The sequence below is a fragment of the Malus domestica genome, chromosome 01 (assembly GCF_042453785.1).
Source record: "Malus domestica chromosome 01, GDT2T_hap1".
Lineage (NCBI taxonomy): Eukaryota > Viridiplantae > Streptophyta > Magnoliopsida > Rosales > Rosaceae > Malus > Malus domestica.
In genome coordinates this window covers 28,724,784-29,010,062 of record NC_091661.1, presented here as the reverse complement: position 1 = coordinate 29,010,062, position 285,279 = coordinate 28,724,784, and the positions used below count along the sequence as shown (strand labels likewise).

At 38.7% G+C, this 285,279-nt stretch overlaps 24 protein-coding genes, 8 long non-coding RNA genes and 1 pseudogene across 50 annotated transcripts; 6 read left to right on the top strand and 27 right to left on the bottom strand.

The window, feature by feature from the left end:
* Positions 1-9,561: 9,561 nt before the first annotated feature.
* LOC103439864 (PTI1-like tyrosine-protein kinase At3g15890) lies at positions 9,562-11,954 on the bottom strand. Of its 2 annotated transcripts, none has more exons than XM_008378493.4 (4): positions 11,602-11,954; positions 11,337-11,484; positions 10,892-11,154; positions 9,562-10,326 (listed from the first exon to the last, which is right to left on the bottom strand). In XM_008378493.4, the coding sequence occupies exons 1-4, from the start codon at positions 11,658-11,660 to the stop codon at positions 9,774-9,776; spliced, it is 1,023 nt and encodes a 340-aa protein (XP_008376715.1). In that variant the 5' UTR covers positions 11,661-11,954; the 3' UTR covers positions 9,562-9,773. The 2 variants fall into 2 exon arrangements, with proteins under 2 accessions (XP_008376715.1, XP_070682601.1); XM_070826500.1 differs by having other exon boundaries at positions 11,337-11,466.
* Positions 11,955-21,407: 9,453 nt separating this feature from the next.
* Positions 21,408-22,445, bottom strand: LOC139191397 (uncharacterized mitochondrial protein AtMg00810-like). The gene is made up of 3 exons (XM_070812245.1): positions 22,289-22,445; positions 22,128-22,201; positions 21,408-21,932 (listed from the first exon to the last, which is right to left on the bottom strand). The coding sequence occupies exons 1-3, from the start codon at positions 22,443-22,445 to the stop codon at positions 21,408-21,410; spliced, it is 756 nt and encodes a 251-aa protein (XP_070668346.1).
* A 3,734-nt stretch (positions 22,446-26,179) lies between these two features.
* On the bottom strand, positions 26,180-27,816 carry LOC103439878 (transcription factor bHLH118-like). Its single transcript, XM_008378512.4, has 3 exons — positions 27,270-27,816; positions 26,715-27,074; positions 26,180-26,563 (listed from the first exon to the last, which is right to left on the bottom strand). The coding sequence occupies exons 1-3, from the start codon at positions 27,624-27,626 to the stop codon at positions 26,489-26,491; spliced, it is 792 nt and encodes a 263-aa protein (XP_008376734.1). The 5' UTR covers positions 27,627-27,816; the 3' UTR covers positions 26,180-26,488.
* Positions 27,817-32,926: 5,110 nt separating this feature from the next.
* LOC103439885 (transcription factor bHLH118-like) lies at positions 32,927-34,450 on the bottom strand. Its single transcript, XM_008378524.4, has 3 exons — positions 33,883-34,450; positions 33,289-33,651; positions 32,927-33,212 (listed from the first exon to the last, which is right to left on the bottom strand). Exons 1-3 carry the CDS (start codon positions 34,096-34,098, stop codon positions 33,144-33,146), a joined length of 648 nt encoding a protein of 215 aa, XP_008376746.1. The 5' UTR covers positions 34,099-34,450; the 3' UTR covers positions 32,927-33,143.
* A 17,945-nt stretch (positions 34,451-52,395) lies between these two features.
* Positions 52,396-53,718, bottom strand: LOC139196129 (uncharacterized). Its single transcript, XR_011581112.1, has 3 exons — positions 53,653-53,718; positions 52,590-52,745; positions 52,396-52,503 (listed from the first exon to the last, which is right to left on the bottom strand). It is a non-coding gene; the product is annotated as an uncharacterized lncRNA (long non-coding RNA).
* A 507-nt stretch (positions 53,719-54,225) lies between these two features.
* Positions 54,226-54,906, bottom strand: LOC139196124 (uncharacterized). Its single transcript, XR_011581111.1, has 2 exons — positions 54,806-54,906; positions 54,226-54,630 (listed from the first exon to the last, which is right to left on the bottom strand). It is a non-coding gene; the product is annotated as an uncharacterized lncRNA (long non-coding RNA).
* A 15,712-nt stretch (positions 54,907-70,618) lies between these two features.
* On the top strand, positions 70,619-72,371 carry LOC103439828 (transcription factor bHLH36-like). 3 transcript variants are annotated; one of them, XM_070826494.1, is made up of 4 exons: positions 70,619-70,809; positions 70,895-71,112; positions 71,265-71,642; positions 71,770-72,371. In XM_070826494.1, the coding sequence occupies exons 2-4, from the start codon at positions 70,924-70,926 to the stop codon at positions 71,842-71,844; spliced, it is 642 nt and encodes a 213-aa protein (XP_070682595.1). In that variant the 5' UTR covers positions 70,619-70,809; positions 70,895-70,923; the 3' UTR covers positions 71,845-72,371. The 3 variants fall into 3 exon arrangements, with proteins under 3 accessions (XP_070682595.1, XP_070682593.1, XP_070682594.1); XM_070826492.1 differs by having other exon boundaries at positions 70,619-71,112; XM_070826493.1 differs by having other exon boundaries at positions 70,622-71,112; positions 71,268-71,642.
* Positions 72,372-75,784: 3,413 nt separating this feature from the next.
* LOC103439685 (receptor-like serine/threonine-protein kinase At4g25390) lies at positions 75,785-79,227 on the bottom strand. Its single transcript, XM_029090795.2, has 2 exons — positions 77,148-79,227; positions 75,785-76,224 (listed from the first exon to the last, which is right to left on the bottom strand). The coding sequence occupies exons 1-2, from the start codon at positions 79,205-79,207 to the stop codon at positions 76,212-76,214; spliced, it is 2,073 nt and encodes a 690-aa protein (XP_028946628.2). The 5' UTR covers positions 79,208-79,227; the 3' UTR covers positions 75,785-76,211.
* A 10,316-nt stretch (positions 79,228-89,543) lies between these two features.
* Positions 89,544-91,541, bottom strand: LOC103406503 (uncharacterized). Its single transcript, XR_524595.4, has 3 exons — positions 91,357-91,541; positions 91,169-91,274; positions 89,544-89,730 (listed from the first exon to the last, which is right to left on the bottom strand). It is a non-coding gene; the product is annotated as an uncharacterized lncRNA (long non-coding RNA).
* Positions 91,542-92,458: 917 nt separating this feature from the next.
* Positions 92,459-97,607, top strand: LOC103406536 (disease resistance protein RPV1). The gene is made up of 4 exons (XM_008345524.4): positions 92,459-93,122; positions 93,659-94,763; positions 94,923-95,243; positions 95,335-97,607. The coding sequence occupies exons 1-4, from the start codon at positions 92,638-92,640 to the stop codon at positions 97,369-97,371; spliced, it is 3,948 nt and encodes a 1,315-aa protein (XP_008343746.2). The 5' UTR covers positions 92,459-92,637; the 3' UTR covers positions 97,372-97,607.
* Positions 97,608-101,094: 3,487 nt separating this feature from the next.
* Positions 101,095-102,871, top strand: LOC114819172 (uncharacterized). Its single transcript, XM_070812217.1, has 2 exons — positions 101,095-102,646; positions 102,696-102,871. Exons 1-2 carry the CDS (start codon positions 101,095-101,097, stop codon positions 102,869-102,871), a joined length of 1,728 nt encoding a protein of 575 aa, XP_070668318.1.
* A 338-nt stretch (positions 102,872-103,209) lies between these two features.
* LOC103441151 (probable protein phosphatase 2C 75) lies at positions 103,210-105,606 on the bottom strand. Its single transcript, XM_008379851.1, has 4 exons — positions 105,145-105,606; positions 104,508-104,894; positions 103,879-103,996; positions 103,210-103,601 (listed from the first exon to the last, which is right to left on the bottom strand). The coding sequence occupies exons 1-4, from the start codon at positions 105,604-105,606 to the stop codon at positions 103,210-103,212; spliced, it is 1,359 nt and encodes a 452-aa protein (XP_008378073.1).
* An 8,292-nt stretch (positions 105,607-113,898) lies between these two features.
* Positions 113,899-191,561, bottom strand: LOC139194941 (uncharacterized). The gene is made up of 5 exons (XR_011579740.1): positions 191,368-191,561; positions 147,223-147,298; positions 146,685-147,076; positions 146,375-146,576; positions 113,899-114,504 (listed from the first exon to the last, which is right to left on the bottom strand). It is a non-coding gene; the product is annotated as an uncharacterized lncRNA (long non-coding RNA).
* LOC103417834 (disease resistance protein RPP5-like) lies at positions 115,141-117,043 on the bottom strand. The gene is made up of 3 exons (XM_008355994.4): positions 116,413-117,043; positions 115,753-116,259; positions 115,141-115,666 (listed from the first exon to the last, which is right to left on the bottom strand). Exons 1-3 carry the CDS (start codon positions 116,874-116,876, stop codon positions 115,588-115,590), a joined length of 1,050 nt encoding a protein of 349 aa, XP_008354216.1. The 5' UTR covers positions 116,877-117,043; the 3' UTR covers positions 115,141-115,587.
* LOC103417832 (uncharacterized) lies at positions 119,038-121,195 on the bottom strand. The gene is made up of 3 exons (XM_008355993.4): positions 120,467-121,195; positions 119,555-120,073; positions 119,038-119,407 (listed from the first exon to the last, which is right to left on the bottom strand). The coding sequence occupies exons 1-3, from the start codon at positions 120,955-120,957 to the stop codon at positions 119,320-119,322; spliced, it is 1,098 nt and encodes a 365-aa protein (XP_008354215.3). The 5' UTR covers positions 120,958-121,195; the 3' UTR covers positions 119,038-119,319.
* On the top strand, positions 124,595-128,021 carry LOC103417833 (uncharacterized). Of its 2 annotated transcripts, none has more exons than XR_526596.4 (4): positions 124,595-124,845; positions 124,971-125,025; positions 125,181-125,431; positions 127,663-128,021. It is a non-coding gene; the product is annotated as an uncharacterized lncRNA (long non-coding RNA). The 2 variants fall into 2 exon arrangements; XR_011583479.1 differs by lacking the exon at positions 127,663-128,021 and adding an exon at positions 127,015-127,269.
* On the bottom strand, positions 129,742-135,493 carry LOC103441144 (disease resistance protein RPV1-like). Its single transcript, XM_029103488.2, has 5 exons — positions 134,862-135,493; positions 133,680-134,769; positions 133,249-133,533; positions 130,824-133,160; positions 129,742-130,694 (listed from the first exon to the last, which is right to left on the bottom strand). Exons 1-5 carry the CDS (start codon positions 135,338-135,340, stop codon positions 130,209-130,211), a joined length of 4,677 nt encoding a protein of 1,558 aa, XP_028959321.1. The 5' UTR covers positions 135,341-135,493; the 3' UTR covers positions 129,742-130,208.
* Positions 137,746-140,617, bottom strand: LOC103441124 (subtilisin-like protease SBT1.3). The gene is made up of 2 exons (XM_070821897.1): positions 140,079-140,617; positions 137,746-139,258 (listed from the first exon to the last, which is right to left on the bottom strand). The coding sequence occupies exons 1-2, from the start codon at positions 140,615-140,617 to the stop codon at positions 137,815-137,817; spliced, it is 1,983 nt and encodes a 660-aa protein (XP_070677998.1). The 3' UTR covers positions 137,746-137,814.
* LOC114823358 (uncharacterized) lies at positions 143,486-145,507 on the top strand. The gene is made up of 4 exons (XR_003771449.2): positions 143,486-143,699; positions 143,801-143,869; positions 144,605-144,654; positions 145,331-145,507. It is a non-coding gene; the product is annotated as an uncharacterized lncRNA (long non-coding RNA).
* Positions 159,128-165,771, bottom strand: LOC103417856 (disease resistance protein RPV1-like). The gene is made up of 5 exons (XM_017327449.3): positions 165,163-165,771; positions 163,980-165,069; positions 163,430-163,831; positions 160,451-163,341; positions 159,128-160,344 (listed from the first exon to the last, which is right to left on the bottom strand). Exons 1-4 carry the CDS (start codon positions 165,645-165,647, stop codon positions 161,944-161,946), a joined length of 3,375 nt encoding a protein of 1,124 aa, XP_017182938.2. The 5' UTR covers positions 165,648-165,771; the 3' UTR covers positions 159,128-160,344; positions 160,451-161,943.
* Positions 167,907-169,418, bottom strand: LOC103417857 (subtilisin-like protease SBT1.3). The gene has a single exon (XM_008356016.4). It carries the CDS (start codon positions 169,394-169,396, stop codon positions 168,110-168,112), a length of 1,287 nt encoding a protein of 428 aa, XP_008354238.4. The 5' UTR covers positions 169,397-169,418; the 3' UTR covers positions 167,907-168,109.
* Positions 170,494-177,613, bottom strand: LOC114825104 (disease resistance protein RPV1-like). Of its 6 annotated transcripts, none has more exons than XM_070820069.1 (7): positions 177,103-177,613; positions 175,921-177,010; positions 175,407-175,772; positions 172,097-175,324; positions 171,813-171,971; positions 171,400-171,702; positions 170,494-171,123 (listed from the first exon to the last, which is right to left on the bottom strand). In XM_070820069.1, the coding sequence occupies exons 1-4, from the start codon at positions 177,585-177,587 to the stop codon at positions 172,508-172,510; spliced, it is 4,758 nt and encodes a 1,585-aa protein (XP_070676170.1). In that variant the 5' UTR covers positions 177,588-177,613; the 3' UTR covers positions 170,494-171,123; positions 171,400-171,702; positions 171,813-171,971; positions 172,097-172,507. The 6 variants fall into 6 exon arrangements, with proteins under 6 accessions (XP_070676170.1, XP_070676178.1, XP_028959287.2 ...); XM_070820077.1 differs by having other exon boundaries at positions 170,494-171,082; XM_029103454.2 differs by having other exon boundaries at positions 171,400-171,696.
* Positions 191,562-192,001: 440 nt separating the features above from the next.
* On the bottom strand, positions 192,002-194,232 carry LOC139191353 (TMV resistance protein N-like). Its single transcript, XM_070812124.1, has 2 exons — positions 194,028-194,232; positions 192,002-192,429 (listed from the first exon to the last, which is right to left on the bottom strand). The coding sequence occupies exons 1-2, from the start codon at positions 194,230-194,232 to the stop codon at positions 192,002-192,004; spliced, it is 633 nt and encodes a 210-aa protein (XP_070668225.1).
* A 3,977-nt stretch (positions 194,233-198,209) lies between these two features.
* On the bottom strand, positions 198,210-199,808 carry LOC114825123 (uncharacterized). Its single transcript, XR_003773853.2, has 4 exons — positions 199,722-199,808; positions 199,184-199,575; positions 198,493-199,075; positions 198,210-198,336 (listed from the first exon to the last, which is right to left on the bottom strand). It is a non-coding gene; the product is annotated as an uncharacterized lncRNA (long non-coding RNA).
* A 1,394-nt stretch (positions 199,809-201,202) lies between these two features.
* LOC114826447 (uncharacterized) lies at positions 201,203-203,602 on the bottom strand. Its single transcript, XM_029106661.2, has 2 exons — positions 201,811-203,602; positions 201,203-201,717 (listed from the first exon to the last, which is right to left on the bottom strand). The coding sequence occupies exons 1-2, from the start codon at positions 203,600-203,602 to the stop codon at positions 201,203-201,205; spliced, it is 2,307 nt and encodes a 768-aa protein (XP_028962494.2).
* Positions 203,603-210,870: 7,268 nt separating this feature from the next.
* Positions 210,871-212,626, top strand: LOC139194940 (uncharacterized). Its single transcript, XR_011579739.1, has 3 exons — positions 210,871-210,941; positions 211,722-211,781; positions 212,548-212,626. It is a non-coding gene; the product is annotated as an uncharacterized lncRNA (long non-coding RNA).
* Positions 212,627-212,995: 369 nt separating this feature from the next.
* On the bottom strand, positions 212,996-214,799 carry LOC103417831 (disease resistance protein RPV1-like). 2 transcript variants are annotated; one of them, XM_008355990.3, is made up of 3 exons: positions 214,287-214,799; positions 213,635-214,138; positions 212,996-213,548 (listed from the first exon to the last, which is right to left on the bottom strand). In XM_008355990.3, exons 1-3 carry the CDS (start codon positions 214,751-214,753, stop codon positions 213,479-213,481), a joined length of 1,041 nt encoding a protein of 346 aa, XP_008354212.1. In that variant the 5' UTR covers positions 214,754-214,799; the 3' UTR covers positions 212,996-213,478. The 2 variants fall into 2 exon arrangements, with proteins under 2 accessions (XP_008354212.1, XP_070676194.1); XM_070820093.1 differs by having other exon boundaries at positions 213,131-213,548; positions 214,341-214,789.
* A 6,987-nt stretch (positions 214,800-221,786) lies between these two features.
* Positions 221,787-223,334, bottom strand: LOC139194934 (toll/interleukin-1 receptor-like protein). The gene is made up of 2 exons (XM_070820063.1): positions 222,635-223,334; positions 221,787-222,113 (listed from the first exon to the last, which is right to left on the bottom strand). The coding sequence occupies exons 1-2, from the start codon at positions 223,123-223,125 to the stop codon at positions 221,885-221,887; spliced, it is 720 nt and encodes a 239-aa protein (XP_070676164.1). The 5' UTR covers positions 223,126-223,334; the 3' UTR covers positions 221,787-221,884.
* A 7,355-nt stretch (positions 223,335-230,689) lies between these two features.
* LOC103441060 (disease resistance protein RPV1-like) lies at positions 230,690-237,809 on the bottom strand (annotated as a pseudogene).
* Positions 237,810-248,176: 10,367 nt separating this feature from the next.
* Positions 248,177-249,758, bottom strand: LOC114825111 (subtilisin-like protease SBT1.3). The gene has a single exon (XM_029103460.2). The coding sequence runs from the start codon at positions 249,734-249,736 to the stop codon at positions 248,450-248,452; it is 1,287 nt and encodes a 428-aa protein (XP_028959293.2). The 5' UTR covers positions 249,737-249,758; the 3' UTR covers positions 248,177-248,449.
* A 1,083-nt stretch (positions 249,759-250,841) lies between these two features.
* On the bottom strand, positions 250,842-258,543 carry LOC103406534 (disease resistance protein RPV1-like). Of its 9 annotated transcripts, none has more exons than XM_070820052.1 (8): positions 258,140-258,401; positions 257,451-258,043; positions 256,269-257,358; positions 255,755-256,120; positions 252,445-255,672; positions 252,161-252,319; positions 251,748-252,033; positions 250,842-251,430 (listed from the first exon to the last, which is right to left on the bottom strand). In XM_070820052.1, exons 2-5 carry the CDS (start codon positions 257,927-257,929, stop codon positions 252,856-252,858), a joined length of 4,752 nt encoding a protein of 1,583 aa, XP_070676153.1. In that variant the 5' UTR covers positions 257,930-258,043; positions 258,140-258,401; the 3' UTR covers positions 250,842-251,430; positions 251,748-252,033; positions 252,161-252,319; positions 252,445-252,855. The 9 variants fall into 9 exon arrangements, with proteins under 9 accessions (XP_070676153.1, XP_070676139.1, XP_070676132.1 ...); XM_070820038.1 differs by having other exon boundaries at positions 250,842-251,471; positions 251,748-252,044; positions 258,140-258,391; XM_070820031.1 differs by having other exon boundaries at positions 250,842-251,471; positions 251,748-252,050; positions 257,451-258,543.
* A 14,264-nt stretch (positions 258,544-272,807) lies between these two features.
* LOC103441088 (TMV resistance protein N-like) lies at positions 272,808-275,038 on the bottom strand. Its single transcript, XM_008379787.2, has 2 exons — positions 274,834-275,038; positions 272,808-273,235 (listed from the first exon to the last, which is right to left on the bottom strand). The coding sequence occupies exons 1-2, from the start codon at positions 275,036-275,038 to the stop codon at positions 272,808-272,810; spliced, it is 633 nt and encodes a 210-aa protein (XP_008378009.1).
* Positions 275,039-282,164: 7,126 nt separating this feature from the next.
* On the bottom strand, positions 282,165-284,564 carry LOC103441098 (uncharacterized). Its single transcript, XM_029100665.2, has 2 exons — positions 282,773-284,564; positions 282,165-282,679 (listed from the first exon to the last, which is right to left on the bottom strand). The coding sequence occupies exons 1-2, from the start codon at positions 284,562-284,564 to the stop codon at positions 282,165-282,167; spliced, it is 2,307 nt and encodes a 768-aa protein (XP_028956498.2).
* Between the last annotated feature and the right edge of the window lie 715 nt (positions 284,565-285,279).

The following is a 285,279-nucleotide window of genomic DNA, read 5'->3' as shown; positions in this document are numbered from 1 at the left end:
CGAGAGGCTTCGTTGGGAGTGCCCTCTTAGGTATGAGGAAGGGTTGAGCATTTTTGCAGGTCTGCCTGTCCGTTGAGGATGGAGGTCGACATATATAGGAGTTTCCCTAACAACAAGTAGTAATGCTATTCCTTTACCCTGCTTGGTCATAGCACGGTAGTGGGAGCTGCCAGCTTCACGTGTGTTAGAGCACTTGAAAAAGTGGTCTGTGGTATCTGGAAAGCTGATGTTGCGTGTGGAGATTACAAACAATCTTTATCCAAGGAGATCTGGCTCTCGAAGTTGAGAAAGCGGTGCCTCTTCGGTTTTCGAACAAGCAATCTTGTCGGGGATCTGGCTCTCGAGATTCGGAGAACGGTGCCTCTTCGATTTTTTAGAGAGCAATCCTGCTGGGAGTCTGGCTCTCAAGATTCGGAGAGCAGTGTCTCTTCGATTTTTGAGAAAGTAATCATGTTGGGAGTCTGGCTCTCGAGATTCGAAGGACGGTGCCTCTTCAATTTTAGAACAAGCAATCTTGTTTGGAGTGTTTTCTCGAATGTGAGTAAAGGTTGGGCATGTTTGCTAGTCTACCTTGCCACGGAACACAGAGGTTGACACACAGGGACTTTCCAATTATCCAGCAGTGGTGCTGTTCCTTTACCCTTGTGGGTAATAATATGGTAGCTAGACCTTCAAAATTTATGTGTCTAAACTTTGTTAGTGCTGTTTCTTTGCTATTCTTTTACCTTTCTTGGTCATATTGATGTAGTGGCAGCTGCAAGTTTCACGTGTCTAAACTTTGTCAGAGATCTTTGGCAAAGTTATCTATGGTACCCATGAGCTGATGGTGCGTGTGGAAAGTGGATGATTGAACAGTAAGATTCACGTGCTTTCTACTTCACCAGAAATCTTCAACAGAATGCTCGTAATTTCAGCAAAGCTGAGTGTGCATGTGACAGGTGCTGACAAGGCTGAAAAAAGCAGCTGCCTCTTCGATTTCTGAGATCGGCCCTCGTGGTCTCTGAGCAGCTCAGCTTTTGAGAAAGCAAGCGCCTCTTCGATTTCTAAGATCGGCCTTCGTGGTCTTTGAGCAACCCAGCTTTTGAGAAGGCAAACGCCTCTTCGATTTTTGAGATCGGCCCTCGTGGTTTCTGAGCAGCCCAACTTTTGAGAAAGCAAACGCCTTTTCGATTTCTGGGCAGGCGCCTCTTCGATTTCTGAAGCTCCGTCGAGTGCAGATTTTTATAGAGGCTGGCATTAAGTTCCAAAGTACACTTGAATCTTCACCAGTAGAAGCTCCCTTCTTGCACTTCTAAGATCTTGATTTGTCCGACCTATTCTCTCTTCAACACCTTTGAAAATGTCTGTCCCCTCCGACTGTCGTTTTGACTTGAACCTTGTTGAAGAGGCAGCCACGCCTTCTCCAGACAACATATGGTGTTCATCCTTCTTATCCCCTACTGGTCCTCTTACCGTTGGGGATTTCGTGATGAAGAATGATATGACTGCTGCGGTGGTGGCCAGGAACCTTCTCACTCCCAAAGATAACAGACTACTTTCCAAACGGTCTGATGAGTTGGCTGTTAAGGATTCTCTGGCTCTAAGTGTTCAGTGTACAGGTTTTGTGTTTAATATGGCCCAATGCCTATTTGCTCGAACCCGCCAAGTTGAATCATTGGCGGCTGAAGTGATGAGTCTCAAACAGGAGATTAGATGGCTCAAGCATGAGAATAAACAGTTGCACCGGCTTGCACATGACTATGCTACAAACATGAAGAGGAAGCTTGACCAGATAAAGGAATCTGATGGTCAGGTTTTACTTGATCATCAGCAGTTTGTGGGTTTGTTCCAAATGCATTTATTGCCTTCGTCTTCTGAGGCTGTACCGCGTAATGAAGCTCCAAATGATCAACCGTTGATGCCTCCTCCTTCTAGGGTTCTGTCCAGTACTGAGGCTCCGAATGATTCCCCTCCGGTACCTTCTCTTTCTGGGGCTCTACCGACTGCTGAGACTTCTCCTAAGCAACCTTTGTGAAGGCTCCCTCTTGTTTGTTTATTTTGACTCATGTATATGTACATATTTGTAACTTATCGGAGATATCAATAAATAAGCTTTGCTTCATTTCAACGTATTATGTTAAATACACCAAAGCCTTCTTCATTGAGTGGGGTCGGCTATATGAATCTTAGAACGCCATTGTGCTCGGTCCTGTGTCATGTCCTCCGTTAGATCCAAATACTCTAAGTCTTTTCTTAGAGTCTTTTAAAAAGTTTTCCTAGGTCTTCCTTTACCCCTTCGGCCCTGAACCTCTGTCCCGTAGTCGCATCTTCTAACTGGAGCGTCAGTAGGCCTACTTTGCACATGTCCAAACCACCGTAACCGATTTTCTCTCAATTTTCCTACAATTTCGGCTACTTCTACTTTACCTCGGATATCCTCATTCCTAATCTTATCATTTCTCATGTGCCCACACATCCAACGAAGCATCCTCATATCCGCTACACCCATTTTGTGTACGTGTTGATGCTTCACCGCCCAACATTCTATGCCATACAGCATCGCCGGCCTTATTGCCGTCTTATAAAATTTTACCTTGAGCTTCAGTGGCATACGGTAGTCACACAACACGCCGGATGCACTCTTCCACTTTATCCATCTAGCTTGTATTTTATGGTTGAGATCTCCATCTAATTCTCCGTTCTTTTGCAAGATAGATCCTAAGTAGCGAAAACGATCGCTCTTTGGTATTTCCTGATCTCCGATCCTCATCCCTAACTCATTTTGGCCTCCATTTGCACTGGACTTGCACTCCATATATTATGTCTTTGATCGGCTTAGGCGAAGACCTTTAGATTTCAACATTTCTCTCCAAAGGTTAAGCTTCGCATTTACCCCTTCCTGAGTTTCATCTATCAACACTATATCGTCTGCGAAAAGCATACACCAAGGAATATCATCTTGAATATGTCCTGTTAACTCATCCATTACCAACGTAAAAAGGTAAGGACTTAAGGATGAGCCTTGATGTAATCCTACAGTTATGGGGAAGCTTTCGGTTTGTCCTTCATGAGTTCTTACGGCAGTCTTTGCTCCTTCATACATATCCTTTATAGCTTGGATATATGCTACTCGTACTCCTTTCTTTTCTAAAATCCTCCAAAGAATGTCTCTTGGGACCCTATCATACGCTTTTTCCAAATCTATAAAGACCATGTGTAAATCCTTTTTCCCATCTCTATATCTTTCCATCAATCTTCGTAAGAGATATATTGCCTCCATGGTTGAGCGCCCTGGCATGAACTCGAATTGGTTGTCCGAAACCTATGTCTCTTACCTCAATCTATGCTCAATGACTCTCTCCCAGAGTTTCATTGTATGACTCATTAGCTTAATACCCCTATAGTTCATGCAATTTTGTACGTCGCCCTTATGCTTGTAGATAGGCCCCAAAATGCTCTTTCGCCACTCATTTGGCATCTTCTTCGTTTTCAAAATCCTATTGAAAATGTCAGTGAGCCATGCTATACCTGTCTCTCCCAAGACTTTCCACACTTCGATCGGTATATCGTCTGGGCCCACTGCTTTTATATGCTTCATCTTCTTCAAAGCTACAACCACTTCTTCCTTCCTGATTCGACGATAAAAGGAGTAGTTTCTACACTCTTCTGAGTTACTCAACTCCCCTAAAGAAGTACTCCTTTCATGTCCTTCATTGAAAAGATTATGAAAATAACCTCTCCATCTGTATTTGACCGCATTCTCTGTAGCAATAACCTTTCCATCCTCATCCTTAATGCACCTCACTTGGTTTAGGTCCCTTGTCTTCTTTTCCCTTGCTCTAGCTAGTTTATAGATATCCAACTCTCCTTCTTTGGTATCTAGTTGCTTATACATGTCGTCATAAGCCGCTAACTTAGCTTCTCTCACAGCTTTCTTCGCCTCTTACTTCGCTCTTCTATACCTTTCACCATTTTCATCGGTCATGTCCTTGTATAAGGCTTTACAACATTCCTTCTTAGCCTTCACCTTTGTTTGTACCTCCTCATTCCACCACCAAGATTCTTTTTGGTGTGGAGCAAAGCCCTTGGACTCTCCTAATACCTCTTTTGCTACTTTTCGGATACAACTAGCCATGGAATCCCACCTTTGGCTAGCTTCCCCCTCTCTATCCTACCCATATTGGGTGATTACTTTCTCTTTGAAAATGGCTTGTTTTTCTCCTTTTAGATTCCACCATCTAGTCCTTGGGCACTTCCAAGTCTTGTTCTTTTTTCTCACTCTTTTGATATGTACATCCATCACCAACAAGCGATGTTGATTAGCCAAGCTTTCTCCCGGTATAACTTTGCAATCCTTACAAGTTATACGATCCCCTTTCCTCATTAGAAGAAAATCTATTTGTGTTTTTGAAGACCCACTCTTGTAGGTGATCACATGTTTTTCTCTCTTCTTAAAGAAGGTGTTGGCTAAGAAGAGATCATATGCCATTGCAAAACCCAAGATAGCTTCCCCATCCTCGTTTCTCTCCCTAAAACCATGGCCACCATGAAAACCTCCATAGTTGCTTGTCTCCCTGCCCACATGTACATTTAAATCTCCTCCTATAAATAACTTCTCCGTCTGGGCAATTCCTTGCACCAAGTCTCCAAGGTCTTCCCAAAATTTCTCATTCGAACTCGTATCCAACCCTACTTAAGGTGCGTACGTACTAATCACATTGATGAGTTCTTGTCCTATTACAATCTTGATTGCCATGATTCTATCTCATACCTTCTTGACATCTACAACATCTTGTGTCAAGGTCTTGTCCACGATGATGCTAACACCGTTTCTCGTTCTATTTGTGCCCGAATACCAAAGTTTAAACCCTGAGTTTTCTAGATCCTTTGCCTTAAGAACAACCCACTTAGTTTCTTATAGGCACATAATATTTATCTTTCTCCTCACCATAACTTCCACTACTTCCATAGATTTTCCCGTTAAGGTTCCTATATTCCACGTTCCTAAACGCATTCTACTCTCTTGAACTCTACCCTTCTGTCCTAGCTTCTTCACCATCCCCCGTCCAATAGGATCAAAGTACTTCTTTTGTGTGTTTTGTGTAAAGTTGATAGGAGTATATGCTCCTAAACAACTTTGAGTGGAGTCATTCGAAAAGAAGTTTCTATGGCCCCCTTGCTCATTTAACACTGCATTCGGGTGCCGATGGAGATACAGCGACCCTTACTCACTTATCACTGTGCTCGGGCCACACAGCGCGCCAATTACGGGTGACGCCCTAGCTTTAGCGCGATTTCGTTCTGGATTCATTCTCATAAGGATTCAACGTAACTGAGGGGTGCCGACTGTCGACTACCTGACGCCCTCCCCCTCCTCCTTAGATATTGCATGTTGAACCCAAATACATATTCGTGGACAACCACATAAGTGTTAAACATTATACAGAAAAGAGAACAGAGAGATTGTAGAAGAAGAAGAAGGAAACAGAGAAAACTTAGAAAGAGAAAGAGAATGATTTTCACTTGTATTTTCTTGATTAATTTTCTAGTTATAAAGATACAGTTGCTATATAGATGGATATTCATCTAACTGCCTTATATGAATCTTACAATAGCAATAATCCACCTACTATATCCTATATACTCTAACATCCCCCCGCAAGCTCATGGTAATCCAAGCATGAGATTGTTGCAGTGAGTATTGAACAATGTTGAACTCAGGCCTTTGGTAAGAATGTCAACAAATTGCTCGGAAGAAGAGACAAACTAAACTAAGAGCTTCTTGTTTGCAACTAGTTGTCTCACAAAGTGAACATCGACTTCAATATGTTTTGTGTGCGGATGTTGAATTGGATTAAAGGACAATGCGATTACAGATAGATTGTCACAAAAAAGGACTGGTGGGTGAGGAATTTGAACTTGCAAAACTTGAAACAGTTGTTGCAGCCAATCCAATTAAGCATCAGTGGATGACAGAGCTCGATATTCAGCTTCAATTGATGATCTCGAGACTATTTGTTGTTTCTTTGAGGCCCAAGATATAAGATTGTTACCTAGAAACACAACCAAACCTGGCTCTGATACCATGTTAAGCATTATACATAAAAAGAGAACAGAGAGATTGTAGAAGAAGAAGAAGAAGGAAACAGAGAAAACTTAGAAAGAGAAAGAGTGATTTTTCACTTGTATTTTCTTGATTGATTTTCTAGTTACAAAGATATAGTTGCTATATAGATGGATATTCACCTAACTGCCTTATCCGAATCTTACAATAGCAACAATCCTAACTGCCCTAACTGTTTAGCTAATAACACGTGTCATGATCCACACCCTCCATATACTATATACTCTAACAATAAGTAACAATATTTACAAAAAATTATAATTAATTTTCTTGTCACAGATCTTCTTCATTGATTTTAATGGACGCGTTTTATGTATTTATTATATTAATTGTTGTGATGAAGATTTACACAGAATTTATGGGCTCCTCTGGAAACCTATTCGTATTTCGATTGTTAATTAAAACAAAAGTCAAAAGCATTAAACCCTAATCTCATAATTCAACTAGAGGACACCTTTCGAGTTGGAGAGTATTGAGATCATGTCGAGCTTACCCTACATGATACATCATAGATAAGACAATTTCTTGATTGTAATTGAGATGATATGCCGTAGTATGACCGAATACTTCTCCATAGGTTATTGATAGAGTATAGGTATTCGGACGTTTAATTACATGCAAAATCTCCCATAAGGGGAAATTTGTGTAGGAAGTTTATTAATTTTCATTTTGTTCTTGGGTTAATTACACTAACATCCTCTCAGATTTATCATGTTTTCAAAAATTTGCCCCTCATTTTTAATTACTTTAAAAAATAAAAAAATAAAACTTTTTTAAAAATCAATATAGGGTTTAGGGCATCCCCTCCCCATTCACCACAACATATTGGAAATTCTTAACATGCTTCACCTACTCCCTAGCTGTCCTCACAAGAAGCTACTCCTTTGCCTCGGTTTTTGGATTAATCAGCCTCTCCACAAGCTTGGCCTCACTCTCCGCCATAAAAATATGAAAACCGTCGAATTCCCAAGAATCACCTTACGAAATGCAAGTTGTCGTTGGAAACCTTGAACTTTTTTATGCCGAATTCTGAACAAGATCCGAGTCCATGATAGAGGAAAAAAGATAACGATATTTCTTTAATTTTTTTTATTGTTTAATGTAAGATTTTAATTCTATTTATTCAAAGGATTTTTCATTTAAAAAAAAGTATAATTACTAATGAGGGCAAATTTGTACTAAAGGAATTATGTAAAAGTACACTAAAACCTAAAGGGATGTTAGTGTTATATTTCATATGTAAGGGAGTTTTGTTCATTTTTCAACAAACAAAAAGAAAAGTAAGCCCATGAAATTGCCTAGTTCATATGATGGGCCAAAGCGGAATAACAATACAACGCTTATAGTCGTTTGTGGTGAGTGTGGAACCTAGCTAGGTTAATATAAGTGTTCTTTGCAACTTTTTTTTCCCTTCTCCATACATATGTTTGTTTTCTAGCCTTTGAATTATTCGAAGAATGAATCAAGTGAAAAATGTAATTAAGGGTATTCAGAAAGAAAAAGAGGGTGTCTAATACGCATTCTATAATCTTTGCCTTTTTGGTCACCTTTCCTGTTGCGACGTAAAGTATTAGCCTCTCAAACTAATCTTGAGAATGCCACATGTGATCATGTTGTGAAGTGATTAGTTAGCTTAGTAAGGTGGTTAGTTGATTGTAGTGTTGCTTAGCTGCGAAGTTTATTAGTTTAGTCTTGAGTATATGGACCGAGTCGTAAGCATTTGTGGCATTAACGGAACTGACACAATACAGAGCATTTCATTTCATTTCGTCTTCCTTTTTGCTCTCTCTCTCTCTCTCTCTCTCTCTCTCTCTCTCTCTCTCTCTCTCTCTCTCTCTCAAGCTTTCTTGCTTTAAGCTTTCTCTCACTAGAGTTATGATAGTATGATAAGTTTCGATTTTGTCTTCCGTCAATTTTGGAGATACTTGAGATTTATTTCAATTTTTGGTGTGACTCATTTTTTGTTTCATATAAAAACCAACACGTCCGGTAGCCAACAAATACAAGCAATCTCATGATTTATTCAACATGCAAAGCAAAGACATAATTTATGTTATCAATTAAGGTGACGTTTGCTTTCATTCTTTCAATTTTCCAATCTGAAAAGAATAAAACACGTAATATTCCGACCAAGAAAATTTTGAAAAGAATAAAAGTATAAAACTATGGGTGTTCAATTGGCCTTTTCAAATTACGGCAGGTAAACATTCGTCGATCGGAAGTGTAGCAAACTTCCAAATAATTAAAATTGGTTCAAAAGAGTTCAAATCATTATAATTGGTCCAAATAATTAAAACCTCGGAATCTTGATTAGTGCTTGACATTCTTTTTAGAAAAAAAAACTTGATATAGATTCAATTTTGTGAGCCACAATTGAAAATAATCCACTTACGTGAAATAGGTCTAATGACTAGGATTACACATCATCATATTTACATTTTCGTACCAATATAGCCCTAAGATTATAAATTATTATAAATATGTATATGCACATAATCCCTTAATTTTAGGATTAACAGTGTATTTTGTCTTCCTATATAATAGGTATATATGAAGGTAGACAATATTTTTGTTTATCTACCTTTATCGTAAATTTTTTTTCATAATCAATCTCACATGTTTTTTTTCTTTAAAAAGGGAATCAGCTGGTGACTTCACTACGGCAGTCCACCATTCCGGGAGCTGGGAAGACTTATAGAGGCATTTTAACCTCTCATGGTCACCATTGTGTGATTCACCAGCGCCATGAATAGAATTCAAGACGTTCCGTGTGAAATACAGGTCTGAACTTCATCCTTAACCACTGAGCCACCCCATAATAGTTTATGTTTTTCTATTTTATAATATACCCATATTATAGATTAATTATATTGATATCACAAGTTTCTTGCCTCCCACAATTTTAATTTTTGATGAACTTATCATATTTGTTGTATATGAATTTTTAAAATGTTTTTATTAGAAAATGGGTAGATAAAGGCATTTAAAATTTAAAATCTAAAAAATTTAAATCTAGTTTTATTTTTACTCTAAAGGGCAAAACGGGTATAATATCAAATTAAATAAAACTGGACTTGTTCTGAAAACAACTGAATTTTTTTGGACTTGGATCAAAATGTCCCTAAGTTTAATCATAGTTCTCGATACAAATTTAATAAAAAAAAATTATATTGAAATGCCACACACTACCAAGACAAACAGATGAGCCAAAAGGGAATAGTACATATAGATTAAAGAATTTTAAACCTGTAGACGGTAAGACCAAGTCATGTTTCTAGACTTCTAATTCTTTTTTAGGATACATGACTGACGCCTTACGGCAATAATCTAAGGTGTTTTCTACACATTTATTTTTACTTTCTATATATTCTTCTCAATTTTTAGCTGTTTGGGTTGAATTGAAGAATATTAATAGACACACAATTGCTAAGGATATGTAAGAGATAAAAAAAGATACGTGAATAAAACTACCCTAACCTAATTAAACTCACGGAAAATACAATATTTCAAATTCGCAAGCAAAAAGCAAAGGCCAAACATATACATTTCAGTCTCACAAAATAAAAGGATCGAGATTTTGAAGTTTTCTTTGTGATCTTGCCCTTATAATATTCTCTCTAGCATCAGATAACTCCACGCCATGAACTTCATGCTGGGTATCAATTCCGTCCTAACCTTCGTCTTGATCATCCTCAGTGTCCTCCACTTTTCTGATCTCTTTTTTCCTTCTTCCTAGACCTCCCTTAAGCCAATCCACCACTTCTATCATGGTGGGACGATTATCGGGGCTATTGTCGGTGCATTTCATGGCAACTATGACTGTCGATTTCACTTGTTCTTTATCAAACTTGCCCTTCAACCTTGGATCAACAATTTGATTAAATGCACCCTTTTCGACATAGGGGGTGACCCATTGAACAATGTCACGTTTCACTCCGCCCGGTAGTTTTTCTATCGGCTTTTTTCCGCTAATTATTTCTAAGAGCAAAATCCCAAAGCTATAAACATCACAACTCTCAGAAACCTTCCCCCACATGGCATATTCAGGAGCTAGGTATCCAAGAGTTCCCTTTACCCTAGTGGTCAGATGAGTTACACCGTCCGGAATCAGCTTTGCAAATCCGAAATCAGCAACTTTGGCTTCGAATTCAGTATCTAGAAGCACATTACTGGCCTTTATGTCTCTGTGGATTATATGAGGACTGGCCTCATGGTGCAGGTACCTTAACAATGAAACAGACGAAGAAAATTGAACAATGCTAAATCATACTGAAAATTACTTCATACGATTTATGCGTAATTAGATTATCATCAATGTATAAGAATTAATAATAAACTTGATTTTTAATCCTAAAGTTATGTACATACACATGAATACGTTAGTATAGCTACAATATCAATGCAAGTATGTGTTCATATTTCAATGATAATGTACATGTTTTTTATGAAGTGGCTGGAACAAAATTAGAATCAAACCTAGAACCAAGTTTGATGACAAGTAGCTCTTGACGTCCGTGTTTAAGGATGTGAACATACTTCCAATAACTTTAATCATAAGTCATAACAATTTTGAAGCTCATAAATTTTTTATCTAGCTAGATCTTTAACATCTTTAACATCTATATTCTATATATTAAGAATGGCCTGAATTTTGAATGAGTTATCTAAATGATTCATTTGGCCAAAAAGGAACACACAGAATAAGGTGACACAATCAAGGGTTTATTTTCATATTTTATAGCAATTTGTAGCACAAATTGACGATTAATTAACTTTTATATAACTTACGATAAACCTTCAGCTGATCCAATGGCAATGCTCAGTCTTCTTGGCCAATCAAGAAGACAATCTGCTGCAAGTTTGCCATGTAAATGGGTGATCAAGCTATGATTAGGCATAAAATCGTACACTATGAGCCTTTCATCACCTCCGGCATAAAATCCCCGCAGGCCTAACAAATTTCTGTGTCTCACCCTTCCAAGTATTTCAACTTCCACTGCAAACTCCATCTCTGCTTTTGGACTCATCGTCTTTAATCGTTTTACCGCGATCTGAACACATAAGCGTATGTGATGAAGTTAAGTGTGACTATTAAAACTAACCGATTGAAAAAAGAAGAGGAAAATACTTTGTTGTATAATTTGGAAATTCATTGATCATGCAGTTTGCTAGCTGCTCATGATCGTCAGAAGAATCGAAAATCAAAGGTAAAAGATGGACATGATTGCCTTGCCTCAACACCTTTACTTGTTCGACCCCAATAAACACTTCCAAACCCTCCTTCTCCAATTTTGTTATCATCGTGGAAGCTGTTTGTTGCATGAAGAAGCTCCTTGAGAGAATATATTTCCCACGGATAATCCCTATTCTTGTGAACCATACTAAAATGAACAAACAAACCCCAGGCTAATAAATACATGAAACTTTGTAACAATTAAAGATATAATTAATCAACAATTAACATAGATCAGGCTATAATTAGACTATATCAAGTGTACCTGGTCTGAGCTGGTTCTTGATCTTCTTCGGCGACGCAACAAAAGCAGTTCCAGGGCATTTTGGTTCTTGGAAAGAAAGAACAAGCCTTAATAACTGGTATATATGGAGGGTAGTGGTTAAACAATAATGGAATTTGACTAAGGATTAGAGAAGAATACAAAAGAAGGCAAAATCCTTCGGAAACTTTGAAGCAAAAGGAAGGAGTCTTATGGTGAAGACAAAAGGCAGCAGCCTTGGAAGTTAAGGAACTTTTGTGTTCAATGATGAGAACAAATCTTTGGCTGTTCACCAGCAGCCTTCAAGCTCATGCATTCTAGTTATTGTTAGCTTTTCCCAACCTATAGTTTTTCATTGGAAATGTCACGTTTTAATCTTCTGATTAATTAGACTTTCTTATAAAAATGTTATTTCGTATGGTATTAGTATTTGGTATAAATATTTATTTTTTGGAGAAGTTATATAAACATTAATTAAACACCTTATACTATTTTTTATGGGGTAAGTGTAACTTTTATTTTTGGATTGAAAGCGACTCCATCACCCGCGTTGAAGTTGGGTAGTAGACTCTGTAGTCATCAATCCTAACCTTTCAAAATTATGACGCAACACATATTAATTAGGTTTTTGTTTGGTGATAAAAAAAAATAATCGGGCTAAAACCAGCTAAGGATAGGTCACAGTCAGATACATGTATATAATAGCTGTAATTAGCATATTTAATTGAATAGTGAACACATCAACACTCTAGATTATACTTAATTAAGCTAAAATGCCAATGGCCTTAAACCTGATGGCTCCTCTTTTCTTTTCTTTTAGATCGAAGAGTACAAGATGTGAGATCAGGTTTCAATATTCCTCAATTGGTTTGTCTGCGTTCCCTGACAATTTTATTACAAAAAAAAAAAAGAAAAAAAATAATGTCAGGGTTTTAAAAGATAAAAAAATGTCACGTAAAGAAAAAAGAGCTCAAGTAAAGAAGGCATTAGTCGCTTTAACTATAGCACATTTGCAATAACAGTTTGGGCTCTTCAAACCATATGGTCGCATATACATTCATGTGGTAGTAGGGAAGGCATTGAGTCCATGCTGCTGGTCTCATGTTATTTATATTTTAACTATTTGACCCATGAATATGATTAGGATAAAATATTTACGAAAAGAGCAATGTTAAGGGGACTATTTTAAAAGTGAAACTCTCTATGGATTCGTTATTGTTGAATTGAGTAGTCTTGAGCTTGAAGATCAACAATGGTGTTTTTGTGAAATCCTGCTCCTGGATTTCATTGTTATATTTATGTATTTGTATTATTGAGATTTTATATTATTTTCAGGAATTTATATTAATTTATTTGAATTTAGGTTTTAATTAAACTAGTTATGAGGGTCGAAGTTTTGAAATTAATTATTTAAATTCCATAGACCTTTCGATGTCATAATTTATATTTTCAAATAAAGCTCGATCTCACGAACGCGTAGGCAAAAACTGTTCGTAAAATAGAGTTATAACATAGAAATTAGAGACGTTTTAGTTGTTGGGAAATAAATAAATAAATGTTTAGAAGCTGCCAAGTGGCAGCAAGGGAGAGGGGAGAAAGGAGAGAATGTGGAAGAGAAAAGGAGAGGAGCCCAATCAGAAGAGAGAGCAAGGAGGGGAAAGGCGAGAGACCCAAGTTTGGTCATTTTTGACCTGCGAACTATCATTTTTGACCTGGCGATATCTCCTTCATCCGACTTCCGTTTTTGGTGATCTTGGTGTCCATGGAAAGCTCATGATGAGTCCTACATCCATGTAGTGTTAGATTTCCATTTTTCTAGGTTGAAGCCTGATCACTCATATATTTCATGCATTTATACCATCCATTTCTAAAGTCTTTGTGATGTTTTTGGGTTAAAATGGTTGCATTTTACCTTACCTTGTGTTAGTGTGTAGTTAAATCTGCTTTAGGATCAATTTCAAGCAAAAAAGGAGAAAAGGAAATAATAAAAACAAACAAAAGAATTGGAGTCAATTATTCAATGACCTTGCACGATGATAGCAATGTTTGAGCATTTACACTTTGGTTATGTTCAACAGTTATGTGGAGCCTTAAACATTGACAAAAGAAGTGTGGACCGGGACCTTGATGTGTACTGCAATCTGCTTTCCAAGGTGGTTCAGGCCAAAGAACTACTAAGGGAATATGTGGCCAGGGAACACACGGAAGTGGAACAAAAAGTGGGAAAGAAAGAGAAGAAAAAAATAAAATAAAATAAAAGCAAGAGGGAACACACGAAGTGGAACAAAAAGAGGAAAGAAAAGGTGGAGGAAAAGAAAGGGAATGTGGATTATTGGGTTTTGGTAGGCAACTTTGCAGTTGCTTGGAAAAATGAAAAGGGGAATTAAAAGGCAGAGAGCAGAAGCGCAAAAAGGAGGAGAAAGGCATAAGAGGGTAGAAGCGGAGAGGAGAGGAAGAAGGAGAGAGTTGCAGGGAGAAGAAGATGGCAGAAACATAAGGGAGCCGCAGCTCCATATGGAAGGAGGAGAAGGGCAGATAGCTTCTTTGTAAAAAAAGGGTTGTCTCTTTCTTTGATTCTTCATGGATAATTTCTTATGTATTCAAATAATTATGTATAACTAATTTCTGTTTGCTCAAGTGAGGCCATGAGCCGCAACATGATTACGTAGATTTTTCTTTCAATTGCTGAAGTGTTGTTACATGCTTGCTTTGATATTTTCAATCATTGAATTAAACTATCTATGTGTCTTGATGATTGATCACCATTAGGATGCTTAGAAAAGTCATTGGATGCAATTTTGAACGAATGTCAAGTTAAAATTGGTTATGCTTCTTGTGATTGAGGATTGTAATTTCTCCTAAGGTAAATATCATACTCTTAGGGATTACATGGTTTAACAAAAGGATTTTCATCAAGATTAATGAATCATTCATGTTTATATTCCAAATGTCATGGATAAATTGCATGTAGTGGTATGCGTTTTAACTTGAATGTCACAAGTAAAACATACACAAGGAAAACCCAACCTTAAAGGCATATGTGTTTTCGATTACTTAAGCAATTGGAAAAGCTACGTAGGAGTGTTGTTGGTAAAAGGTTGAACTCTAGCACCTTGTCAATCTAATTTTCTTAAATTATTTGTATTATCTTGAGTTTATATATGTACTTGTTTTGTTTAGTTGGATCACTATTCCTATAAGCCAATTCCCATTTTAGATATGTGTTTAAGTCACATCCAGTAGTATTTAGTTTCGTCAAATTAGTGTAGTTCTTAGAGTTAAATAAGTTAAATACAAAAAAACTCGTAAATTGTTTATATCAGTCCCTGAGGAGATCGACCTTGCTTGAGCGATTCTATACTACAAACACTTGTTCTCTTGCAAGAATTTTCTATGGTTTAATCCTTTGTCTTACAAGTGGTAAAAATTACCATCAAAGCCACAAAGTGCTGAGGGTTTTTCGATGAGTTTTCTCATGTTATGGTGATTCCGACAACGATTACCGTTGATCACCACCACCAATAGACTCCCCTCAACCCTTAGAGCAAGACCTAAGCATTGGGTGATCACTTCCTAACAACTGTAGAAGTGACTCTGCTTGGTTAATCCGCTTTGGAGGGCCATTTCTTGTTTGGTTAGTTATGTAGGCTTCGGCCGAACTGCGTCCATCTAACCCTAGTTTTTAATGTATATATGAACGATGGTTTTTGAGAATCTTGGTGGTTTGAATGGGAAAAGTCGTTGGATGTCTAGGTGACTCATTCGGAGTTGTTAGAGACTTGACTATGTTTTCATATTTACGAACTTATATTTGAGGTTTATAAACTGTGATTGATGGTTTTTTTTTTATTGATTATCACATACTTGTATTATTGTCACTCACCCGAGCTTCGCAGTTTATCCAAGTTCTGATTTACCCAATGCACCATTCCCATGATGTAGGCATGAGTATACATGTGATAGATTTGGGTAGATTAAGAGAAACCGCTTGATATTTTGGTTCCGTCGAGTGGCCTGGAAACCGATGTTATTGGATTCCGTTGAGTGGTTCGGAATCCTTGCTCATGCTCATTTCCATAAGATTAGTCTAGAACTCTAGATTCGAGTGAATGGAAATTACCCACAAAAGACCTTGTGAGTATAATTTAGATTCACCATGTTTATTACTCAAAATCCAAATAGAGAATATATAGAGTTCCTTGATTAAATTTGTGAAATGATATGTTTTCGCATTGATTGATTAACGTAGTTAAATGCTAAGATCATGCATCTTTGAGTCATGAAATGACAAATTGACGGAATTGTGGAATAACGTTGGATATGATTGTTATTATTATGATTATTTTAGTTGATCAATGTGGCTTGAGAATAATATTGTGCTTTGTTGATTATTTGATATACTACATGATGTGGATGGAGGTATCATGTTGAAAATAAAGTGAACTATATGACAAATGTTCTGGTAAGGTGAATGGTGAACTACGAATGGCTTGATCCCTATTGAGGGTACGTAGGCAGTCTAACGAGGAGGTTAGATGCCGCCATAAAGTATATGAAAAATTGTTATGTGATTCGATTTTCGAGTTATGCTTTGCCTTATCCCGGAGGCGGGGTAAGTTAGAGATACGAGTATTTGGTGACATCACGTGTCGATCCTAGACGTATGTCGGGATCGGGGCGTGATAGTTTTAGAGAGAAATTGTATGCACATAATCTAGAGAGAGAAGGAGAGATCGAAGAGAATGAGAGAGTATTGCACTGATATTATTTCTTCACCATCTCAATGGATACAAGGATTTCTTATTTATACTAGTTACAATACTTACACAATAAGTAAACTAATTCTTAACAAACTAACAACTTTTATCAACTAATCTCTTGACAAGTGGAATCTTCTTGATCGTTGGATTGAGCTTGACTGTCTATAGCTTTACAACTATCAACTCACATTTTAACATCAATTCTCGTGTTAACATTAGAAACATTGTGCAAAAAATATGAGGTGGATAAGAGTTTTTGGAGTCTCACTTTTAATAGAGCCATTAACATTTGTCTCACGAGAAACTATCCTGTGACACCTTCCTAGCAGAGAAATGTAATTTCATTGCTAAGTTAATGGTAATACATAATCAATGACGTTGTTAAATTGAGAAATTGCATCCTCACCAACTCTCATCTGTCGTGTATATCAGCCGTTCTATGTCCAATTTAACAATTAAATGTGAGCTCATAAGTCCTCAACTTTTCTTATTAAAATGTTTCCGTTGCTTTAACATAGAACAGTGAAGCATTTAAAATACTTTGCAGCTTATAGCAATTTGGGTCGTACACTCTTGAGAAATTTTTGGTGTTTTGTTACATTGTCAAGGGACTTAGCCTCAGTTTGATATATATTTTTTTTATCAAAAGCTGATTTACTTTAAAGTTAAACAGTAAAAAAGTGTTTGCTAAAAATAAAATATCATGCTCATTTTAAAAGCATCATGCGAGTTGCTGTTAAAAGCTACTTTAATAAAAAGTCAAGTTGAAACTTTAATAATATTTTTAATTCCTGTAATATACTCATTAATTTTAAAAATGACATAATCTATTCTTTTAGACACATTTTATCCTTAGAGAACAAAGAGACCCCTACAAACCTTAGCCTCTTACACTACCATTACCATTACCATTACCATTGTTTCCTCCACCACGACACCACAATTGCACCACCACCACTACAACCATACTCGTCACCATTACAACCACAAACACAACTGTCACTACCATCATTGCTGCCATCGCCATCACCACCACCACAAACACAACCACAACCACAACTGCCACCATCACCATTTCCTATCACCATTGTTACCTCTATAGCCCAATCACCACACTCATTTATTGGCACCACCACCACCATCATCACAACATTGCTCTTGCCATCGTTGTCGTTGTCACCGTTCACACTATCATGTCTATTTTATATCACTTTTACATTAAAATTTACCAAACATCTTTACATTGTTTTTCCTAATCACAACACTTTAATTAAAATTTATCAACACTCAATTACTTTATTTTACAACTGATTATACTTAAAGCACAATAAGAGCAATTTTTAAAAAGAGCACAACAATCCCGAATTGGCCCTTAATGATATCACGCGTTCGAATATAGATAAATGATAACGTTGATATGTCTTTTAATAAATGGATATAGTGTTATTACACGACAGTGTGACCATAGTGCTAAAAACTTCTCCATACATTCACGCTGCATTGTTGGGATTCATGGCATGGTTTCTAGCTAAACAAGGATAAATTAAGCTTGCATTTGGTCTTTACATTTGCATTATGGGTTCGAAATTCCTCATCTTTTTAATTATTGTAATAATTTCGAACTCTCCCTCATCTCCTTAATAATAATAATTATTATTTAAAAAAAAAAGGATAAATTGAGCTTTGAACTCTTATGCATGAACAATTTGTAGTAGGACTTAAGGCTGGTTTGGTATTGTTGTGCTTTAAAAAAAAACTGTTTCTGATGTGCTGTGAGAATAAACTCATTTTTGCTGTTTCACGTTTTCAACTTTTTTTTTTCATTCAAAACTCTGAAAATAAGCTGTTTTTAAGTGTTTACCAAATATTTTTTTTAACTCAATTTTTTTTATACCCACTTTTTATAAAAGTAACTCAATACTAAACCAGTACTTAATACATGATAAAATAAACACTTGGCTGCAAAATCTTCCAATTAATCTGAGCCTCAGCTCAGTGACGCTGTACAACTACAAAGCCGAATTGTAACTTTCCTAGAAGACTATAATATACAAAAGTCATCCTATTGACCAAAATTATAGTCTACTAGCTTCTGATTAGACTATAATAATAATAATAATAATAATAATAATAATAATAATAATCCAAGTACTCCAAGCTAACTACTAGTCAGAGCTAAACTTGCCTCTAATTTGGGTACGTCGGGCTTGTTGGTATTGCTATGCTTTAAAAAAAAAAATTGTTTATGCTGTGTTGTGAGAATAGGTCATTTTTGCTGCTTCACGTTTTCAACTTTTTTTTCACATAAAATTATGAAAAAAAAATTGTTTTTAAGTGCTTACTAAACATCTTTTTTAGCTCAGCTTTTTTTTTATACCTACTTTTTTTTTAAATAAACCAAACCAGTACAAAGTACTATAAGCTAAACTGCCTTTGGGACCTGTATTATATGTAATCCCTTGGTTGAAGTTTCCTTCGGAAAAAACGCTTAATTGCTGACTTTACTACGACGTTAGTTTAACTTGAAGAACAAAGCAACAAAAGTTGCCGTCACTCTGGCGTTACCGTTATATGTAAGTCGAGGTGCCATTCATAATCCATTGTACCCTCTAGGCTTATATGCATAAAACTAGCAGCTGTGGGTGGAAAGGATATTTGCTTTATGATAATTAGACCACTTATTGGACCTTTACTGAAGAATTAGGCCTTTCATCCGAAGACTTAATTATTGGGTTTTGTGTGGGCTCTATGCTTTTCGGTACAATGTGGGCTGAGGCACGACAACACTAGTTTATGGATTGTTCAAACTTCAAAGGCATAGATCCAAAGAATTAAAGACATTTTGAATTTAAGAAAAATACACGCTTCAGGAGGAAAAAAAAGAAGGAGAGATGGTTTTCTATAATATAGTTTGGTCGATGGACATTCAGTTGTTACCTTCCAATCTTGAGTCATGACTAGTTAGGGTTCCTCAGCGGGCTATTATGTTCGTTGTAGCATGCGTTACCTCTTCTCTTTCGGAAAGATTAGTATTCATTACGATGATCATAGCGGCAGGAGCACAAGTGCTAAACAAATTCAAGTGATACATGATTGGAACTCACATTATGTTACGGTGTTCTATATTAATTGGGGGTCACAAATAATTAGTGACAACATTACAAAAGAAAGATGAGATTGTGAATGAAATAACTTTAGTTCAAGCATATTGATAACAAGCATAGATTGATCAAGGTAAGAAAATTTAGTGGGAGAAAGTAATAAGAGAAATGGAAGTTCTCGATTGTTTTCTATTTCTTATCCAACTTGGCTTCGCCATGGACATCTTAGTGCAGAAGTTAAGGGTTTCAATCGACTTGATGATGACCTTCGTGCATGATTTCTTTGTGAAGATGACAGATTCTGTTGCCAACGAACTAGCACATCCTTTTACAACAGAGACATTCTTTTCAACATACAACATACACTAGTTTTACGACAGATGGCAACATCTCAACCTTATATTCTATCACACATAACAACTACATCGCATGAGGAATATTGAATTTGATTTTTGGTTGATCAAGTATTTTGTTTTTGTGTCAAACATGATATTTGCAAAGGAATGTTTATAACATCTTGGTCGTAATAGCTGAAATTATATAGTAATATGGCCATGTAAAACTCACCAATTGCTGGGAAATCATGAAATCAGCACTGAGGTCCAATTTAATCAAATAGTTGAGAAGATGAGGTTAACGAAAGTAATTTCCTTTTTGAACGTACGCATGCAATCCAGCTCTAACTATCCCATCTTAAAATGAAAGTTGAGACTGATATTATTTCGATGCATGTATAAGTACCAGTTTGGCACAGCTGAAATTATAAAAAAAAAAAAAAAGCTATGAAAAAAAGTTGGAGTGTAAAATGCGTTTGGTAAATGTAAAAATAAGCGCTTCTTTTCAAAGTTCCAACCAAAATAAGCAGAAAAATGGAAGCAGCATTTTGCTGCTTCTCAAAACCTTTTTTTTTTTCATAGTAGGGGGATGAACATTAAAGTTTAATGAAACTTTCTTAAACCCAATTATACCCTCTTTGTTTCTCCTTCTCGCTTCCCTTACCATATCAGATATTCAAATTTGATTGTTCAAGAGGACGAGTTGAGTCCGGCTTCGCGAGGAATTCAAGGTTGCCAATGATTATGTTATTGGGAAATGTGATCTTCTGGAGATTTCTGCTTTACAGGAACTGTTCTAGGGATGAAACGCTTGCGATCCAGAGGGCTAGAGCGTAGGCGAAGCTACAGAGGGACATGAGGGGCTACACGCCCCTCCCTTCGTCGGACATGAAGCCTATGTGCCCTCTGTATCAACACTATGAATTAAACTATACAAATCTATAAAAAAAAAAATCAGAAAAACCTAAAACTAAAAGCTTGAGGAAGAAGAAGGAAGAGAGAAGCTTTGTGTATTTGATAACTGTTTTCTTACACAACAACCGATTTTTCTTAAGAATACAATGAGAAGGAAATCTGTTTTTATACTACATCTCAATTACACCGACTTAGGTCTTAAGCAATTATTGCCTAGGTGGCACTTCTGACATGGCCAATACCTCCCCTCAATCTTAGCTAGGGTAATCGAGCTTAAGATTGAAGCAATGTCGTAGAAAATCGGGTCCATGAGGTCATTTGGTTAAGACATCAACAACTTGATCTGTAGTGCAAATGTATTGAACTGATAAATCACCACTTTGTACTCATTCACGACCAAAATGGAAATCAGTCTCCAAGTGTTTGATGCGAAAATGCTGAGCATGATTCAAACTGAGAGCAATAGCAGACTAATTATCATAGAATAAAACAGGTGGAAAAGGCAAGCATTCATGTAAATCCTTGAGAAGAAGTCTGATCCAAGCAATATCTGCAGTGGTATGAGCTAAGGCACGATATTCAGCTTCGGTAGAACTACGTGAAACTGATGATTGTTTCTTCGACTGCCAGGAAATTGTATTTTCTCCCAAAAACACTACATAACCAGTAATAGATAGCCTAGTGTTCAAATCAGCAGCTCAATCAGAATCACTATAAGCATTTAGTTGCAAAGAACCTCCTGAAATGTAAGTTAAACCACAGTGCATAGTCCTCTTGAGAAAATGTAGAATCCTCTTAACCATTCCTAAATGAAGATCTATAGGGGCATGCATATACTGACACATGGTGTTCACAACAAATGCTATGTCAGGTCGTGTGAAAGTTAGATACTGAAAAGCCCCGACAAGACTCTTATATAACGTAGGATCAGGCAACAACATTCCTTCTGATGTTAAAATCTGGTTATGAGGCTTACATGGTGTAGAACACGACTTACAATCATCCATGCCTGCCTTGTGAAGAAGATCTTTCACATATTTAACCTGATTGATAAACAAATCAGCATTGAAATTATATGTAACTTGAAGACCAAGAAAATAGGCCAATTTCCCCATGTCTTTAAGATTAAATACTTCACTAAGAGTATGAATCACATATTGTATTAATTGAGTGTTGGACCCTGTGATGATAATATCATCCACATATAGAAGAAGGATAACAACCTGAGTGTCAACCATCTTGACAAAGAGACTTGAATTAGAAATAGAGACTTGGAAACCAATGGCTTGTCAATAACTAGTGAATTTAGCATTCCTAGCCCGAGGAGCTTCTTTCAAACCATATAAGGACTTCACTAGTTTACATACATGATTGGGAAACTAAGGATTGATAAACCCTTGAGGTTGCTTCATATAAACCTCTTCTTGCAACTCACCATGCAAGAAAGCATTCTTAACATCCAATTGTCGAAGATCCCACTTATGTGTTGTAGCTAAAGACAAGATTAATCTCACAATCGTATGTCAAACAACGGGACTAAATGTTTCGGTATAATCAAGCCCTTGTTCTTGACTAAAACCTTGTGCTGCCAACCGAGCTTTATATCTTAAAACTGAACCATCACTATTTCTCTTTATTTTATACACCCATTTACTTCCTATAACATTCTTATCACTAGAAGGAGGAACAAGAACCCAAGTACCTTGAGTTTGAAGTGCATCAAATTCTTCCTGCATTACCATCTGCCATTGAGGTATTTACGATACTTGTCTAAAAGTTGATGGCTCTGAAGCATCAACAATATCTGCAAGAAAAGTGAAGCCTCCTGAAAATGATCATCATCATCAAGAGTTAATGACTGAACTTCAGGAGACATTGCACTGAGAGCTGAATAATCTTGTCGAGCGATTGTTCCTATGCGCAATCTTGTATGAATGCCTGAAGGAGGAATAACTCTCTCTGAACTTGAAGAAGATGAGGAACTGATACTTGGCAAAACAACCTGAAGTTGATTAAGCTGAAGGACATGCAACGGGGCATTAGTATTGGAAATAGTAGCATTTGAACTGGATTCCTGTACATTCCTAGCTAAATTGTTAACATCACGGTCACCAGATTGTACCAATGGGCTAAGAGATTGACTAGAGGATACTCTAGAATTAACAGGCTCAACTACCTCTGCAGAAGACTGAACAGAAGGTAACTGAACAATTATAGGTCTATGTGTGCCGGAAGAAGATTGCTGACATGAAGTAGTACCAGAATTTCTAGGTAATTCATTGTATGGAAATATGGTTTCATCATAAATGACATGCCTAAAAATAATGATCTTCCCTATCGTAATGTTATAACAAATAACAACCTTATATCCTAATGAATATCCCAAAAAGACGCATTGAACAGATCTATGAAAAAAAATCAAAAAAACCTAAAAGTAAAAGCTTGAGGAAGAAGAAGGAAGAGAGAAGCTTTATGTATTTGATAACTGTTTGCTTACACAACAACCGACATTTCTTAAGAATACAATGAGAGGGAAATCTGTTTTTATACATCTCAATTACACCGACTTAGGTCTTAAGCAACTATTGCCTATGTGGCACTACTGACATGGCCAATACTCTGGTCTCATCGGATAATCTACCCCTTCCAAATCGGCCACAAAATCAGAAAGCAGGATGCCTGGGCGGGAATAGGAAGGACTAGGCGGAGGTATGCGGGTCTGGGAGGGGCTAGGCAGGCGCACATGAAGATGTTGGAATCGGATTTTTTTTTTTTGTAGAGTTGGGTGCGAGGAAGAAGATGACTTTGGTCACATTCTAATTGCACAATTCCATTTGAGATGGAGATGGAAGATAAAAATATAAATAAATATAAAACAATGATAAACGAGAGATATGGAAGCTAAAATTATAAATAAATAAAAAATAAAGATAAATGATGAAGATTGAAGAAGAAATTATAAATAAAAAATAAAATAAATTATTATATCACATTTAACATTATACCCTTCTAGTCATTTGATATAGTCACAGCAGTTTGATATAAAAGTTTACCAAACACTTGAACATTGCTTTTTTTGTTAAAAGCACTTTCACAATAAAAGTTTACCAAACACTCAATTGTTTTATTTTACAACACATCAAAAGCAGTTTTTTAAAAAAGCATTGTAATACCAAACTAGTCCTAAGTCATGTCCTATAATATTTGTCCATGTCAACACAAATAAAACCATATATTACACACACGCGCGCGCGCACGCATATTCTAGTTATCCATTTATGCATATATAGAGGGAGGGAGGGAGGGAAATAAACGCTATCAATAATTGAAGTTGGTAGGATCCTGATTCTAGCCTCTACTGTAGTATCTTTTTGACCCTGGTGTTTCGTTTTTGGGAAGAAAAATCTTTACATTGAGTTCATTAAAAATGTTAACACATCATGCATGAGTTTTGATTCTTGCAACCACTTTATCTTTGCTTACAATAGATATAATCACAAGGAAAAAGAAAAATCGTCAAACAAATCACAACCCTATCCAATTTTATTTGATGGATTCTAACGCACGTATGAGATGGATCCAGCAATTTAATAAAACAATAATTCATGCACTATAACTATATAGAACATATACAGAGTTGAATATCAGAGTGCGCATACCACAATGAACGAACAAACGGATTATAAAACTAGAAATATTATTGATATCAAACATTACAAAAGGCTACATAAACTCTAAGATGCTACATTGTGAATTACTTGTTTCTCAAACTAAATTACAAGCAATATTTATAGAGAACTAAACCTAAGAAACCCTAACTAGGATGGGTTAGACCCAAATCCTAAACTAACAAGGAAAACCCAAATACTAAAATAAACATAAATATTAATATTTTCCAACACTCCCCATCAAACTCATGGCAGTACATGACATGGGTTTGCCAAAGTAGATGTGGATGCAAGACTCCAAATTCCAGTGTCAGTGCCAATGCCAATTCCAATGCCACTACCAATGCCAATTGTCACATCCCGGCCCGGGCCCCCACCACATCCTGGGCTCGACTCTATCGTAGCATGATATTGTCCTCTTTGGGCCATGACCACGCCTTCACGGTTTTGTTTCTGGGAAATCACACGAGAACTTCCCAGTGGGTCACCCATCGTGGGATTGCTCTTGCGCGAACTTGCTTAACTTCAGGGTTCCGATGGAACCCGAAGCCAGTGAGCTCTCAAAAGGCCTTGTGCTAGGAAGAGATGAGAATATACATATAAGGCTTATAGGATCCTCACCCCTGAGCGATGTGGGATGTGACACCAATACTAATGTCGATGCCGATGCCGATGCCAATGCCAATGCAAATTCCAACTTCCGAACAAACAATCAAAAAATCCAATTTACTCTATCCACAACATCACTCGAATGGTCATCAATCCAAGCATTCCAGCGATCGCTGTAGAAGGCAACAACAAGCTACAAAAACAAGCCCAAACAGCAGCATCACGTGGGCCCCAAACCTCAAAACACAACAGCCATATTTTTTTTACCTTCCTTCTTTTCCCTTTTTTCTTCCTTCTTCTTCCTTTCCGTGGTTCCTTTTTTTTTTTTCGTTTCTTTTCTCCTTCGTCCCCTTTTTTTATTTGCTGGGGAATCTTCTCCTCTGCAAGCAAAACATTTTTTTTTCTTTTTCTCTTTCATTTTTCTTTTCCTTGCAAACAATCAATACCAACTAACAAATCTAAAATGAACGACGACAAATGCAAACAAATTGATACTAACGAGAACGGATTGAGCCCTAAGGATCGAACCCGCTCTGATACCAAGTTGAATATCAGAATGCACATACCATAATGAACAAACAAACGGATTACAAAACTAGAAATATTATTGATATCAAACACTACAAAAGGCCACATAAACTTCAAGAGGCTACATTGTGAATGACTTGTTTATCAAACTAAATTATAAACAATATTTATAGAGAACTGAACCTAAGAAACCCTAATTAGGATGGGCTAGCCCAAATTCTAAACTAACAAGGAAAATCCAAATACTAAAATAAACATAAATGTTAATATTTTCCCACATATAGTATACTAACAAGTCACAAAATTTTGTTTTATTATCTTAGCTTAAGATCAAAGGTCTAAAATTCATATAATTAGAACATTTTATATGGATACAACAAGTAATGAAAAGTTTGTATGAATTGTAAAATTTTAAGCAGCAGCTTAACTTAATATCTGTTGATCATGAGTATATTAATTCTGCTAAGATTTTGTAAAAGATTTAGTAGCGAGTTGCTAAAAGGAAGATTATTTGTTGTTACGAGTACTACTTTCTGTTACTGCACGAACTAATGAGCATAGTATCTAATGTACTTGCAATGTTCTAGATAAAAGGACAATAATTTCACGGAAATCACGTTCTAGAGAGTTTTGCGTTTTCTAAATAGACCTTCGAATCGTTGGAATTAAAAGAAATTAAGCACTGCATGCATATTAAGAGTGAAAAGTCAGAAATTTGAGCAACATGTTACACAAATCACACCTTCCGAGTAGGATTTTGCAAATCCCTCTTACGTGCCTTCATAATGCTCATGAAGAGCTTTTCCAATTCCTCCTATCTAATTTTTACAATCAATTCCTTACTAACTTGACCTTAATCTCGTGGAACTTGGAAAAACCTCGCCCAAGCACAACCCTAGGGTTTTACTATAATAAAAGGGAATCAAGATTGCGAAGGGATCGGGATATACTTTCCGATAATTGAAGATATTTGGTTACCCGGAATTGTAATGGTTATTTAGTTTCAGTTGCAACTCAGACAAATCCAGACATGCCAAATCGTTGACAACCTGTGGATTGAAGAAAACGCACTGTAAGATTTTCTTGCATTTGTAATATCATGATTAGGTGGTAATTAAGATTAAGTCAATGTCTAAATAATATACCAAACCTATCGATGAATATAAGTAATTGAATTTATATGAAAAGGAACGAGCGTACCTCACACTGAATGGTGTGAAACAAACTTTCATTTACTCTGGTGGAAGCACACTCAACAACACTAAGGCCTTTCGCAAGCAATACTTTGAGCACTCCCGAAAGAAGCAACCCTTCCTCCTCACCGCAGCTACTACTTACCAAAACCTCCACTCCTCCCAAACAAGTTGGGCGAACCATGATAGAGTACTTGAGAAAATTGTGACCCGAACCTTCATTTCTGAGACCAAAATCTTGAGAATCACATTCATACAACTTTTTATTAATCTTTTCCTTCTTGGCATTCAGTTCTTCGATCTTTGCCTTCATGTGATTTATATAGTTGACGGCCTCATTCATGTGCTCGGTGATTGAACGTTTTCCCTGTAACCCCATCACAAAAACCCTAGAAACATAAGTAATCATCTATGTCAAATAATTAAAACAACGCAATATATCCCCGTAACCCCAGCACAAAAACCGTCGAAACATATAACTAATCATCGAAATTAAAACTCGACCCACAAAAGAAAATTACAGAAAAAGACTGAGGAGAATATATAAAGAGGTTGATCTCACCTTGATCAATTCATAGGGGAGGAGGGATCGAAGTGATGCATTAAGAGCTGCCATAAGTTGTCTTCTTTGGCGTTCGTTGTCCCTACGCACGATCTTCCTTTCAGTCTTACCATCACTAGGATTTGCTCCATTATTGTTGGAATTAGGTGATAATATCATACGATGTTGCTGTTGTTGTTGTTGCTTGCCTTTCCCCATCATCTTATTACGGGATGGATTCTTCCCCTCTGGAAACACCTCATGACACCGCATAAGATCTTGTACACGCATCATATCTTCTCGGTGGGGATAATTGATAGTGGAGGTCTGGAATACCAAATCTTTGCTTTGACCACGATGATATGCATTGGGAAACATTGAACAAAGACGGTATGAGTCGCCTGGGAGCTCTAAAGTTTAAGGTTGTTTGAATACTCGGAAGGTAATTAAATACAGAGACTCGGGATCTATTTCGAACGCTTGGAGAGGCTTAATTAATAATTAGTAGGCTTAAGATTGTTCGAAATATTGAGAGATTTTTTACTGTGATCATTCTCGGCACACAAAAACATTTTTCCACAAATAGCTGCATATTATATTTTCTTTGTGGGTACAGTCTTTTCACTTTTGTACTGAACCAATTATTGTCCATTTACTTTCACATTTTGGTGGACCACCGTATGTCGGAAGTCGGCAGGCGAACATCGGATGGGTTCAAACCTCCTCGATATAAGGAAAAAAACGTGTTTTATATAAGGAAACAAACTTAAATAGGAATTCTCTTGTTGCATCACAAAATTTAAAAGTAAACTTAACATGGATGCCTTTATTCAATTTATAATTTTTCAAAAATGCCCTCTTTCTACTGAAATAGGATTCTATTCCTCTTTGTTGAGTGTTTGTTCATTTGTCATTCTGCGGTCAGAAATTATTTTGAATTTTTTATTTAAAATTGAACGCAAATAGTATTCAGACGAAAATTGATCGCATAATGTACGACGAACGAACACGATGAAGTGGTCCTCGGTATCCTCATAAAGAAGATTCGGAGAGGATCCTCATCCCTTTCTACATTACTGAAATTATTTTTTTGTATTATGTTAATATATTTATTCTCCTTAAAACTCTAAAACATATTAAATTATGGGGGTATGGGTGAAAGGGTGAAAGGGTTCAAGAGGTGCAATTGCATAGGCCCCAATTTAAGAGGTCCCCAAAATGTTCCACTCCCGCATTATCCCATGATATTGTATATTATAATTTAAGATGGCCTACATATTATAGGATTAGCTACTGAATTACTTAATACTATAATCATCTCACGATCATATATATTTCTTATAATCATTATAACATATCTGACTGTTAAATTGTGATAGTACCAAGTAAATGTTGTTTTCAATTTTTTGGAAGTGAAACATTAATGCTTGAGGTTTTTACAAGTGGTTATCTAAGATTTTTTTTTAAGTTTCTGTTGATATGCTTACCGAATATTGAACTAATTGTTGATTATTTGATGATTGATGCTTTCTACTTGTTTGCAGACTAAGTTTAGGAAGACCTCATTTATAGTTTTTTGCATATACCCTTAAAATCTCAGTCACGGTCCTGTCAATTTATCAAGCATTATAATTCATAACATTACATTAGCATACAAGCATTCATAAATTGCAGCATGCTAGCAAACCATTCATAGCGTCAAGCATTTTATCCCACCCCACATTCATAGCCCCCTCAAGAATTTTTTAAATTGAACTAAAACCACTTAGTACTACAGTCTAAAGATCATCTTCACTTGTAAGTGAGATGTTTTGGGTTTGATTCTCGTTAAAGGCGAATTTAAATCACATTATTGCTAGTCTATTGTAGGGCTAAACCCACCCCTTCCCCTTGATGTAAATAATATCGTTTGTTAAAAAAAATGACGGTAAAGACACAAGGGCCTTGGCTTTTAGTCTTCAAAGTTATCATAAATGTTTTTTCGTTCCTCTCTTGTGCTTTTCATTAAAGTATGAATAGATTTATGTAAGTTAAGGTTAAAGACTTTGAGAAAGGGGTAAGGAAAGTGTAGAGAGTGAGAGAGTGAGAGAGTGAGAGAGCTATGTACACAGGTTGAGATTTTAGGTTGGTTATACGCACTTTTAAGTACTCCAGAAAAATATAATGATGAAGTGCCTTTCGAAAACAGTTCCAAACAAAACACTTGTTATTTGTTTGAACGCAAAAGGTCTAGTCCTCTTCAATTTTTACAGATGGCAACAAATGGAAAAATTGTATTTGCACCTATATAATTCCATTTTACACTCAACTTAGTTTTAAACGTGAATTATCTTTTGTCTTATTGTATAGTTATTATCAAGTTTAAGATAAAATTAACACCAATACCAAAATTCACGCGAACTTTTCTCCTGCATTCTAATATGCTGAATAGAAAGACGTTTTTTAGGTACTGGACAACATCCATGGTCAAAGCTAACCCTTCCAAATTGACAAGGATATCCATACTTGTAAACTCACAAATGCTTCCAACTCATGCTCTTAATTATATTTTAATTTCACATCCATGTCCAGCAGCACTTTTGCATTTCTCATTCAAGTAAGGTTCCTCAATAGTCACACAACCTGAATCAAAATTAAGAAAATGTATTGAATACCTCAACGCTTGGGTTTGTTCAATGGAAAAAAGAGCAACGGAAATTTTCTACATAGTTCCACGTTTTCTCTGCTTCGAAGATTTCTCAACTCTTTAGGAAATTTTACTACGCCGTTTCACGTTTTCTTTTGCTGCTCCGACGTTAGATTTTGGTTTTTATCCATTAAGTGGGTGTAAAGCTATATTAATACATATTGAGTTGAGTTTGTGAAGGTAATTTAGGTAGTAAATTTAGATTTAAAGAAATAATGATAGTTTAACTAAAAATAATATAAGTATAGAGAATAAGTCTAGTGTAAAATTTAATTATATGAATTCAACTAAAAATTTATGCAACAATAAAATAAAGGGAGTTTTAACGAAACACTATGGTACTGTTTACTTTAACGAGAAATGACATTTTTAGTCTAAAAAGTCACTCCTATTACTATTTACTTACAACACATTTTCGTCATTTTGATTAAAACTCAAAATTTTCAAACATTTTTCAGCTTTTCATTTGTTTTCCTTAAAATAAAGCCCAAAATCATACTCAATTCTTTGCTGCCGCCATGTTTATCCAGCTAGTTCCACGGTCCACCTTAAATTGAATAATAAAATATCCCAAAACAATAAATGATATCGACTAATGGGCTAGTTGATTTAATTCCCTTATTCTAATGCTTTGCATTCTCGTTCATAATAAATAAACATGTCACAAGGGAATACTGTATTTATATTCCCTTGATCATATTTACTTAGGGCCTGTCTTGATATATTTCTGCTCAGTAAACTTCTAAATTATATTACTCATATCATCAACCAGCACCGTAGCAACAAAGGTTGATCTACCAGGTCAGCACAACCCTGCAATAGAGCCTCTAACGCATGCCTAACACACCGGCAACTAAGTCTGCAATTATACATTAGGTCATCCAGCTAGGGTTAACTAAACAATATAGATACATTCAAGGGCCACTCCCTTATAGTGTGTGTGTGTGTGTATCTTAATCCTCTATTTCCGAGTAAACATATTAAATTAAATTATTGCTTTATCTGAGAGTTGGTAACAAAGCACAAAACATATATGAAGATGCACTCTGTGTTAACTACCAAATACTAGAAAATTGCATAAATTGTTGGGCCAATGTTTGTAAATTGTTATTGAAAATTTTAGCATGTGTTCCTATAAGGACGGTTGTCATATTATAATTCCAAGATACGGATATTATAGAAGGCAATATTAAATTGAGGATGGAGAGTCGCAATGGCTACAGTATCAAAGGCAAAGATATGACAGATACTATTGCTCTATTTAATTTGTGGCCAAGGCCAGTCCATATATAATTCACCTAAACTTTGCTTTACAATTACTTCCAAAGCAAGATGCATAAAGTTGGTAGCCAAATGAAAGGAATGTGCATAAAGACCAAAATTAGCTTCGCTGTCAAGTTTGTGGCTTTTCTCTCTGAAAAAAGATTATTTATGTGCATGTTAATGGATTTTAAAACATTGTAACTTATTCTAACTTTATATACATTTGTAATTGTATCAACATCATGAATGTCACAGTTAGTTGTCATGCATATCTCGTACATTTTATTTCATAACATTTCATGCAACGTTGCGTGAAAATGGATGATATGTAATTATAATGTTATATTACTTATGATTGCATGTTCTTACACAGAGTTCAAAATTTTTGCACCTAAAATTCTCTGTGACCTTTCTAGCTAAGACCTATTTACTTAAGTGACACGTGTCTTTCTGACTTAATTTATCTTTAGTTTTTTAATTTTTTAGGAGACTAATTGAAGTGTTAATACTGTTAAGTGGGGTTTAAATGAATGACCAGGTGTCAACAAATGACATAGGTCACAGAGAAGTCACATAAGATTTTGGGTGCAAGTTTTGATCTCTCTTACACTAGGCGTACAAGATATCGAAGCAAAAACATACAGATAATTGTAGCTAGCTAGTTTGGAAGATTCATTAAGTTACGAAATTAATGTTGTGATTATTAGTGAAGTAAAGGTCTTTATAGTTTGTTACTGGGGTTGATCTGCTGGCTTGTTGTATAAGTAGCCATTTTTCAGCTTGTGACATGCTGAGAGCTCAGAGATTTTGGGTCCTGTCTGCTCGTACAACATTTGACACAAAATTAAATCAAATACATCAGGGAATCAAGATGAGTGGTATACATTGTTCTTGGCTTAATTAGCTCTTCATTTGATGCTTCAATTATTGTTGTATTATTGAGGATAAAAGGCAAGACACTAGCTAGCTTGAAGACATGCAGATCATAGATTGTCTCAATGTTTTGTTGTCATCCCATTCAACCCAAATTATTAATAATTTAAAATCTAATAAGTTGCCCACAGGTCTATATCATGGAGTTACACTGCTAAACACATGTATAAATTGATGATTTGATCCCACCGATCAATTTTCAGTGCTTAATTGTGTCAAATCTTTATGAAAATTATTCGAGACTTTTTTTGTTTTTTTATACTAATAACAATCATGAGACCTTAATCATTCCACAACTATATTAAAAACTATGGTAAAAACATCATAACACTAATAGCAAAATCTATCATTTTACACAAATAACTATTTTCCCACTTTCACTCGAAAAGTAATAATATTCCATGCATAATCAATTGTAAGATCCACAACTTTATCACTTCAGAATTCTCTTCAATTGGCCTAATGTAGTTTTCCAAAGCAACATTTCTTGTAAGGAATTATACACTAATCTCTTACTTTTTTGTTTACTTTGTGATGCGAGAAGAGATATGCACATGATTGTATACAACTTTTACATATATGCCACCTTCAACATCATTAATACAACTTGAGTAAACAATTTGCGTAGAAGAAACTACCCTTGAAAAACAGATTCAGCTTTCAACAGCTCCCAGTTGATATACACAACTTGAGAAAACAATTTTCGTAGAAGAAACTATCCTTCAAAATCAGATTCAGCATCAACAACTCCCAATTGACATATATAAATTTTTCATCAGAAATTAAACTGGTAGAATGAGCTCAACTGTAGGTATGGCTTTCAATATAACACATATGGTCTTTGTAAGGTGAAGAATGAGACATAAATTAAACAAAGCAAAACAGTTAATCAGTTTGGATTCTCGTACAAAGTCACTCATGAAGAAAACCTACAAACTAATAGACTCTCTGCGAACCATATGGACACATCCAGGTTGAAAACGCAGCTAATTAAGTTGTTACTTGAAAATTTGTCAATGATGACAGGCTTCGGTCAGAATCTGCTGCAACCCAGAAAAGTCTACGCATGTTGGATCGCTAACCTGTGAAGTTACAAATGAAAAAATTGAAGTAATCTTGTATTAATCAGAACTAATTAAGCTGCGAAACATGTACTACCTCAGATTGGATGGTGTAGACAAGTCTTCTGTTAACCTGGGTAGAAGAACAGCTGATTACATTAAGTCCTTGTCCAAGCAGTATTTTAAGCATTCTTGATAGGAGAAAACCTTGCTCTGGAGATCGGCCGGTACTGACTACAATCTCAACGCCAGCTAAGCAAGGGTGGACTGCAACTAGAGTACTTGCTGCAGTTGATGAGCTACCACTGCTCCCATGGCCAAGAGTACTAGCACTCAAATTGGACGAGGCTGACCCCATCTTTAGCTCACCTCTCTTGGCACCAAATATTTTGATTCTCGTTTGCAGCTGTTTGATATAATTCACTGCCTCGTTCATATGATCCGCCAACGAACGTTTTCCCTGAAATAATCCAACAACACAATTAGGGTCGAGGATAAAGCCCTAAAATTTGACAAAATTGGTCAAAACCCAAGAAAAAAATTTACAAAGTAATAAACACTTACCGATCGTCCCTAAAATTCTGTTTAATAAGCAAGAAACAATTTTTGGTGCCTAGGGTACTTTAATCACAAGGAAATTGAACCAAGGGAGAAATCAAAGTGAAAGAAGTATCTAAGGTTCGATCTTTACCTTAATAAATTCAAGAGGAAGTACAGATCGAAGTGATCCATAAAGGTTGGCCATTTCTTGCCTTCTCTTCTTTTCGATTTCTCTATGCATCACCTTCTTTTTCTCATCATTGTCATTTGACTTATCTTGATTTTTCGCACCATCCGAAGTCAGGGCTAATGATGATTTTCTCCGCTGGCCTCCTGTATTGAAGTTATTGAACATACCGACATTCATTGAAGCAGCATATATGTGACAAGATCAGATCTCCTGAGATTCTATTTTGGTCGAAGGAATAAATAGATGAAATACGGAAGACCAACTCTCATATTTCGTTGCTGTAAAGGAAACATTGGATAATAGAATACTCAAACCGCTCTTCAAATTTTTTTAGCAGAGCGGTAAAGAAGGCAAAATAGTTTTTCTGTTAGGGTTTTAGATCTTCGATAGACCAAATAAAAGATTCCCCAAAAAGTCTCTTGTTGGGCGCTGTGCCTATGTTGAAATATTGCGAGTTTGTAACCCAGCCACCCAACCCAGCCACCCACTTTCTCCCCAGTCCCCTATCTCCCCAACCCATGTTTGTTTCTTTTACTCTTTTTTTTTTTAATTTAAAAAAAAAATGTTAGGGCACTTCAAAACAATCATTCTCCACTTTTTATAAAATGAAATTTTATTTAAACCCATCTAACATATTTCTACATCTAATTTACTCTTTGCACCCATTTGATTTTTAATTAAACTATTAATATCTCTTTAAACCCAAATTTAATACCTAATATATCATCATAAACCCAATTCAATATGTGAATTTATTTTTACACCCATTTGATTTTTAGAAGCTAAATTTGAATAATCTTGCGCTTTATGGCGGTGCTGAGAAAGGCACTATTGGAACATGATATAAGAGCAATTCCACCCATGGAGCCCTTCCCCCTGGCAATCCACTATTCAATCCACCCTATTAAACAGTAACTGCCTTAAATAAATAGTAACTACCATTAATAAACAGTAATTGCCATTTACATCTCCACCCTTGGAACCCTCCCCCTGGCAATAAGCAATTAAAATAATAGTTTTTTTTGTTTGTTTAAATAATAAAAAACCCCCCTTTCTCTCTCTCTCTCTCTCTTTGACACAAAAAAAAAATAAACAATTCCAAAGCCCTCGGGCCACAGGCCCGTCGACTTCCCACCCCACCTTCGCTCGGCCTCCCACCCTCACTCGGACCCTTCCCCGCTGGAGCTGCTCCCACCGGCCCTCAGGCCCTTTCTCCTCCCCTGTCGCCCGAGCAACCAGCATCCGCTGGAGTTGCTCTAAAGGCTAGGATTATGGATTATTTGAACATTCCTGAGAATGAGTATGGTCTTGTGTTTACTTTGAGTAGAGGTTCTGCATTTAAATTGTTGGCCGAATCATACCCTTTCCAAACGAACAAAAAATTGTTGACTATGTTTGATTACGAGAGCCAGTCTATGAATTGGATGGTTCAGAGTGCCAGAGAGAAAGGTGCAAAGGTTTACAGTGCCTGGTTTAAGTGGCCAACCCTCAAACTGTGCTCAACTGATTTGAGAAAGCAAATTACGAACAAAAAGAAGAAGAAAAAGGATGTTGCGACTAGTCTTTTTGTTTTTCCAGTTCAGGTTACTGGGTCCTTTCACACCGGACATTATTCATCGTTGGATGCTTTCGTTGTTGTTTTAGCGGAAGGTAGGATGCCTTCGTTGTATTTGTTGAAAAAAATTACAGTAAATAACTTCTACTCTCTAAAAAATTGAAATCAAACGAACAAAAAATTCATAAAGTGAGTCATACCTTGGTTGGAGGATTCAAAACTTCAAAATCACCATTTATCAATAAAAAAAAACTTATTTTTCTCTATGAGAGCTATTAGGATTTTAGCCAGAATAAACGTAGGATAAACAAAGAGTAATCGTATGGTTTAATTATAGTGTTTGAGTTTATTGATAAATTTGAGTTTTATTATTAATTTCATTTTGTACTTAACAGTAATTATGCAATAGGGTAAAATAGACAATTAATATTTAAAATTTAAGTTGGGTGTAAAAAGAGGTTAAATGGGTTTAAATAAAATTTCTCTTTTATAAATGTATTTTTCTGTTAAAAATAATAAGTTTGGAATGCATAATAACTTTTTGGGTAAATTTCAGTTTATTACCCTCAAGTTTCATGATTTTCAACATTTGGTACATGAAGTTTTTTTCGTCTCAGAGTCATCTCTAAAGTGTTAATTTTGGGACAGTCTCATACATCCTTTAGTTTGGCTGTTAAATTAGTAGTTATCTGATGATGTGGCACCCACATGGACAATGACTGGGCGTCACATGTCAATATGGGGCCCACGTTAATATTAAAAAAAAATAAAAAAATAAAATTATGGGGCGTTCACCCCTCCCTCTCTTCTCTTCCCTGCACCTATCCTACCTGTACACCTACCCATTCCCCTAATCTCTCTTTGGGTATAAAAATGGGTTGTCTGGTTCGGCTCATTCCCCGTTGATGTCGAATGGAACCGATTCAGGGAATGAAACGAGTCGGGTTTAGGTTTATACCGAGCCGACTATGCTGGAGAATTGCAAGGTTTTGTCGAAGAATTATAGGGTTCGATGAACGTTGAGTGTTGAGGACAATTTGATCAATATCGGATTGGAGGCCGCCACTAGGACCATGAATTACATGGCTTTCGGGTGGGCCAACCCGAATTCGACTTTCGTGCTCATGCTCGGAGCTGATGTCGCCGTCGCGGGGTTCAAAGAGGATGGCATGGCGTTTGTGAACGATTTTTACATCATAAAGTACAGTGAGTGCAGCTTGTACAAGGACGGCGAGGTGAATGGGGTTTACCCTGATACCAAATACGAAGGGTCCAGCCCGAATGGTAGAGGGGAATGGGTGGTCTGGTTCGGCTCTTTCCCCGTTGCTGTCGAATGGAACTGATTTAGGGAACGGAACCCAAACAAATGACAGTGATGAAATCATGGGGAAGTTGAAGTACCTTGTCCCTAGAGGTGGGCACTTGAAATCGAAAACTGAAACCGAAACGAATCGAATCGAACCGCACCGAACAGTTTGGTTTTGCAATTTTGAAATGGTTTCGAAATCGAACCGCGGCAAAAAAAACAGTTTGGTTTAGGTTTTGGGTTTTCAAAACCGCACCGAAACCGAAACCAAAACCAAAACCACATGTTATGTTTTAAACTTTTAATTAGTTCAACTAGGTTACTGGACTATCATCTAATTTTTCACTTCGAGTTCGGGTCTTGAAGGCTGAAACTCATCTTCATCCTTTCCTTAAAACTCATCTTCTTAAAACTCATCTTCATCTTTCTCTCAAAAGTCAAAACCCATCTTCATCTATTCCACAGTCGACATCAGTGCCCTGAACTCACATGTGCGACCTGGCTACTTGCATCTCTGCGACCTCACTACTTGCATCCCCAGATCTCCTTCATTTGCAAACCTTGAACTCTGCAAATCAAAAGCTCTGCAAAACAAACTTGGCAAATCATTCACCTGCTATTTGTTCCAGCTAATATGATAAGAACTTGGAACTTGTATTAGTTAGTTTAGTTAGTAATTTGTAATTAAATTAATTTTACAGTTAGGGTTCATTTGAATCAAAGATTCAAAATGGGAACTGGGTTAGGGTTCGTTTGAATCAAAGATTCAATTTAAAGTCTTGGATGTGAAATTGAAGTTGAATCCATTGAATCCATTGAATCTTTAATATGGGACGAGATGAAACTATATTTATTTCTGTTGTAAGCACTGAGCATCGGTCATAGTGAGGGGGCTGGAATAACATTAGCACTTTCTTTGAGTGTTCTGCATACCACATTATATATTGATAGCAAAATCAAGAATTTTCATGAATGCATTTTTTCTTACTCATAAGACAATGAAAACTCTAATGTTAAGCAGCTTATTCCACTCAAGAATTTTTTCCTCTCTTTCTTTCTTGTTTTGCAAATCGTCTATTACTGATTTTCTATTTTCATTGTTCTTTTGTTCTTTCTTGTTTTGGAGCATTGTTACGTATGAGTTCTTTTGTTTTGTTTTCATTGATTTTTTGTTTTGTTGTTCTCTAGTCAGTAGTCAGGTGTAGTTCTAGGTTGTGGCAGAAAACTGGTGGATTAATGTCACATCCTGGCCTGAACGCATTAGTATGGTTATATATTTGGTTGCTTGTTGCTGCGGATGCTCAGGTAAGCTTTAGGTGAGTATCTATTGATAGTAGTGATGGTAGTGAGTATGATTGTGTTGAGATGCATTTATAGCTCATTGTTCTGCATCTCGGTGATAGTGCTTCGCCCAAGGACAAGGCCTAGCCTTCACGTGATCGTTCACCTCCCGCACCACACGCTCACCTTGGATCCAAGGCAGGTGCCAATCTTTCGTACAGACCACATTAGGTGGTTTCGACTCGTAGGTGACTTGCGATACTTTGCACAACCTTCACATGATCATAGCACTTGAGCGTATTTATTTACACCTAGCCTGTCGTACAGACCACTTTATGTGGTTCCGACTCGTGTGCAGGGAACTAGTAGATGAGTTATAGGCTTAGCCGTACAGGTCACGTTAGGTGACTCCGGCTGACATACCATCTTATATTGATTTTTTTTCACCTGGCTTACTTATTTCTTTGCTAAGATATTTGACACGGCATATTTGTGGATTTATTATTTTGAGTATGGTTTTGAGATAGTTATGCATGCTATTTTCTGGGAAATTATACAGGTTTTACAGAGAGGGGTTATTATCTTTGATAAGTGAAACGGTTTTGAAAAGTTTTGTTTTTGCCCACTCACGTTTTCAGTTTTGTGCCCTTTCAGGTTTTAGTAGCAAAGTTTCCGTGTCGACAAGGATTCTTGGCATATCCCAGTGCAGGTGGCTTCCTAAGATGGTATAAGCCTTATCTTACCTTACTGTACTTTACTTATGCTCTGTAATCACGTATGAAATGGGCTTATACCCGCTCACCGCGCACTCGTGTACTTAGGTACTTTTAGATTTAAATTTATTCGCTTTTTCCACATCACCATACTTTATGGCTTCATCACCTTCCAGGTGTCGGCCAGCATAGCTCGATTCGGATCCTAGTGGACATTCCAAGTCGGGGTGTGTCAATTAAAGTTATTTTATGCAAGAGGCTTGAAAGTCATCTTTCAATTATGGTTACATTCCACATGCCAATCTGACAAAACAAACTCATTAATATTATGGCACTGAAATTCAAAGTTAGGACATTACTTTATTAATTACTATTATATTAGGGTACCAAATTGACAGGTTGAAGTTGAACTGAACTGCCTCAACTAGGGTTGAAATAAATAATTACATATGGTTAGAGAGGCTTTCTTTAATTCTTGTGTTGTGTGTTGTAGACTCTGTGCATTCCATTCCTTTAAGATAATGAGCATTTCATATTTTATTTTAGTCAAAATATGAAGAATCCAGCAAGCATAGTGGGATCGGTCACTCTTCTACGGGGGACTCCCCTGAGAAGCCGGAGGACAAGGCAATATAAATTGACTCGGAAAATGAAATAGACGTTGAAGGTGACCCTGAAAATGACGGCTAAGAATCTGAGGGCGAAGATGAAAAAGTAAGTAACTCTGATTCAAGAAACATAGCTGGGTTTGGGATCATTTTACAACATATTATGTGACGAAAAAACAATCGAAAATCAATGAAAAGGGGGAGAAATATTTGGCCAAAGTAAAACTTAGGAAAGCTAAATGTAATTATTGCCCAAAACTAAGCAATGTGGGTGACTATGCAACTGAACCGAGAGTTAATGGCACCACAAGCATGAGACACCACATTGAAAGATATTGTAAATTTTACCAAGGGAATAGAAGTAAAAACCAAAAAGTTTTGGTTGGGGATAAAAGTAAAGGTAACAATCTGGTTGCTGTTGGATTTTCACAAGAAAGTGTGTTAGAAACATGTGTCAAGATGGTAGTCATAGATGAGATGTCATTTAGTACCGTTGATAAGATGAGGTTTCGGCTTTTTTGTGTTGTTAGTATTCCATTGTTTCAAGTTTCTTCTAGAAGAACTCTTGTGAGAACTTTTCTCAACATGGGTGATGAATCGAATGCTTATTTGAAGAAAACCTTAAGTGCCCATAGAATTTGTCTCACTACCAACACTTGTACAAGCACACAAAACACCAATTATATGGTTCTTACGGCACATTTTATTGATCATGAATGGAATATGCACAAGAGGATCATAAACTTTTGTGTTATTCCTAACCACAATTGCAAAGTTAATTGAAAGTTGCTTGTTGGAATGGGGGATAGACAAAGTTATGACAATCACAGTGGACAATGCTTCTGCAAATAAATTGCTTTGGATCAACTTATGATGAAAATGAATAGGTGGGAAAATTCCCAAGCTATTCTAGGTGGCAAGTATTTACATGTGAGATGCATCACTCACACAACCAACATAATTGTGAGTCATGGGATAAAGAGGCTAAATAATGGTCTATTAGCTATAAGAAATTGTGTGAGGTTCGTAAGGAGCTCTCCACAAAGATTGGAGCTTTTTAGGCAAGCTGTGAATAGGGTGAAATTGATGTGCAAAGCAACGGTTTGCCTTGATTGCCCTACTCGGTGGAATTCTACATTTGTTATGTTGGATGTAGCCTTGAAATTTAAGAAGGCCTTTGCTACAATGGCGGAGGATGAAACAAGTCCCTTATTGGCTTACTTTAAGAAAGTAGAAAATGAAAAAGATGAAGATGATGTGATTATTGTTTGCCAAACCAAGGGGAGGAAAATGGTTGGACCACCAACGGAAGAAGATTGGTCCAAGGTGGAGGTTTTTGTCAAGTTTTTACGGGTGTTTTATGATGTGACTTTGAGGGTGAATGCTTCTACAGATCTCACGGTTCATACCGGCCTTCATGATGTCATAAAAGTGGAGACCGCCATCAATAACTTAGAATCCCGAGCCAACATGCAAGTAGGTTTACCGTCGAAACAATTATTGAAGACAATGGCATCCGATATGAGATCAAAATATGAAAAATATTTTGACTCATACCATGAATTGAACCCTCTTATTGTAATAAGAGATGTTTTAGATTTGAGGTTCAAGTTGAGGCACGTCATACAACTCTTTAGAAAGAAACTTTCCAACATTGAGGCACAATTGAAAACTGAAGAAATAAAAAATATATTGCGTGCCTTTTATGATGAATATGCTCCCAATGTTGAAGGTGGAAAATAAGTGAAGAAATCAGAAAATTTACAATCACAACCTTTTTCTACCTCATCTAATGTGGCTATGACAGAAGATGATCTAATTGATGAATGGATGCATTTTGTTGAAGATAATGATGAGAAAGTGGTGGGAGATGAGGTGAATTCTTATTTGTTTGATCCCTTGGTACAAATTACAAAAGAGGAGTCCACAAAGCATTTAACATTCTCCTATCTTGGCCGCAATTGCAAAAGATATTCTTGCAATTCAAGTTTCGACCGTGGCATCGGAGAGTGCTTTTAGCACCGGTGGTCGAGTGATATCAGATTTTAGGAGTTCTTTAACTCCTAAATCGGTGGAGGCCTTGATATGCATGCAAAATTGGTTGAAGGGTGATAATATTATTACTTTGGAGGATGATGCACCTTCAATTGACCACATTGAGTTCTATGAAAGTATTGAATCGGGTAAGTATATCATTTGAAGTAAAAGAACTTTCTTCGTTTTCTTTTTTCAACTAAACATCAATTATATTTTTTAAGTTTTGTATTGTGTAGAGTTGGCCAAATCGACTTCAAGCATTGCCTCTCTTACTCTTGATCCACAACCACAACAAGCTCCAAAGCAATCTCAAGGTTCTAATTCACAAGAACCTCCCCTTTTGCGTTTACAAGGTGCAAGGTCTTCACAAGCTCAAAGGCTTCCTAAACCTTCAAAGAATAAGTGTCCAAAATGAAAAGGAAAGGCAAAGGTTTGAAACTTGAACGATGCAATGTAAGTTGAAAACCAAGACTTTGTTGAATTTCATGAACCATTTATTTTTTTCGTTGTACTAATGCCATAAGGCATTTTGACATTGAACTTTGTTTGAAACTTTGAAGTTTGAACTTTAGTTGTATTATGGCAAACTTAACTTTTCAACTGGGTTGTAGTAAAGTATTGTGATTGGTGATCAAATTGAATTTTAGTAGATGTGATGCGTAAGGATTTAAAGTTTAAACCCATTGATGCATTGGATGTTGTCTTAATTTTAGTACTTGTCATTTGTTGCAGTTTTGGTACATGTTAGTTGCTGTTTTTTGCTGCAGTATTAGACGATATGGGGTGACTGATGCTACATATGGATATTAGACGATATGGGGTGACTGATGCTGCCAGATTTTGATGTTTCCTCTTTCCATGGGATTCTCTATTAAGTCTAATCCCTTAATTTGAGGAAGATTGACATCTAGATGATGCCAGATTTTATGTTTCCTATTTTTTTTCAGTTTTGTTGCTGTTTGTTGTTGCAGTTTTGTTGCATTGTTGTTGTTGTTTTTGGCTTTGCTGCATATTCATTAATTAATATATGAGGAAAATAAGACTGTCTTATGCATAAATAGGTGTATATTTTAAATTGTACATTTTTTTCTCAAAAACCAAACCGAAACCGTTTGAAACCGCACAAAACCAAACCAAATGGTTTGGTTTCATTTCGGTTTTGGCTTCAAAACCGCACTGAACCGCACCTCAAAAAGTTTTGGTTTTGGTTGCGGTTTCACTCGAAACTGCACCGAACCGCACCGCGCCCACCCCTACTTGTCCCAGGAAGCTTTCGGATCCAACAACTTGGCGAATTTAAACGACGACAATTAACCGTTCTGGTGTTGCGGCTGCTACTACTATTGACAGTTCAATTTCACTAATTTACTTTTCTTTCATGCTTTGAAAAATCACAACCTTTCATCCAAAACCCAAAACCTTCATAAAATTCAATGGGTTTCCGCCGAACTTGTAGAAGGGTAGAGCTCGTTATGGTTTACACGGCCAACCTTCGATAACACCGACCCATTTGTGTGGCGGCGAGGCCTGCGTCATACCCAGATATGTGGAAGAGGAGCGGGCAGATAGGTGGGTGTGCAGGGAAGGTGAGTGCAGATGAGAGAAGGGAAGGAGAATGATAGGAATGGGTGGGTGTGCGAGGAGGATGGGTGCAGGGAAAAGAATGGAGGGAGAATGAGGGAAGGGTGAACACCCATAATTTGTTTTTAAAATTTTTTAAATATTCATGTGAGCTCCATATTGACATGTGGCATCCAGTCATTGTTCACGTAGACACCACATCATCAGTTAACAGCTGATTTAACAGCCAGACTAACGGATGTATAAGACTGTCCCAAAATTAACACTTTGGGTATAACTCTGGGACAAAAAAAACTTCATGTACCAAATTTTGAAAACCACGAAACTTGATAGTAGTAAACTGAGATTTACCCTAACTTTTTAGTATCTTATATTTTTGGATTTTAGTTGCTGTATCTTTGACGAATAATCTAATAGTTAAAACTCTGGAGTATAAGTGGAAAAAATATTGAGGTTCCACCGTAAAACCAACTGGAATATGGGGAGTAGCCTTTGCAAGGTTCATTCTTCCATCGATGTGAGATTCATTCTTAACAATAAGATCATCCGAAGCATATTAGAAAATTCCTACATAATGAGCGAAAATTAAATACCCAAACTGAAATGATATTTACATATTAAGAGACTTTGTATCTTCACTCAGTTTGTAAAGTTTTCTTTTTTATATTTGAAGTGAGATTGACTTTGTGGTTAATTTTAATGGAAAAAAAGAAGAAGTTGTTCCCTTATGTATATTTTTCCAAAGCATGAGAACATGACTTAACAAGAGGTTCAAAGTTGAAAACCAATTCACAAGGCCTATGTGATAGATCACTTGCATGATGATATTGTCATTGCCTCCCTTCTTAGTACTAGGCTGAATTAGGAGTGGTTTGGTATGGGATCCAAATTGAAAATGGAATTCCGAATTTCAAACCGAAAATTTTTGGAATGAGAATTTGAAGACCAATTCCGAATTGAACTTTCGTTATTTCCAATTTTTGGGATTCCCGAAATGTTTTTTGTATTTCAAGATGGATCGGGATTGGATTTTGGGTTTTGGGCAGAAATTTGAGATTTTTGGTTTGTGGCCTAAACTTTGGCCAGGCTTTTGGCTTGAAATTTTGTTGCCCAATTCATATCAATTGAAATTTAGATTTTTTACCTATTACCAATTTGAAATTTCACACAAATTCATTCTTACCACGTCAAATTGACGTTCCAAAGTTCCAAACTACTTAATTGCATACTTCTATTTCTAATATAGTCTATTATCAAATGACTTAAATTCAACATTCAACATGCATGCAACCAAAATAAATAAATATATATATATATATGTATGTATATATTTTCGGTTCGGTTCAGGATTCTCGAACTATTGAATATGTAATCCCAATTCTAGTACAGAAAGGCTCGGTATCGATTCGCTATGAATCCCAAAAATTTTGGTATTATATGTTGGGGAATTTTTCGCTATGAATCCCGAAACTACCGAGCACCGGCTAACGCTATACTGTCAAGGACCCAGAAGAGTTCTCCTCCGACCAGGAGGCCAATCACTACTCGACACGTGTCAAGATTAGAAGCCAATCAGAGCGCAGCACGTGTTGACATCAAGAACCAATCACAACATGACACATGTCAATGTGACAAAGCTACAAGTTTTTCTATAAATAGGGGTCATTCCCCCACAGAATGGCCTAATGCCATTTGTGTTAAATCATTCACAAGAACTCACTAAATTGAGAGCTTGATCCTTTGTACTTGTGTAAGCCCTTCACTACTAATAAGAACTCCTCTACTCCGTGGACGTAGCCAATCTGGGTGAACCACGTACATCCTGTGTTTGCTTCTCTGTCTCTATTCATTTACGTACTTATCCTCACTAGTGACCGAAGCAACCAAGCGAAGGTCATAAAACCTGACACTTTCTGTTGTACCAAAGTCTTCGCTGATTTTGTGCATCAACATTTGGCGCCGTCTGTGGGAAACGACACTTATTCCTACTCTCTTCAGCTGTGTCAAGCTGGTTTCTATCATTCGTACACTTTCTTTTGATCAGGCATCCCTCTCCAGCATGGGAAGCGAAGGAAGCCACAGCACACAGAATGACACCCCCCTTGCACATAGTGCGAAACAACGAAAGAAGAAAGGAAAACGAGTTCTTCTTCAAGCTAAAGTCGATGAGTTGGAAGCTCAGAACAACAAGATAGCAATGAGGAATGAGGTCCTCCAGGAGCAATATGAGAAGCTCTTCGAGACACTCCACGAAGCTAGGCAAGCTCAGACACGCGAGCTTGTTGCCCCCGTGGAAGTCAACCATCAACTGGGTGCCCTCCAACATGGAGGGTCACATGCATTCGACATAGATATCCCTGATAGGGAACAGATTACCCCTCGACTTGATAATCAACATGAGGCTTCTCTTAACCCAGTTGCTTCGACCCGAACCATGAGAAGTGGAGGGAGACACCTCTTTGCTGAAGGGGCAGAAGGATCAAAAGCCGTCTTTCGCGATTGTCGGGATTTCCTGAAGCAACGTCGAGAGAATTCCATCCATATAAGCTCAAAGATTAATGACCCAAGGATTTCTGAGAGACTCGGTCCCCTGCCACGGCCCAAGCCGGCCACCAATTTGGGGAAGGGGCAACAAGTCCTAGAGAGACATGAGGGTACAGGGGACTCAGAGGTGTTCCGACAGACATACCCTAGAATCCAGTACAGCGAGTCCAGGGAAAAATCACATGCCCTTGATCAAACCTTCCTAATTCCAATAGGAGATGGAGATTTACGAAAGAAAGCTCCAGTGACACATAACTCCGCTCAGGACCCCCTTGTCCTACAACTTCTTGAGGAAGTAAACAAGTTGAAGGCTGAACGTTAGGCTGAAATACCTGACTGGAACCAACCCAGGCCTGGCCCTCTTACAAGGAGGATCCTCAACACCCCCCTTCAAGCAAAGACAAAGCAAAAGCTTGGCTTGCAACTTTATACTGGAAAAGAGGACCCGATTGAGCACCTTAACCTCTTTGAGTCCACCATGGCATACCGGATGCACACCGACGAAGAGCGATGTCTTCTCTTCCCCTCCACCCTCTCTGGTGGAGCTCTAAATTGGTATTGTCGTCTTACACCTGAGACGGTAGACTCATTTGAGGAATTACGGAAACTATTTGTTTCCCAACACATTTTCCAAACCGATCGCTTGCACTCTGCAGATGACTTGTACACTATCCGCCAGAAGCCAGACGAGTCATTACGTATGTATGCTGGCCGCTTCAGCCATGAATACTCCCGGTGTGCCGAGGCAGACGACAAGACTGCCCTCAAAGCCTTCACGGCAGGCCTACGTGATTGTTTCTTTAAATACATGATCAATGCCAATACTTGGAAGACTTACTCTGAGGTGATGGCGCAGGCTTATAACCATGCCTCCGCCGAGGCAAAGACATATCAGGAGAAACCCCCTACAACCATCCTTTATCAACAAGTGGGAGGTGGAAGCCAGACTCACCTAAATGAGAAGACCTCGACTTTCCAAACAGCAGTGGCACCTCTCCATGCCTTGCATAATGCTTCACCGAATCAACAGACATATCAATTTCAAGGCAAGAGGAAGGATTTCCATCCTCACCACTCTCCTTCCAGTAAAAAGAGTAAGGGACACTATCCCGATAACCAAGGGTATCGCCACAATAACGCTCGCCCCCAGGCAGTCAATGCAGTGGGTCAAACCCGCGTCAAGATACCCCCTACCCCAAGGTATGAGACATACACGCCCTTGAATGCCACATGCGCGGCCATTTACCCCAGCATAGCTCACCTGATACCAAAGCCAAAGCCGAGGCACCCAGATTACACGCCCCCGAATAACGCGGGCATGTTTTGTTGCTACCATGAGCATAACGGCCATGATAGCGAGAAATGTATCATCCTCCGTGATCGTATTGAAGCTTTGGCACGAGAAGGAAAAATTGATCAATTCCTTCTTCACCCTCAAAGGGATAACCGTAACCAACGCCAGGTGAATGTCATATATTCCATAAGCGGCGGCACACCCATATCTGAATCTTCCAATAGGGCCATGAAAAACAGTGAACGAATTCTGAGGCCTGGTCACCGAGTGTTTCACGTGGAAGACATCAGGGGAGGGAAGTATCAAAAGCCTAATTGGGATCCGATATGTTTCTACCCTGAGGAAGAAAGAGGCATCATCTACCCTCATAACGACCCATTGATCGTGGAGGCTCACATAGCCAACTTTGATGTTCGACGAATCCTCGTAGACACAGGGGCTTCGGTCAATATCATGTTTGCCGAAGCTTTCAGGGCACTCAGTGTAGCTGAACACTTGCTCGATCGCTCGATTTCTCCTCTGATAAGCTTCTCCGGTGATATCGTGCAACCCCCCATGGCAACGGCTACATCAGAGGAGATCAGCTTAGTGCACGATCATGTTACAACACTTCAGTTAAGCAACAACACTTGCCCGGACCCAAAGAAACCCTGTCTGTACATGACCAAGTCACAAAGACCAGCCTAGATGATGCGAACTTGGATCTTCCTGATAGCAACAATCAACCCGATGATCCTCAAGATGACTCTTTCACCCAGCAAGCCCAACCTGCTGAAGAGTTGGAGAATGTACCTATCTCAAGAGATCATCCAGACCGCATGGTGAATATTGGCACCACATTGTCACCACCCCTTCGGTTAGCATTGATATCTTTTTTGAAAGAGAACACTGAAGTCTTCGCCTGGTCATACGAGGACATGCCAGGCATCTCTCCCGATGTCATCTGTCATCGTTTGAGTATTGACCCCAAGATCAAGCCGGTGAGACAGAAGCGAAGATCTTATGACGCTGAACGATACGAGGCAATGAAAGCAGAAGTTGAAAAACTCAAAGGCATAGGCTTTGTCCGCGAAGTCAATTACCCGACATGGGTAGCAAATGTGGTCCTTGTTAGGAAAAATCCGACCAAAGAAAGTCTTTCGCTTCAAAAGGTCTTGTGGAGGATGTGTGTTGACTACACCGACCTAAACAAAGGGTGTCCGAAAGATAGTTTCCCTCTTCCTCTTATTGACAGGCTTATAGACTCTACGGCAGGGTGTGAGCTCTTGAGCTTTATGGACGCTTATTCAGGATACAACCAAATCCTCATGAACCCCTCAGACCAAGAACACACGGCCTTCACTACTGACAGGGGACTATATTGCTATAAAGTCATGCCTTTCGGCCTAAAGAATGCAGGAGCAACTTATCAGAGACTGGTCAATTCAATGTTCGCCGAACAAATTGGGAGGAACATGGAAGTTTACGTTGATGATATGCTCGTCAAAAGCAAACATGCTGACCAACACATCACCAACCTATCTGAAACTTTCACCATTCTAAAGAGGTATCGCATGAGGTTGAACCTCAACAAATGTGCCTTCGGCGTGGGCTCTGGCAAATTCTTAGGCTTCATGATTAGCCAACGAGGCATTGAAGCTAACCCTGAAAAAATCAAAGCAATCCTCGACATGAAAGAGCCAATAACTTCAAAAGACATCCAAAGCCTTACTGGCAAGGTGGCAGCCTTAACCAGATTCATCTCTAAGGCCACAGACAGATGTGCTCCTTTCTTCAAAGCACTCAAGGGAAATAAGAAGTACATTACATGGACGGAGGAATGTGCCAAGGCATTCAGGAACCTCAAAGAGTACATGAGTAAAGCCCCTCTGCTCTCCAAACCAGAAGTTGGTGACATTCTCATCATCTATCTATCGGTTTCGGCTTCAGCAGTCAGTTCTGTTCTTATTCGAATGGACAGTGGTGTCGAACGGCCCGTCTACTACGCTAGCAAGGCCCTACAAGATGCGGAGACACGATACTCCAACATTGAGAAATTAGCTCTAGCATTGGTCATGTCTGCTCGGAAACTTCGCCCTTATTTCCAAGCACACGCCATCATCGTGCTTACCAATCACCCTCTTCGACAGATACTCCAGAGTCCTGACACGTCTGGACGAATGATCAAATGGGCGATAGCATTGGGTGAGTTTGACATCTCCTACCAACCAAAACCAGCCGAAAAAGGTCAAGCAGTAGCAGATTTCATCGCCGACTTCACATATCCTGTTGACATTGCTTCTACACCTGAAGCAGTAGCTTCATTACCATCGGAAGCTCAGAAAGTAGAATCAACGACCTCAGTATGGAGTCTGTATGTTGATGGCTCATCCAACCAACAGGGCTGTGGAGCAGGACTAGTCTTGACTACGCCCGACAAAGTAGCAATGGAGTATGCTCTTCGGTTCAAATTCAAGGCATCAAACAATGAGGCCGAGTATGAAGCCCTTCTAGCAGGATTACGTTTGGCCAAACACCTCGGGGTTAAACAAATTGATATTTTCAGTGACTCCCAATTAGTGGTCAACCAGGTTACCAACAACTTTGATGCTAAGGACAGCTCCATGGCAGCATATCTTGCGCAAACACAACTTTTGCTCAAGCACTTCCACTACCAGATCACCCAAGTTCCTCGAGCGGCAAACAGTCATGCAGACGCCCTGGCTCGCCTCGCCTTAGCTGTGGAAGACAAGATTGGAAGAAAAATTCATGTCGAACTGTTGGCAACACCAAGCACCATGGCCGCAGAAGTATGCAACTTACAACAGGGGGATAGTTGGATCACCCCGATCTATAATTTCCTTGCTCATGGCACCCTCCTAAATGATAAAGTCCAGGCTAAGCAAATTCGATACAAGTCTACCCGCTACCTGATCATCAATGATCAACTCTATAAGCGAGGTTTTAGCCTGCCATACTTAAGGTGTCTTACGCCTGCCGAGGCGGAAATCGTTCTTCGGGAAATACATGAGGGAGTCTGTGGAGATCATGCTGGATCTCGGTCCCTAGCACACAAGACTTTTCGCCAAGGATATTACTGGCCAACACTCCACCAGGATGCCATCAAAGTATCCCGCTCATGTGACAAATGTCAACGATATGCGACTATTCCTCATTCCCCTCCAGAGCCTCTTACTCCTATGATCAGCCCTTGGCCCTTCGCCCAGTGGGGACTTGATTTGATCGGCCCAATGTCGGCAGGGAAGGGCAAAGTCTGTTACGCAGTCGTTGCAGTGGACTACTTCACAAAGTGGGCCGAAGTAGAACCCTTGGCAACCATTACTGAGGCAAAGATAGAAGACTTCGTGTGGAAGAACATCCTTTGTAGATTCGGCATTCCCAATGCGATAGTCACTGACAATGGGCGACAGTTTGACAACAAGAAGTTCAGATTGTTCTGCTCTAAGTTCAACATCAACTTATGCTTTGCCTCTCCAGCTCATCCCCAGTCTAATGGACAAGTTGAGGCCATCAACAAAATAATCAAGCGCACTTTGAAAACCAGCTTGGACAAAGCTAAAGGCTGTTGGCCAGAATTTGTACCCCAAGTTCTTTGGTCATATCGCACTTCATATCGGACTTCAACAGGAGAAACTCCATTCTCACTTGCCTTTGGCACAGAGGCGGTTGTCCCTGTTGAGCTCGAGCAAGCAACATTCCGAGTCCAGAATTACATTCAAAGTGAAAATGACAAACAACTCACCCTCAACTTGGATTTAGTCGAGGAACACAGAAACCAAGCTCACTTGAGGAATGTCGCCTACAAGCAGCGCATCTCCAACTATTATGACTCTAGGGTCAAGCCTCGTTCTTTCAAAATAGGAGACTGGGTCTTAAAGAAAAGATTACTCTGCGACAGAGTCCCGAGTGAAGGCACACTTAGTCCAAATTGGGATGGACCGTATGAAGTCATTGGCATCAGTCGCCCTGGCTCTTACACACTTAGAAGCTCCGATGGCAAGACCCTTGGCCATCCATGGAACGCTGATCACTTAAAGTACTACTACAAATAGACTCACGATGTACAAGTGTTGAGCTATAGCCGTTCGGCATCCTATGTAATGAAGGCCATTTGGCAATGAATTCAATAAAGAGGTAATTTAGCCAACTCAGCCCTCACTCTTTTACATTCCTAGCAATGGAACACTCAAGTGTTGAAACCTCAAAGCAGATATATCCAACACGAAACAAAATCTAAGTATGTGTCGACAAGACTATACAAAGAAAGGAACAACCAAACAATGGCTTATATCCAAACAATAGATTTATTCATACATAGCCAAACATGCATTAATAATAGTGCAAACACTCATGAACACCTCAAATCCAAAACTCTCAAGCTTATAACATGGGCACATGTTATACACACATCAGACTACTACATCCAGAATACATGCAGATAGTAAGGACACTGCTATTCATTCTCATCTGAAGCCGAACCCCTGGCAGTATCACTCCGCGTCCTACCATCATCCTCTGCATCCCCAAGATCCTCTTCACCATGCTGAGTCTGTGCATCAGCACTACCTTCATTATCAGACTCATCTTCGCTGCTAAGATCAACAGCAAGGACAAATGTCTCGCCCTTTCGATGATGCTCATCTATATCTTCGTGGTATTTTCGAAGAATGCTCCCATCATCATAATGATCAAGGACGGCCATCCATTTCCTTTTTTCAAAGCGAGCTTCTTGAGCACAGTAGGGTTTAATAGCAAGATGAAAGGTCGAAGAACTTAAGTATTCTTGCACAGCAGCCTCCCTTTCAGTTGGAATGCTCTTCTCCAGTTCAGAAATCTCAACTAAGGCACCATCCAATTCTCCCCTAACCTTGGATACCTCCAAGGTAGCCACCTCCAACTGTTTTTTAGTTGCCTCAAACAATTTCTTAAGCCTTAGGTTCTCACCATTTCGCCTTTTCAAGCTCTCCATGGTTTCGTCCTTCAGTTGGAGAGCCTGAGTCAAAAGTCCCTTATTCCTTCGGGCCTCGTCCACAAGCTGCTTATTCTCCTTCAGTTTTGCCTTGTACCGCTCAACCTCTTGCAGTCTGTCGTGATACTCGGCCATGACCTGCATGGCAAGACAATCATCACTACCTAAATAATGATAATAAAGAGGAAAAAGTAAGGAAATGACAAAGTAACACTCACATATGAAGACAGCTTCAACATTCGGTCGCAATCCGATTCATCCTTAGCTAAGGGCTCTCCGAGCTCATCGAAGGCGAATCGACGCCCTGCCAAGCAATTGTTGATATCCCCAAAATCCTTTGGCCGCGTGGCAACCCTCAAGTCCTTCCACGGGACACTGCCAGCTCTTTCCTTGCCTTTCCCCTCATGGCGGGAACCAGGATCACTTTCCTGGACAGTGTGCTCCATAGTAAGAGGAGGAGGCAACAGTCGGCTCCCTTCTCCTACAACTACGGCAGCAGCATTTTCAACGGCCTCGACTCCAGTCTTCCTAAAGGCAGGCCCCTTAAGGACCCCATCTTGGGACTTAGGTCTAACGGATGTTTCCCCTCGGAACTTATGAATTTTCTTATGCGGTAGGATGTCTTCCGAAGGAACTAACACTGGTGCTTTCCTTTTATTGGTGCTAGTCCCTGTTTTCTTGCTTACCTTCTCCACTGCATAAGGAAAATCAAAATAAGAAATACAACTTTCCAAATAAAGTAAGGAATTGAGCTAAGTTTACATGAAGGATACAACTTACTCGATCGTCCCTGGCTCTCGGAAACTAAGGGTTGGAAACCGTACCGACGAAATAAGGGTCGTAGCTTGCTTAAGTGTCTATCCTCTTTGGGCACCCTCAACACCTTCTCTATGTCAGATAGCTCCTGCCCAAACAGTTGGATGGTGCCCCGCGTCACTACATGAAGCAAATTGTTAGAAGCAAGAAAAGACCACAACAAATAGCAAATAGTACGAACGGTTGATACGTTACAACCTACAGTCTGGAAGTGAGTAAGCACACGTCGCTCAGGCGTGACGCCCTTATCATACTCCCAATCATTATACAGAAAGCACCAACGGTTTTTCCATGTGTAGTATGCCTTTTTCTTACCATACACAATACGCTCTCTCTCACTCCGACATGCACACTCGGCATAACCAGTGCATGATTTTGCTGGGCGCATCTTGTAACAGTAACGCCACTGATGGAAGGAAGGCTCACACAACCCACACTCCATCCAAATGATATAAAATCCAATCAAAGTATCCCAGAAACCAGGATTGAGTTGCCCAGGTGCATATCCGATCAAAGATAACATCTTTTGCAACCACGGATGTAAAGGTAGTCTCACCCCTAAAGTCAGTAATATCTGGGTGTAGAACATAACATGACCCTGGGGAGGCTCAGAAGGCCATTCTTCATCATGTACCAAACGTATCCCTACACTACGAGGGATATTACATGACTGCCTTAGCGCCTCAACCTGCTTCTCATTATTTAACAAGTTATTCTTTAGATGGTCTGCTGTGAACTCAGAGCGAACTATGGGTATGGCATCAAAAACAACCCCCTCACCCAACGCCATGGAGGAAGAACTAGCAATAGCTAAAGTTCGACGGTTGGGAAGATCATCCAATGTTTCTCTAGTACAGGACTCTAACAAAGACCCTGAAGACTCCGACATTGCAGACTCAGACTTAGAGCTAAAGCTAGAAGAACCCTCATCACTAGAACTTCCAGGCTCTGACATCTACAATAAGAAGAAACAAATTCTATCACTACATGCATGATCAAAACATAAGGAAGTTCCTATATTACCCACATGAAGATGGTGCAAAGCGATGCCGGAACCCTTCTCAATCAGAAAGCAATCCGTCTTCCACAGTCACTACAAAACAAGCAAATGAATACCGTGTCAAGCGCAAAAAAAAAAAAAAAAAAAAAAAAAAAAAAAAAAAAAACAGCTTCATCCAAAAAGCTTCACCCGAAAAGCTTCACCTCCAAAACTTCACCCGAAAAGCTTCACCTCCAAAACTTCACCCAAAAAGCTTCATCCAAAAAGTTTCACCCAAAAAGCTTCACCTAAAAAAGCTTCACCCAAAAAAAACTTCACCTCCAAAAAGCTTCACCTAAAAAAGCTTCCCCACAAAGCTTCACCTAAAAAGCTTCACCCACAAAGCTTCACCCAAAAAACTTCACCCAGAAAGCTTCATCTACAAAGCTTCACCATCAAAGCTTCACCTCCAAAGCTTCACCTCCAAAGCTTCACCTACAAAGCTTCAACACAAAACCTTGCTCCAAATAAACAAATTTTGTTCACAAAACCCAAGATGCCCTTGAACTTGTACAAAAACACTTGGGTAAACATAAACATTTTTTGTTTTACACCCACAAGGGCCCAAAATTTTCCTTCTTATTTATTCACTTATATATGTTCCCAAACATATTATAATAGATCCAACAACAAGCCAAAGTCCCAAGTTTCATAATGGACAAAAGTACAAGCAATTCATCAATAATGAAGGTGCTACAAAACTTGGAATCTGCCCCAAAATAGAAATCCAACCCAAGAGACTTTTTCTCTCTCTCCCTCTTCCGCCTCCTTTCATCTATCAAATTTCGGCAACCTCTGCTCTTCTCCAATGGAGCTGAATTTTGGACACCCTATAGTTTTTGCGCATATGAACAACTTTCAAGAAGGAACCATTTCTGTTTGAGCGACGGAAATTAAAGTGTTGAAGCTCCAAACATGACAGTCGGATTCTTGCAGATTTCGAAGCTGCTGTGATGTTTCGAAGATCTGGAAATATTTAACCATTAGTTCATTCTGAATTTTTGATATGTTATGAAAGAGACGATGAGGAACAACTTCAATGAAGAAAGCATGCTGATCTGAGCAAGAGAAAATAGAGTTTCAAAGCTCACAACAAATCTGACGGGTTGACAGACAAATGATAACCAGTCATTCATCATACCTGAATTTCTTGAGTTATACAGCTCCGAGGGATCTCAAATTTGGATATGTTGTAGTTCACAAGCTGAGGAACAACTTCAATGAAGCAAGCATGCTGATCTGAGCAAGAGAAAATAGAGTTTCAAAGCTCACAACAAATCTGACGGGTTGACAGACAAATGATAACCAGTCATTCATCATACCTGAATTTCTTGAGTTATACAGCTCCGAGGGATCTCAAATTTGGATATGTTGTAGTTCACAAGCTGAGGAACAACTTCAATGAAGCAAGCATGCTGATCTGAGCAAGAAAAAATAGAGTTTCAAAGCTCACAACAAATCTGACGGGTTGACAGACAAATGATAACCAGTCATTCATCATACCTGAATTTCTTGAGTTATACAGCTCCGAGGGATCTCAAATTTGGATATGTTGTAGTTCACAAGCTGAGGAACAACTTCAATGAAGCAAGCATGCTGATCTGAGCAAGAGAAAATAGAGTTTCAAAGCTCACAACAAATCTGACGGGTTGACAGACACATGATAAACAGTCACTCATCATACCTGGATTTCTGGAGTTATACTGCTCCGAGGGACCTCAAATTTGGATATGTTGTAGTTCACAAGTTAAGGAACAACTTCGATGAAGAAAGTATGTTGATATGAGCAAGAGAAAATGGAGTTTTTGAAGCTCACAACAGGTCTGACGCGTTGATATACAAATGACGAACAATCACTCATCATACCTGAATTTCTGGAGTTGTACTGCTCCGATGGATCTCCAATTCGGATATGTTGTAGTTCACGAGCTAAGGAACAACTTTCATGAAGATGGTTTTGCGATTTGCACCACAGAAAATGGTGTTATATTGAAGAGCTACCACTCCCTCTACGTAGACACCCTCCTTGGTTTACCTAGCTCCAACACCCACATTTCCTTCAACAAGACTGCAGTAAATCAGATTGTGAGGAAAGATGGCAATCTTTCCAGCCAAAAAGGAAAGGCAAAGCAAAAGAAAATTAAACACATTGATGGCATATTATGAAAGAAGAAAAGGAAAAGTAGTAAATGATGATGAAGTGTAGGAACAACATCATGACAAATGATGATGAGTCATGCTTTCCCCCCTCCTTGGATTCGGCTGAAAACATCCCCCTATTTGGATTCAGCTGAACACATCCCACTCAGTCGACAAAAAAAAAAAAAAAAAAAAAAAAAAAAAAAAAGGGCCTAGGCCTCCACTTCTTTGGGCCTAACACATCTTCATAACAAAAAAAACAATATATGAAGAAAGAGCCCTGGGTTACCACTTCAAAAAGAAACAAGTGAAGTTTTCCTACTCATGACATTGACTACTAGCTAGACACCTCATTCGGCAACTCTCTTCGCCTGAAGACTTGGGGGACTCCCACCATATGCTACTGCACCTTGATACTCGGCAGTCTCACAACCACTCAGTGATTTGGATTTTTCAAGTCTCCAACCGAGAAGTTTTCCTCACTCGGGAAATTAAGGGAACACTACCTCAAACTACATGCTTCACTCACAAAGCTTCAACAATACAGGGTTCAACAAAAGCAAAAATTCAAAGAACTTTATGAAGAAGGCTTTGGTGTATTTAACACAATATGTTGAAATGAAGCAAAGCTTATTTATTAATATTTTCGATAAGCCACAAATATGTACATATACATGAGTCAAAATAAACAAACAAAAGGGAGCCTTCACAAAGGTTGCTTAGGGGAAGTCTCAGCAGTCGGTAGAGCCCCAGAAAGAGAAAGCACCGGAGGGTGGTTATCCGGAGCCTCAGTACTTGACAAAACCCCAGAAGGAGGAGGCATTGGAGGTTCATCATTTGAAGCTTCATTACCAGGTACAGCCCCAGAGGATGAAGGCAATAAATGCCTTTAGAACAAACCCACAAACCGCTGATGATCAAGTAAAACCTTACCATCAGATTCCTTCATCTGGTCAAGCTTCCTCTTCATGTTTGTAGCATAGTCATGGGCGAGCCGGTGCAACTGCTTATTCTCATGCTTGAGCCCTCTAATCTCCTGTTTGAGACTCATCACTTCAGCAGCCAATGATTCAACTTGGCGGGTTCTAGCAAATAGGCGTTGGGCCATATTAGACACAGAACCTGCACACTGAACACTAAGAGCCAGAGAGTCCTTAACAGCCAACTCATCAGACCGTTTGGAAAGTAGTCTGTTATCTTTGGGAGTGAGAAGGTTCCTGGCCACCACTGCAGCGGTCATATCATTCTTCATCACAGAATCCCCAACGGTAAGAGGACCAGTAGGGGATATGAAGGATGGGCGCCATATGTTGTCTGGAGAAGGCGTGGCTGTCTCTTCTCCAAGGTTCAAGTCAAAACGACGGTCGGAGGGTCCAGACATTTTCAAATGTGTTGAAGAAGGAAGAGGTCAGACAAATCAAGATCTTAGAAGTGCAAGAAATGAGCTTCTACTGGTAGAGATTCAGGTGTGCTGTGGAACTTAATGCCAGCCTCTATAAAAATCTGCACTTGACGGAGCTTCAGAAATCGAAGAGGTGTTTGCTTTCTCAAAAGCTGGGCTGCTCAGAGACCACGAGGGCCGATCTCAGAAATCGAAGAGGCGTTTGCTTTCTCAAAAGCTGGGCTGCTCAGAGACCACGAGGGCCGATCTCAGAAATCGAAGAAGCACCTGCTTTTTCAGCCTCGTCAGCACCTGTCACATGCACAATCAGCTTTGCGGAAATTACGGGCAATCTGTCGAAGATTTCTGGTGAAGTAGAAAGCACGTGAATCTTACTGTTCAATCACCGCTCTCCATATGCACCATCAACTCCTCGGGTACCACATATAACTTTGTCAAAGATCTCTGACAAAGTTTAGGCACGAGAATTTCGAAGTTCCAGCTACCCTACTATTACCCATAAGGGTAAAGGAACAGCACCACTGCTTGACAACTGGAAAGTCCCTATGTGTGTCGACCTCCGTGTTTTGCGGCAAGACAGGTTGGCAAGAACGTCCAACCTTTACTCACATTCGAGAAAAGACTCCCAACATAATTACTTTCTCAAAAACCGGAGTAGCACCGCTTTCCGAATCTCGAGAGTCAGATCCTCGACGGGATTGCTTGTTCGAAAACCGAAGAGGCACAACTCTCAGAACTTCGAGAGCCAGATTTCCTTAGATAAAGCTTGTCTGTAATCTTCACACGTAATATCAGCTTTCCAGATACCACATACCACTTTTTCAAAGTGCTCTGACAAAATTAAAACACGTGAAGCTGGCAGCTCCCACTACATTGCTGTGACCAAGAAGGGTAAAGGAATAGCATTACTACTTGTTATTGGGAAATCCCTATATACATTGACCTCCCTCCTCAACGGACAGGCAAACCTGCAAAAATGCTCAACCCTTTCTCGCATTCGAAAAGGCACCCTCAACATAACCTCTCGAAATACTCAGCTTTATTTCCCCCCGATAATACCTCAGCAAATAAGCCACACCAAGAACAAGAGTATCTCATATCATCAGGGTCGAAAGCAAGAGTATCCCATATCATGCTTTCTCCCTGTCTTTGTCTTTGTCCTTGTCCACACCTGCAGGACATGGAGAAAGAGAGCAGTCAGTCGGAACCTGAAATCAAACCTCCAATTTGGAACTGACTGCCTGGAGCCTTTGCCTGGTTGCTTACTTAGCATTGCTCTCGAGTACTCATCCTCAACTGCTGTCAAGGTCACGAATTCCACCGGCAAATACCTCATGACAGTTGATCAGATATTGGCTCTTTACACTGAAGCTGCCAAGCGGGGATGAGTCGCTATGAAGGAATGTTCTGAAGGACCATTTGAATGCAAAGGTTGCACACCATTTCTGCCATGCAAAAGATTGAAGCAGAAGGTTCAACGGTGGGCTGAAACAGATCACTACAGCACGACACCTTTCCATACCACATTCATTATTCCGTCAACAGCAAAAGTATCCCATATCATCAAGGTCGAACGTACTCTAGATTTGATGGACTTGTTTTGACCCTCAAATTTTTGAGTCGGCCTTATACTCTGAAGGGCACAAGAAAACCCTCCAGCACAGTTCAAGAATAAGTCTGTGGAAAGTTACTTCTTCAAAAGCAAAAGTATCTCATATCATCTCTTATCCATTTGCTTCTCCTTATCCTGACAGTTGAATGAGAGACAAGGAGAAGAAGAACAATCAACTGGAAGCCGAAGTCAAATCTCTGATCCTGGGTTGCTTACTTGGAAGTTTGACTGCTTACCTTGTCTGTCACCTCTTTCGGCAGATCTCCTAGCTCGGCGACTTGGGGGACTCCTACTATAGGCTAAATACACCATTCCCGGATGGAGGAAAGGTACTTCCAGAGAAGGGCAGATGAAGATCAGACCACACTTCGGTACTTAGAAGTTTTGTGATTACTCAAGGGATTGGATCTTGCAAGTCCCCAACCGAGGAGTTTCCCTCACTCGGGAACTTAGGGGAGCACTGTTTGTACCATACTTGACCAATCCCGAAACTACCGAGCACCGGCCAACGCTATACTGTCAAGGACCCAGAAGAGTTCTCCTCCGACCAGGAGGCCAATCACTACTCGACATGTGTCAAGATTAGAAGCCAATCAGAGCGCAGCACGTGTCGACATCAAGAACCAATCACAACATGACACATGTCAATGTGACAAAGCTACAAGTTTTTCTATAAATAGGGGTCATTCCCCCACAGAATGGCCTAATGCCATTTGTGTTAAATCATTCACAAGAACTCACTAAATTGAGAGCTTGATCCTTTGTACTTGTGTAAGCCCTTCACTACTAATAAGAACTCCTCTACTCCGTGGACGTAGACAATCTGGGTGAACCACGTACATCCTGTGTTTGCTTCTCTGTCTCTATTCATTTACGTACTTATCCTCACTAGTGACCGAAGCAACCAAGCGAAGGTCATAAAACCTGACACTTTCTGTTGTACCAAAGTCTTCGCTGATTTTGTGCATCAACAGGATCCAAATTGAAAATGGAATTCCGAATTTCAAACCGAAAATTTTTGGAATGAGAATTTGAAGACCAATTCCGAATTGAACTTTCGTTATTTCCAATTTTTGGGATTCCCGAAATGTTTTTTGTATTTCAAGATGGATCGGGATTGGATTTTGGGTTTTGGGCAGAAATTTGAGATTTTTGGTTTGTGGCCTAAAATTTGGCCAGGCTTTTGGCTTGAAATTTTGTTGCCCAATTCATATCAATTGAAATTTAGATTTTTTACCTATTACCAATTTGAAATTTCACACAAATTCATTCTTACCACGTCAAATTGACGTTCCAAAGTTCCAAACTACTTAATTGCATACTTCTATTTCTAATATAGTCTATTATCAAATTACTTAAATTCAACATTCAACATGCATGCAACCAAAATAAATAAATATATATATATATGTATGTATATATTTTCGGTTCGGTTCAGGATTCTCGAACTATTGAATATGTAATCCCAATTCTAGTACCGAAAGGCTCGGTATCGATTCGCTATGAATCCCAAAAATTTTGGTATTATATGTTGGGGAATTTTTCGGTATGGGATCAAATTTTTTTTATTTGATTTGGAATTTTCGGAAAAAAATTTCCAACCCTGGGCTGAATCGTTGGTATGATTACATCCCGGGCTCGACTCCATCGTCGCACGATATTATCCGCTTTAGGCCCTGATCACACCCTCACGGCTTTGTTTCTAGGAACTCACACGAGAACTTCCCAGTGGGTCACTCATCCTAAGATTGCTCTCACGCGAGCTCGCTTAACTTCGAAGTTCCGATGGAATCCGAAGCCAGTGAGTTCTCAAAAGGCCTTGTGCTAGGTAGATATAAGAATATATATATATATATATATATATATATATATATAAGGCTTACATGATCCATTTCCCTGGGCGATGTGGGATGTTACAATCCACCCCCCTTAGGGGCCCGACGTTCTCGTCGGCACACTTCTGTCCATGGATTGCCTCTCATACCAAATTGTCACATCTCGGGCTCAACTCCACCGTAGCACCATATTGTCCGCTTTGGGCCCCGATCACGTCATCACCGTTTTGTTTCTGGGAACTCACACGAGAACTTCCCAGTGGGTCATCCATCCTAGGATTGCTCTTGCGCGAACTCGCTTAACTTCGGAGTTCTGATGGAATCTTAAGCCAGTGAGTTCCCAAAAGGCCTCCTGCTAGATAGAGATGGGAATACAAATATAAGGCTTACATGATCCATTCCACTGGGCAATGTGGGATGTTACAATCCACCCCCCTTAGGGGCCCGACGTCCTCGTCGGCATACTTCCGGCCAAGGATTGGCTCTAATACCAAATTGTCACATCTCGGCCTGGGGCTCCACCACATCCCGGGCTCGACTCCATCGTAGCATGATATTGTACGCTTTAGGCCCCGATCACGCCCTCACGGTTTTGTTTCTAGGAACTCACACGAGAACTTCCCAGTAGGTCACCCATCCTAGGATTGCTCTTGCACGAGCTCGCTTAACTTCGAAGTTTCGATGGAATCCAAAGCCAGTGAGTTCCCAAAAGATCTCGTGCTAGGTAGAGATGTGAATATGCATATAAGGCTTACATGATCCATTCCCCTGGGTGATGTGGGATGTTACATTTAATTTGTTAGTTAGGTGGTGTATAAATCCCTATAAATTCAGAACCCAAGTTGACATTGACTGGAATTTAGGGTTGGACACGGGCCGAACATAATTTTGGAGGAACCGGACCTTACCCGTTTTAAATAGTAACGAGACGGGCCAGATTGGGTAGAAGGATTTTGAGTTTGGGAATCAGACCTAACCCGCCCCATTTCAAATGGGCCAATTCGGGACGGGTCCAATTATTATTATTATTTTTTGGTTTTGATACAAAGCTCCAGAACATTCCACAGTTCCATATTGCTCCCTCTACTCACACCAGCAACTGAACGGTGGTGAATCGTTGAATGTGGTGGTCCCCGTCTTTCTTGCTCATATCTCTCAATCCCAAATCAAGGTCTCTGTCTCTCGACTCCGATATGGTGCGAGGTGAGGAGATAATCTAGGTAGAGTTTCCTCAATGCCATCAGATAACACTCTGGCCAAAATTGTTATCTCATACTGGTAAATCGACATCGTGGAGGGAATCAAGGTCGGAAAGTAAGAAAACAGCCTCAAGTTTTTCTTTGAGGCCATTGCTCAAACAACATCCAGGTTTGGAGTAAAGAATGAGTGCTCATGAAGGCTTTGAAGAAAAAGAATGAATGGCAAAAGGGGTGAAGACCCACCTCGCCAGATGAATGGCAAAAAGGGTGAAGACCCACTTCCCAAAAGGGGTGCAGACGGTGCAATCATTGGAGTTTCAGGCGTTGAAGTTTCAGATGATGCAGATTAACGTCGAGCTTATGGTGAATGGGAATCTGGGAGGCACCGTCGCAGTCGAGCAAGATGAGGAAAGAGGGAGAGATTGTGGTGTCTGGTGTTGTTATCTTGTTAGATAGCAAATAGCAAACGAAGTGAATGGAGGCATTAGCAGTCCTACGGTGGAGAAGATGATGTTGGGATGGCGGAGGAGATGATGTCGGGGTGGTGGTGGTCACAAAGGCCCAGACTCGCTACAACAATGATGTTGGATGGTGGAAGAGATGATGTCTGGGTAATGGTGGTCACCAGGGCCCAGACTTGCGACGACAGTGATGTCGGGATAATGGAGGAGATAATGTCGGGGTGGTGGAGGAGATGACGAGAGAGAATCGAGTTGAGTTCGAGGACTCCAGACTCCAGTGACAGAGTCGAGCTCGAGGAGACCTAGGTTCTAGGGTAAAACTAACGGTTCAATTGGATGTAGGTTACTCTTCAATCTCGTCAATCCATTACAATTACAAACGGGCCGGTCCGGGTACCCGTTTTTCTATACATTTGGACTCGGCCTGCCCTTAAAATTTCAAAACCCCGCCCCACCCTGCCTCGTTTCTCTTTTTAAAAATTAGGAACCAGCCGGTACCCGCCCCGACCCGCGGTTCCTATACCCGTTTTCCCACCCCTACTGGAATTCACATGGTTGATAGTTGGTAAGGGTTACAAGTTACACAAATTCAATTAAAATATTTGGATCATGGGACTCGTGGGTATCTTAAATTATAGCTAAGTAACAACTGGTTTTGATAGTTTTCTTTCATTTTCTCTTTAGCCTTTTCTACCCCATTTGTGCTATGATAGGGCTTGCAACTATGGTTGAGAATATGAATTTCATATTGGAGAAAGAATGGACATTATATGTGTTTATGAGTAATTGGACTACTTTATATGTTACCAATTGGTTTTATGTTGAAACTTTGACTCCCTTATGTTATCGGAGCATGTTGACTTACGTGTGAAGCTCAATAACCACATGTGCTCCATATCACTCAATTTGTATTGTCCACGTAGAATTATAACTCCTTGTATTGATTTGTGTAAAGTATTAAAATATATAGGGTTATATCAATACCCATTTAATTAGGTAGGAATCCTACACTAGTAACAATTGAAGTTTACATTCCTTTAATACATGCAATAGCCCTCCCCGAAAAACTGAACGAGCCTGATCAGACAAGTTTGGAACAAATTAAGGACACACCATGCCGAGATTGACGGACATAAACGAACGCCAAACGAGATCGTGCAAAATAAAACAAATCCAGGCAGTTTCGACATAAGCATGAGCAAGAACATGGTATTTTGATTCACCACTTGATCGAGATACAATAGGTTGCTTATTAAAGCACCGAGATATGAAATTAAAACAAAGATCAACCAATGGTGAAACGACGAGTGTTTGGACGGTCGACCCAATAAGCATTGGTAGGCATATAAGGTAGCATAAGCAAGCCGATGAGTCAATGTGATGCCAAGTTTCAAAGTACCTTTCACATAACGGAGAATTAGCTTGGCGGTAATCATAAACAATATTGAGAACAAAGAAAATATAAGGATGAGTGAGAGTGAAATACTGTAAGGAGCCAAACAACTTACGATACAAAGTATAAAAGCCAATAGGGAATTATCAAAAGCTGTGAGAGAAATTTTTAAAGAAACTCACAAACAGACTTAAGTTGATTGATGTGAAGTCCAGTGGAATTTCGTATGGAGGCAGATTCTCTGCCCTCCCACTTCCTGTGCCCTCCCGTGCCCTCTTGTTTATGTGGTCACGGTTAAGCCACGTCAACATTTTATATTACTATTTCTTTTTGTCTTATTATCTCTATAAAAATATATATAAAATGTTGACGTGACTTAACCATGACCATACAAAACAGAAGGGCACGGGAAGTGGGAGGGCAGATAATCTGCCTCCATTTCGTATAACCTATAAGCCTAAGAAATAACTGAGGGGACCCAAATCTTTGATGTCAAACTGTTGGTAAAGAAAAGTAGTGAACTGAGAAAGAAGAGCATCAAAACTGCCAGTGGTAACATCATCAACATAGAGTAAGAAATAAATAGTGAAGAAGGCATTGTGAAAAAAAAAAAAAAAAAAAAAAAGCGAAGAATCAATCAATGTGACTTTGCCAAAAGCCAAGACAAAATAAGAAGGAACTGATCGGGTGGAACCACCAACAAGGAGCTTGTTGAAGGTCATATAAAGATTTCTAAAGATGAAAACATAATGCAAATGAGCAGGATCGACAAACTTTGGAGGCTCAGACATTTAAACATCTTCTTGAAGATACACATTAAGGAATGCATTTTCACATCTAATTGTCGAAGCGGCCACACATGAGAAATAGTAAGACTTAAGACAGTGCGAACGGTGGCTGGTTAGGCAACGGGGTTAAACATCTCAGAATAATCAATGCTATGGCGCTGATGGAAACCCTGAATGAAGAAAGTTGATGTTCCACTATAAATATATTGGAAATATGGAGTGTACCCCAATTACTCATGAGTACATGCAAGATTCCTCATTTTTCTGATGTGGGATTCACATTCTCTACACGCCTTTTCACATGTGGCGAATTTTTAAGCATAGCACATGGACAAGACAAATCGGGTGATGTGGAGCACATGTGGCCGTTGGGCTTCAAACGTAGGACAATCTGCTGTAATATTATGTAGAATTCTCAAACGTAGGACAATCTGCTCTAATATTATGTAGAATTCTTACTCCTTTTATTGATTGGTGTAAAGTATTTACAATATATAGAGAGGTTATATCAATCACTATTTAGGTAGGAATTTTACACTAATTACAAGTGGAAATTACATTTCCATAATACATGCAATAATTACCGAGAAGATTCCAGATTACATAACTTTAATTTAACAATCCACGTGATGGGTTTGAAAATTTGTCACATGTGAAAGTGCGTGTTGACAGTTGAATTTCATGTTAGAAAAGGAAGAGACCTTACATGATCTTACATAACCTTACATCTGATTTTACTTGCCATATTGTCAATTGGTTTTTATAAAAGAACCTCAACTTTTTTAGCTGCAACACTCAGTGTGGGAGTATGTATCAATGAAGGCTATTATCCTAACCAACAACTAGGAGGGTCATATTGTAAAACCTTATTTGTGAATATCAATGAATTCTCGTTAATATTACTTGGCCCTCAAGTAACATGAATATCGAGTTACTTGGCATACAAATGATCTTAAAATCCTAATAGAGTAAGAATCGTGCAGTCTTAAACTTAAATTCTGTGAACTAATTTATCGTAAACCCTATTAAATCTGACAAATTGATATCATGATGGGACATAATTGATGTGATTATGATTTGATTAATATCTTTCTTATAATAGGCTAGACAAAGAGAAAAACATATAAGTAGAGGTGTCTCTGCTCTCACACATATCGTTCTCTCCATTGCTATACCCTATTCATAAGGCATAAAACACCTGAGTGTTCAGAGTAGAAGACTTTCAGTCTACTGCTTATCATCATACTGATACATATTTGTCTACATCGTCTACTGTAATCCTATATACATGTTGATGATTTAGTTTAATGTCTTATACATGTAATGCTTTTGTTTAATGTCTTATACATATAGCGCCTCAAATCGTGATGATTTAAATATACATTCACAATGGAAATCTCAACTGTTGTTGATCTGTAATATATTCATTCTTATATACCACAATAAACAATACATGTTTGAGATTTAATAATACAGTTATTTCGTGGAAATTTTAAATTACAATATTTGCTTGATAGTAGTTAACATTTTGCTTTTGATCAATATAAAAGTGGATTCTATGAAGATATGCTCACAGCATGCTGTCCTATTGTGACCATACCAGAGAAATTTTGGCAAGTAATCCAAGGCATGGAGAGATTTCAATGAATCGATAACACAGCCTAGTATACAAAGTGTAATAATATAATTGATTGAAAACTTTGAAATAATATTTTTAACCAATTATATTATTAAATTTAATGTACCGGATCGTATTCTCGACACACTAAAAAAAATCTTCAAGGCAAGTACGTGGGACATCGGATTGAATTTATTTTGAGGACATCAAGATCTTGCGACCCATTTTAAGTTGAAGGGACTATAGGGCTTGCAACGGGACCCTGACAAGCTTACTTAATTGGAGGCAGATTGTCTGCCCTCCTGTTTGGGTGCCCTTCCCATCCTCTCCTATTTTGTGCGATTACGGTTAAGTCACGTCAACATATTATATTAATTTTTTTTATAGAGATAATAAGACAAAAAGCAATAAGAATATAAAATGTTGACGTGGCTTAACCATGACCGCACAAATATGAGGGGATGAGAAAGGCATCCAAACAGGAGGGCAGACAATCTGCCTCCTACTTAATTTGGTAGGTTACTAGAGTACTAGGGCACATGACTAAGCATTTTCCATCAAGAGATGGTCGAAGAAATCCTAAGCGCATGATATCAATATCGATCCCCTTTGTAGGTTTTAAGCCTATCACTCTCTCTCTCTCTCTCTCTCTCTCTCTCTCTCTCTCTCCCTCCCTCTCCCCATCTCCATCTCCCTCTCCCTCTCCCTCTCCCTCTCCCTCTCTCTTGTTTTATTTTTACTTTTTACAGAAAGTAATGCAATATGTCTTTAGCATTACCTTGGCGGCTTGGCCTGTCAAGAGATGGTCGGAGAAATCCTAAGCGCAATATCGATCCCCTTTGGAATCTTTTGTAACCAAATGAGAAAAATTAATAGACATGTTTTCTCTATGGGATAATCTATGATTGGTATGATAACTATGCTTTGATGACAAACATAAAGTCTTAAAGTGGACAATACCACCTTATATTACATCTCATCAACTTGTTGGATACATCATAAGACCAACTCCAACTCATGACCTAAAACCTATAATTTCCCTTCTATTCCCCCCAATCCATTCCAACCCTAGTTCTAATTTGGGCCTTAAAAAAAAAGCTAGAAACCGGTCAGGATTTAGCCCAGAAAATGGTATGGGCTCCACCAGCGCAAGTGAAACTGGGCAGTTGGAAGGTAGATGCCCACTTGTGACACGCCCAAGGCAGAGACCGGCATGGCCCCACCCACGTGGGCATGTCGGCCATCTATGTCAGAGAGCCAACGGCTAGTTTCGCGAGCAACGACTGAGATCAACAGGCCGTTGGTTGATCCAACGGCCTACATTCCATTTTTTTAGTTTTATATTTATATTTATAATTTTATTGAATCCAACGGCTAAGATCGAATATAATTTATAATTTTATTGAATCCAACGGCTAAGATCGAATATAATCAAATCTAACGGTAAAAAAAAGATCTAATGGCCCAAATTTAAATCCAATGGCTAAAATAATTAAAATATATATATTTAACTCAAAATTCACCCAAAAACTCTATAAATACCTATGTATTTGTTCAAACATCCACACAAGACTCACTTTTCTCCTACAATTCTTCCAATTTTTATTTCTACCATTTCTTCCCATTTTCAAATTTTTCAAGATGGCAAAAAAAGCATATTAGAGGTCGTAATTGGACATTTGAGGAAGATGTTGCTTTTATGTTTGGCATGGGTTTCTATTAGCGAAGATGGTGCCGTTGGCACAAATCAAAATAAAAAGGTTTTGAGGGGTAAAATCGTTGATAAGTTCAATGAAAACTCCAACGTCAGGCAAAGGGAAGGTGGTGGTGTTTACGATCGGTGGAAAGTTATCAAAAAAGTGTGCACTTTATGGAAAGGAATCTTGGAGAGAGCCGTGGTTGACATGGCTAGTGGAAGGAGTGCCGCAGAAATTGTGAGTTTCTTTGTTGATATTTTATTTGTCATGTACATAATATTATTTTGCAACTAATTATTTTTTATATATTTCTTGCATAGGGTGACAAAGTAATGACAATTTAAAAGACAAGAACTACACCAAAAAAATCAAGTTGCATCATGCTTGGAACGTCCTCTCCAAGGTGGGGAACCGATGCAGACCAACAATGGGGAAGATTATTTCATAGTTAAGCCGCACAGACAAATGATGTCAATGAAGGTGTTGAATGCGTTTGGCCATTACCCACAAAAGGGATAGGAAGCGAGAAAGGTTCGAATGTACTTTCATGATGGAGGACCTCAACTAATACACTCCAGAGAGGAAGAAGTTCTTACGTGATAAGCAAAAGGAACTTTTGTGAAGACACTACCACAAGGAGTATATTTCAAGATGATGATTCATCTCAAGGCTATATCCCAAGTCCACCATCAAGTCCATCACCAAGTCAAGATGGTGGATATCATTATTAAGTTTATACATTTTATGAATTATCGATTGTATTAAGTTTATGTGGTTTATTAATTGTCATTTGTATTAAGTTTCATGTATCGATTTAGTGATTTTCAAATATTTTTTGGAATTTAAATACTTTTAGGTTAAAATGTTCATAAAATTAGTTTAGGATAGTCTAAATAATTTTTTTAAAAAAGTTAATTTTAAAAAAAGCATAAATTCATTCTTTAATAATCTGGGGCTAAAATTTTATGCCAGAATGGTTGGAGCAGAAAAACAGTTTCTGGATTAAAACCTAAATTTTTTGGGCTAAAATTTTTAGGTTTTAGGCCAAGGGTTGGAGATGGTCTAAGACAGAACATTGAACAGTAGTAGTCATCGTTGTCTTTCATTTAATTATAGGAGACGACAACATAAAACCCATCAAACCCACGACTCCAATAATATGGATAATATAGGTAGAGAGCATTATTAGCATATCATCCTAGCGTTAATCATTGTTTCTATGGTCTTCTTTCGGAGTGTAGAAATTTGATCATAGAGAATTAGAGTTGCAATTGCAACATGTTCATAAAGAACATAATCTTGCAGCTAACAGAATAGTCAAGTTGAGTTTAAATAGCGAGATGAATTTTCAAGAGCTTGCGAAGCCTCCTCATCGTTTAGTTCAAACTCTTTCAAATGATTGCTCTAGAGTTGCTAGAGCTAGACTAGTTGTTCCTTAGTGTTTCTTTTCTTTTTTTCTTTCATGTTACAGAGAAAAAAAAAACAATATTAATATATAATTACTTAAAATTTAAACTCTAATAAACAAAATTACGTACTTTAATTGAGCAAATAGACTATATCAAATAATAATTATACTGAATGATCATTTAATTCCTCATGAAGGAGACATGGAGAAAACCTAGCTTGCTCAATTTACCATCAATCATGACAAGTTGCCTATAACCAAGTAGTAATCATTTGTAATCAAATAGGCACTTAGCTGATCCAATTATGTCTATATTGCCCATAACCAATTAGTCATTGTTTAGAAACCAATAAATTAATGACAATGAACTTCAAAAGTTTTGTTCTTTTAATTAATTATCTCAATGTACTATCCGTCTGTACCCAACCCTTCAAACTTAAAAATTGTTTAATCCTAGTGAGCTTGAAGAAGAATTATTTAAACCTTGCCTGTCTACCACCCGAAATGGCTCAAAATTTCGTGTACATATTCCTTGTACAGTGTACTGATTAAGGACGAATTAATAATTAATTAACAATAATCAAAATTCTGAGTGCTTCATAACAATTATTCCCTCGTATACGTTTATATATCTCGCAATTATAACCACTACAATTATATATTATAGTAGATTTGATGCTTGATTTTGTCAGGAAAAATAATTAGGGAAGCAGCTAAGCTGTTTCTTGACCATTAATTACAATACTATTGTTTCAAGATGCACAGTATCAACAACTCCTTTGGCCAACTCATAAAGTAGAGCTCAAAGTCAAAGAGATCTTCTTCTTGATACCATTGGTAGTTGTGCTGTATTATCAAGTACTGTTTTAAAACATGCATGTTTTAATTATCATCCATGTTATAATTAAATTACAAACTTAATTAACAATTTATGCATTGTATCACATTTTACAAATGGGTGAGATGAGATATGGATATGATGAGCTTCCTGTTTTTGGGTGCGTGTTTTCACATAACCCTTACCCTAGCTAGCTAATAGTTTTATCTTCCAAAAAGAATGTATCAATCAAAATTCCTTCTAATTAAAAACAATAATAATTAAGGGGTGATGCTAAAAGAGACTATCATTTTAGATCATATTTTATAGATCGCGTAATATGCGATTGATAGTTTTTTTCTTCAAATCATTAAAAATAATATTCAATCATCAATCGTCATTTATAAAATATAGTCTAAAATTATTATTTTCTGACATTTTAAAACATTTTTATGAGAATAATGATCATTCATAAGTGACTTTTAATTTTAAAATATATATGATTTAGGTAAGTGATCCCACCGAATGTGAACGCAATTACTTTTGTACATAAGAACAGTGCCCACGAGCATAATTAAAATTTTTAAAGTGGCCGGTGAGGTCACTTCTTCTTTCTCACCTGTACTCAGTCATCTTGTATCTGAAGAGAGTGTCAATCTTGAAGGAAAGGAATCTTTGGCATCTGAATTAGGCCCATCAAATATTGATCATATCTAGTTCTTTAATCCTCCATTGCAAAATTCACAGAAAAAAGCTGTTCAATATCTTTATTTTTGGTAATGTTTCCTTTACACCAAAGCAAGAAGCTGGTCTTCCAGATTTCATCTAATCCTCGTCATCACCATGATCACACAATTTCAGAAGATCGTAGAGTTCCGGAGCATGGCAACATGGGAAAAAGCCGGCGGCGGAAATTAGCTGTTACTTTGGACTATATGATGGATGATGATCACAAGTCTAATGATCATAACAAGAAGAAGAAAATGTTTATCCACAGGGAAAATGAAAGGCAAAGAAGGCAAGAAATGGGTATCCTACATGCTTCACTTAGATCCCTACTCCCTCTTGAATTTATCAAGGTTTAGAACCAATATGTACCCTCTCTCTCTCTCTGTGTCTCTCTGTCTCTGTCTCTCTCTCTCTCTCTCTCTCTCTCTCTCTCACACACACACACACACGGTTAGCTGCAAGAATGATGACTAGGGTTGCTGACATATATTCGTTGCGAAAGCAGGGTAAGCGTTCGATATCTGACCACATGAACGAGGCTGTAAATTATATAAAGCACCTCCAGAATAGGATCAAGAGATTAGACGCCAAGAGAGCTGAACTGAAGAAGGTCTCCGATCTAATTAGCTCTAGTACTAGTACGGACGACCATGGTGGTGAAAGTTCCTACGGGGGATCGCCAAGCTGTTTCACAGTCCACCCATGTTGCGGTGGAGTGCAAATCGTGATCAGTACTGCCATCGGCTTCAGATCTGGAGAGGAAGGGTTACGCTTCTCAATTTCTAGGGTTTTAGAAGTGCTTCTTGAACAAGGGCTTTGTGTTGTGAGCTGTGTCTCCTCCAAAATAGATGACAGACTCCTTCATACTATCCAGTCCGAGGTACTCTATCAAGTACTCCTAATTTATTGGTCAATATTAGGTTTAGGGTTTTGTGTGTAAGTATGTATGTTTGAAGTTGCTGTTTTGTGCGTGCGTGTGTTTAATTATTTAATTTTTTTTTTCTCAGGTGAATGATCTAGAGAGTATCAATCTTTCTGCGCTGGAACATAAACTAGATGAAGTGCTTCCACGATCTAAATGAATATCCGGGTAACTTAATACCTGTGTTGATTCATTTGGCCTTGGACTCTCCCAGTATGCTGCTCCCAATCTTATTTTTTGTTTCCGAGAAAATTTGAGCATTGGTCCTTAGACTTTGACCCAATTGGAGATTTGGTTTTCGAACTAAAATTCCGTAAGTATTGGTCTTTGAACTTGTCACAGTATGGAGCAATGATATTTTGGGATCAAATTTCAGTAATCAATACTTCAATTGGGTCAAATATCATGGACCAATGTTTCAATTTTCTCTTTTATTTTGGGATCAAATTTGGTGATGACTCAAACGTAAATTCTTACAATTTACTATGTGTTATTTAGTTTAAGTACTTACTGATGCCGTTTCAGTTAGCTCTACTTGAATATGAATATGGGAGGGATGCAAAGCCTTGTAGAAGAACCTCACTTTGACCTAGCAGCGTGTATATGTGTGTGTGTATATCTGTATATTTGTGTGTGACTTTGGTCTAATATTGCTGCCAAGTTACAAAATATCAGATTACAGATTTATTTTCGGGTATTATTTTATTTATGAAGTACAAGACTACAATTATAAATGGACCTACATATATCATCAGATTGATGATATTTCTAGAAATGACTTATTGCTTCTTGCATCAAACTTATAGGCAACCTCTGTCTTAGGTTAAGGTTAACAGTTTGTGCTCTTTGCTCTGAAGGGCTATTCATGTGCTCGATCTTCGCTTAAGGCCACAATGCAACCTCTTTTAAGTGGTCGATTACTTCTGTTGCCTTGTCCATTTATCAAAGAGCATGAACATAAAATCTGTCGCTAACCTGAGAACACATCATTTTACCCACTGTTGTCCAGCCGACTTCAAGGGAATGCGTGTATCCTTCTGTATATCTTTGCATACCTTGATCTGTATATATGCATAGACGGAGCTAGAAATTTTCTTTAACGGGAGCGACCTTAGCCTCTAGTATTACTTGAGGGATGAAGATCATCAAACACCCCATCTTCAATCATTTCATTGCCTTTTCTTTTTTCGCGAACTTCATTAAACCACAACTTGTAGGAATTACAATGAGGGGAATACAAACTGAAATTATTTAAAGTACTAAAACTATGGTAAATTCAAGTTACATGTCTTTTTCATCACTAAAAGAAGCATGAATAATATTACCAATACGTTCTTTGCACCTTCTAAAATCATCATAATTTTTTTCCTCAGTAAACTGCAGTGGCAGCAGCTGCTCCGGTGGGCCTTAGCTGCCTCCATCTATGTATAGGGGTGGTTCGGTATGGGATGCTATACCGAAACTAGTATTTCGAATCCCAAACCAAAAATTTTCGGGACGGGAATTTGAAGACCATTTTCAAACCAAATTTTCGGGAATCCCAAATTTCGAGAATCCCGAAATATTTTTGGGATTTTGGAACAAATCGGGAATCCCAAATTGAAATATGAAATTATGAATTGTTCTTCAAATATATAATTCAAGAACACATTCATGAACTAAGAATGTCATTTCATTCACACTACCATTTAATCGAACACTGACATGCCTGATTGTTTTTATCAGAGTCAAAATTCAAATTAATTAAACCCTTTTTGCAATCTGTTGAGAGACAAAATAATCAAGCCTTCTGAAATCATTAGTCATGGTAGCAGCAATAATAAAATCCAAATGAATATCAAACAAAACATGAAAAATATGCAAGGTGTAGGGCATTCCAGGTTGCAGAGCATGAATTAGAAACTACTAGCATCAATTATAAAAGAATAATATATATAATATATATGTATAAATATATATAATAATAATTAATATTATATATTTGTGGTTTGGTATGGGATTCCCGAAATATCGAGAACCCAATCCCGAATCTCGTACCGAAATTTCGGGATCAGTTTGGGATAGCATCTCGAAAATTTCGAGAATTTAGGTTTGGAAAATTTTTAGTTTGGGATCGGAATTTTTTCGGTTTGATTCGGGATTTTTGGGAATTTTTTCCACTTCTATCTATGTATATGTGCAAAGGCTTAATTGTTTTAGTATATAGATCCCGAAGTTGGTTGAACATTCGTATGCATAAGCCCTCAAAAGTCTAAAAATAGAGAGTTTCTAGACTCTTCAAACCATTATTTTTTTTATAAGTACAAACCCCAAAATAATTATCACACTCTGCCATTTTTTCACCTAATCCAACTCTTAACATGCTTGAGTCCATTCATGATTATATAGTACAAAGTTATTTTGATCTAATTTTTACAACTTAGGAATTGATTTTCGTACCCGTTTCATTTTTAGCCTTTGAATTTTGATTAAAAAAATAAAATTACGAAAACAAAAAAAATGTGCACAAAAAAAAAAGTGAAAATCACTTTTGAAGTAAGGTCGCTTAATCAACACCTCGTTTGCGACTTTCCAGAAAGCCAACGTAAGGGCCCATAACTACCAACTACAAAAAATCAATATGCCATTGGGCCCGTAAGCCCCTTTTTGCATTGCCAAGTTTGGGTCCACTCCATGGACTTCCATAGGCCGCCATTTAGCAATTTTTCTCAAATGCACATAACCACTTTTTACATACACATTGAATAAAAACCGTTAGATTAAAATGGACGGACAAGATGAAGAATTTAATTGAAATTACAAACGGGTCAAAGAAACCCAAATTGCAAACCAACCCATGAAATTGAAGACCCGATTAACATTACTCCATGTTCTCTCCTCTCTCTAGGAGTTCTTATCATATATTTATATAATAATTTCAAAAGTGACAATATAATTACTCAAATATAACAAAAAACCCACTTAAATATATTCAATTGTCGCTGTTTAGTACTACGGTCTATTAGTATTCCTATCATTTGTAAGTGAAAATTTTTAGGTTCGACTTTCACCGAAAATGAATATAAACCACATTATTACTAACCGTTGTGAGACTTAACCTTCCCACCCCCCCCCCCAAGTCACTCTCTTTGTCCTACCTTTTTAGTCTAAATAATATCGTTTATTTAAAATATATATATATATTAAGAGGTTAAATTTTGGCTATTTGTAATTAAAACAAATCCAATAACACAAGATATAACACTGAACGAAAGAAAATTATATTTCTCATTATATTGATATTTGAAACACAAAAATTACAGAATTGTATGAATTGGTTTCCCTGCCATCAATAAAACATGTTCAAATGACATAAATGTTCATTGCTTCCAGTTTCTTTCCCTGCCATCAATTATATCGGTTCTTCGCTGCGAGTCATCAGCAAGTCCATCCATGGCCTCTCAGAGAGCTTCCTTGGCTAACATTTACCAAAGACAGAATCCCACTTTGCAGATCCATGTTATTAGCTTCACAAAGCACCTCAGATCTGTCGATACTTATACATGAGACATTCGAGATGACAGCGTAGTCGGAAACCTGCTCATGGTCGGAAGACGGAGAGAACCCTCCAAACCTGCTCAACTCTAAACCCCTTCCCCACATATTTCATATCCTTTTCTCTTATTTTAGCTACTTACTTGACCACAAATCAGAAGCCACCGAGCTTACTTGAAAAAATTGCAAATAGGAACATATACAATTCAGATGAAATGCTAAAACAATTCTTATTAAGCAACACAAAATTAAGTTAACTATGGTTTCTTAAAAATGTAAGCATCAATCTTTCTCGGGGTTTTAGTCAAAATGGTCCCTGAAATTGACATAACTCCTCACTTTGGTTCCTGAGTTTGTCCACCGTCAATCATTTTGGTCCTTCCGTGAAAAAATCTCTGTTAAATGGAAAAGCACATGGATGGGTTGATTTGACACAAATACCCTCTATTTAACGGAGATTTTTACGGAATGACCAAAATGATTGACAGTCGACAAACTCAGGGACCCTTCTATTGATTTTCAATCTCAAGGACCAAAATGAGGAGTTATGTCAATCTTGAGGACCATTTTGGCTAAAAAGTCATCTTTCTCTGTATGCATGTGAAATGTTATCAATGATCTGTATAAATGCCATGGGAAGTATACTAAACTATTCTACAAGGAGTTGTTTGTAACTGCAAGCATCATGTGCGCATGGTGACAAAGCTCAATCATAAGATGAGCAAGTGAACAAATAATTAGTAGCACAAATGACTCACAGGCTATACATATCACTTCTGCTTGTAACAAACTCTACCTGTAATAAATTGTTTTTAGTAGACAGACCTTCACCGTAAAGTCTTTATACGTTAAAATATCAAATTCTAGGCTTCAAGCTGGCAAAGGTTGAGTTGAGTCAGTTGACCTGTATATCTGTATTCGCAACGAACCAGCTACGGGGTGAAGTTATAAGCAGAATCTTTGATTTGTACATTCAAGCTAAAAGAATCATCATCAACAAGCATACCTTGGCACCGAAAGAAAGAAATCACTTGTGAAGGACATGATCTCGAAACATAGAGACAACAAAATGTTTACCAAATTTCTCAGTAATAAACGTGCCAAATCTCTAAACTAGAGCATGTCTAAGAAAATTGCACGAGTGTCGTGCCTTTTTCTGCACAACCGATGAAGCTGTGCAGGAAAAAAACCTATTTACTAACCATCTTAGAAACAGGGCCAAGCATTGTCACGGGACAAGTTATATCCATTCTCCGTCCACGTTTGCATTTGTATTGGCCTTTTTCGGTTTTTCCAATACCCGGGTTTATCTGAATTTTTTCCCTCCCAATCATTACCAACTACCAGGTGAAAAATGGAATATATGCAAAAGGTATAGCCAACCTCCAAAAAGCTGGAGACAGGAACCACAACTACCCTGGCCAATATTTCAAATGATGATAAAAAGCAAGTTGCTTTCTTCTTTGTTTTCCCTTTACTTTTCTTTAAGAGGGGAGGGGTCAACTAATCGAATTTCACTGAGCAGGTAGTAGTTCAATTTCTAGGAAACCTATTCAAATGAGTAGGGCTGGCCTCGTTGTTAAAAGCACGGGGCCGGCCTCCGAGAAAGTAAACTCGAAATTCCTGAAAGTCAGTGCAAGAGGAATGTGACAAAGTGACAGTGTTTCCATCTTTACACCAACTATGATTACATACGAAATCGAAAACAGTTTGATTTGTAGGCCTACCAGTAAAGATATGAGCAAATGAAAGAAATTCCGATAAAATTCGAATTCATTGATGAAATCATAAGTTAATACAAGTAAAACTGTTCCTTTTCCTTTCTTTCGATACACAAATCATCCACAAAGAATGACGAAGCAATGATCTATAGCAGTATATCATTTAATGTTAACGATAAAGACACAAAATCATACATTAGAAACTCACCGGACATTCGTCTGAGACTTAAATGGGAAGCGTGACTTAGCTGAAGTGGATAACTCACGCGGTAGTTTGGGTGGCTCCAACTCACCAGTCAGCATCCCCACAACCTCCTTCATCGAGGGGCGGCGAGAAGGCACTTTTTGCAAGCAAACCAAAGCCACGGTAATGCAAAGGATCGCTTGTTCTTGATCCAAAGACTGAATGGATTTATCAACGAGATCAACAAGCTTCCCTGAGCGGGCAAGATGGCGCGCCCACGATAACAGATTTGCCCTTTGGAATTCGGACAGGGGCGAATTTGTGACCTCAAGTGGGCGCCTTCCGGCTATAAGAACCAATAAAAAAATTCCAAAACTATAGACATCCCACTTCTCAGACGGATCACCACCATCACCGTATTCAGGGGCAACATAACACACAGTCCCTCTCATGCTCGGAGTACTACTCATGGCGCCACTCTTTGGAATCTCCCCGGAATCATGGCTACCATTACGCCGCATTCCGTCTAACCACCAATCAATACTACTCACACTCCCCCAACTCTTGCTCCTACTCCTCTTCTTGATCTTCTTCTTACTCTCCGCGTACAATTCCTCATCGCGTGACCACCAATTGTCATCATTGTCGTCAAAGCTCATTCCTTTCGGTTGCTTCTTGTCCTTCTTTTTCTTCTTCTTTGCAAGCTCATCACAGTACTCCTCCTTCCACCATTCCCTGGCAGGCCTTTTCCTCTCCTTATTCGATTTCTTCGCATTCTTTTCCTCGTCCATCGACACCCACCATTCCAATCTCCTCTTGTTCTTCCTCTTCTTCTTAACTTTCCCAACCGTTTCACTACTCGAACCGGAGGCAGTAGTTCCAATTGGCCTATCATTCCCAATCTCATTCCCAATCCACTCCATTACATAGTCCTTCACTCCACTGTCCTGCCTCCACCACCAATCTTTATTTACCCTCTGCTTCCCTCCCTCCTCCAAATTCCCCTCTGGAGACACCGGGGACGGTGGTGTCACCGAAGTCTCCGGCGAAACAGGACCCTTCGCTAAATCCACCGGCGACTGATCAACACCCACGTTCAAATCATCAAACCCAGCTGTGGTCACACTCTCAGTTTCCTCCACCACCGACCCATAGTCGCACCCGCCATTGCTCTCAAGCTCCTCCTTCTTCGGCACGTCATCAATATCAATCACAACCTGATCCTCCGATTTCAGCCTAGCGAGCCCGAAATCGGCGATCTTGGCAGCGAAGCCGCCGTTCAGTAGCACATTACTCGGCTTCACATCGCCGTGAATTAACGGTGGGTCCAACCCATGAAGATATCTCAGCCCTTTCGCTACATCAACGGCAATCGAAAACCTTTTTCTCCACTCCATCAATTCGGGGCACTTCCTCTTCAGCAGCGCGTCCTGCAAATTACCGTTGCTCATAAACTCGTACACCAGCACCATACGCCGCCGTTTCGGGTCGGAGGAGAATCCGAGGACCGAGACGACGAGCGAAGAATCGAGCTTAGAGGCTAAAAAGAGCTCGTTCTGGAACTCGCGCTCGCTCTGTAGCGAGCCGGAGTCCATGAGCTTGACGGCGACATCTTGTCGGGTGTGAGGGATGGTGCCGAAAAACACGGACCCGGAGCCGCCTTGGCCGAGACGGCGGGTGGGGGAGAAGGAGTCGGTCGCGCGGCGGAGGACGGAGTAGGAGAAGCGGTGGGGGGGCTTGGAGTCGGATTCCGGGGTGGTCCGCTTCCGGGTAATTTTTCGGAAGCAGACTACGAGGAAGAGGAGGAGAGAGAAGGCGGTGGTGGCGGAGGCGGCGGCGATAGGGTGGGGGAGGCGGGTGCTGACGCCGGGTTGGGGCTGAGGAGAAGCTGCGGGCGATTGCGATGGGGATTGAAGGAATTGGCGCATCGTGGGTACTACCAAAACGACATAAAGATGGAGACTTTGAAGTTCGTTGAAGAGATCACTCTGCGAATTGCGACGGTGAGAGGAGTTGGAAGGAAGAAGAAGAAAGTGCTTTGAGTTGTTGAGCTGTTCGTTTCTGTATTTCCTGCCGTGTTTCATATCACTGCAATTTTTATGTCTTTCCGTTTTGGTACGGAAGGATTTTATTTATTTATTTATTTGACTTTTCCTTTTCCTCGTCACTTGGCACATTTTACTTTTTACTTTCCAGCGCAGTTGGCGCCCGCGCTCTGTTGAGTTATTTTGCCTTCCACTTTGTATTGGTTTTAAACATGTTTTTTTTTTAATAAATGATATATTTTTTGTTTGTTGATCTTTTTTATTTTATTTAATCTTACAATAAAAAATAATATTGAGATGCGAATGTGTAAATAATGATGTTGAATTTCTCCTTTCCTATGAACAATAGTATTTTTCTTACTATTTGTAAACTAAATTTTCAGCTAAATAAAATTTTGACATATTTACTTACTTATAATGGTAGTGAAATAACGCGTAGAAACTAAGAACAATGTTTATGAAAAAATTGAACCACATCTCGTTTCGTTGAGTAAATATTTACAAAAAAAATAATGGAAAGTACCAAAAAGTATATAAATGCGACAATAAATTGCATGATTTCATACTTAAAAATTCATGAACCAAAGTTATGGAGGTAGTTAATTTCATACTCATTGTTTCTCACTTATATGTTGATGTTATATATCAAAATAGTTGTAATTGGAGAAGCCAGTCCTTCTCTTCGACGACAACAAGTCGATTTTAGTATGGATGATTAAGTAATTTGCCGGTCAGATTAGAGGTTGTGATGGAGTTGGGTCAGTGGGGTCGACCGTTAGAATCTGCTATGGCTGTTTGGAAGGAGAGGAAGAAGGATGGTGATTGGTTATAGGCTCAAATGGAGTGGTGGATGTTTGGTCAGCAAGACAGGATGGTGTTTGGTGAATGGTGATGGTCTCATATTACAAGTGTTAAATTTTTATTGGGTCACGCAGGATGGTCGGTAAATTAAATATTCTTCCGTAAGTACCTAAGTTTTGTCCATTTACGATTACTTTGTGATGAATTGATATATAGGCATAGCTCGTTTTAACTTAATTTAGATTACATGAGCTTGCTTGTGTGATTGACTTGCGTACCTTGAGCAGATTACAAACCCATTGAAATTGCCCAAAATCTCACCCACCCCCCAAAAAACAAGTTTTATCTAAATGATCCTCCAAGTTTCCAACTACTCCACCACATTAATTTACACTAATAATTGTTTCTTACACGACTCTTACATAATTCTAACGTATGTCACATGGTTTATTTATATTTATTTATTTTAAATGATAACTGGCAACAAATTATTGGTTTTCCATTCCTTCTTAATCCGAAAGAGGCTAGTTGGAATGTCACACCGTTTATTAGATTACTTAGAACTGTTATTCAGACTCTTAACAAACTTTCTTTTTATGTTAATGGACTCGACCTTGCTAGAGAAGTTGAATAGCAATCTGCAAGTTGAGAATATTTTTGCTCACCATCCTCACACTACCACTTGATGCTGATGGACGGAAAGTCAGAGACCAATGCTCATGAGCCCTTCTCGGACTCATCATCAATGGACCTTACACATTTCCAAAAAACAGAATCTGCTAAGTTTTTGGGCCTCCAACTCCAAAGCATAAGAATGCCAACACACTACAGTGAATAATAAACCGATTTTACAAAAGAAAATAAAAACTTTGATTCATCGACTTCCCTGGTGCCAGTTTATCAGATATTCAACACCTTGACATTATGCTTGCTAAAGGCCTAGGGCAAAAAAAAAAAAAAAAAAAAAAAAAAAAAACGAAGAGACAAAAGCCGAACAAAATGACACATTGCAGACGATGATTCCAAGGGAATCAATTCCTTGTTAGAAACTCAGAGTTGATGGTTCCAGGGATGAAACATGAAATATAAATCAATTTTGTGCTTTGCATTGCCACTAGTAGGCTAGCCGATCATCTTTCAGCTGCACTCAATCTTGTGCCCGCTGTTGGAAATATGATGTCTTCCTTAATTTTAGAGGTGATGAAGAGCTAAGAAAAGGCAACAACCTTTCGCAGCTGCTGTCTAGCTATTAAGGGCTCAAGGCTTTCGATTGTAGTTTTTTCCCAAAACTACGCTTCTTCCACATGGTGCTTGAAAGAACTTGTCCAAATCCTGGAATGCATGGATACACAGGAGCAGATTATGGTGCCCCATTTTTACCAAGTTAATCCAAGTCAGGTTCGTAAACTCGAGGAAAGTTTTAGAGAAACTTTTTCTAAACATGAGCAGGATTCTAACGCCAGCATGGAAGAGGTGCGGCGCTGGGGGTTCGCTCTAACTAGGGCAGCCAATCTATCTGGCTGGGATTCGCGAGATTACAAGTAACTCTCACTTCTTTATAATCTAATTAATTAGTTTTAGGCATTTAGTTTAGCTAAAATTAATTGTTCATACTGTTGATACATATCTATGATGCTAGTAAAACATGTAAATGATGTCATCTGCCTAGATCTATGCCATCTGTGAAAAGTTAAGAGCAACTGATTAATACAATAGTCACAAACATAAAAATTGACAAATATGCAGAAATTTGTATGTAGGTTAAAGTAACCTCTAGCTTGATTTGAAGAACAAAATTAAGTTTTAGCTCAGTGTGATCAGTGTATCAATACATATTTTGCTAGCAGCCGTAGGACATTATGGCCTGCTCTGACTCCTTTTTTATACTCCTTTTGAAATTTCATACGGATGATGCCAAGCTTATTGAGAACATTGTACAAGATACTTTTACATCTCATCAAGTGAAAATAATGGCTTGGTTGGAATGTATCCGCTTACAGAAAATGGATTCACTATTATGTCCTGAGACGGATGGCGTTTGCTTTGTCGGAATATGGGGTATGCCCGGTATAGGCAAAACCACCATCACTAGAGCTATGTATGACAAAATTAATCATCACTTCGAAGGTCGTTGCTTTCTTGAAAATGTCAAGGGACGTTTTCCGTCAACTGATGCAGGTGAAGCATCACTAGACATGCAGGCAGAAATTCTGTCTCGTATCACAAATACGAAGGTGGGGAGTTCAGAGATTTAAAGAAATGGTTTCCAGAAGATGAGGGAAAGAGTTGGTACGAAAAAAGTTTTAATTGCCCATGATAATGTGGAGAATTCATCCCAAATTGAAGCCTTAGTTGGAAAGCAACCTTCATTTCGTGGCGGAGGTCGAACCATTATAACAACTAGAGATAAACAGTCGCTACGTAGATTTGGTGATCAGATATATAAGCCCGAGTAGATTTGGTGATCAGATATATAAGCCTAAGTTGTTAAATGAAGATGATGCTGTTGAATTGTTAAGAATACATTGATCTGTCAAACCATTTCATACTTATCAAAATGTGCAGCTATGGTCTTTTTTCATCAACTCAATTAGAACTTCCGTCAAAATAAGCCACGTGCCACGCACATGAGGCTGAACCAAGGGGCAAATATGAAAAACCAAATGAGAGAAATTATAGCAATGATCCCTCAACTCTAACTCAATAGGAGAAATAGCCCCTCCACTTTATCCCAATTGGAGCAATAATCCCTCAATTTTAACAAAATTATAGCAATGATGTAACGACCCATCCCTAAATATTAAGGGTTTACAAATCCGAAAGATTTGTTTAATTTTTGAAATTATTATTTTATTATTTAAATTATTTTATGAGATATTTATATATGTTAAATTATTTATAATTATTTTCTGATCGTGGGGCCCACACCTACACAAAGCCTCATCTCACTTCTTGCCACACGTCCCCAATTTCTAGAGCTCTCTGACTCTCTCTTGTCTCTCCCTCCTCCCGGTTCTCTCTCTCAGCTATCTCTCTCTCTCTCCCTCTCCCTCTCCTTCTTTATAAATAGAGCACGCGCATCATTGCCAAAAAGTCACATCCGTTGTTGGTGACTTTCGACACAGTTGTACAAACTTTCTTCAGCATGAAATGTCACATCCTTTTATCTGACGTATGAAAATTCATGTCGAGATTGTGCCTCATCGGTGACATATTGGAATGATGGACGACTTTCAACAACGGACCAATACTATGCGTCATGCGTTCCCTAGGAATGGCGGGCAGAGTCAGATTTACATAAAAGTGACATGAGATAGAGAAATCTTAGTGCAATGAAATCTAATTGAGACCTGCTGAAGATCGAAAAAGATGGTGGTACTCTGCGACTTGCATTCCCTTGGAATGGCGGGCAGAGTCATACCTATATGGAGATGGCTTAAAACATCCGAAGTTCGTGTTGGAGAAAATTAAGAAGCACCAGTTGTAGACCGAATTAGTTTTCTCAAGCTTGTTGTCTCTGCTGAAGGAAACCGTGTGGACCCTCAGGAAATTTCTCGGTGATTGTCTTATCAATAAAATCCTTGTCTACTCCAATCATGAGGTCAGTTTATTAAACATCAACATCCAACTTTATACCAAATTCCTTAAATGTCGACCTTGCTTAGATTACATAACTTTCTTGGGAGACGTGAGCATAGCAGAAGATATTCTTACCAAATCCAAGGTTGTGACAGTTGGAAATCAAAAATCCTCTCGAGTGTTGTGAATTACGAAATACCATCGGTCTTGTCGATTTCTACCGATAGTTGTCAACGATTCTTTGACCATAGCCCTATTTCCATTTTCTTTGGCTAGGAAACAAGTCAGTTTTGTTTGAGATGTTGATGGTCAACGAAGTTTCTGACAATTAAAGTGTTGTCTCACCTGACTGTTGTTCTTACACCTTTCGATGATGTCGATCAATTTCGAATCCTACAGTGACATTTTTACTAAATGTTTAACTACTTGCCAACGCATCATGACCGAGTAACACTTATGTCTCTTGACGGTTGAAAACGCACGAAGTGAACCATCTTACCTACGACTTTCAGTCAACAACTATCACCCTTACTTGAAAAATGACACCATCTTCGTGCAGTAACGTGTCAAATCTTTGTCGACCTCGCAAACTTTTTAATTATCTTCACTCGAAAAAAATTGGATCTTCTATAACGGCAATGGATAGGATATATCAATGTCTACGATTGCACCATCGCGTACCACCCCGATTGTGCCAACATAGTTGCTACCAATCTTAATAGAAAGACACATAGGTACCTGAATGCTTTTCAACCTGTTCTATTTTCACCTTTCACAGAACTCTCAAAGACTAATGTGACATTGCTTTTTGTTCATCAAGAAACCTTGTCAGTCGATTCTCAAGTTTGAACTTTCTACTTTTGATACTAGATGAAAAATGAATTGTTTAGTCGTTTAGCAGAATCCTTCATTCTCAAATTTGTTAGATTCTCTGATGTTTTGGTTTGCATTGGCCTAGTTCATAATTTCAGATTCATCTCCTGGTCCTAATATATGTTTTTTGTCAATCTTGGGTTACCCTACTACTCTTCGTATCATATATGAAGTATACATACTGTTCAGGAGAACCACCCAGACGTTGAAGCTTTTTTGTTGAGACCGTCAGTCCTTCAATCACCCAATTAACACCCTATCGAGTGAATCTTCACGACTGGTGATTTAATATTCCTGGACCTACCGTTGTAACAAATTGTTGTGAATTTTGGGTCAAGGAAAATCTAAGTTTTTCGTTCGTTAGTTTTCATTAAACTATCGTTCAAGTTGAGTTAGTGTTCAACTATTTCAATTGCTACCACATAATCAAGTTAGATATTTACATGTATTCAAGCATCAAAGTGTATATTAAATCCATATATCTTGTACTATGGATTTAATGGATTTATTTCGACCTTTAGACTCCTTGAGTGTTCTTTTAGCCTTCTCAACATGATTTCTCGCTAAATCCGTGAAGAATTCAGGATGTATCGATTCGGTTGAAATGTGGGCCCAGTTTCATATCGGTTTTGATGGGAACATTAGGAGCATAATCTTTTCACAAACTTACCAAACTTATCAGAAAGAATTCCGGATGGCCTTGAGGATTGTGCAGTATTTTAGTAAAGAATTGGTGAAGGTGGAACTGTAGGTTCTGAACTTGGTGATTAGGGGGCCAGTTTTTATGTCTAGCTCGAAACGGCAACTGTTATTCAAAGGAAGTGGTCAAAGTTATGGTTCATCTAATTTGGGTTTTCAATCTTGTACCCCTCGATCAAGAGAGCGACTGTTGTGGTTAATCATGAAAGAAATGTTTTATGACAAGTGTTCGTTTACGCACATCTTCTAACTATCTAAGACCTTGTTCTTCACGTGTACGTGGATGTCAAAACACTTCTTACAACTCTGATTACTGCGCTTTGGGGTAGTGCATGAGCGCGATCGAGGCATAAATCGGACGATCTATAAACCTTCTCACACTGAGGGGCAAAATGGTATTTTGGCACCCTCGGGAACTTCTTACTTGCTTATTGAGACAACAATGAGTTATCAGCATTACGGGCTGCAGACTATAATATCGGTGGCTTATTTGTTACGTTCTTTAAGCAAGTGGGCAAGTCGGCCTGTTTACGACAATAGTTACTAATTAGTTATGGTTAGGACTCAACTCAAGACACACACATATATTCTCGGAGTACGTGACGTTACAAATGCTTGAGCAAGACCCGTTTTCATTTTCGGTTTTCATTTTCAGTTCAAATATTTTAAATTACGTTATTATATTTATATATGTATTTTTGCCATTACAAATTTTGGGTGAATTATTTGTACTTTCATTTTAAATTCAGTACAAGTATTTGAATCCTACGCTGTTATATATTTATTTTTGACATTTTGATGTCATCTTATTATACATACATATTTTGACCTTATGTTATTACATAATTATACATATTTTTGACTTTATAGTTTTTATTTAAGTTTTATACTATACTCTTATATCGTAAGAGAAAGACGGTATGAGCTTGGAGCCATGAAAGACGAATCATTGCAATCCGGTCGTGATAGAATGACATTCTCTTTTATGCAACTGCTCTAATTTGATTTCTTCCTTGTATATATATTTTCTCCCTATTTTCGAGTATTTTACTTATAGCAAGTTATTTAAAATTTCGGAGACGAAATTTTCTTAACGGGGGTAGATTGTAACGACATGTCCCCAAATATTACGGGTTTACGAATCCGAAAGATTTGTTTAATTTTTGAAATTATTATTTTATATTATTTTATTATTTAAATTATTTTATGAGATATTTATATATTTTAAATTATTTATAATTATTTTCTGATCATGGGGCCCACACGCACACAAAGCCTCATCTCACTTCTTGCCACGCGTCATTCCCTTCTAGAGCTCTCAAACCTCTCTCTTATCTCTCCCTTCTCCCGGTTCTCTTTCTCAGTTATCTCTCTCTTTCTATGTAAATAAAGCATGCGCATCATCGCCGGACTACCTTGCCACTCCGACAAGCTCCACACCACACCACAATCTTCCTCACTCTATACTCAGAATCGACGACGAGTTACGAACCCTGACAGTGGCAGAGGCTAATGTACTTTTCTCCCCCGTTGAACTTCAGCAACATGTGGACTTTTTCGAAGAAGTAGGGACCGTGCACCCTCAAATCACTTCATTATCATCATTTTAGAGTACGATTAGGCTAATTTTGAGTTGTTTTGGTGACGTTTGGGCGCAGGAATCAATGCGTGGGAAATTCTCTAGTTTTCGACGATAAACCCGACGGCTTTCGAGCCATTTTCTGATTAACTCCGACCATGACCTGACCTATTGCTGGTATATTTCTCTTCCTCTCCTCTTAAGCTTCAATTCCATATATTATAAGCTAGGTTTAGTTAAGTTTTGAACCAAATCGGAGTCAGAGAAGTTCCCCGACCAAAAATTCGGCCTTCTCTTTTATTGGGTCTGGCAACCTGCGAGCCCAACTGAGTCGACCCAACCCGCAACCTAGCTTAGTGATCTGGTCCAACCCAACAACCCAGTTAACTTGGCCCAACCCAACAATCTAGGAACTAGGCTAACTCAGCAACCCGGCCTAACCAACGACTCGTTGACCCGACCCAGATGGAATATTCTCCAGAATATTCCAAGATATTCATTGGAATATTCTCTGGAATATTCCTTGAATTAACTTCTATGAAATTTTCTCAGGAACCTTCCTAAACTAATTTTGATGCCTCGAGTCCATTTTTGACATCCGTTTAGTGAAATTCCGAAGTCTTAACGTAGTTGACCGACTCGGTGTCTCGGTTGACTTTTTATGAAATTTGCTTGGGACTCCTCTTAGGGTAGTTTGACGCCCTGATTCCAAATTTGCTTTCCATTTTTCAAAATTCAATCATTATAGTAGGGTTTTACTGATTGGTCCTATTATGCTTAGTACAATTACTATCGAAGACTCCGGATTTCCTAGTTCGGACGGCTACGACCTCACAACTATTTAAATTGCATGATTTTTATTAAATACTAGGATTGCATTCATGAAAAGCGTGATTTCCAGATTTTACGTTGCATGAAATATATTTATGATTTATCGAATTTATGTTTTATGAAAGGTTATGAATTATTGGATTTTCGTATATGAAATTCTATGGATTTAAGAATATGATTTATTCTGGATTTATGAGATGAGGCTTTGAGTTTTTGAGCTCTGGTGAGTTGATATGAGCTTTTGAGATACGTTTTCTATGTTTTTCTAGTGGGTTATCATACAGCACATACACACAACTTGAGTATGTATACGTCTATGGCCATATGACACAGTTGAGGTATGACATATTCTCAGCTTCATAGGCGAAACCAGTGTCAGACAGCTTCATTAGCCATGGCTAGTGTCGGTGTGTTATGTTTATGGTCATATTTACTTCTCTGGCGTAACTTAGAGTCGTACAACTTTACTTTCGGGGGATGGGACTTACCATATTTCTTCACTGGCATAACCCAATGTCGTACAGCTTCACTTTCGAGTGATGATTATGCATTCGGGTGACTATGATACCCCTAGTTGAGTACTTCACTGATTTTATTCACGAGATTATTTGGACTTGCCTTCGGGCATTTCGATATTACTTTTAGAGATTGTTTTATTGCTACAAGTAATTCTTTTTGGCATGTTAGAGTTTTCAGAAAAAAACTACTATGTAGTATTATATGAGTTTTCAAAACAGGAGGTTAGTATGTTTAGAAGGAAAACGGTTTTCTTCTGTTATTAGCACTTCCGTATAGGTATCTTCGTGTCTTCTCAGTGTAGGACACATTCCTTTATTCTTACCTTTTTATAGTAATTCTTTCACATTATTCTTGATTAGTTATATGCTCTGACCACGTTTCCATATTTGCTTATTTCATTATATTTACATATTTTATTTACTTTCGTTTATTGATACCACTTGCATGCATGTTAAAATGGCTTTGTCACCCTCGGGTGTCGCCCAGCACGTTTTGATGAGTTAAGGGACCAATGATTATGAATTTGGGACCAATGATCATGAATTTAGGTGTCGGCCAACACATTTACTGGTATTTGGGGATATCGGGGTTGGGGCGTGTCAAATGATCATTCCAACATGACTCAATTTGACAGAGTTGATGAAAATGATCATAGTTGCATGTTTTGATGAGTTAAGGGACCAATGATCATGAATTTTTAGTTAAGGACCAATGCTCCAATTGGATTAAAATTGAGAGACTATTTGTACAATTTTCTCTTGAAATTTCAATACCGGAATATTTTGTTGAGTGAGAATTTTATGTGAATGTACAACTAAAATTAACCTTAATGTCAATCGTGAAATAAAATTGATTAAAAATGTAGCCACTTAGTCATAATTTTTCAGACAACTTGACTAAGCTCGAGGTTACATAATTAAGATCTTAAAATATAAAATAAAATACCTCAAGTCCCAGTGGTTCTTGTCTATGATATCAATATCCCCACTGTGAATGGTGACTTATTCAATATTATAAGCTACACTCAAGTCAAATTCTTTCCTCCTCGTTTCCTTGATTCCTTCCCCTCACTAAACCATCAACTCTTTAGGGCTACCTAACTACTTGACAACTACACTCATTACAGTCTCTAAACATAACATTATGTTTGGATGAGGGAAATAAACTCAAAATTTGGTTAAAAGTCAAAATTTGTAAATTGACATGCATCGATTCCCAAGTTTAAATTCCGTGTGGAAAAAAAACTTGGAATTTGAGACCTTCAATTCCCAAGTTTAAATTCCATGTAGATATGTATTATTTTTCAATTTCTATGATTGAAGGTTTAAAAATAATAAATTCCGTATTCAATTCCATTGTTCTTTTAGGTTAACCAATGACACGCCCCAACCTTGATATTTCCTGAATACCAGGATAGACACGTGCTGGCCGACACCCGAGGGTGACGAAAGCCATTAATTGATACAAAAGCTGAGAATAAGAAATAAATAAGGGTTATGAAATTTAAATACTATGAATTAATAATTTAAGGAACGTGCTCAGAGCATACAACTAAACCTAATCACTAAAAAGAATTAAGATAAAATTTAATGAATAAAGGAGTGAGTCCTACATCGAGAGGATCCGAGATGCTGCTGCAGAAGTGCCTTCACGCCGGGATTAGGTGTCTTGATTCTAAGTCCTGAATGGGGGCACAAAACAAAGGTGAGTGGATCAAGTTCGTATATATATATATATATATATAATAATAAAACAGTTATTAAGATACTAACCTCCACAGTTTATATAAATGAAAACTACTGGCATAATAAGTGATGGATTTAAAACAAAATCCTAGCATGCCAAAATATCTCAAAAGTCACATCGCGGAAACGCATTGCGGAAATCAAAACAGTAATCACATCGTAAATCGTCTCGTAAACGTGGTGTGCTGCTAGTAAGATCACCGAATAAATATAACTCCCGGCCCAATGCCTGCTCCGTGGTCTCTGCGCCCGTAGCCAGAGATTACCAACTACCGGCCCAATACCTGCTCCATGTCCCTCAGCCCGTAGCTAGGGATTATTTCTCCCGGCCTAAATGCCAACACCAGTTCCTCGCCCCAGGCGGCATAGTGTCTACTAGGTACGTACAAATATTTACACATCTCATAAATAACCACTTCATAGCATAGATTACCGATCATCCACACTATAAAGAGGGGTTCAAAAACATGTTCTAGCATCCTATCGTCATCTATCAGATAGTCTACTAGTTCATAGTTTTTATAGAAATACGATATATTAAAATATAGCTCAATATAGGCTAACAATTAATTCCTCACCAAAACACAAGACGAAAATCAATATATTTAATCAACAGGCTTCATATAAATCAAATTATAAATTCGTAGGCATGCTAATCATTTATGCAATTAAATTATAAAGTCATGTAATTTCAGAAGGGGTCCCCTCACAAATATTTCTTAGCAGAAGAATCGCGCGAATCAGGATTACGAATTTCCTTAATAGCAACTTTACCTAAGCACAAAAATATAATTAATAAATAAAAGGATTTTCTAAAAGATTGGGTTTGAATTAAATAAAATAAGGGATTTGGGATTGGATGGGTTTAGGGTTTTAAAAGATTTTAGGAACCTAAGGTTTTTGGGTTAAAAGGGTATTAGGGTGAGAATTGGGGTTTGGGCTTTAGCCCAAACACACACACACACTACAAATACACACACACACACACACGGCATGCATGTGCATGCACATATACACACGCACACACCCACCACAATTAAACACACACACACACACACTTCACACAACACACACACGGGACAAGGCCTTAAGGCCTCACAAAAACAACAGGGCTTTAAGCCCTTTGAATTAAATCGGCCCAAGGCCTTTGGGGGGTTTTAAAAACAACAAGGACAAAATTAAAAAAACTAAAGGGGCTGGGGGGTTTAACGGGCTTAAAGCCCAAGGGGAAAGGAAAGGGGAGGCCGGCTGGCCTGGTTTTGCCGAGAGAGAGAAGGCCGGAGCTGCTACAGCTCCGGTCACCGGAAAACATGGGTTCTAGACCCCGATCTAGGTATAAACATGAAGAACAAAGAGAGAGAAAGAGGTTTCTACCTTCCAAAAACCATAACTCGGTCGGAGGTGACCGGAAAAAGCTCCCAAAGTCCACGGTTCGCCGGAAAATGGGTGTGCTCACCCACAATGATTTCCGAAGCAAAATCTACGTAAAAATGGAAGGTTCAAGCTTCTAAATCGCAACCAAACATCAAGGTAACTGCGAGAATGAGAGATTTGTGATTTACCTCAACGAAAAGAAAGAAAATGCTCGCCGGAGCTTAGCTCCGTGTCGTTGAACTCGCAGGGCAGGGTCCCTGGGCTCGTGGTGAGCCTCTCTGATGGTGACTCGGTCCTAGTGAGTCCACGGGAAAAGGGATACGTGGTTGAGGGATAGAGAGATATACGGAAGAGTTGAGAGAGAGGGAGACCGGGAAACATAAAAATAAAACAAGTGGGCCCCACGGGCTCACCAATTAAGGACTAAACAAATTTTAAAATATAAAAAGGGGTTGGGGTGTTTCAACCAAACAAAAAAATTCACAAATTTTAGAAAATAAAATTTCGTCATTTTAAAATTCCTTCGTAAAATTAAATTTCTTCATCATGCAAAAGTAAACAAGATTTATGAGACATGATTGGATTCTAATATTTTGATCAACAACTAGCCTAGCCACATGATTAGATGCTCCCTTCACATTATCTTTGATTAATATAATATATCGATGTAACTTATTTCTTTGTTTTGTATTGGTAGGTGGACTTCAGCCAAAGCTGACCCTTTTTTTGGCAACATTCCAAGCTCCCCCTTGAAGATGCATCTCAGTTCCCTAAATTACAACAAACAATGCTTTTGAATTTTAAAGCGATCATGGTTAAAAAAACAATCTGGATTCTAGTTCCAGAGCATCGTCATGTCTCAGCGATTAGCAGTAACGTCCTTGTCCCAACAGTGTATACATATACTGAAAATATTAATCTAGTTACCTCAGTCATCTACCAGAACCATGCACTTAAACTTGGCATGAAATTATCAGGCTCCCTGTAAATTTAAAGTCCCAAATAGTAAACTTAATAATAATATGGAGGTAAATGTATAATTAAGATTTATGAGACAGCTCATTAAGGGTTGATACATGTGGTTGCAGCTTGCAAGTTATTGCAAAATATCAATGTTATTTTATTTATTTATTTTTTATCAAACGATAAATTTTGTTAAATTAGATATTATATTAATCATCGACGAAGTTCAAATTCACGCCGTTACGTAAGGACTCGACACTTTCCCCCACACTGTAAAGAGGCACATGCTCAATCTTATTTTATTTGAATTGTAGTGGACTTTAGGCCAAGTTGACCGTTTCTTTATGGGAACATTCCGAGATGCCCCCTTGAAGATGCATCTCCTTTTCCTTCACCGAGGCAACTCTTCCTTTCGGATCATTTTCCAGAGAGAACCGTGAAGGAGTTCAGTCGTTGAGCATCCATCTAATCCAACGTCATCTTGAAAGTCGATCTTGTTCTTCTCAATGGCTTATTCTCCGTCTTCTTCATCTGTTCTCGATTGGAAATATGATGTCTTCCTCAATTTTAGAGGCGAAGACACTCGGAAGACCTTCATCGGCCATCTGTACAAAGCTCTAGTTCACAAGTCAGTCAACACCTTCGTTGACGCTGAAGAGCTCAGAACAGGCAACGACCTTTCGCAACTACTGACAGCTATTAGCGAGTCAAGGCTTTCGATTGTAGTTTTTTCTCAAAACTACGCTTCTTCCACATGGTGCTTGAAAGAACTCGTCCAGATCCTGCATTGCATGGATCAGAAGCACCAGATTGTGATCCCCGTTTTCTATGAAGTAGATCCTTCTCATGTTCGTAAACTTGAGGGAAGTTTTGGGGAAGCTTTTTCTAAGCACGAACATGATCCCAACGCTGACATGGAAGAGGTTCAGCACTGGAGGTCCGCTCTACAAAGAGCTCCCAATTTATCAGGCTGGGATTCACGAAATTACCAGTAACTCTCACCCCTTCATAATCTTATTAACTTACTAGTTTAGAAATTTAGCTAATTTCATGTTTTGGTTTTCTTAATTTTGAAGAAAATTCTTATTTCGTTTATAGACTATAATTCTAATTTTCTTTGTAATCTGTGATATTATTCATACACATATTGTTGAAATGTTAATGTTAAATTTGTTATTAATGTTAATACAACTAGAACCATAAGACTTCCTAGGTGTTAGGATGGCCACGTTGATGACCCTCTCAACCTACTCTCTAGAAAATTCAAGACTCACCAACTCTCTACAAACTCTCCACCACCACACCTATCTATGCCATGAGAAGGGAAGAGGAAACTAATTTAAAAAATTATCGCAAATGAAAGGTTGATTTGTAATCTTTGGAGCCACTGATATAGATCTCGCGATGAAGAATTCAATTGTTTTTAATTTACTTTTCACCTGGGACGACATCGTTTGTATATTTTCTTCTTCTTTCAAGATGAGGAAAGAGCAGGTTTTACTAACTGCATGTTTTTCAAATTTGCAGGGATGATGCCAAGCTTATTGAGTTGATTGTAGATGATATTTTTGATAAATTGATCAACAACTCATCAAGTGAAAAGAACGGTTTGGTTGGAATGGATTCCCGCTTACAGAAAATGGATTCACTATTATGTCATGAGGTGGATGATGTTCGCTTTGTTGGAATATGGGGTATGGGTGGTATAGGCAAAACCACCATCGCCAGAGCTATGTATGACAAAATCAATCATCATTTCGAAGGTCGTTGCTTTCTTGAAAATGTGAAGGGACGTTTCCCGACGATTGATGCAGGTGAAGCACCATTAGATATGCAGGCGGAAATTCTGTCTAGCATCACGAATGCTAAGGTGGGGAGTTCAGAGATTTTGAGAAATGGTTTTCAGAAGATGGTGGAAAGAGTTGGTAAGAAAAAGATTTTACTTGTTCTTGATAATGTGGAGAATCCATTCCAAATTGAAGCTTTAATTGGACGACAACCTCCATTTGGTGGCGGAAGTCGAATCATTATAACAACTAGAGATAAACAGTCACTAAGTAGATTTGGTGATCAGATATATAAGCCAGAGTTGTTAAATGATGATGATGCTCTTGAACTGTTTATGCAGTATGCTTTCAGTACAAAGCAACGCACAGGAGAATACAGTGATATGTCAAGTCATTTCATAAAGTGTACTCAAGGTCTGCCTTTAGCACTTAAGGTCTTGGGAGCTTTTCTCGACAACAAAAGTGTACTTGTGTGGAAAGACGAGTTAGAGAAGATAGCGACAAACCCGCACCTGGGAATTCAGAAAGTCCTTCGAACAAGCTTTGATGGACTAGATCGTTTACAGAAGAAAATATTTCTTGATATTGCATGTTTCTTTAAACAAATGAAGAAAGACTATGCGATAAGGGTTATGGAGGGTTGTGGCTTCCATCCCCATACTGGACTGGACGTTCTAGTTGGTAGAGCTCTTGTAACTATCTCATCTGACGGTATAATCGAGATGCATGATTTACTAGAGGAAATGGGTTACGAGATCGTACGTCAGGAATCTATAGAAGAGCCTGGGAGGCGCAGTAGGTTGTGGAGCTATGAAGATGTTCGTCATGTGTTAACTCAAAATACGGTGAGATATGCATTATATTCAAGAATTTTTTTTCTTATGTAGCGGTCATTAGTATATAGCTTCAATTTTGACCAAACTCCAATTCATGAGAAACATGCATTAGCTTTATAATCTTAAATTAGTTTGTACTCACTCAATGTGAACATTTTGGTTATACAGGCTTCAAAAGCAGTTGAAAGCATTATTGTGCATTGGCCGCACTCAAACGAAGTGTTACAATTAGATGCAGCTTTTGCTAAAATGACGGAACTAAGACTCCTTAGGGTCCACTCACACTATATACGAAAAAATGGAAGACATCAGTCGTTCGACTATGATCAAAGAGAATGTGAAGAATTAAAGTATCTTTCTGGAAAGTTAAGTTGTCTCTTCTGGCCCAATTGCCCCTTAAAATCTTTGTCGTCCAAGTTTAACGCGGAAAATCTTGTTGACCTTGACATGCAATATAGTCGTCTTCAACAGCTTTGGGAAGGAACTAAGGTATAATCATCATTTACATATATGTTTCATTAAAATTGGTTTCGTCCTTAGATATTATGTAACATATGTTTTCCTGGATGTGTTTTGACAGTCTTTAGCAAAGTTGAAAGTTGTCAATTTAAAAGGCTCTCAACTTAAGGAAACTCCCGACTTCACTGGGGCGAAGAATCTTGAGAAACTAATTTTTGAGGGTTGCAGTTGTTTATCTGAGGTTCACCCATCCATTTCTGCCCTTGAAAAACTTGTTCTCTTGGATCTAAGTTGGTGCGTCAAACTCAAGGCCATTTCAAGCATCAATCATATGAAATCGCTTGAAACCTTGAATCTTTCTTTTTGCCGAGACATTGACAAATTCCCTGAGATTTCAGAAGTTATGGAGAAGCTTTCAGGACTTTATTTGCGAGGGACTGGCATAAAAGAACTGCCTCAATCAATTAACAATCTTACGGGGCTTCTTACTTTGAATCTTGAATATTGCAGAGAACTCAAGATTCTTCCAAACAGCATCGTTCAACTCAAGTCCCTTAAATTTCTTAATCTTTCTGGTTGTTCAAAGCTCGAGGTGTTTCCAGGAAATGTAGGAAATATGGAAGGATTAAAAGAGCTTTGCTTGGACGAGACATCTGTTAGAGAGCTTTGCCCATCAATTGCGTCTCTTCAAAACCTCGAGAGTTTGAGTTTAGAGCAGTGCAAGGAATTTCATAGTCTTCCAAGCAGCATTCATATGAGATCTCTTCGAACACTTAATCTTTCCGGCTGCTCAAATCTGGAGAAGTTTCCAGAAATTCCTGAAGTCATGGAGAACCTATCAGAGCTTAATTTAGAGGAGACTGCAATTACAGAGTTGCCCTTGTCCATTAAAAATTTAACGGGACTCGTTACTTTGAAACTGAAGGATTGCAGAAGATTAAGGATTCTTCCAAGCAGCATTCATATGAGATCTCTTCAAGCCCTAAATCTTTCTGGCTGCTCAAATCTGACGAAGGTTCCAGAGATTCTAGAAGTTATGAAGAACCTATTAGAGCTTCATTTAGATTGGACTACAATTGAAGACAATCATATGAGATCTGGCAGCCAAAATCTTGAGAACCTTCCTGTGTCTTCAGGACCTATGAAAGATCCATCAAGGCTCAGTTTAAATGGGATTGCAATCAAAGAATTGCCATCAGTAATTTATAATCTGAAGGGGCTTGTAACTTTAACGCTACGGTATAGCAAAGACTTTAAGAGTCTTACAAGCAGCATTTGTCAACTCACATCCCTTAGTTATCTCTCTCTTTCTGGTTGTACAGAGTTTGAGGTGTTTCCAGACATTTTTGAAGATATGGAACGATTAACCGGTCTTGATTTGGATGGAACATCTATTAGAGAGTTGCCCCCATCAATTGAACTCCTTCAAGGGCTTGTGACGTTAAATCTGAAAAACTGCAATAGCCTTGTCTCACTTCCGGACAGTATCTGCAATTTGTTAAGTCTTGAATGGCTGAATCTCAGTGGCTGCTCAAAACTTTCTAAGTTGCCTGAGAACTTGTGGTATTTGAAACGCCTTGACGTAAAGGGAGCTGGTATACGTAAAGACAACAATCATGGACCAACAGGCCGTTACCGCCCAAAACAGCGGTTTTTTAGCACTTTGGGGGATTTGGCTCAGTTTCGAAGCACTGCACCTTTGATTGATATTATGGGCTCAAACTGTAAGCAAAAAGAGTCGATGGCTGATGAGGAATCCCTTCTCACCTGGAGTGATGATTCAGAAATTTTGACTGATCCTGAGAAGTCATGCTATGCGGAAGAGACAAGGCAGATACATTTGGAGGTCCCTGAGCTAGAGAGCACGCTAGAGGGAACTGGTATACATCAAGACAACAATCACAGACCAACGGATTCCCACCCAAAACAGCATTTTTTCAGCACATTGGGGTATTTGGATCAGTTTCAGAGCACCACAACTTTGAGCGATATGGTGGACTCAAGCTACGAAGAAAAGGAGGTGGTGGCTGTTAAGGAAATTTTGAGTGATCTCAAGCAATCGAGACATGAGGAAGAGGAGGAGAGGGCGGTGGTAGCCTCCAGGAAAGGTGGGAGGATATGGGGTTGCATCTGTGGGTCACGGGGTAATGAGGATTGAGGTATTGGGCGCATCATCACTGATATAAAGTAAGACTTGGGACATGGGAGGATGAAGAAATGGTGATTTTCTGTAGTCGAGTTTTGCGAATTTCCTTTTTCTTCTGTGGTTGGTACATGGTCAGTATTTACTTACCCTATGTATTGCAAAGTTTTTTGTTTTTTTTTCTTCTTTTCGATAAGGTTTGTATTGCGGAGTTGGCGCCTGTTCAGTTAAGTAAACTACGATTGTATTAATTTGTGTCTGTTGAGTGTTATCATGTTCCTAACTTTCTATCAGTGATAACATCCTTCTCCAAGCAGTATATAAAGACACTAGAAATATATAAATCTATAACTGAAACTACCAGAACCATTCAATTCTAGTGTCTACAGCTTTAGCATTAGTTTCTACGAGAGGCATTCTTCCGAAAAGGGAGATGAAATTGTTGAGACTCTTATTTATCCCTCCTCTTGCTGTGTCCATTTAAACTACTGATTCAAGGCGATCCAATCTCATACGACTTCCCTGCAAAAGCATGTTTGCCAGACTCCAAGATCAAAATTTTCCAATGAAAGAAACTTCAAGACCAAACTCGTTAGCGGAATAAATGGTGCACAAAGGGTTTAAAATCTTTACATCTGTATATTTTTGTTGAGTGGCAGATTTTTTGTGAGCATGCAACTAAAACCGGCATCACTATCAATGGTGCACAAAGATTGGCAGAAAAACATGAAGGGAAGCAATCACAACACAACATGTACGAAGTAATCTGTCCACATATTGGGAAACTTTAACAGTTTGAATTGTTAGTTTTCGATTGTATTTGTTTAAGGCGAGATGGATGTCAACTATGCAATGCTCTGTAAAACTTAAACGGCTGCATAGCAGATCTTGTCCGTTGTATTGAACACCATGGTTTCTCTCAGCGAGAAAGACTTCATTTCTCTTTTGATTTCCTTCACAGGAAAAGTGCTTAAAACTTTTTTTTGTTAAGATATTTAGTCGTTTGTTTTTCAATAAATTCCTATTTGTTAGGAAGTCTGTTTCTTTTACCTATTCCTTAGGAGAATCCCAGATTACTAGGAGTTGTTAGTCGTGGGATTAGACGTTGCTTTATTTTCTAGCTTTCAGTTATTTGCATTTGTATTTAATCAGACTTCAAGTCAATGAATCAGTATCGCATTCCTTTTTACTCATTCAGCAGCAAACTCAGTTTTTAGTTTTACAACATTTTTAACTACCTAAGCTACTGATGAATGCAGAGAGTGCTGATGATGCATACGACAAGCAATTGAAAATCCCGTCATTATACCCCACATTAACACAAATTCGGAGGGCTCATCCACTGCAATTTGCAGATATAGAAATGTTAAGATAAAGGAAATGCAAAGTACCTTTCACTCAAATTGGAGGAGCAAACGGTGGCATTAGGAACGAGCAATGTCATTGCAATATCTTCACAGTTTCCGCACAAGCACAGAAACTCAAAAGTACAAAAACGCAGCACACAAGCAATTGAATCCTGCAAACCCAAACCAAAAGATCGGCAACAAATATATTCCACATGTAGAGATATGTACCTCTCCATGGTGACATGATCACGAATCGATGAGGGCATATTGTGAGTATACAAATCAAAGTATTTCCTACGAAAGAATGGAGCTTTTGGCAGAAGCATACTATAAAAGCAAAAGTTCAACATCCTTATCAAGCAATACATTCGAGTAACAACCCGGCAACGGCGTTGCACGCAGATTGCCAGACAGAGAAAGCGAAATGCAATGTGGGACTCGGGACTATTACATCAACGCGACGGAGAATACTGCGTCCTGTGAAAGTCCCTGAATTTGCTTAAACCTAGTGTTCAAATTGTCATCTGGTTTATGCTAAACTTATAAGTTCGGTTTTTTATCTGCTTGTGATATGGAAAATGCAATCTTTTCGAGATGGGATTTCAGAGAATCCGACGGCGGTTCGCCGTCCTACCCGCCACATGAATTGCATCAACGCTGCCGCATGCGGCGTAGTGACAGATTGATTGCTTCAAAGCAGAGCTGAGCTTCCATGTGTTTATCAGCACCGATTAATTATGTTTCCCAAATTTCCAAATTTAATTCTGAATCCAAAAATTGAATTTTGATTACCTAGAAATTGGGGAATGTGAGCGGAAAGAGACCCAGTCCACGACGGAGCTGAGGCTGGAGACTACCAAAACGACGACAGAGAAGATAAAAACGGATTTGGATCCGTAATGTCCGGAGCCTCCTCATCCATTAATCTGGGCCGCACAAATTGAATCCAACGGTCTCATTTAATTCATTTTCCTAGCCACCACACACAACCAACAGTTCTGATTTGACTTGCACAATAATCAGCGGTCCAGATTTGTGGATGAGGAAGCTCCAGACATTAGTGTCCGGAGCAGATCCAAATCGCACACAATGAGCTTAACCTTAGTGGTGCCAACCAGGCTTCGAAGCCGCCGAGAGGTCCCGCGTTCGTGGATGCTGATGATGTTTGGAAGTATTGTACACGTGTCAAAATGTGAGTATGTCAATGAATTTTTTATTGAGTAAACTGTCGGTTTACCCCCTGAACTTTCACATCACTTTCGATTTTCCCCCTGAACTTTTCTATTGGAAAATTAAGGACTCAAACTAATTTTTTTAGCCAATTTGCCCCCTACCGTTAGTTTTTCATATATTCCATCCATATTTCCGTTAAGTGAGACCATATGGACAACATGTGAGGGTAGTTAAATTATTTTACTCTTAAAAATGATTAAAAAACTGAAAATAAAAAAAAAACAAAACTTTCCCTCTATTTTTTCCCGCTAATTCCTATCCTCGATTTTATTTTTCCCTCTCATTCCTATGCATGAGAAATGACATATGGTGTTATTGTCTACCATTTTTATTTTCTCTAACAAATTAATAATTTGACAAATGCTAATGGTGCTATTGTCTCCAAAGCAGTGCATTAATATAAGAAACCCTAGTCTTTTTTATGGACATGTTTCTTATATTAATGTACTGCTTTGGAGACAATAGCACCATGAACATTTGTCAAATTATTAATTTGTTAGAGAAAATAAAAATGGTAGTACATGCTTCAAGAAAAAGATTAACTTAGCTACTTATGAAGACAATAACACCATCTGTTATTTCTCATGCATAGGAATGAGAGGGAAAAATAAAATTGAGGATAGGAATTAGAGGGAAAAAATAGAGGGAAAGTTTTGTTTTTTTTTTTTATTTTCAGTTTTTTAATCATTTTAAGAGTGAAATAATTTAACTACCCTCACATGTTGTGCACATGGTCTCACTTAACGGAAATATGGATGGAATACATGAAAAACTAACGGTAGGGGGCAAATTGGCTAAAAAAATTAGTTTGAGTCCTTAATTTTCCAATAGAAAAGTTCAGTGGGGAAATCGAAAGTGAGGTAAAAGTTCAGGGGGTAAACCGACAGTTTACCCTTTTTTATTTTATTAAAAACATTTATTTTTTCGCAGATATATAGTGTTCCCCTTTCCCATTCAGTCTAGGATTTTTACCGGTAAATTCAAAATAAGTACCAAAACGAAGAAGGAAAAGGCATAAAACGACATTGTTTTCCCATTCCCAAAGGGGAATGTATCTCTCCCAGAGTGCAAACAGCTCATCCGATTCCATATAACTCAAAACAGGGTCATCAGAAATCTTATGGCTTCTGCTGCCGCTTGGGTTTTTCAAACAAAGATGGCACTTTTTATCTCTTCACTTTTGCTTACTTTGTTCAGATTCTTCAGCAAAATCTTCCTTGTGAGTTTTCGTCACGACAAGAGTTCTCCGTTGAACAATTCCTGTTGTTCTAGCCCTCCTCCTTCGGGAGAAATCAATGGGATTTCGAAGATTGATGGTGATGATTCGAAGTTTGATGATGTTGGTGATGGAGATGCGTCGAAACCGAATTTCGTGTTCAAGTTTGAGTTCCAGACTAAAGAATTATTGAGTAGAATCAATGAAGGGAATAATGTTAATGGTGATTCGGCTCTCTTGGAAGAGTACGAGTTCCTAGCTGAGAAGTTTAACCAGATGAAAGCTGCAAAGAATGTTAGTTGCTTCATGGACGAAGCTAAAGCCGCAAGCTTTAATGTTGAAGAAGCTCCTCAGGATTTTGGACATGGTGAATGCGAGAAAGACGAGTCCCGTGAGATGAAATTGGTCACGGGAGAGGAGCCTCGTTCGGACGGAGAGAAATTGGGGAGTCATGAAAACGATTCGGCTTCAGATTCTGATTACGATTATGTTGGGTACGCAACTGATTGTTTTGAGGACGAAGGAGAAGATATGAAGAAAGAAATTCGAGAAACCAAAGAGCTGCAGAAGAATGATCATCACAATCCTGAAGAAAAGCCAACGGAGGGTTTAGATTTAGAAGATTCTGAAAAATCCAATTGTCATAACCATAACCTGACAGCCAGAGATTATGTGGATTCATACACATTGGAAGCTTTGTGGGAGCACCAAGAATTGATAGAACAGTTAAAAATGGAGTTCAAGAGAGTCAGAGCTGATGCTCTGCCTACTATTCCCGAAGATTACGAGTTCTTGAATTTGGATGAATTGAAGCCAAGGAAGGTTGATGAAATACTCCATGGTAGAATCGGAGAGTTTGACGAATTCTACAAGAGCTACAGCGTAGGTATGCGAAATTTCGATATCTTGAATAACCAGAAGTTGAATGCACTACGTTTATTGCAGTCCAAGAAACCACCTAAGCCGTTTTCGAGCAGCAAATCCTTTTGCTCACAGAACCTTTTGAGATGCAAATCAAATAAAGATTCTGATTTTTTTGACCCAATTTCGGTGAAGTTTAGAGAATTGCATAGTGAGTTAGAAGTGGTGTATGTGGGGCAGTTGTGCCTTTCGTGGGAGTTCCTTAAATGGCAGTATGGTAAGGCCTTGGAGCTATGGAAGTCTCCATATAAAACCGCTACGTATAATGAAGTCGCGGGCGAATTTCAGAAGTTTAAAGAGTACTTGCAAAGATTTGTGGAGGGTGAATGTTCTGAAGAACGGACAAGGGTTGAAAATTATGTCAGTAATCGATACAAGATGTCTCTACTTCTTCAAGTTCCAGTGGTTCGAGGGGACAGTTTAAAAGACAGAAGGAAAACAAGAAGAAAAGGTAGAGATGATGGAGAAATAATTTCGAGTGACGATCTAGTAGAGAAACTGGAAGAATCAATTACGACAATGTGGCAATTCATTCGAGCTGATAAATACGCTAGCAGTTCGATTAATGCAAGTCAAAAGAGAAGACGAGAACACCTTCAAGAAACGGATTTGAATCTTTTGGCTGAGGTCCAAACTGATCTTCTCTGAAGTTGACATGAAATTAGTTTCTAAGGTTTTGAACATGTCAAGTGTAACAACAGACCAACTAGAGTGGTGTCGCGATATGTTGAGCAAGATCTGTTTTGTGAACCGAAAGCTTTGTGTAGATCCTTCAGTCTTGCTATTTCCATGCTAATTTTTCGATGTATTTCACTCAAATTGTAACACGTGTATTTTTTTTTTATGAACTGAAAGATTCTTGTAGTTCGACCATTATTCCTTCTTTCTATTTCCATGCTAGCTAAATTAGCCCTATTTTTTCTTACCATGAATATTAATTTAATCTAAACAACATGATCATCGTGACAGTAATTCAAACTTGGCTAACATAAAGGAGACAACATTTCTAAGCATTTTATTCCTGCCATTGGATACCATTATAAGAGACTTTGTTGAATCCAATTAAACAGCCAAAGTATTCAAAGCAAACGATTGCAATTTCCATTTGCCCTCCCCTTTTCATTCTTCTACCCGTTAGCCACTTTTCAAATCGACAACCATGACACTTATATCGCCATGGCTTCCACGAGCTAATGCAAGGCGGCACAGCAATGTGGCTGCAAGGTTGCTTTCTGGCGATAGAAACACACCACCCCTCGCATTCTCATGGCCATCTGTGTTTGGAGGACAAAGACAGTGCTCCACGTTCCCCGTATTTGGAGCTGTAGCTCGATTCATATGGCCGCTGCTGCCACCACCTCCGCCTCCTCTAAGACACATACAAGCTACCCTGCAAGCCATGTCATCGGGCACCACATCCCAGAGGCCGTCGTTGGCTAGAATCAAGAACTCATCTTGATCCCCTTCTCTTTTTATTAAGGAAATACGAGGTTCCAATGTCACAACCGGTTTATAAATGTGCTCAACTGTTCATTAATTTACAATCCATCAAATAATTAGCACCAGGAAATAGCTTAACATTGAAGAGGCAGGAAAGCTTTTCGTAATGACGATCGCATTTCCATCAGATGATGTTACCAATTCACTCATGTTATCACTTACCAGACGTGCATTTATTTACATATTCCCTACTTAGTATAACAAGTTCATTAGTAACACTAATAACACCAATTGTGGCTCAACATCTTTTCAGAAACTTAAATACACTAATTTTTAATTAGAAGAGAGATAATTGAAGATTACTTGGGTTTGGGGAATGATTCATGTTGAGAGTTCCATATACACGAACGCCGTTGTGATAGAACATCCGACCATCGACTGCACGCATCCTTTCTTGCTCATTCCACCTCTCAGACTGCAACTGATAGATAATAAAATTAGAATGTAAAATTCTAATATATTTTCTCTCTTTTATGCACTTTTTAATATTTGGTCCATTGATGTTTCTTTGTTTTATTAAATTCCAGGGTTAGGAATAAAAAATGAAAGGAGTGCATGTGGAGGATAGATTAGAGCGAATTGAAACTTGAACTTGGACATCAAGTAGATTTCGTCAATGAACTAAATAGCCGTTAACTGAGGTCCATGAATTTAACGTGCATTATTGGTCTTTCCATGAGATTTTTCGTCAATTTGATTATATGCCATGACATAGGACCGACAATTAGTCTCTAAACTTTCACTCTAATTTAGAGGATTTTTTTATGGTATTTCGGAGTATCAGATACTATACGGATTTTTTAATAGTTATATCTTTGATCATTATTATCTGGCGGTTAAAAAGACCGAATTAAATAATACCAGAGCTATAGTCTACATTTTGTTAAATTAGAAGAAAAAAAAACCCTAAATTAAAAGTTACAAAAACCAACCTTATGATAATGGGAGAGTGGGAAGGGACGCCCAGCACGGCCAAGAACGGCGTGTGAGAAACCACAATTGGCAATCACAATATGCTGAGCTGTCAATATTGCCACAACAGCAGTGGACCCCGCAACAGGCAGTGCGTTGATATTGGGCTTGCACCCGCACGCGTGCCCGATGTTCCCACACGGGCAAGTGTCCTGGGCCAGTCGATGCATCCTCTGGAAACTCCTTTCTAGGGCCGTCGGTACCAGAGCAGGCCACCTCGCCTCCTCTTGCCCTTGCGAAGCAAAGTTCATGTTTTCATCACCATTCGCACACCCTACGGTGGTGAAGACGCGCCGCAGCTCCTCGGCTACGAATTCGTGCATCCGTTGTTTGCAAACGGTGGACACCTATACATGTGAATTTAACCACAACGTTCCCTTCTTCTCAGTTCATAAGTAGGAAAATTATCACATTTGTATATACAAAAAAAATTATCAAGGAAAACACATTAAACTAAGATCTTAAATTAAATTTTAAATATTTTGCTATCGCTTATTGTAGAGAGTACGAAATTAAAAGTATATAACGTTCTCTTCTCAAGTTTATACAGTGAGAGTGTGTTACGATATAAGTAATATATAATTACGTAATACTTACATGAGGGTGTCCATGACCGTCATATACAGCAAAGAAATGAATGGGCTGGCCATGGAGAACATGATCCAGCCGGCAAAAGTCCTCTTTCACAAACACGGTATCGTTTAGTTCCATACCCATCTGATCTGGAAGCCGACTGAACGACATAGTCCTGAATTCCGGCATTGGGTTCCTATGAAGCAAATAACGGGGAGATGGTACTGCAGGCTGCACCGCCACCTCATGATCAGTTGGCCCTCCATCCTCCTCGTCAGATAATATTAGACAGGTCTGATCATGATCGTTTGAGATGTGCTGAGCACCACGTACTGGGAGTGGGCGGTAGCCGGAGCTGGACCACTTGGCCCGCCTCATCTCTATTCTTCGACGGCGGCGGTCTCGGCATTGCTCCGGAGTATCAAACATCCACTCCTTCCTCAGCCTCATCTTCCACGAAACAAGTTCAGCTCGCTGCCGGGTCATAATTGTTTGATTAGGGTTTCAGAGAGAGAGAGAGAGAGAGAGAGGAAGATCTAGACAGAGAAAGATATAGAGAGAGTGATGAGAGAGGGGATAAACCAGAGAAACGTGAAAGTTGAAGGTCCTGGAGAATGTGGTGACTCGTGGAAGGAGAGAAAGGTTGGGAAGCGCCACGAGAATGCTCTGCATGAGCTATGAAGCCACTACGTGGGGCCTTCTTGCTATTGTTGCAACCGTCGATATCAGTAACATCTTTGTCAGCTTGTGTGGCATTGAAACAGAAAATTAATGATTTACTGAAATTCCATTATTTTATGGTAAAATGAAACAAAGCAAGCACAAAATGAAAATTACGTGATTAATATGTAAGGTGTAAACCTACCTTAATTACAGTAGGTATCTACAATTTTGTTAAAGATTTCAAATACGATGTCAACTAGTAATTGTATTTATCTAACCATTTGTGCAATGTGAAACTACATATAAAAACGCAATTGGTAGCAAAACCATTTAATATAAGATGGATTTAGTCTTGTCCTACAAACAATATAATCTGAATTGTTTACCTTTTTATCATCCTCTAAAAGTCTTCTCTAAAAAAAATTAATCTGATTTAAAAGTCGTCTAGTCATCTATATCAATCAACAAACTGACAATTTATGATGAGAATACTGCAAAAACATGTGATTTGAAATCAATATGGAAACAACAAGTGGCCATTTACCATAGCGATAAAAAGATGTTCAACCCTTGCATGATGACGTAGGTTCAAACTCCATCAATGGCTAATCTAACAAAATCTATAATTTGACAACAAAAAAATCAGTATGGAAACTGAACAATTATGAAATTATTGTAATTTAGTTTTGATCAACATCAATGTGATTTGAATTTGAACATGGATAATTCTACATTTCAGCGTCTGAGGCTCGACTTTCACGAAAGCACCTTCCAACGGCGAAACAATGGCGTGGTAATTCGGAACCGGAGGGCTAACGTTAGCGACAGTTCTGTGAAGTGTCAAAAGCAGGAACAAGTTGGCAATCTGCAACAACCTCCCTTTCCATTTGCAACCTGTGTTTGCCAAGATCATACCTAGTCCCCATGCATCTCACACCACCTGTCCCTTCTGCGTTTCGGACTAATCCCACGGTCACAAATCACAATCCTCCCAGCAACAACGCAGCAATTCACAGTTGCTTCCAAAACAAGGAAGTGGGACCAGGGCATGGTGAATTGCTACCAGTATACACAATTTCAGTATTTTTCGCTATCAATTGAGTGAAACCCCGCCAGTGACTGAAAAACGAAGCCTACTTTTATCAACTGAGTAGACTTAATGAAACAGACATAAAGCAAGATAAAAAGATGAAACAGACATAAAGCAAGATCAAAAGACACAACACACCTGAAATATTGGTCAGCAACTCTTACCTGTAATTTGCCAAAAACACGAAGTTCCGCTTCAGGGTTTTCATGATGATTTTTTAGGCTGCGCCATGCTTTGTGGTTTGCACCTCCTCACGATTGGTATATAAAGAAACGAACTCCGCATCTTCTGATGTGATGCAGCTGTGTTTGCCAAAATCATATACCTAGTACATCTTCTCCATCTTTCACCACCAGTCCCTTCTATGCATTACGATTAGGGCTTGTTGACTTACTACGGATAATATATACACAATAGTCAATAGACAACACACACTGCCTTAGCTTATGACCGCTGACAGAAAATCAGAGCTGAAGGAACCACCAACCCAGAAACCTTAAAATAAATTTGAAAAATAGATTGATACATAAATTAGAAATTTCCCTTCTGTTTTACCTTCTATTCTTGGCAATGGCATCAAAAGCGTCCCCCACATCTTATTGATCTTGAAATGCCCCTTAAAGTCCTTGCCATCCAATTTCCACTCCAAGAATCTTATTGATCTTGAAATGCCTTATAGTCAGATTGAACAACTTTGGGAAGGAACCAAGGTACAATATTCATTTTTCATATGTTTATTTTGAATGGTTTAAGTTGTCAGATGCCTTATTATTTATTGGATGTTTTCCTGGTTGTCGTTGCAGCGTCTGGAAAGGTTGGAATTCATCGATTTAAGTCATTCTCAATACCTTAACAAAACCCCGGATGTCACTGAAGCAAAAAAACTTGAGATTCTAAATCTCGAAGGTTGTTCAAGTTTAACTGAAGTTCACCCATCGGTTTCGGATCTTACCAACCTTGTTTTTTTTAGTCTAAAAGAATGCAAAGAACTCCAGGTTCTTTCAAGAAGAATTCACATGAAATCTCTTAAAACCCTTATTCTTTCTGGCTGCTTAAATCTTGACAAGTTTCCAGAGATTTCAGGAAGCATGCAGGAGCTGTCAGAGCTTTATATAGATCAGACTGCAATTGAAGAACTTCCCTCATCGATTAGTATTCTTACGGAGCATTCCAGTATCTGGACGAGTTCTTTTAAGCACCACGTCGAAGATGTTGGTGTATAATCCTTTAGCTGAAGCTCGGCAGCAAGAATCATGTTTCTATGTGTTGTTTCAGTTTGAATGTGAGCCTTTGGATCATAGTCCACATGGCATTTTAATCTTGTATCTAGCCTAAGTAATAGAATAAGCCAAGTGGCATCATCTCATAGGATGATACCAATGAATGGCTAAGATTGTATTATATGTTGAAGAGTGAAGGATCTCCCTTCCCTTCCTCATATAACGGTAAGATTGTATTATGCAAGATATGTGAATGAAATTCGAAGAGACATTTTGCAGCTTCTTCTCTCGGAAACTCTTTCCATCTTTGGAGACAACCTCCATTGAAACACATACTAAAACTACACACACAAACACTAACATGGCCTCAGAGCCAGGTTTCATCGTCTAATCTGGGCGTGAAATCTGTGCGATTGAGCTACATCTTTGAGCTTTAATCGAATCTGGAAATTGTGATTTCGTGTATCCAAGTCTCATATGGCTGGATCCGGAAATGTCGAGCTTAGAGCTCCGGTCTTCAATGGAGAGAACTATGAATTTTGGAGGATTCGTATGACAACTATACTAAAATCGTATGGTTTGTGGGAGCTGGTAGAAAATGGGTTTGAACCACCAGATCCGAAGTCTGAGAAAGCTGTGGTCGATGAGACGAAGAAGGAGACGCCGGATGGAATGTCGTTCAGTGAGATCCTGATGAAGGATGCTCGTGCGCTTGGAATGATACAAGGTGCAGTATTGGATCAGATCTTTCCCAGAATCGTGAATGAAGAGACATCCAAAGGAGCTTGGGATGCTCTAAAGGGTGAATTCCGAGGAGATAAACAAGTAAGAAATGTAAAATTGCAAGGTTTACGTAGAGATTTTGAATATACTCGTATGAAGAACAGTGAATCATTATATGTGTATCTCTCTAGATTGTTTGATATCATTAATCAAATGAAAAGTTATGGAGAAGAACTATCTAGGGAGAGAATTGTGCAGAAATTACTTATTAGTCTTCCGAAAACATATGATGCAATTTGTTCTGTAATTGAGCATTCTAGAGATCTTGAAATTATTGAGGTCCAAGAGGTTGTAGCTTCTCTAAAAGGATTTGAACAGAGGCTTGATCTACATACTGAGTCTTCGACTGATAGGGCATTTGCAAGTTTAAATATAGCATCTAAGGGTGTCAAAAGTGGTGGATTTTCTGGGAATCAAAGGTCTCAAGAGAGTTGGAAATCAAGGGGAAAGAATTGGGATCATAAATCAAATCTTGTTCAGAGACAGAACAATACTCAAAGGAATTGGGATCACAAACCAAATTATCCTCAGAGACAGAACAATATTCAAAGGAATTGGGATCATAGGCCTAATTATGTCCAGAAGCAAAACAATGCTCAGGGTGATTGTAAGTGGTGTGACAGGTTACACTATGGGAAGTGCTGGTATGAAGGTAAACCAAAGTGCACAGGCTGTGGTAAGCCAGGTCATTCTATGAGAGACTGTCATGAGAATAGGGGCGTGCAGAAAGTTAATTATGTGAAGCAAATGGGAGAAACAGGATCACTGTTTTATGCCTGCAATGCAGTGACCGATGTGAAAGTCAATAACTCATGGTACATTGATAGTGGTTGTAGTAACCACTTGACAGGAGATGAGAGATTATTGGTCAATGTTCAGAGAGGTTTGACATCCAAAGTGAAGATGGGAACTGGAGAAATCTGTGAAGTGGCAGGAAAGGGAACTTTAGTGATTGAAACTAAATTGGGAAGAAAACATATACAAGAAGTAATGCTTGTTCCCGGACTTGAGGAAAATCTTCTAAGTGTAGGACAAATGATGGAAAATGGTTATTATCTGTTGTTTGGAGGTGATGTAGTGAATATTTTTGATGGATGGTCACTGGATAATTTAGTAGTGAGGGTACATATGACCAACAATCGATGTTTTCCTTTGACAATGTTGCCTGCAACACAGTATGCACTAAGGGCAGGTATCACTCATTGTTCTCAGATATGGCATAAGAGGTTGGGTCATTTGAATGAGAGAAGTCTCAAGGTACTTGAAGAACAGGAGTTGGTGCATGGATTACCTAAATTAGAAATGTCCCAAAGTGTGTGTGAAGGTTGCATGTTGGGTAAACAACACAGAGACTCATTCCCTTCCCAATCAACTTGGAGAGCTAAAGATCCACTGGAGTTGATTCATACTGATCTCTGTGGTCCAATGCAAGTAGAGTCTCATTCTGGAAACAAATATTTTTTGTTGTTTACAGATGACTGCACAAGGATGTCATGGGTGTATTTTTTGAGAAACAAGTCTGATGTGTTTGAATGTTTCAGAAAGTTCAAGGCAATGACTGAGTTACAATGTGGATATAAGGTTAAATGTCTCAGGAGTGATCGAGGGGGAGAATTCCTTTCTGCAGAGTTTGACAAATACTGTATTGGACAAGGAATTCAGAGACAATTGACTATGGCCTACACTCCTCAACAGAATGGAGTGTCCGAAAGAAAGAATAGGACTGTGGTGGAGATGGCAAAGTCAATGCTACATGAAAAAAAACCTTCCATATGCATTTTGGGCAGAAGCAGTGAATACTGCAGTCTATTTGATCAATAGGTGTCCTACTAAAGCTTTGAAGAAGTCAACCCCATTTGAAGCTTACAGTGGCAGAAAACCTGGAATAGCTCATTTGAAGATATTTGGCTCACTGTGCTATGTGCATATCCCTTCCAATCTCAGACATAAGTTGGAAGAAAACAGTCACAAGTGTATCTTTGTATGATATGGTTCAAGTGAGAAGGGCTACATATTGTTTGATCCCATTTCAAGGAAGATTGTTCTCTCAAGGGATGTCACATTTGATGAGAGTAAATCTTGGGATTGGAACTGCAATATAGATACTGGAGTGACATTTCCAGTTATCACTGAACATAAGAATGCTAATGAAATCTGTGAGGTTGATGAAAATTCTCAGTTTGAAGAATACAATGTTTCTCAAAGTGAGAATGTGCTTGAGAGATCTCCAACTTATGATGATACACCGAAGAAATGGAGAAGTATCAATGAAATCATGGCTCAATGTAACATGTGTGTTATTGAACCAGAAAGTTATGAGGATGCAGCCAAAGATGATTCATGGAGGAGTGCAATGAAAACTGAATTGGACATGATTGAGAAGAACAACACATGGCAGCTTGTTGAGAGACCATATGACAAGCCTGTTATTGGTGTTAGATGGGTTTATAAGACCAAACTTAATCTGGATGGCACGGTGCAGAAGAATAAAGCTCGGCTGGTGGCTAAAGGCTATTCACAAAAGCCCGGAATCGACTATAATGAAACTTTTGCCCTTGTGGCAAGGTTGGATACGATTAGAACTTTAATTGCCCTTGTTGCACAGAAGAAATGGAACTTGTATCAATTAGATGTAAAGTCTGCATTTCTCAATGGGGTACTGAAAGAAGAAGTGTATGTTGAGCAACCTTAAGGTTTTGTGAAGGAAAGTGAAGAAACAAAGGTGTACAAGTTGAACAAGGCTCTATACGGCTTGAAACAAGCACCAAGAGCCTGGTATGACGAGATTAATGCATACTTCAATAGTGCATGGTTTGAGAAGAGTTCAAGTGAGGCAACTTTGTATGTTAAGACAAGTAAGGACTCAGGTATCATTATTGTCTCTCTATATGTAGATGACATTGTATATACTGGTAGCAGTCCACAAATGCTTGAAGAATTCAGAAATGACATGATGAAACACTATGAGATGACTGACTTGGGCTTATTACATCATTTTCTTGGAATGGGTGTGCTGCAAACTGAGAACAACATTTTTATACACCAAAAGAAATATGCACAGAAACTAATTGAGAAGTTTGGTCTGAAAGAATGCAAGTCAGTTGCTACTCCACTTGTAATGAATGAGAGGTTGAGCAAAGTTGATGGAAGTGAACCTGCGGATGAAGGAGAATATAGGCAGTTTGTTGGAAGTCTGCTCTATTTAACTGCAACTAGACCTGATGTGATGTTTGCAGCAAGTATGTTGGCAAGGTTTATGCATAATCCCACTAAGAAACATATGGGAACAGCTAAGAGGGTATTGAGATACATCCAGGGAACAATCGATTTTGGTATTGTCTTTGAAAGGGGAAAAGCTACTACCCTAATAGGCTACTGTGATAGTGATTGGGCTGGAAGTGAGGATGATATGAGAAGTACTTCAGGGTATGCATTCACACTAGGATCTGGTATGTTCTCATGGGCTTCAATCAAACAAAACATTGTGGCACTACCTACTGCAGAAGCATAATATGTTAGTGCAGCAGAGGCTACATCACAAGCAAAGTGGCTGAGATTTGTTCTAGAAGACTTTGGAGAAGAACAAGTGGAAGGAACTCAGATCTTGTGTGATAATACATCAGCCATTGCTATGGCAAAGAATCCAGTCTTTCATCAAAAGACAAGACACATCAACAGGAAGTTCCACTTCATCCAAGAAGCAATTCAAGCCAAAGAGATTGAGTTAGTGTACTGCAGGACAGAGGAGCAGATTGCAGATATACTTACTAAGGCTTTACCTAAAGATCGATTTGTGTATCTAAGGGAGCTACTTGAAGTTAAATCAGCCAAAGGATTAGAAGGGAGTGTTGGTGTATAATCCTTTAGCTGAAGCTCGGCAGCAAGAATCATGTTTCTATGTGTTGTTTCAGTTTGAATGTGAGCCTTTGGATCATAGTCCACATGGCATTTTAATCTTGTATCTAGCCTAAGTAATAGAATAAGCCAAGTGGCATCATCTCATAGGATGATACCAATGAATGGCTAAGATTGTATTATATGTTGAAGAGTGAAGGATCTCCCTTCCCTTCCTCATATAACGGTAAGATTGTATTATGCAAGATATGTGAATGAAATTCGAAGAGACATTTTGCAGCTTCTTCTCTCGGAAACTCTTTCCATCTTTGGAGACAACCTCCATTGAAACACATACTAAAACTACACACACAAACACTAACAGAAGAAGCGTAGTTTTCGGAAAAAACTACAATCGATAGCCTCGAGTCGGCAATAGCTGTAAGGAGCTCTGAAAGGTCGTTGCCTTCTCGAAGCTCTTCGCCATCAATGAAGGTGTTGATTGCTTTCTGATTTAGAGCTCTGTAGAGATGGCCGATGAAGACCTTACGAGTGTCTTCCCCTCTAAAATTCAGGAATACATCATATTTCCAACTACAGTCAGATGAAGACGAAGAACAAGAAGAAGCAGCCGCCATTAACATCAAACGAAAGTAAAACACCTAGTCTTCAGAAATTGTTTGAATTTGAGGGATGCTAAGATTGTAGGTCAACGCCCTCCCTCTCTCCCTCCATTGTCTCTTCACTGTCTCGGTCAAAGCGATTCAGATTGGACTTGGTTGAATGGGCTAAAGTGCGCACTGGTGTCATTTGGAAACATGCAAGGCCCAAAGCCCATGGGCACTTACCATCCAACGGTAACTCTCTCCTCTTTCCTAGAGTTCATAATTTTAGACGCGAGACGACAAGTTAACATGAACCTTTCTAACATAGAACAAATAGTTGAATGGATCGAGGAGGAGATGAACTGTCAGAAGACAAAAGGACACAGTAGGAATTTGTCTATTTAGCGTTCAGGCTCCGAATTGGACCTTTGATATCTTTTAGGAAAGAAAACGATGCCACGAGTCAAACTCATGGATTTTGGCCATTCGGAATCATTTCAGCCTCCAAAATGCAATTTGAAGTTTATAATAAAAATTTGGACTTTTCGTTTGTCATTCAAATTTATGTCATTAGCCCTTGAAGTTCTCCCAACAGATGTACTATATTTATTTAAGCCATTTGGCTGTTCATTTGTAAGCATCAAGTTAATCAATTAAACAAAACAACCTTTGGGTTTTCAACCAAAATCTGGTGGACTCCAAAAATTGTATTCTTCGAGGGCTTACGTTTGTATCTCTCTTGCTTCGTCCTGCGTCACTTCCATAGGTTATTGCAACTCTACAAAGCTTCTTGCCTAATCTCTTATATTCTAAAATCAATTGGGGATTGAGAAATTATGAATAGTTCTACATTTCAACGCACATTGTTGTTTTGATTTTGTTCTGAGGTTGAGGAAGGAGGCTAACTATTGAGGCGTGCACCGTGATCGTACAGGGTTGAAACCGCAGCTGTTGAGGCGTCTTGCAGAGGATTACGCGTGTTGTCATGAAAGGCAGACTTTATTGCAGGCGGACTCCAACTGAGTCCCAAGAAATGCTAGAGTTGCAGAGGTTCTTGGGCTCGTTAAACATAATGCTAGAGTTAACAGTTCTGCGAAGTGTCAAAAGCAGGAACAAGTTGGCAATCTGCCACAACTTCCCTTTCCATTTGCAAGCTGTTTTTGCCAAGATCATGCCTACTAGCTCCCACCTGTCCCTTCTGCACTCCCGAACTCATCCCACAGTATGTGTATACTGGTAGCAATTCACCAAGCCCTGATCCCACTTCCTTGTTTTGGAAGCAACTTTGAATTGCTGTGTTGTTGCCAGGGAGACTGAAGCATCCACCAACCCGGCAAATTTTAATAAATTTGAAAAAATAGATTGATACAGGAATTAGAAGTTGTCCTTCTATCAAAAGCGTCGCTGCATTTCTCTATATCCACCGGTTGAGAATCTTTGAAGTTATACTTGATGAAAGCTCTGGTATTGATTTCAGTCTCTTGCAAGCTTCCAATTTGAGAGTTGTTAAACAAAGAAGTCAACTCATTATCGCAGGTAAGCTCTCAATAAGGTTTCTGCAAAATTTTAATATTTTCAAGGAAGATATATGGCTAATACTATCCGATACCTCCCAACAGTCACTTAAACCAAGAATTTCAGGCCACAGTGACAATAATTTTTCACAGCAGAAGCAGGTACCTTTTATTGTCGGTGTCAAAAGCATTCCTACATTTCTTTGAAGCTTATATAAGGGTAAAGTGAAACAAAAAGGCAGTTCAATGTCACTATATTTCATGCTAAGATGAACAAAATTATGTGGGGCAAAACTGGACGGCAAAGACTCTAGAGGAGAGAAGACACCTTATTTATACAGAAAGAAAGGAGTACAACCACACAACCAGTTACAAACTAAATTCCCTACCGCATCCACACTCATACAATCAAAGATATAAGCATTACACGCCACAATCGTAATAGTACACGATCATAGAAGTAAGATCTGTCCACAGTAGGAAGTTCGCCTCCCTAAACACATGCTTTCGGGGATATTCTAGTGAATGGCCTAGCCAGTCGATGAATGTCCTCAATAACAGCATCTAATTGACATTTTCTACTGTTTTACAGAAATTTGTTTATTCAAAAGCAATAAAACCCACAATATATCCCTCAACGTAATTATGCTTTGGTGTTGAAAGTTGAAACTATTTCCAAAGCTGTGATTTCTTGTTCATCCAAAATATTTATACTCGGTGAAAAGCTCTGGTATTTGATTACAGTCTCATTCAAGCTCTCAATTCAAGATCCGTTCGAAGTCACGGCAGAGTCTCCAAGTACATTTTACAATGTCCTCAATAAGCTTGGCCTCATCCCTGTGCAATATGAAAAGTAGCATGCTTAGATTGAAAAGGTCAAAATTAGAACCTAAAAATATTAAGATTTTATAGAGAAAAATTACCTGTAATTATTGCGATCAAATCCAGAAATGTCGGCGGCACTTCTTAGAGCGTAGCGCCAAAGCTTCACCTTTTCCATATTGTCGCTGTAACGTCTCTCCAAGTGAACTAAAGCTTCCCCAAAGGGCCCTTTGGCTTTACGAACATCAGATGGATCTACTCCATAGAAAACGGGAAGCAATCTCTGATTGTTTGTGCGGATACATTCCAGGATTGCGACCAACTCGTCTAAGCACCAAGGGGAATTAGCATAGTTTTTGGAAAAAATTACAATCGAAATCCTTGATTGTTGAACAACTTTGTATATACTAGCGCCGATTTCATCACCTATATTATCCGCTGAAGTATCTCTAAAGGTGCTGAGTACATTCTGATGCAGAGCTTTGAAGAGATGGGCGACAAAACCCCTGCGAGTGTCTTCCCCTCTAAAACTGACGTAAACTTTGCTGAATTGGAGCAATTGATTAAAAATATCTTGCACAACTCCCTCAATAAACTTGGCTTCGTCCCTGTGGAATTTGAAAAACAGTATCGCACAATTTCCTTAAGCCGTAATGCCATATATATTCCAGTAAAACACGTACACAAAATATTGTGATACCGATTTAACAGATCAAATGCCATGAAAAGCTAAAAGAAAGAAAGTAGCTAAATAAAATTACCTATAATCTCGTGAAGCCCAACCGGAAAAATTGGCGGCTTTAGTTAGAGCGGACCTCCAGCTCTGCACCTCATCGATGTTGGCGTTAGAATCGTGATCATGTTGAGCAAAAGCTTTCGCAAAACTTCCAGCGAGTTTACGAAGATCAGACGGATCTATTTGATAGAAAATGGGCACCACTATATGCTTCTCTGTATCCACACGAGCTAGGATATGAACAAGTTGTTTTAAGCACCGCGTGGAAGAAGCATAGTTTTTAGAAAAAACTACAATCGAGAGCCTTGACTCTTGGATAGTTGTCGGGAGCTCCGGATCGTCACCATCAATGAAGGTGTATATTGATTTCTGAACCAGCGCTTTGTAAAGATGGCCGATAAAGATCTTGCGAGTGTCTTCGCGTCTAAAATTGATGAACACATCATATCGACCACCGTATGATACAGAAGAAGAAGAAGAAGCAGCCATTAACAAGCACAATATCGATTCTTGCCAACTGATATAACAACTGAACTACTGGATTGATCTTTAGAGTACCCTATAAAAGGACCGCTGGATATTGGTCCGATCGATAGGAACATGACTGGTCTCGGTCAAAAGCGTGTATGTGTGGACATGAAATATCAATAAAATCCAAGTCAGGCCAGGCCAAACAATATACTTAAAAAATAAAACATCTTTGAATTTTGGTGCAAAAAATAGGAAAATGATTCTCACTTGATCATTTTCCTAGGATCATAAGGATTTCGTAATCTTATTCGTTTATCGTATATCGTGCGGTCAGTTTTTGTTAGATTTTATTTATATGGGTTCTAACAAAATGACATTTTACTACAGTGGTACAAAAAATATACCCTCAAATGACATTTTACTACAGTGGTAAAAAAGAATTGAGTTCTTACATGACAATATGGGTTCAATTCTGATCGATAACTAATCTAACATCTAAACCCAAAACGAAAAAGAAATGCTATATATGTGTTCTCATGTCTGCTTCCAGTAATCTAACAGGAAATTCAATATGGCAACGAAATAACGTGTTATTATTTTTTGCTTTTTATAATTTTTTTTATTTGCAAAATGAGGAAAAAAAACAAATGGCTTTATTTGTCATCACCATCTTCTTCCCAAAATAGACTAACATATGTCTATACATTTCGTGTGTATAAATATTTTTTGTTTGTTTTTAAAATAGAAAGGAAAGAGAGAGAGAGAGAGAGAGAGAACATGAGAGTGGGAAGAGAAGTTTTTATTTTTATTTTTTTTATATTAGATATATATTAAAATCACATGTATGTGAGATTTAAATAAAAACAGTAAAATTAGATTTTGTGAAATTACATTATTATACATAACTTTTATTGTGATAGAATACTAAATAATCTTTTCATCATCTTTTGGTTGACAAAGATGATTTTATTAATATGCCGTTTCAACATAACTTCAGTTTGTACTAATATTCCAACTTTGGAGGTCCAAGAATGTGTGAAGAAAAGTTACACAATTTATACGGGTGTATTCAATTGAGAATTTGAGAGACTTTAATAAATTTATAAATTCATGGATTTTTATGGAGTTTAATTGATTTGTAGAGATTCCATATAAAATTTTATTCAATTCCCTCAAAATCTCATGAAGAGAGGTGAGATTTATGGATACTTAAAATACACTACGAAATCTCTCTAATTCCCTCTAATTCCTCAACTTTCTTAAATTCTTTAAAATCAATTTCTAATTAAATACACCTGAAATGCTATAAATTTCTTTAAAATCCTAATTGAATACATCCGAATTTCTAAGGATTTTAATAAACTATCTTAAAATTCTAATTGAATACATCTTGAATTTCAAAGAATCACTTAAAATCCTGATTGAATACCCCTAAATTCATTAAAAAAATTAAAATCCCTCAAAATCCTAATTGAATACACTCCCTTAATTAGGACATGTTTTGAGTGATATTGGGAGAGTAATAATCGCTTTTATGAACAAGTAGATATAATAGGGGTTTCTTAGATATCTATCTTATTTAAGACATATTTTGAAGTGATTTTTTCATAGATAGATATTATTCCTGTGCTGCTTAGATATCTATCTCATTTTTTAGATAATTTTATGGACAAGCAGATATATAAGACGTGTTTCTTCTTGCAAATAAGAGGTGTTTCTTCATGCAACCGATCCTTGAATTAAAATTTAAAATTTTTAATTTAGATAAATTAGAGTTTGATATGGATGTAAATAGATTTTAATATTTTTTGCAAGCTTCAAATTGTGGGACTCAACATGGGGACAGAGTATGAGGATAAGGAAAGAGAAGAGCTGTAATCGTCTATAGGGACTTTACATATTCCAAATTCTTCAACTTAAGAAAATTTTTTTTTTTGAATAAACGATGTTATCTATATTAAGGGAGAATGATGGGTTTAGCCATACAATGAGCTAGCAATAATGTGATTCAAACTCGTGTTTAGCAATAATCGAATCTAAGGGCTCTCACTTACAAGTGAAGAAGAATATCATTAAACCGTAGTACTCACTTACAAGTAGGAATTCCACTAGACTGTAATACTAAGTAACTTCAACTTAAGATTTTGATATGAATGTTATCCATATGAACTGTGTAATATATACTACCAACATCAATCCTTTATTGAACATAAAGAGGTAAATAAATTTTGATATTAATGTAAATATATTTTGATAATGATGTAAATAGACTTTAATATTTTTAAAACATTTTTAAAACCCGCAGCATAGCGCGGGCTCACTTACTAGTTTAAACTGAATTTTTTTTTTTTTTGAACAAAGTTTAAACTGAAATTGAAAGAACACATTGATGTAGCTAGGATTGATCTGCAACCAGGCTTGTATCTCATCAGAATCGTGCTCTATCTCAACTGAATCGTTATCAAACATGGCCCATCTGCAGTCTGGTAAAACGGGGAAGCTCTCTCGAAATATGTTGTACAATGTCCTCAATCAGCTTGGCATCATCGCTACGGAATATGAAAAACAGTATTGGTAGGAGAATTAAACATATACTGACAACTCAAAGTAAACCAAATGTTATGTAAAGCTCAAACCCTTAATAGGTTAAAAGAAACTAAGAAAAACTAAGAACATATTTAGTAAACAAAAATTACTCATAGTTTCGTGAATCCCAGCGAGGTAGAGTTAAATTGGTGGCTCTAGTTAGGGCCAACATCCAGCTCTGCACCTCTTCCATCTCCACCTTAGAATCGCGATCGTGTTTAGTAAAAGCTTCCGGCCTACAAACTTGAGATGGATCAACTTCGTAGAAAACAGGGACCACCATCTGATTATGTTCATCCATGCATTTGAGGATCTGCACGAGTTCTTTTAAGCACCATGTGGAAGAAGCGTAGTCTGCAGAAAAAACAACAATCGAAACTCGCGACTGTTTAATACATTTCAGGAGCTCCGAAAGGCTGTTGCCTTTTCTAAGCTCTTCATCATCCATGAAGGTGTTGATTACTTTTTGATACAGAGCTTTGTAGAGATGGCTGCAAAAACTCTTGCGAGTGTCTTCACCTCTAAAATTGAGAAAAACATCATATTTCCAACCACCGTCAAACGATGACCAGCGGATCAATTTGTTAAAAACACATTGTACGATTTCCTCAATCAGCTCGGCATCATCCCTGTAGATGTGAAATTTGAAAAACAGTACTGCACAATTTCCTCAAGTAGTAATGTCATAAATATTTGTGTATGCATGTATGTACGGTTTCTTTCAATTGAGGAATCTCTTATTCACTTCATTTTTTTTTCAACAATCTGAACAGTCTATATTGTAATATAACATCATTCATAATCATTTTTGCTACAAATTAGATTAATCCGACCCCCTTACTGCTCTTCCAAAAAACAATAGAGAGCGATCACCATAATTCAACAGTCATATGATTTTTTATTTTGGTGATTTTTTTTTTGCAAAACTTATCATTGAGTAAGACCTAAAAGATATATAAAGGGTTTGGACATATACATATACTATACGTATAATAGGATGTGGAAAATTTAATTAAAATTACCTATAATTTTCTATATACCAGCCAAAATAACTGGCAGCAGCAGTTAGGGCTTTCCTCCAAGTGCACACTTCCTCCTCTTCCATTTCGCAGTCATATCTTGCGAAAGCTTCCGCAAAAGGTCCGGTGGCTCTACGAACAACATACGGTTCTACTCCATAGAAAACGGGCACCAACACCTGGCCAGTCATCTTCACTTGTTCCACCATTTGGGCCAGTTCTCTGAGGCACCGTCTGGAAGAAGCGTAGTTTTGAGAAAAAACTACAATCGAAAGCCTCGACTGTTGGATGTGTTTTCGGAGCTCTTCCGAAAGGCGGTCGCCTCTGCACATATCTTCAGCATCCACGGATGTACTGATTGATTTCTGCTTGAAAGCTCTGAGCAGATGGCTGACAAAACCCCCGCCGGTGTCTTCGCCTCTGAAACTGACGAAGACATCATATTTCCAACGACGGACGTCGTCAGATACTGAAGAAAAAGAAGAAACAGCCATTGATATAAAAACTGCAATACTCGATTGTTGAAGCTAGGAGTTCAACGATTACTGGAAAATTGTACCAGAACAGAAACAACTGTTGACTGGAAAATATGGTCCGATCGATAGGAAGATGAATGGCCTCGATCAAAAGATGCGATTTCTCAGGGAGGAAAAAAAAGTGGCCTAAGAAAGTCAATGAGTCAGTGGCGATGATAATGCGCGTTTTTCTATTAAAAATATGAGCGCGTTTTTTTATTAAAAATAGAGGTATTCATCAATTTCTTCCTTAAATTTGCGATCATTGGCCAATTTCTCCCATCAATTCTCATAATTAGTCAATTTCTCTCATCAACTTTAATTTGGTCAATTCCCTCAACTCTCATAATTAGTCAATTTGCACCCTCCTGTTAATTTTTTTATTTATTTTCCATCTATTTTTTTTTTGTTTTGATCTTTCTAATAACTTCCAACAAAGTACTAAAAGTAACATAAACTCACCTGCATAATATAGGGTAAAATGTACAAAAACATAATACAATTAGTATGTGATATGGGTTGATTATAAGAAAAAGTTATGAATCGGGTTTAAAGCAAGTAGAAGAAGAAATAATAACAAAAAGAAATAATAATCCTAAACTCATGGATCAAGACCTATTTCAATGAAATGAGTTATTCTTAATAAGGAGTCGAAAATTATGAATTGACTAGCTATTTTTGCACTAAAGCTTGATTCTCCGCAATTTACTTGAATTTAGCTTTCACTTTTATAAAGAAAATTGTATTCACATACAAAAATTAACACATCAATCCTTTTTGTTATCAATTTTGTATAGTAAAAAATCAAATAAAATTACTTCATACTGATTTATTATGACTAATAATACTATATATGATAAATTGTAAAATTCTAAATTTTAATCTATTTGTAATAGGATAAAGATATACGAACATGATTAACATATATACATCTTATTTAGTTTTTTACACACACTTATGATCAAATTAAAAAATTAACAGTATGATGCAAATTGACTAATTGTGAGAGTTGAGGGGGAAATTGGCCAAAATTAAAGTTGAGGGGGGAAATTGACTAATTATGAGTGTTGAGGGGGGAAATTGGCCAAAATTAAAGTTGAGGGGGGAAATTGGCCAATGATCACAAGTTCAGGAGGAAATTGATGAATACCTCTTAAAAATATGAACGTTGTTCGATGATGTACTTTGTTGTATTTGATCGAATTTAGGTTGAAAGTACAAAGAAAGAGTGGAAAGGGATCCTCTCCGGATCCCCGATCCCGTTCCACCTAATTCATCAAGTTCGAAAATTCGGATAATTGAAATTTGATTTAACGGTTAAAATTATTATAACTTTTAAAATTGACCCTTATTTGTAGTCATTAGATTAAATTTCAATTATTTAGATCCCCAAATTTAATGGATTAGAATAAAAAGATCCGAAAATGATCCCCCAGAAAGAGTAGGAGTGAAAAGGACAAAACAAATTTGTTTTTTTATAAAAGCACTGACTCGTGGCGAAGCCATAAAAGTCTATCCTTTTATTGCCCCGAATATTTACATAAATATTTCAAACAAAACAAATTTGTTTGGGTTGGGCATAATCGTGTCAACCCATTTAACATTGTTAATAAGGGTTTGTGTTTCCATCCAACCCACCTAATTCGAAAACAACGCACACTTTAGCACGCTTATATAATTACGTAACTCGATAACTCATGTGCGATTCATTTACATGAAATGATAATTTTAATATTTTTCTTTTATGTCAATTTTGTATGCGTATTAGTAATTAATCATATCAGCCTTATGTTGTGTTCATGTCAACACCAACCTAAGACATCTAGAAGAGTTATTAAGACATCATTTGACACATCGTATAAGACAATCGGATAGTATTAATAATACGAAACGGATGTTTGGTGAGCTTCGTATAAAATAAGCACCAGATTATTTAATCCGGCCCCACTTATTTTATACCCCTCCCACCCGCTTATGAATCCCGTCCAAAACCTCTGTATTATTTAGTCAGGTGAGATTTCTCTTGTTCACTCTGTTCCTCTCTCGCATGACTCTCCTTCAACTATCTCACCCGCCTGCTCTCTCTCGTCTGGATCTCAAGTTCATCTTTGTCATCTTCTTTTTTTCTTTCTGTTCCTCCCTCCTCCCTCCTCCCTCCTCCCTCCTCCTTCACACACACACACCTCCCACCTCCTCCGTTCGCCTTCGATCTCTAACAGAACAACAATACTTCCGTGGGTTGAAGGAGGAAGATGATGATTCAAATTTTCCGATCTAGGCTCCAACGAGAAGGACGAGGAGGAGGAAGGGAGCTGGGCTCCGACAAGGAAGGGAGCTAGGCTCCGATGATAAAATTTGGTTTATTAGCATTGAAAATATTTAATTTCTGGGAATATTTTTTTTTTGGTTGGTGAATCGATGTGGGTTTTGGGAGATTTGAAGAAATGAAGAAGTGGGTTCGTATGGGAGGGTGGGAATTGATCCGTGGGGAAGATGGTGTAGATAGGAAGACACAACTGGGAACTGGGAAGAGATCTGGGTTTTTTTCTCTTCCTTTTTTATTTTTATTTGTTAATTTTTGTCTGTGTAAAGATGTTTAATTTTTTTTTTCTCACTTGTTTTTCTTCCTTTTTTTTTCATTTTAACAACACTTATCCTGTGAAATTATTTAAAAAAATTATTATAGTCCGACCTATTATCCGATGTATAAATTAATCAGATGCAACATCAAATGCTCGATTAATTTAGTCAGTCATATCCGACGACTATTTATACTGAAATAGTCAGTACAGTCTGAGCTGCCAAACGAGGCCTAAGGGTACTTGATAATATCTTGTTGCTGCAATGGCACTACAACTCTACAGAGTGCTTATGACTTTTGAAAACACCACCTGGTCAGTGATGATCGAGCAGCTAAGACTAAAAGTAATGTACGAAACAGAAATACTAACTCAACTGATCTACAAATTGGATCACCGGAAAATAATCTGATCGATACGAAGTCACTGAGTCAATGCAAATTAGGTCATTACGTAAAAAGGCACAAGAAAATTATGCTTTTTGTGTTCACATCTTCGAGGAAATTTAAGGAAAATAATCTTCTTGCAGGCAAAATTTATATCTACCAACAGCAAAAAATACTGTTCATCATGCTAGAGAGCGTACTGTTCATTAACAGTGAAAGGTAAAAAATACCCTTGGTTTCTGCTTTGGTCTCCGTACTGTTTACAATTTTATAAAGTAAAAAGTCTGTTTAGTCCTTCCCGGCCTTGCGTCTGTCGTCAGCTTTGGATTCGGTTTGTATTGCCTGCTTTGTACAGTGAAAGGGTAAAGTAATGGGTTGTTGGATAAAAAAATAAGATTAAAAAAAATGTAGCACATAATTTCTGGCACGAAAATGATAAAAAATAAAGGAAAACTAATGAAAATGGTTTGAAAATTTTTAAACAAAATAAAGGGTAAAGTGAATAGTATCCGTTTTGACTTTTTAGTGTAAAAATGTGATTTTTCGTTAAAATAAACAGTACCGAGAGCTTTTCGTTAAAACTTCGAAAAAATAATTGGTTAAAAAGAAAAAAAATTATTATAAAATGTGAAAAGCTGGTTTGGTGTGTTTGATTTTTGTTTTCTAATATTTTCTGTACCCCCACTCCCCCATCTCCCAACACTGTCACTCTCTCTCATCCCTCACTGTTCTCTGCCTCTCCCATCTGTCCCCCCTCCCTCTTATCTCTTATCCCTCGTATCCTCCTTCGCATTGATCATCTAACAATGGTTGCTAAAACACCCTTTAAATGAATTACTTATACAGGAATGCCTGTTCCTTCCTGATTTAAAGAAAATTTCTCAAGCGACTGTAATTTCATGGTAAGTTGGCTTAAAACAGTTCCAAAATTTGGGATTGTTTGGAATATTTTTAGGTTTTTCTGATTCTTGAAAAAAAACCATGGTTAAGAGTAAATTAATTACTTTTTAATTTTCATTTATTTCAGGTAACCGTCTTCAGTTTTTTGGTTTGAACGCTGGACCAAGCGATCTTTGAAAAAGGTTGATTCTTGAATATTTTTATTTATATCCTTTTGGTTGTTTGAATAGACTTCCTGTAATCTAAATGAAGCTAAATTGAATATCTGTTTTTGTATGCTGTATTTGCTTTGTTAAATTAGTTCTTTTTTGTTGAAAAATGTTATTTGGTTTTGCAGATCAAAGAGGTCAAGGCGGTGGAGGAGTGGGTTAATGGTTATATGTTCTTGAGTATCTTCTTTTATTTTAGTTTTTCCTAGCCCAGGGAATTTGTGCAGATGTTTGTTGGAAGAGGAGCAGCTCGCATTAGAGACCTTTTCAATTTGGCAAGGAAACATCACCGTCAATTATATTCATTGATGAGCTTGATGCGGTTGGAACGAAGCGTGGCAGAAGTTTCAATGATGAGCGTAACCAAACATTGAAACAGGTAATATAAGGTTCAATTCTGGCTTCAATCCTGCATTTCTCGCATCCATTCAAAGTTTAAGCGGTCACATGCTGAATGTCTTCTGGAATTGTTAGTATATAATTTGATCTGTGGGCCATTATTTGTATTTCCAAACTTTTTGAAAATTGTCAAATCACTGTAGTTGGGAAGACTCTTTTGTTCTCCTGTTTGATGGGAAAATAATAAAGAATTATACCGAAAAAATTATGTTACTGTTTATTTTAATAAAAAATTATATTTTTATATTAAAAAATCAATTCTGGTACTATTTATTTTATCTTTTATTTTTTCGTTAAATCTCAAAGTTTTCAAACATTTTTTATTAGTTTTCCTAAAATAATATTGGTCCCTTTAAAATCTTGCCAACTTTTCTTGCTTATTTGCTGTGCTATTAGCTTATACTTTCACCTTCAATCTTAGAACATTTTTGTATTTCCTTTAATGTCCTTAGTTTTGTTTTCAATTTCCTTAGTTTTGTTTTCAATTTTCAAGTCTAAATAGCTATCAAGTATCAACACGTTAAATTAGCTTATTGTTTCGATTATGCTGTTATGTACAATAGTAGAAGGCAGTATTAAGTATTAACCACCAAATTTGAGCAGTTTGTGTTACCAGGTTAGTCATTTTCATGCTTATTATTTAATCACGGACATTACTCTAACGTGTTCAATCGGTATCATAATTTTTGATAAGTGCATATGCCCATTGAACGCATCAACTTAAATATATATATGTGACTGCTTGAATTGGGAATCAAGGCTGCTGTAAGGAAATTTGAGCCTTAGCCTGTAGAGATACGATTTTGCAAGGAAGCTAGGTACCTTCTAGACTTATTGGACGTGAAGATTTGTATGATCGAATTTGTGATTAATATACTTGGATTTTATTAAATTTTTCATGATTTTATAGAGTTTTTCGTTTAAATTTGTGGGTTTTGAAAAATTCTTCATTAAATTTCTGGGTTCTTTTGATGTGGATTTATGTGAGATTAATCAACTGCAATGTCAGATATGATAATAGGTGGGCATGTTCATATGTTTTCCAATGTTCTCTTATCAACTCTTAGTGTTGAAATAGTCAGCTATTAATGATGGATTAATCAAAGTTGGGCATGAGTTCATATGTTTTTCAATGTTTTTATAAAAACAATGCAATTTTCACTTAGTTTTGTGTAGAATAATGGTGTTTTAAGTAGAACAGTGGGAGATTCATTTGTGATCATTTGAAAATAAATTCTGAATACTACACTACCATTCTGCTTAAAGCACCCCAATACATGCATAATTTGAACGAATATGTAAGGGTTACTTGAGAAACTAACAGCATACAAAATTTAAATGATTCTATTTGTTTCTATCTTTTTCTGGATTTGTCTGCTATTACGATTTGTTTTGGCTTTTTTTTAAATTCAAAAAACTTAAAACTGATTTTGTTTGCCCGCGATTTGTTATGAGGTATTGCTATAACATGGAGAAATTGACACTGATTCTATTATTATGTGTACATCAGTTTGTAATATCTAATCTTAAAATATATACATTTTTTATTTTTTTGATTGTCAGAACGAAGAAGAAGGCATTCAAATTAAAATCATAACTTGCATCAATATAGAAGTATAAATTTATCCAATTGTAAATAGGAATGTAAGCCCCATCGTTGAACACCTAATATGGTTGTATATATGTATCAAACTCAGCAGAAAAGCGTATAAAACATGTATCAAACTCAACAGGTACATATGTATCAAACTCAGTTGATATAATCTCTGGTTTGATTTGAAATTCATTACAAATATCTATTTTTTTGTGCTTTGTCAATCTCTCTAATAATTTTTTTACACCTTACTGAGTTATGTTAAGATTTATGTTTAGAATAAAGTGGTTCCACAAAACCTGTAAAGTGGTTCCACTAAAGTAGTTCCACAAAATCTGCAAAGTGGTTCCACAAAACCTGCAAAGTGGTTCCACAAAAATCTGCAAAGTGGTTGTTATCTCGATTGCAGCAGTAGATTGTTAATTAGTTTCATTCATGATGAGGTTGTGTGTAAATTGCATTGGTTGCATTGGCGTTCGTAATTCAATTTTTGACTCGAACATTGTTTATAAAAATTGCAGTTGCATAATCTTTCATATAATTTTCAACCCCGCAGCAATGCACAGGCATAAATTTTAGTTGACTTCTAAAAATAAAAAACAATAACGTTCTTCCAGGAATGGATATAAAAAATTTCAGTGTGAAACGAAGCTGCATACTTCGGCCGTAGAAATGCGAAGGAAGGGTGGTTTAGCAGCTTTGCACGAAGGGACCAGGCCAAAGTACGCTAAACTGGTTTTGAAATTCAGCGATCTTACTGCCCCTTCTTTTTATTTATTATTAAATTTTAGAGTAGAGCCGTATTGGCGGTTTAGGTAATTAGATATTAAAGAAGAAGAAAATTCGTAAAGATCGACACATCAAGGTGTATAAGCATTACTATTTTTTGTTGTTGTGGTAAAGTGTCATCTGCAAATCTCTATAAGTTTAATTTGTATGACTGTATTTTTAGTGAATAATATTCTATATTAATCTACACTTCTTTTTTTGTTAAAGAAACCTCGACTGTGCGAGGTGAAATTTTATTGAAACAAAAAGGTAAATACAACTCTAGTGTAACCAAACAAAAATGTAAAAATATATATATATATATATATATATATATATATATATATATAGTGTATACGAATCTACACTAACCAATATTTGTTCAATTATGTTGAATCTGCACTTGCATACCTAACACCCTCTTTATGAAACGAAAATGATCTCAATCTCCCCAATCACATGAAAAGTGAGTTAAGGTGACCAGAATATCTCCGGTTAAGTGTAAGCATCTCATATACGTGTCATATCCAACCGCATAGTAATCATAAAACGGACGATTAATGGTTCTTTGACTTTTAATCTAATGAGGGTAATAACAATTCTACTCTGAAATCTTTGGTATATATGCTGTTAGCTACAAAACTTGTTTACTCAATAAAAACACACATTGCAATTAATTCACGAAAAAAAAAGAAACAAAAATCCAGTGCAGGATTTATAGTGGTGGCAGCGACACTACAACAATAGGGCTTCTCACCCTGTGCACTCCTATCCTTCCACACCAACCCTCCGAAATAAAAACCCATTGCAGGAGAAAAATGTAGCCTAAGAAAGTCGATGACAAGAATAATGCGCGTTTTTCTATTAAAAATATGAAAGTTGTTGGATGAGTACCTTTTATTGTATTTTTGTTCGGATGTACCTTTCATTGTTTTTGTTCGAATTTAGGTAGAAAATGCCAAGAAAGAGTAGAGGTAACCATTTTTGATAGATTCGACAATCCGACTTGAAAAGGACAAAAAATAAATTTGTTTGAGTTGGGCATAATCGCGTTGATCCATTTAACATGGTTAATAAGAGTTTGTGTTTCCATCCAACCCACCTAATCCGAAAGTGAATTACACTTTAGCACGCTTACACAATCGCGTAACTAGATAATTTGTGTGCAAGTCATTTAAGTTGAAAATGATAAGTTTAATCTTGTCCTTTAATGTAAACTTTGTATTCTTATGAGTAACTAATAGTGATGCCTTTGGGTTGTGCTCATGTCGAGAAGTTTTTTCGTGTGAATGACACACTACTTGGTACACAAGCATGATAATACAATTCGTTAGAATTTTTTTTTTTGCAAGTTTTCAACAAATTATATTATTAAATTTGGTCTACTGAACTAAGTGCCCATCATATTGAAAAATCTCATGTTCATGTCAACACAAACCTGAGACATTTGGAAGAGTAATTAAGGGTACTTTGGTATTTATGTCTTGTGACTGCAAAGTTACTACAGCTCTACAAAGTGCTTGGGACAATTGAAAACAATGCAGAAACACGTCCTCCATATTCAAAATTCATACGGGACGGAACTGGGCGATTAAAAACTTAATTATTCTAATTAATCTTGTTCTGATGAGAAACATAAATGTGTTCGCAACTGAATTCTTCAATTTCAGCACTTGGAGCTATTTCTCTTGTTCTAATGTTGAATTAACATTACAACAAGCTCCTCTCCACCTCTGAATGCTGAATTAACATTACAACAAGCTCCTCTCCACCTCTGTCAATGTCAGATTAGATGACTCAAATGATCTGAATTGGGACTTCCAAATACAAGAAGCTCTTCTCCACCTTCACTGGGTTCAAAGTGTTGTGCGGAAGCGCTAATTTGAACCCAATAAACTAATACGGAAAAATATGACAAAACAAACAAATTCAAAATGACACAAAGATTTATACTGGTTTGGCGTAAGCCTACATCCAGTTCGGGGACAGCGAGGAAGTTCCACTAATAAACAAAGGGAGATTACAAAGAGTGCTCTCAAACTCAAACCCAAAACACCCAAATACACTTACAAATAGAAGAGGGAAAGAACGAATTACAAACAAAATTGTCTCTCTGCAACTAAAACAATCTCTAATTGGTTTCACTCTTACAGAACCTTAAATGCAGCAGCTCCCAATTATTTCTCTTCAGTTTTCCTTTCCCCCCATCAGGAAGTACCAATCTTTTAGACCTAAATCCTCCGCGTCAGGGGTATCACTTCCACTTTGTTCAGCCCCGTTATAGCAACACCCCTCAGGGTTCATCTTAGAATGAGCAACTCTTGCCAGTGATTTGTCAAAAGCATGAAGTTCCGCTTCAGAATTTTCATGATAGATAGTCGGGCTGTGTCATGCTTCAATTATGCAACTCTTCACGATTGGCATAAAAGAGACGAACTCCACACCTTCTGATGTGATGCTGCTGAACTGGTGCCACAAAATCACGTGTTTGGACTCCATCTTTTAGTTCAACTCTAAATGTGGCCTCAGTGGGATAGCGCTCACTTAGCTGCACTCCATTTTCCCATGGAATATATACCATGAACATGTGATCTGACTCAAGTAACCTGCCACATGCGAAGCTCCAATCAATCAAATCAAATCTGAAACTGCACTCGCCATGCTCTCCTTTGAAGGTACAAAAACACGGAGCAGATAGATCAGATGTATAATGTGTATACTTGAACTTGGTAACAGCGCACACAGCGAATCCCAAAATCTTATGATCCGACACTGGTGGTAGATGGACAGTTACTGAAGATCCAACACACTGATGGCTGAACCAATCTGAAAGTTTACTTCCAGGAAGACACATAAACAAGGAAAGCGGTTGCAGATTACCCTACAGAACGAAAACAAAGGTAAACTGAACTTGCATTAGATATGTTTTGTCTTTTCACACCCCGGGGGGGGGGGGGGGGGGGGGGGGAGGGGGTGAGGGAGAGACAGAAAGAGAGAGAGAGAGAGAGACCTGATGAGCTTCCACAATATATTCAAATTGATTTTGCACCAGCTGGAAGCAGTTTGAAAATGTGAAGTAAAGATTCATGTAAGGAAGCTTTGGTCTTGAAACAGATTCCAAAGCTGTGCAATCATGGGCATCTATGAAACTTATACTTGATGAAAGCTCTGGTATTGATTTCAGTCTCTTGCAACCTTCCAATTTGAGATCTGTTAAACGATGAAGTCGATTCATTTCTGCAGGCAAACTCTCAAAATTGTTTCTGCACAGGTCTAATGTTTTCAATGATGACAAATGAGCAATACCAGATAATTGCAACAGATTGCAGTCACTTAAATCAAGATATACCAGACCACGGTGACTACAATCTTCCATTGATGTTGACCATGATGAAAAGGGTGCCGTCATTTCTTTACATCCATGACATGATAACTTTGTAAGCTTGTTCAAACGTAATAAAGAAAGTGGGAGTTGTTTTATACCACTTCCCTCTACTTCAAGGTTCCACAAGGACTCTAACTTTCCCAACTTCTCCGGCAAGTTTTGAAGCTTTGAGCATCCAGAGAGAGTGAGAACAGTAAGGGAAACCAAATTACAGAGATCCTCTGGAAGACTGCCAAGGCTTTTGCAGTTTCTCAGATTCAGTAACACAAGCCCATGAAGACATTCAATTGACGGTGGAATTCTTTTGATAGATGTTCCGTGCAAGTGAAGTTCTCTTAGTCGCATCTTTTCTACAATATTTGGAAACACCTCAAACTTTGCACAACCAGAAAGACCAACATACTGAAGGGACTTGAGATCACAAATGCTGCTTGGAAGACTCTTAAGTTTTTTGCAATCTCTTAGTTTCAATGATAAAAGCCTTGGAATGTTTCTAATTGATGAAGGCAGTTCTTTAATTGCAGTCCCATCTAAATCAAGCTCTGATATCTTCTCCATAACATCTGAAATCTCTGGAAACTTCTCAAGGTTTGAGCAACCAGACAGATTAAGGGTTTGAAGAAATCTCATATGAATGTTGCTCGGCAGGCTCTTGAGTTCTTGACACCCAAATAGGTCCAAAACAGTAAGGCCCGTGAGTTTATTAATTGACGAAGGCAATTCTTTAATTGCAGTCCCATCTAAATAAAGCTTTGATAGCTTCTCCATAACATCTGAAATATCTGGAAACTTCTCAAGGTCTGAGCAACCAGAAAGATTAAGGGTTTGAAGAGATCCCATATGAATGCTGCTCGGCAGGCTCTTGAGTACTCGACAGCCTCTTAGGTCCAAAATTGTAAGGCCCGTGAGTTTATTAATTGACGAAGACAGTTCTTTAATTGCGGTCCCATCTAAATGAAGCTTTGACAGCTTCTCCATAACTTCTGAAATCTCTGGAAACATCTCAAGGTTTAAGCAACCAGAAAGATTAAGGGTTTGAAGAGATCCCATGTGAATGCTGCTCGGCAAGCTCTTGAGTTCTCGACAGCCTCTTAGGTCCAAAATTGTAAGGCCCGTGAGTTTATTAATAGACGAAGACAGTTCTTTAATTGCAGTCCCATCTAAATGAAGCTTTGACAGCTTCTCCATAACTTCTGAAATATCTGGAAACACATCAAGGTTTGCGCAACCAGAAAGATTAAGGGTTTGAAGAGATCCCATATGAATGCTGCTTGGCAGGCTCTTGAGTTCTCGACAGCCTCTTAGGTCCAAAATTGTAAGGCCCGTGAGTTTATTAATTGACGAAGACAATTCTTTAATTGCAGTCCCATCTAAATGAAGCTTTGACAGCTTCTCCATAACTTCTGAAATCTCTGGAAACATCTCAAGGTTTGAGCAACCAGAAAGATTAAGGGTTTGAAGAGATCCCATATGAATGCTGCTCGGCAGGCTCTTGAGTTCTCGACAGCCTCTTAGATTAAGGGTTTGAAGAGATCCCATATGAATGCTGCTCGGCAGGCTTTTGAGTTCTTGACACCCACATAGGTCCAAAACAGTAAGGCCCGTGAGTTTATTAATTGACAAAGGCAGTTCTTTAATTGCAGTCTCATCTAAATGAAGCTCTGACAGACTCTCCATAACATCTGAAATATCTGGAAACTTCTCAAGGTTTGAGCAACCCGAAAGAATAAAGGTTTGAAGAGATCCCATATGAATGCTGCTCGGCAGGCTCTTGAGTTCTCGACAATCTCGTAGATTCAATACAGCAAGGCTTTTCAGAGCTGAAATAGATGGGTCAACCTCATATAACCCTGTACAACCTTCAAAATTTAGTTCCTCAAGACTTGTAGCCTTTGTGAAGTCGGGGGTTTTCTTAAGGTATTCACAATAACTTAAATTGATGAATTTCAACTTTTCCAGAGGCTGTTAAAAAGTCCAAGAAAACATGCACAACACATCTCAGAACCTAAACATTGAAAATAAATATATTTACGTAAATGAAAAATCATACCTCAGCTCCTTTCCAAAGTTGTTCGATGCAACTATTCATCATGTCAAGGTTTACAAGATTCTTGAACTGGAAGTTGGATGGCCAAGACTTGAGGGGGCAACCACGCCAGACGAGACACCTCAGCTGAGAAGATTGGAACTTTAAGTCCGCAATCCAGTGTTCTATGAAGCAATCACGGATCATGAGCAGTCTTAGTTTTGTCATACTAACAAAAGCTTCAGCATTTGAGCATCCCTCTTTAAAGATTGCTGAATCCAGGATTATGCCTTCAACTGCTTCTGTAGCCTGGATAAACCAACAATGTAAATCTAAGTGAAGGAAAACACCAAGAACCTTATTGAATATTATAAACAATGCATGTTTGCTATAAAATAGATTTCGGTCAAAAGCTGAAGCTTTCTACGAAACATTGCATATGAAAAAGATCTCACTGTATTTTGAGTCAGCACATGACGAACATCTTCATAACTCCACAACCTACTTCTTCTCCCAGGCTCTTTGATACATTCTTGGCGAACGATTTCCCGACCCATTTCCTCTAGTAAATCATGCATCTCCAGTGTCCCCCACATTGAGACAGATATTAGAGCTCGATCAATTAGAACTCTTATTCCAGTATGAGGATAGAAGCCACAACTGTCCAGACTTTTTTTTGCTGTGTCTATATCCATTCCTTTGAAGAAACATGCAATATCTAGAAAGATGTCCTTCTCTGAATCATCTAGTCCATTGAAGCTTGTTTTAAGCACATCATGAATTCCCCTTTGCGGGATCTTCCTTATTTTTTCTAACACATCTTCCCACTCGCGTACAGTTTTGTTATGAAGAAAAGCTCCCAAGACTTTGAGTGCTAAAGGCAGATGTTGAGCGTATTGTACGACATGCCTTGAGAGCTGATCATAAACTTTGGTGGGCTGGTTTGTTCTGAAGGCATACCGCTTGAAGAGTTGAAGAGCTTCTGGCTCACTTAAGTTCTTGGGCTTATAAACCGCAACAGCTCCACTTAGTAATTGCCTATCTCTAGTTGTTATAATGACCCGACTTCCACTGCCAAATGAATGCTGCTTTCCAAGTAAGCCTTCGATTTGGGATAATTCATCAACGTCATCAAGAACAATGAAAACCTTTTTCCTTTGTAGCCTTTCCATTATCACTCTGGAACCTTGATCCAACGTGCCTAAACTCTGCACCTTTTCCTTCAAGATTCTAGAAAGAAGCACTTCCTGCATATGTACTGCACCATTTTTCGAGAAGCCTTCCTTGACATTTTCGAGAAAGCAGCAAGCTTCAAATTGACAAGCGATTTCATCATAAACAGCGTGAGCGATGGTGGTTTTGCCTATACCTCCCATACCCCATATTCCAACAGTGAAAACATCATTCACCTCAGGACGTAATAGTGAATTCACTTCATCCATGTGGTAATCCATTCCAACCAAGCCATTATCTTTGCTTGACGAGACTTGGTTCAATCTCTTAAATATGTCATCCACAATTTCCTCAATAAGCTTGGCATCATCCCTGTGTAATTTGAAAAACAGCACCGAATTAAACTAGATGCTTTAACAATCCCAATTCAATAGTAATTAAGAATATAATTGAACAGTAATTACTCGTATTTTCGCGAATCCCATCCGGATAAATTGGTGGCTCTGGTTAGTGCGGACCTCCAGCTCTTCACCTCTTCCATTTCGGCGTTCGATTCGCGTTCGTGTTGAGCAAAAGCTTCTGCAAAACTTCTCTTGAGCTTGCGTACTTCAGATGGATCGACTTGGTAGAAGATCGGCACCACTATCTGATTCTTTGTATCCATGCACGCCAGGATTTTGACCAGTTCTTTCAAGCACCACGTCGAAGAAGCGTAGTTCTGGGAGAAAACCACGATCGAAAGCCTTGACTCTTCGATGGCTGAAAGGAGTTCCGAAAGGTCGTTGCCTTTTCTGAGCTTTTCCGCGTCGATGAAGGTGTTGATTGCTTTCTGATTCAGAGCTCTGTAGAGATGGCCGGCGAAGATCTTGCGAGTGTCTTCGCCTCTGAAATTCAGGAATACGTCGTATTTCCATGAGGAAGAGGAAGAAGCAGCCATTGACATCTGACAGGGACAGTATCCACAGCAGATGGTCAGCTACCAGTGCGGCGATGGGGACGACGACTCCAACAGCTTCTCTGCTGCTGGGGTTTTGTTGTTCTTTGAGCTTTGTTTCTGTTTGGGCCTAGTCTCTGTTTTTAGGGCCTTGTTTTGCTCCCTTGTGTTTTTTTGTTTGTTTGTTTTAAAGAAATATTAATGGAATGTTCACTTGACCAAAACCAAGAAGAAGAAAAAAAAAAGTAATGTTAAGAAAATTAAATTTTTTAAGTTAAATTTATAAATTATGTTATAGTTGTAGATGATTAGATTATTCATTAAATGTCGATTAATGTGATGTTTTTAATTAATAACATATCATTTAACTTGCAAATTTAGTTTAAAATTTTGATTTCCTTAACATTATTATAAAAAAATTCAACAAAAAAAAAAATTATTATAAAAAATATATATAATTTTATAAAATTTGAAAGTAAAAACTCTATAAAATGGTCGGGAAGTCAAATGAGTCAACGAAAATGAGTTTCTTTTTACTAGGTGGTTTCCTAGCACTATCCCAAAAAAATGTAATTCCATAAAATTTGAAAGAGAGAAATCTATGTAAAATGGTCGGAAAGTCAATGAGTCAACCACAATGAGTTTCTTTCTACTAAGTTTAGACATAAAAATAATAATAATTTATCTTCACTATTGCAACTTAATATTACGGTCTAGTAGTATTACTTTTTACTTCTAATTCCTCGTTAAAGATGAATTTGAATTATGTTATTGCTAGCTCATTGTGATGCTAACTTCACCATTCCTCTTAGTACAGATAATATCACTTGTTAAAAAAAAAAATTATTGTTGGGAAGCCAAAACTTTTCTTTAAAGTCACAAGGTTTCACAAGAAACAATTGGACTAAAAAAAACCCTGAATTAAAAAAAATCCAAAACTAACGTGAAAATTTGATTTCTCATCTCCAAGGGTATTTTTGTAAAAAAAACATTAAAACAAACCAGAAAAATTACCAAAAAAATAAGAAGAAAAAAGGGGGGGGCGGAATATGAAAAATAATAATAAACTTTGTTGGAACATTACTAATGCTAAAAAGGCATTATTTTTATTTTTATTATAACTAAACTACATATTAATAAAAATTTCTTTGTCTATTAAAAGATGATGAAAAGATTATTATTACAATAAAAAAGTTAAAGGCAATAACGTAATATTACAAACAAAATTATAATCCTTTCTCTCCTCACTCTCACGTTCTCTCTCACTCTCTTGCTGCTCTTCTTTAATTTTAAAACAAAAACAAAAAATTCACACATGGTTTGTGCGTAGCATATTCTAGTAAATTTTAAATAACAGTTTAGTAATTAAAAATTGAAAAGAAATAACCGCTTCTTACTGAGAAGTTAATGGCTTTTTTTGTTGAATTTATTCTAAATATAAAATTAAGCCAATTTAAAAAAAAAAGAATAAAGTATCCAAAAAAAAAATCAAATGCAAAAGAAAGAGGCTAGTAATAAAATAAGGGTAGTGCTATTCACACATATTTTTTACCTCTCACATATTCTTATTAATTTTTTCATTTGATCTTCTTCAACTTATTTGATTAGACTGCCGAAAATCGAGAGAAATGTGTGAAAAGAAAAAATGAGTGTCTAAATAACATCATTTTAAAATAATTCTTCAACATATTGGGAAATTCAAATACGAATTGGACTAGCCTGGTTTTAAATTTTTAAAAGGCCCATCATAATGAGTCCAAATAGGCCCACGGCCCGCCAGCATTAATGTGTTTTTTTTTTTATCATCAAAAGAAAATCCCATTTTATGAGTTTAGTTTGTAAGGGTGAAGCCATCGTGATTAGAATTCAGTAGCATAAGCTGTTCATGACGGTATTGATCCAAATTGTACTCAAACAGTTCGGAGAAAAACTTGTGTATAACTGGAGACATATCCAAATTGAAATATTCACACAATTAGTGAGACATCTCGAATATCAAATGCACTTGATCCGTTGGACAAGTTGAAATTTCGGTAAGGGATAACCTACCATAAAATCTTCATATTTATGCGGTTACAAATATCGTGGATCTCGATTCCTACAACATGTCGTGTTTAAATTTGATTTGTTTCGTGCATGTCTGAAATTATCATCCTGCAAAAACTACCAGAACTCCTACTAAGTGCTTATGAGTCGTGGCTTATAAAAATAGTGCAGAAACATGTGAATCAATATGGAAATTGAGCAAATTAAGAAATTATTCTGATCTAGTTCTCAATCTTCTAATTAACAACATCAATGTGATTTGAACTTGCTTAATCTACGTTTTCACTGCACATCGTTGTTTCGCCCGTGTTCTAAGGTTGACAGTAGCTAGAAGATCACAGCAAGAAGCAGAGGAAGGATACTAACTATTACAGAAAATTTGTTTATTCAAAAAAGCATTAATAAAAACACACATTGAAATTAATCCGGTGCAGGATTTATAGTGGTGGCAGCCACACTACAACAATGGGGCTTCTCACCCTATGCACTCCATCCTTCCACACCAACCCTCCGAACTCCGGGACTGCCTGCCGGGATTTCGTAGTGAAGATGATTTTGTATGACAGCTTCTGATTGGCTTTGGTGAATTTCAGCGTCCGAGGCTCGACTTTCACATAAGCACCTTTGAACGGTGAAACAATGGCGTGGTAATTCGAAACCGCAGGGCCAACGTTAGTGACAGTTCTGTGAAGTGTCAAAACAGAAACATTTGTTCTCTCCGGGAACACAACCGAAAGTGCCGGATAGTTCAACTCCCCGGGACTGGCTAGATTGTTCTTGCAACTTCTGTTTGAGTACTTGGTAAAAACTTTGAGCTGGGTTGGTGTTAGCCTTTGTGTGCAGAGGAATTCAAGATAGTCCTGCGCCTCAATGTCGTAAATCAATCCCAGGTCAAGAGCCCTAACCGGGTTTATGTGCCCTGCACCGTGATCATACGGGGTTGAAATTGAAGCTGCTGAGGAGTCTTGTAGAGGCTTTCGCGTGTTGTCGTGGACATACGCGGTTGTCATCAAGGCGGACTTTATTGCAGCCGGACTCCAATCCGGGTGCCTTGCCTTGAGTAGAGCGGCAATGCCGCTCACATGGGGGCAGGACATTGAAGTCCCGGACAGTATATTGAACTTCACCCTTCTACGATCTGCTGGCAAGCTGGACGGGCCCAATCCGCCTGTCCAAGCGGCGATGATGTTCACTCCTGGTGCCACCATATCCGGCTTGAGAATATCAAGGCTTACCAGATTAGGCCCTCTGGATGAAAACGCTGCCACCACAGGCGACGGTCTAACCCCAACTCTAGTTCCAAGAAATGTTAGAGTTGCGGTGGCTCTCGGGCTTGTTGAAGCATAATGCTTGATTCCCTTTGCTTCGTTCTCTCCCACAGCAACCGCCGGAACAAGGTGGCAATCCGCCACAAGCTCCTCTCCGTTTGCAGCTATGTTTGCCAAGATCATCCCAACTCCTCCGGCTTTTTTCACCACTTCTCCCTTCTGCACTCTAGGACTAATCCCACGGTCGCAAATCACAATCTTTCCGGCCACAACTTGGCGATCCAACGTCCCCTCCAAACTGAGCGAGCTCGGATTATGAATAGTTGAATTGCTTCCCAAATACACAACAGGGTATTGCTTGTTTGTTGACAGCTTCATCCTTCCCCTGTAGAGCGAAACCCCGGTAATAGTCCTGCCATTTCCGAGCTTCACGGTAGCTGGAAAATCCCTATCTCCAACCGTGGTTATCCAGGGCGACACATTGGTCAGACTAACACGAAGTTCCACTTCAGGGTTTTCATGATGATTTTTTAGGCTGCGCCATGCTTTGGTTTGCACCTCCGCACGGTTAGTATATAAAGAAACGAACTCCGCATCTTCTGATGTGATGCAGCTGTGTTTGCCCAAACCATATACCTAGTACGTCTTCTCCGTCTTTCACCACCAGTCCCTTCTATGCATTACGATTAACCACACGGTCACAGATCACAAAGTTTCCGCCAACAGAGCGTGGATCCAAAGTTTCTTCCGAGCTCAAGGAGCTGGGATTAGGGTTTGTTGACTTACTACGGATATACACAATAGTCAATAGACAACACAAGCATCCCCGCATCTCTATAAGTTGCAAGCTTCCAATTTGAGAGTTGTTAAACAACAAATCGATTCAGTGTTGCAGATAAGCTCTCAAAAAGATTTCTGCAAGCTTTAATATATATTTACAAGGAAGATAAATGGGGAATACCATCCGAAACCTCCAACAGTCACTTAAATGAAGAATTTCAGGCCAAAGTGACAAAAATCTTTCACATTAAAAGTAGGTACCTTTTATTCTCGGAATCAGAAGCGTTCCTACATATCTTTGAAGCTTACATGAGGTAAAGTAGAGAAGAGTAGATATTACAACCTTGTATTAAACCAATCTGGCAACGCATTAAATGATTAAGCCTATTGGAAGATGTTTCCAACTCCAACAAAGTATACGTGTCTACAATTGTTTTCCCTTTCATCAAGCAACCTGCACAAAGTATAAATCCACTGCTTCTGTAGCCTAGATAACCAAACAGTAGAAATTCAATGAGTGAAAATATCCAAATTTGATATTTATCATACTTCTGCTTTCTACTCAATACTACATGCTTAAAAGAAAGAGGTAATGAATTTATCTCACCGTATTTTGCGTTTATACACGATGAAAATCTTCATAAATCCATAACCTGCTTTGTCTTCCAAGATCTTTATTAGATTCTTGGTGGACTATTTCCCACCCCATATTTTGCAGTAAATCATGCTTCTTAAGCGTATCGTAATCTGATATAGTGATGAGAGTTCTATTAATTAGTACTCCTAATCCACTATGGGGATAAAAGCCACAACTATCAAGAATTTTAGTTACATAGTCTTTCTCCATCCCTTTAAAGAAACATGCAATATCTAGAAATATATCCTTCTCTGAGTCATCTAACCCATCAAAGCTCTTTCTAATAACATCCTGAATTCCCATGAGCTGGGTTTTCTTTGTTTTCTTCAACACATCTTCCCACTCCAATACACTTCTGTCATCAAGCAAAGCTCCCAAGACTTTAAGCGCTAAGGGCACACCATGAGCATGTTGTATGGCAAGCCTCGAGAGACGATCATAATCTCTTGTGGGTTGGTTGGTTTTAAAGGCATACTGGCTGAAGAGTTCAAGAGCTTCAGGCTCATTTAATTTCTTGGGCTTATATACAACATCGGCTCCACTTATCAATTGCATATCTCTTGTTGTTATAATGATTCTACTTCCACCACCAAATGAATGCTGCTTTCCAAGTAAGGCTTTGATTTGGGATAATTTGTCAACGTCATCAAGAACAATGAAATTTTTTTTTCCTTCGTAGCCTTTTCATTATCATTTTGGAACCTCGATCCAACATGCCTAAACTCCGCACCTTTTCCTTCAATATTCTAGAAAGAAGTGTTGTGCCTTGGCCGTTCGTCAGTGTGGAAGTGAGATTTAGATTGCCTCACCAAACTACAGACCCACAGTTGAACAGTTTAAATTACAAGAAATAAATACACTGAGAAATTTACGAGGTTCGGCAAAAATCTGCCTACGTCCTCCAAGAGATATTGCTCTTCACTATGAGAATAACTAATACAATATACACTTGAGTTAAATCAACATAACCCAAACTCCAATCCCTTGTACCCTTACAAAATTTTACTAAGAGCTTCACTCTCCCCAAGAGTTTCTCACTCTCGCTCTATATTTTCTCTCCTTTGTGTTCTCCTTCGGATGCTCTCTCTCACACCCTCTCCTCTTCGGCTCTTTGCAGCTAAATGGAGAAGAAAAATGAATCAACCTTTCCTTTTTCCACAGACATAATGATGATGCATCATGCTCCCTTTGCCTTTTACTCAAACCCCAAAGCCACTCACGCGTGGCATGCAAATGGGAAACCAAGAAAAAAGGCCAAAACAAAAGAATCCCAAGCAAACATCATCATTGTCTTCCACTATTAGCCGAAATGAGATATGGCCACATTTGGTCACTACTCCGAAAGCATAACACACAAAGTCACTTAATTGTTAATTGCTCAAAATATGAGCCAATCACAACAAGAAGCACTTCCTGCATATGTACTGCACCAGTATTTGAGAAGCCTTCCTTTAACATTTTCAAGAAAGCAGCAAGCTTCAAATTGACAAGCAATTTCATCACAAACAGTGCGAGCAATGGTGGTTTTGCCTATACCTCCCAAACCCCATATTCCAACAGCGAAAACATCATTCGCCCCAGGACGTAATAATAACTTCATTTCATCTATGTGGTAATCCATTCCAACCGAGCCATTGGCTTTGCTTGATGAGATGTGGATCAATTTGCTAAAGATATCCTCTACAATATCTTCAATAAGATTGGCATCATCCCTGTGAAGGTTTAGAACCAGCATCGCGAAAGAGTCAAAGCAAAGCTGAGTTTTATAACAAGCCCAAAATAGAAAACTAAAACTGAACAATTAGAAGGGCAATACTTGTTGTGACTAAAACCCCGGATTTGTACAGTAAAAATACGTTAATTTTCTTGATCATAAATATGCAAAAACTAATCAAATTGGTGAACGCTTAGCCATCTATATGTAAGGAAGTTAGTTGTGATCAAAACCGTGGATTTATACTGTCAAAATACATTAATATCAAGTGCATGCGGACAAATTAAACTCACTTACAATATTTTGAATCCCAACCGGATAAATCGGTGGCTCTAGCAAGAACAGACCGCTAGCTCTGCACCTCCTTCCTGTTAACGTTAGAATAACTTTCATGTTTAGCAAAAGCTTCTGCAAAACTTAATGCAGAACGAAAAAGAGATAGAGGAGGTGTCAAAAAATACACGAGGCTTGACAGAAAAATGATAGAAGAGCAATACTTAATTCTTGGTTACCATAAAATTATAATTCCAAATTGTCCCCTTTAGCATATTAAACTCCCTCCCTAATATACTAGTGTGTCAAAACATCTTCATCAATGCAAATACAACTCCCTAAGCCCCCGAAACATAATAAATGACAATTGTTCCACCTAGCCACTTAATTTTGCATCAAAATTACTGCAAAACATTACATCACAACCTAAGATACATGAATCTCAAATTAATAATTAACGGAATGGCTGAACACCAAAATACCAAAAGCCCCGTTGAATAAACTCCTTATGCACTGCATCAAAACTTCCCTCCAGTTTACGAATATCGGATGGATCCACTTCGTAGAAAACAGGCACCACTATCTGCTTTTGTGTGTCCATGCATTCCAGTATCTGGACGAGTTCTTTCAAGCAACACGTCGAAGAAGCGTAGTTTTCGGAAAAAACTACAATCGATAGCCTCGAGTCGGTAATAGCTGTAAGGAGCTCCGAAAGGTCGTTGCCTTTTCGAAGCTCTTCGCCATCAATGAAGGTGTTGATTGCTTTCTGATTCAGAGCTCTGTAGAGATGGCCGATGAAGATCTTGCGAGTGTCTTCCCCTCTAAAATTCAGGAATACATCATATATTTCCAACTACTGTAGGATGAAGACGAAGAACAAGAAGAAGCAGCCATTAACATCCGACGAAAGTGAAATACCTGGTCTTCAGAAATTGTTTGAATTGGAGGGATGCTGAGATTGCAGGTCAACGCCCACCCTCCCTCCATTGTCACTTCGCTGTTCGGTCAAAGCGATTCAGATTGGACTTGGTTGAATGGGCTAAAGTGCGCACTGGTTTCATTTGGAAACATGTAAGGCCCAAAGCCAATGGGCACTTACCATCGAATGGTAACTCTCCTCTTTCTTAGAGCTCATAATTTTAGACGCGAGATGATAAGTTAACATAAATCTTTCTGATGTAAAACAAATAGCTGAATGGATTGAGGAGGAGATGAACTGTCAGACAAAAGGACGCTCGGGAATTTGTCTATTTGGCGTCCAAGCTCCGAATTCGACCTTTGATATCTTTTAGGAAAGATGAAACACCCCAACCCTCTTTTATATTTTAAAATTGTTTTAAAGCCTTAATTGGTGAGCCCGTGGGGCCCACCTTGTTTATTTTTTTATGTTTTCTGATCTCTCTCTTCTTCTTCTTCGTTTCTCCCTCCCGTAGCTCTCTCCTTCTCAGCTCTCCCGTCTCTCTCTCCCTCAACCTCTCGCATCTCTCTCTTCCCCTGGACTCACTAGGACCGAGTCACCATCGAAGAGAGGCTCGCAACGAACCCCGGACCCTGCCCTGCGAGTTCGACGGCACGGAGTAAGCTCCGGCGAGCACCGCCCCTTTCGAGGTCATTTCCGGCCAAACCACAGCGAGTTGGCCGGCGTGTAAGGTATCAATCTCTTCGTCTCGTCGAGTACTACAACTTTCCTTTTTGTTTCACTTAATTTCGTTGAGTATTGAAGAAGTTATACTCATTTGAATCTTACCCAGTTTCTGGCGAGTCCGACGGATTTCGAGGCATGTTCCGGCCAAACCACGGCGAGTTAGACGTTGTGTGAGGTACCATTCTCTTCGTCTCTTCAAGGGCTACAACTTTCATTTTTGTCTTGCTTGATTTCGTTGAGTATTGACAAAGTTATGGCCATTTAAAGTTGGGTGGTTTTCCGGCCGAAATTCCGGCCTTCTCCTTCGACAAACCCAGGCCATCCGGCCTTTCCCTCTCCCTCGGGCCTTAGGCCCGTGTTGCCTTAGCCCAGTACCCTAACCCATTCAGTTTTTATTTTTAGTTATATGTTTTTAAAACCCAAAGGGCTCGGGCCCTAGTTTTGGTTGGCCTTGGGCCGGTTTTCAACCAAGGGCTTAAAGCCCTGATTTCTGTTAGGAGGCCTTAGGGCCTTGTGTAGTGTGTGTGTGTGTGTTTATAGTATATGTATGTGTTTGGGCTTAAACCCAAACCCCTTTCCTAACCCTAAACCATTTTAACCCAAAACCTTAGAAATCCAAACCACCCATTTTCACCCTAAACCCTTTTAACCTTAGAACCCTAAAATCAAAACCCAATAAATCCTAATCCTATTTAACCTAAACCCTAATCCGGATTTCAAGCCTAAAACCCGTTAGACCTAATTTGACCGTTGACCTCCGGTCAACATTGACTTTAGAGTTGACTTTTCGGGTTTTTGTCCGGGACCCTTCTTAGGGTAATTCGACGTTCTGAATCCGTTTCCAACGTCCGTTTTCCCAAATCCAATTGCTATTATATAGTTTTATTAATTGGACCCTTTATGTGCTTAGGGGCAATATTGGTGACGTTAGTTTGCGTGGCTCTTCGGCGGCTAAGTACTGTGAGTGGACCCCTTCAAAAGCATGTTTTAATAGTAGAAATGCATACATGAAATGCATGATTTAATGATTACGTTTTATGAAACGTTTTGAGATAACATGCTTACTGAGGCTACCTTGAATTATTACTATTTTTCCTATAACCCGTGTTCTTATAGAATATCTGATGGATGACGATATGATATTTAGAACATGTTTCGAACACCTCTTTATAGTATAGATGATGGATGACTTTATACTATGAAGTTGTTTTTCAATATATGTATGTTCAATGGTTTTGTACTTACCTAGTGGTCCTTTCCGCTACGGGACGTAGGGATAGATTCCGGTCCGTCCCGGGCGACGGTTTGGTGTTGGCATAGGGCCTGGAGTGTGTTTCCTCTGGCTATTTAGCACAGGGACGGGGAGCCGGCATGGGGCCTGAAGTGTATTTTCCTCTGACTGTCTGCTCAGAGACGGGGAGCCGGCATGGGGTCTGCAGGTTATCGGACAATTCACTAGTGATTATTATATATGAGTTATGATTTGAGATACTGCACATCATGCTAGGTTTCGGAAAACCTATGTTCATCATTATATATTTGTTTTCATAAACCTGGGGGTTAGTATATTGATAACTGTTTTATTATATATATATATCAACTTGGTCCACTCATGTTTGTTTTGCGCCCCCTTCAGGATTTAGGATCGAGGCGTACAATCCCGACAATCAAGGCACTTCCGCATCGGCATCTTCGAGTCCTCTTGGTGTGGGACTCATTCTTTTATTTATTCCATTTTATATCATTCTTTTAGTGTTCTAGTTAGTTGTATGCTCTGAACACGTTCCTTAAATGCATATTCCTTATTCTTTTACATTTATAAGTTTTATCTATCCTTTATTTTCAGCAATTGCACTCAATAAATGGCTTTCGTCACCCTCGGGTGTCGGCCAGCACGTGACCATCCTGATATCCCGAGGATATCGGGATCGGGGCGTGTCAAAAGAGAACGATGTCACGAGTCAAATTCACGGAATTTGGCAATTCGGAATCGTTTCAGCCTTCAAAATGCAATTTTAAGTTTATAATAAAAATTCAGACATTTCGTTTGTCGTTCAAATTTATGTCATTAGTCCTCTGAGTTGTCCCAACAGATGTACTATATTTATTTAAGCCATTTGGCTGTTCATTTGTAAGCATCAAGTTAATCAATTAAACAAAACAACCTTTGGGTTTTCAACCAAAATCTGGTGGACTCCAAAAATTGTATTCTTCGAGGGCTTACGTTTGTATCTCTCTTGCTTCGTCCTGCGTCACTTCCATAGGTTATTCCAACTCTACAAAGCTTCTTGCCTGATCTCTTATATTCTAAAATCAATTGAGAATTGAGAAATTATGAATAGTTCTACATTTCAACGCACTTTCTTGTTTTGATTTTGTTCTGAGGTCGAGGGAGGAGGCTAACTATTGAGGTGTGCACCGTGATCATACAGGGTTGAAACCACAGCTGTTGAGGCGTCTTGCAGAGGCTTACGCGTGTTGCCATGAAAGGCAAACTTTATTGTAGGTGGACTCCAACTGAGTCCCAAGAAATGCTAGAGTTGCAGAGGTTCTTGGACTCGTTAAGCATAATGCTAGAGTAACAGTTCTGCGAAGTGTCAAAAGCAGGAACAAGTTGGCAATCTGCCACAACTTCCCTTTCCATTTGCCAGCTGTTTGCCAAGATCATGCCTATTCCCACCTGTCCCTTCTGCACTCCCGAACTAATCCCACGGTAACAAATCACAATCTCCCTGGCAACAACACAGCAATTCAAAGTTGCTTCCAAAACAAGGAAATGGGATCAGGGCTTGGTGAATTGCTACCAGTATACACGTACAGGTATATTTTGCTTATTTGTTGACGGCATCATTCTTCCTCTGTAGAGTGAAACCTGCCACTGACTGAAAATTCGAAATACTACTTTTTTCAATCGAGTAGACATAAAGAAAAACAAAAAATGCAATATAAAGAAACAGAACACACCTGAAATATTGATTGGCAACTCTTACCTGTGATTTTGCCAAGAACACGAAGTTCCGCTTCAGAGCTTTCATGATGATGTTTGGGGCTGCAACATGCTTTGGTTTTGCACCTCACGATTGGCCTATATAGAAATGAAACTCCGCATTCTTAAGCGATGCAGCTGTGTTTGGCAAAATCATACCTACTCGTCCTCCTCTTCCTCCTCCATCTTTCACCGCCAGTCCCTTCTGCACGTTAGGCTTATTCAACTGTCACAGATCACAATATTCCCAGAAACAAAGCGTGGATCCAAAGTTTCCTCCGAGTTCAAGGAGCTGGGATCAGTGCCTGTTGACTTGCTACCGATAAACACAATAGTCTATAGAGAACACATTGCCTCCATCAGCCAAAGCTTATGAACCACTGACAGATATCAGAGCTGAAGCATCCACCAACCCGGCAAATTTTAAAAAATTTGAAAAATAGATTGATACAGGAATTAGAAGTTGTCCTTCTGTTTTAAAACATAAGTGTTGGATAACATGATATTTAAATAAAATGTATTGAAATCTCTCTACATTGTACCTTCTATCAAAAGCATCGCTGCATTTCTCTATATCCACCAGTTGAGGATCTTTGAAGTTTATACTTGATGAAAGCTCTGGCATAGAAGTGGCGCGCACCAAGAAAAGTATTTTCATTTCACAACGAAAATATTTATTAGATATCCTTGATGATGTTGGATTTTTAGGATCTCGGCCGGCAAAATTTCCAATAGAGCAAAATCTCAAATGACCTCTTGACGAGGGAGAGGTTCTTAAGGATCCTGCAAAATATCGAAGAGTGATTGGTCGTCTCATTTATCTTACCATTTATTGAATTTTTGATGTATATTTCATATATAAAACAGTTACAAGATCAAACATATATAGAAGAAGAAACGGGAAAGAAAGAATGGAGGACAAAAGGTAGAGGACAATGGCAGCTAAGCAAGCATAATGATGACCTCCACTCTCTCTAACTTAAGCCACTAACAAGCTTTACAATGATGAGGGAATATTATCACTTAAGTAGGCCTAAAGTAAACATTAAACATCATGACTAAAACAAACAGCTAACACTAGCACCAAGACTAGCCGAAAGCTGCCTAAGCTGAGCTGTTATCCATCAAAACTAGACAAAAGCTTGCATTATTCTTCCAACACTCCCCTCAAGCTGGATCTAGGGGATTCCTTGAGCCAAGCTTGGACAGAATGCACAGATACGAAATCGTAGGAAGAGATTTGGTAAAAATGTCAGCCAACTGATCATGACTGCGAGTATAGTAGGTGGTTATGATTTTGGATTGAACTTGTGCTCGAACATAATGACAATCCACTTCAATATGCTTCGTTCTCTTGTGGAAGACTGGATTGGAAGCAATGTGCATGGCAGCTTGATTGTCACAAAACATAGACATATGTTCATTGCTGGGAAAGCCTAGATCCAACAGAAGGCTTTTCAGCCAAATAAGTTCACACGCAGTGGAGGTCATAGCTCGATACTCGGCCTCTGCATTGGATCGAGCTACGACAGTTTGCTTCTTGCTGCGCCATGTTACCAAATTGCCACCTACAAAGGTGCAAAAACCTGTTGTTGACTTGCGATCAAGAGAATTCCCAGCCCAATCAGCATCTGTATATCCCATGATGGCAGTGCTATCATTTTTTGTCATAAGGAGTCCTCGACCAATAGACCCTTTTAGATAACGAAGAATTCTCTTCACAATCTGCATATGAGTTAATGTAGGAGCATGCATAAATTGACTCACAATACTCACGGCATAAGAGATATCAGGACGCGTGATTGTGAGGTAAATAAGCTTTCCTACAAGTCTTTGATACTTAGTAATATCAGAGAGAGCTTCACTGTGAGTACTAAGTTGTAGCTTGCTATCCAAAGGAGTACGTGCATGTTTACTATCTATTAAGCCAGAATCCTTCAAAAGATCAAGAATGTATTTCCTTTGATTGAGAAAAAGGCCTTCCTGTGAATTTGCAAGCTCAATACCTAGGAAATATTTGAGACGTCCCAAATCTTTGATTGCAAATTTGTTTTGAAGAGCGAGCTTGAGAGAGTGAATTTCTTCAGCATTGTCACCTGTCACTATAAGATCATCAACATAGATTAAAACAATTACTTTTCCAACTAAGCCATCACGAACAAATAGTTAGGAATCAACACTACTTCTTTGAAAGCCAAACTCTTCAAGAATGGAGCTCAGTTTTGCATACCATGCACGTGGAGACTGTTTCAATCCATAAATGGATTTGTGCAATTTACAAACCATGTCGGGGTCATCTGATTGAGGATGTCGGGGTCATCTGATTGAAGCCTAAGTTCTTGAAGGAGACAAAAGGTCCAGAGATAAAGGGTACACAAAAATATCTGAACAACAATAGCTACAAGGCCAACCATGCAGCTACTTTGTCGACAGAAGGAATGGTGAAATTCACTACCAATCCTGCTGCATGAATCAATGATTTTGCAGCATATCTCCACAGCAAACAGGTGCTTAACAATAGAGATGAAGCTCCCGTAGCTAAAGAGAAGAATCACACAGCTTTACTTGGAAAATTTGTTGGTTTTCTGGCTAAACATGACCATGTTTCACAGAAAGATATCCCAGGTATTTTCAGTGCCTTCTCTACTGCCCTAAATGCTAGTAATGAACATGATTATTGGATCATTGACTCAGGAGCCACGGATCACATGACAAATAAAATTAATAACGTACATGATTTTACAAAAATGAAATTTTTTTCTCAAGTGTCAGTAGCTAATGGGAAGGGTGCCACAGTTGTCGGAAAAGGAAAAATCAACTTATTGTCAACACACATAGAGTCAGCAGCCCTTTACATACCTTCTTTTCCTTTTCAACTTCTATCAGTGGGAGCTATCACTAATTCTCTAAACTGTCTAGTCATTTTCTCCCCTCACAATGTCATTTTTTAGGATATCATCACCAAGAGAACGATTGGTGAAGGTTTATTGTTGAATGGGCTTTACTACTTGGCTAAAGACACTAAGAATCCCAAGTTTTTTCAAGTCAGTTCAAGTGTTTTTCAAGACCAATAACTTTGGCATCAACGTTTGGCACATCCTTCTGATAAAGTAATGTCTTTTTTGTTTCCAAAAATATGTAAGGACAAGTTAAAGTGTGATGTTTGTCACTTGTCTAAGTTTTCTAGGTTGCCTTTTGATTCTTCCACTTTTAGAGCTAGTCATCCTTTCGAAATCATTCATTCAGACATTTGGGGTCCAATACTAGAGTCCTTTGATGGATATAAATACTTTGTAACCTTTGTTGATGATTTTACAAGGATGACTTGGTTGTATCTTTTGAAATTTAAGAGTGAACTTTCAAATGTTTTTCAAGATTTTCACAAACTAGTTGGTACTCAATTTGCATAAAAAATTCATATATTAAGATCCGACAATGGCACTGAATATATATCCCATAACATGTCTCAATATCTTAGTATTCATGGCATACTGCACCAAACAACATGTGTTGGCACACCCCAACAAAATGGGATTGCTGAGAGAAAGAATAGAGACCTTCATGAGAAGACAAGATCAATCATGTTTCATATGAATGTGCCAAAGAAATTTTGGTCACAAGGAATACTTACAGCTGCCTACCTAATCAATAGATTGCCTATTAAAGTACTCAGTTTCAAGTCTCCATATGAAGTGTTGAAGGACAAACAGAATGATCTCTCACACTTGAGAGTTTTTGGGTCCACTTGCTTTGTTCACAACCAATATCTCAACCGTGATAAACGGGATCCTCGAGCAACGAAATGTGTTTTCTTTGGTTACTCATCTACCCAAAAGGGCTACAAGTGTTACAACCCAATCACAAAGAAAATAATGGTTTCAAGGGATGTGAGATTTGATGGAAACATACCCTACTTCTCCAAGAAACTAAGTGATGCAGATCAGGGGGAGTTTTTGAGTGACATGTTTCCATTACCTAGTGCTCCTCTCTATCAAGAAAGTCCCATTTCACGTAACTCACCAACTCTATTGCATGAGCTACCTTCATCTCAAACCACAGATATTGAACCTCACGTTCCAATTCGTCGAAACCCTTCTAGGGTTCGACAACCTCCACTTCGACTACATGATTATGTCACCTACACTTCTAGGTATCCTCTTACAAACTTTGTTTCCTATAAGCAGTTTTCCCCATCTCATACTTCTTTTCTTAGTACCTTGGACAATATTCATGAACCACAAACATTTCAAGAAGTAAATGAACTTGAAATTTGGCAAAAAGCGATGAGGGATGAACTGCAAGCTCTTCATGACAACCGAACCTGGAGTGTAGTTAAACTTCCCGAAGGGAAGAAATCAGTTGGCGGCTGTTGGATGTACAAGACTAAGTTCAACTCAGATGGGATGATTGAAAGGCACAAAGCTCGTTTGGTGGCTCGTGGATTTACTCAGACTTATGGCTTGGATTACAAGGAAACATGTGCTCCCGTTGCCAAAATGAACACTGTAAGGGTTCTATTATCAGTTTCCGTAAATAAGTCTTGTCATCTTTATCAAATGGATGTGAAGAATGCTTTTTTGCAAGGGGAATTAGAGGAGGAAGTGTACATGAAACTACCACCCAGACATCCTCAATCAGATGACCTCGACATGGTTTGTAAACTGCACAAATCCATTTATGGATTGAAACAGTCTCCACGTGCATGGTATTGTTTAGCCAGAAAACCAGCAAATTTTCCAAGTAAAGCTGTGTGATTCTTCTCTTCAGCTACGAAAGCTTCATCTCTATTGTTAAGCACCTGTTTGCTGTGGAGATATGCTGCAAAATCATTGATTAATGCAGCAGGATTGGTAGTGAAATTCACCATTCCTTCTGTCGACAAGGTAGCTACATGGTTGGCCTTGTAACTATTGTTGTTCAAATATTTTTGTGTACCCTTTATCTCTGGACCTTTTGTCTCATTCAAGAACTCAGGCTTCAATTCCGGATGAAGTATCCAACATCTGTCTTTTATATGGCCAAGAGAATCACAGTAGCTGCACTTTAAATCTGGTCTTGTTCCCTTGTAAACTTTGCTTTCAGGACGTTTGTTGCTAGAGACATAAGCCCTAGTCTCAGAAACGCTGTCTTTAGTCTCTTCATTCATGACTTTCCTCCTTACTTCTTCCATTTGGATTATGGCACACACACCAATGAAGGAAGGGAGTTCAGCATTCATTAAGATGTGACTTCTGAGGTCTTCGAACTCTGGACCTAAGCTTGCCAAAAGTTGAAATATCTTGTCTTCTTCTGCTCTCTTGATCAACACAGTGGCATTAGTTGTATGAGAATGATAAACATCGAGCTCATTCCACATGTTTGTAAGACTGCCAAGGTGTTGAACAAATGCTTTACTTCCTTGTTGTAGACTTGCCAGATTCTTCTTAAGCTGGAAGACACGAGCATCATTATTTTGATTTCCATACATCTCTTTTACTTGCTTCCAAAGATGCATGGATGACTCAGAATAACTGAAAATTCCAGCAATCCTTCGCTCCATTGAATTGAGCAACAAGACATGACCAACTGATCTTTGCACAGCCACGACTCGTATGTAGAAAAAGTGACTACTAGAGCTTCAATAGCACCATTTACATAGCCAAGCTTTGATCTTCCTTCAAGTGCAAGAGATACTGCACAACTCCAGGGAAGGTAGTTGAATTCATTCAACAAAACAGAATTGAGACGTTGATTAGGATTGACCTCAACGTTAGAAAATGCTAGAGCATCCATCGAGCTTTCAGTTTCAGAGAGTTCTTCAGCCATCTTGGCTTAGAGCAAAAGAAACTTAGCAGAAACGATTACTAGAGTCAGGAATTTAGAGTTCCTGCTCTGATACCATATTGAATTTTTTATGTATATTTCATATATAAAACAGTTACAAGATCAAACATATATAGAAGAAGAAACGGGAAAGAAAGAATGGAGGACAAAAGGTAGAGGACAATGGCAGCTAAGCAAGCATAATGATGACCTCCACTCTCTCTAACTTAAGCCACTAACAAGCTTTACAATGATGAGGGAATATTATCACTTAAGTAGGCCTAAAGTAAACATTAAACATCATGACTAAAACAAACAACTAACACTAGCACTAAGACTAGCAGAAAGCTGCCTAAGCTGAGCTGTTATCCATCAAAACTAGACAAAAGTTTGCATTATTCTTCCAACACCATTACATGGCTGGATAGTACATACGCGGTTCACTTATTGAGTAGGTTTATGCAAACTCCTCGGATGCCACATTATGATGCTGCTTTGCGTATTTTGAAATACCTCAAGGGCACCCCCGGCCAAGGCATAATGTTTCCTTCTCAAAATTATTTAAAGTTGAAGGTGTATTGTGATTTAGATTGGGCATGTTGTCCTACTACCCGACGATCCACCACAAGTTATTGTGTGTTTATTGGAAACTATCTCATCACATGAAAGAGCAAACGCCAAAAAATTGTATCTTTTGTTAAAAGTACAACACCAGCCCAATAACTAAGGTCCAGCCCATTTGGAATCATAAATGCAAAGATGCTAGAAAACTCTAGCAAAATGCAACAATTGGTATTTGGATGGAAAAGCCTAAGTCCACCGCCCTTAGACTAAGAAAATCTAGAAAAATGGTTTGTAGAAAAGCCTAGAACCATCACAAAACATGTGGTTAAAATGGAAGAATCCAATTTCACCGACTAGGTAAGTCGGTTAGCAAGCCTATAAATATAAGATAGGTGTATTTGAACCAATCAATCCAGTAAGAATCAAGCAAGCAACCAACCAAGTGAGAGTGAGAAGTAAAAGTAGTCTTGTAGGAGTGTGAGTGGTCTAGAGTTTGTCTCTAAAAAGAGTGAGTGTCATAGCTTCTAAAAGAGTGTCCTTGAGTAGGGGTGTGATATCCACACACTTTATTTTACTTCTCACACACTTTTTTAATTTTCGGCCGTCAGATCGGATGATTTGAAGAAGATCAACGGACATAAATTATCAAGGGGTGTGTGAGAAGTAAAATAGGGTGTGTGGATATCAAGTAATTTATTTACTTGTGTTGTCTTTCCAACACTTGTGTTAGAGTTGTGTACTCTAAGTTTTTTTCTCAACATTTTTGTCGTCAGCCGAAGCAGAGTACCAACCTATGGCAGCAATGTGTTGTGAACTAGCATGGCTGCAAAACTTGTTTCCTGATTTGAGGATTAAAAATCAAGGCCCAGCCACCCTATTTTGTGATCACCAAGCAGCCCTCCATATTGCCGCCAATTCCGTGTTTCATGAACGAACAAGACATATAAAGATTGATTGTCATTTTGTCCGAGATAAGATTATGGAAGGAAAGATCGTCACCGGATTTGTTCCATCCACATCATAGTTGGCAAACATCTTTACCAAGGCCTTAGGCAAGGAACGCTTTTGTTCTTTGTTGGGCAAGTTGGATGTTCATGATATTCACTCTCCAACTTGAGGAGGAGTGTTGAGAAAGTTAACAATCATACAAGATATTTGCCTAGATTAACATACAATCAACGTTGATTTGAGCAAATATGTTGGAATGATTACCTTTTTACTTAGTGTTGATTGTAGCAATTAGCTAGATATTTACTTGGGAACTTTAACGAAAAGCTCCCAGTATTGTTCACTTTAACGAAAAACCATATTTTTACACTAAAAAGTCAATCCTGGTACTATTCAATTTACCCTTTATTTTATCTTTATCGTTAAAACTCAAAGTTTTCAAGCCCTTTTCACTAGTTTTCCTTATTTACTTTCCTATTTTGTATCAATTGTATAAATCATAGGAGTCAATTATAGGGTTCCTTCTTATAAATACTTGTATATTGTAACATTGGAAATGATCAATTAAAGAAATAATCAACATATTAAATTTAATTCGGTCAAGCTCTGTTAACATGTCCTCTACCAATAACTGGAGAAATTGGCTAGACAGAAGTGTGAGTGTGACATATGAAATCTATGTTGTGCTAGGATAGCACCAAACCCGTTGGAACCAACTCAAGCTAACCCACAGGAAATTTATCAAATGAAAGGCAAGAACAAAATATTAAAGACACCAAGATTTTAACGAGATTCCTCAACAGTCAGTGTAACTGGAGTACGTCCTCGAAGCAGTAAGAGCTCACCCAATAATCCACTATCAACCAAATGGGAGTTTACAAAGTGTTGGCAATCTCACAACCCAAATAACCCAATACACCCAATAACTCTCACTCACCAAAGAAACAAATAGAGAGGGAAATATAGTGAATAATTTCCTCTCTATACAAAGCTCAAAGCTAATACACAAATACAATTTTGATTGAGTGAGTACCAACAAAGAAAGAAATCACCTTTCTTTCTTCTCTTTCTGCTCTCAGTTTTCTGCTCTCTGCATCTCTCTTTGCTCTCTCAAAGATGGGCTACTAAAACTGAAAATTAGTGCACTCATCCTCTTCTCTTTTCTTCTCCGAAACCAAACATATTATGGCTTTGAAAAAGCCACAAAACAAGCCATAAAACAAGCCATAAAACAAGGAAACATAATCATGTTGTCCTTTGCTTTTTTTTTCTTTATAATTTTTTATAGCCAAAAGTTGGCCACTTGGCCACATACTCCAACAACCGTCTAACTGGCTAAGAAATATAATCACAGTTAATAAAGCGACCTTAATCCCTGATCTATGTTTCCAAACTTTAACAAAAGGCATATTTTTTATCATAAATAAATCACTTTATTTTATGGTTACATAAAGAAGCAAGCATACAAAAATACATGGCTGATGAATTATACTTACAGACCCAATTTTGATGAATCGTTGAAAGAGGTTCCTGCAAGGGTATTTTGGTAAGTTCACTCGTATTTTTGCGAATCCCAGCGAATAAATTGGCGGCTCTGGTTAGCGGATAAAGTACTCGGATTTGAATTTGAAGCAAAAACGGGGATATTATGGAATTCAAAATGTAAGGGTATTTTGGTAAGTTCACAAATGGAAATATTTCTCCACTTTGGACACCACATGACTGACACGTGGCACCCCATTTCTGGTGCCCTTTTCTTTTCCTCTCCGTGATCTCTCCCTCGAGAACTTTCTCGTGTCTTCTCTCTCATCTCTGTCAACTCTCTCTCTCTGCCAGTTCAACAAAAAGCGCCACCACTCACTGCCTTCTCTAGCGAGTTTCGCCATAACACCATCGTAATTAGGAAGCAACCTGGGAAAAATTTCCCAGATTTCCAGAAAATAAGACCCGTGACCATTTGACCATTTTCAAACCAAATTTTCGGCCAACTCCGATCTCTGTTGGGCCTCCTAAGGGTATGACTCTCTTCTCTAGATTTCTAACTTCATTATGGATTTTTAATCATCAAGTTTGGTTAAGAATTGAATTAGAAACTAGCTATGAAAGTTGGGAAGAAGTTTCCAAAATTTTGGAAAGTTTGGTTGTGACCATCAGGCCACTTTTAGGTTGTTTCCCCGTTCAACTCCGGCCACGATTGGACCCCGAAATAGTATAAACATTTTTCCCACATTCCTAGTTTCTAGTTGGCTTGTGAATCATTGAATTTGGTTAAGTATGGAGTTAGAAATTAGCCTTGGAAGTTAGGATGAAAACCAGCAAAATTATGACCTTCGCGAGGAAGGCGAGTACTGGTGTACCGCGGCGCGTGAGTCGTGTGGGATGCCGGCGCCTTTAATTTTAAAAATAATAATAATAATCCTCCCTTCCCACTCTCACATTCTCTCTCACTCTTTTGCTCTCTTCTGCTCTCCTTAAAAAAAAAAACATTAAATTCACACACACTTTGTGCATGGCTATATTCTAGTAAATTTTAAATAAAAGTTTAGTAATTAAAAAATTGCTAAGAAATAACCGCTTCTTACTGAGAAGTTAATGGCTTTTTATGTTGAATTTATTCTAAATATAAAATTAAGCCAATTTTTTTTTTAAAAAGAATAAAGTATCCAAAAAAAATCAAATGCAAAAGAAAAAGGCTAGTAATAAAATAAGGGTAGATATATTCACACATATTTTTTCCCTCTCACATATTCTTATTAATTTTGTCATTTGATATTCTTCAAATTATTCGATTCAACTGTCAAAAATCGAAAAAAAATGTGTGAAAAGAAAAATGATTGTCTGGATAACACCATCCTAAAATAATTCTTCAACGTATTGGAAAATTCAAATACCAATTGGACTGACCTGGTTTTAAATTTTTAAAAGGCCCATCAGAATGAGTCCAAATAGGCCCACGGCCCGCCAGCATTATTATTATTTATTTATTTTTATTTTTCGTCAAAAGAAAATCCCATTTCATGAGTTTAGTTTGTAAGGGTGAAGCCATCGTGATTAGAATTCAGCAGCATAAGCTGTTCATGACGGTATTGATCCAAATTACTCGTATTTTCGCGAATCCCAGCGGATAAATTGGCGGCTCTGGTTAGCGCGGACCTCCAGCTCTCCACCTCTTTCATTTCGGCATTCGATTCGCGTTCGTTTTGAGGAAAAGCTCTGCAAAACTTATCTTGAGCTTACGAACTTCAGATGGATCAATTTGGTAGAAAATCGGCACCACTATCTGCTTCTTTGCGTCCATGCACGCCAGGATTTTGACCAGTTCTTTCAAGCACCACGTCGAATAAGCGTAGTTCTGGGAGAAAACCACGATCGAAAGCCTCGACGACTCGCTTATGATTGAGCTGCTAACCCAACTGAACTACAAATTGGATCACCGGAAAATGGTCTGACCGACACGAAGTCAATGAGGCAATGCAAATTAGATCATCACGTAAAGTACACTAATCTGGTTTTGAAACTCAGCAAATCTTAAATGACCCTTCCTTTTATTTATTATTAATTTTTACAGTAGAGCAACGTTGGTGGTTTAGGTAATTAGTTATTAAAGAAGAGGAAAATCTATAAGGATCGAATTCACAACAAATTCATAAGGATCGAATTCGCATCAAAGTGTATACGTATTATTATTTTTCGTCACTGTAGTAATGCGCCAACTGCAAATCTCATGAGTATAATTTGTATGAATATGTTTTTTTTAGTATAAATGATATTCTATACATCTACACTTTTCCTTTTTGTTAAAGAACCCTCGATTGTGCGAGGTGAAATTTTATTGAAATAAAAAGGCAAATGCACCTAGTGTAACCAAACAAAAAAAAAATGATATTCTACACTACGCGATATCGTTCAACTATGTTGAATCTTCATCTGCATACCCAACCCAATAACTTCTTTGTAAATCGGAAATATATTCCGATCTCGCTATTCATATGAAAAATGAGTTAGAGTGATTGGAAATATCCTCGAGGTAAGTGTCAGCTTCTCACATATGTGTCATGTCTAATAGCATCGTTTGGCTTCTAAACTACTGTCACATTATTAATGGTACTACTCTGAAATCTTTCATATGTATGACGAGGATAATGCGCGTTTTCTATTAAAAATATGAAAGTTGTTGTATGATGAACCTTTTATTGTATTTTTGTTCGGATGTACATTTCATTGTTTTTGTTCGAATTTGGGTGTGCCAAGAAAGAGTAGAGGTAACAATTTTAGGCAGATTCCGACTTGAAAAGAACAAAAAATAAATTTGTTTGGGTTGGGCATAATCGTGCTAACCCATTTATCATGGTTAATAAGAGTTTGTGTTCCCATCCAACCCACCTAATTCGAAAGTGACATACACTTTAGCACGCTTACACAATTGCATAACTAGATAACTCGTGTGTAATTATTTAAGTTGAACGTGAAATGATAGTTTAACCTTTTTCTTTCATGTAAACTTTGTATTCTTATCAGTAGCTAATAGTGACGCCTTTGGGTTGTGTTCATGTCGAGAAGTTTTTTTGTGAGGCCGGCACATTGTTCGGTACACCAAGTAATCATACAATTCGTTAAAAAAATAATTTCAAGCTTCCAACCAATTATATTATAAAACTTGGTGTACCAAGTTGTACGCCAAGCACACTGAAAAATCTATCGTTTATGTCAACACGAACCTGAGACATCCGGAAGAGTAATTAAGGGTACTTGCTACTTATGTCTTGAGGCTGCATGGTTATTACAGCTCTACAAAGTGATATTCTAATTTCTAAATTCATATGGAACAGAATTGGGCAATTAAAAACTTAATTAATCTAATTAATCTTGTTTGCATGAGCAACATAAATGCGTTGCAACTGAAATTTTCAATTTCAGCACATCGAGTCATTTCTCTTGTTCTAATTTTGTACTAACATTACAACAAGCTCATCTCAACCTCTGTCAATGTCAAATTGGATCACTCACATTATCTGAATTGGCAATTCCAAATACAAGAAGCTCCTTTCCACCTTCACTGGGTTCAGTGTGTTGTGCGGAAACACTAATTTGAAACTAATAAACTAATACTGAAAAATATGACAAAACAAACAATTAAAAATGACACAAAGATTTATATTGGTTCAGCGTAAGCCTACATCCAGTTCGGGGACAGCAAGGAAGGTCCACTAATAAACAAAAGGAAAAGAAGATTATAAAGAGTGCTCTCAAACTCAAACCCAAAATACACCCAGAAACACTTTCAAATAGAAGAGGGAAAAAAACGAATTACAAACAAAATATTTGTCTCTCTACAACTACAACAATCTCTGACTGGTTTCACTCTTACAGAACTTTAAACGCAGCAGCTCCCCATTTTATTTCTCTCTTCCATTGGGTGTCGGCTCTTCTCTTTCCTTTACACTAGTGCTGCTGCTGCTTCTATTCCCATGTCCCACCGTCTCATCCAAATTGCACAATGCGAGGCTTTATATACGAGCACTAAAAAGACCTAGCATGTGATCCGCATATGCCAACTAAAGAGCCACATAAGTTTGGGTTTAGGTCCGCGTAGAAAGGGTCGAGACCCAACAGAACTGAGCCATCAAATCCAACACAGAGGGATTGTTCTCTTCAGTTTTCCCTTGCCCCATCAGGAAGTACCAATCTTTTAGAATACAAATCCTCTGCGTCAGAGGTATCACTTCCAATTTGTTCACCCTCGTTATAGCAACACCCCTCACGGTTCCTCTCAGAATGAGCAACTCTTACCAGTGATTTTCCAAAAGCACGAAGTTCGGCTTCAGAATTCTCATGATGATAGTGTTGTTCTTGAAAGTGGAATTGATCCGGCTGTATCATGCTTCAATAACGCACCACCTCAAATTTGGGATAAAAGGGACCACACGGGCTTACAATTAGCTTCCTTTCACAATTGGCGTAAAAGAGATTATGCACCCCCTCACAGTTGGCATAAAAGAGACGAACTCCACTCCTTCTGACGCGATGCTGCTGAACTGGTGCCCCAGAATCACATAATCTGACTCAAGTAACCTGCCTCTTGTGATGCTCAAATCAAGCAAATCAAAGCAGAAACCGCGCTCGCCATGCATGCTCTCCTTTGAAGGTACAAAAACACAGAGCAGATAGATCAGATGCATAATGTGCATACTTGAACTTGGTAACACCGCACACAGCGAATCCTAAAATCTTATGATCCTAGACTGTGGTAGATGCACAGTTACAGAAGATCTGCTACACTGATGGCTGAACCAATCTGAAAGTTTACTTCCAGGAAGATACATAAACAAGGAAAGAGGTTGCAGATTACCCTGCAGAATGAAAACAAAGGTAAACTGGACTTGCATTAGATATGTTTCGTACTTTTGCACGTAGAGAGAGAGAGAGAGAGAGAGAGAGAGAGAGAGAGAGAGAGACCTGATGAGCTTCCACAACATCTTCAAATAGATTTTGCACCAGCTGGAAGCAGTTTGAAAATGTCAAGTAAAGATTCTTGGGAAAAAACTTGCTTGGTGTTGAAACAGATTCCAAAGCTGTGCAATCATGGGCATCTATGAACCTTATAGTTGATGAAATCTCTGGTATTGATTTCAGTCCCTTGCAACCTTCCAATTTGAGACTTGTTAACCAATGAAGCCAATTCATTTCTGCAGGCAAGCTCTCAAAATTGTTCTGCTGAGTTCTAATGTATTCAATAATGATAAATGAGCAATACCCAATAATTCCAACACCTCAAACTTTGGGCAACCAGAGAGACTAAGATAGTGTAGGGACTTGAGATCACAAATGCTGCTTGGTAGACTTGAGTTTTTTGCAATCTCTTAGGTTCAACGTAACAAGCCCAGGAAGATTTCAAATTGAAGAAGGCAGTTCTTTAATTGCAGTCCCATCTAAATATAACTTTGATAGCTTCCCCAAAAAATCTGAAATATCAGGAAACTTCTCAAAGTTTTGAGCAACCAGAAAGATTAAGGGTTTGAAGAGATCCCATATGAATGCTTCTCGGCAGGCTCTTGAGTTCTTGACACCCAGATAGGTCCAAAACAGTAAGGCCAGTGAGTTTACTAATTGACGAAGGCAGTTCTTTAATGGCAGTCCCATCTAAATATAACCTTGATAGTTTCTTCATAACATCTGAAATATCTGGAAACTTCTCAAGCATTGAGCAACCCGAAAGAATAAGGGTTTGAAGAGATCCCATATGAATGCTGCTCGGCAGGCTCTTGAGTTCTTGACACCCAGATAGGTTCAAAACAGTAAGGCCCGTGAGTTTATTAATTGACGAAGGCAGTTCTTTAATGTCAGTCCCATCAAAATATAACTCTAATAGATTCTCCATAACATCTGAAATATCTGGAAACTTCTCAAGCATTGAGCAACCTGAAAGAATAAGAGTTCGAAGAGATCCCATATGAATGCTGCTCGGCAGGCTCTTGAGTTCTTGACACCGAGATAGGTCCAAAACAGTGAGGCCTGTGAGTTTATTAATTGACGAAGGCAGTTCTCTAATGGCAGTCTCGTCTAAATAAAGCTCTGATAGCTTCTCCATAACACCTGAAATATCTGGAAACTTCTCAAGGTCTGAGCAACCAGAAAGATTAAAGGTTTGAAGAGATCCCATATGAATGCTGCTTGGCATGCTCTTGAGTTCTCGACAGCCTCTTAGGTTCAAAATAGTAAGGCTCGTGAGTTTATTAATTGACGAATGCAGTTCTTTAATTGCAGTCTCGTCTAAATAAAGCTCTGATAGCTTCTCCATAACATCTGAAATATCTGGAAACTTCTCAAGCATAGAGCAACCCGAAAGAATAAGGGTTTGAAGAGATCCCATTTGAATGCTGCTTGGCAGACTCGGCAGGCTCTTGAGTTCTCGACAGCCTCTTAGGCTCAAAATAGTAAGGCCCGTGAGACTATTGATTGGGAAGTTCTTTAATTGCCGTCTCATCTAAATGAAGCTTTGATAGCTTCTCCATAACACCCGAAATATTTGGAAACATCTCAAGGTTTGAGCAACCAGAAAGATTAAGGGTTTGAAGAGATCCCATATGAATACTGCTCGGCAGACTCTTGAGTTCTCGACACCCAAATAGGTTCAAAACAGTAAGGCCTGTCAGTTTATTAATTGACGAATGCAGTTCTTTAATTGCAGTCTCATCTAAATAAAGCTCTGATAGCTTTTCCATAACATCTGAAATATCTGGAAACTTCTCAAGCATTGAGCAACCAGAAAGAATAAGGGTTTGAAGAGATCCCATATGAATGTTGCTCGGCAGGCTCTTGAGTTTTCGACACCTAGATAGGTTCAAAACAGTAAGGCCCGTGAGACTATCGATTGAGGAGGGAAGTTCTTTAATTGCCGTCTCATCTAAATGAAGCTGTGATAGCTTCTCCATAACATCTGAAATATCTGGAAACTTCTCAAGCATTGAGCAACCAGAAAGAATAAGGGTTTGAAGAGATCCCATATGAATGCTGCTCGGCAGACTCTTGAGTTCTCGACACCCAAATAGGTTCAAAACAGTAAGGCCTGTCAGTTTATTAATTGACGAATGCAGTTCTTTAATTGCAGTCTCATCTAAATAAAGCTCTGATAGCTTTTCCATAACATCTGAAATATCTGGAAACTTCTCAAGCATTGAGCAACCAGAAAGAATAAGGGTTTGAAGAGATCCCATATGAATGTTGCTCGGCAGGCTCTTGAGTTTTCGACACCTAGATAGGTTCAAAACAGTAAGGCCCGTGAGACTATTGATTGAGGAGGGAAGTTCTTTAATTGCCGTCTCATCTAAATGAAGCTGTGATAGCTTCTCCATAACACCCGAAATATTTGGAAACATCTCAAGGTTTGAGCAACCAGAAAGCTTAAGGGTTTGAAGAGATCCCATATGAATACTGCTCGGCAGACTTTTGAGTTCTCGACAGCCTCGTAGGTCCAAGAGAGTAAGGCATGTGAGTTTATTAATTGACGAAGGCAGTTCTTTAATGGCAGTCCATTGTAAATATAACTCTGATAGATTCTCCATAACATCTGAAATATCTGGAAACTTCTCAAGGTTTGAGCAACCAAAAAGATTAAGGGTTTGAAGAGATCCCATATGAATACTGCTCGGCAGGCTCTTGAGTTCTTCACAGCCTCCTAGATTCAATATAGCAAGGCTTTTCAGAGCTGAAATAGATGGGTCAACCTCATATAACCCTGTACAACCTTCAAAATTTAGTTCCTCAAGACTTGTAGCCTTTGTGAAGTCGGGGGTTTTCTTAAGGTATCCACAATCACTTAAGTTGATAGATTTCAACTTTTCCAGAGGCTGTTAAAAAGTCCAAGAAAACATGCACAACACATCTCAGAACCTAAACATTGAAAATAAATATATTTACGTAAATGAAAAATCATACCTCAGCTCCCTTCCAAAGTCGTTCGATGCGACTATTGCTCATGTCAAGGTTTACAAGATTCTTGAACTGGAAGTTGGATGGCCAAGACTTGAGGGGGCAACCACGCCAGATGAGACACCTCAACTGAGAACTTTGGAACTTTAAGTCCGCAATCCAGTGTTTTATGAAGCAATCATGTGGAGCTCGATTGTCAAATGAATCCCCGAATGCAAGCTCATCTTCTGCTTCAGTTGAAGTTTGACTGTCAAATGAATCCTCGGATACAAACCCATATTCGTCAAAGTAACCATCACGTATCATGAGCAGTCTTAGTTTTGTCATACTAACAAATGCTTCAGTATTTGAGCATCTCTCTTTAAAGATTGCTGAATCCAGGATTATGCCTTCAATTGCTTCTGTAGCCTGGATAAACCAACAATGTAAATTAAAGTGAAGGAAAACACAAAGAACCTTATTGAATATTATAAACAATGCATGTTTGCTATAAAATAGATTTTCGTCGAAAGCTGAAGCTTTCTACGAAACATTGCATAAGAGAAAGATATCTCACTGTTTTTTGAGTCAGCACATGACGAACATCTTCATAACTCCACAACCTACTTCTTCTCCCAGGCTCTTTGATACATTCTTGGCGAACGATTTCCCGACCCATTTCCTCTAGTAAATCATGCATCACCAGTTCCCCCCACTTTGACACAGATATGAGAGCTCGGTCGATTAGAACTCTTATTCCACGATGGGGATATAAGCCACAACTGTCCAGACTTTTTTTTGCACTGTCTATATCCATTCCTTTCAAGAAACATGCAATATCTAGAAAGATGTCCTTGTCTGACTCATCTAGTCCATCAAAGCTCGTTTTAAGCACATTATGAATTCCCTTTTGCGGGATTTTCCTTATTTTTTCCAACTCATCTACCCACTCGGGCACAGTTTTGTTATCAAGAAAAGCTCCCAACACTTTGAGTGCTAAAGGCAGACCTTGAGCATATTGTATGGCACGCCTTGAGAGCTGACCATAATTTCGGGTGGGTTGGATTGTTCTGAAGGCATACTGGTAGAAGAGTTTAAGAGCTTCTGGCTCACTTAAGTTCTCGGGCTTATATACAGCACCAGCTCCACTTAATAATTGTTTATCTCTAGTTGTTATAATGACCCGACTTCCACCACCAAATGAATGCTGCTTTCCAAGTAAGGCTTCGATTTGGGATAATTCATCAACGTCATCAAGAACAATGAAAACTTTTTTCCTTTGTAGCCTTTCCATTATCACTCTGGAACCTCGATCTAACGTGCCTAAACTCTGCACCTTTTCCTTCAAGATTCTAGAAAGAAGCACTTCCTGCATATGTACTGCACCATTCTTCGAGAAGCCTTCCTTGACATTTTCGAGAAAGCAGCAAGCTTCAAATTGACAAGCGATTTCATCGTAAACAGCGCCAGCGATGGTGGTTTTGCCTATTCCTCCCATACCCCATATTCCAACAGTGAAAACATCATCCACCCCAGGACGTAATAGTGAATTCACTGCATCTATGTGGTAATCCATTCCAACCAAGCCATTATCTTTGCTTGACGAGACTTGGATATATCTCTTAAATATGTCATCCACAATTTCCTCAATAAGCTTGGCATCATCCCTGTGTAATATGAAAAAACAGCACCGAATTAAACTAAATGCTATAAAAATCCCAATTCAAAAGTAATTAAGAATATAATCGAACAGTAATTACTCGTATTTTCGCGAATCCCATCCGGATAAATTGGTGGCTCTGGTTAGTGCGGACCTCCAGCTCTTCACCTCTTCCATTTCGGCACTCGATTCGCGTTCGTGTTGATCAAAAGCTTCTGCAAAACTTCTCTTGAGCTTACGAACTTCAGACGGATCGACTTGGTAGAAGATCGGCACCACTATATGCTTCTTTGTATCCATGCAGGCCAGGATTTTGACCAGTTCTTTCAAGCACCACGTCGAAGAAGCGTAGTTCTGGGAGAAAACCACGATCGAAATCCTTGACTCTTCGATGGCTGAAAGGAGTTCCGAAAGGTCGTTGCCTTTTCTGAGCTTTTCCGCATCGATGAAGGTGTTGATTGCTTTCTGATCCAGAGCTCTGTAGAGATGGCCGACGAAGATCTTGCGAGTGTCTTCGCCTCTGAAATTCAGGAAGACGTCGTACTTCCACGAGGAAGAGGAAGAAGAAGAAGCAGCCATTGACATCTGACAGGGACAGTATCCACAGCAGATGGTCAGCTACCAGTGCGGCGATGAGGACGAGGACTCCAACAGCTTCTCTGCTGCTGGGGTTTTGTTGTTCTTTGAGCTTTGTTTCTGTTTGGGCCTGGTCTCTGTTTTTAGGGCCTTGTTTTGTTCCCTTGTGTTTTTTTGTTTGTTTGTTTTAAAGAAATATTAATGGAATGTTCACTTGACCAAAACCAAGAAGAAAACTAAATTTTTTAAGTTAAATTTATAAATTATGTTGTAGTTGTAGATGATTAGATCATTCATTAAATGTCGATTAACGTGATGTTTTTAATTAATAACATATCATTTAACTTACAAATTTAGTTTAAAATTTTGATTTCCTTAACATTATTATAAAAAAATTTCAACAAAAAAAAAAACATTATTATAAAAAATATATATAATTTTATAAAATTTGAAAGTAAAAACTCTATAAAATGGTCGGGAAGTCAAATGAGTCAACGAAAATGATTTTCTTTTTACTAGGTGGTTTCCTAGCACTATCCCCAAAAAATTGTAATTCCATAAAATTTGAAAGAGAGAAATCTATGTAAAATGGTCGGAAAGTCAATGAGTCAACCACAATGAGTTTCTTTCTACTAAGTTTGGACATAAAAATAATAATAATTTATCTTCACTATTGCAACTTAATATTACGGTCTAGTGGTATTACTTTTTACTTCTAATTCTTAGTTTCAATTCTCGTTAAATGTGAATTTGAATTACATTATTGCTAGCTCATTGTGATGCTAACTCCACCATTCCTCTTAGTACAGATAATATCACTTGTTAAAAAAAAAATTATTGTTGGGAAGCCAAAACTTTTCCTTAAAGTCACAAGGTTTCACAAGAAAAAATTGGACTAAAAAAACCCCTGAATTAAAAAAAAAATCCAAAACTAACGTGAAAATTTGATTTCTCATCTCCAAGGGTATTTTTGTAAAAAAAACATTAAACAAACCAGAAAAATTAGCAAAAAAATAAGAAGAAAAAGGGGGGGGGGGAATATGAAAAATAATAATAAACTTTGTTGGAACATTACTAATGCTAAAAAGGCATTATTTTTATTTTTATTTTAACTAAACTACATATTAATATAATTTTCTTTGTCAATTAAAAGAGGATGAAAAGATTATTATTACAATAAAAAAGTTAAAGGCAATAACGTAATATTACAAGAAAAATTATAATCCTCTCTCTCCTCACTCTCACGTTCTCGCTCACTCTCTTGCTGCTCTTCTTTAATTTTAAAACAAAAACAAAAAATTCACACATGGTTTGTGCGTAGCATATTCTAGTAAATTTTAAATAACATTTTAGTAATTAAAAATTGAAAAGAAATAACCGCTTCTTACTGAGAAGTTAATGGCTTTTTTCGTTGAATTTATTCTAAATATAAAATTAAGCCAATTTAAAAAAAAAGAATAAAGTATCCAAAAAAAAATCAAATGCAAAAGAAAGAGGCTAGTAATAAAATAAGGGTAGTGCTATTCACACATATTTTTTACCTCTCACATATTCTTATTAATTTTTTCATTTGATCTCCTTCAACTTATTCGATTCGATTGCCGAAAATCAAGAGAAGTGTGTGAAAAGAAAAAATGAGTGTCTAAATAACATCATCTTAAAATAATTCTTCAACGTATTGGGAAATTTAAATACGAATTGGACTAGCCTGGTTTTAAATTTTTAAAAGGCCCATCAGAATGAGTCCAAATAGGCCCACGGCCCGCCAGCATTAATGTGTTTTTTTTTTATCGTCAAAAGAAAATCCCATTTTATGAGTTTAGTTTGTAAGGGTGAAGCCATCGTGATTAGAATTCAGCAGCATAAGCTGTTCATGACGGTATTGATCCAAATTGTACTCAAACAGTTCGGAGAAAAACTTGTGTATAATTGGAGACATATCCAAATTGAAATATTCACACAATTAGTGAGACATCTCGAATATCAAATGCACTTGATTCGTTGGACAAGTTGAAATTTCGGTAAGGGATAACCTACCATAAAATCTTCATATTTATGCGGCTACAAATATCGTGGATCTCGATTCCTACAACATGTCGTGTTTAAATTTGATTTGTTTCGTGCATGTCTGAAATTGTCATCCCGCAAAAACTACCAGAACTCCTACTAAGTGCTTATGAGTCGTGGCTTATAAAAATAGTGCAGAAACATGTGAATCAATATGGAAATTGAGCAAATTAAGAAATTATTCTGATCTAGTTCTCAATCTTCTAATTAACAACATCAATGTGATTTGAACTTGCTTAATCTACGTTTTCACTGCACATCGTTGTTTCGCCCGTGTTCTAAGGTTGACAGTAGCTAGAAGATCACAGCAAGAAGCAGAGGAAGGATGCTAACTATTACAGAAAATTTGTTTATTCAAAAGAGCATTAATAAAAACACACATTGAAATTAATCCGGTGCAGGATTTATAGTGGTGGCAGCCACACTACAACAATGGGGCTTCTCACCCTGTGCACTCCATCCTTCCACACCAACCCGCCGAACTCCGGGACTGCCTGCCGGGATTTCGTAGTGAAGATGATTTTGTATGACAGCTTCTGATTGGCTGTGGTGAATTTCAGCATCCGAGGCTCGACTTTCACATAAGCACCTTTGAACGGTGAAACAATGGCGTGGTAATTCGAAACCGCAGGGCCAACGTTAGTGACAGTTCTGTGAAGTGTCAAAACAGAAACATTTGTTCTGTCCGGGAACACAACCGAGAGTGCCGGATAGTTCAAGTCCCCCGGACTGGCTAGATTGTTCTTGCAACTTCTGTTCGAGTACTTGGTAAAAACTTTGAGCTGCGTTGGTGTTAGCCTTTGTGTGCAGAGGAATTCAAGATAGTCCTGCGCCTCAATGTCGTAAATCAATCCCGGGTCAAGAGCCCTAACCGGGTTTATGTGCCCCGCACCGTGATCATACGGGGTTGAAATTGAAGCTGCTGAGGAGTCTTGTAGAGGCTTTCGCGTGTTGTCGTGGACATAAGCGGTTGTCATCAAGGCGGACTTTATTGCAGCCGGACTCCAATCCGGGTGCCTTGCCTTGAGCAGAGCGGCAATGCCGCTCACATGGGGGCAGGACATTGAAGTCCCGGACAGTATATTGAACTTCACGTTTCTACGATCTACTGGCAAGCTGGACGGGCCTAATGCGCCTGTCCAAGCGGCGAGGATGTTCACTCCTGGTGCCACCATATCCGGCTTGAGAATCTCAAGGCTTACCAGATTAGGCCCTCTGGATGAAAACGCTGCCACCACAGGCGACGGTCTAACCCCGACTCTAGTTCCAAGAAATGTTAGAGTTGCGGTGGCTCTCGGGCTTGTTGAAGCATAATGCTTGATTCCCTTTGCTTCGTTCTCTCCCACAGCAACCGCCGGAACAAGGTGGCAATCCGCCACAAGCTCCTCTCCGTTTGCAGCTGTGTTTGCCAAGATCATCCCAACTCCTCCGGCTTCTTTCACCACCTCTCCCTTCTGCACTCTAGGACTAATCCCACGGTCGCAAATCACAATCTTTCCGGCCACAACTCGGCGATCCAACGTCCCCTCCAAACACAGCGAGCTCGGATTAGGACTAGTTGAATTGCTTCCCAAATACACAACAGGGTATTGCTTGTTTGTTGACAGCATCATCCTTCCCCTGTAGAGCGAAACCCCGGTAATAGTCCTGCCATTTCCGAGCTTCACAGTGGCTGGAAAATCTCTATCCATGGTGCTAGCTCCCACCGTAGTACTTTTCTCTACCATTGTAAAGGCCACTTACATGCGTGTTTTTCTATTAAAAATATGAAAGTTGTTGGATGATGTATCTTTTATTGTATTTTTGTTACTTTCATTGTTTTTGCTCGAATTTAGGTAGAAAGTGCCAAGAAAGAGTAGAGGTAACAATTTTAGACATATTCGACAATTCGACTTGGAAAAGACAAAAAATAAATTTGTTTGAGTCGGGCATAATCGTGTTGACCCATTTAAAATGGTTAATAAGAGTTTGTGTCTACATCCAACCCACCTAATCCGAAAGCTGTGCACACTTTAGTACGTTTACATAATTGTGTAACTAAGTAACTCGTGTGCAATTCATTTAAGTTGAACGTGGAATGAGAAGTCTAATCTTTTTCTTTCATGTAACCTTTGTATTCTTATGAGTAACTAACAGCAATGCCTTTGATTGTGTTCATGTCAAGAATTTTTTTTGTGTGGCCGGCACATTACTCGAACACCATGAGTCATGATACAATTCATTAAAAAAATATTTCAAATTTCCAGCTAATTATATTATAAAACTTGATGTACCAAGCCGTGTGCCAAGCACATTGAAAATTCTCTCGTTCGCGTCAACACGAAGAGTATATGAGACATTTGGAAGAGTAATTAAGGGTACTTGGTAATTGGTATTGATGTCTTGTGGCTGCAAAGTTGCCACAGCTCTACAAAGTGCTTAGGACATTTGAAAACAAAGCAGAAACACGTCCTCCAGATTCTAAATTCATATGGGATGGAATAATTGGGCAATTAAAAACTTAATTATTCTAATTTATCTTGTTCTGATGAGCAACATAAATGTGTTGTTTGCAACTGAATTCTTCAATTTCAGCACATCGAGCTATTTCTCTTGTTCTAATGTTGAATTAACATTACAACAATCTCCACTCCACTTCCTGACAATGTCAAATTGGATGACAAATTATCTGATTGGCACTTCCAAATACAAGAAGCTCCTCTCCACCTTCACTGGGTTTAGAGTGTTGTGTGGAAGCGCTAATTTGAAACCAATAAACTAATACGAAAAAATATGAAAAACCAAACAATTCAAAATGACACAAAGATTTATACTGGTTCGGCATAAACCTACATCCAGTTTAAGGACAGTGAGGAAGTTCCACTAATAAACAAAACGAGATTACAAAGAAAGCTCTCAAACTCAAACCCAAAATACACTCAAATACACACAAATAGATGAGCGAATAAACGAATTAGAAACAAAATATTTGTCTCTCTGCAACTACAACAATCTCTAACTGGTTTCACTCTTACCAAAAAAAAATAAAAATGCAGCAGCTCCGAATTATTTCTCTCTTCTATTGGGTTTCGGCTCCTCTTCCCGTCATACTAGTGCAGCTGCTTCGGTTCAACCTCTCGTCCAAATTGCACAATGTGAGGCTTTATATTATGAGCGCTAAAAAGACCTAGCATGTGATCCGCACATGCCAACTAAAGAGCCACAACAGTTTGGTTTTAGGTCCGCGTAAGAAAGGGTCGAGACCCAACAGAACTGAGCAGTCAAATCCAACACACAGGAATTATTCTCTTCAGTTTTCCTTTGCCCCATCAGGAAGTACCAATCTTTTAGGATATAAATCCTCCACGTCGGGGGTTTCACCTCAACCAGGGCCGGTCCTGAGTTTTTTGATGCCCAGTGCGAAAGTTCAAAATGTGCCCTTTTTAGTACAGAAACATATGTTTAAAATAAATATTTTGCGAGCTTAATCACATGTATGTGTAAAAAAATCATCACTAGTAGCATGCAAAATGCCTTCCAATTTCTATCATGTATGTGCAAAATTTTTCACATCAACCAAATTATGATTAAAAACAGATGGAAAATCACATATACGCAGAACGCATTAAACACATCCAATACATCACAATCCAATCACATATTCATCCAATCATATAAAATAACATATCCCACTAAATTAATCTCAACTGCATACCATGTGAACCACCAAGTTGTTGAAGAGAAGAGCATGCAAGAACCGGCGGTGCAACTCCGGTGACCAGTTTCGCCTTCGTTTCCCTGTCCATCTTTCTCTTTGTTCTTGTTGTTCCCACCACTGTCTCCACTCACGGTGTCCGTGGTGGAACTAGTAGCCGGAGCCGAAGAAGGTTCTTTAGCCACCGGTCCATTTGTCTTTCCAATGCTTTTTTTTTCCTTTGGAAAGGCTGAAAAGCACCCCATTTCTCTTCATCTCCATCACTATAGCCTTTAACTTGCTCCTCCTGCCATTACCCTACACCTAAAAATCAATACTTTCCACTTCTTCACCTCAAATTTTATAAGCAACCAAACAAAAGGGCAGTCACAAAATTTACTAAAATTGATGAAGGTGGAGTCTTTTTTTTATACCTCTTCGAGTGGTGCATCTGGAGTTGTATGAAATCCGTGTTAATGGAATGAATTCCTCAAAAACATGCCCCTCACTTGAAGTCTGCTCAGAACACTTAGATTGTCCATGCAGGTAATTTGCGGTTGCATCTGAAATCTGCTGCTTGCACCTCTCAATAGCTACAAAAAAAACCCCAATTTTGAAAACAGAAACCAGAACAATTCAAGCAAAAGAAACGAAGCTTCCGACTTAGAACACAAAAATTAAGCTGAAATTTGAGAAGGGTTTGTGTTCTCCGTAGTACCTTGGGCTTGGGCAGTTGGGTGACAAGCTCCAAGCAGAGAGGGAGCTCCCTTTGAAAAACTTGAATCTTATGCCTCTCCTCCATGCCCAAAACCTGGACGACTTGTCCCCTTCAGATACCCTTTATGTTATATTGATTTTTAATCCCCAAAACCTGGACAAGTTATCGCCTACAGCCTTTATTTTGGGCTTTGGACAAATTTTTTTTTATACCTAATTATTTGGATTTTGTTTTTTGGGTGCCCCATTCAACTTTGGGCCCTGGACAATTGCCCCTGTTGCACTGCGCCTGGGCCGGGCCTGACCTCAACTTTGTTCAGCCGCATTATAGCAACACCCCTCACGGTTCCTCTTAGAATGAGCAACTCTTACCAGTGATCTGCCAAAAGCACGAAATTCCGCTTCAGAATTTTCATGATGGATAGTCAGGCTGTGTCATGCTTTGGTTATGCATCTCTTCACTATTGGCATAAAAGAGACGAACTCCACACCTTCTGATGCGATGCTGCTGCCCTGGTACCCAAGAATCACGTGATTGGACTCCATCTAAATGACGAAGGCCCGTGAGTTTATTAATTGATGAAGGCAGTTCTTTGATTGCAGTCCCATCTAAATGAAGCTCTGATAGCATCTCCATTCCTGAAATCTCTGGAAACCTCTCAAATTTTGAGCAGCCTGAAAGAATAAGGGTTTGCAGAGATCCCATACGAATGCTGCTCGGCAGGCTCTTGAGTTCTTGACACCCAGATAGATCCAAAACAGTAAGGCCCGTGAGTTTATTAATTGACAAAGTCAGTTCTTTAATGGTAGTCCCACCTAAATAAAGTTGTGATAGCTTCTCCATAACATCTGAAATATTTGGAAACTTCTCAAATTTTGAGCAACCAGAAAGATTAAGGGTTTGAAGAGATCCCATATGAATGCTGCAGGGCAGGCTCTTGAGTTCTAGACACCCAGATAGGTCCAAAACAGTAAGGCCCCTGAGTTGATTAATTGACGAAGGCAGTTCTTTAATTGCAGTCCCATCTAAATAAAGCTTTGATAGCTTCTCCATAACATCTGAAATCTCTGGAAACTTCTCAAGTTTTGAGCAGCCTGAAAGAAAAAGGGTATGAAGAGATCCCATACGAATGCTGCTCGGCAAGCTCTTGAGTTCTTGACACCCATATAAGTCCAAAACAGTAAGGCCCGTGAGTTTATTAATTGACGAAGGCAGTTCTTTAATTGCAGTCCCATCTAAATATAACTCTGATAGCTTCTCCATAACATCTGAAATCTCTGGAAACTTCTCAAGGTTTGAGCAACCAGAAAGATTAAGGGTTTGAAGAGATCCCATATGAAAGCTGCTCGGCAGGCTCTTGAGTTCTCGACAACCTTTCAGGTCCAAAGTAATAAGGCCCGTGAGTTTATTAATTGACGAAGACAGTTCTTTAATTGCAGTCCCAGCTAAATATAACTCTGATAGCTTCTCCATAACATCTGAAATCTCTGTAAACTTCTCAAGGTTTGAGCAACCAGAAAGATTAAGAGTTTGAAGAGATCCCATATGAATGCTGCTCGGCAGGCTCTTGAGTTCTCGACAGCCTCGTAGGTCCAAAGTAAGAAGACCTGTGAGTTTATTAATTGACGAAGGCAATTCTTTAATTGCAGTCCCATCTAAATGAAGCTCTGATAGCTCCTCCACAACATCTGAAATCTCATGAAACTTCTCAAGTTTTGAGCAGCCTGAAAGAAAAAGGGTATGAAGAGATCCCACACGAATGCTGCTCGGCAAGCTCTTGAGTTCTTGACACCCATATAGGTCCAAAACAGTAAGGCCCGTGAGTTTATTAATTGACGAAGGCAGTTCTTTAATTGCAGTCCCATCTAAATATAACTCTGATAGCTTCTCCATAACATCTGAAATCTCTGGAAACTTCTCAAGGTTTGAGCAACCAGAAAGATTAAGGGTTTGAAGAGATCTCATATGAATGCTGCTCGGCAGGCTCTTGAGTTCTTGACACCCAGATAGGTCCAAAACAGTAAGGCCCGTGAGTTTATTAATTGACGAAGACAGTTCTTTAATTGCAGTCCCAGCTAAATATAACTCTGATAGCTTCTCCATAACATCTGAAATTTCTGTAAACTTCCCAAGGTTTGAGCAACCAGAAAGATTAAGGGTTTGAAGAGATCCCATATGAATGCTGCTCGGCAGGCTCTTGAGTTCTCGACAGCCTCGTAGGTCCAAAGTAGCAAGGCCCGTGAGTTTATTAATTGATGAAGACAGTTCTTTAATTGCAGTCCCACCTAAATATAACTCTGATAACTTCTCCATAACATCTGAAATCTCAGGAAACTTCTCAAGGTTTGAGCAACCAGAAAGATTAAGGGTTTGAAGAGATCTCATATGAATGCTCCTCGGCAGGCTCTTGAGTTCTTGACAGCCACGTAGGTCCAAAGCAGGAAGACCCGTGAGTTTATTAATTGACGAAGACAGTTCTTTAATTGCAGTCCCACCTAAATATAACTCTGATAGCTTCTCCATAACATCTGAAATCTCAGGAAACTTCTCAAGGTTTGAGCAACCAGAAAGATTAAGGGTTTGAAGAGATCTCATATGAATGCTGCTCGGCAGGCTCTTGAGTTCTTGACACCCAGATAGGTCCAAAACAGTAAGGCCCGTGAGTTTATTAATTGACGAAGGCAGTTCTTTAATTGCAATCCCATCTAAATGAAGCTCTGATAGCTCCTCCATAACTTCTGAAATCACTGGAAACATCTCAAGGTTTGAGCAACCAGAAAGATTAAAGGTTTGAAGAGATCCCATATGAATGCTGCTCGGCAGGCTCTTGAGTTCTCGACAGCCTCGTAGGTCCAAAGTAGCAAGGCCCGTGAGTTTATTAATTGATGAAGGCAGTTCTTTAATTGCAGTCCCACCTAAATATAACTCTGATAGCTTCTCCATAACATCTGAAATCTCAGGAAACTTCTCAAGGCTTGAGCAACCGGAAAGACGAATGGTTTTAAGAGACTTCATACCAGTGATGCTCGGAAGAATCTTAAGATCAATGCACCAAGTTAGACTCAATATAGCAAGGTTTTTCAAAGCTGAAATGGATGGGTCAACCTCACATAACCTTGTACAATTTTCGAATCTCAGTTCCTCAAGACTTGTAGCCCTTGTGAAGTCAGGGGTTTTCTTAAGGTATTGACAATGACATAAATTGATGAATTTCAACTTTTCCAGAGGCTGTTAAAAAGTCCAAGAAAACATGCACAACTCAGAACCTAAACTTTGAAAATAATAAATTTACGTAAATGAAAAATCGTACCTCAGCTCCTTTCCAAAGTTGTTCGATGCAACTATAGCTCATGTCAAGGTTTACAAGATTCTTGAACTGAAAGTTGGATGGCCAAGACTTTAGGGGGCAATCACGCCAGATGAGGCACCTCAATTGAGAAGATTGGAACTTTAAGTCCGCAATCCAGTGTTCTATGAAGCAATCACTTGGAGTTTGATGGCCAAATGAATCCCTGACTGCAAGATGATATTTGTAAAAATGCTTGGTGTAAATATCAGCGTCATCACCGATCATGAGCAGTCTTAGTTTTGTCATACTAACAAAAGCTTCAGTATTTGAGCATCCCTCTTTCAAGATTGCCGAATCCAGGATTATGGTTTCAACTGCTTCTGTAGCCTGGATAAACCAACAATGTAATTTAAAGTGAAGGAAAACACTGACAACCTTATTGAATATTATAAACAATGCATGTTTGCTATAAAATAGATTTTGGTCAAAAGCTGAAGTTTTCTACTAAACATTGCATAAGAAAAAGATATCTCACTGTATTTTTAGTCAGCACATGATGAACATCTTCATAACTCCACAACCTACTTCTTCTCCCAGGCTCTTTGATAGATTCTTGGCGAACGATTTCCCGACCCATTTCCTCTAGTAAATCATGCATCTCCAGTGTCCCCCACTCTGAGACAGATATTAGAGCTCGATCAATTAGAACTCTTATTCCAGTATGGGGATAGAAGCCACAACTGTCCAGAATTTTTTTTGCCATGTCTATATCCATTCCTTTCAAGAAACATGCAATATCTAGAAAGACATTCTTCTCTGAATCATCCAGTCCATCGAAGCTTGTTTTAAGCACATTATGAATTCCCCTTTGCGGGATCTTCCTTATTTTTTCTAACACATCTTCCCACTCGGGCAATGTTTTGTTATCAAGAAAAGCTCCCAACACTTTGAGTGCTAAAGGCAGACCTTGAGCATATTGTATGACATCCCTTGAGAGCTGATCATAAACTCTGGTGGGTTGGTTTGTTCTGAAGGCATACTGCTTGAAGAGTTTAAGAGCTTCTGGCTCCCTTAAGTTCTCGGGCTCATATACAGCACCAGCTCCACTTAATAATTGTTTATCTCTAGTTGTTATAATGACCCGACTTCCACCGCCAAATGAATGCTGCTCTCCAAGTAAGGCTTCGATTTGGGATAATTCATCAACGTCATCAAGAACAATGAACACTTTTTTCCTTTGTAGCCTTTCCATTATCACTCTGGAACCTCGATCCAACGTGCCTAAACTCTGCACCTTTTCCTTCAAGATTCTAGAAAGAAGCACTTCCTGCATATGTGCTGCACCATTTTTCGAGAAGCCTTCCTTGATATTTTCGAGAAAGCAGCAAGCTTCAAATTGACAAGCGATTTCATCATAAACAGCGCGAGCGATGGTGGTTTTGCCTATACCTCCCATACCCCATATTCCAACAGTGAAAACATCATTCACCCCAGGACGTAACAGTGAATTCACTTTATCTATGTGGTAATCCATTCCAACCAAGCCATTATCTTTGCTTGAGGAGACATGGATCAATCTCTTAAATATGTCAACCACAATTTCCTCAATAAGCTTGGCATCATCCCTGTGAAATATGAAAAACAGCACCGAATTAAACTAGATGCTTTAAAAATCCCAATTCAATAGTAATTAAGAATATAATTGAACAGTAATTACTCGTATTTTCGCGAATCCCATCCGGATAAATTGGTGGCTCTGGTTAGTGCGGACCTCCAGCTCTTCACCTCTTCCATTTCGGCGTTCGATTCGCGTTCGTGTTGAGCAAAAGCTTCTGCAAAACTTCTCTTGAGCTTACGAACTTCAGATGGATCGACTTGGTAGAAGATCGGCACCACTATCTGATTCTTTGTATCCATGCACGCCAGGATTTTGACCAGTTCTTTCAAGCACCACGTCGAAGAAGCGTAGTTCTGGGAGAAAACCACGATCGAAATCCTTGACTCTTCGATGGCTGAAAGGAGTTCCGAAAGGTCGTTGCCTTTTCTGAGCTTTTCCGCGTCGATGAAGGTGTTGATTGCTTTCTGATCCAGAGCTCTGTAGAGATGGCCGACGAAGATCTTGCGAGTGTCTTCGCCTCTGAAATTCAGGAAGACGTCGTACTTCCACGAGGAAGAGGAAGAAGAAGAAGCAGCCATTGACATCTGTTTTTTGGGGCCTAATCTCTGTTTTTTGGGGCCTTTTTCGTTTCCGCTGTGATTTTTTTGTTTGTTTTAATGAAATATTAAAACAAAACAAAAATGTAATGTTAAGAAAACTAAATTTTTTAAGGTGAATTTATAAACTAAGTTGTAGTTGACTAGTATTTGCCTACACACTTTGTATATTTAAACACATTTTGTTAGAAAATGAGAAGGAGAGAGAGGGAGAGAGAGGGAGAGAGCGGGAGAAAGAGAGAACGTGGAGGAGTGGGAGGTTTTTTTTTTTTTTGGTTTTTTTATATAAATATTTGAGGTATTTTAACATCACTCGTAGGTGAGACTTCAACAAAAAACAATAAAATTTGGACATGTGAAATTACATTATTACCCATCATTTTTTTGTGATAAAAGACTAATTTGTCTTTTCATCATTTTTTGGTTGACAAAAAATATTTTATTAATTAGTAGAGATTAGATTATTCATTGAATATCAATTAGCATGATGTTTTTAATTGATGAAATATCTTTTAACTTGCAAATTTGATTTAAAATTTTGATTTTCTTAACATTATTAAAAAAATATAATTTTATAAATTTGAAAGAAAAAAACTGTAAAATCGTCGGAAAGTCAAATGAGTCGACGAAAATAAGTTTCCTTTTACTAGGTGGTTTCCTAGCACTATCCCAAAAAAAAAAATGTAATTCTATAAAATTGGAAAGAGGATACTCTGTAAAATGGTCGGGAAGTTAATGAGTTTCTTTCTACTAGGTTTGTACATAAAAATAATAATATTACTAATTTATCTTCATTTTTACCACTTAATATTCTGGTTTAGTAGTATTCCTTTTTACTTCTAATTTTTAGTTTCAATTATCACTAAAGGTGAATTTAAACCACATTATTGCTAGGCAATGTGAAGCTTAGCTCACCTTTTCTCTTAGTACAAATAATATCGTTTGTTAAAAAAAATATTTTTATCATTAGGAAGCCAGAACTTTACATTAAAGTCACAAGGTGTCACAAGAAACAATTGGACTAAAAAACCCCTGAATTAAAAAAAAATCCAAAACTAACGTGAAAATTTGATTTCTCATCTCCAAAGGTATTTTTGTAAAAAAAAATTAAACAAACCAGAAAAATTAGCAAAAAAATAAGAAGAAAAGCGGAAAAAAAAAAGGAAAAATAATAATAAACTTTGTTGGAACATTACTTATGCAAAAAGGCTTTTTGTTTATCTTAACTAAACTACATATTAATAGAATTTTTTTTGTCAATTGAAAGAAGATGAAAAAATTATTATTACAATAAAAAAGTTAAAGGCAGTAACATAATTTTACAAAACAAAATTTTGTTATTTTTTATTTAAACCCCACTTATAGGTGATTTTAACATATCTATTTTAAAAAATAAAAAATAATCCTCTCTCTCCTCACTCTTACGTTATCTCTCACTCTCTTGCTGCTCTCCTTTAACTTTAAAAACAAAAACAAAAAATTAACAGACAGTTTGTGCATAGCATATTCTAGTCAATTTTAAATAACAGTTTAGTAATTAAAAATTTGAAAAGAAATAACCGCTTCTTATTGAGAAGTTAGTGGTTTTTTTTGTTGAATTTATTCTAAATATAAAATTAAGCCAATTTAAAAAAATAGAATAAAGTATCCAAAAAAAATCAAATGCAAAAGAAAGAAGCTAGTAATAAAATAAGGGTAGTGCTATTCACACATATTTTTTACCTCTCACATATTCTTATTAATTTTGTCATTTGATCTTATTCAACTTATTTGATTCGATTGCCTAAAATCAAAAGACGTGTATGAAAAAAAGAAATGAGTGTCTGGATAACATCATCCTAAAATAATACTTCAACTTATTGGGAAATTCAAATACGAATTGGACTAGCCTGGTTTTAAATTTTTAAAAGGCCCATCAGAATGAGTCCAAATAGGCCCATGGCCGGCCAGCATTATTTTTTTTTTTCGTCAAAAGAAACAAAAAGGTTAATGATGGTAAATTGGTAATCCCATTTCTTGAGTTTAGTTTGTAAGTTGTTCATGACGGTATTGAATTTGATCCAAATTGTACTCAAACAGTTTAGAGAGAAACTTGAGTATAACTAGAGACATATTTGAACTGAAATATTCACACAATTAGTGAGACATCTCGAATATCAAATGCACTTAATTCTTTGGACAAGTTGAAATTTTGGTAAGGTATATAACCTACCATAAAATCTTCATATTTATGCGGCTACAAATATCGTGAATCTCAAGTCCTATAACATGTCGTGTTTAAATCTGTTTTGTTTCGTGCATGTTTGAAATTGTCATTCTCGCAAAAACAACCAGAAGTCCTACCAAATGCTTGTGAGTCGTGACATAAAAATAGTGCAGAAACATGTGAATCAATATGGAAATTGAGCAAATTAAGAAATTATTCTAATCTAGTTCTGAATCTTCTAATTAACAACATCAATGTGATTTGAACTTGCGTAATCTACGTTTTCTGACACACCCCGATCCTAGAATCAAGGCGTGCTGGTCGTCACGTGAGTGTGACGTAACCATAAGTGCAGTGCGGAAGCAGAAACTAAAAGAATTACGAAGGAATTAAAACCAAATACTAGCAAAGGTTAACCGACTAACATGCTAGAGTGAATTAAAGTGTGGACACACACATAAACAGAGCATAAACACTAGTTGCAGTCGAGTAAGACCATAACTAAAATACATCACCCACAGGTGAGTCCTACATTAAAGAAGTCTGTCAAAACTCCGTAGAAATCCTCGTGGGTGATCAACGCAGCTAACTAGAACCTGGAGGGGCGAAAAACAAGATAGAGTGGGTCAGTAAAACCAAAGCTTTTCAAAAACATTTCACCAAAAACAATTCTAACCCCTCACTGTAAAACCTGTATACTTTTTCCCAGAAAATAACATAATAGTATACATATCTTCATATAACTCAAATTCAGAGACTATGCCATGCTATAAATGTCAAAACAGAATATGGATGCATCAATATGACAGGTGATATAAAGAATCAACCGGAGACCTTGTAATTGGCCTTGTACAGTTAATTTATAAAGCCCAACATCCAAACCAGCCGAAGTCACAAACTGTGACCTGTACGGCACTGCTAGAGTCACCACAGTGACCTGTACGGCACTACACTGCACATAATGTCGGAACTACCTAAAGTAGTCTGTACGACTAGAATGGTGTAAAATACGCTTTAGTGCTTCTCTCATCAATCATCTGTGCACATAATCTAAAGTCACCTACCAGTCGGAATCACCTCAGTGATCTGTACGACTAGCATGTCGGAACCCTCTCATGGTCTGTACGACATGCACCTACTTGGATCCAAGGTGAGCGTACGGTGCGGTGAATACTATAAGCACTAATACCAAGGGTGCAGGTTATGAGTTCTCAACGCAATCACATCATCATTCATTCATATAAACCATATAAACTCACCTGATACTCACATGTGCGTCCACAGCACCAATTCACATTTATATATATATGCATCAATATCAATTCATATAATTTATAATATGCATCATGGCAATTGAAAACATACTTTCATATAAATTCAATTTCTGGGACAATTAAGAGTATATAGGTAATACGAAAATAAAAACTGCCCATTCACTGATAAGTCGAAGGGTCGTAACCCCCGTGACGTCCCTGGATACGCTCGTCCTTGGGATAGGTGTCACCTATATGCGAAACAACTATAAAAACGTTATTTAAAGCACATTACCAATAATTCGTAATAACTTCTCATACGGTGCTCAAATTGGGTATATGAATATACCACAATGACCTACTCGACGTCACGGACGTCGACAAATTTTTAGAAATTTTTTTTGATGTGGCACGTGCCCCCACGCGCCAAGGCAGGCACGGGGACACGCGCCCCCACGCGCATCATCCCTAACCTCGGTTCGCCGGACTGAATTTTCCGGTGGCCGGAAAACTGGGCGATTTTCAAACGCCTTGTTCTCCTTTGTTTCTCAACCATTTTCTTCGCATTTTATATCAATTTGAAGCCCTCAACATGTAGAATCACGATAGACTAGTTTAAGGCTCTAAAAACTACGAAATCTCACCGAAGAAATTCCAAGAAACCGGCCAACTTCGAACTACACGATCCCGACGTCCAAAACTTTCAAACAAACTTCCCCGAGCTTCCTTAGGACCTCACTAAGCTCACTACAAGCTTAGAATTCCCTAAAAATGAAGAATTTACGTGTGCATGAACAGTACTCAAATCGGACCTCGAGATTTCAACGTGATTTCGAGGGTTTCACTTCCTAAAACTAGCACCAAACAACTCAGGAGGTCGAAATGATGAAGAACCATACCTTTTTAGCTTCGATCCGTGGAGTTTTGAAGGTTTTTGGGTCTCATACGTACACTTCGAAAGGAGAGAGGGAGAGAGTGTCGTGAGGGATGAGAGAGAAAGGGCACGGGGAATGAGAGAGGGAGATCAGGTTGGGTGTGTGTGTGGTCCAAACAAAACCTAATCACACCAAAACATACATACTAACATTAATCCCACTTAAAACAAAAACTTAGAAATGTATGTATTTAGACCAAAATACACACATACCTTAACACCTGCTAGGGGCAATCCCGTCAATTCACATTCCCGTCAAATGTAACTTTGGGACGGGCTGTGACAATCTTCCCCCTTATAGAATTTCGTCCTCGAAATTCATACAACCAAACAAACCATCAATAACCATAAAACAACCTCGGATACATCTCTCTCATTCGATCTTCCGTCTCCTAAGTAACTTCTTCCACTGAGTGGTTCCTCCACAACACTTTTACTAAGCTCACTGTCTTATTCCTTAGAACTTTATCTTTCCAATCCAAGATAGTCACTGGTTCTTCATCATACGTTAAATCCGGATTAATCTCCAGAGGTTGAGGAGGAATCACATGTGAAGGATCTGAAATATAATGTCGAAGCATCGAGACATGAAACACATTATGTACTTTGGATAACTCCGAAAGCAACTCTAATCTGTAAGCAACTTCACCAATCCTCTCAGTGATCTCATAAGGTCCTATATACCTCGGACTTAGCTTGCATCTTTTTTCAAAACGTACTACACCTCTCCAAGGTGATAATTTCAAGAATACCAAGTTACCCACATCATAAACTCGATCAGTAGCATGTCTATCTGCTAAACTCTTCTGTTGATCCTAGGCCGCTTTCAGGTTAGCCTTAATCACTTGAACATTTTGAGTAGTCTCATCCACAATCTCTGGGCCCTCTAGTACTCTTTCGCCAACCTCTGACCAACACAATGGCGTACGACAAGCTCTACCATAAAGTGTCTCAAACGGTGACATACTAATGCTCGAATGAAAACTATTATTGTAGGCAAATTCCATCAAGTCTAGGCGATCATGCCAAGAATCACCAAACTGTAACACTGAAGATCTCAACATATCCTCTAACGTCTGAATGGCCCTCTCTGATTGTCCATCAGTTTGAGGATGATAAGCAGTACTGTAAAGTAATTTCGTACCAAGAGCTTCTTGAAAAGCTACCCAGAACTTAGAAGTAAATCTAGGATCTCGATCAGAAATAATGTTCACTGGAACTCCATTATACTTTACAATCTTCGTAATGAACAACTTAGCCAATTTATTCAGAGGGTACTTTTCTCTCAATGGAATGAAGTGTGATGACTTCGTAAGCCGATCTACAATCACCCAAACACCATCAAATCCATTTCGTGTACGTGGAAGCTTATACACAAAATCCATAGTTATATTTTCCCATTTCCACTGAGGAACGGGAAGTGGTTGCATCCGACCAAAAGGCTTCTTCCTCTCAGCTTTGACTTGTTGGTAAACAATACACTTACTTACATCTTAGCAATTTCCCTCTTCATACCTGGCCAATAATAAAACGGTCAAATGGTATGGTACATCTTAGTCCCTCCTGGATGCGTCGCATAAGCTGAACAATGAGCTTCATCCAAAATTTCCTTCTTTAATTCTTCATTATTCGGCACATACATTTTGTTCTCCTGCATAAGCATACCATCTGATTCTCGAATCTGGAGATCTTTCTTTTTCCCCTCATTTCTCAATTGAATCAATTCTTGGATTTCTTCATCAACCAACTGAGCTTCCAGTACACGATCGACTAAAACTGGCTTGACTTGGAAACTAGCAAGAAAAGCTTCCTTTTGATCTTCTAACTCTAACTGTACTCCAGTAGCTCTCAAATCTGCAAGAAGAGGAACACGGCATGCATACAAAGCATTGAGTCGACCTTAAGGTTTCCTACTCAGTGCATCAGCTACCACATTTGCACGACCCGGATGATACTCAATAGTGCAGTCATAATCACTTAATAATTCCATCCATCTTCATTGACGAAGATTAAGATCATGCTGAGTGAAAAGATACTGAAGGCTCTTATGGTCTGTGAAGATCTTACATTTCTCACCATAGAGATAATGCCTCCAAATTTTTAAAGCAAAAATAATGGCTGCCAATTCAAGATCGTGAGTAGGATAATTCCTTTCATGAATCTTCAACTGCCGAGAAGCATAGGCAATCACTCTATTATGCTGCATCAAAACACATCCCAAACCATTCAACGAAGCATCACTATAAATCTTAAAGTTACCACTATCATCAGGAAGTACCAATACTGGAGCATGAGTGAGGCAATATTTCAACTGCTGGAAACTTTGCTCACACTTCTCGTCCCACTCGAACTTAACATCTTTCCTGGTTAACTTCGTTAGTGGCAAGTCAATCATAGAAAAATCTTGAACAAACCGTCGATAATAACCTGCTAGATCAAGGAAACTCCGTACCTCAGTGACGGTTCGCGGTTGTTCCCAATTCTCTACTGTTGCTATCTTTTGAGGATCTACTTGAATTCCTCGTGCCGATACTACATGCCCCAAAAATGCCACTTCATTCAACCAAAACAGACACTTGCTAAACTTGGCATACAATTGATGCTCCCTAAATTTCCTTAGTACCAAGTTAAGATGTCGAATATAATCTAATTCAGACTTAGAATATACCAGAATATCATCGATAAAAACAATGACGAATCTATCAAGATATTGCTGGAATACTTCATTCATTAGCCTCATGAAGGTTGCAGGTGCATTAGTCAATCCAAATGGCATCACCAAAAATTCATAATGTCCATAACGGGTTCGGAAAGCCATCTTAGGGACATCATCCTCTTTAATCTTCAACTGATAATAACCAGATCTTAAATCAATCTTAGAGAACACACATGCACCTTTAAGCTGATCAAACAAATCATCGATACGAGGCAATGGATAATGGTTTTTAATCGTCACCCGATTCAATTGCCTGTAATCAATACATAATCTCAAGGTTCCATCTTTCTTTCTTACAAACAACACCGGAGCTCCCCAAGGTGAAGTACTAGGTTAAATGAAACCCTTATCAGTTAATTCCTGTAACTGAATTTTCAATTCTCTCAATTCAGCTGGAGCCATTCTATAGGGAGTCAAAGATATAAGATCCGTACCTGGAAGTAAATCAATGGAAAACTCCACATCTCTGTCTGGCGGCAATCCAGGCAAATCATCTGGGAACACATCAGGATAGTGTCTAACTACACCAACTTCCTCGATACTGCTAGGAACAACATCATTTAACAACACATGTGTTAAGTATCCCTGACAACCTTTCGATAACAACTTCTTTGCTCTCATGGCCGAAATAACACCATGTCTCACCCCACTTCTTTCACCCACAAAAGTAACCTCTGGTAGTCCAGGACGAAGAAAAGTAACTGATTTCCCGTAACAATCTATATGGGCACGATTATAATGCAACCAATCTGCCCCTAAAATCACATCAAAATCCACAATATCTAACGGGATAAGATTAGCTGGCATAACCACTATATCTACCATCACTGGACAACCAGAATAAGCACTATCAACATAACACGTATCCCCTCTAGGCATAGCAAACTCTAAATCAAATCCTAGAGGTGTAGGGTGAGGTTGGGTCGTTTGAGCAAACGTATAAGAAATCACGGAATGTGTAGCACCACAATCAATTAAAACTCTAGCAAAGTGACCAAGAATATTCAACGTACCCATAATCAAATCTGGATGGTTCTGAGCATCCTGCAGTGAGATGTGGTTAACTCATCCCTGAGCCTGCTGACGTCCACCACGACCTCTGCTGCCTTGGTTACCTCGCCCCTGAGAAGTACGCCCATGTCTTATCTAGCTAGACTGTCTAGACGGTCCTGCACTGCTGGCAGCAACCTCTCCTTGTCGGGGCTAACTTCCCTGATGCCACTGAGACCCACTAGCTGGCATAGAAGCATAAGAAGCGTAACCTCCAAAGTCTTAGGAATACCAGAGTGATAATAAGGATCATGGGGGTACTGGTACTATCCAGAAGCATAGGGAGGAGTATCACCCTGGTAGTGGTAAGCACCACCACGTCCCATCTGACCATAGCTGCCTGATCCCAAGTTCCGCTGAATCGGCGCTGGAGGTGGCATAGTGGACTGCTGAGATCTCTGCTGACTCTGGGAACACTGAGCAGCCCTATGTCCCATCTGTCCACAAGTGTAGCAAGCACCACTTCTCCTACACTCCCCATGATGCCTAAAGTTACAATGGTGACACAACGGAGCACCCGAACCACCAGCACCACTAAAATCCCTCTGCCTCTGAAACCTGGGTCCTCCAGCAAATCTACCACCTCTCATCGGGCCTGTGATACTAAGTCCTCCACTAGAAGAACTCGAACTCGCCCTACTTTTCTTGAAACTTTACGTCTTACGTGGTCCTTGAGTGGAGATCCCTTTACCCCTATCATCCCTCTTCTGGTTATCATTCTTATCTTCCTCGTCCTCACTGTTACTAGGGAGATTGTCGGAATCCTCTATCCGAACCAACATCTCAGAAAACTCATGATAATTAGAACAAGGAAGTGCACTAGCAAAAGTCCTCCATTTCTTCTTGGTTCCCAACTTAAAACGGCAAAGCATCTCTGCCTGATTACCAGCTGTATCAGGGTCATAACGAGATAAGTCGGTAAATTTCATGTAGTACTCATGCGCTGACATATCTTTTTGCTTCAACCGGGTGAACTCTTGCTTCTTGCGATCTATGTATTCTGGAGGAACAAATCTCTTCATAAAATTCTCTTTAAACACTTTCCAGTCAGCTGCGTCTCAGGCGACATGAACCTAGTCTGATTTTCCCACCATGCTGCTGGCTCTCGGCCCAAAAACCAAGTGGTAGTATCCACCCATCTATCAGCATGGAGATTCCCCTGACTCTGCATCACCTGGAAAGTCTTCTCAATATGATCTAGCCATTTTTCTGCCCCCTCGTGACCTTCATTACCCAAAAAACGATCCAATTTCAGATTATACATGGTCTCCAAGGGTGTTCTTTGAGGAGGAGAAGGGCGGATAACATTCTGAAAAGCATGAGTCATCGCTTCCCCTAATTGAGCTATATTGGGGAAATTAGACCCAGAAGCACGGCGTGATTCCATACGAGGCGGCATGGTTCTAACAGAAGACACCAAAGGCCATTAGAACATTAACAATTATACAGGATTGCAACCTAAACTCTGATACCAAACTGAAACACCCCGATCCTAGAATCAAGGGGTCCTGGCCGTCACGTTAGTGTGACGTAACCATAAGTGCGGTGCGGAAGCAGAAACTAAAAGAATTACGAATGAATTAAAACCAAATACTAGCAAAGGTTAACCGACTAACATGCTAGAGTGAATTAAAGTGTGGACACACACATAAACAGAGCATAAACACTAGTTGCAGTCGAGTAGGACCATAACTAAAATACAACACCCGCAGGTGAATCCTACATTAAAGAAGTCTGTCAAAACTCCGTAGAAATCCTCATGGGTGATCAGCGTAACTAACTAGAACCTGGAGGGGCGAAAAATAAGATAGAGTGGGTCAGTAAAACCAAAGCTTTTCAAAAACATTTCGCCAAAAACAATTCTAACCCCTCACTGTAAAACCTGTATACTTTTTCCCAGAAAATAACATAATAGTATACATATCTTCATATAACTCAAATTCAGAGACTATGCCATGCTATAAATGTCAAAACAGAATATGGATGCATCAATATGACAGGTGATATAAAGAATCAACCGGAGACCCTGTAATTGGCCCTATACGGTTAATTTATAAAGCCCAACATCCAAACCAGCCGGAGTCACAAACTGTGACCTGTACAGCACTGCTAAAGTCACCACAGTGACCTGTACGGCACTACACTGCACATAATGTCGGAACTACCTAAAGTAGTCTGTACGACAAGAATGGTGTAAAATACGCTCTAGTGCTTCTCTCATCAATCATCTGTGCACATAATCTAAAGTCACCTACCAGTCGGAATCACCTCAGTGATATGTACGACTAGCATGTCGGAACCCTCTCATGGTCTGTACGACATGCACCTACTTGGATCCAAGGTGAGTGTACGGTGCGGTGAATACTATAAGCACTAATACCAAGGGTGCAGGTTGTGAGTTCTCAACGTAATCACATCATCATTCATTCATATAAACCATATAAACTCACCTGATACTCACATGTGCGTCCACAGCACCAATTCACATTTATATATATGCATCAATATCAGTTCATATAATTTATAATATGCATCATGGCAATTGAAAACATACTTTCATATAAATTCAATTTCTGGGACAATTAAGAGTATATAGGTAATACGAAAATAAAAATTGCCCACTCTCTGATAAGTCGAAGGGTCGTAACCCCCGTGACATCCCTGGATACGCTCGTCCTCGGGATAGGTGTCACCTATATGCGAAACAACTATAAAAACGTTATTTAAAGCACATTACCAATAATTCGTAATAACTTCTCATACGGTGCTCAAATTGGGTATATGAATATACCACAGTGACCTACTCGACGTCACGAACGTCGACAAATTTTTAGAATTTTTTTTTGATGTGGCACGTGCCCCCACGCGCATCATCCCTAACCTCGGTTCGCCAGACTGAATTTTCCGTTGGCCGAACAACTGGGCGATTTTCAAACGCCTTGTTCTCCTTCGTTTCTCAACCATTTTCTTCGCATTTTATATCAATTTGAAGCCCTCAACATGTAGAGTCACGATAGACTAGTTTAAGGCTCTAAAAACTATGAAATCTCACCGGAGAAATTCCAAGAAAACGGCCAACTTCGAACTACACGATCCCGACGTCCAAAACTTTCAAACGAACGTCCCCGAGCTTCCTTAGGACCTCACTAAGCTCACTACAAGCTTAGAATTCCCTGAAAATCAAAAATTTACGTGTGCATGAACAGTACTCAAATCAGACCTCGAGATTTCAACGTGATTTCGAGGGTTTCACTTCCTAAAACTAGCACCAAACAACTCAGGAGGTCGAAATGATGAAGAACCATACCTTTTTAGCTTCGATCCGTGGAGTTTTGAAGGTTTTTGGGTCTCGTCCGTACACTTCGAAGGGAGAGAGGGAGAGAGTGTCGTGAAGGAGGAGAGAGAGGGCACGGGGAAGGAGAGAGGGAGATCAGGTTGGGTGTGTGTGTGGTCCAAACAAAACCTAATCACACCAAAACATACATACTAACATTAATCCCATTTAAAACAAAAACTTAGAAATGTATGTATTTAGACCAAAATATGTCACACACACACATACCTTAACACCCGCTAGGGGCAATCCCGTCAATTCACATTCCCGTCAAATGTAACTTCGGGACGGGCTGTGACATTTTCACTACACATCGTTGTTTTGCTCGTGTTCTAAGCTTGACAGTAGCTAGAAGATTACAGCAAGAAGCAGAGGAAGGATGCTAACTATTACAGAAAATTTGTTTATTCAAATGAGCATTAATAAAAACACACATTGAAATTAATCCGGTGCAGGAGTTATAGTGGTGGCAGCCACACTACAACAATGGGGCTTCTTGTTGTGTTTAGCTCATACATTTGTGTTTAACAACAATGAAGTGACCTGTATTTGCTTTTGGTGGAAATATCACATGGTGTGGGTTGCATGAAAGTTGCAGACAAGTGCTGCAAAGTAAAAGCAAAAGTTTGGTGGACATCATCATGAGTAAAGACATAATGATAATGCTTGCTTTTGCTTTAATGATGATGTTTGTTTTTTGCTTAATGATGATGTAAGACACAATGATGATGGCTTGGCCTTATATTGAGAGTGAGAGATGTGGTATGAGGAAAGCATCAAGATGGAGAGAGCATTCGGCTATTCCATGGGAAATGTTGAACATGGGTTAAGAGAAAATCAAGAGAGCTAGAGTGAAAAGTATTCTATTAAAAGAACTCTTGGGGTAGAGTGAGGCTCTTGGGAAAATTCTATGAGTGGGTGTGCAAGGGATTCAAGATTGAGTTATGTTGATTTAACTCATGTGTACTTGTACTGTTATTCTCATAGTGAAGAGCAATATCTCTCCGAGGACGTACGCAGATTTTTACCGAACCTCGTAAATTTCTCGGTGTCTTTATTTCTTGTATTTTATTCTATTAAACTGAGTGTGATTTGGTGAGGTTATAATCTGAATCTCGTTTTCGCACTGACGAGCGGGCCAATGCACAACACTTCTCACCCTATGCACTGCATCCTTCCACACCAACCCTCCGAACTCCGGGACTGCCTGCCGGGATTTCGTAGTGAAGATGATTTTGTATGACAGCTTCTGATTGGCTTTGGTGAATTTCAACGTCCGAGGCTTGACTTTCACATAAGCACCTTTGAACGGTGAAACAATGGCGTGGTAATTCGAAACAACAAGGGCAACGTTAGTGACAGTTCTATGAAGTGTCAAAACAAAAACATTTGTTCTCTCCGGGAACACAACCGAGAGTGCCGGTTGCAATCCGCCACAAGCTCCTCTCCGTTTGCAGCTGTGTTTGCCAAGATCATCCCAACTCATCCGGCTTCTTTCACCACTTCTCCCTTCTGCACTCTAGGATTAATCCCACGGTCGCAAATCACAAACTTTCTGGCCACAACTCGGAGATCCAACGTCCCCTCCAAACAGAGCGAGCTCGGATTATGACTAGTTGAATTGCTTCCCAAATACGCAACATGGTATTGCTTGTTTGTTGACAGCTTCATCCTTCCCCTGTAGAGCGAAACCCCGGTAATAGTCCTGCCATTTTCGAGCTTCACGGTAGCTGGAAAATCCCTATCCATGGTGTTAGCTCCAACCGTGGTTATCCAGGGAGACACATTGGTCAGACTAACACGAAGTTCCGCTTCAGGGTTTTCATGATGATTTTTTAGGTTGCGCCATGCTTTGGTTTGCACCTCCGCACGATTAGTATATAAAGAAACGAACTCCGCATCTTCTGATGTGATGCAGCTGTGTTTGCCAAAATCATATACCTAGTACATCTTCTCCATCTTTCACAACCAGTCCCTTCTACACATTACGATTAATCACACGGTCACATATCACAATGTTTCCGCCAACAGAGCGTGGATCCAAAGTTTCCTCCGAGCTCAAGGAGCTGGATTAGGGCTTGTTGACTTACTACGGATATACACAATAGTCAATAGACAACACAAGCATCCCCGCATCTCTATAAGTTGCAAGCTTCCAATTTGAGAGTTGTTAAACAACAAATCGATTAAGTGTTGCAGATAAGCTCTCAAAAATATTTCTGCAAGCTTTAATATATATTTACAAGGAAGATAAATGGGGAATACCATCCGAAACCTTCAACAGTCACTTAAATCAAGAATTTAAGGCCAAAGTGACAAAAATCTTTCACATTAAAAGTAGGTACCTTTTATTCCCGGAATCAGAAGCATTCCTACATTTCTTTGAAGCTTATATGAGGGTAAAGTAGAGAAGAGTATATATTACAACCTTGTATTAAACCAATCAGGCAACGCATTAAATGATTAAGTCTATTGGAAGATGTTTCCAGCTCCAACAAAGTATACGTGTCTACAATTGTTTTCCCTTTCATCAAGCGACCTGCACAAAGTACAAATCCACTGCTTTTGTAGCCTAGATAACCAAACAGTAGAAATTCAATGAGCGAAAATATCCAAATTTGATTTTTATCATACTTCTGCTTTCTACTCAATATTACATGCTTAAAAGAAAGAGGTAATGAATTTATCTCACCGCATTTTGCGTTAATGCACAATGAAAATCTTCATAAATCCATAACCTGCTCCGTCTTCCAGGATCTTTATTAGATTCTTGATGGACTATTTCCCACCCCATTTCTTGTAGTAAATCATGCATCTTAAGCGTATCGTAATCTGATATAGTGATGAGAGTTCTATTAATTAGTACTCCTAATCCACTATGGGGATAAAAGCCACAACTATCAAGAATTTTAGTTACAGTCTTTCTCCATCCCTTTAAAGAAACATGCAATATCTAGAAATATATCCTTCTCTGAGTTGTCTAACCCATCAAAGCTCTTTCTACGAACATCCTGAATTCCCATGAGCTGGGTTTTCTTTGTTTTCTTCAACACATCTTCCCACTCCCATACACTTCTGTTATCAAGCAAAGCTCCCAAGACTTTAAGCGCTAAAGGCACACCATGAGCATGTTGAATGGCAAGCCTCGAGAGACGATCATAATCTCTTGTGGGTTGGTGGGTTTTGAAGGCATACTGACTGAAGAGTTCAAGAGCTTCAGGCTCACTTAATTTCTTGGGCTTATATACAGCATCGGCTCCACTTATTAATTGCATATCTCTTGTTGTTATAATGATTCTACTTCCACCACCAAATGAATGTTGTTTTCCAAGTAACGCTTCAATTTGGGATAATTTGTCAACGTCATCAAGAACAATGAAAACTATTTTCCTTCGTAGCCTTTTCATTATCATTCTGGAACCTCGATCCAACGTGCCTAAACTCTGCACCTTTTCCTTCAATACTCTAGAAAGAAGCACTTCCTGTATATGTACTGCACCATTATTCGAGACGCCTTCTTGTTTGGACCCAAAATTACATCATCGGCCCATGCAATCGAGACCGTTGAGTAAGCATGGTTCTAGACTGCCATATAAGAAAGTTAAGATAATTTTGTTTTAAGATAATGTTATGGTTTTTAATCATAATAATTATCTTTTGATAAATCATCTTGATTTTCTTGTACAAAATAAATGGGATACAAATCATAGCCCCAGCTCAGAAACGAAAAGAACAGTCCAAATTAATTTGGATTTGTTAAACAGTGCACCGTGTGAACCAGCTTAGATTGGGACTCCTAGCACTGATGTGGTCATGATGGCTTTTGCACTGCATATGAAATAAGAAAATAGTTGCGTGATGCGGTAGAAGGTTATTATACATGCATGGATAGATCATAAAAAGCCTAGATAGGCTTGGCTTTTGGATGTGATAAGCCAAGGAAAATAAGGGTCCTGGATAATAATGACATAGGAAACCTAGGTAGGCTAGGCTTTTTGCTTTGCATGGTGATGGATGTTGTCAGATGAGTTTGAAATGATAAGGGTACTTTGAAAGTTCAAAGTCCTCTTGTGAGTGAAAGTCTCTGGGCGCAAGGAGACTAACTGGATTTTTGCCGAAATATGTCAAAGATAATATCAGTTATTTTGATATTATTTTGGGGTACATTCGGAAAATGACTTTATTTGGATTGGCGATCAAGGAGACTCGGCTACATATACAAAGCTTTCACACAAATCAAAGGACCTTCAACTCAATAAACAAACTGCCCAGCGCAAACCCTTGCTCTACCCGAAACCTCTCAAACATCTTGAGATTTTTTATTTTCTTTTTCGCCAACACATCTTCAGTTTGGATAAATAGCATTGTGAAGGCAACCGGCGAACATCTTCAGTTTGGATAAATAGCACTGTTGCAGTAGAATCAGCCGACCGCGGAGCACCTTCAGTTTGGATAAACAGCATTGCGTCGAGGCCGACTGGTTATCTATCCAAGTCTCGGTCGAGAAGGATTTTCGAATCTTTATTGGCAGAGGTCATCTCATTAGCCTTCTCGGCGAAGTGAGGTGTTACAGATTACTACATTCGGCACATTGAAAGTCAAATTTGATATTGAACTTCGCAGAACTAGCAGCCTTGTCTTCAGGCTCTAGAACCCGAAGGCCGAGAAGTGTTCCTTCCTCGGCCACAGTCGCAAGATCGAGAAGTCAGCAGCGCAACCCAACGCAACATCAATAAATTTTACTCCTCGGTCGATGAGTTGGCACGCCCCGCAAACAATCGAATGACGTAGTTAGCTTATTAGTTATTCAGCCAGCGCGTCAAGTAAGCTTGGTAGTTTTTAGGGTCAACACTTCCTTAACATTTTCGAGAAAGCAGCAAGCTTCAAATTGACAAGCAATTTCATCATAAACAGCTCAAGCGCTGGTGGTTTTACCTATAGCTCCCAAACCCCATATTCCAACAGCAAAAACATCGTTCGCCCCAGGACGTAATAGTAACTTCATTTCATCCATGTGGTAATCCATTCCAACCAAGCCATCGACTTTGCTTGATGAGATGTGGATCAATTTGCTAAAGATATCCTCTACAATATCTTCAATAAGATTGGCATCATCCCTGTGAAGTTTTAGAACCAGCATCGCGAAAGAGTCAAAGCAAAGCTAAGTTTTATAACAAGCCCAAAATAGAAAACTAAAACTGAATAATTAGAAGGGCAATACTTGTTGTCACTAAAACCCCAGATTTGTACAGTAAAAATACGTTAATTTTCTTGATGATAAATATGCAAAAACTAATCAAATTGGTGAACGCTTAGCCATCTATATGTAAGGAAGTTAGTTGTGACCAAAACCGTGGATTTATACAGTAAAAATACATTAATAGCAAATGCATGCGAACAAATTAAACTTATAATTTTTTGAATCCCAACCGGATAAATTGGTGGCTCTAGCAAGAGCAGTCCTCCAACTCTGCACCTCCTTCACGTCAACGTTAGAATAGCTTTCATGTTTAGCAAAAGCTTCTGCAAACCTTCCCTCAAGTTTACGAATATCGGATGGATCCACTTCGTAGAAAACAGACACCACTATCTGCTTTTGTGTATCCATGCATTCCAGTATCTGGACGAGTTCTTTCAAGCACCACGTCGAAGAAGCGTAGTTTTCGAAAAAAACTACAATCGATAGCCTCAGTCGGCAATAGCTGTAAGGAGCTCCGAAAGGTCGTTGCCTTTTCGAAGCTTTTCGCCATCAATAAAGGTGTTGATTGCTTTCTGATTCAGAGCTTTGTAGAGATGGCCGATGAAGATCTTGCGAGTGTCTTCCCCTCTAAAATTCAGGAATACATCATATTTCAAACTACTGTCGGATGAAGATGAAGAACAAGAAGAAGCAGCTGCCATTAACATCCGACGAAAGTGAAACACCTGGTCTTCAGAAATTGTTTGAATTGGAGGGATGCTAAGATTGTAGGTCAACGCCCTCCCTCTCTCCCTCTATTGTCTCTTCACTGTCTCGGTCAAAGCGATTCATATTGGCCTTGGTTGAATGGGCTAAAGTGCGCACTGGTGTCATTTGGAAACATGTAAGGCCCAAAGCCCATGGGCACTTACCATCGAACGTAACTCTCTCCTCTTTCTTAGAACTCATAATTTCAGATGCAAGATGACACGTTAACATGAACCTTTCTGACGTAAAACAAATAGTTGAATGGATCAATGAGGAGATGAATTGTTAAAAGACAAGGGGACACAGTGGAAATTTGTCTATTTGACGTCCAAGCTCCGAATTGGGCCCTTGATACCTTTTAGGAAAGAGAACGACGCCACGAGTCAAACTCATGGATTTTACCCATTTGGAATCGTTTCAGCTTCCAAAATGCAATTTTAAGTTTATAATAAAAATTTGGACATTTCGTTTGTAACACCCACCCCCTATTTATAAAAATATATGTAGGTAATTACCCCAAAATATTTTTAAAATATCATTTTGGTCCCATTTTATCTACCCAATCTGAAAAAAATTTAACATTGGATTCTTTCTCCCTCAAGCTGCCACGTGGCAGCACCCCATTCACTCACCTCACTTCTCTCTCTGTCCCCCCCCCCGTGAACCCATCATTTCTTCCTTTTTCTTTTTCGTTTTCTGTCTTCCTGTCTCTCCCTCTCGACTCTCACTTCTCTCCCTTCTCTCCACCGCAAGCACACACACGCACAGAGGCACACGAGTGTGCGAGGAAGAACCATCACCTTTCACCATCTTGTCCTGCTCTCTCTCTCTCTCCCTCTCGTTCCTGCGACCCCAGAAAACCGGAAAAAGGGACTCCGGCGAGATTTTTCAATCTCCGGTTAGGTAAGCCCCTAATTATCTCTATTTCGTCCTTGAATCTTGCTGGAATGACTTTTTTAAATGAGATTATTTAGTGATTTTTGGAGGTTTTAGGATGAAAACAAACTCGGGTGTAGGAACACCCATTTCCGGCGAGGAATCAGCCACTTTCGAGGCAATTTACGGCCAAACCACGGTGATTTAGCCGGCGTACAAGGTATCAATCTCTTCGTCTCGTCGAGTGCTACAACTTTCCTTTTTGTTTCACTCAATTTCGTTGAGTATTGAAGAAGTTATATCCATTTGAATCTTACCCAGTTTCCGGCGACCTCCGAGGCTTTCGAGGCCATTTTCGGCCAAACCACGGCGAGTTAGATGTCATGTGAGGTATCATTCTCTTCGTCTCTTCCAGGGCTACAACTTTCATTTTTGTTTCTCTTGATTTCGTTGAGTTTTGACAAAGTTATAGCCGTTTAAAGTTGGGTGGTTTTTCGGCCGAATTTCCAGCCTTCTTCTTCGGCAAAACCAGGCCTCTCAGGCCCTTTAGAAAACCCCACGGGCCTTAGCCCGTTTTGGACCAACCCAGTACCCCAGCCCGCATCCTTTTTATTTTTAGTTATTTGTTTTTAAAACCCAAAAGGCCACGGGCCTTAATGCTGAAGGGCCTTGGGCCGGTTTTTGCTAAAAGGCTCAAGCCCAGCCTCTGTGTGTGTGTGTGTTGTGTGGGCTGTGCACTGCATGTGCAGCCCGTGTGTGTGTGTGTTTGGGTTTAAGCCCAAACCCCATTTCTTTACCCTAAAGCCTTTTCACCCTAAAACCCTTTTAACTCAAAAACCCTAGGTTTCTAAAACCCAATAGATCCTAATCCTATTTAACCTAAACCCTAATCCGGATTTTAAGCCTAAAACCCGTTAGACCTAATTTGACCGTTGACCCCCGGTCAACGTTGACTTTAGGGTTGACTTTTCGGGTTTTCGTCCGAGACCCTTTTTAGGGTAATTCGACGTTCTGAATCCGTTTCTGATGTTCGTTTTCCCAAATTCAATTGCTATTATATAGTTTTATTAATTGAGTCATTTATGTGCTTAGGGGCAATTATAGTAGCGTTTCTGTCTTCGCTAGTTGCGTGGTTCTTCGGCGGCTAAATACTGTGAGTGGACCCCTTCTAAAATGCATGTTTTATAGTAGAAATGCATACATGAAAAGCATGATTTGATGATTACGTTTTATGAAACGTTTTGTGAGATAACATGCATACTGAGGCTACTTTGAATTATTACTATTTTTCCTATAAACCGTGTTCTTATAGAATATCTGATGGATGACGATATGATATTTAGAACATGTTTCGAACACCTCTTTATAGTATAGATGATGGATGACTTTATACTATGAAGTTGTTTTTCAATATATATATGTTCAATGGTTTTGTACTTACCTAGTGGTCCTTTCCGCTACGGGACGTAGGGATAGATTCCGATCAGTCCCGGGCGACGGTTTGGTGTTGGCATAGGGCCTGGAGTGTGTTTCCTCTGGCTATTTAGCACAGGGACGGGGAGCTGGCATGGGGCCTGAAGTGTATTTTCCTCTAACTGTCTGCTCAGAGACGGGTAGCTGGCATGGGGCCTGGGGGTTATCGGACAATTCACTAGTGATTATTATATATATGAGTTGTGATTTGAGACATTGCACGACATGCTAGGTTTCGAAAAACCTATGTTTAACATTATATATGTGTTTTCATAAAACCTAAGGGTTAGTACGTTGATAACTGTTTTATTATATATATATATATATATATATATATATATATATATAAACTTGGTCCACTCATGTTTGTTTTGCGCCCCTTTCAGGGCATAGAATTGAGGCATACAATCCCGATGTCAAGGCACTTCCACATCGGCATCTTCGAGTCTTCTTGGTGTAGGATCCATTCTGTTATTCATTCAATTTTTATATTATTTCTTTTAGTATTCTAGTTAGTTGTATGTTCTGAACACGTTCCTGAAATGCATATTCTTTACTCTTTTATATTATAAACCTTATCAATTCCTTGTTTTTAGCATTTGCACTCAATAAATGGCTTTCGTCACCCTCGGGTGTCGGCCAGCACGTGCCTATCCTGATATTCGGAGAATTATCGGGATCGGGGCGTGTCATCGTTTGTCTTTCAAATTTATGTTATTAGTCCTTTTAGTTGTCCCAACAGATGTACTATATTTATTTAAGCCATTTGGTTGTTCATTTCCAAGCATCAAGTTAATCAATTAAACAAAACAACCTTTGGGTTTTCAACCAAAATCTGGTGGACTCCAAAAATTGTATTCTTCAAGGGCTTACGTTTGTATCTCTCTTGCTTCGTCCTGCGTCACTTCCATAGGTTATTGCAACTCTACAAAGCTTCTTGCCTGATCTCTTATATTCTAGGGGTGTGATATCTACACACCCTATTTTACTTCTCACACAACTTTTTAATTTTCGGCCGTCGGATCAGATGAACTGAAGAAAATCAACAAACAGAAAGTATCAAGGGGTGTGTGAGAAGTAAAATGGGATGTGTGGATAGCACACCCCATATTCTAAAATCAATTGAGAATTGAGAAATTATGAATAGTTCTACATTTCAACGCACATTGTTGTTTTGATTTTGTTCTGAGGTCGAGGGAGGAGGCTAACTATTGAGGTGTGCACCGTGATCATACAGGGTTGAAACCGCAGCTGTTGAGGCGTCTTGCAGAGGCTTACGCGTGTTGTCATGAAAGGCAGACTTTATTGTAGGCGGACTCAAACCGAGTCCCAAGAAATGCTAGAGTTGTAGAGGTTCTTGGGCTCGTTAAACATAATGCTAGAGTAACAGTTCTGCGAAGTGTCAAAAGCAGGAACAAGTTGGCAATCTGCCACAACTTCCATTTCCATTTGCAAGCTGTTTGCCAAGATCATGCCTATTCCCATCCGTCCCTTCTGCACTCCCGAACTAATCGCACGGTAACAAATCACAATCTCCCTGGCAACAACACAGCAATTCAAAGTTGCTTCCAAAACAAGGAAGTGGGATCAGGGCTTGGTGAATTGCTACCAGTATACACGTACAGGTATATTTTGCTTATTTGTTGACGGCATCATTCTTCCTCTGTAGAGTGAAACCTGCCACTGACTGAAAATTCGAAATACTACTTTTATCAATCGAGTAGACATAAAGAAAAACACAAAATGCAACATAAAGAAACAGAACACACCTGAAATATTGAGTGGCAACTCCTACCTGTGATTTTGCCAAGAACAAGAAGTTCCGCTTCAGAGTTTTCATGATGATGTTTGGGGCCGCAACATGCTTTGGTTTTGCACCTCACGATTGGCCTATATAGAAATGAAACTCCGCATTCTTAAGCGATGCAGCTGTGTTTGGCAAAATCATACCTACTCGTCCTCCTCTTCCTCCTCCATCTTTCACCGCCAGTCCCTTCTGCGCTTTAGGCTTATTCAACTGTCACAGATTACAATATTCCCAGAAACAAAGCGTGGATCCAAAGTTTCCTCCGAGTTCAAGGAGCTGGGATCAGTGCCTGTTGACTTGCGACCGATAAACACAATATTCTATAGAGAACACATTGCCTCCATCAGCCAAAGCTTATGAACCACTGACAGATATCAGAGCTGAAGCATCCACCAAACCGGCAAATTTTAAAAAGCTTGAAAAATAGATTGATACAGGAATTAGAAGTTGTCCTTCTGTTTTAAAACATAGGTGCTAAATAACATGATATTTAAATACAATGTATTGCAATCTCTCTACATTGTACCTTCTATCAAAAGCGTCGCTGCATTTCTCTATATCCACCAGTTGAGGATCTTTGAAGTTTATACTTGATGAAAGCTCTGGCATAGAAGTGGCGCGCACCAAGAAAATTATTTTCATTTCACAACGAAAATATTTATTAGATATCCTTGATGATGTTGGATTTTTAGGATCTCGGCCGGCAAAATGTCCAATAGAGCAAAATCTCAAATTACTTCCTGATGAGGGAGAGGTTCTTAAAGATCCTGCAAAATATCGAAGATTGATTGGTCGTCTCATTTATCTTACCATTACACAGCCGGATATACATACTCGGTTCACTTATTGAGTAGGTTTATGCAAACTCCTCGGATGCCACATTATGATGCTGCTTTGCGTATTTTGAAATACCTCAAGGGCACCCCCGGCCAAGGCATAATGTTTCCTTCTCAAAATGATTTAAAGTTGAAGGCGTATTGTGATTCAGATTGGGCATGTTGTCCTACTACCCGACGATCCACCACAAGTTATTGTGTGTTTATTGGAAACTGTCTCATCTCATGGAAGAGCAAACGCCAGAAAATGGTATCTTTTGTTAAAAGTACAACACCAGCCCAATAATTAAGGTCCAGCCCATTTGGAATCATGAATGAAAATATGCTAGAAAACTCTAGCAAAGTGCAACAATTGGTGTTTGGAAGTCCACCGCCTTAGGCTAAGAAAATCTAGAAAAATGGTTTGTAGAAAAGCCTAGAACCATCACAAAACATGTGGTTAAAATGGAAGAATCCAATTTCACCTTCTAGGTAAGTCGGTTAGCAAGCCTATAAATATAAGATGGGTGTATTTGAACCAATCAATCAAGTAAGAATCAAGCAAGCAACCAAGTGAGAGTGAGAAGTAAAAGTAGTCTTGTAGGAGTGTGAGTGGTCTAGAGTTTGTCTCTAGAAAGAGTGAGTGTCATAGCTTCTAAAAGAGTGTCCTTGAGAATTTGTGTGTTGTAATCAAGGTTCTAAAAAACGCTAGGCGCTAGTCGGGCGGTGGGCTAGCGCCTAGCGCCTAGGCGGCTAGGCGGATTTAGGTAAATTTTTTGTATTTCCTGTGAATAAGTGTATATTGACACTTACAAAACATGTAGAAAATGTACAAAAGAAATATTTCTTTCAACAAATGAAGTAATAATCATATGGTATACTTGAGAACAAGGCAGTGCTTGCAACCACTGAAATGAAATGTGATTTCCAATCTTATGTCCAATGAATGAGCATTCTCAAAATTAGACACTGCTTGTAACTTGTAAGTATGGAAGACTAGAACTATTGAAACATTCAAGTCCAACACTACTAAGTCAAATGTACAAATGTTGCACAAACATTTCACATAATAGAATTAACATCAGTGAGTACGAATGATGGGCATACATTTCATAGAATTAACAACGAGTCAACTGTTCGAATGCTACACATGCAGACACTGATATAAAAGAAAATTGAGCTACGAAAGTTATTAGGCATTAAACTCTTCTTCACCATATCCCTCAAAGACTCTCTCCGTGTCGGACTCGAACTCAATTTCTTCATCATCTCCTTCTTCTTCCGTGTCCTCATCCGATATAAAATCTTCTTCATGAAGTTCTCTTACTTCAATATTTTTAGAACTCCCCCTAGGCTCTAGGGAACTACCTACCTCCGATGTCTCTCCAATTCCCAAGCCAAGCTCAAGCTCTTCATCACCACCTTCCACAATCCATCCTTGAGCCATACTAGCTTCACTTGCAAGCAATATGTCCACCTTCTTCTCCTTCTCTCTTTTCTTCTTGTTCATAATCCTTGCATTAAATTGGACATAGACTAAATTATTTAACCTTGTTGTATCTAGTCTATTCCTTTTCTTTGTATGTATACCTTCAAAAGAACTCCAATTTCTTTCACAACCGGATGAACTTGTAGTCAATGAAAGTATCTTTATAGCCATCCTTTGCAAATTAGGCACACCATTTCCATAATTATACCACCATGCAACTAATGAAAAAAAAAACACACAATTAGTAATGAAAAATAAGTAGTAAACTCAAATTTAATAAATAAAATATAAGCATATGTGAATATTCATACCCGGATTATAGTTTTCATCATTCTCAGCGCATCCAAGTTCGGCCAAATGTCTTCCAAATCCACCTTCTTTTACTCTATACTTATGCATCTCAACATTTATCACTTGGTTTTGAACCTCATAGTTATCGGGGAAGAACTTCTCAACACAAGTAAAGATCCCCTCCATGACAATTGGATCATGTTGTATGCTTTGATTTTTGAAGAAATAATAAGGGTTCAAGAGGTAGCCCGCCAAATGCAATGGACTATCAAGCCGCTCACGAGCTTTTTCATCAATAATTTGAAGAATTGGTTGATAGTTGGCCTCATTGTTCTTGAATGTCTCTTTAATCTCCATCTTTGCTTTTTGTAGCTCTCCATACAAAAACCCCATTGATGGCTTCTTATCCCCATCAACAATTCGAAGTACCTTGAATAAAGGTTCAAACACTTTCAAGCAAAGTAAGACCCCACTCCAAAAATGTGAACTCAATACAGTAGCATATGCCACTTTCCCCTTTGTAGTCTTGACATGTTTGCATTGTTCCCATTCTTCACTAGCAACCATAACCTTCAAGTCTTTTTTCTTATCCATCAAACTTTGCAATGTGAGGAAAGAAGTTGCAAATCTAGTGACTCCGGGCCTTATTATGTCTCTTTTCTTGGTATGCTTCCTCATCAATGCCAAAGTTTTATGATGTGCATAAATGAAGATAGTGAAAGCCTTTGCCTTGTCAATAACTCCTTTGAACCTAGGGAGATTACCAATCCCTTGAAGCATGAGATTCAAAGTATGAGTGGCACATGATGTCCAAAACATATTCGGCCTCTTTTTTTTCATCATGTTTGCTGCCGCCATATTGTTAGAAGCATTATCGGTTACCACTTGAATTACATTTGGAGGCCCAATTTCTTCAACACACTTGTCAACATATTCGAAGATATATTCCCCGGTGTGTGCTTCACTAGAGCATTCCTTAGAAGAAAGAAATATGGTGCCTTCCTTGCAATTGACACATAAATTCATTATGCTTCTTCTTTTTTGGTCACTCCAAGCATCGGTCATGATTGAGCAACCATTCAAAGCCCACTCTTCTTCATGTTTCTTGAGTGACTTTCTTACTCTTTCTACCTCTTCTTTCAATAATGGCTCCTTTAATTCATATTGGCTTGGAGGTAGGTAACCCGGGCCAAATTGACCAATCGCTTCCATCACACACTTGAAGCTATCATTATCAATAGCATGGAAAGGAATACCGGCTTCATACACCCATCGAGCCAGATATTGATCCACTTGATGTGTTCTTTCTTTCCAAATTGCATCATAGATGTTTTGTTGTCGAGTCTTCTTACTTCCCTCATTTGAAGAATCGAGATTGATGGAGGATGCAAACTTATCCATAGGTCCAAGAGTGCGAGGCCTTTTCCTTAACCCAATCACTTCAATGTCTTCTTCTTCTTGAATTTGTTGAAGTTGCACCTCTTCCCTCACTTCCACAATGTGCTTATCCTTTTGTTTCTTCTTATTTTTTGCTTCTTCTAATACGGCTCGACATTTGGCTTTATCTTCATCCGAAGACTTTGTGCATGCCGCTACATTTCCCCTTATGTTGGCTACATGTTGTTTTAATCTATGTACTCCACCACTAATGATTTTGTCACACAACTTACATTTCACCTTATCTGAGTTTGTAGGATTTGCCAAGATCCCATATTCCCATCCCACATCTTCCGAGCTACGCTTCAACACATTTTCAGATTGGGAGGAGGATGACATTGTAGTAGATGCTCCAGAAGATAAAGTACCAGTCATCATCACACAAGACAAGAGAAGAAACAATCCTAAAATTCATATAAAATAAACATTACAAACTTTTAGGTATTAATCTCCCACAAAAAATTATCACAGTATATTAACTTATAAGCCAAGTTAGCCAACTCAGATTGATGATCAGAACTCAGAAGTATAACTAAATGAAATGGAAAAACAGTTCAAGAATCTGCCACCTCAAGAAGCTGAAATGGGTATGATGAAACTTTTGGCCGAAAGGAAATCCGCCAAGGTGAGATCAAATCTTATACCTCCCATAAATTTTTTTCATACATAGGTTTGGTCATAGATGAGCATGCTTACCATACATGCATGAATCCAGGTGGGAGACACCTGTGAAAATTTAAAAAAGGGTACAATGTCCCAGTAGTGATAGACAAACGCATGCGGCATGCGTAATCAACTTATACACACATATAGACACCCAATTATACAAACAATTGTGACAGACATGTTCTTGTGTTTATAAATATATGCAGCTTGGCTCCTCGCATGCATCTATATATAATTATTAATTGATACAAAATTAGGCTAAGAATCTAAGATAGTAAGATGTGCACCTGGATCTAGCAAACAACCAGCACGAAAATAATACTATCAGAATTTCTTTCAATTATCATTGTATCAGTAGACAAATAAGTTAACAGATTGTCAGATTCCCCTCAATACAATTGGTTTCAAATCCAAAACTTTGTAATTTTTTTTTCCAATACCTTAACAAATTCAACATTTACAAATTTGAAATTTGTAGAACAAAAACTCACTTTTTGGGGGCTTCGCAGTCTTCGTTGTTGACTGTAGTTGCAAAGTGCAGTGCAGCAGAGTGCAGTGCAGCAGATGAGGAAGAAGAATAAGACACGAAGTCAGCAGGTGAGTGCAGTGCAGCAGATGAGGAAGAAGAAGACACAAAGTCGTGCAGCGGTGCAGCAAGCGAGTGCAGTGCAAATGAGGAAGAACCGAGGAAAAGATGAAGTCTTACAGCGGTGCAGGTTGCAGTGCAGATGAGGAAGAACGAAGAAGAAACGAAATGGGCGAACGGCGAAGAAGAGACGCAGCAGTGCAGAGGAGTTCAATTAGGTCACGGGAATATAGAATTCTAGAAGTTGAAACTTAGAATAGAAAAAAAAAAAAAAAAAAAAAAAACGGTCCAGTTCCGCCCAACCGCCTAGCACCGCCTAGGCCGCCTAGCCCGCCTAGGCGGCCGCCTAGAGCTCGGCCGATTTTTCAATCCGTTTTGCCAGAAATCACCTCGGTTGGTGCCCGCCCAGCACCTAGGTGGCCGCCTAGGGCGTTTTTTAGATAACTAGTTGTAATATTTTGTGTGTGTAATACAAGTAATTTGTTTACTTGTGTTGTCTCTTGAACACTTGTGTTAGAGTTGTGTACTCCAAATTTTTTTCTCAACATCTTTGTCGTCAGCTGAAGCAGAGTACCAATCTATGGCAGCAATGTGTTGTGAACTAGCATGGCTGAAAAACTTGTTTCAGGATTTGAGGATTAAAAATCAAGGGCCAGCCACCCTATTTTGTGATAACCAAGCACCCCTCCATATTGCCGCCAATTCCGTGTTTCATGAACGAACAAGACACATTGAGATTGATTGTCATTTTGTTCGAGATAAGATTATGGAAGGAAAGATTGTCACCGGATTTGTTCCATCCACATCACAGTTGGCAAACATCTTTACCAAGGCCTTAGGCAAGGAACGCTTTTGTTCTTTGTTGTGCAAGTTGGGTGTTCATGATATTCACTCTCCAACTTGAGTGGGAGTGTTGAGAAAGTTAACAATCATACAAGATATTTGCCTAGTTAACATACAATCAACGTTGATTTGAGCAAATATGTTGGAATGATTACCTTCTTACTTAGTGTTGATTGTATCAATTAGCTAGATATTTACTTTCCTATTTTGTATCAATTGTATAAATCATAGGAGTCAATTATAGGGTTCCTTCTTATAAATACTTGTATATTGTAACATTGGAAATGATCAATTAAAGAAATATTCAGCATATTAAATTTAATTCGGTCAAGCTCTGTTAACATGTCCTCTACCAATAACTGGAGAAATTGGCTAGACAGAAGTGTGAGTGTGACATATGAAATCTAGACCGTCTAACTGGCTAAGAAATATAATCACAGTTAATAAAGTGACCTTAATCCCTGATCTATGTTTCCAAACTTTAACAAAAGGCATATTTTTTATCATAAATAAATCATTTTATTTTATGGTTACATAAAGAAGCAAGCATACAAAAATACATGGTTGATGAATTATACTTACAGACCCAATTTTGATGAATTGTTGAAAGAGGTTCCTGCAAGATTTCACGCGTGTTAAACAATGACGTATTTTTTATCATAAATAAATCATTTTATTTTATGGTTACATAAAGAAGCAAGCATACAAAGATACATGGTTGATGAATTATACTTACAGTTACAGACCCAATTTTGATGAATTGTTGAAAGAGGTTCCTGCAAGATTTCACGCGTGTTAAACAATGACGATCGATTCATTCTGGCAGTAGCAGGTACGCTTTCAAAATTGTTTTCAAACAGCAGCGATTTTCTCCAGAAAAATACCGATGAATAACAGAGAGTTTTGTGAATATAGTAACCACAATTCTCTATATCCTGAAGCTTGTACTGTAACAACCCGTCCCGGGATTTACTGTACATAAATGGTATTTTTGTATTTTTATTAAGTTTGAGAATTTATTTTCCTTTTAAAATTTGTTTTTGGTCTTAAATGGTGAGCCAAGGGGACCCACCCCCCTGATTTTGTCCCCGAGCCCTCTTCTCTCTTTCTTCCTCTCCTTCTTCCCTTTCCCATATACTTCTATTCGTCTCTTCTCTATGACCACACTCACACCCAGCTGCACTCCCTGCTCGAGGAAGACACAATCACCATCTAAACCTCGTCCCTTTCCTCTACCTCTTACCTCTGCGCAATTCGGCGAAACCAAGAAAATAACCTCCGGCGAGTCCGACGGCTTTTGAGGCCATTTCCGGCCAAACCACGGCGATTTGGCCGGCGTGCAAGGTATCAATCTCTTCATCTCGTTGAGTACTATAACTTTCCTTTTGGTTTCACTCAATTTCATTGAGTATTGAAGAAGTTATACTCATTTGAATTTTACCCAGTTTCCGGCGACCTCCGAGGCTTTCGAGGAAATTTCCGGCCAAACCACGGCGAGTTAGACGTCTTATGAGATACCATTCTCTTCGTCTCTTCAAGGGCTACAACTTTCGTTTTTGTCTTGCTTGATTTCGTTGAGTAGTGACAAAGTTATGGCCGTTTAAATTCGGGTAGTTTTCCGGCCAAATCTCTGGCCTTCTTCCTCGGCAACCAGGTATTGGGCCGGGAGTTGGTAATCTCTGGCTACGGGCGCAGAGACCACGGAGCAGGCATTGGGCCGGGAGTTATATTTATTCGGTGATCTTACTAGCAGCACACCGCGCTTACGAGACGATTTATGATGCGTTTACTGTTTGATTTCCGCGATATGGCTTTTGAGATATTTTTGGCATGCTAGGATTTTTATTACATCCATCATTTATTATGCTAGTAGTTTTCATTATATAAACTTTGGGGGTTAGTATGTTGATAACTGTTTTATTATTATTATTATTATATATATAAACTTGGTCCACTCACCTTTGTTTTGCGCCCCCATTCAGGACTCAGAATCAAGGCACCTAATCCCGGCGTCAAGACACTTCCGCAGCAGCATATTTGAGTCCTCTCGATGTAGGACGCACTTCTTTATTCATTAAATTTTATCTTAATTCTTTTTAGTGATTAGGTTTAGTTGTATATTCTGAGCACGTTCCTAAATTATTAACTCATTGTTTTTTAATTTATAACTCGTATTTATTTCTTATTCTTAGCTTTTGTATCAATTAATGGCTTTCGTCACCCTCGGGTGTCGGCCAGCACGTGTCTATCCTAGTATTCGAGGAATATCAGGGTCGAGGCGTGTCAGATTGGTATCAGAGCGTGATTTGTTCAGAGCATACTTAGGATTCTCTTCTATTCTCGTTAAGTGTCGGTTTTGACATAATTTGGATGTCACGACTTCCGGATTTTGTGCCAGTCGGTGCAGTTGTGCAAATCTCTCTCTGATTGAATTGTCACTTTCTGGTTGAAATACAAGAATTTGTGTCGGGATTATGCCTCAACAGTGATGAAGTGAATTGTTGGACGACTTTAAACATCGGATCGATACTCATCGACGTGTTTTAGAAATCTCAATTTGAGGAGTTCTGGTTAAGACCAGCCGTAGATTCGAAATGGCGATGCCACTCTGCAACATGCGTTCCCTAGGAATTGCGGGCGAAGTCGGCTTTACATCGAAATCTTTGGAAACTCTTCAGTAGCAGACGTTATTCTCATTAATTTCCAAAAAGAGTTGCAATTCTTGTTGTTGTTGTAGTTGGACTTGGATGATGAATATCCAGTCTTGTTTGGATGAACAGATTCCCTGGGTTTAGTACTTGGTGGTAAACCCTAGTTCCTCGTTCACGTACTTTTCGGCGAGGATGAACTTAGTCTCTTACTTGCAGCCTAGCTGTTCAGCCTTGTAATTTTCAGTGTAATGGCTTGAGACTCTATCATATTCATCATTGTACGAAGATCGAACTTTACTCTAAACTTCTCTGGATTCATTGAGCTTTGGTTTGCTCAAGAGCATCACTTTAAGGTAGCCAATTGTGTCACTGCATGCATATGCAGGCTGTTTTGTATCTTTCTTCTTCGTCATTCTGCTGATTCAGAGGTTCTATGTTTATTTTTTGAACTTTGAAGCAGCTCTCACAAGGTATTGTGAATTTCAAATTGTCTTTGGCCTCATCAAATCTTATTATTAGTTCTTAAATATTCCTGAGTTTGGACCTATTTCTTTTTTTTGCTAAAGAAACGAGTTGACCATACTGTGATGATTTGCAAAATAATCATAAACAGTTATTTCTATTTCTGCATCTTCACCTTCCTTTGCTTATTCGTCTCTCAATATGAAACTGGATCATGCCGGAACATTACATGAGGGTAAAAATAAAAAAAAATAAAAAAAACGTTTGTTCTCGGCATGGTTTCTAGTTCAAATCTCGATATCTTGTACTCCATATTTTAATGGACTTGTTTTGATCCTCAAATTCTTAAGTGTTCTTTTAGCCTTCTCGACGTGGATTCTTACTTATGCAGTGAGGAATTCACAATCGATCGATTCGGCGGAAGTGTGCGCCCAATTCTTATCGATTTGGACATGAATGTTGGGAGCATAATCTTTTCACAAGCTTACCAGACTTATCATAAAGAGTTCATCGTGGGTGTGAAGTTTGAGTTGTCATTTGGTAAGAGACTAGTGAAGATTATGGTGCAGAAGGTCAGCATATTGTATCACCATCTTACTGGAATTCATAGGCATCACATCAGTTATTTTTCAACAATATGTGTTCGTCTCGACGCATATTTCCACTACTTCACTTCCGAACCTTATTGTTATGAGTATGTGGTTGTTAAAACATTTCTAGCAGATCTGTTTGGTGTATTCTGGAATGGCACTATAGGACGGTCGAAGCGAGAATTGGATAATCTTTACACTTCTCTCGAATGTGTGTACTCTCTTTTGTTTTTAGGTTGATCATTTGCGAGTCGTTCTTCTTTCCACCAACTTTGACCTTGGTTGACTAGAAATATGCAACTAAGCAAAAATGGAGAGGTGGATTGAGCACTACAACAGTTCCCAAGAGATACTGCGTGTTGAGGAAGATGACTTCTCTTTTTCTGCTTGCTTGGTTTGAGCTTTTAGGTCTACTACTAACATGGTAGCCACTTCTCTTGAATCCCAAGGTACAATTTTCAAATGGGTTATTTACGGGTGAAATTCTGAAGTAGTTGGTCACATTTGGAAGAACTGAGGAAGATAGGATGCTTGGTGCTGGATAGAGTTTTACGACGGCAGTTTCTGTTTTATTTGGTTTGGGTATGGCACTGTTGCGACCTGATACGATAGTTTTTCATGGATAACACTGGTTGACTGAAAAGTCTTGCGAACTTGTATTTGGAGGATCGATCCTACGATATGTGAAATTCTGCACCATTTGAGAAATTACTACTTGCTTATCGAGACAACAAATGTGAGGTCGATATTGCGGGCTGCAGACTGTCATATCGATAGCTTATTTGTTGGGTTCGTTAAGCAAGTGGGCAAGAAGATTCGTCTACAGCAGCTGATGCAGATTCGGAATTGTTATTCTTGGGACTCGACCTAAAGGCACATCTATTCTCGGAATATGCGACATTTCGAATTCTTGGGCGAGACCCACTCCCATTCTTCAATCTTGATTTTCAGTATAAGTATTTTAACTTCATTTACTCTAGTTAATTGTTTTGGCGTTACAAATGTTTTTGGAAAAGTATTTATGTTTTCATTTTTAAGTTGATTTGAGTTTTGATGTATATATTAGTACATATCTATTTTGATATTATCTGGCCTTAGACTATTTTGTGTTTTCGACCTTTATCTTTATAAAGTATGTTTTTACTTTTACAATGATGAGGAATAAAGTAAGAGCTTGGAGGCTTGATAGAGGATTTTGCAACCCACTCGCGACGGTGTGGCATATTCTCTTTAATGCACCCACTCTGACTAGATTTCTCTTTATACATATATTCTTCTTTCTATTTTCGAGCATTTTAATTAAGTAAATTATTTTAAATTTCGGGACGAAATTCTTTTAAGGGGGGTAGATTGTAACAACCCGTCCTGAGATTTACTGTACATAAATGGTATTTTTGTATTTTCATCAAGTTTGGGAATTTATCTTCCTTTTAAAATTTGTTTTTGGTCTTAAATGGTGAGCCAAGGGGACCCACCCCCTGATTTTGTCCCCGAGCCCTCTTCTCTCTTTCTTCCTCTCCTTCTTCCCTTTCCCGTATACTTCTATTCCTCTCTTCTCTATGATCACATTCACACCCAGCTGCACTCCCTGCTCGAGGAAGACACAATCACCATCTAAACCTCGTCCCTTTCCTCTTCCTCTTGCCTCTGCGCAATTCGGCGAAACCAAGAAAATAACCTCCGGCGAGTCCGACGGCTTTCGAGGCCATTTCCAGCCAAACCACTGCGAGTTGGCCGGCGTGCAAGGTATCAATCTCTTCGTCTCGTCGAGTACTATAACTTGCCTTTTGGTTTCACTCAATTTCATTGAGTATTGAAGAAGTTATACTCATTTGAATCTTACCCAGTTTCCAACGACCTCCGAGGCTTTCGAGGAAATTTCCGGCCAAACCACAGCGAGTTAGATGTCGTGTGAGGTACCATTCTCTTTGTCTCTTCAAGGGATACAACTTTCGTTTTTTTCTCGCTTGATTTCGTTGAGTATTGACAAAGTTATGGCCGTTTAAAGTCGGGTAGTTTTCCGGCCGAATCTCCGGCCTTCTTCCTCAGCAACAAGGCCTTTCAGGCCATTAGAACCCCCGGGCCTAGCCCAGTAACCCAGCCCACACCCTTTTATTTTTAAGTTATTTTGTTTTAAAGACCCCAAAGGCCACGGGCCTTATTTAGAATGGCCTTGGGCCGGTTTTTGGTTAAGGGGCTCTAAGCCCAGCCCTTTAATAAGGCCTTAGGGCCTTTGTGAAGTGTTGTGAGGGCTGCCCTAGTGCAGCCTGTGTGTGTGCGCGCGTTTTAGGGTTTGTGTAATGTGTGAGTATGTGTGTGTTGTGTGTGAGTTTGGGCTTAAGCCCAGACCACCCTTTTTCACCCTAAAACCCTTTTAACCCAAAAACCCTAGGTTCTTAAAATCTATTAGGGCCTAACCCATCCAACCCAATTCCATTATTTTATTTAGTTCAAAACCCAATAGGTCCTAATCCTATTTAACCTAAACCCTAATCCGGATTTCAAGCCTAAAACCCGTTAGACCTAATTTGACCGTTGACCCTCGATCAACGTTGACTTTAGGGTTGACTTTTTGGGTTTTCGTCCGGGATCCTTCTTAAGGTAATTCGACGTTCTGAATCCATTTCCAATGTCCGTTTTCCAAAATTCAATTGCTATTATATAGTTTTATTAATTGTACCATTTAATGTGCTTAGGGGCAATTATTGTGACGTTTCCATCTTCGCTAGTGGCGCAGCTTTTGGCAACTAAGTACTGTGAGTGGACCCTTTCTAAAATTACATGATTTTATAGTAATTGCATAAATGATTAGCATGCCTACGAATTTATGATTTGATTTATGTGAAGCCTGATGATTTAAGATATTGATTATCGTCTCGTGTTTTGGTGAGGAATTAATTGTTAGCCTATTTTGAGCTATATTTTAATATATCGTATTTTCTATAAAAACCATGAACTGGTAGACTATATGATAGATGACGATAGGATGCTAGAACATGTTTTTGAACCCCTCTTTATAGTGTAGACGATGATCGGTAACCTATGCTATGAAGTGGTTATTTAAGAGAGACGTAACTATTTGTGCGTACCTAGTAGACACTATGCCGCCTGGGGCGAGGAACTGGTGTTGGCATTTAGGCCGGGAGAAATAATTCCTAGCTACGGGCTGAGGGACATGGAGCAGGTATTGGGCCGGGAGTTGGTAATCTCTGGCTACGGGCGCAGAGACCACGGAGCAGGCATTGGGCCGGGAGTTATATTTATTCGGTGATCTTACTAGCAGCACACCGCGCTTACGAGACGATTTATGATGCGTTTACTGTTTGATTTCCGCGATGTTATTCCGCGATATGGCTTTTGAGATATTTTTGGCATGCTAGGATTTTTATTAAATCCATCATTTATTATGCTAGTAGTTTTCATTATATAAACTTTGAGGGTTAGTATGTTGATAACTGTTTTATTATTATTATTATATATATAAACTTGGTCCACTCACCTTTGTTTTGTGCCCCCATTCAGGACTCAGAATCAAGGCACCTAATCCCGGCGTCAAGACACTTCCGCAGCAGCATATTTGAGTCCTCTCGATGTAGGACCCACTTCTTTATTCATTAAATTTTATCTTAATTCTTTTTAGTGATTAGGTTTAGTTGTATGCTCTGAGCACGTTCCTAAATTATTAACTCATTGTTTTTAAATTTATAACCCGTATTTATTTCTTATTCTTAGCTTTTGTATCAATTAATGGTTTTCGTCACCCTCGGGTGTCGGCCAGCACGTGTCTATCCTGGTATTTAAGGAATATCAGGGTCTGGGCGTGTCATGTACAAAGGTAAAATGGAGGGCGTGAGTAGTTATTACGAGTGTAGAATACCCCTGTCGTTGTCAAACTCCACTTCTAATAAATTCCAAAAGTTCTCAGGAAACTTAGATTTTAGCAGCCAAAGAGATTTAGACATTTGAGACATGTCAAATTTGCCATATTGTCATCATAATAGTGACCCTTATTGGCAATTTTTCTTTTTTCTGATACAGAAAGAAAAGAGTACAACCACACAACCCGTTACAAACTAAATCCCCTACCACACTCGCACTCATACAATCAAAGATGTAATAAGCACTTCATGCCGCAATCGTAATGGTACGATCATAAAATTGGGATTTGTCTACAGGACGAAGTTCGCCTCCCTAAAAACACGCTTTCAGGATATTCTATTGAATGGCCTAGCCAGTCAATGAATGTCCTTGATAACAGCATCTTATTGACATATACGGTTTTACAGAAATTTATTTATTCAAAAGCAATGAAACCCACAATATCCCTCAACGAAATTATTGAAAGTTGAAACTATTCCAAAGCTGTGATTTATTGTTCATCCATGTAGTTTAAACTTGCTGAAAAGCTCTGGTATTTGATTACAGTCGGCTGCAAGCTCCAATTCAAGATATGTTAAACGTCGAAGTCACGGCAGGCTCTCCAAGTGTGTTGTACAATTTTCTCAATAAGCTCGGCATCATTCCTGTGCAATATGGAAAATAGTATACTTGGATTGAAAAGGCCAAAATTAGAACTTAAAAATATTAACATTTTGTAGAGAAAAATTACTTGGAATGAATGCGATCAAATCCACTATAATTGGCGGCTCTAGTGAGAGCGTAGCGCCATCTCTTCACCTCTTCCACGTCGAAGCGAGAATTGTCATTGTATCGATAAAAAGCATCCCCAAAAGGACCGGTGATTTTACGAACTTCAGATGGAGATACTCCATAGAAAACGGGACACACTTTCTGAATTTTTCTGTCCACACATTCCAGGATTTCGACCAGTTCTCTCAAGCACCATGTGGATTGGGCATATCCTTTGGAAAAAATTACGATCGAAATACTTGATTTTTGAATATCGTTGAAGAGATTCGAAATCTCATCGCCTTTATTAAGCTCTCCAAGATCGCTGAAGGCGTGGATTGCTTTCTGATACAGAGCTTTGTGGAGATGGGCGACAAAACTGAGGCGAGTGTCTTCACCTCTAAAATTGATGAAAACATTGCTGAGTTGGAGCAATTTACTAAAAATATCTTGCACAATGTCCTCAATAAACTTGGCATCATCCCTGTGGAATTTGAAAAACAGTATTGCACAATCTCCATAAGCCGTAAAGCCATATATATTCTAGTAAAACACGTACACAAAATATTGTGATACCAACAGAATAAATACTATGAAAATCTCAAACAAAGAAAGTAGCTAAACAAAATTACATAGACTCTTGTGAATCCCAGCCAGATATACCGGCGGCTTTAGTTAGAGCGGACCTCCAGTTCTGCATCTCTTCGATGCTGGCGTTAGAACCGTGATCAGGTTGAAGACTTCCCGCGAGTTTACGAACATGAGACGGATCTACTTGGTAGAAAATGGGCACCACTATATGCTTCTCTGGATCCATATGATCTAGGATATGAACAAGTTGTTTTAAGCACCGCGTGGAAGAAGAAGCATAGTTTTTAGAAAAAACTACAATCGAGATCTTTGACACTTGGATAGTTGTCAAGAGATCCGGATCATCGCCATCAATGAAGGTTTTGATTGATTTCTGCTCCAGCGCTTTGTAAAGATGGCCGATAAAGATCTTGCGAGTGTCTTCGCTCCCGAAATTAATGAACACATCATAAATCCAACGACCACGGGAAGAAGAAGGAGGAGGAGGAGGAGTAGAAAAAGAGGCCATTAACAGGCACAATATCGATTTTGGACCCTAAACAAAGAACCGCTGGATACTGGTCCGATCTCTGCATGAAATATTAATAAAATGGAAGTCCGGCCAGGTCAACAATGGGTTAATTACACATACACCCCTTCAAGTTTTTTTGTGTTTTCACAAAACCCTCTCAGGTTTTGAACATATCACAAACACCCCGATTTACCAATCATCGACTCTGTCTTCTCTGTGCTCTTCTTCGATCTTTCTGTGGATAAATACTGTTATTTGTGATACTTCATTTCAAATTCTGTCATGTGTCATGTTATCACACAAGTGGAATTTAATCTCTACTGTACTACACTATAATTTCTCCTGTCAGTGTCTTCTCCGCTTTCTTGAATTTCTTTATCAAATCCATTTAAAATTCATTCATCAAAATCAATTGAGGAAAGCCTCTTCCAAGTAACTTTTTAACATCAATCAAAATCTCATCATTTATCTTCTCCTGCATAAACAAGCACAACTTATTCACACCACCATTAGGTACCTTAAGAACTCTATAGAAAACCCGTTGTCGGTTTAGTGTTGGATTCAGAGACAAATCGAAGAAGATAGCGGAGAAGCCATTTTATTCAACTTAGGAGATTGGTAATCAAGGTGTTTGGCCATTTCAAAATTATTTTATGTTAACGTCAGCATAAAATTAAGGGAGTTTTAACAAAACACTCCCGTTACTATTTATTTTTAACGAAAAACCACATTTTTACTTTTAATTGACACTATTCATTATACCTTTAAAAAGGGCTTTTTGTTAAAAGATAAGTTTTTTTGAACTTTTCGTTAGTTTTCCATAAAATTAATGGAACCCTAATAAAATGGGTTTTGTGAAATAATTTTAAAACGTCAAAGGGTGTTAGTGATATGTTCAAAAATTGAGGGGGTTTTGTGAACATACAAGAAACCTCATGCGTGCATGTGTAATTAACCCGCCAAACAATATATTTAAAAAATAAAACATCAGTTGAAATTTGATACCCAAAAAAAAAAAAAAAGGATATACCCAAAACGAAAGAGAAATGCTTTATGTGTGTTCTCATGTCTTCTTCCAGTAATGTAATCGGAAATTCAATGGCAACGAAGTAACGCGTTTTTCATTCTTCATTTTTAATAAATTTTTTCTTCACAAAAAGAAGAAAAACAGAAAAAACAAAAGGCTTTATTTATTAAATTGTCAAGGTCAAGTTGCGCAGCCGATTCTTATTGTTTGTTGCCCAACTTGTGAACCAATTAATATATTTTATGAAACCCATGCATAATTGTTTGGAAGTTTCAATTAAATTCAATCTATACTAAAAGTCAAAATCAACTGAAACATTGTTTATAAACACAGTGTTCTTCCTGTTTTACCTTTGCTCATTTTGTGTTATTACAAGTCTGCCACATTCCTTTTGACACGTGAGATCGCACTCCCCTTCCTCCTCACTTCTTCCTTCCTATTCGACTACCTTTCCAGTGAAAACCTTCTGCTCAAAGGGCATACGAAAACAGCTGCCCTCTCTTACCTTGGATGAAGACGAAGGAAGACGCCACCCACCACCCACCACCCACCACCCATCCTTCTGCTCCTCCTCCACTCCAACCTTCGGCGGAATTCCCCCATGTGTCCTCGATTCCAAGGTCCGTTCTCATCTCTCTCAACATTTTGTTTTTTGCTTTAATAGTTCATCATTTTCTTCTTTTCGTGTGTCCGATTGTAGATTTCCGCTTTTTCTTGGGGAAATTGACACGCTTTTCACAACATCATCTCCCTAGAACCTATGAGCTTGGTTCGAGTTTGAATTTTCCGACATGAATCAGACAATTCTGGCAACGTCCAACATCAAGGTTGGTCTCAAACCATTGTCCATCACCTCAGGTACCTTCTAGATCTCTTTCATGTCCAAATATGCATCAAATTTGTGATTTAATATAATTGGGTTGTAGTCAAATTTTGATGAATTTTTTTAATTTTACGTTTGAAGTTCTGGGTTTTGGAGTCGTTCCCGTTGTAGCTATATCAGTACCCTTGGATTGTTAGTTGTTTATGTCGGTTGATGTGAAGCCTTCCATTTGAATTTTGATTCGATATATTTCTTGGTCAAGTAACCAATCGCCTTTGTTGGTCTCTCTCGATGATCATGTACTCTGTAATGTCCTCATTGTATATGCAATGTGTGTGTTCATTGCATTGTTTGATCCATAATAATATTGAAATTTGGGTATCTTTGAAATGCCCTGGAAAATCTCTCCACTTCTGGGGCACCCACCTAAACAATTGAGTACAAGTAGTTAGTTTTCCTTTCATATTTCTCCATTGTGCTTTGATCCAAAATTTGTTTTGGGACAAGCAAAATTATTTCTATTTAGTTTTTGTTTCATTTATTTCATCCTTTGTAGTTGAGAAAGAGTTCTCCTCAATTTTCAATTAATTCCATTTGTAAACATGACATCACTGAACAATAAAAAATTTACAATCAACATATGAACGACTGACAATTGATACATATAACCAACTAACAGCATGCTCAGGGCCAACTAATGCATATTACCAAGCAGCATGCTCAGGGCCAAGGCTTCTGCTATTATTACTATTATATTATTATTTTAATTATGATAGAGAGTGTTATTTTGTGATGACTTTGGTTACTGACTTATTATATGTAAAGAATAAGCATTCAAAAAATAAGGTAACTTCTTGGAATAAGCTTTCTGTTCAGTCTGAGGGGACCTTCAGTGTTGCATTGGCCAATTCTCATATGCTTGAAATTTTTCGATTTTCAATTGACAGTAATATTAGCATATCTTAAGTCAAATGTGTAAATAATAGAAACTAAAATGGATACATACATTGATATGGCAGATGTTTTTAAGTTATATGAATACAAGGAGAGTGCTGACTCTTTCGAACAAGTCTGATCTGGCTTTTTCATATGATATTGTTGAAATGATTGTGGACCAAGGTTAGGATTTGGACTCCATTTATCTTTGATTGTGTTGTACTTGAGTTTGCAATAAACATAAATATATTCAAAACTTCATTACTTTATTATAATATACAGATTAGTGATTTCAATTTTGCTTGTTGGTATGAACACGTTTTGATTAGTATTTCTAACATTAATTATTTCATGTTTCTAGATGTGAGAAATCATCCAGTTTTGATATAATTCGTTTAACTGCTAGAAGTGACTTATAATACAATAGCTGTTTCTTCACAACTCATTTTAGCATTCATTTCCTTGTTTGCCAAATCAAAAGGAGTTTTTAAGAAGTAGAATTTAGAGTGCCTTACTGTTCAATATGATTTGAGATATTATAGTGATTTGAATACTATTCACACCTCATTAAGAAAATAGTAAGGCACTCTAAATAGATATTGAACAGTAAGAAAATAGATATTGAGTGCCTCACTCTAAATAGATATTTGAATACTATTCACACCTCATTAACACCTCATTAAGAAAATAGTAAGGCACTCTAAATTCTAGCATTAAGAAAATAGATATTGAAAAGTAAGGCACTCTAAATAGTAATATCAGTTTTTAAATAGCATTCATTTCATTGTTTGCCAAATCAATAGCTATTTCTTCACACCTCATTAAGAAAATAGTAATATCAGTTGTTAAATAAACCCTTTTGTTCAATTTGAATATCTGCATATTTGATTTTGGCATTGTATAAATTAAGAAAATAGTAATATTAGTTTTTAAATAAACCCTTTATTCAACTTGAATATCTGCATATTTTGGCATTGTATAAATAGGATTTTTAATTTTAGTCTTGAGTAGGACTTTAATTGATAGTGCATTATGGAAGGAAATGTAGATTGAAGTTGTCTGCTTACTGTGTGAAAACCATGTTAACTTTTCAACATTTGAAGCACTATACTTTAGGAAAACACCAAGTTTATGACAATGGCAATAAATTAAAACATGCAAGTCTATCAATACCAACATGATTGCAGATATAGTCATTAGTAATGCTTTTATAGTTTTCTTTTATGTTGAGAAAATTAGGATTCCTTTTAAAAGACTTTATTGCTCATATGGTAAGGGAGTACTTACAGGAACTACAGCAGAGCTGGCAGCTTCGCTTTCTTTATCAGTCACTAGAAGAATAGTGGAAGCGGATGAATTAATGAGGGCTGGCTTATAGATGGATAGCTTCCTAATATGTATGACTACCATGTTTACCGTTTCTATTGATTCTTCATTAATCCATTCATGGTAAATTAATTTGAAATTTCATTCATCTCCTACGACCTATTGATTTGTCCATTTCACTGTTCAAGTTTGTCGAGAATTTGCTCAAAAAGCATACTGTCTGTTGATGCACAAAATCAGCGAGGACTTTGGTACAACAGAAAGTGTCAGGTTTTGTGACCTTCGCTTGGTTGCTTCGATCACTAGTGAAGATAAGTACGTAAATGAATAGAGACAGGGAAGCAAACACAAGATGTACGTGGTTCACCCAGATCGGCTACGTCCATGGAGTAGAGGAGTTCTCATTAATTGTGAAGGGTTTACACAAATACATAGGTTCAAGCTCTCCTTTTGTGAGTTCTAGTGAATAGTTTAGTACAAAATGACATTAGAGATTATTGTGGGAGAATGATCCCTATTTATAGAAGAGAGTTTCTAGTTTTGTTATAACATTGACACGTGTCGTGTTGTGATTGGCTTATGATGTTGACACATGTCGTGCTGTGATTGGCTTCTGATGTCGACACGTGTCGCATTGTGATTGGCCTCCTGGTTGAAGGGAAGCTCTTCTGGGTCCTTGACGGTATAACGTTGACCGGTGCTCAGTAGTTTCGGGATTGGTCAAGTATGGTACAAACAGTGCTCCCTTAAGCTCCCGAGTGAGGGAAGCTCCTCGGTTGGGGACTTGCAAGATCCAAGTCGCTAAGTAATCACGAAACTTCTAAGTACCGAGGTGTGGTATCATTTTCACTTGCCTTATCTGTCTCATATGTAGATGTGGCATCTTCTCTGGAAGTACTTTTCCTCCATCCAGGGGTGGTATCTTTAACTGATGAAGATGCACAAGGTAATGTATCAATTTCACTTGAAGCTTACTTGTAGTTTCGGGCTTGCCAAATGTTGATGCACAAAATCAGCGAGGACTTTGGTACAACAGAAAGTGTCAGGTTTTGTGACCTTCGCTTGGTTGCTTCGATCACTAGTGAAGATAAGTACGTAAATGAATTGAGACAGGGAAGCAAACACAAGATGTACGTGGTTCACCCAGATCGGCTACGTCCACGGAGTAGAGGAGTTCTCATTAATTGTGAAGGGTTTACACAAATACATAGGTTCAAGCTCTCCTTTTGTGAGTTCTAGTGAATAGTTTAGTACAAAATGACATTAGAGATTATTGTATGAGAATGATCCCTATTTATAGAAGAGGGTTTCTAGTTTTGTTATAACATTGACACGTGTCGTGTTGTGATTGGCTTATGATGTTGACACGTGTCGTGCTGTGATTGGCTTCTGATGTCGACACGTGTCGCATTGTGATTGGCCTCCTGGTTGAAGGGAAGCTCTTCTGGGTCCTTGACGGTATAACGTTGACCGGTACTCGGTAGTTTCGGGATTGGTCAAGTATAGTACAAACACCGTCAGTGTGATTTGAGTTGGTAAATAGTATCATCTCTTTGTAAATAACACTTTAAAATAGTCTCTCTCAGTGTAAACATATTATATGTAAAATAATATGACCTTAAACGGTGTTAAAACCTGCGGCATCGCGCGGGGCTTAATTGCTAGTGGAGACTAGAAGGCTGATTTTAATAACACCCCATTATTTGTTGAACACTGATCCCTGCTGAAAACATCCACCTAACTTATCTGAACTTACCCTCACACCCTCGAGAAATTTTTCATTGTAACCAAAACACGAGTGGTACATCACGTGTTTTTATATAAGTGGTGGGAAATTGCATTTTTTAAGTTATTAACTTTTTAACACACATATCTCATCATTTGTATAGTGACACGTGATGTACCATTTCGTATATGGGTCACATTGAAAAATCTCTCCACACCCTCTCCACATATACCAAATTTTCTACCCTAAACAATAACTATTCTAATTTTCATTAAAAAAAGGACAAAACATTAATGTTTCAAAATCATGTAAGTACTAAATGCAAAGTCTACACGTTTCAAATCAAATGACTTCGGTACCATGTCAAACAATTGTATTAGTTTGGGAAATCTTCAATGGGCTACATCGTATGAGTTGATTCAGAATTGTACATTGATTAAAAAAATTACGACAAACTATTGATTTATTAGCTAATGTCCAAAAGTATGATCCACTTACAAGTTTACTAAATCAAAACTTTATGACACATAATAATATATAAATTCTAATGTTACATTTAGTAAAGATCTATGATATGTCACATTTATGACACATAATAATATGTATGATCTGCTGACAAGTTTATTAGAGAAATAACCTTTGAATGATCAAAAGAGACTGTTCTGTGTAACAGTATAAACCCTACAGAGGCAATTACAAACTGTGAAATCATCCGCCAAAACAAAAATACACACGCACTTGGTGATACATGTCCCATTTGAAATATGTTAAACGGTGAAGCCGATTCATTTGTGCAGGCAGGCTCCAATATGTTGTACAATGTCCTCAATAAGCTTGGCATCGTCCCTGCGGAATATGAAAAACAGTATTGGTACGAGAATGTGTGTGTGTATATATATATATATACTGACACCAAATCAAATTAAACTAAATGTTGTGAAGGGCTCAACCCCTTAATAGGAAATTAAAAAAAATTAAGAACCTAATTAAGCAAAAATTACTCGTAATTTTGTTGATCCCAGCGATGTGGAGGTAACTTGGTGGCTTTAGTTAGAGCGGACATCCAGATCTGCAACTCTTCCTTCTCCACCCTAGGATCGCTATCGTGTTTAGTAAAAGCTTCCGGTTTACAAACTTTAGATCGATCAACTCGGTAGAAAACGGGCACCACTATCTGATTTTGTTTATCCTTGCATTCGAGGATCTGAACGAGTTCTTTTAAGCACCATTTGGAAGAAGCGTAGTCTTCAGAAAATACAACAATCGAAACTCGCGACTCTTTGATAGAATTCAGGAGATCCGAAATGCTGTTGCCTTTTCTAACTCTTCACCATCCATGAAGGTGTTGATTACTTTTAGATACAGAGCTTTGTAGAGATGGACGACAAAACTCTTGCGAGTGTCTGTACCTCTAAAGTTGAGAAATACATCATATTTCCGACGACTGCCATACGATGAGAAGCAGATCAATTTATCAAAAACACTTTGTACGATTTCCTCGATCACGTCGGCTTCATTCCTGTGGATGTGAAATTTGAAAAACAGTACTGCATTATTTCCTCAAGTAGTATATACGGTCTCTCTCTATTGAGGGATCTCTTAGGTAACTTCACTGGCTATATGTTGTAATATTACATCATTCATGATCCTTTTTATTTTTATTTTTTCTTTTTAAAATGGGGGGACAACAGGTGGCAAGCCACGGTTATCCACATCTTCCGTTGGCCGGAAGACTCACAGAGGCATTTCAGCCTCCCGTTGGCCACAAGTCAGGCTCCTCACCAGCTCGTGGTTTACACATTAATAATCGTTTTTGCTACAAATTAGATTAATTAGACCCCATTCATGTTCTTCCAGCAAATTATAAAGTGACCACTATGAAGTTCTCCCCGTACCTTCAACCCCATTAATCTTTTTTTTTTAGAGGTTGATTTTTTATAAAAATGATCATTGTGTAGGCCTGAATGGTATATAAATGGTTTGAATCATTAAATTTAACATATACATATAATAGGATGTGAAAATTTTAATTAAAATTACCTATAATATGGGAGATACCAGCCAAAATAATTGCTGGCACTAGTTAGAGCGGATCTCCATCTCGGCACCTCTTCCTCGTCGACGCGATTGCACTCGTATTTCTGAAAAGCTTCCGCAAAAGCTCCGGTGGCTCTACGAACATCAGACGGATCTACTCTATAGAAAACGGGCAACAACTTCTGGTTATTTTTATCCACGCAGTTCAGCATTTGGACCAGTTCTTCGAGGCGACATCTGGAATCAGCGTATCCTTTAGAAAAAACTACAATAAAAAGCCTCGAATGTTGGACGGCGTCTGGGAGCTCCTCCGAAGGGCAGTCGTCTCTGCAAATACCTTCAGCATCCACGGGTGTACTGATTGATTTCTGATTGAAAGCTCTGATCAGATGGCTGACAAAATCCCTGCCGGTGTCTTGGTGTCCGAAACTGACGAAGACATCATATTTCCAACGACGGACGTCAGATACTGAAGAAGAAGAAGAAACAGCCATTTATGTAAGAACTGCAATACTCGATTGTTGGAGCTAGGAGTTCAACGATTACTGGAAAACTGTACCCCGAACTGAAACAATTGTTGACCGGAAAATATGGTCCGATCGATAGGGAGATGAGTGGCCTCGATCAAAACATGCTTTCTCTCAGGCGGAGGAAAAAAATGTAGCCAAAGAAAGTTAATGAGACAGTGACGATGATAATGCGCGTTTTTCTATTAAAAATATGAAAGTTGTTCGATGATACTTTCCATTGTATTTCTTCGATTGAGGTAGAAAGAAAGTGCAAGAAAGAGTAGGGTCCACAATTTTAGACAGGACAATGCGACTTTAAAAGGACAAAAAATAAATTTGTTTAATTTGGGCATAAGCCATTTAACATAGTTAATAAGAGTTTATGTTTCGATGGTAACGATCCTACTATGAAATCTTTGATACATATGCTATTAGCTACAAAACCTGTTTACTCAATAAAAATACACATCGTAATTATTTAACGACTAAAAATTTTTTTTTTAATTAAAAAATAAATCCAGTGCAGGATTTATAGTGGTGGCATCGACACTACAATAATAGGGCTTCTCACCCAGTGCACTCCATCCTTCCACACCAACCCTCCAAAAAAAAAAAAAAACCCATTGCAGGATAAAAATGTAGCCTAACAAAGTCAATGAGTCGATGACGAGAATAATGTGTGTGCTTTTTTTTTCTTTTCGCGCTAATCATAGCCCCATTTAGATTTATAGCTGTATAAAATATTATTTTTAAATAAAAAATATCAGGTCATATTCATATACCATTTCTAATTGAAAGAGGCTAAACATAGTTAGTTTAATAATTTATTAGTTTTAAGTTTTCAGTTGAATTTGAATCAATTAATTTAACTCAACTCCTTCGGCCAGAAAAATGGTTTGATGAGCTCCACAGATTATAGTCCAACCATTAGTTCGAGATTGATTTTTGAACAAAGCAGACTATTTTTTAGCTTTTGGACATCTAGCCCTCTTCATTGGAGATGGACCTAGGAAGCCAACAATGTTTGAACTCACACCGTGGTACAAGGATAACACTCAACTATACTATTGTAGTAAAATGCCACTTACATGAGCGTTTTTCCTATTAAAAATATGAAAGTTGTTGGATGATATACCTTTTATTGTATTTTTGTTCGGATGTATCCTTCATTGTTTTTGCTCGAATTTAGGTAGAAAGTGCCAAGAAAGAGTGGAGGTAACAATTTTAGACAGATTCGATAATCCAACTTGAAAAAGACAAAAAATAAATTTGTTTGAGTTGGGCGTAATCGTGTTGACCCATTTAACATGGTTAATAAGAGTTTGTGTTTCCATCCGACCCACCTAATTCGAAAGTGACGTACCCTTCAGCATGCTTACACAATTGCGTAACTAGAGAACTCATGTGCAAGTCATTTAAGTCAACGCCTTTTGATTGTGTTCATGTCAAGAAGTTTTTTTGTGTGGCCGGCACACTAATCGGTACACCAAAAATTATGATTACAATTCGTCATATTTTCTATTAAAAATATGAAAGTTATTGGATGATGTACCTGTTATTGTATTTTTGTTCGGATGTAGCTTTCATTGTTTATATTTGAATTTGGGTAGAAAGTGCTAAGAAAGAGTAGAGGTAGCAATTTTCCATAGATTCGATGATCCGACTTGAAAAGGACAAAAAATAAATTTTTGTTTTAGTTGGGCATAATCGTGTTGACCCATTTAACATGGTTAATTAAAGTTTGTGTTTCCATCCAACCCACCTAATGCGAAAGTGATGTACTATTTAGCATGCTTACACAATCGCGTAATTAGGTAACTCGTGTGCAAGTCATTTAAGTTCAATGTGAAATGATAAGTTTGATTTTTTTTCTTTCATGTAAACTTTGTATTCTTATGAGTAACTAAGGGTTGTGTTCATGTCAAGAAGTTTTTTCGTGTGGCCGGCACACTACTCAAGTATACCAAGAATTAATGATACAATTCGTTATAATTTTTTTTTTCAAGCTTCTAACCAATTATATTTTTAAACTCGGTGTACCAAGCCGTATGCCAAGCATACTGAAAAATATCTCGTTTATGTCAACACGAAGAGTATCTGAGACATCTGGAAGAGTGATTAAGGGTACTTGGTATTGGTGTCTTGTGGCTGCAAAGTTACTACAGCTCTACAAAGTGCTTAGGACATTTGAAAACAATGCAGAAACACGTCCTCCATATTCTAAATTCATATGGATTGGGCAACTAAAAACTTAACTATTCTACTTAATCTTGTTCTGATGGGCAACATAAATGTGTTGCTTGCAACTGAATTCTTCAATTTCAGCACATCGAGCTATTTCTCTTGTTCTAATGTTGAATTAACATTACAACAAGCTCCTCTCCACCTTTGTCAATGTTAGATTGGATGACTCAAATTATCTAAATTGGAACTTCCAAATACAACAAGCTCCTCTCCACCTTCACTGGGGTTCAGAGTGTTGTGCGGAAGCGCTAATTTGAAACCAATAAACTAAAACGGAAAAAATATGACAAAACAAACAATTCAAACTGACACAAAAGATTTATACTGGTTCGGTGTAAGCCTACATCCAGTTCGAGGACATCGAGGAAGTTCCACTAATAAACAAAATGAGATTATGTATCTTGAGGCTTTTGCAATCGCTTAGTTCAACGTAACAAGCCCCTAAAGATTTCTAATTGACGAAGGTAGTTCTTCAATTGCAGGCCCAACTAAATAAAGCTCTGATAGCTTCTCCATAAGATCTGAAATATCTGGAAACTTCTCAAGGTTTGAGCAACCAGAAAGATTAAGCGTTTGAAGATATCCCATATGAATGTTGCTCGGCAGGCTCTTGAGTTCTCAACAGCCTCTTAGGTCCAAAATAGTAAGGCCTGTGAGTTTATTAATTGACAAATGCAGTTCTTTAATTGCAGTCTCATCTGAATCAAGCTCTGATAGCTTCTCCATAACATTTGAAATATTTGGAAACTTCTCAAGCATTGAGCAACCAGAAAGATTAAGGGTTTGAAGAGATCATATAAATACTGCTCAGTAGGCTCTTGAGTTCTCGACGGCCTCTTAGATCCAAAACAGTAACGCCCGTGAGTATATTAATTGACGAAGGCAGTTCTTTAATTGCAGTCCCAACTAAATAAAGATTTGATAGCTTCTCTGTAACATCTAAAATATCAGGAAACTTCTCAAGGTTTGAGCAACCAGAAAGATTAAGGGTTTGAAGAAATCCCATATGAATGTTACTCGGTAGGCTCTTGAGTTCTCAACAGCCTCTTAGGTCCAATATAGTAAGGCATGTGAGTTTATTAATTGACGAAGGCAGTTCTTTAATTGCAATCTTATATAAATGAAGCTCTGATAGCTTCTCTATAACATCTGAAATATCTGGAAACTTCTCAAGCATTGAGCAACCAAAAATATTAAGGGTTTGAAAAGATCTCATATGAATGCTGCTCGACAGGATCTTGAGTTCTCGACAGCCTCTTAGATCCAAAACAGTAAGGCCTATGAGTATATTAATTGACGAAGGCAATTCTTTAATTGCATTCCTATCTAAATAAAGCCCTGATACCTTCTCCATAACTTCTGAACAATTTGGAAACTTCTCAAGCATTGAGCAACCAGAAAGATAGGTGTGACAACCCATCCTTGAAATTATGTTTTTATTTATTTTAATCGAGGGAATCGAAGAAAATGCCCCTAGAGGCCAGGACTTTGATTTCAGTTAATCATCGTCTAGAGAAACGTATGATTTTTTTTTAGCGTAATTGGGTAGTACTCGACGATACGAACGCGTGGGCATAAGCGGATTTGAATTTGGAGCAACAACGGGGATATTGTGGAATTCAAATGTAAGGGTATTTTGGTAAGTTCACAAATGGAGATATTTCTCCACTTTGGACACCACATGACTGACACGTGGCACCCTATTTCTGGTGCCCTTTTCTTTTCCCCTTTGTGATCTCTCCCTCGAGAACTTTCTCGTGTCTTCTCTCTCATCTCTGTCAACTCTCTCTCTCTGCCAGTTCAACAAAAAACGTCACCACCTACTGCCTTCTTTGGCGAGCTTCGCCATAGCACCACCATAACTTTCTCATCTCCAACTCTCTTTGGTGAGCTTCGCCATAGCACCACCGTAATTTGGAAGCAACCTAGGAAAAATTTCCCAGATTTCTAGAAAACAAGACTCGTGGCCATTTGACCATTTTCAGACCAATTTGCCGGCCAATTATGATCTTCGTTGGGCCTCCTAAGGGTATGACTCTCTTCTCTAGATTTCTAACTTCATTATGGATTTTCAATCATCAAGTTTGGTTAAGAATTGAATTAGAAACTAGCTATGAAAGTTGGGAAGAAATTTCCAAAATTCTGGAAAGTTTGGCCGTGACCATCGGGCCACTTTTAGGTCGTTTCCCCGTTCAACTCAGGCCACGATTGGACCCCGAAGTAGTATAAACCTTTTCCCCACATTCCTAGTTTCTAGTTGGCTTTTGAATCATTGAATTTGGTTTAAGTATTGAGTTAGAAATTAGCCTTGGAAGTTAGGATGAAAATAAGCAAAATTATGACCTTCGCGAGGAAGACGATTACTGGTGTACTCGCGACACGTGGGATGCCGGCGCCTTTAATTTAAAAAAAATAATAATAATCCTCCCTTCCCACTCTCACATTCTCTCTCACTCTTTTGCTCTCTTATGCTCTCCTTTAATTTTAAAAACAAAAAAAATATTCACACACCCTTTGTGCATGGCTATATTCTAGTAAATTTTAAATAAAAGTGTAGTAATTAAAAAATTGAAAAGAAATAACCGCTTCTTACTGAGAAGTTAATGACTTTTTATGTTGAATTTATTCTAAATATAAAATTAAGCCAATTTAAAAAAAAAACAATAAAGTATCCAAAAAAAAAACCAAATGCAAAAGAAAAAGGCTAGTAATAAAATAAGGGTAGATCTATTCACACATATTTTTTTCCCTCTCACATATTCTTATTAATTTTTTCATTTGATCTTCTTCAAATTATTTGATTCGACTGCCAAAAATAAATAAAAAAATGTGTGAAAGAAAAAGATAAGTATCTGGATAACACTATCCTAAAATAATTCTTCAACGTATTGGAAAATTCAAATACGAATTGGACTAGCCCGGTTTTAAATTTTTAAAAGGCCCATCAGAATGAGTCCAAATAGGCCCACGGCCCGCAAACATTATTATTATTATTTTTTTTTTTTCCGTCAAAAGAAAATCCCATTTCATGAGTTTAGTTTGTATGGGTGAAGCCATCGTGATTTGAATTCAGCAGCATAAGCTGCTCATGGCGGTATTGATCCAAATTACTCGTATTTTCGCGAATCCCAGCGGATAAATTGGCGGCTCTGGTTAGCGCGGACCTCCAGCTCTCCACCTCTTTCATTTCGGCATTCGATTCGCGTTCGTTTTGAGGAAAAAGCTTCTGCAAAACTTATCTTGAGCTTACGAACTTCAGATGGATCAACTTGGTAGAAAATCGGCACCACTGTCTGCTTCTTTGCGTCCATGCACGCCAGGATTTTGACCAGTTCTTTCAAGCACCCCGTCGAATAAGCGTAGTTCTGGGAGAAAACCACGATCGAAAGCCTCGACGATTCGCTTATGATTGAGCTGCTAACTCAACTGAACTACAATTGGATCACCGGAAAATGGTCTGACCGACACGAAGTCAATGAGCCAATGCAAATTAGATCATTACGTAAAGTACACTAATCTGGTTTTGAAACTCAGCAAATCTTAAATGACCCTTTCCTTTTATTTATTATTAATTTTTACGGTAGAGCAACGTTGGTGGTTTAGGTAATTAGTTATTAAAGAAGAGGAAAATCTGTAAGGATTGAATTCACAACAAATCCATAAGGATCGAATTGGCATCAAAGTGTATATGCATTATTATTTTTCGTCACTGTAGTAAAGCGCCAACTGCAAATCTCATGAGTATAATTTGTATGAATATGTTTTTTTTAGTATAAATGATATTCTATACCATCTATACTTTTCCTTTTTGTTAAAGAACCCTCGATTGTGCGAGGTGAAATTTTATTGAAATAAAAAGGCAAATACACCTAGTGTAACCAAACAAACAAAAAAATGATATTCTACACTACGCGATATCGTTCAACTATGTTGAATCTTCATCTGCATACCCAACCCAATAACTTCTTTGTAAATCGGAAATATATTCCGATCTCGCTATTCATATGAAAAATGAGTTAGAGTGATTGGAAATATCCTCGAGGTAAGTGTCAGCTTCTCACATATGTGTCATGTCTAATAGCATCGTTTGGCTTCTAAACTACTGTCACATTATTAATGGTACTACTCTGAAATCTTTCATATGTATGACGAGGATAATGCGCGTTTTCTATTAAAAATATGAGAGTTGTATGATGTACCTTTTATTGTATTTTTGTTCGGATGTACCTTTCATTGTTTTTGTTTGAATTTGGGTGTGCCAAGAAAGAGTAGAGGTAACAATTTTAGACAGATTCGATAATCCGACTTGAAAAGGACAAAAAATAAGTTTGTTTGGGTTGGGCATAATCGTGCTGACCCATTTATCGTGGTTAATAAGAGTTTGTGTTCCCATCCAACCCACCTAATTTGAAAGTGACGTACATTTTAGCACGCTTACACAATTGTGTAACTAGATAACTCGTGTGTAATTATTTAAGTTGAACGTGAAATGATAGTTTAACCTTTTTCTTTCATGTAAACTTTGTATTCTTAGTAGTAGCTAATAGTGACGCCTTTGGGTTGTATTCATGTCGAGAAGTTTTTTCGTGCGGCCGGCAAATTATTTGGTACACCAAGAATTAATGATACAATTCATTATAATTTTTTTTTTTAAGTTTCCAACCAATTATTATTAAATTTGGTGTACTGAGCCGTATGTCAAGCACACTAAAAAATCTATTGTTTATGTCAACACGAACCAGAAACGTCCGGAAGAGCAATTAAGGGTACTTGGTATTTATGTCTTGTGGCTGCAAAGTTATTACAGCTCTACAAAGTGATATTCTAAGTTCGTATGGAACAGAATTGAGCAATTAAAAACTTAATTATTCTAATTAATCTTGTTTTCATGATAGCACACTTCATTTTACTTCTCGCACACCCCTTGATAATTTCTGTCCGTTGATCTTCTTCAATTCATCCGATCCGACAGTCGAAAATTAAAAGAATGTGTGAGAAGTAAAATAGGATGTGTGGATATCACACCCCTTGAATTTTTCAATTTCAGCACATCGAGCCATTTCTCTTGTTCTAATTTTGAATTAACATTACAACAAGCTCATCTCAACCTCTGTCAATGTCAAATTGGACGACTCACATTATCTGAATTGGCACTTCCAAATACAACAAGCTCGGGGTTCAATGTGTTGTGCGGGAAACACTAACTTGAAACCAATAAACTAATACGGAAAAATATGACAAAACAAACAATTAAAATGACACAAAGATTTATACTGGTTCGGCGTAAACCTACATCCAGTTCGGGGACAGCAAGGAAGTTTCACTAATAAACAAAAGGAAAAGGAGATTACAAAGAGTACTCTCAAACTCAAACCCAAAATACACCCAGATACACTCACAAATAGAAGAGGGAAAAAACGAATTACAAACAAAATATTTGTTTCTCTACAACTACAACAATCGCTAATTGGTTTCACTCTTACAGAACCTTAAACGCAGCAGCTCCCCATTTTACTTCTCTCTTCCATTGGGTGTCGGCTCTTCTCTTTCCTTTACACTAGTGCAGCTGCTTGTATTCACATTTCCCACCGTCTCATCCAAATTCGACACAATGCGAGGCTTTAAATACGAGCACTAAAGAGACCTAGCATGGGATCCGCATATGCCAACTAAAGAGCCACAACAGTTTGGTTTTAGGTCCGCGTAGAAAGTGTTGAGACCCAACAGGACTGAGCCATCAAATCCAACACAGAGGGATTGTTCTCTTCAGTTTTCCTTTGCCCCATCAGGAAGTACCAATCTTTTAGAATACAAATCCTCTGCGTCAGAGGTATCACTTCCATTTTGTTCACCCTCGTTATAGCAACACCCTTCACGGTTCCTCTCAGAATGTGCAACTCTTACCATTGATTTGCCAAAAGCACGAAGTTCGGCTTCAGAATTCTCATGATGATAGTGTTGTTCTTGAAAGTGGAATTGATCCGGCTGTATCATGCTTCAATAACGCACCACCTCAAATTTGGGATAAAAGGGACCACACGGGCTTACAATTAGCTTCCTCTCACAATTGGCATAAAAGAGATTATGCACCTCCTCACAGTTGGCATAAAAGAGACGAACTCCACTCCTTCTGACGCGATGCTGCTGAACTGGTGCCCCAGAATCACATAATCTGACTCAAGTAACCTGCCTCTTGTGATGCTCAAATCAAGCAAATCAAAGCAGAAACCGCGCTCGCCATGCATGCTCTCCTTTGAAGGTACAAAAACACAGAGCAGATAGATCAGATGCATAATGTGCATACTTGAACTTAGTAACACCGCACACAGCGAATCCTAAAATCTTATGATCCAAGACTGGTGGTAGATGCACAGTTACGGAAGATCTGCTACACTGATGGCTGAACCAATCTGAAAGTTTACTTCCAGGAAGATACATAAACAAGGAAAGAGGTTGCGGATTACCCTGCAGAATGAAAACAAAGGTAAACTGGACTTGCATTAGATATGTTTCATACTTTTGCACGTAGAGAGAGAGAGAGAGAGACCTGATGAGCTTCCACAACATCTTCAAATAGATTTTGCACCAGCTGGAAGCAGTTTGAAAATGTCAAGTAAAGATTCTTCGGAAAAAACTTGCTTGGTCTTGAAACAGATACCAAAGCCGTGCAATCATGGGCATCTATGAACCTTATAGTTGATGAAATCTCTGGTATTGATTTCAGTCCCTTGCAACCTTCCAATTTGAGACTTGTTAACCAATGAAGCCAATTCATTTCCGCAGGCAAGCTCTCAAAATTGTTTCTGCAGAGTTCTAATGTACTCAATAATGATAAATGAGCAATACCCAATAATTCCAACACCTCAAACTTTGGGCAACCAGAAAGACTAAGATAGTGAAGGGCCTTGAGATCACAAATGCTGCTTGGGAGACTTGAGTTTTCTAAAATCTCTTACGTTCAACGTAACAAGACCTGGAAGATTTCTAATTGAAGAAGGCAGTTCTTTAATTGCAGTCCCATCTAAATATAACTTTGATAGCTTCTCCATAACATCTGAAATGTCTGGAAACTTCTCAAAGTTTTGAGCAACCAGAAAGATTAAGGGTTTGAAGAGATCCCATATGAATGCTGCTCGGCAGGCTCTTGAGTTCTTGACACCCAGATAGGTCCAAAACAGTAAGGCCCGTGAGTTTATTAATTGACGAAGGCAGTTCTTGAATGGCAGTCCCATCTAAATATAACCTTGATAGCTTCTCCACAACATCTGAAATATCTGGAAACTTCTCAAGCATTGAGCAACCCGAAAGAATAAGGGTTCGAAGAGATCCCATATGAATGCTACTCGGCAGGCTCTTGAGTTCTTGACACCCAGATAGGTTCAAAACAGTAAGGCCCGTGAGTTTAGTAATTGACGAAGGCAGTTCTTTAATGGCAGTCCCATCTAAATATAACTCTGATAGATTCTCCATAACATCTGAAATATCTGGAAACTTCTCAAGCATTGAGCAACCCGAAAGAATAAGGGTTTGAAGAGATCCCATATGAATGCTGCTCGGCAGGCTCTTGAGTTCTTGACACCAAGATAGGTTCAAATCAGTAAGGCCCGTGAGTTTATTAATTGATGAAGGCAGTTCTTTAATGGCAGTCCCATCTAAATATAACTCTGATAGATTCTCCATAGCATCTGAAATCTCTGGAAACTTCTCAAGGTTTGAGCAACCAGAAAGATTAAGGGTTTGAAGAGATCCGATATGAATACTGCTCTGCAGGCTCTTGAGTTCTTGACAGCCTCTTAGGTTCAAAATAGTAAGGCCCGTGAGTTTATTAATTGATGAATGCAGTTCTTTAATAGCAGTCCCATCTAAATGAAGCTCTGATAGCTTCTCCATAACATCTGAAATATCTGGAAACTTCTCAAGCATTGAGCAGCCCGAAAGAATAATGGTTTGAAGAGATCCTACATGAATGCTGCTCGGCAGGCTCTTGAGTTCTCGACAGCCTCTTAGGTTCAAAACAGTAAGGCCCGTGAGTTTATTAATTGACGAATGCAGTTCTTTAATGGCAGTCCCACCTAAATAAAGCTTTGATAGCTTCCCCATAACATCTGAAATATCTGGAAACTTCTCAAAGTTTGAGCAACCAAAAAGTTTAAGGGTTTGAAGAGATCCCATATGAATGCTGCTCGGCAGGCTCTTGAGTTCTCGACACCGAGATAGGTCCAAAACAGTGAGGCCTGTGAGTTTATTAATTGACGAAGGCAGTTCTTTAATTGCAGTCTCGTCTAAATAAAGCTCTGATAGCTTCTCCATAACACCTGAAATATCTGGAAACTGCTCCAGGTTTGAGCAACCAGAAAGATTAAGGGTTTGAAGAGATCCCATATGAATGCTGCTTGGCATGCTCTTGAGTTCTCGACAGCCTCTTAGGACCAAAATAGTAAGGCTCGTGAGTTTATTAATTGACGAAGGCAGTTCTTTAATTGCAGTCTCGTCTAAATAAAGCTCTGATAGCTTCTCCATAACACCCGAAATATCTGGAAACTGCTCCAGGTTTGAGCAACCAGAAAGATTAAGGGTTTGAAGAGATCCCATATGAATGCTGCTCGGCAGGCTCTTGAGTTCTCGACACCGAGATAGGTCCAAAACAGTGAGGCCTGTGAGTTTATTAATTGACGAAGGCAGTTCTTTAATTGCAGTCTCGTTTAAATAAAGCTCTGATAGCTTCTCCATAACACCTGAAATATCTGGAAACTGCTCCAGGTTTGAGCAACCAGAAAGATTAAGGGTTTGAAGAGATCCCATATGAATGCTGCTCGGCAGGCTCTTGAGTTCTCGACACCGAGATAGGTCCAAAACAGTGAGGCCTGTGAGTTTATTAATTGACGAAGGCAGTTCTTTAATTGCAGTCTTGTCTAAATATAACCTTGATAGTTTCTTCATAACATCTGAAATATCTGGAAACTTCTCAAGCATTGAGCAACCTGAAAGATTAAGAGTTTGAAGAGATCCCATATGAATGCTGCTCGGCAGGCTCTTCAGTTCTTCACAGCGTCTTAGGTCCAAGAGAGTAAGGCCCGTGAGTTTATTAATTGAAGAAGGCAGTTCTTCAATTGCAGTCCCAACTAAATAAAGCTCTGACAGCTCCTCCATAACTTCCGAAATCTCAGGAAACTTCTCAAGGTTTGAGCAACCAGAAAGATTAAGGGTTTGAAGAGATCCCATATGATTGATGCCCGGAAGGCTCTTAAGATTTTCACAGCCTCTTAGGTCCAAAAAAGTAAGGCCCGTGAGTTTATTAATTGACGAAGGCAGTTCTTTAATGGCAGTGCTATCTAAATATAACTTTGATAGATTCCCCATAACATCTGAAATATCTGGAAACTTCTCAATGTTTGAGCAACCAGAAAGTTTAAGGGTTTGAAGAGATCCCATATGAATGCTGCTCGGCAGGCTCTTGAGTTCTCGACACTGAGATAGGTCCAAAACAGTGAGGCCTGTGAGTTTATTAATTGAAGAAGGCAGTTCTTTAATTGCAGTCCCAACTAAATAAAGCTCTGACAGCTCCTCCATAACTTCCGAAATCTCAGGAAACTTCTCAAGGTTTGAGCAACCAGAAAGATCAAGGGTTTGAAGAGATCCCATACGAATGATGCCCGGAAGGCTCTTAAGATTTTCACAGTCTCCTAGATTCAATATAGCAAGGTTTTTCAGAGCTGAAATGGATGGGTCAACCTCATATAACTCTGTACAACCTTTGAGATTTAGTTCCTTAAGACTTGTAGCCTTTGTGAAGTCGGGGGTTTTCTTAAGGCTTTCACAATAACTTAAATTGATGAATTTCAACTTTTCCAGAGGCTGTTAAAAAGTACAGGAAAACATGCACAACACATCTCAGAACCTAAACATTGAAAATAAATATATTTACGTAAATGAAAAATCGTACCTCAGCTCCTGTCCAAAGTTGTTCGATGCGACTATTGCTCATGTCAAGGTTTACAAGATTCTTGAACTGGAAGTTGGATGGCCAAGACTTGAGGGGGCAACCACGCCAGATGAGACACCTCAACTGAGAACTTTGGAACTTTAAGTCCGCAATCCAGTGTTTTATGAAGCAATCATGTGGAGCTCGATTGTCAAATGAATCCCCGAATGCAAGCTCATCTTCTGCTTCAGTTGAAGTTTGACTGTCAAATGAATCCTCGGATACAAACCCATATTCGTCAAAGTAACCATCACGTATCATGAGCAGTCTTAGTTTTGTCATACTAACAAATGCTTCAGTATTTGAGCATCTCTCTTTAAAGATTGCTGAATCCAGGATTATGCCTTCAATTGCTTCTGTAGCCTGGATAAACCAACAATGTAAATTAAAGTGAAGGAAAACACAAAGAACCTTATTGAATATTATAAACAATGCATGTTTGCTATAAAATAGATTTTCGTCGAAAGCTGAAGCTTTCTACGAAACATTGCATAAGAGAAAGATATCTCACTGTTTTTTGAGTCAGCACATGACGAACATCTTCATAACTCCACAACCTACTTCTTCTCCCAGGCTCTTTGATACATTCTTGGCGAACGATTTCCCGACCCATTTCCTCTAGTAAATCATGCATCACCAGTTCCCCCCACTTTGACACAGATATGAGAGCTCGGTCGATTAGAACTCTTATTCCACGATGGGGATATAAGCCACAACTGTCCAGACTTTTTTTTGCACTGTCTATATCCATTCCTTTCAAGAAACATGCAATATCTAGAAAGATGTCCTTGTCTGACTCATCTAGTCCATCAAAGCTCGTTTTAAGCACATTATGAATTCCCTTTTGCGGGATTTTCCTTATTTTTTCCAACTCATCTTCCCACTCGGGCACAGTTTTGTTATCAAGAAAAGCTCCCAACACTTTGAGTGCTAAAGGCAGACCTTGAGCATATTGTACGACATCCCTTGAGAGCTGATCATAAACTCTGGTGGGTTGGTTTGTTCTGAAGGCATACTGCTTGAAGAGTTTAAGAGCTTCTGGCTCACTTAAGTTCTCGGGCTTATATACAGCACCAGCTCCACTTAATAATTGTTTATCTCTAGTTGTTATAATGACCCGACTTCCACCACCAAATGAATGCTGCTTTCCAAGTAAGGCTTCGATTTGGGATAATTCATCAACGTCATCAAGAACAATGAAAACTTTTTTCCTTTGTAGCCTTTGTAGCCTTTCCAACGTGCCTAAACTCTGCACCTTTTCCTGCTTCAAGATTCTAGAAAGAAGCATTTCTTGCATATGTACTGCACCATTCTTCGAGAAAGCAGCAAGCTTCAAATTGACATGCGATTCCATCATAAACAGCGCGAGCGATGGTGGTTTTGCCTATACCTCCCATACCCCATATTCCAACAGTGAAAACATCATCCACCCCAGGACGTAATAGTGAATTCACTGCATCTATGTGGTAATCCATTCCAACCAAGCCATTATCTTTGCTTGGCGAGACTTGGATATATCTCTTATATATGTCATCCACAATTTCCTCAATAAGCTTGGCATCATCCCTGTGTAATACGAAAAACAGCACCGAATTAAACTAAATGCTATAAAAATCTCAATTCATAAGTAATTAAGAATATAATCGAACAGTAATTACTCGTATTTTCGCGAATCCCAGCCGGATAAATTGGCAGCTCTGGTTACCGCGGACCTCCAGCTCTCCACCTCTTCCATGTCGGCGTTCGATTCGCGTTCGTGTTGAGCAAAAGCTTCTGCAAAAATTTTCTTTTGCTTACGAACTTCAGATGGATCAACTTCGTAGAAAATCGGCACCACTATCTGCTTCTTTGCGTCCATGCACGCCAGGATTTTGACCAGTTCTTTCAAGCACCACGTCGAAGAAGCGTAGTTCTGGGAGAAAACCACGATCGAAATCCTCGACTCTTCGATAGCTGAGAGGAGCTGCAAAAGATCGTCGCCTTTTCTGATCTCTTCGGCGTCGATGAAGGTGATTAATTTCTGATCCAGAGCTCTGTAGAGATGGCCGACGAAGATCTTGCGAGTGTCTACGCCTCTGAAATTCAGGAAGACGTTGTATTTCAATGAGGAAGAGGAAGGAGCAGCCATTGACATCTGACAGGGACAATATCCACAGCAGATGGTCAGCTACCGACTCGCCTAATGCAACGTAAAAGCTGAAATGGCCGATTGAGCGTCAGCTTTTGGAGTTGGGAGTTAAACGATTGGCTGGAAAAATTGTACCCAAAGATATGATTCTGTTTGGCTCACCGGTGCGGCGATGTTGGGTTCGTGGAGGATGATGGAGCATTCGTGTCCTGCACTTTTTGGGCTGTCTTTTGGTTTATCTCGTGCATCTGTTGGAGGTTCTGTGTTGGGAGGTTTTTTGCTTGACCTTATCTTCTTCTGGATCCCTGCGGCCGTTCATCCGTTTGGCTCAGCAGTGCGGCGATGGGGACGACGACTTCAACAGTTTCTCTGCTGCTAGGGTTTTCTTCTTCTTTGAGCTTTGTTTCTGTTTGGGCCTAATCTCTGTTTTTGGGGGCTTGTTTCGTTTCCGTTGTGATTTTTTTGTTTGTTTTAATGAAATATTAAAACAACAAAAAAAAAATGTAATTTTAAGAAAACTAAATTTTTTAAGTTAAATTTATAAATTAAGTTGTAGTTATAGATGGCTAGTATTTGCCTACACATTTTGTGTATTTGAACACATTTTTTTTTAGAAAATGAGAAGGAGAAAGAGGAAGAGAGAGAGAGAACGTGGAGGAGTGGGAGGTTTTTTTTTTTTTGGTTTTTTTTATATAAATATTAGAGGTATTTTAACATCATTCGTAGGTGAAACTTCAATAAAAAAAAGTAAAATTTGGACTTGTGAAATTACATTATTGACCATCATTTTTTTTTTGTGATAGAAGACTAATTTGTAATATCCCACTTCGCCCAGGAGAGTGATTCTTAAATGTATATTCTCATCCCTACCTAGCATGAGACCTTTTGGGAGCTCACTGGCTTCGAGTTCCGTATGAACTCTGAAATTAAGCGAGAAGGAGGCTAGAGCACTCCCAGGATGGGTGACCCACTGGGAAGTTGCTCGTGAGTTTCCAAAAACAAAATCGTGAGGGAATGGTAAGCCCAAAGCGGACAATATCATGCTACGGTGGTGGAACGGGTCCGTGAAGTGGTGGACCCGGGCCGGGATGTGACAAATGGTTTCAGAGCCAATCTCTGGCCGGAAGTGTGTCAACGAGGACGTCAGGCCCCTAAGGGGGTCGATTGTAACATCCCACATCGCCCAGGGGAGTGATCTTTAAATGTATATTCTCATCTCTACCTAGCACGAGGCTTTTTGGGAGCTCACTAGCTTCGGTTTCCATAGGAACTCTGAAGTTAAGCGAGAAGGAGGTCAGAGCACTCTCAGGATGGATGACCCACTAGAAAGTTGCTCGTGAGTTCCCAAAAACAAAACCGTGAGGGAATGGTAAGCCCAGAGCAGACAATATCGTACTACGATGGTGGAACGGGCCCGGAAAGTGGTGGACCCGGGCCAGGATGTGACAAATTTGTCTTTTCACCCTCTTTTGGTTGACAAAAAAAGTTTTATTAATTAGTAGAGATTAGATTATTCATTGAATGTCGATTAACGTGATGTTTTTAATTGGTGAAATATTATTTAACTTGTAAATTTGATTTAAAATTTTGATTTCCTTAACATTATTAAAAATATATAATTCTATAAAATTTGAAAGAAAAAAACTCTGTAAAATCGTCGGAGAGTCAAATGAGTCAACGAAAATAAGTTTCTTTTTACTAGGTGGTTTCCTAGCACCATCTCAAAAAAAAAAAATGTAATTCTATAAAATTGGAAAGAGAGAATACTCTGAAAAATGTTCGGGAAGTTAATGAGTTTCTTTCTACTAGGTTTGTACATAAAAATAATAATATTACTAATTTATCTTCACTGTTACCACTTAATATTCTGGTCTAATAGTATTCATTTTCACTTCTAATTTTTAGTTTCAATTATCGCTAAAGGTGAATTTGAACCACATTATTGCTAGGTCATTGTAAGGCTTAGCTCACCCTTTCTCTTAGTACAAATAATATCGTTTGTTAAAAAAGTTATTTTTGTCATTAGGAAGCCAGAACTTTACTTTAAAGTCACAAGGTGTCACAGGGTATTTTTGTAAAAAAAATTAAACGAACCAGGAAAATTAGCAAAAAAAATAAGAAGAAAAACGGAAAGAAAAAAAAGAAAAATAATAATAAACTTTGTTGGAACATCACTTATGCCAAAAAGGTTTTTTGTTTATCTTAACTAAACTACATATTAATAGAATTATCTTTGTCAATTAAAAGAAGATGAAAAAATTATTATTACAATAAAAACGTTAAAGGCAATAACGTAATTTTACAAAACAAAATTTTGTTATTTTTAATTCAAACCCCACTTATAGGTAATTTTAACATATCTATTTTAAAAAATAAAAAAATAATACTCTCTCTCCTCACTCTTACGTTATCTCTCACTCTCTTGCTGCTCTGCTTTAACTTTAAAAACAAAAACAAAAAATTAAGTGATGTTGTAAACATTCCTAGAATAAGTATGATTGTGTAAATCCTAGATTAGATTTGATTTTAGTTATCATTTCCTATTACAACTTGTATTACTTGGAGGAGAAGGAATATATTCTCTCCCTTTACTACTATAAATAAAGGCACAATGTAGGAGGGATAACAACATATACATTCCCCTACAATTCTACAAACACACATCTCTCCTCTCTTTCTCTGCCGCCGGCCCTAGTCTCTCTGTCAGATAAAAATAGACCACAACACGTTATCAGCACGCTCCTACCGCTGCGCTTAGGAATCTGACGTTGGAGATTTTTTTTCTGCATCAAACCAGTTCATCCATATCATCACGCAATCAGGTTCTTTCCAAACAACGGTTTTTAACTCGATATTTTGTAAGCCCTGATAGCATGAACATTCACCATGATGCATGACCCAACTTTACGTTTTACGTATTTTAGATTCTACATAAATTGTGTATGCTTCATAACCAAAATTGCTACAATTATGTGAATTTGATATTTGTCATGAATTGAATCTTACATATGTACATGCATTGAAACTATTATTTGCATATGCATCAACGTAAATATGTGATTCATTAAAATTATACATGCATATAATATAATTGAATTGAAAAAAAAAACATTTTTTTTTTGCGATTGGGACCTCGGTTCTTTAGAACCCGTGACCACCATCCTGCAGATGGGGTCTCCACGCAAGCAGAGAGCATGCAGCTCTCCTTGTTCCCAGAAAAAACCCACAAAGCCAAACCCCCAACCCAAAATCCTGACACCCTTCCTGGTGTCCCCCGACCATGGCATGGCCTGCAGCCACAGCCTTGAACCTTTGGTTCATATTCTCGACGACCTGAAGTCGTCCCATGTCGACAATTGAACTGAGATTCAACGGAATCTCGTCATAATTTTTTGAAAATTCGATTTCAATTTGTAGGGTTTTGATATCATGTCGACATTTCATCTCCGTCGATAGATACTTGGTTCTCCGACGAACCATGGCTTGCACACACCAAGGACAACCACCTGCAGTGGCGTCGTCCTAGTTTTTCCGGCCTTTTTCCTCGGCCAAGCACACCCAGCGTCGCTGGGGTGTCTGCTACCTGCAACCCGAGCCCTAGTAGGCTCCAGCCTCTTGGCCCGTACGAAAAAAAAGAGATTTTTTTTTGGGCCAGCCTAAAGCGGCCCGCGCGAAAAAAAAACACAAATTTTGTTTGTTTCTGGGCTCGCTTTCAGCGGCCCAGTCTGAAGAAAAAAAAAAGATTTTTTTAGTTTTCTTTTGGGCCTGCTTGATGCAGCCCTTTGTGAAAAAAATATGTTTTGGGGGGTCTGCCCGCAGCAGCCCAACCCCCTGCTCTCCCCGTGGGCCTGTAGCCCCACCCGAGGGTTCTCGGCCTATATTTTTAGGCCCCGAGATTTTATTATTTAATATATATTTTTTTTAAATAATATGGGTTTTTATATTTTCACCCACACTTTAATTTGGCCTCGAAGACCAAAATAACATTCATTCAATTATCATTATACAATATTTTTGCATACAATATTTGTTGCATATTTGTTTGCATATATATTTGTGTTTGCCTGCAGGAATATATGAACCTTTAGTTCATAATTACTTTGAAACCCGAAGTTTCTTATAAACATGCCTTATTTGAAAACCTGAAGTTTTCACTTAAACATATCACCCATGAAACCCGAAGTTTTTCATGCGAAATTAAACCAATACATGTCTATTAGAACCTGTATGTTCTACTCCTATGTGAATGGATTGATTTTTCTCCATTACACTAACCACATCTTGTCCATCTATTTTGTGATAGGAACATGTCGAATTTGAACAAACTCGACTTCACCGCTTTGGAGGTCTCTGGGAGGAAACAAAGCCCCGAAGCGCCCAAACCTCGCTCCTAAGGGCCCGAACTTCAAGAATAAGGGCAAAGCACCTTCCACAATGAATGACGATATATGCTATCGTTGTGGTTCAAAGGACCATTGGTCCCGTGTTTGCCGTGCTCCCAAGAAGGTTGTAGATGAATATCATTCTCGTCGTAAGAAGTTTGAATCAAACTTCATGCAAGTGGACGCACCGGAGACTACAAAGATGGAGGTTTCTGACTTTCAGGAGGATACCACTCCTATGGAAGATTAGAATCTTAGACATAGACTTATTTTTCAGTTAAAATAAGACAATTGGGGCCGAATTCCACCTAGTGGCCGAACCCCAACTTGTTTTTTGGTTGATTTTGAACAATTTTCCTTTATGTTTTGGATTATTAGTTGGCGGTTTATTTTGGATATTAGGTTTTTTTTTAATAAATGAAATTATTTTGAATTGATACTTGTTTTTATAAACTTTTATGCATGTGACCGATTCAAATTAATTTTTCATTCTAGGTATGACTAGTGGGAAAGTTAGTTGTCTGGCAGATAGTGCAACCACACATACTGTTTTGCGTGAACGCATCTATTTCACTAACTTCGTACCTAAGAATGCACCTCTGACAACCCTCTCAGGCCCATCCAACCTGATTGAAGGATACGGTAAGGCACGTATAATGTTGTCCAATGGTACAATCTTGACCATTGCTGAGGCACTCTATTCTCCACGTTCCGGAAGAACGTTACTAAGTTTCAAGGACATTAGAGATAACCATTACCACGCTGAAACCCACGTAGAAAACGGAGTTGAATTTCTGTGCGTAACTTCCTACGAATATGGCCAGAAGCGTATTCTAGAGAAGATGGAGCGTAACCCGAGTGGTCTGTATACTACGACCATATGCCCCATAGAATGCCATTATGTGGCCGGCCCTACCACAGGGACCGCGCACGAAATTACACTTTGGCATGATCGTTTGGGACATCCTGGACGAATAGCGATGCGCCGTATCCTCAAAACTTCACACGGGCATCCACTAACCCGAAGCTTAGGTTCGATCCATGAAATTGCATGTCAAACATGTTCTATGGGAAAGCTTATTACTAAGCCTTCTTATGACAAGATTTGTTCGAATCCTTCCATTTTTCTACAACGGATTCAGGAGGACATTTGTGGACCGATTCAACCTCCCTGCGGACCATTTAGATATTTTATGGTTTTGGTTGACGCTTCTACACGTTGGTCACACGTGTGCTTATTGTCCACAATGAACGCTGCATTCTCTAAACTGTTGGCTCAGGTTATCAAGCTCAAGGCTCACCACCCTGATTATCTGATCAAATCTATTCGATTAGATAATGCTGGAGAATTCACATCTAAAACTTTTGATGACTATTGCATGTCGGTTGGGGTTGAAGTTGAACATCATGTACCCCATGTTCACACCCAGAACGGCCTGGCAGAGGCTTTCATTAAGCGTTTACAAATGATTGCTCGATCGTTGGTCATACGTACCAAGTGGGTTTTCGTTCGGAAGCGTAATGAGAAGAATGAAATTGTGCGTTACAAAGCTCATCTTGTAGCTGTTGATGTTTTATTCCTTGCTAGGGCTAGAATATGTTTAGTATAATGGCACAAGTAAGGGTGTCGAATCCACAGAGACTAATTGATCTTATATAACCACTTGTTTTGCAAAAGCTCCTATTAGAGAAATAAAACTAATCAATGTAGGCAGATTTTGTAGTTGTAACTTAAAAACATAAGAAAATGAAGTGAACACAAATAAATGAATCAACAACTAATAGAATGGAATAGTACCAATGGAAATGAAGCTAGGGATTCGATTTTACCATTGCTAACCTAAGGCCATGTTTGTTAAATCAGTTTATACTCAGTCATCTACCTATTTCTTGAGTTTGTTTCACATGGATATGATCAACCATATGATGTGTGGATTTGATCAAATGTCTCTAATCATGAACCTAATTGTGATGTGCAACTTTGGTTCCTAATCAAGAACATGTAATGCACAAGAAACTTTCATAAAACCCAAGGGAGCACTCGGCAGGATGTTTGCAAAACATTCCCTTCATTCATTCACATATCCACCAAGATTATGCATGATGTGTGCTTTAATCTTGGCTAAACAACCTATGGTTAACTCAAATGATGATCAAGCATTAAAATCAACTCACTAAGTCACAATTAAACCAGAGAATGAAACAAGAAATAGATAGACTAACTGGGAATTCTGAATTAACTACATAGCAATCTTGCAAGGCTACATCGAATCCCTAGAGAGAGATTAGTTACACTTCATGTTTACAAAAGGTTGGACATAATAATAAATAACATGAGTGAACATAGAATTAATAAAAAGAAACCCTTGAAGCAAAACTGATGCTGAAATCCTTTAAGAGTGGCCTTCGGTGTTGATTCTCCAAGTGTGATGAAACGGAAATGGATCGGCTTAAGGTTGGATGTTCTCTGCAAATGGGAGAGTAAATGGACAGAGATGGAGCGGCTTAGAATGTGTGAATCATCCCCCAAAATAATGGAAGAACCCCCAAAAGAAGTGAGTTTGCACGGTTTTTATAGAAGGGAAATGTCACTGCCATCATTAAGAATGGAGCTGGAATTGCACATGTGAGATGGAAGTGCATAAATGAGCTGGAATGAGTGAGTTTCTGAGGTGGTGGATGCACGGCACAAGGTGTATATGCATGCATATAGCTATTTTAATTGAACATGCATGTGTATTGGCTGCAAAGCTGAAATGGACAACCTGGAATTGGTTGTACAAATCTGGAAAAGGTATGACAGTGCACGGCATGGGCATGAGGGAGCTGGGATGGCATAATGTGAATTAAGTAATGGAAGTGCATGTTCTTGGTGCAAAAGGGAGCTGGAAAGGTAATGGAATGCACGGCCAGGTTGTGAACATGCATGTGAATGCATGTTTTGGTGTTAGAACCACATAATCTGACTTCAATGTTTTTGCCTTGTTTAGAATCACCCAATATGGCCGAATTTCACCACTTAACACTTCCACATCCTTTCCTGAAATTCCAGCAGCCAAATGTTTCCTAGATTCTTCATTTGGACTTCAAATTAACTCCCTAGAATCCTCTCCACATTTGGAATAATGCTCAGCTACCAAAAGGAATGTTTTTACTTCATTTGCCTTCCCATTGATCCAAATACACACTTGGCTACACACTAACACCAAATAATGTAAAATGCAACTAGCTTAATAAAAAAAACATCACAAAGACGCCCAATAAGGTAGATATAAATGCATGCAAAATGAGACTTATTAGTAGCACAAGGTTTCTCACAACGCCCCGGGATTGACTATGACGAAACTTACTCACCCGTTATGGATGTGATTACTTTTCGATACCTTATCAGTTTGGTAGTTTCCGAAAAACTGGATATGCAGCTGATGGACGTAGTAACCGCGTATCTCTATGGGGATCTTGATACGGAAATTTATATGAAAGTTCCCGAATGACTTACATTGACTGGTTCAAATATGTCCAAACCCCGGAACACGCTCTCAATTCGGCTGAGGCGTTCACTATACGGTTTGAAACAATCCGGAAGAATGTGGTATAACCGTTTGAGTGAGTATTTGACTAGTCAGGGATATGTGAACAACGAACTATGCCCTTGTGTGTTCATTAAGAAGTCACATTCCGGATTTGCGATTGTTGCAGTATATGTCGATGACATGAATCTCATCGGAACTCCTGAAGAGCTAGCGAGAACTGCTTCGCACCTGAACTCGGAATTTGAGATGAAAGATCTAGGTAAGACTCGATACTGTCTCGGTCTCGAGATAGAGCATTGTTCGGATGAAATCTTAGTACATCAATCGAACTACACCCAAAAGGTGTTGCGCCGTTTTAATGAGGATAAAGCGAAGTCTTCGAGTACTCCTATGGTCGTTCGTACGCTAGATGCAAAGCGAGATCCCTTCCGTCCGAAGGAGGATGATGAAGAGATTCTAGAACCTGAAGTTCCTTATCTAAGTGCGATAAGCGCTTTATTGTACTTAACTCAATGCACTAGACCCGACATCTCCTTCGCTGTTAATCTTTTGGCAAGATACATTAATGCACCAACACGCAGACATTGGACTGGCGTGAAAGACATCTTCCGTTACCTTAAGGGTACTACGGATTTGGGCTTATTCTATCCCTACGAATCCTCGAGTGATGCCGCACCCTATGCTCGTCGGGTTGATTCTCGCCTTGTTGGTTATGCCGACGCTGGATACTTATCTGATCCACAAGACGCGTTCTCAAACGGGTTATGTCTTTACCGTTGGAGGCACCACAATATCTTGGAGGTCAACTAAACAGACCTTAGTTGCCACTTCGTCTAACCATGCTGAAATTCTCGCCTTACATGAAGCAACTCGGGAATGCTTTTGGTTGAGAGTAGTAGTGGGTCATATTCGAAGCTCCTGTGATCTTCATCATGCCGTTAATGCCGCGATGACGATTTTTGAAGACAACGCAGCTTGCATCGAACAGCTCAAGAAGGGTTACATCAAAGGAGACAACACCAAGCATATTGCGCCGAAGTTCTTCTTTACACATCAACAACAAGAACATCAGAAGATTGAAGTCATGCAAATCCGATCACAAGACAATCTGGCCGACCTCTTCACCAAATCACTACCGAAGGCGACGTTTCAGAAGCTTGCTCATGGAATTGGTATGCATAAACTTTCTGAGTTGTAACTTTGCTATTTCTCTTTGGAATTATGTCAAACTTAGGGGGAGTATCTTCTGGATACTTGCTTGATCTTAATGTACTCTTTTTCCCTACGATTAGAAGCATTTTTCCCACTGGGTTTTTGCTACCTAACTAGGTTTTAACGAGGCACCCACCTTGGGCTGGTCATATCCCTGATGACGTCCTGTAGACATTTCTTTTGACTTTGCATTTCTCACGCATTTTTCCTTAGACTATGAATTTTGTCCCTACTCGGGTTTTTGCCATAGCCTTAGGGTTTTTTTAGTGACACTTACTACTTATGCAAGTTCCTACCTTATTGAGAATAAGCGTTGTTCCTTTGAATCAATGTCGACGAGTCGACTTTCTCAACTTTTGCATGATGCTGAATCTACCTTAAGTATTTGCACACTCAAGGGGGAGTGTTGTAAACATTCCTAGAATAAGTATGATTGTGTAAATCCTATATTAGATTTGATTCTAGTTATCCTTTCCTATTACAACTTGTATTACTTGGAGGAGAAGGAATATCTTCTCTCCATTTACTACTATAAATAAAGGCACAATGTAGGAGGGATAACAACACATACATTCCCCTACAATTCTACAAACACACATCTCTCCTCTCTTTCTCTGCCGACGGCCTTAGTCTCTCTGTCAGATAAAAATAGACCACAACAAGTGACAGTTTGTACGTAGCATATTCTAGTAAATTTTAAATAACAATTTAGTAATTAAAAAATTAAAAAGAAATAACCGCTTCTTATTGAGAAGTTAATAGTTTTTTTTTTGTTGAATTTATTCTAAATATAAAATTAAGCCAATTTAAAAAAAGAAAGAATAAAGTATCCAAAAAAAATCAAATGCAAAAGAAAGAAGCTAGTAATAAAATAAGGGTAGTGCTATTTACACATATTTTTTACCTCTCACATATTTTTATTAATTTTGTCATTTGATCTTCTTCAATTTATTTGATTCGATTGCCTAAAATCAAAAGAAGTGTATGAAAGGAAGAAATGAGTGTTTGGATAACATCATCCTAAAATAATTCTTCAACGTATTGGGAAATTCAAATACGAATTGGACTAGCTTGGTTTTAAATTTTTAGAAGGCCCATCAGAATGAGTCCAAATAGGCCCACGTCCCGCCAGCATTAAATTTTTTTTTTTTTCGTCAAAAGAAACAAAAAGGTTAATGCTGGTAAATTGGTAATCCCATTTCTTGAGTTTAGTTTGTAAGCTGTTCATGACGGTATTGAATTTGATCCAAATTGTACTCAAACAGTTCGGAGAAAAACTTGAGTATAACTGGAGACATATTCGAATTGAAATATTCACACAATTAGTGAGACATCTCGAATATCAAGTGCACTTAATCCTTTGGACAAGTTGAAATTTTGGTAAGGTATAACCTACCATAAAATCTTCATATTTATGCGGCTACAAATATCGTGAATCTCATGTCCTATAACGTGTCGTGTTTAAATTTGTTTTGTTTCGTGCATGTCTGAAATTGTCATTCTCGCAAAAACTACCAGAACTCCTACCAAATGCTTGTGAGTCGTGACATGAAAATAGTGCAGAAACATGTGAATCAATATAGAAATTGAGCAAATTAAGAAATTATTCTAATCTAGTTCTGAATCTTCTAATTAACAACATCAATGTGATTTGAACTTGCGTAATCTACGTTTTCACTACACATCGTTGTTTCGCTTGTGTTCTAAGGTTGACAGTAGCTAGAAGATCACAGCAAGAAGCAGAGGAAGGATGCTAACTATTACAGAAAATTTGTTTATTCAAAAGAGCATTAATAAAACACACATTAAAATTAATCCGGTGCAGGATTTATAGTGGTGGCAGCCACACTACAACAATGGGGCTTCTCACCCTGTGCACTCCATCCTTCCACACCAACCCGCCGAACTCCGGGACTGCCTGCCGGGATTTCGTAGTGAAGATGATTTTGTATGACAGCTTCTGATTGGCTTTGGTGAATTTCAGCGTCCGAGGCTCGACTTTCACATAAGCACCTTTGAACGGTGAAACAATGGCGTGGTAATTCGAAACCGCAGGGCCAACGTTAGTGACAGTTCTGTGAAGTGTCAAAACAGAAACATTTGTTCTCTCCGGGAACACAACCGAGAGTGCCGGATAGTTCAAGTCCCCGGGACTGGCTAGATTGTTCTTGCAACTTCTGTTTGAGTACTTGGTAAAAACTTTGAGCTGTGTTGGTGTTAGCCTTTGTGTGCAGAGGAATTCAAGATAGTCATGCGCCTCAATGTCGTAAATCAATCCCGGGTCAAGAGCCCTCCCCGGGTTTATGTGCCCTGCACCGTGATCGTACGGGGTTGAAATTGAAGCTGCTGAGGAGTCTTGTAGAGGCTTTCGCGTGTTGTCGTGGACATAAGCGGTTGTCATCAAGGCGGACTTTATTGCCGCCGGACTCCAATCCGGGTGCCTTGCCTTGAGCAGAGCGGCAATGCCGCTCACATGGGGGCAGGACATTGAAGTCCCGGACAGTATATTGAACTTCACCCTTCTACGATCTGCTGGCAAGCTGGACGGGCCTAATGCGCCTGTCCAAGCGGCGAGGATGTTCACTCCTGGTGCCACCATATCCGGCTTGAGAATCTCAAGGCTTACCAGATTTGGCCCTCTGGATGAAAACGCTGCCACCACAGGCGACGGTCTAACCCCAACTCTAGTTCCAAGAAATGTTAGAGTTGCGGTGGCTCTCGGGCTTGTTGAAGCATAATGCTTGATTCCCTTTGCTTCGTTCTCTCCCACAGGAACCGCCGGAACAAGGTGGCAATCCGCCACAAGCTCCTCTCCGTTTGCAGCTGTGTTTGCCAAGATCATCCCAACTCCTCCGGCTTCTTTCACCACCTCTCCCTTCTGCACTCTAGGACTAATCCCACGGTCGCAAATCACAATCTTTCCGGCCACAACTCGGCGATCCAACGTCCCCTCCAAACACAGCGAGCTCGGATTAGGACTAGTTGAATTGCTTCCCAAATACACAACAGGGTATTGCTTGTTTGTTGACAGCATCATCCTTCCCCTGTAGAGCGAAACCCCGGTAATAGTCCTGCCATTTCCGAGCTTCACAGTGGCTGGAAAATCTCTATCCATGGTGCTAGCTCCCACCGTAGTACTTTTCTCTACCATTGTAAAGGCCACTTACATGCGTGTTTTTCTATTAAAAATATGAAAGTTGTTGGATGATGTATCTTTTATTGTATTTTTGTTCGGATGTAACTTTCATTGTTTTTGCTCGAATTTAGGTAGAAAGTGCCAAGAAAGAGTAGAGGTAACAATTTTAGACATATTCGACAATTCGACTTGGAAAAGACAAAAAATAAATTTGTTTGAGTCGGGCATAATCGTGTTGACCCATTTAAAATGGTTAATAAGAGTTTGTGTCTACATCCAACCCACCTAATCCGAAAGCTGTGCACACTTTAGTACGTTTACATAATTGTGTAACTAAGTAACTCGTGTGCAATTCATTTAAGTTGAACGTGGAATGAGAAGTCTAATCTTTTTCTTTCATGTAACCTTTGTATTCTTATGAGTAACTAACAGCAATGCCTTTGATTGTGTTCATGTCAAGAATTTTTTTTGTGTGGCCGGCACATTACTCGAACACCATGAGTCATGATACAATTCATTAAAAAAATATTTCAAATTTCCAGCTAATTATATTATAAAACTTGATGTACCAAGCCGTGTGCCAAGCACATTGAAAATTCTCTCGTTCGCGTCAACACGAAGAGTATATGAGACATTTGGAAGAGTAATTAAGGGTACTTGGTAATTGGTATTGATGTCTTGTGGCTGCAAAGTTGCCACAGCTCTACAAAGTGCTTAGGACATTTGAAAACAAAGCAGAAACACGTCCTCCAGATTCTAAATTCATATGGGATGGAATAATTGGGCAATTAAAAACTTAATTATTCTAATTTATCTTGTTCTGATGAGCAACATAAATGTGTTGTTTGCAACTGAATTCTTCAATTTCAGCACATCGAGCTATTTCTCTTGTTCTAATGTTGAATTAACATTACAACAATCTCCACTCCACTTCCTGACAATGTCAAATTGGATGACAAATTATCTGATTGGCACTTCCAAATACAAGAAGCTCCTCTCCACCTTCACTGGGTTTAGAGTGTTGTGTGGAAGCGCTAATTTGAAACCAATAAACTAATACGAAAAAATATGAAAAACCAAACAATTCAAAATGACACAAAGATTTATACTGGTTCGGCATAAACCTACATCCAGTTTAAGGACAGTGAGGAAGTTCCACTAATAAACAAAACGAGATTACAAAGAAAGCTCTCAAACTCAAACCCAAAATACACTCAAATACACACAAATAGATGAGCGAATAAACGAATTAGAAACAAAATATTTGTCTCTCTGCAACTACAACAATCTCTAACTGGTTTCACTCTTACCAAAAAAAAATAAAAATGCAGCAGCTCCGAATTATTTCTCTCTTCTATTGGGTTTCGGCTCCTCTTCCCGTCATACTAGTGCAGCTGCTTCGGTTCAACCTCTCGTCCAAATTGCACAATGTGAGGCTTTATATTATGAGCGCTAAAAAGACCTAGCATGTGATCCGCACATGCCAACTAAAGAGCCACAACAGTTTGGTTTTAGGTCCGCGTAAGAAAGGGTCGAGACCCAACAGAACTGAGCAGTCAAATCCAACACACAGGAATTATTCTCTTCAGTTTTCCTTTGCCCCATCAGGAAGTACCAATCTTTTAGGATATAAATCCTCCACGTCGGGGGTTTCACCTCAACCAGGGCCGGTCCTGAGTTTTTTGATGCCCAGTGCGAAAGTTCAAAATGTGCCCTTTTTAGTACAGAAACATATGTTTAAAATAAATATTTTGCGAGCTTAATCACATGTATGTGTAAAAAAATTATCACTAGTAGCATGCAAAATGCCTTCCAATTTCTATCATGTATGTGCAAAATTTTTCACATCAACCAAATTATGATTAAAAACAGATGGAAAATCACATATACGCAGAACGCATTAAACACATCCAATACATCACAATCCAATCACATATTCATCCAATCATATAAAATAACATATCCCACTAAATTAATCTCAACTGCATACCATGTGAACCACCAAGTTGTTGAAGAGAAGAGCATGCAAGAACCGGCGGTGCAACTCCGGTGACCAGTTTCGCCTTCGTTTCCCTGTCCATCTTTCTCTTTGTTCTTGTTGTTCCCACCACTGTCTCCACTCACGGTGTCCGTGGTGGAACTAGTAGCCGGAGCCGAAGAAGGTTCTTTAGCCACCGGTCCATTTGTCTTTCCAATGCTTTTTTTTTCCTTTGGAAAGGCTGAAAAGCACCCCATTTCTCTTCATCTCCATCACTATAGCCTTTAACTTGCTCCTCCTGCCATTACCCTACACCTAAAAATCAATACTTTCCACTTCTTCACCTCAAATTTTATAAGCAACCAAACAAAAGGGCAGTCACAAAATTTACTAAAATTGATGAAGGTGGAGTCTTTTTTTTATACCTCTTCGAGTGGTGCATCTGGAGTTGTATGAAATCCGTGTTAATGGAATGAATTCCTCAAAAACATGCCCCTCACTTGAAGTCTGCTCAGAACACTTAGATTGTCCATGCAGGTAATTTGCGGTTGCATCTGAAATCTGCTGCTTGCACCTCTCAATAGCTACAAAAAAAACCCCAATTTTGAAAACAGAAACCAGAACAATTCAAGCAAAAGAAACGAAGCTTCCGACTTAGAACACAAAAATTAAGCTGAAATTTGAGAAGGGTTTGTGTTCTCCGTAGTACCTTGGGCTTGGGCAGTTGGGTGACAAGCTCCAAGCAGAGAGGGAGCTCCCTTTGAAAAACTTGAATCTTATGCCTCTCCTCCATGCCCAAAACCTGGACGACTTGTCCCCTTCAGATACCCTTTATGTTATATTGATTTTTAATCCCCAAAACCTGGACAAGTTATCGCCTACAGCCTTTATTTTGGGCTTTGGACAAATTTTTTTTTATACCTAATTATTTGGATTTTGTTTTTTGGGTGCCCCATTCAACTTTGGGCCCTGGACAATTGCCCCTGTTGCACTGCGCCTGGGCCGGGCCTGACCTCAACTTTGTTCAGCCGCATTATAGCAACACCCCTCACGGTTCCTCTTAGAATGAGCAACTCTTACCAGTGATCTGCCAAAAGCACGAAATTCCGCTTCAGAATTTTCATGATGGATAGTCAGGCTGTGTCATGCTTTGGTTATGCATCTCTTCACTATTGGCATAAAAGAGACGAACTCCACACCTTCTGATGCGATGCTGCTGCCCTGGTACCCAAGAATCACGTGATTGGACTCCATCTAAATGACGAAGGCCCGTGAGTTTATTAATTGATGAAGGCAGTTCTTTGATTGCAGTCCCATCTAAATGAAGCTCTGATAGCATCTCCATTCCTGAAATCTCTGGAAACCTCTCAAATTTTGAGCAGCCTGAAAGAATAAGGGTTTGCAGAGATCCCATACGAATGCTGCTCGGCAGGCTCTTGAGTTCTTGACACCCAGATAGATCCAAAACAGTAAGGCCCGTGAGTTTATTAATTGACAAAGTCAGTTCTTTAATGGTAGTCCCACCTAAATAAAGTTGTGATAGCTTCTCCATAACATCTGAAATATTTGGAAACTTCTCAAATTTTGAGCAACCAGAAAGATTAAGGGTTTGAAGAGATCCCATATGAATGCTGCAGGGCAGGCTCTTGAGTTCTAGACACCCAGATAGGTCCAAAACAGTAAGGCCCCTGAGTTGATTAATTGACGAAGGCAGTTCTTTAATTGCAGTCCCATCTAAATAAAGCTTTGATAGCTTCTCCATAACATCTGAAATCTCTGGAAACTTCTCAAGTTTTGAGCAGCCTGAAAGAAAAAGGGTATGAAGAGATCCCATACGAATGCTGCTCGGCAAGCTCTTGAGTTCTTGACACCCATATAAGTCCAAAACAGTAAGGCCCGTGAGTTTATTAATTGACGAAGGCAGTTCTTTAATTGCAGTCCCATCTAAATATAACTCTGATAGCTTCTCCATAACATCTGAAATCTCTGGAAACTTCTCAAGGTTTGAGCAACCAGAAAGATTAAGGGTTTGAAGAGATCCCATATGAAAGCTGCTCGGCAGGCTCTTGAGTTCTCGACAACCTTTCAGGTCCAAAGTAATAAGGCCCGTGAGTTTATTAATTGACGAAGACAGTTCTTTAATTGCAGTCCCAGCTAAATATAACTCTGATAGCTTCTCCATAACATCTGAAATCTCTGTAAACTTCTCAAGGTTTGAGCAACCAGAAAGATTAAGAGTTTGAAGAGATCCCATATGAATGCTGCTCGGCAGGCTCTTGAGTTCTCGACAGCCTCGTAGGTCCAAAGTAAGAAGACCTGTGAGTTTATTAATTGACGAAGGCAATTCTTTAATTGCAGTCCCATCTAAATGAAGCTCTGATAGCTCCTCCACAACATCTGAAATCTCATGAAACTTCTCAAGTTTTGAGCAGCCTGAAAGAAAAAGGGTATGAAGAGATCCCACACGAATGCTGCTCGGCAAGCTCTTGAGTTCTTGACACCCATATAGGTCCAAAACAGTAAGGCCCGTGAGTTTATTAATTGACGAAGGCAGTTCTTTAATTGCAGTCCCATCTAAATATAACTCTGATAGCTTCTCCATAACATCTGAAATCTCTGGAAACTTCTCAAGGTTTGAGCAACCAGAAAGATTAAGGGTTTGAAGAGATCTCATATGAATGCTGCTCGGCAGGCTCTTGAGTTCTTGACACCCAGATAGGTCCAAAACAGTAAGGCCCGTGAGTTTATTAATTGACGAAGACAGTTCTTTAATTGCAGTCCCAGCTAAATATAACTCTGATAGCTTCTCCATAACATCTGAAATTTCTGTAAACTTCCCAAGGTTTGAGCAACCAGAAAGATTAAGGGTTTGAAGAGATCCCATATGAATGCTGCTCGGCAGGCTCTTGAGTTCTCGACAGCCTCGTAGGTCCAAAGTAGCAAGGCCCGTGAGTTTATTAATTGATGAAGACAGTTCTTTAATTGCAGTCCCACCTAAATATAACTCTGATAACTTCTCCATAACATCTGAAATCTCAGGAAACTTCTCAAGGTTTGAGCAACCAGAAAGATTAAGGGTTTGAAGAGATCTCATATGAATGCTCCTCGGCAGGCTCTTGAGTTCTTGACAGCCACGTAGGTCCAAAGCAGGAAGACCCGTGAGTTTATTAATTGACGAAGACAGTTCTTTAATTGCAGTCCCACCTAAATATAACTCTGATAGCTTCTCCATAACATCTGAAATCTCAGGAAACTTCTCAAGGTTTGAGCAACCAGAAAGATTAAGGGTTTGAAGAGATCTCATATGAATGCTGCTCGGCAGGCTCTTGAGTTCTTGACACCCAGATAGGTCCAAAACAGTAAGGCCCGTGAGTTTATTAATTGACGAAGGCAGTTCTTTAATTGCAATCCCATCTAAATGAAGCTCTGATAGCTCCTCCATAACTTCTGAAATCACTGGAAACATCTCAAGGTTTGAGCAACCAGAAAGATTAAAGGTTTGAAGAGATCCCATATGAATGCTGCTCGGCAGGCTCTTGAGTTCTCGACAGCCTCGTAGGTCCAAAGTAGCAAGGCCCGTGAGTTTATTAATTGATGAAGGCAGTTCTTTAATTGCAGTCCCACCTAAATATAACTCTGATAGCTTCTCCATAACATCTGAAATCTCAGGAAACTTCTCAAGGCTTGAGCAACCGGAAAGACGAATGGTTTTAAGAGACTTCATACCAGTGATGCTCGGAAGAATCTTAAGATCAATGCACCAAGTTAGACTCAATATAGCAAGGTTTTTCAAAGCTGAAATGGATGGGTCAACCTCACATAACCTTGTACAATTTTCGAATCTCAGTTCCTCAAGACTTGTAGCCCTTGTGAAGTCAGGGGTTTTCTTAAGGTATTGACAATGACATAAATTGATGAATTTCAACTTTTCCAGAGGCTGTTAAAAAGTCCAAGAAAACATGCACAACTCAGAACCTAAACTTTGAAAATAATAAATTTACGTAAATGAAAAATCGTACCTCAGCTCCTTTCCAAAGTTGTTCGATGCAACTATAGCTCATGTCAAGGTTTACAAGATTCTTGAACTGAAAGTTGGATGGCCAAGACTTTAGGGGGCAATCACGCCAGATGAGGCACCTCAATTGAGAAGATTGGAACTTTAAGTCCGCAATCCAGTGTTCTATGAAGCAATCACTTGGAGTTTGATGGCCAAATGAATCCCTGACTGCAAGATGATATTTGTAAAAATGCTTGGTGTAAATATCAGCGTCATCACCGATCATGAGCAGTCTTAGTTTTGTCATACTAACAAAAGCTTCAGTATTTGAGCATCCCTCTTTCAAGATTGCCGAATCCAGGATTATGGTTTCAACTGCTTCTGTAGCCTGGATAAACCAACAATGTAATTTAAAGTGAAGGAAAACACTGACAACCTTATTGAATATTATAAACAATGCATGTTTGCTATAAAATAGATTTTGGTCAAAAGCTGAAGTTTTCTACTAAACATTGCATAAGAAAAAGATATCTCACTGTATTTTTAGTCAGCACATGATGAACATCTTCATAACTCCACAACCTACTTCTTCTCCCAGGCTCTTTGATAGATTCTTGGCGAACGATTTCCCGACCCATTTCCTCTAGTAAATCATGCATCTCCAGTGTCCCCCACTCTGAGACAGATATTAGAGCTCGATCAATTAGAACTCTTATTCCAGTATGGGGATAGAAGCCACAACTGTCCAGAATTTTTTTTGCCATGTCTATATCCATTCCTTTCAAGAAACATGCAATATCTAGAAAGACATTCTTCTCTGAATCATCCAGTCCATCGAAGCTTGTTTTAAGCACATTATGAATTCCCCTTTGCGGGATCTTCCTTATTTTTTCTAACACATCTTCCCACTCGGGCAATGTTTTGTTATCAAGAAAAGCTCCCAACACTTTGAGTGCTAAAGGCAGACCTTGAGCATATTGTATGACATCCCTTGAGAGCTGATCATAAACTCTGGTGGGTTGGTTTGTTCTGAAGGCATACTGCTTGAAGAGTTTAAGAGCTTCTGGCTCCCTTAAGTTCTCGGGCTCATATACAGCACCAGCTCCACTTAATAATTGTTTATCTCTAGTTGTTATAATGACCCGACTTCCACCGCCAAATGAATGCTGCTCTCCAAGTAAGGCTTCGATTTGGGATAATTCATCAACGTCATCAAGAACAATGAACACTTTTTTCCTTTGTAGCCTTTCCATTATCACTCTGGAACCTCGATCCAACGTGCCTAAACTCTGCACCTTTTCCTTCAAGATTCTAGAAAGAAGCACTTCCTGCATATGTGCTGCACCATTTTTCGAGAAGCCTTCCTTGATATTTTCGAGAAAGCAGCAAGCTTCAAATTGACAAGCGATTTCATCATAAACAGCGCGAGCGATGGTGGTTTTGCCTATACCTCCCATACCCCATATTCCAACAGTGAAAACATCATTCACCCCAGGACGTAACAGTGAATTCACTTTATCTATGTGGTAATCCATTCCAACCAAGCCATTATCTTTGCTTGAGGAGACATGGATCAATCTCTTAAATATGTCATCCACAATTTCCTCAATAAGCTTGGCATCATCCCTGTGAAATATGAAAAACAGCACCGAATTAAACTAGATGCTTTAAAAATCCCAATTCAATAGTAATTAAGAATATAATTGAACAGTAATTACTCGTATTTTCGCGAATCCCATCCGGATAAATTGGTGGCTCTGGTTAGTGCGGACCTCCAGCTCTTCACCTCTTCCATTTCGGCGTTCGATTCGCGTTCGTGTTGAGCAAAAGCTTCTGCAAAACTTCTCTTGAGCTTACGAACTTCAGATGGATCGACTTGGTAGAAGATCGGCACCACTATCTGATTCTTTGTATCCATGCACGCCAGGATTTTGACCAGTTCTTTCAAGCACCACGTCGAAGAAGCGTAGTTCTGGGAGAAAACCACGATCGAAATCCTTGACTCTTCGATGGCTGAAAGGAGTTCCGAAAGGTCGTTGCCTTTTCTGAGCTTTTCCGCGTCGATGAAGGTGTTGATTGCTTTCTGATCCAGAGCTCTGTAGAGATGGCCGACGAAGATCTTGCGAGTGTCTTCGCCTCTGAAATTCAGGAAGACGTCGTATTTCCATGAGGAAGACGAAGAAGCAGCCATTGACATCTGACAGGGACAATATCCACAGCAGATGGTCAACTACCGACTCGCCTAATGCAACGTAAAAGCTGAAATGGCCGATTAAGCGTCAGCTTTTGGAGTTGGGAGTTAAACGATCGGCTGGAAAAAATGTAATTAAGCGTCAGCTTTTGGAGTTGGGAGTTAAACGATCGGCTGGAAAAAATGTACCCAAAGATATGATTCTGTTTGGCTCACCGGTGCGGTGATGTTGGGTTCGTGGAGGATGATGGAGCATTCGTGTCCTGCACTTTTTGGGCTGTCTTTTGGTTTATCTCGTGGATCTGTTGGACGTGCTGTGTTGGGAGTTTTCTTGGGAGTTTTCTTGCTTGACCTTATCTTCTTCTGGATCCCTGCAGCCGTTCATCCGTTTGGCTCACCAGTGCGGCGATGGGGACGACGACTTCAACAGTTTCTCTGCTGCTAGGGTTTTCTTCTTCTTTGAGCTTTGTTTCTGTTTGGGCCTAATCTCTGTTTTTTGGGGCCTTTTTCGTTTCCGCTGTGATTTTTTTGTTTGTTTTAATGAAATATTAAAACAAAAAAAAAATGTAATGTTAAGAAAACTAAATTTTTTAAGGTGAATTTATAAACTAAGTTGTAGTTGACTAGTATTTGCCTACACACTTTGTATATTTAAACACATTTTGTTAGAAAATGAGAAGGAGAGAGAGGGAGAGAGAGGGAGAGAGCGGGAGAAAGAGAGAACGTGGAGGAGTGGGAGGTTTTTTTTTTTTTTGGTTTTTTTTATATAAATATTTGAGGTATTTTAACATCACTCGTAGGTGAGACTTCAACAAAAAACAATAAAATTTGGACATGTGAAATTACATTATTACCCATCATTTTTTTTGTGATAAAAGACTAATTTGTCTTTTCATCATTTTTTGGTTGACAAAAAATATTTTATTAATTAGTAGAGATTAGATTATTCATTGAATATCAATTAGCATGATGTTTTTAATTGATGAAATATCTTTTAACTTGCAAATTTGATTTAAAATTTTGATTTTCTTAACATTATTAAAAAAATATAATTTTATAAATTTGAAAGAAAAAAACTGTAAAATCGTCGGAAAGTCAAATGAGTCGACGAAAATAAGTTTCCTTTTACTAGGTGGTTTCCTAGCACTATCCCAAAAAAAAAATGTAATTCTATAAAATTGGAAAGAGGATACTCTGTAAAATGGTCGGGAAGTTAATGAGTTTCTTTCTACTAGGTTTGTACATAAAAATAATAATATTACTAATTTATCTTCATTTTTACCACTTAATATTCTGGTTTAGTAGTATTCCTTTTCACTTCTAATTTTTAGTTTCAATTATCACTAAAGGTGAATTTAAACCACATTATTGCTAGGCAATGTGAAGCTTAGCTCACCTTTTCTCTTAGTACAAATAATATCGTTTGTTAAAAAAAATATTTTTATCATTAGGAAGCCAGAACTTTACATTAAAGTCACAAGGTGTCACAAGAAACAATTGGACTAAAAAACCCCTGAATTAAAAAAAAATCCAAAACTAACGTGAAAATTTGATTTCTCATCTCCAAAGGTATTTTTGTAAAAAAAAATTAAACAAACCAGAAAAATTAGCAAAAAAATAAGAAGAAAAGCGGAAAAAAAAAAGAAAAATAATAATAAACTTTGTTGGAACATTACTTATGCAAAAAGGCTTTTTGTTTATCTTAACTAAACTACATATTAATAGAATTTTTTTTGTCAATTGAAAGAAGATGAAAAAATTATTATTACAATAAAAAAGTTAAAGGCAGTAACATAATTTTACAAAACAAAATTTTGTTATTTTTTATTTAAACCCCACTTATAGGTGATTTTAACATATCTATTTTAAAAAATAAAAAATAATCCTCTCTCTCCTCACTCTTACGTTATCTCTCACTCTCTTGCTGCTCTCCTTTAACTTTAAAAACAAAAACAAAAAATTAACAGACAGTTTGTGCATAGCATATTCTAGTAAATTTTAAATAACAGTTTAGTAATTAAAAATTTGAAAAGAAATAACCGCTTCTTATTGAGAAGTTAGTGGTTTTTTTTGTTGAATTTATTCTAAATATAAAATTAAGCCAATTTAAAAAAATAGAATAAAGTATCCAAAAAAAATCAAATGCAAAAGAAAGAAGCTAGTAATAAAATAAGGGTAGTGCTATTCACACATATTTTTTACCTCTCACATATTCTTATTAATTTTGTCATTTGATCTTATTCAACTTATTTGATTCGATTGCCTAAAATCAAAAGACGTGTATGAAAAAAAGAAATGAGTGTCTGGATAACATCATCCTAAAATAATACTTCAACTTATTGGGAAATTCAAATACGAATTGGACTAGCCTGGTTTTAAATTTTTAAAAGGCCCATCAGAATGAGTCCAAATAGGCCCATGGCCGGCCAGCATTATTTTTTTTTTTTCGTCAAAAGAAACAAAAAGGTTAATGATGGTAAATTGGTAATCCCATTTCTTGAGTTTAGTTTGTAAGTTGTTCATGACGGTATTGAATTTGATCCAAATTGTACTCAAACAGTTTAGAGAGAAACTTGAGTATAACTAGAGACATATTTGAACTGAAATATTCACACAATTAGTGAGACATCTCGAATATCAAATGCACTTAATTCTTTGGACAAGTTGAAATTTTGGTAAGGTATATAACCTACCATAAAATCTTCATATTTATGCGGCTACAAATATCGTGAATCTCAAGTCCTATAACATGTCGTGTTTAAATCTGTTTTGTTTCGTGCATGTTTGAAATTGTCATTCTCGCAAAAACAACCAGAAGTCCTACCAAATGCTTGTGAGTCGTGACATAAAAATAGTGCAGAAACATGTGAATCAATATGGAAATTGAGCAAATTAAGAAATTATTCTAATCTAGTTCTGAATCTTCTAATTAACAACATCAATGTGATTTGAACTTGCGTAATCTACGTTTTCTGACACACCCCGATCCTAGAATCAAGGCGTGCTGGTCGTCACGTGAGTGTGACGTAACCATAAGTGCAGTGCGGAAGCAGAAACTAAAAGAATTACGAAGGAATTAAAACCAAATACTAGCAAAGGTTAACCGACTAACATGCTAGAGTGAATTAAAGTGTGGACACACACATAAACAGAGCATAAACACTAGTTGCAGTCGAGTAAGACCATAACTAAAATACATCACCCACAGGTGAGTCCTACATTAAAGAAGTCTGTCAAAACTCCGTAGAAATCCTCGTGGGTGATCAACGCAGCTAACTAGAACCTGGAGGGGCGAAAAACAAGATAGAGTGGGTCAGTAAAACCAAAGCTTTTCAAAAACATTTCACCAAAAACAATTCTAACCCCTCACTGTAAAACCTGTATACTTTTTCCCAGAAAATAACATAATAGTATACATATCTTCATATAACTCAAATTCAGAGACTATGCCATGCTATAAATGTCAAAACAGAATATGGATGCATCAATATGACAGGTGATATAAAGAATCAACCGGAGACCTTGTAATTGGCCTTGTACAGTTAATTTATAAAGCCCAACATCCAAACCAGCCGAAGTCACAAACTGTGACCTGTACGGCACTGCTAGAGTCACCACAGTGACCTGTACGGCACTACACTGCACATAATGTCGGAACTACCTAAAGTAGTCTGTACGACTAGAATGGTGTAAAATACGCTTTAGTGCTTCTCTCATCAATCATCTGTGCACATAATCTAAAGTCACCTACCAGTCGGAATCACCTCAGTGATCTGTACGACTAGCATGTCGGAACCCTCTCATGGTCTGTACGACATGCACCTACTTGGATCCAAGGTGAGCGTACGGTGCGGTGAATACTATAAGCACTAATACCAAGGGTGCAGGTTATGAGTTCTCAACGCAATCACATCATCATTCATTCATATAAACCATATAAACTCACCTGATACTCACATGTGCGTCCACAGCACCAATTCACATTTATATATATATGCATCAATATCAATTCATATAATTTATAATATGCATCATGGCAATTGAAAACATACTTTCATATAAATTCAATTTCTGGGACAATTAAGAGTATATAGGTAATACGAAAATAAAAACTGCCCATTCACTGATAAGTCGAAGGGTCGTAACCCCCGTGACGTCCCTGGATACGCTCGTCCTTGGGATAGGTGTCACCTATATGCGAAACAACTATAAAAACGTTATTTAAAGCACATTACCAATAATTCGTAATAACTTCTCATACGGTGCTCAAATTGGGTATATGAATATACCACAATGACCTACTCGACGTCACGGACGTCGACAAATTTTTAGAAATTTTTTTTGATGTGGCACGTGCCCCCACGCGCCAAGGCAGGCACGGGGACACGCGCCCCCACGCGCATCATCCCTAACCTCGGTTCGTCGGACTGAATTTTCCGGTGGCCGGAAAACTGGGCGATTTTCAAACGCCTTGTTCTCCTTTGTTTCTCAACCATTTTCTTCGCATTTTATATCAATTTGAAGCCCTCAACATGTAGAATCACGATAGACTAGTTTAAGGCTCTAAAAACTACGAAATCTCACCGAAGAAATTCCAAGAAACCGGCCAACTTCGAACTACACGATCCCGACGTCCAAAACTTTCAAACAAACTTCCCCGAGCTTCCTTAGGACCTCACTAAGCTCACTACAAGCTTAGAATTCCCTAAAAATGAAGAATTTACGTGTGCATGAACAGTACTCAAATCGGACCTCGAGATTTCAACGTGATTTCGAGGGTTTCACTTCCTAAAACTAGCACCAAACAACTCAGGAGGTCGAAATGATGAAGAACCATACCTTTTTAGCTTCGATCCGTGGAGTTTTGAAGGTTTTTGGGTCTCATACGTACACTTCGAAAGGAGAGAGGGAGAGAGTGTCGTGAGGGATGAGAGAGAAAGGGCACGGGGAATGAGAGAGGGAGATCAGGTTGGGTGTGTGTGTGGTCCAAACAAAACCTAATCACACCAAAACATACATACTAACATTAATCCCACTTAAAACAAAAACTTAGAAATGTATGTATTTAGACCAAAATACACACATACCTTAACACCTGCTAGGGGCAATCCCGTCAATTCACATTCCCGTCAAATGTAACTTTGGGACGGGCTGTGACAATCTTCCCCCTTATAGAATTTCGTCCTCGAAATTCATACAACCAAACAAACCATCAATAACCATAAAACAACCTCGGATACATCTCTCTCATTCGATCTTCCGTCTCCTAAGTAACTTCTTCCACTGAGTGGTTCCTCCACAACACTTTTACTAAGCTCACTGTCTTATTCCTTAGAACTTTATCTTTCCAATCCAAGATAGTCACTGGTTCTTCATCATACGTTAAATCCGGATTAATCTCCAGAGGTTGAGGAGGAATCACATGTGAAGGATCTGAAATATAATGTCGAAGCATCGAGACATGAAACACATTATGTACTTTGGATAACTCCGAAAGCAACTCTAATCTGTAAGCAACTTCACCAATCCTCTCAGTGATCTCATAAGGTCCTATATACCTCGGACTTAGCTTGCATCTTTTTTCAAAACGTACTACACCTCTCCAAGGTGATAATTTCAAGAATACCAAGTTACCCACATCATAAACTCGATCAGTAGCATGTCTATCTGCTAAACTCTTCTGTTGATCCTAGGCCGCTTTCAGGTTAGCCTTAATCACTTGAACATTTTGAGTAGTCTCATCCACAATCTCTGGGCCCTCTAGTACTCTTTCGCCAACCTCTGACCAACACAATGGCGTACGACAAGCTCTACCATAAAGTGTCTCAAACGGTGACATACTAATGCTCGAATGAAAACTATTATTGTAGGCAAATTCCATCAAGTCTAGGCGATCATGCCAAGAATCACCAAACTGTAACACTGAAGATCTCAACATATCCTCTAACGTCTGAATGGCCCTCTCTGATTGTCCATCAGTTTGAGGATGATAAGCAGTACTGTAAAGTAATTTCGTACCAAGAGCTTCTTGAAAAGCTACCCAGAACTTAGAAGTAAATCTAGGATCTCGATCAGAAATAATGTTCACTGGAACTCCATTATACTTTACAATCTTCGTAATGAACAACTTAGCCAATTTATTCAGAGGGTACTTTTCTCTCAATGGAATGAAGTGTGATGACTTCGTAAGCCGATCTACAATCACCCAAACACCATCAAATCCATTTCGTGTACGTGGAAGCTTATACACAAAATCCATAGTTATATTTTCCCATTTCCACTGAGGAACGGGAAGTGGTTGCATCCGACCAAAAGGCTTCTTCCTCTCAGCTTTGACTTGTTGGTAAACAATACACTTACTTACATACTTAGCAATTTCCCTCTTCATACCTGGCCAATAATAAAACGGTCAAATGGTATGGTACATCTTAGTCCTTCCTGGATGCATCGCATAAGCTGAACAATGAGCTTCATCCAAAATTTCCTTCTTTAATTCTTCATTATTCGGCACATACATTTTGTTCTCCTGCATAAGCATACCATCTGATTCTCGAATCTGGAGATCTTTCTTTTTCCCCTCATTTCTCAATTGAATCAATTCTTGGATTTCTTCATCAACCAACTGAGCTTCCAGTACACGATCGACTAAAACTGGCTTGACTTGGAAACTAGCAAGAAAAGCTTCCTTTTGATCTTCTAACTCTAACTGTACTCCAGTAGCTCTCAAATCTGCAAGAAGAGGAACACGGCATGCATACAAAGCATTGAGTCGACCTTAAGGTTTCCTACTCAGTGCATCAGCTACCACATTTGCACGACCCGGATGATACTCAATAGTGCAGTCATAATCACTTAATAATTCCATCCATCTTCATTGACGAAGATTAAGATCATGCTGAGTGAAAAGATACTGAAGGCTCTTATGGTCTGTGAAGATCTTACATTTCTCACCATAGAGATAATGCCTCCAAATTTTTAAAGCAAAAATAATGGCTGCCAATTCAAGATCGTGAGTAGGATAATTCCTTTCATGAATCTTCAACTGCCGAGAAGCATAGGCAATCACTCTATTATGCTGCATCAAAACACATCCCAAACCATTCAACGAAGCATCACTATAAATCTTAAAGTTACCACTATCATCAGGAAGTACCAATACTGGAGCATGAGTGAGGCAATATTTCAACTGCTGGAAACTTTGCTCACACTTCTCGTCCCACTCGAACTTAACATCCTTCCTGGTTAACTTCGTTAGTGGCAAGTCAATCATAGAAAAATCTTGAACAAACCGTCGATAATAACCTGCTAGATCAAGGAAACTCCGTACCTCAGTGACGGTTCGCGGTTGTTCCCAATTCTCTACTGTTGCTATCTTTTGAGGATCTACTTGAATTCCTCGTGCCGATACTACATGCCCCAAAAATGCCACTTCATTCAACCAAAACAGACACTTGCTAAACTTGGCATACAATTGATGCTCCCTAAATTTCCTTAGTACCAAGTTAAGATGTCGAATATAATCTAATTCAGACTTAGAATATACCAGAATATCATCGATAAAAACAATGACGAATCTATCAAGATATTGCTGGAATACTTCATTCATTAGCCTCATGAAGGTTGCAGGTGCATTAGTCAATCCAAATGGCATCACCAAAAATTCATAATGTCCATAACGGGTTCGGAAAGCCATCTTAGGGACATCATCCTCTTTAATCTTCAACTGATAATAACCAGATCTTAAATCAATCTTAGAGAACACACATGCACCTTTAAGCTGATCAAACAAATCATCGATACGAGGCAATGGATAATGGTTTTTAATCGTCACCCGATTCAATTGCCTGTAATCAATACATAATCTCAAGGTTCCATCTTTCTTTCTTACAAACAACACCGGAGCTCCCCAAGGTGAAGTACTAGGTTAAATGAAACCCTTATCAGTTAATTCCTGTAACTGAATTTTCAATTCTCTCAATTCAGCTGGAGCCATTCTATAGGGAGTCAAAGATATAAAATCCGTACCTGGAAGTAAATCAATGGAAAACTCCACATCTCTGTCTGGCGGCAATCCAGGCAAATCATCTGGGAACACATCAGGATAGTGTCTAACTACACCAACTTCCTCGATACTGCTAGGAACAACATCATTTAACAACACATGTGTTAAGTATCCCTGACAACCTTTCGATAACAACTTCTTTGCTCTCATGGCCGAAATAACACCATGTCTCACCCCACTTCTTTCACCCACAAAAGTAACCTCTGGTAGTCCAAGACGAAGAAAAGTAACTGATTTCCCGTAACAATCTATATGGGCACGATTATAATGCAACCAATCTGCCCCTAAAATCACATCAAAATCCACAATATCTAACGGGATAAGATTAGCTGGCATAACCACTATATCTACCATCACTGGACAACCAGAATAAGCACTATCAACATAACACGTATCCCCTCTAGGCATAGCAAACTCTAAATCAAATCCTAGAGGTGTAGGGTGAGGTTGGGTCGTTTGAGCAAACGTATAAGAAATCACGGAATGTGTAGCACCACAATCAATTAAAACTCTAGCAAAGTGACCAAGAATATTCAACGTACCCATAATCAAATCTGGATGGTTCTGAGCATCCTGCAGTGAGATGTGGTTAACTCATCCCTGAGCCTGCTGACGTCCACCACGACCTCTGCTGCCTTGGTTACCTCGCCCCTGAGAAGTACGCCCATGTCTTATCTAGCTAGACTGTCTAGACGGTCCTGCACTGCTGGCAGCAACCTCTCCTTGTCGGGGCTAACTTCCCTGATGCCACTGAGACCCACTAGCTGGCATAGAAGCATAAGAAGCGTAACCTCCAAAGTCTTAGGAATACCAGAGTGATAATAAGGATCATGGGGGTACTGGTACTATCCAGAAGCATAGGGAGGAGTATCACCCTGGTAGTGGTAAGCACCACCACGTCCCATCTGACCATAGCTGCCTGATCCCAAGTTCCGCTGAATCGGCGCTGGAGGTGGCATAGTGGACTGCTGAGATCTCTGCTGACTCTGGGAACACTGAGCAGCCCTATGTCCCATCTGTCCACAAGTGTAGCAAGCACCACTTCTCCTACACTCCCCATGATGCCTAAAGTTACAATGGTGACACAACGGAGCACCCGAACCACCAGCACCACTAAAATCCCTCTGCCTCTGAAACCTGGGTCCTCCAGCAAATCTACCACCTCTCATCGGGCCTGTGATACTAAGTCCTCCACTAGAAGAACTCGAACTATCCCTACTTTTCTTGAAACTTTACGTCTTACGTGGTCCTTGAGTGGAGATCCCTTTACCCCTATCATCCCTCTTCTGGTTATCATTCTTATCTTCCTCGTCCTCACTGTTACTAGGGAGATTGTCGGAATCCTCCATCCGAACCAACATCTCAGAAAACTCATGATAATTAGAACAAGGAAGTGCACTAGCAAAAGTCCTCCATTTCTTCTTGGTTCCCAACTTAAAACGGCAAAGCATCTCTGCCTGATTACCAGCTGTATCAGGGTCATAACGAGATAAGTCGGTAAATTTCATGCAGTACTCATGCGCTGACATATCTTTTTGCTTCAACCGGGTGAACTCTTGCTTCTTGCGATCTATGTATTCTGGAGGAACAAATCTCTTCATAAAATTCTCTTTAAACACTTTCCAGTCAGCTGCGTCTCAGGCGACATGAACCTAGTCTGATTTTCCCACCATGCTGCTGGCTCTCGGCCCAAAAACCAAGTGGTAGTATCCACCCATCTATCAGCATGGAGATTCCCCTGACTCTGCATCACCTGGAAAGTCTTCTCAATATGATCTAGCCATTTTTCTGCCCCCTCGTGACCTTCATTACCCAAAAAACGATCCAATTTCAGATTATACATGGTCTCCAAGGGTGTTCTTTGAGGAGGAGAAGGGCGGATAACATTCTGAAAAGCATGAGTCATCGCTTCCCCTAATTGAGCTATATTGGGGAAATTAGACCCAGAAGCACGGCGTGATTCCATACGAGGCGGCATGGTTCTAACAGAAGACACCAAAGGCCATTAGAACATTAACAATTATACAGGATTGCAACCTAAACTCTGATACCAAACTGAAACACCCCGATCCTAGAATCAAGGGGTCCTGGCCGTCACGTTAGTGTGACGTAACCATAAGTGCGGTGCGGAAGCAGAAACTAAAAGAATTACGAATGAATTAAAACCAAATACTAGCAAAGGTTAACCGACTAACATGCTAGAGTGAATTAAAGTGTGGACACACACATAAACAGAGCATAAACACTAGTTGCAGTCGAGTAGGACCATAACTAAAATACAACACCCGCAGGTGAATCCTACATTAAAGAAGTCTGTCAAAACTCCGTAGAAATCCTCATGGGTGATCAGCGTAACTAACTAGAACCTGGAGGGGCGAAAAATAAGATAGAGTGGGTCAGTAAAACCAAAGCTTTTCAAAAACATTTCGCCAAAAACAATTCTAACCCCTCACTGTAAAACCTGTATACTTTTTCCCAGAAAATAACATAATAGTATACATATCTTCATATAACTCAAATTCAGAGACTATGCCATGCTATAAATGTCAAAACAGAATATGGATGCATCAATATGACAGGTGATATAAAGAATCAACCGGAGACCCTGTAATTGGCCCTATACGGTTAATTTATAAAGCCCAACATCCAAACCAGCCGGAGTCACAAACTGTGACCTGTACAGCACTGCTAAAGTCACCACAGTGACCTGTACGGCACTACACTGCACATAATGTCGGAACTACCTAAAGTAGTCTGTACGACAAGAATGGTGTAAAATACGCTCTAGTGCTTCTCTCATCAATCATCTGTGCACATAATCTAAAGTCACCTACCAGTCGGAATCACCTCAGTGATATGTACGACTAGCATGTCGGAACCCTCTCATGGTCTGTACGACATGCACCTACTTGGATCCAAGGTGAGTGTACGGTGCGGTGAATACTATAAGCACTAATACCAAGGGTGCAGGTTGTGAGTTCTCAACGTAATCACATCATCATTCATTCATATAAACCATATAAACTCACCTGATACTCATATGTGCGTCCACAGCACCAATTCACATTTATATATATGCATCAATATCAGTTCATATAATTTATAATATGCATCATGGCAATTGAAAACATACTTTCATATAAATTCAATTTCTGGGACAATTAAGAGTATATAGGTAATACGAAAATAAAAATTGCCCACTCTCTGATAAGTCGAAGGGTCGTAACCCCCGTGACATCCCTGGATACGCTCGTCCTCGGGATAGGTGTCACCTATATGCGAAACAACTATAAAAACGTTATTTAAAGCACATTACCAATAATTCGTAATAACTTCTCATACGGTGCTCAAATTGGGTATATGAATATACCACAGTGACCTACTCGACGTCACGAACGTCGACAAATTTTTAGAATTTTTTTTTGATGTGGCATGTGCCCCCACGCGCATCATCCCTAACCTCGGTTCGCCAGACTGAATTTTCCGGTGGCCGAACAACTGGGCGATTTTCAAACGCCTTGTTCTCCTTCGTTTCTCAACCATTTTCTTCGCATTTTATATCAATTTGAAGCCCTCAACATGTAGAGTCACGATAGACTAGTTTAAGGCTCTAAAAACTATGAAATCTCACCGGAGAAATTCCAAGAAAACGGCCAACTTCGAACTACACGATCCCGACGTCCAAAACTTTCAAACGAACGTCCCCGAGCTTCCTTAGGACCTCACTAAGCTCACTACAAGCTTAGAATTCCCTGAAAATCAAAAATTTACGTGTGCATGAACAGTACTCAAATCAGACCTCGAGATTTCAACGTGATTTCGAGGGTTTCACTTCCTAAAACTAGCACCAAACAACTCAGGAGGTCGAAATGATGAAGAACCATACCTTTTTAGCTTCGATCCGTGGAGTTTTGAAGGTTTTTGGGTCTCGTCCGTACACTTCGAACGGAGAGAGGGAGAGAGTGTCGTGAAGGAGGAGAGAGAGGGCACGGGGAAGGAGAGAGGGAGATCAGGTTGGGTGTGTGTGTGGTCCAAACAAAACCTAATCACACCAAAACATACATACTAACATTAATCCCATTTAAAACAAAAACTTAGAAATGTATGTATTTAGACCAAAATATGTCACACACACACATACCTTAACACCTGCTAGGGGCAATCCCGTCAATTCACATTCCCGTCAAATGTAACTTCGGGACGAGCTGTGACATTTTCACTACACATCGTTGTTTTGCTCGTGTTCTAAGCTTGACAGTAGCTAGAAGATTACAGCAAGAAGCAGAGGAAGGATGCTAACTATTACAGAAAATTTGTTTATTCAAATGAGCATTAATAAAAACACACATTGAAATTAATCCGGTGCAGGAGTTATAGTGGTGGCAGCCACACTACAACAATGGGGCTTCTTGTTGTGTTTAGCTCATACATTTGTGTTTAACAACAATGAAGTGACCTGTATTTGCTTTTGGTGGAAATATCACATGGTGTGGGTTGCATGAAAGTTGCAGACAAGTGCTGCAAAGTAAAAGCAAAAGTTTGGTGGACATCATCATGAGTAAAGACATAATGATAATGCTTGCTTTTGCTTTAATGATGATGTTTGTTTTTTGCTTAATGATGATGTAAGACACAATGATGATGGCTTGGCCTTATATTGAGAGTGAGAGATGTGGTATGAGGAAAGCATCAAGATGGAGAGAGCATTCGGCTATTCCATGGGAAATGTTGAACATGGGTTAAGAGAAAATCAAGAGAGCTAGAGTGAAAAGTATTCTATTAAAAGAACTCTTGGGGTAGAGTGAGGCTCTTGGGAAAATTCTATGAGTGGGTGTGCAAGGGATTCAAGATTGAGTTATGTTGATTTAACTCATGTGTACTTGTACTGTTATTCTCATAGTGAAGAGCAATATCTCTCCGGAGACGTACGCAGATTTTTACCGAACCTCGTAAATTTCTCGGTGTCTTTATTTCTTGTATTTTATTCTATTAAACTGAGTGTGATTTGGTGAGGTTATAATCTGAATCTCGTTTTCGCACTGACGAGCGGGCCAATGCACAACACTTCTCACCCTATGCACTGCATCCTTCCACACCAACCCTCCGAACTCCGGGACTGCCTGCCGGGATTTCGTAGTGAAGATGATTTTGTATGACAGCTTCTGATTGGCTTTGGTGAATTTCAACGTCCGAGGCTTGACTTTCACATAAGCACCTTTGAACGGTGAAACAATGGCGTGGTAATTCGAAACAACAAGGGCAACGTTAGTGACAGTTCTATGAAGTGTCAAAACAAAAACATTTGTTCTCTCCGGGAACACAACCGAGAGTGCCGGTTGCAATCCGCCACAAGCTCCTCTCCGTTTGCAGCTGTGTTTGCCAAGATCATCCCAACTCATCCGGCTTCTTTCACCACTTCTCCCTTCTGCACTCTAGGATTAATCCCACGGTCGCAAATCACAAACTTTCTGGCCACAACTCGGAGATCCAACGTCCCCTCCAAACAGAGCGAGCTCGGATTATGACTAGTTGAATTGCTTCCCAAATACGCAACATGGTATTGCTTGTTTGTTGACAGCTTCATCCTTCCCCTGTAGAGCGAAACCCCGGTAATAGTCCTGCCATTTTCGAGCTTCACGGTAGCTGGAAAATCCCTATCCATGGTGTTAGCTCCAACCGTGGTTATCCAGGGAGACACATTGGTCAGACTAACACGAAGTTCCGCTTCAGGGTTTTCATGATGATTTTTTAGGTTGCGCCATGCTTTGGTTTGCACCTCCGCACGATTAGTATATAAAGAAACGAACTCCGCATCTTCTGATGTGATGCAGCTGTGTTTGCCAAAATCATATACCTAGTACATCTTCTCCATCTTTCACAACCAGTCCCTTCTACACATTACGATTAATCACACGGTCACATATCACAATGTTTCCGCCAACAGAGCGTGGATCCAAAGTTTCCTCCGAGCTCAAGGAGCTGGATTAGGGCTTGTTGACTTACTACGGATATACACAATAGTCAATAGACAACACAAGCATCCCCGCATCTCTATAAGTTGCAAGCTTCCAATTTGAGAGTTGTTAAACAACAAATCGATTAAGTGTTGCAGATAAGCTCTCAAAAATATTTCTGCAAGCTTTAATATATATTTACAAGGAAGATAAATGGGGAATACCATCCGAAACCTTCAACAGTCACTTAAATCAAGAATTTAAGGCCAAAGTGACAAAAATCTTTCACATTAAAAGTAGGTACCTTTTATTCCCGGAATCAGAAGCATTCCTACATTTCTTTGAAGCTTATATGAGGGTAAAGTAGAGAAGAGTATATATTACAACCGTGTATTAAACCAATCAGGCAACGCATTAAATGATTAAGTCTATTGGAAGATGTTTCCAGCTCCAACAAAGTATACGTGTCTACAATTGTTTTCCCTTTCATCAAGCGACCTGCACAAAGTACAAATCCACTGCTTTTGTAGCCTAGATAACCAAACAGTAGAAATTCAATGAGCGAAAATATCCAAATTTGATTTTTATCATACTTCTGCTTTCTACTCAATATTACATGCTTAAAAGAAAGAGGTAATGAATTTATCTCACCGCATTTTGCGTTAATGCACAATGAAAATCTTCATAAATCCATAACCTGCTCCGTCTTCCAGGATCTTTATTAGATTCTTGATGGACTATTTCCCACCCCATTTCTTGTAGTAAATCATGCATCTTAAGCGTATCGTAATCTGATATAGTGATGAGAGTTCTATTAATTAGTACTCCTAATCCACTATGGGGATAAAAGCCACAACTATCAAGAATTTTAGTTACAGTCTTTCTCCATCCCTTTAAAGAAACATGCAATATCTAGAAATATGTCCTTCTCTGAGTTGTCTAACCCATCAAAGCTCTTTCTACGAACATCCTGAATTCCCATGAGCTGGGTTTTCTTTGTTTTCTTCAACACATCTTCCCACTCCCATACACTTCTGTTATCAAGCAAAGCTCCCAAGACTTTAAGCGCTAAAGGCACACCATGAGCATGTTGAATGGCAAGCCTCGAGAGACGATCATAATCTCTTGTGGGTTGGTGGGTTTTGAAGGCATACTGACTGAAGAGTTCAAGAGCTTCAGGCTCACTTAATTTCTTGGGCTTATATACAGCATCGGCTCCACTTATTAATTGCATATCTCTTGTTGTTATAATGATTCTACTTCCACCACCAAATGAATGTTGTTTTCCAAGTAACGCTTCAATTTGGGATAATTTGTCAACGTCATCAAGAACAATGAAAACTATTTTCCTTCGTAGCCTTTTCATTATCATTCTGGAACCTCGATCCAACGTGCCTAAACTCTGCACCTTTTCCTTCAATACTCTAGAAAGAAGCACTTCCTGTATATGTACTGCACCATTATTCGAGACGCCTTCTTGTTTGGACCCAAAATTACATCATCGGCCCATGCAATCGAGACCGTTGAGTAAGCATGGTTCTAGACTGCCATATAAGAAAGTTAAGATAATTTTGTTTTAAGATAATGTTATGGTTTTTAATCATAATAATTATCTTTTGATAAATCATCTTGATTTTCTTGTACAAAATAAATGGGATACAAATCATAGCCCCAGCTCAGAAACGAAAAGAACAGTCCAAATTAATTTGGATTTGTTAAACAGTGCACCGTGTGAACCAGCTTAGATTGGGACTCCTAGCACTGATGTGGTCATGATGGCTTTTGCACTGCATATGAAATAAGAAAATAGTTGCGTGATGCGGTAGAAGGTTATTATACATGCATGGATAGATCATAAAAAGCCTAGATAGGCTTGGCTTTTGGATGTGATAAGCCAAGGAAAATAAGGGTCCTGGATAATAATGACATAGGAAACCTAGGTAGGCTAGGCTTTTTGCTTTGCATGGTGATGGATGTTGTCAGATGAGTTTGAAATGATAAGGGTACTTTGAAAGTTCAAAGTCCTCTTGTGAGTGAAAGTCTCTGGGCGCAAGGAGACTAACTGGATTTTTGCCGAAATATGTCAAAGATAATATCAGTTATTTTGATATTATTTTGGGGTACATTCGGAAAATGACTTTATTTGGATTGGCGATCAAGGAGACTCGGCTACATATACAAAGCTTTCACACAAATCAAAGGACCTTCAACTCAATAAACAAACTGCCCAGCGCAAACCCTTGCTCTACCCGAAACCTCTCAAACATCTTGAGATTTTTTATTTTCTTTTTCGCCAACACATCTTCAGTTTGGATAAATAGCATTGTGAAGGCAACCGGCGAACATCTTCAGTTTGGATAAATAGCACTGTTGCAGTAGAATCAGCCGACCGCGGAGCACCTTCAGTTTGGATAAACAGCATTGCGTCGAGGCCGACTGGTTATCTATCCAAGTCTCGGTCGAGAAGGATTTTCGAATCTTTATTGGCAGAGGTCATCTCATTAGCCTTCTCGGCGAAGTGAGGTGTTACAGATTACTACATTCGGCACATTGAAAGTCAAATTTGATATTGAACTTCGCAGAACTAGCAGCCTTGTCTTCAGGCTCTAGAACCCGAAGGCCGAGAAGTGTTCCTTCCTCGGCCACAGTCGCAAGATCGAGAAGTCAGCAGCGCAACCCAACGCAACATCAATAAATTTTACTCCTCGGTCGATGAGTTGGCACGCCCCGCAAACAATCGAATGACGTAGTTAGCTTATTAGTTATTCAGCCAGCGCGTCAAGTAAGCTTGGTAGTTTTTAGGGTCAACACTTCCTTAACATTTTCGAGAAAGCAGCAAGCTTCAAATTGACAAGCAATTTCATCATAAACAGCTCAAGCGCTGGTGGTTTTACCTATAGCTCCCAAACCCCATATTCCAACAGCAAAAACATCGTTCGCCCCAGGACGTAATAGTAACTTCATTTCATCCATGTGGTAATCCATTCCAACCAAGCCATCGACTTTGCTTGATGAGATGTGGATCAATTTGCTAAAGATATCCTCTACAATATCTTCAATAAGATTGGCATCATCCCTGTGAAGTTTTAGAACCAGCATCGCGAAAGAGTCAAAGCAAAGCTAAGTTTTATAACAAGCCCAAAATAGAAAACTAAAACTGAATAATTAGAAGGGCAATACTTGTTGTCACTAAAACCCCAGATTTGTACAGTAAAAATACGTTAATTTTCTTGATGATAAATATGCAAAAACTAATCAAATTGGTGAACGCTTAGCCATCTATATGTAAGGAAGTTAGTTGTGACCAAAACCGTGGATTTATACAGTAAAAATACATTAATAGCAAATGCATGCGAACAAATTAAACTTATAATTTTTTGAATCCCAACCGGATAAATTGGTGGCTCTAGCAAGAGCAGTCCTCCAACTCTGCACCTCCTTCACGTCAACGTTAGAATAGCTTTCATGTTTAGCAAAAGCTTCTGCAAACCTTCCCTCAAGTTTACGAATATCGGATGGATCCACTTCGTAGAAAACAGACACCACTATCTGCTTTTGTGTATCCATGCATTCCAGTATCTGGACGAGTTCTTTCAAGCACCACGTCGAAGAAGCGTAGTTTTCGAAAAAAACTACAATCGATAGCCTCAGTCGGCAATAGCTGTAAGGAGCTCCGAAAGGTCGTTGCCTTTTCGAAGCTTTTCGCCATCAATAAAGGTGTTGATTGCTTTCTGATTCAGAGCTTTGTAGAGATGGCCGATGAAGATCTTGCGAGTGTCTTCCCCTCTAAAATTCAGGAATACATCATATTTCAAACTACTGTCGGATGAAGATGAAGAACAAGAAGAAGCAGCTGCCATTAACATCCGACGAAAGTGAAACACCTGGTCTTCAGAAATTGTTTGAATTGGAGGGATGCTAAGATTGTAGGTCAACGCCCTCCCTCTCTCCCTCTATTGTCTCTTCACTGTCTCGGTCAAAGCGATTCATATTGGCCTTGGTTGAATGGGCTAAAGTGCGCACTGGTGTCATTTGGAAACATGTAAGGCCCAAAGCCCATGGGCACTTACCATCGAACGTAACTCTCTCCTCTTTCTTAGAACTCATAATTTCAGATGCAAGATGACACGTTAACATGAACCTTTCTGACGTAAAACAAATAGTTGAATGGATCAATGAGGAGATGAATTGTTAAAAGACAAGGGGACACAGTGGAAATTTGTCTATTTGACGTCCAAGCTCCGAATTGGGCCCTTGATACCTTTTAGGAAAGAGAACGACGCCACGAGTCAAACTCATGGATTTTACCCATTTGGAATCGTTTCAGCTTCCAAAATGCAATTTTAAGTTTATAATAAAAATTTGGACATTTCGTTTGTAACACCCACCCCCTATTTATAAAAATATATGTAGGTAATTACCCCAAAATATTTTTAAAATATCATTTTGGTCCCATTTTATCTACCCAATCTGAAAAAAATTTAACATTGGATTCTTTCTCCCTCAAGCTGCCACGTGGCAGCACCCCATTCACTCACCTCACTTCTCTCTCTGTCCCCCCCCCCCCCGTGAACCCATCATTTCTTCCTTTTTCTTTTTCGTTTTCTGTCTTCCTGTCTCTCCCTCTCGACTCTCACTTCTCTCCCTTCTCTCCACCGCAAGCACACACACGCACAGAGGCACACGAGTGTGCGAGGAAGAACCATCACCTTTCACCATCTTGTCCTGCTCTCTCTCTCTCTCCCTCTCGTTCCTGCGACCCCAGAAAACCGGAAAAAGGGACTCCGGCGAGATTTTTCAATCTCCGGTTAGGTAAGCCCCTAATTATCTCTATTTCGTCCTTGAATCTTGCTGGAATGACTTTTTTAAATGAGATTATTTAGTGATTTTTGGAGGTTTTAGGATGAAAACAAACTCGGGTGTAGGAACACCCATTTCCGGCGAGGAATCAGCCACTTTCGAGGCAATTTACGGCCAAACCACGGTGATTTAGCCGGCGTACAAGGTATCAATCTCTTCGTCTCGTCGAGTGCTACAACTTTCCTTTTTGTTTCACTCAATTTCGTTGAGTATTGAAGAAGTTATATCCATTTGAATCTTACCCAGTTTCCGGCGACCTCCGAGGCTTTCGAGGCCATTTTCGGCCAAACCACGGCGAGTTAGATGTCATGTGAGGTATCATTCTCTTCGTCTCTTCCAGGGCTACAACTTTCATTTTTGTTTCTCTTGATTTCGTTGAGTTTTGGCAAAGTTATAGCCGTTTAAAGTTGGGTGGTTTTTCGGCCGAATTTCCAGCCTTCTTCTTCGGCAAAACCAGGCCTCTCAGGCCCTTTAGAAAACCCCACGGGCCTTAGCCCGTTTTGGACCAACCCAGTACCCCAGCCCGCATCCTTTTTATTTTTAGTTATTTGTTTTTAAAACCCAAAAGGCCACGGGCCTTAATGCTGAAGGGCCTTGGGCCGGTTTTTGCTAAAAGGCTCAAGCCCAGCCTCTGTGTGTGTGTGTGTTGTGTGGGCTGTGCACTGCATGTGCAGCCCGTGTGTGTGTGTGTTTGGGTTTAAGCCCAAACCCCATTTCTTTACCCTAAAGCCTTTTCACCCTAAAACCCTTTTAACTCAAAAACCCTAGGTTTCTAAAACCCAATAGATCCTAATCCTATTTAACCTAAACCCTAATCCGGATTTTAAGCCTAAAACCCGTTAGACCTAATTTGACCGTTGACCCCCGGTCAACGTTGACTTTAGGGTTGACTTTTCGGGTTTTCGTCCGAGACCCTTTTTAGGGTAATTCGACGTTCTGAATCCGTTTCTGATGTTCGTTTTCCCAAATTCAATTGCTATTATATAGTTTTATTAATTGAGTCATTTATGTGCTTAGGGGCAATTATAGTAGCGTTTCTGTCTTCGCTAGTTGCGTGGTTCTTCGGCGGCTAAATACTGTGAGTGGACCCCTTCTAAAATGCATGTTTTATAGTAGAAATGCATACATGAAAAGCATGATTTGATGATTACGTTTTATGAAACGTTTTGTGAGATAACATGCATACTGAGGCTACTTTGAATTATTACTATTTTTCCTATAAACCGTGTTCTTATAGAATATCTGATGGATGACGATATGATATTTAGAACATGTTTCGAACACCTCTTTATAGTATAGATGATGGATGACTTTATACTATGAAGTTGTTTTTCAATATATATATGTTCAATGGTTTTGTACTTACCTAGTGGTCCTTTCCGCTACGGGACGTAGGGATAGATTCCGATCAGTCCCGGGCGACGGTTTGGTGTTGGCATAGGGCCTGGAGTGTGTTTCCTCTAGCTATTTAGCACAGGGACGGGGAGCTGGCATGGGGCCTGAAGTGTATTTTCCTCTAACTGTCTGCTCAGAGACGGGTAGCTGGCATGGGGCCTGGGGGTTATCGGACAATTCACTAGTGATTATTATATATATGAGTTGTGATTTGAGACATTGCACGACATGCTAGGTTTCGAAAAACCTATGTTTAACATTATATATGTGTTTTCATAAAACCTAAGGGTTAGTACGTTGATAACTGTTTTATTATATATATATATATATATATATATATATATATATAAACTTGGTCCATTCATGTTTGTTTTGCGCCCCTTTCAGGGCATAGAATTGAGGCATACAATCCCGATGTCAAGGCACTTCCACATCGGCATCTTCGAGTCTTCTTGGTGTAGGATCCATTCTGTTATTCATTCAATTTTTATATTATTTCTTTTAGTATTCTAGTTAGTTGTATGTTCTGAACACGTTCCTGAAATGCATATTCTTTACTCTTTTATATTATAAACCTTATCAATTCCTTGTTTTTAGCATTTGCACTCAATAAATGGCTTTCGTCACCCTCGGGTGTCGGCCAGCACGTGCCTATCCTGATATTCGGAGAATTATCGGGATCGGGGCGTGTCATCGTTTGTCTTTCAAATTTATGTTATTAGTCCTTTTAGTTGTCCCAACAAATGTACTATATTTATTTAAGCCATTTGGTTGTTCATTTCCAAGCATCAAGTTAATCAATTAAACAAAACAACCTTTGGGTTTTCAACCAAAATCTGGTGGACTCCAAAAATTGTATTCTTCAAGGGCTTACGTTTGTATCTCTCTTGCTTCGTCCTGCGTCACTTCCATAGGTTATTGCAACTCTACAAAGCTTCTTGCCTGATCTCTTATATTCTAGGGGTGTGATATCTACACACCCTATTTTACTTCTCACACAACTTTTTAATTTTCGGACGTCGGATCAGATGAACTGAAGAAAATCAACAAACAGAAAGTATCAAGGGGTGTGTGAGAAGTAAAATGGGATGTGTGGATAGCACACCCCATATTCTAAAATCAATTGAGAATTGAGAAATTATGAATAGTTCTACATTTCAACGCACATTGTTGTTTTGATTTTGTTCTGAGGTCGAGGGAGGAGGCTAACTATTGAGGTGTGCACCGTGATCATACAGGGTTGAAACCGCAGCTGTTGAGGCGTCTTGCAGAGGCTTACGCGTGTTGTCATGAAAGGCAGACTTTATTGTAGGCGGACTCAAACCGAGTCCCAAGAAATGCTAGAGTTGTAGAGGTTCTTGGGCTCGTTAAACATAGGGGTGTGCTATCCACACACCCCTTTTTACTTCTCACACACCCTTTGTTAATTTCTGTCCGTTGATCTTCTTCAATTCATTCGATCCGACGGCCCAAAATTAGAAGGGTGTGTGAGAAGTAAAAAAGGGTGTGTGGATATCACATCCCTAAACATAATGCTAGAGTAACAGTTCTGCGAAGTGTCAAAAGCAGGAACAAGTTGGCAATCTGCCACAACTTCCATTTCCATTTGCAAGCTGTTTGCCAAGATCATGCCTATTCCCATCCGTCCCTTCTGCACTCCCGAACTAATCGCACGGTAACAAATCACAATCTCCCTGGCAACAACACAGCAATTCAAAGTTGCTTCCAAAACAAGGAAGTGGGATCAGGGCTTGGTGAATTGCTACCAGTATACACGTACAGGTATATTTTGCTTATTTGTTGACGGCATCATTCTTCCTCTGTAGAGTGAAACCTGCCACTGACTGAAAATTCGAAATACTACTTTTATCAATCGAGTAGACATAAAGAAAAACACAAAATGCAACATAAAGAAACAGAACACACCTGAAATATTGAGTGGCAACTCCTACCTGTGATTTTGCCAAGAACAAGAAGTTCCGCTTCAGAGTTTTCATGATGATGTTTGGGGCCGCAACATGCTTTGGTTTTGCACCTCACGATTGGCCTATATAGAATGAAACTCCGCATTCTTAAGCGATGCAGCTGTGTTTGGCAAAATCATACCTACTCGTCCTCCTCTTCCTCCTCCATCTTTCACCGCCAGTCCCTTCTGCGCTTTAGGCTTATTCAACTGTCACAGATTACAATATTCCCAGAAACAAAGCGTGGATCCAAAGTTTCCTCCGAGTTCAAGGAGCTGGGATCAGTGCCTGTTGACTTGCGACCGATAAACACAATATTCTATAGAGAACACATTGCCTCCATCAGCCAAAGCTTATGAACCACTGACAGATATCAGAGCTGAAGCATCCACCAAACCGGCAAATTTTAAAAAGCTTGAAAAATAGATTGATACAGGAATTAGAAGTTGTCCTTCTGTTTTAAAACATAGGTGCTAAATAACATGATATTTAAATACAATGTATTGCAATCTCTCTACATTGTACCTTCTATCAAAAGCGTCGCTGCATTTCTCTATATCCACCAGTTGAGGATCTTTGAAGTTTATACTTGATGAAAGCTCTGGCATAGAAGTGGCGCGCACCAAGAAAATTATTTTCATTTCACAACGAAAATATTTATTAGATATCCTTGATGATGTTGGATTTTTAGGATCTCGGCCGGCAAAATGTCCAATAGAGCAAAATCTCAAATTACTTCCTGATGAGGGAGAGGTTCTTAAAGATCCTGCAAAATATCGAAGATTGATTGGTCGTCTCATTTATCTTACCATTACACAGCCGGATATACATACTCGGTTCACTTATTGAGTAGGTTTATGCAAACTCCTCGGATGCCACATTATGATGCTGCTTTGCGTATTTTGAAATACCTCAAGGGCACCCCCGGCCAAGGCATAATGTTTCCTTCTCAAAATGATTTAAAGTTGAAGGCGTATTGTGATTCAGATTGGGCATGTTGTCCTACTACCCGACGATCCACCACAAGTTATTGTGTGTTTATTGGAAACTGTCTCATCTCATGGAAGAGCAAACGCCAGAAAATGGTATCTTTTGTTAAAAGTACAACACCAGCCCAATAATTAAGGTCCAGCCCATTTGGAATCATGAATGAAAATATGCTAGAAAACTCTAGCAAAGTGCAACAATTGGTGTTTGGAAGTCCACCGCCTTAGGCTAAGAAAATCTAGAAAAATGGTTTGTAGAAAAGCCTAGAACCATCACAAAACATGTGGTTAAAATGGAAGAATCCAATTTCACCTTCTAGGTAAGTCGGTTAGCAAGCCTATAAATATAAGATGGGTGTATTTGAACCAATCAATCAAGTAAGAATCAAGCAAGCAACCAAGTGAGAGTGAGAAGTAAAAGTAGTCTTGTAGGAGTGTGAGTGGTCTAGAGTTTGTCTCTAGAAAGAGTGAGTGTCATAGCTTCTAAAAGAGTGTCCTTGAGAATTTGTGTGTTGTAATCAAGGTTCTAAAAAACGCTAGGCGCTAGTCGGGCGGTGGGCTAGCGCCTAGCGCCTAGGCGGCTAGGCGGATTTAGGTAAATTTTTTGTATTTCCTGTGAATAAGTGTATATTGACACTTACAAAACATGTAGAAAATGTACAAAAGAAATATTTCTTTCAACAAATGAAGTAATAATCATATGGTATACTTGAGAACAAGGCAGTGCTTGCAACCACTGAAATGAAATGTGATTTCCAATCTTATGTCCAATGAATGAGCATTCTCAAAATTAGACACTGCTTGTAACTTGTAAGTATGGAAGACTAGAACTATTGAAACATTCAAGTCCAACACTACTAAGTCAAATGTACAAATGTTGCACAAACATTTCACATAATAGAATTAACATCAGTGAGTACGAATGATGGGCATACATTTCATAGAATTAACAACGAGTCAACTGTTCGAATGCTACACATGCAGACACTGATATAAAAGAAAATTGAGCTACGAAAGTTATTAGGCATTAAACTCTTCTTCACCATATCCCTCAAAGACTCTCTCCGTGTCGGACTCGAACTCAATTTCTTCATCATCTCCTTCTTCTTCCGTGTCCTCATCCGATATAAAATCTTCTTCATGAAGTTCTCTTACTTCAATATTTTTAGAACTCCCCCTAGGCTCTAGGGAACTACCTACTTCCGATGTCTCTCCAATTCCCAAGCCAAGCTCAAGCTCTTCATCACCACCTTCCACAATCCATCCTTGAGCCATACTAGCTTCACTTGCAAGCAATATGTCCACCTTCTTCTCCTTCTCTCTTTTCTTCTTGTTCATAATCCTTGCATTAAATTGGACATAGACTAAATTATTTAACCTTGTTGTATCTAGTCTATTCCTTTTCTTTGTATGTATACCTTCAAAAGAACTCCAATTTCTTTCACAACCGGATGAACTTGTAGTCAATGAAAGTATCTTTATAGCCATCCTTTGCAAATTAGGCACACCATTTCCATAATTATACCACCATGCAACTAATGAAAAAAAAAACACACAATTAGTAATGAAAAATAAGTAGTAAACTCAAATTTAATAAATAAAATATAAGCATATGTGAATATTCATACCCGGATTATAGTTTTCATCATTCTCAGCGCATCCAAGTTCGGCCAAATGTCTTCCAAATCCACCTTCTTTTACTCTATACTTATGCATCTCAACATTTATCACTTGGTTTTGAACCTCATAGTTATCGGGGAAGAACTTCTCAACACAAGTAAAGATCCCCTCCATGACAATTGGATCATGTTGTATGCTTTGATTTTTGAAGAAATAATAAGGGTTCAAGAGGTAGCCCGCCAAATGCAATGGACTATCAAGCCGCTCACGAGCTTTTTCATCAATAATTTGAAGAATTGGTTGATAGTTGGCCTCATTGTTCTTGAATGTCTCTTTAATCTCCATCTTTGCTTTTTGTAGCTCTCCATACAAAAACCCCATTGATGGCTTCTTATCCCCATCAACAATTCGAAGTACCTTGAATAAAGGTTCAAACACTTTCAAGCAAAGTAAGACCCCACTCCAAAAATGTGAACTCAATACAGTAGCATATGCCACTTTCCCCTTTGTAGTCTTGACATGTTTGCATTGTTCCCATTCTTCACTAGCAACCATAACCTTCAAGTCTTTTTTCTTATCCATCAAACTTTGCAATGTGAGGAAAGAAGTTGCAAATCTAGTGACTCCGGGCCTTATTATGTCTCTTTTCTTGGTATGCTTCCTCATCAATGCCAAAGTTTTATGATGTGCATAAATGAAGATAGTGAAAGCCTTTGCCTTGTCAATAACTCCTTTGAACTTAGGGAGATTACCAATCCCTTGAAGCATGAGATTCAAAGTATGAGTGGCACATGATGTCCAAAACATATTCGGCCTCTTTTTTTTCATCATGTTTGCTGCCGCCATATTGTTAGAAGCATTATCGGTTACCACTTGAATTACATTTGGAGGCCCAATTTCTTCAACACACTTGTCAACATATTCGAAGATATATTCCCCGGTGTGTGCTTCACTAGAGCATTCCTTAGAAGAAAGAAATATGGTGCCTTCCTTGCAATTGACACATAAATTCATTATGCTTCTTCTTTTTTGGTCACTCCAAGCATCGGTCATGATTGAGCAACCATTCAAAGCCCACTCTTCTTCATGTTTCTTGAGTGACTTTCTTACTCTTTCTACCTCTTCTTTCAATAATGGCTCCTTTAATTCATATTGGCTTGGAGGTAGGTAACCCGGGCCAAATTGACCAATCGCTTCCATCACACACTTGAAGCTATCATTATCAATAGCATGGAAAGGAATACCGGCTTCATACACCCATCGAGCCAGATATTGATCCACTTGATGTGTTCTTTCTTTCCAAATTGCATCATAGATGTTTTGTTGTCGAGTCTTCTTACTTCCCTCATTTGAAGAATCGAGATTGATGGAGGATGCAAACTTATCCATAGGTCCAAGAGTGCGAGGCCTTTTCCTTAACCCAATCACTTCAATGTCTTCTTCTTCTTGAATTTGTTGAAGTTGCACCTCTTCCCTCACTTCCACAATGTGCTTATCCTTTTGTTTCTTCTTATTTTTTGCTTCTTCTAATACGGCTCGACATTTGGCTTTATCTTCATCCGAAGACTTTGTGCATGCCGCTACATTTCCCCTTATGTTGGCTACATGTTGTTTTAATCTATGTACTCCACCACTAATGATTTTGTCACACAACTTACATTTCACCTTATCTGAGTTTGTAGGATTTGCCAAGATCCCATATTCCCATCCCACATCTTCCGAGCTACGCTTCAACACATTTTCAGATTGGGAGGAGGATGACATTGTAGTAGATGCTCCAGAAGATAAAGTACCAGTCATCATCACACAAGACAAGAGAAGAAACAATCCTAAAATTCATATAAAATAAACATTACAAACTTTTAGGTATTAATCTCCCACAAAAAATTATCACAGTATATTAACTTATAAGCCAAGTTAGCCAACTCAGATTGATGATCAGAACTCAGAAGTATAACTAAATGAAATGGAAAAACAGTTCAAGAATCTGCCACCTCAAGAAGCTGAAATGGGTATGATGAAACTTTTGGCCGAAAGGAAATCCGCCAAGGTGAGATCAAATCTTATACCTCCCATAAATTTTTTTCATACATAGGTTTGGTCATAGATGAGCATGCTTACCATACATGCATGAATCCAGGTGGGAGACACCTGTGAAAATTTAAAAAAGGGTACAATGTCCCAGTAGTGATAGACAAACGCATGCGGCATGCGTAATCAACTTATACACACATATAGACACCCAATTATACAAACAATTGTGACAGACATGTTCTTGTGTTTATAAATATATGCAGCTTGGCTCCTCGCATGCATCTATATATAATTATTAATTGATACAAAATTAGGCTAAGAATCTAAGATAGTAAGATGTGCACCTGGATCTAGCAAACAACCAGCACGAAAATAATACTATCAGAATTTCTTTCAATTATCATTGTATCAGTAGACAAATAAGTTAACAGATTGTCAGATTCCCCTCAATACAATTGGTTTCAAATCCAAAACTTTGTAA

Excerpts from the sequence above, each read along its gene's own strand:
- LOC103441144 (XM_029103488.2), bottom strand. The coding sequence starts at position 135,340 with ATGTCAATGGCTGCTTCTTCCTCTTCCTCATGGAAATACGACGTATTC. Across the intron at positions 133,161-133,248 it reads AACTTTGGAAAGGAGCTGAG|CCTCTGGAAAAGTTGAAATT; the intron begins GTATGATTTTTC and ends ACTTTTTAACAG. Across the intron at positions 130,695-130,823 it reads ATATTGTGGAAGCTCATCAG|GGTAATCTGCAACCGCTTTC; the intron begins GTCTCTCTCTCT and ends TTCGTTCTGTAG.
- LOC103439828 (XM_070826492.1), top strand. The coding sequence starts at position 70,813 with ATGTTTCCTTTACACCAAAGCAAGAAGCTGGTCTTCCAGATTTCATCT. Across the intron at positions 71,113-71,264 it reads TCCCTCTTGAATTTATCAAG|CAGGGTAAGCGTTCGATATC; the intron begins GTTTAGAACCAA and ends TCGTTGCGAAAG. Across the intron at positions 71,643-71,769 it reads TTCATACTATCCAGTCCGAG|GTGAATGATCTAGAGAGTAT; the intron begins GTACTCTATCAA and ends TTTTTTTCTCAG.
- LOC139191397 (XM_070812245.1), bottom strand. The coding sequence starts at position 22,445 with ATGCAGGAAGAATTTGATGCACTTCAAACTCAAGGTACTTGGGTTCTT. Across the intron at positions 22,202-22,288 it reads AGCTCGGTTGGCAGCACAAG|CTACAACACATAAGTGGGAT; the intron begins GTTTTAGTCAAG and ends TCTTGTCTTTAG. Across the intron at positions 21,933-22,127 it reads ATGGTGAGTTGCAAGAAGAG|GTTGTTATCCTTCTTCTATA; the intron begins GTTTATATGAAG and ends GTTGACACTCAG.
- LOC114819172 (XM_070812217.1), top strand. The coding sequence starts at position 101,095 with ATGGCACTTTTTATCTCTTCACTTTTGCTTACTTTGTTCAGATTCTTC. Across the intron at positions 102,647-102,695 it reads TAGCAGTTCGATTAATGCAA|GGCTGAGGTCCAAACTGATC; the intron begins GTCAAAAGAGAA and ends TTTGAATCTTTT.
- LOC114825104 (XM_070820069.1), bottom strand. The coding sequence starts at position 177,587 with ATGTCAATGGCTGCTTCTTCTTCTTCCTCTTCCTCGTGGAAGTACGAC. Across the intron at positions 175,773-175,920 it reads ATGTGCTGACTAAAAATACA|GCTACAGAAGCAGTTGAAAC; the intron begins GTGAGATATCTT and ends TGGTTTATCCAG. Across the intron at positions 175,325-175,406 it reads AACTTTGGAAAGGAGCTGAG|CCTCTGGAAAAGTTGAAATT; the intron begins GTACGATTTTTC and ends ACTTTTTAACAG.
- LOC103417832 (XM_008355993.4), bottom strand. The coding sequence starts at position 120,957 with ATGGCTGTTTCTTCTTTTTCTTCAGTATCTGACGACGTCCGTCGTTGG. Across the intron at positions 120,074-120,466 it reads TGGTATATAGAAAATTATAG|GGATGATGCCGAGCTGATTG; the intron begins GTAATTTTAATT and ends TCACATCTACAG. Across the intron at positions 119,408-119,554 it reads TGGGATTCACGAAACTATGA|CGATGATGCCAAGCTGATTG; the intron begins GTAATTTTTGTT and ends CATATTCCGTAG.
- LOC103417856 (XM_017327449.3), bottom strand. The coding sequence starts at position 165,647 with ATGTCAATGGCTGCTTCTTCTTCTTCCTCTTCCTCGTGGAAGTACGAC. Across the intron at positions 165,070-165,162 it reads TGGGATTCGCGAAAATACGA|GGATGATGCCAAGCTTATTG; the intron begins GTAATTACTGTT and ends CATATTACACAG. Across the intron at positions 163,342-163,429 it reads GACTTTGGAAGGGAGCTGAG|CCTCTGGAAAAGTTGAAATC; the intron begins GTATGATTTTTC and ends ACTTTTTAACAG.
- LOC103406534 (XM_070820031.1), bottom strand. The coding sequence starts at position 257,929 with ATGTCAATGGCTGCTTCTTCGTCTTCCTCATGGAAATACGACGTCTTC. Across the intron at positions 256,121-256,268 it reads ATGTGCTGACTAAAAATACA|GCTACAGAAGCAGTTGAAAC; the intron begins GTGAGATATCTT and ends TGGTTTATCCAG. Across the intron at positions 255,673-255,754 it reads AACTTTGGAAAGGAGCTGAG|CCTCTGGAAAAGTTGAAATT; the intron begins GTACGATTTTTC and ends ACTTTTTAACAG.
- LOC103417831 (XM_008355990.3), bottom strand. The coding sequence starts at position 214,753 with ATGGCCTCTTTTTCTACTCCTCCTCCTCCTCCTTCTTCTTCCCGTGGT. Across the intron at positions 214,139-214,286 it reads TGGGATTCACAAGAGTCTAT|GGATGATGCCAAGTTTATTG; the intron begins GTAATTTTGTTT and ends CAAATTCCACAG. Across the intron at positions 213,549-213,634 it reads TTTGATCGCATTCATTCCAA|GAATGATGCCGAGCTTATTG; the intron begins GTAATTTTTCTC and ends CATATTGCACAG.
- LOC139194934 (XM_070820063.1), bottom strand. The coding sequence starts at position 223,125 with ATGGCTGTTTCTTCTTCTTCTTCAGTATCTGACGTCCGTCGTTGGAAA. Across the intron at positions 222,114-222,634 it reads TGGTATCTCCCATATTATAG|GAATGAAGCCGACGTGATCG; the intron begins GTAATTTTAATT and ends TCACATCCACAG.
- LOC103441151 (XM_008379851.1), bottom strand. The coding sequence starts at position 105,606 with ATGACCCGGCAGCGAGCTGAACTTGTTTCGTGGAAGATGAGGCTGAGG. Across the intron at positions 103,997-104,507 it reads CACTCTCCCATTATCATAAG|TTGCAGTCTGAGAGGTGGAA; the intron begins GTTGGTTTTTGT and ends ATTATCTATCAG. Across the intron at positions 103,602-103,878 it reads GAATCATTCCCCAAACCCAA|TTGAGCACATTTATAAACCG; the intron begins GTAATCTTCAAT and ends ATTAATGAACAG.
- LOC103417834 (XM_008355994.4), bottom strand. The coding sequence starts at position 116,876 with ATGGCTGCTTCTTCTTCTTCTTCTGTATCATACGGTGGTCGATATGAT. Across the intron at positions 116,260-116,412 it reads TGGGCTTCACGAGATTATAG|GGACGAAGCCAAGTTTATTG; the intron begins GTAATTTTATTT and ends CAAATTCCACAG. Across the intron at positions 115,667-115,752 it reads TTTGATCGCAATAATTACAG|GGATGAGGCCAAGCTTATTG; the intron begins GTAATTTTTCTC and ends CATATTGCACAG.
- LOC114825111 (XM_029103460.2), bottom strand. The coding sequence starts at position 249,736 with ATGGATAGAGATTTTCCAGCCACTGTGAAGCTCGGAAATGGCAGGACT.
- LOC114826447 (XM_029106661.2), bottom strand. The coding sequence starts at position 203,602 with ATGACTGGTACTTTATCTTCTGGAGCATCTACTACAATGTCATCCTCC. Across the intron at positions 201,718-201,810 it reads TGATGAAAACTATAATCCGG|TTGCATGGTGGTATAATTAT; the intron begins GTATGAATATTC and ends TTTTTTCATTAG.
- LOC103439885 (XM_008378524.4), bottom strand. The coding sequence starts at position 34,098 with ATGAATGTCGGTATGTTCAATAACTTCAATACAGGAGGCCAGCGGAGA. Across the intron at positions 33,652-33,882 it reads TTCCTCTTGAATTTATTAAG|GGAAAACGTTCGTTGGCGGA; the intron begins GTAAAGATCGAA and ends GGATTATTTCAG. Across the intron at positions 33,213-33,288 it reads TCTACACCATCCAATCTGAG|GTTAGCGATCCAACATGCGT; the intron begins GTAGTACATGTT and ends GTAACTTCACAG.
- LOC139191353 (XM_070812124.1), bottom strand. The coding sequence starts at position 194,232 with ATGCTGGTTCTAAAACTTCACAGGGATGATGCCAATCTTATTGAAGAT. Across the intron at positions 192,430-194,027 it reads ATGGGGTTTGGGAGCTATAG|CGTTACTTGGAAAACAACAT; the intron begins GTAAAACCACCA and ends CCCAAATTGAAG.
- LOC103439864 (XM_008378493.4), bottom strand. The coding sequence starts at position 11,660 with ATGCCCTGGAACTGCTTTTGTTGCGTCGCCGAAGAAGATCAAGAACCA. Across the intron at positions 11,155-11,336 it reads GAACAAGTAAAGGTGTTGAG|ATCGCGGTAAAACGATTAAA; the intron begins GCAAGGCAATCA and ends TTATGTGTTCAG. Across the intron at positions 10,327-10,891 it reads GGATCAGCTGAAGGTTTATC|GTACCTGCACCATGAGGCCA; the intron begins GTAAGTTATATA and ends TTCATTGTTAAG.
- LOC103417857 (XM_008356016.4), bottom strand. The coding sequence starts at position 169,396 with ATGGATAGAGATTTTCCAGCCACTGTGAAGCTCGGAAATGGCAGGACT.
- LOC103439685 (XM_029090795.2), bottom strand. The coding sequence starts at position 79,207 with ATGAAACACGGCAGGAAATACAGAAACGAACAGCTCAACAACTCAAAG.
- LOC103406536 (XM_008345524.4), top strand. The coding sequence starts at position 92,638 with ATGGCTTATTCTCCGTCTTCTTCATCTGTTCTCGATTGGAAATATGAT. Across the intron at positions 94,764-94,922 it reads ATGTGTTAACTCAAAATACG|GCTTCAAAAGCAGTTGAAAG; the intron begins GTGAGATATGCA and ends TTGGTTATACAG. Across the intron at positions 95,244-95,334 it reads AGCTTTGGGAAGGAACTAAG|TCTTTAGCAAAGTTGAAAGT; the intron begins GTATAATCATCA and ends GTGTTTTGACAG.
- LOC103441098 (XM_029100665.2), bottom strand. The coding sequence starts at position 284,564 with ATGACTGGTACTTTATCTTCTGGAGCATCTACTACAATGTCATCCTCC. Across the intron at positions 282,680-282,772 it reads TGATGAAAACTATAATCCGG|TTGCATGGTGGTATAATTAT; the intron begins GTATGAATATTC and ends TTTTTTCATTAG.
- LOC103441088 (XM_008379787.2), bottom strand. The coding sequence starts at position 275,038 with ATGCTGGTTCTAAAACTTCACAGGGATGATGCCAATCTTATTGAAGAT. Across the intron at positions 273,236-274,833 it reads ATGGGGTTTGGGAGCTATAG|CGTTACTTGGAAAACAACAT; the intron begins GTAAAACCACCA and ends CCCAAATTGAAG.
- LOC103441124 (XM_070821897.1), bottom strand. The coding sequence starts at position 140,617 with ATGCAATTGATAAGTGGAGCCGATGTTGTATATAAGCCCAAGAAATTA. Across the intron at positions 139,259-140,078 it reads GATCTTGGAAGACAAAGCAG|CTGCATCACATCAGAAGATG; the intron begins GTTATGGATTTA and ends GGGCAAACACAG.
- LOC103439878 (XM_008378512.4), bottom strand. The coding sequence starts at position 27,626 with ATGTTTCCCAATGCATATCATCGTGGTCAAAGCAAAGATTTGGTATTC. Across the intron at positions 27,075-27,269 it reads TCCCCTATGAATTGATCAAG|GGAAAACGTTCAATCACCGA; the intron begins GTGAGATCAACC and ends ATGGGGTTACAG. Across the intron at positions 26,564-26,714 it reads TTCACACCATTCAGTGTGAG|GTTGTCAACGATTTGGCATG; the intron begins GTACGCTCGTTC and ends TTCAATCCACAG.